At 42.1% G+C, this 214639-nt stretch overlaps 3 protein-coding genes and 1 long non-coding RNA gene across 8 annotated transcripts; 2 read left to right on the forward strand and 2 right to left on the reverse strand.

Annotated features, from left to right (window-relative positions):
- Positions 1-23264: 23264 nt before the first annotated feature.
- Positions 23265-43506, reverse strand: fbxo28 (F-box protein 28). Its single transcript, XM_059982611.1, has 5 exons — positions 43290-43506; positions 34956-35065; positions 33510-33648; positions 31813-32008; positions 23265-26284 (listed from the first exon to the last, which is right to left on the reverse strand). The coding sequence occupies exons 1-5, from the start codon at positions 43500-43502 to the stop codon at positions 25851-25853; spliced, it is 1092 nt and encodes a 363-aa protein (XP_059838594.1). The 5' UTR covers positions 43503-43506; the 3' UTR covers positions 23265-25850.
- A 3631-nt stretch (positions 43507-47137) lies between these two features.
- mea1 (male-enhanced antigen 1) lies at positions 47138-53126 on the forward strand. The gene is made up of 3 exons (XM_059982613.1): positions 47138-47451; positions 48274-48367; positions 52468-53126. The coding sequence occupies exons 1-3, from the start codon at positions 47158-47160 to the stop codon at positions 52620-52622; spliced, it is 543 nt and encodes a 180-aa protein (XP_059838596.1). The 5' UTR covers positions 47138-47157; the 3' UTR covers positions 52623-53126.
- On the reverse strand, positions 53016-201299 carry ppp2r5d (protein phosphatase 2, regulatory subunit B', delta). 5 transcript variants are annotated; one of them, XM_059982607.1, is made up of 17 exons: positions 178646-178713; positions 178431-178496; positions 156580-156645; positions 136738-136915; positions 117686-117885; positions 112629-112739; positions 103415-103507; positions 100487-100617; positions 98829-98888; positions 84539-84647; positions 83771-83824; positions 83161-83331; positions 79124-79251; positions 76375-76476; positions 67709-67781; positions 65433-65549; positions 53016-57896 (listed from the first exon to the last, which is right to left on the reverse strand). In XM_059982607.1, the coding sequence occupies exons 3-17, from the start codon at positions 156607-156609 to the stop codon at positions 57759-57761; spliced, it is 1695 nt and encodes a 564-aa protein (XP_059838590.1). In that variant the 5' UTR covers positions 156610-156645; positions 178431-178496; positions 178646-178713; the 3' UTR covers positions 53016-57758. The 5 variants fall into 5 exon arrangements, with proteins under 5 accessions (XP_059838590.1, XP_059838589.1, XP_059838586.1 ...); XM_059982606.1 differs by lacking the exons at positions 178431-178496; positions 178646-178713 and adding an exon at positions 194830-201299; XM_059982603.1 differs by lacking the exon at positions 156580-156645 and having other exon boundaries at positions 178364-178496; positions 178646-179016.
- Positions 179393-194823, forward strand: LOC132400971 (uncharacterized). Its single transcript, XR_009514442.1, has 3 exons — positions 179393-179517; positions 180462-180594; positions 192725-194823. It is a non-coding gene; the product is annotated as an uncharacterized LOC132400971 (long non-coding RNA).
- Positions 201300-214639: the final 13340 nt, after the last annotated feature.

Genomic DNA, 214639 nt, shown 5'->3' on the forward strand with positions numbered 1-214639 from the left:
TGAACGGATTGAGATGGGTAATAATATTCAAGACTCATCAAAGCTCAATCCTCTAAGGACTCTGTTTATTCTTCTCGCTGCCTCGGTATAATCAAACAGCGCACCACCCTGGACGTTATAGGACAGTTTATACAAAAGCTTGAAAGTACATACAGTACCACCAGACTCAAGAACAGCTTCTATCCCACTGTTATCAGATTCTTAAAAAGATAAAAGACACTTGGTCTTACAGACCACCTCGATATGATTTTGCACTTCATCGTTTGCCTGCATTGCACATTTTCGGTAACTTTTTCACTTTATTTTATGTTGGTATTGTTTTGCCTTATTTTAGCTGAATGCACTGAGTATTAATTAGATCTGTATAAACAGTATGCAAAACAAGCTATTCACCGGATCTTGCTACTTGTGACAATACTAACCAAACACCAATCGCCTTTTAAAAGTTTATTAAGACTGAGCCTGCTATACATGTGAAATAGCAGGTACAACACTACAAATCACATCAGATGTGATGTGAAATTACCAACAGGTGATTTAAAATATTACTATTGTGTACTAACGTGACCTCTGCTTTATGCTGCTTGAGCTTCCTTTGACAGCTACCTGTCTCTACTTCTCTCTGATTGTACTTATGACCAACACTATCCACATTTCCCTATTCTTCAAACTTCAGTGTTACTCACTCTAACTCTAGATCACTTTGAACATAAACCAGCCCAGTGATGACTCAAAATATTCACAGGAGTCAGTCTTGTCTGTGGACATCTACATATAGCCAAAGACTTCCCCAAGCCTCCTCATTTCATCATGCAGGAATCTCATAATTTGACAGACACTTTCCTGTCTTCATCCCCTTCACCTGTTTGATGTTCAGCTATTGCATAACACAAATTGACTGGAGAAAATTTAAGTCTCTTGGCATCCTGAAAAAAAATGTTGATTTGGTTTTTCTCCAGTTTTCAATAAGGCTGTTCATGTCAGAACATTACATAATGGGGCCATGTTTGTAATTCCTGTGTTGACTGTAAATTATTGGTGAAAAAGGCAGTTGACTTTTGTGTTTTATAAACAGTTCTTCAACATTTCCTCTCAGATTACAGCCAGGAAATGTTCAGCACATATCCCCGTTGTTCTCCACAGTACTCTGAAATGGAAGTCAGTGTCAGTTTACCATGAGTTAGCGGGAGACGGTTGGCTACAGGCCAGGGAATTAATGCAGTAACACTGCAAAAACCTGACAATTTTTATAGTCGCATCATGATGTGGTAAGGCACATGCTTAGCCCAGGGCCCACAGGAAACTGCAAGGAGCTCAGTACATTTCAAAAACCAGACTCCCTCCATGGACGCTGTCTACACTTCTCACTGTCTCAGTCAGCAGGATCAAAGAACCAGCCCCCCCCCCCCCCAGGCCTCCCACTGACCAGAAGATATAAAAGCCTGAAAGCCCATTTACCACGAGGCTCAAGGACAGATGCTAAAGTCAAAATTGAGTTTCTATGCCAAGGTACATGTATACACAGGTGCAATGAAAAACCTACTTGCAGCAGCATCCAAACAACATTCTCAAGAAAAAAACATAAATGGAATATAAATTATGCACAATTTTTACAAGAAAGGGAACATTTAGAACAAAAAGTAAACCCAGTCCCTTTTTGTGGGTTTTCCAAAATGGATGCAGTGTTGCTAAATGTGGTGCTGAGGGTCTTGCTGGCTGGCTCATTCAGAAATCAAATGATTGAAGGCCAGGTAAGTGTAAGTTGATGCAATTTGCAAAGTCAAGCCAGCGTACACTACAAATGGTAGGCACTTGCCGATCTAATGGACTAGAGGGGCAAAATTGGTGGTGTAGTGAAGAATGTTATCTAAGCTTACAACAGGGTTTAGATCAACTGGGAAAGTGAGCAAAGTAATTAACTCACACAAGCATGAAACTGCATTTTCGTAGCTTACACGAGGCAGGACTAGCAGGATCAGGATTTGGTTCCAGGGTCAGGACTGGCAGGGTCAGGATTTGGGGCAGGAGTGAGGAGTAGAGAAGTGAGGGAAAGAGGCAAAAGTAAAGAGAGCTTATCTGAAGCGTACAGCTTTCACACTAGAATAACGATTCTCTGATGACACAGTAGAAATGGGTGAGCATGATTGGACAGGTGTGGTTGCCAAGAGACCAGGCCTGGGTAGAAAAGGAAAAGGGGCCTGTGTTTATCTATAACTGAAGGATGTGCTCAGACTACAGTGGGAATCGTCTCTGCCTCTGGAGATTGAGATATAGAGTCAGTTTGGGTGCCAAGGAGAATCAGCAGGGTAAACAAGTCACCAGTGGGAATAATGTGACTAGAAAGAATAAACAGGAAACAACGAGGTCCCATCACAAAGTTCCTGGTACATTAACTGTCCAGGCAGGTCAGGTTAGGAGGGGGACTTAAGACGATGTATTTGAGACCATTCTGACAATGATACTTTGTAGAGCTAGCCACATCTGCTTGTGTGTAATCAGAGGGAATTAATGAAAGATCTACAATGAAGGATTCTTTGGGAAAGATGGTATTTTTTTCCTCTCTCAGTCCTGCACGAATGACATTTTGTTTACTTTGTGCTTTATTTTGCACAAGTATACAGTACATTTATGTTCCGAGGTTGTCAAGCCAAGGAGTGGTAGTGCGAATAAGTTCCCACTACCTAAAAGTGCTCCTCACAGCATGCACCTCAAATAGCCCCTGACAACTAAGTCCAACTAAGGCCTTCTTGTGTGGTTTAGCCTCTAAGCTGGGTGGAACTGTTTCTACTGAGAGGAACAGGGGCGAAGGCGGGTCCTGGCACCTTAAAACCAGTGCTTCGGGTATATGGAGCTTGTCAACCTGGGAAGGCAGTCCATCTAAGAGAGGGAAAACTCTGATTTCAAACCTCCGCTGCCTTGTGGCCATACCCCTTCATGGGAAAGGCTATGGGAGTAAACCCTGAGGACAAATCTGGAGCTGGAGTCCCTAAGGCAGTCCAACGTTATCTTCAACCTCGTTCTGACAACTCCAGCAACATCACCGGTGCCAAGCTGTCTCAGCCCTTGCCCTTCCCTTGGATAACGTTGGTGGAGTGGAGAGGAAAGACTTGCTGCATGGGTAACTGCCAGTCTTCCATACAACCTTGCCCAGGCCTGCACCCTGGAGATTGCAAGACTTTCCAGGCGCAGATCCATGGTCTCGGGAGACTTAACAGATGCCATCCACAGTACATTTTGTATAATTTATGTTCACTTCTGTTTGTTCACCCATTTTGTGATGTATTGTGGTGTTGCTGCAGAAAGTGAATTTTTATGGCATTTATACCCTAGATACATTTGCCTATGTCAACAAAAAAACTTGATAATAAGGTTAGCTTTGAGGTCAAAGTTGCGTTGATTGTCATATGCACAGCAGGGTCACAGGCACATAGCATCAGATAGAGCTTTCATAAGAAACCGAAGATTATACAAATTTTTACATGGAACAACACACTTAGGACAACTGAAGTCGATTTTAGTGCAAAGTGATCAAAGTGTTCATTGTGTTACTGAACTGCAATGGTTGGAGTAGTGCTGGTTGGTCCATGGACAGAATGGGTGAAGGGAAGTAACTCTTGATCCTGCGGGTGTGGGACTCAAGAAATTAAGGGTTATGGGGAAAAGGCAGGTAGATGGAGCTGAGTTTATGGACAGATCAGCCATGATTTTATTGGATGGCGGAGCAGGATTGATGGGTCAAATGGCCTACTCCTGCTCCTATTTCTTACATTCTTACTCTATATCTCCTTCTCAATGAAAGCTGTGAAAAGATGGCATGGCTGAAAATATTTGCAGATAGAGAGAATTGAAGGAAACAGCTGAGGGGAACCAGGAAAACAGGGAGAATGGAAAAGAAGTAGAGGTGAATAAAGACAATTGATAACTATGTAAACAGGAAGAGAGTAATTTGACACGTTGGCCTCTGGGGATGCCTGTGTGAAGTTGGTCCATTCCCCCTGTGATCACATGAGTTTTCCCTGCTTTCCTCCCTCCCTTACAGCCACTGTAAATTTCCTGCAGTGTGAGTGGGGATCTGGAGAATCAGTGGCAATTCAGGGCCATGTGAGAGAGAACAATTACAGAGAAATAATGGCTCTCCTTCATTCAATGACCTGTGCACTGCTTATCCCCACAGTCACTCTGATTTTTCCTCACCAGAGATACCCACTTCCCACCAACCCTTTACAAACTCCTTTTATCTCCTTCCCAATTCTGACAAAGGGCCTGCAACCAAAACCATTGCCTCTGTTTCTCTGCCCACAGATGCCGCCTGGTTTCCAGAGTTACTGGGACACAAAGAAGAAATGGGGCAGGTGGGTGAGCAGTCTTAGAAAGAGTCTAGACTCGATGGTCTAAATGGCTTCCTCTGTATTGTACTCAGACTGAGGACATGGATGCACTGGGGATGAACCAGAGTATATTCCTGAGGAGGATCCCTGGGGATAGCACAGAGGGAGAGAGCGGAGAGACTGGGTCTGTGGCATTTACACAGAGTCAGGGAGCAAGTGGCTCCACCACCTGGCATTCAGCCCGATCCTTCTGCTGTCTTTGTGGTGTGTGTACATTCTCCCTGTGACCATGAGGGTTTGCCCCCAAATCCCTGGTTTGTGGGTGCACTGGCTGCAGTGAGTTTCCCCCCAGCATGGGGTGGGGTACCTGTTAGTGGGAAATAGTGGAAGGATGGAATGGCTGGGATTGGGAATGGGTCAAAGAGCTTCCTGTATGGCAGAAGGAAGGACGGATCATTGATGTGGGATTCGGACAGGGCAAGTACAAAGGGACTTCTCACTTAAATGGAGAGATGACAGGTAGTAGAGAAACCAAAGGAAGGGGGTAACAGTTAACCAAGAGTAATGGGAGTGAAACCAATGTAACAGAAGCAAGGCTAGTTGGGGAGACAATTGCAGGGGATCAGAGGTCAGAGATACATCCAACCCATCTCCCTGAACTCTCCCCACTGCCAGAGTTGACCTTCAGATTTTACATTTTTAAACCCCTGCAGTTATGTCCAGATGGAGGGCCTCAACCCAAAATATTGACAGTTTACTACCCCAAAATTTTCTGTCAAACACGTGGTCGGTATTCCCATACTTCCTCCTGAAAATTCTCTCCGACACGCGGTCAGTATTCCTACATTTCCTCCTGAAGATCCTGTCCGACATGCGGTCGGTATTCCTACACTTTTTCCTGAAGATTCCGTCTGACAAATGATCGGTATTCCCACACTTCATCCTGAAGATTCTCTCCAACACGTGGTCAGTATACCCCAGCAAGTCCTTGTTTGTGCGAGTTCTTTACTATCAGACTGTAGTTTTTCATCCCAGGACACAATGTGTTCACATCACTCTTTCCTGTGGTAACCAGAGCAGAATGCCATATTGAGTTGTATCAATGTTGAGAAAGTTTCTGAAACTGCTGAAAACACTCAGCACGTAGGCAGCATCGGTCGAAACTGAAGCTGAAGTTAGGTTTTAGGGCAGTGATCTTTCATTTGAAGAGTCTTTCAGCTCAATTGTTTCTTCCTGATCTGTTTCCACAGATGCTGTCTAACATACTGAGTAGTTTGAGCATTTTCTGTGTTTATTTTAGATGCTGCGCACTATTTTGGTTTTCATTCAGTCCATCTCTGCTTTCACAGTACACCTCATGAACCACGTTGTCAATCTGCCTGCCATCGAAACTGACATTCTCCCCAGCTCCAAATCCCTTCTTAGTACAGTGACCTCTATTCTCAAACTCCCTATCAACCAGCAAATCCAATCAAGTTAATTACTGCGAGTCCTGAACTCTATAATTGAGATTATTGTCATGTTCACGAGTACTGGTGCAATAGGAAACCCCTGTGCACAGGGCACAAGGTAGAGAGCACAGGCATCATGTAATCAGCATCCAGAATCGGTTTTAGTATCACTGTCAGAAATCATGAAATGTGTTGTATTGTGGCAGCATCACACGTTACTGTAAGTTCCAAGAGTTATGAACCATTCAGAAATCTGCTGGCAGAAGGGAAGGCGCTGTTCCTAAAAAAAAATTGAGTGTGTCTCCAGGCTCCTGTACCTGCTCCAGGATGGTGGTTATGAGAAGAGGATATGTCGCAGATGGTGTAGGTCCTTCATACTGGATGCTACCTTTTGAGAAGCCCTCAGTGGTGGGAAAGTGTGCCTGTGACGGAGCTGATTGACTCTACAGTTCTGTGCCGTGGCCCCTCCATACTAGATGGTGATGCAACCTATCAGAATTATCCCCACAGTACGTCTGTAAAAATTTTCTAGGGCTGTTAGTGACAAACCAAACCTCCTCAAACTCCAAATGAAGTGTAGTTGCAGGCGTTTCTGCTTTGTGTTTACATCAATGTGCTGGGGCCAGGATAGATCCTCTGAATTTGACACCCACCAAGATGAAACTGGTCCCAGAGTGAGGACTGGTGTGTGTTCCTCCGACGCCCCCTTCCTGGACACCACAATTCATTCTTTGGTCCTGCTGGCATTGTGAAAGTTATTATTGTGACAGCAATTGATTTATTCCTCATGTGTACACCTCATCAATGCAGAGGGTAGAGAGAGTAGAGCAGTGGGCCAAGCATGCAGCATTTAAGTGCGCTTGTGTTGACTGTCAGCAAGGAGGAGATGTTATCACCAATCTGAACTGACTGTGGTTTCCCAATGAGGGAGTCAAGAACCCACTTGCAGAGGGAGGTAGAGGCACAGGTTTTAAAGCTTGTTTACAAAAAAGAAGACAATTGGAACAAAAAAGTCAATTTTGGTGCAAAATGATGATAGTGCAGCTATGAACTGTCCTTTTCTTTGACAATCCTCAGCAGTCCACCCCTCTGCAGGCAAACCTTGGCCATGAGTTGATAAGTAGCAAGAATGACTTTGCTGTAAGTGCCAGGAAGTGATGAAGTTGAGAAATGTTGCCCCCTGGTACAGAGACTCTAGTTCACAGGATTGCAGCTCTGTCACAGCTACAATCCTCCTCAGCATTGAGGACATCCTCAAAAAGCAGTGTCTTGAGCAGACAACATCCATCACTAAGGAACCTAACTATCACCTTTGTTGTTATTGGCAGAGAGGAGAGGTATGAACACAAAGACCCACAGTCAACTGTCCAGGAACAGCTTCTTCCCCTCAGATTTATGAATGATACATGAACATTGTTATTCCTTTTGTGCAGTTTAGATACTTCTGTATTTGATGTAATTTTATTTATTTGCACTGATATATAGATATATATATAGACCATATAGATTTTAAAAAACACAAATCCCACGGTGTTTAAGTCAGTGATAATAAATCTGATTGGACAGGAAACAATATTACCATTGTTGTGTCCCCCATCAGCAAGGTCCTAGGAGTCAGAACTCAAATGAACCAGCCATGAGAGCAGGCCAGGCTTAGGCATCTCTATCAAGTGCCTCACCCTCTGGACATCACTGAAGCCTTTCTATTCATAAGTCACTAATGAAGAGTGTAATGGAATACTCCCCTGCTCAGTGGCACACCAAGCAAAATACTATTACTTGCCCAGGTAATGTTAACACACCCCTCTTCCGCTACATGGGCAGCAGGCACACAGCCCACGACCCCCACCCTGTCCTACCCACTCTTTCTCAATGTCTGTTCACACACTTTGATTCCCTCTCTTCCCTGCCCTTATTGTTCCCACCTTCTTCCACTATCCCCTATCCCTAAATTCCACCATTCAAGCTACACTTAAAAATTTCAATGTATCGAGAACCAGAGAGTACGGCTTTAGTTTAGTGGTATGGGGTTTAGAAGGGATCTGAGGAAGAGGAAGCTGGAGTCAGAAATGCCCTGCCTGGGACATTGAGAAGTTATATGGACAAGCATTTGCATCATCAAGGTGTAGAAGGAAAGGACTAAGTGCTGGTGAATAGGATAGGAACTAGTGGACATGTGGGCTGAAGGGCCTTTTCTGTGCTCTGTGAACTCTATGACCCTTCAAAGTGGAGATGGTGCCCTAGAGACTAGTGTTAGGTTGCCCACACTATGGAGTCCCACGTGGGCACCATCACCAAGTAGATTTGTTGAAAGAGTTTTGAGAATCTAGTGGTTTGGTGTCACAGCAGTTTCGCAGACACTGTTACTGAGGTAAGATTTTAGAAATCCGACTCCCGTTAAGGTTTGTAACAGACACACGATCCAGAGGGCCTACTTTCCACTCCCTTATGGGTCACCGTTGCAATCAGAATATTCAGAGATGTCAGCAAGAGTGACCAGTTTATGATTAAAAATACCCCAGCTGGTTCACTCAGGGCAGAAGAGCTGAATGGGGCCATTGCTCCCACCATATCCATGCTAGCCCTCAGAACAATCCAGTCCTCCCACTAACCGGTCATGCGGACAAACGCCACACCGCTCCCCCACCAGGCAGGGGGACAAATTAACCCAGTGGTTAGCAGGTCTTTGATTGGGAGAAACCCAATCCATCACAGGGACAACGTGCAATCTCCACTCAGAAGGCACCGGGATCGGCGGGGCTGAGAGTCAGCAATACTACCAGGGCACCACTATGCTGCTCAAGCCCTGAAGTGACATTGTCTGATGAGAAACAGAGCAGAGGTTCCACGTGTGGGGAGGGCAGTTCAATTGGTTTATTATTGTTAGACTGGTCTTGTGTATCGTTCGGACAGATCAGTTTATTACACTGTGCACTGAGGGGGAAGAGAAAACAAAAAAGGTGTACCATAAAAGATTATAGTTACAGAGATACTGCAGAGCAAAGGGAGACACTGAGGTGTAAGGTCAAAATGAGGGAGGTCTTGAGATCAAAGTCAAGATTCAAGATTCTTTGTTGTCAGTTTTCAGGACACAAGTGTAAAGGAAAATGAAATGATTGGTACTCAGGATTTGATGCTGCATAAAGACACAATAAGCACAACAACACAATAAATATAAAAGCAATTCTTTAACAGCAACCCGTAAGTAAATGGCTGTGCTTGAGGGGCTGTGGAGAGCAGCGGCTGAGGTGATGCAGTAGTTTTAGTGGCTGGTGGGATTAATTCAAAGATTGTGGTGTTGATTCGCCTAATGGTGTTGAGGAAGTAACTGTTTCGCTCTGCTCTGGCATGTCCAGGGAACTCAGAGACATGGAGGTCATTCATTAGCCTGGGGTGCGCCCTCTTCTCCGATGTACAGGAGGAATGGGGACGGGCTTCCCCCGATTCACATCAATGGATCTGAGTTTGAGAAGGTGAACAGATTTAAGTTCCTCGGCATACCCATCACCGAGGATCTCACGTGATCTGTACATACCGGCTGTATGGTGAAAAAAGCACAACAGTGCCTCTTTCACCTCAGTCGGCTGAAGAAGTTTGGCATGAGTCCCCCAAATGCTAAGGACTCTCCACAGCGGAGAGCATCCTGACTGGCTGTATTACCGACTCTGCAGAGAGTGATGCACACAGCCCAGCGCATCTGTAGATGTCAACTTCCCACTATTCAGGACATTTACAAAGACAGGTGCGTAAAAAAAAATCCCTAAGGATCATTGAGGACCTGAGTCACCCCAACCACAAACTGTTCAAAGCCGCTGCCATCTGGAAAACGGCACCGCAGCCCAAAAGCCAGGACCAACAGGCTCCGGGACGGTTTCTCCCACCAGGCCATCAATTCATGCTGATACAATTGTATTTCTATGCTCTATTGACTGTCTTGTTGTACATACTATTTATTATAAATTACTATAAATTGCACATTTAGACGGAGACAAAACGCAGTTTTACTTCTCATATATGTGAAGGATCTAAAAAATAAAGTAAATTCAATTCAAATTACCTTTGCTCCCGTTCCGCTCTTTTCCCTCAGTGTGTGTGTATTTTTGACCTGCGCTTGTAGTTCATTGGGCTCATTTCTTTATCAATGTTGTTTGAATAAACGCATGAAGCCCAGGAAATTGTTCAAATGCAATTCACTAAGCAGAACTGAGTTTCTGGGTTCCATGACATCTGCGCCTCCTTCGTTACCCGGCGCTTTACAGCCATTGTTTCTCTACTTACACACAATGCGTATCCCGCTGAAATGCAACTGGTGCAGGACTTCAAAACAATAGAGAGTCATAGTGCCGAAACAGGCTCTTCTGTCCTCCAAGGTCGGGACTAAATCTGGATGTCTGGGGCCACGAGGCGAGGCAGTGTGCTGCCCTGAACCCAATTCCAGCAGCATAACAGAGCTAACGGCCTGGGTTCAATTCCCCACCGGGGCCTGGAAGGAGTTTTTTGCGTGTTCTCCCCGTGACTATGTGGTTTTCCTCCGTCCTCTTCTCAATCCAGCTGCCACGCTACTTTAATTCTACCTCTCAGTTACTCTGTCATTGTGACTTTAACGTCTTTTTTCTTTGCTTCAGTTTACACTACTGTACTTGGCACCGATTTGTTGTTTTGTGCTCATGTCGCGATTTATTATTACAATGTACACTGTTTACTTCGTGAACTTCACAGAGGAGAGAAATGTAATTGGACCCTGGTGCATGAGACAATAAACTATTGTGAATCTGAAGCTCACCTGGGCTGTGCTCGAGAGGGAACTCCATACGCGATCAGCGCCTTCACACGAGATGGCAGCAAAGTAGAATCCTCTATGTTGCACTGAGTCAGCATATGCCCATGTGTGTATACACACAGAGTCCAACAGCATTGTAACAGACCCTCCAGCCCAAGATGTCTATCCAGTTGCAGAATGAGGAATTAACTGCCAGGTACCGAGTCTAGTGATGCATTGAAGGCAGAACTACAGTCAATAAACAAGTCTGGTGTAGGTATCTGCTGTCCAGATGCCCCAGAGGTGAGTGTAGGACATGCAGATTGAGGTTGTCTGAAAAACTGGATTTAATGCATGCCGTGACCAGCCTCTCAAACCACTTCTGGTTAGAGCCACTGGGCCGCTGAGGCACATTATCTTATTTTCTTGGGTACTGGGATGATAATCACTTTCTTAAAACAGGAGGGAACCACATTCAGAAGCAAAGAGAGATTTAAAATATCTTCAAGTACCCCTGCCAACCGACCTACACTGTCTTAAGAGCATGACCAGGGACACCAGCTGGGCCCAATGCTTTCAGAAGACTGATAAATTCAGGTACACTGGAGACTGTCAGGGGTTGCTCTTAATATACTTTGAGAAACTCTTAAGCTTCTCCTTTGCCTTAACTGACGGGACTACCCCAGTCCACTCTTATAATTCTGATTCTTTTGTACACACATACACAAAGAACACCCGTTTCCTTGGTACCCATCCTTCACCCTTCACAATCCGACCCTGAGTTAACGGCACAAGAGAACGAGCATGAAGCCATTGCCATTACAGAGACAGAGGTGCAGGAGCACCAGAGGTGGGGCTGAATGTTCAAGGGTCTTGGACATCGAGGTAGAGTGATAAGCTCAGCGTATTGGGGAGAAGACAGATTGACACGTTGGCTCCACTGCAGCAGAGGGGAGGATGGAGAGTGAACGCTGGTGGTGACTGACAGTAGGTTCAGAGACTCTTGGATGATGCTTTCTCTCCTGAGTACCTGGACAAATTATATCACTGTCAGTCTACAGGATAAAAGGGGTGGTCAATGGTCCATATCAATTATAAATATGGACGGAGAAATGCCAGCTGCACTTTAATCCAGATGTGAGAATTGTTGCACTTTGGGAGGTCAGATACAAGGGGAAAGTATAGCATAAATAGCAGGATCATTTGGAGCACTGATGTACAGAACCTTGGTGTGCAAGTTCATATCTCTATGGAAATGGCAGAACAAGTAGAGTAACAGCAGACTTGCTTTAAAGAAAATAATGTGGAGGCTTTACAAGGCTCTGGTGAGGTCTCATTTGGAGTATTGTGAACAGTTTTGTGCCCATCATCAAAGAAAGAATGTGCTGACATTGGAGAGGGTTCAGCTGAGATTCAGAAGAACTACACTGGGAATGAAAGGGTTATTGCACGAGGAACATTTAATGGCTCTGGGCCTGCATGCACTGGAATTTAGAATTGGGGGGTGGGGTGAAGTCTCATTGAAAGCTATTGAAGTCTGGATGGGAGAGGATGTTTCCTATAGAGGGAATACTAGGAGAGGTTAGATAAACTTTCATTGAGAAGATGTTGGAGTCCAATATTAAGGATGAGGTCATGGGTTCACATAATAAAATAGGCCAAAGTCAGCATGATTTCCTAGGGGAAACCTTGCCTGACAATCTGCTGGAATTCTCTGAGGAACTAACAGGGAGGTTAGATAAAGGAAAGTCATTGGATGTTGTTTTCTTGGATCTTCATAAGTCCTTTGACAAGATGCCGAGGCTGTTTAAAATGGAAGACACTGATGGTTTTGTGGTCATGTTTGTGGATGATACAAAGATCGGTGGAGGGGCAGGTAATGTTGACGAAGCAGGAATTCTGCAGAAAGAGTTAGATTGGGAGATGCTGGACTTTAGAATGAAGGGGAGCTCACTGAAACCAATTGAATATTGGCAGGGAGTGGATGTCAAGAGGATGCTTCCTACAGTGGATCAATCTAGGATCAGAGGGAACTCCATTTAAAACGAAGTTGAGGAGGAAATTCTTTAGCAAGAGGGTAGTGAGTCAGAATTCATTACCACAGGCAGCTGTGGAGGCCAGGTCATTGGGGGTATTTAAGGTGGAGGTTGATAGGTTTTTGATTAGGCAAAGTATGAAAGGTTTTGGGTAGAAGGCAGGAAATTGGGGTTGAGAGGAAAATAGATCAACCATTGTGAAATGGCAGAGCAGACTCGATGGGCCAAACAGCCCAATTCTGCTCAGGCAGATTGGGAAAATGGGCAATGAACTGACAGATGGAATAAAGTGTAGGGAAGTGTATGGTCATGCACGTTCGTGGAAGGAATAAAGACAGACTATTTTCAAAAAAGGAAGAAAATTCAAAAATCAGAAGTGCAAAAGGATTTGGGAATCTTTGTGCAGGATTCCCTAAAGGTTAACTTGCAGCTTGAGTTGGTGGTAAAAGGCGGTAAATGTTAGCGTTCATTTCAAGAGGAGTAGAATACAAGAGCAGGATGTTATGCTGAGGCTTTTTAAGACATTGGTCCAACTGCACTTGGAGTATTATCAAGTTTTGGGCCCCTTATTTGAGAAAAGATATGCTGGCATTGGAGAGGGTCCAAAGGAGGTTCACAAGAATAATTCCAGGAATTAAAGGGTTAATATACAAAGGGTGTTTGGTGGCTCTGGGACTGTACTTGCTGGTTCAGAAGAACGGGGTTGGGGGTGATACCACATTGAAACTCAGCAAATATTGAATAGTTCAAATAGAGTAGAAGCAGAGAGGATATTTCTGATAGTGGGTGAGTTTAGCACCAGGGGCCACAGCCTCAGGTTAGAGGGACGTCCATTTAGAACAGAGATGAGAAGGAATTTATTTAGCCAGAGAGTAGCAAATCTGTGGAGGGCAAGTCATTGAGGATATATTTAAAGCAGAAATTGATAGGTTTTTGATTAGTCAGGGCGTCAAGGGTTATGAGCAGAAGGCAGGAGAATGGGGTTGAGAAGAAAAATAAATCAGCCATGACAGAATGGTGGAGCAGAATTGATGGGCTGAATGGCCTAATTCCACTCCTGTGTCTTATACATCGGGGTGTTGTGAAAAAAACTCAGGAAGTCATACTGCGTTTATAGAACAGCACACAGAAGATGCAAAATTAAACCTAGTAACCGAGTGTAAAACAAGAAATAAGAGAAGCAATTAAAAGGATAACACAATATAGTGTGACAGTCACCCATACAGAGATAGGACAACTAAAACTTGTCATAATAAACAGGAAGATGCCTAGATTGGGGAGCATGCCTTACAAGAATAGGTTGAGTGAACACGGTCTTTTTTCCTTGGAGAGATGGAGGATGAGAGGTGACCTGATGGAGATGTATAAGATGATGAGAGGCATTGATTGTGTGGATCGTCAGAGGGTTTCTCCCAGGGCTGAAATGGCTAACATGAGAGGGCACAGTTTTAAGGTGCTTGGAAGTAGGTACAGAGGAGATGTCAGGGCCAAGTTTTTTTTACACAGAGAGTGGTGTGTGTGGAATGGGCTGCTGGCGACTGTGGTGGAGGCGGATACAATAAGGTCTTTTAAGAGGCTCCTAGACTGGTACATGGAGCATCCATAAATAGAGGACTATGAATAACCCTAGGTAATTTCTAAACTAAATATGTTTGGCATAGCAATGTGGGCCAAAGGGCCTGTGTTGTGCTGTAGGTTTTCTGTGTTTCTAAGATAAATGCATGGAACACATTTGAGATTTTGCAAATTAACATTTTGAGAAACCAACTTGAGGAATGATTAGTCTGGATGTCTGTGCAATGAGAAAGGCTAATTGAAAATCTTGTTGAAGACCTTTGGAGAAGGGTTAGACATCGAGTTTCAAATTGATGTAGGTCACTGCAAAACCAAGGCCTTGAATCTAACTAGAAGACGCTATGAACATGTGAGAGGAACTCAGCAAAAGCTAAGAAATTGATAACTGAAGACGGAACTGCAGTGTAGACTGTCTCACTCCAGACAGTGAGCTAGTTGCTCAGAGATCTGATTTATAACGAGCATTTTCACAAACCAAATGTAAAACAATGGGCTATGTTAATTAGCTTACATTAAACCAGGCATTGGATACCTTCAGTAGTTGTGCCATATGTCAGGTAAGCTTCGACAACTACTTACCAAACATGGCCACAGGCATAATTGTTCTATGAAAAATTGGGATATTTCTATAGCTAGAGAGTCAACCCTCACAACATTGATTTTAGTCTCTGGGTTCTGTCCTCAGTCTTTTGGACCATTCATGTGAATTACTTTGTCCCAGACAAGGTGTTTGAACATTCAGAAATGTATTGATAGGTTTAAAAAGTGTTCCCATTGTAAATATCTAACTCAACACAACTATTTCCCAAACATTTAAGTAAATTGTATTGAATGCTATTGTACTTGTTGAAATCTTGTGGATTCACCAGCTGGTCTACCTCAAACATGCTCCCTGTGATAGCTGTCTGATCTCATTTATCCGAATTAGACCCATATCCCACTATGCTGGTCTTTTCCAAACAGTGTTGCCCCCACCATCTCCTTTGGCTGTGTGTTCCATTATTACATCACCCTGTGTATGAAGTGTTAGCCTCTCAGATCCTATTTAAATTTCTGTGCTCTTGCCTTAAACCTGTGCCCTCCTGTTCTCAACTCCCCTAGGGAAAAGACTTGCCTATTTCATCCAAGCCCCTCAATTTCATAAACCTCTATAAAGTTACCCCTCGGACAATTTCCAATGAAAATAGTTCCAATCTATCTGATCTCTCTTTTTAAACTACAGCCCTTCTTCACAACCCTATTTACCTCTGTTGCCATTGTCAGTGAGATGTGGCCTTGCATCCTAAAACCACCACTACTAAGACCTCTACTATTTACATACTCTATATGTCCTACCAGAATTTCACTTCTCCAAGTACATTCCCCCACTCAACTCTCCAGCTGATCTGCATCCTGCTGTGCACTCATGTTCATTCAAAATAGATATTGATATTGAATGATCTGCAGGAATGTCAAGAATGTTTGAAGGAATGTGTTGCCAGCTGATAGCTTGGGTGAAGCCAAAAGACCACAAACAGCAGGAAATATTGGTGGCAATTATTTACAAGTCAACAAAAAGCAGTTATAATTTTGGGCATTATATAACTGGTGAAACTTGGTGTTGTAAGGTCTATTACATACAGACTCAGCAGGGTTAATTGGTGGAAAAATTGAAGAAAACAATTGAAGAAATCTAAGATTAACCTTTTGAAGAACAAAAGGGAAGAAAAGGCCATTTTATATACAGTATTGTTAAGAGAAAAGATTAACAACATTGTTGGAAAGGGCCATCTGGTTAAAATGATCAGAATATAACAATAATTTTGTATTTAATTCAATAAGTTTAAAATTTAATGAAAGGAAGTTAAGAAGATAAGAGGGAGTTAGTGCTTTTGGATAAACGATTGGCTTGAAGGCTGGAAACAAAGGGTGATGGTGAAAGGACTGGAGGCCCAGTACTAATCCATTGTCATCTATATTAAACATTTGCAGATGGCATAGAAGTGAATGAGGAATCTTAGTGGAAAACATTGAGGTAGATGAAGGGCAAGAGCAGGTGACCTACTCTAGTTCCAACTTCCCACATTCCAATCACTGATCAGAGTTATCAAACAGAAAACCTTGGTGGAGTTGCTCAGTCTCAAATTGGCAGTTGTAATATTGGTCAATTACCTGGTGAATTCACAGAAGACAACATTACAGTTCCACCAGAAATTTCAGACATCTGCTGAAGATGAGGAATTTAAGAAAACTTGTAATGTGCAGTGAGATTAAAAGCCATTTCTCTCCAAGTAGTCAATGATATACATCCCAGAAATGTGTATCTGTGCACAGGTTATCTTTTAACATTCTATAGATTCCACAATGTTTCCTGCAGAGCAGAGTAGCAAATCTGAGACTGAAGTGTGCCAAGACAGAACAGTAGGATTTAGCAGTCAGTAACATGCTTGATGACTGGACTTGTCTGTAGATGTTACTGGGAGTATGGATAAGGGGAAATCAGCAGATTGTAGCTAATGGTAATAAAGTCCCATACAGGTCTGAGAAGCATATAGTACTTGGATTTGGGGGTAACATACCAACCTGGAAATCCTTTAAAAAATGTATTCATTTCCAATTATACTTGCCTTCATCAGTCAAGGCTCTGAGTATAAAAGCAGGCAAATCATGTTGTAGCTGTATAAACCTTTGGACAGGTTATATTTGGATTTAGTTCTGGTCAATGCATTAAAGGAAGGATGTAGAGGCTTTGGAGGAGGTGCAGAAGAGGTTCACCACAATGTTGCCTGGTTTGGGAGAGGTTGGATAAACTTGTATTGGGAAGGTGTTGGATTCTATTATTAAGAATGAGCTTGTGGGGTACTTGGTGGCACATAAAATAGGTCAAAGTTAGCATAATTTCCTTGAGGGGAAATCTTGCCTGACAAATCAGTTGGGGATTATTTGAAGAAGTAACATGCAGATAGACAAAGGAGAATCAGTGGATGTTGCTTACTTGGATTTTCATAAGACCTTCGACAAGATGTTGCATATGAGGCTGCTTAAGATATGTACCCGTGGTATTACAGGAAAGATACTAGCTGGGATGGAATGTTGGCTAACTGGCAGAAGGCAAAGAGTGGGAATTAAGGTGATCTTGTCTGGTTGGCTGCTAGTGACTAGTGGTGTTTTGCAGAGTTTGGTGTTGGGACCGCTTCTTTTCACGTAATAGGTCAATGATTTGGATGACAGAATTGATGGCTTCATGGCTATGTTTGAGGATGATGTAAAGATAGCTGGAGGGGCAAGTAGTGTTGAGGAAGCAGAGTCTACAGAAGCACTGAGATTGGGAGAATGGGCAATGGAGTAGGAAGTATTTGGTCATGCATTTTGGTAGAAGGTGTAAAGGCACAGACTATTTTCTAAGTGGGGAGAAAATTCAAAATCAAAGGTACAAAGGGACTTGGGAGTTCTTGGGCAGGATTCCCTAAAGGCTAGCTTGCAGGTTGAATCAGTGGTAAGGAAGGCAAATGCAATGTTAGCATTCATTTTTGGGAGGAATAGAATAAAAGAGCAAGGATGTAATGCAAAGGCATTGGTCAGACCACACTTCGAGCTTTTTCTCAGCTCCTTTCCCAAGAAAGGAGGTCCAGAGGAAATTCATGAGAATTATTCTGGAAATGGAAGGGTTAACATAAGCAGCATTTGATGCCTCCAGGCCTGTACTAGCTAGAGTTTAGACGAATGAGGGAGATCATATTGAAACCGACTTAATATTGAAAGTCTAGATAGAGTGGATATTTCCTGTAGTTGTTGAATCTAGGATCAGAGGGCATGACCACAGAATAAGTGACATCTATTTAGATGAGCAGGAATTTCTTAAGCCAGATGGTGGTGAATGTGTGAAATTCATTACCTCAGACAGCTGCAGAGGGCAAGTCATCTAGTATATTTAAAGCTGAAGTTGATTGGTTCTTGATTACTCAGGGCTTCAAAGGTTATGGGGAGAAGGCAAGAACATGAGGGATAATAAATCAGCCATGATGGTTCATAACAGAGCAGATTTGATGGGCCAAATGGCCTAATTCTGCTCCAGTGTCTTACTTTATTACTTTTCAGAGGCTGAGTGGTGATCTGATAGAAATATTTTGAGAAGCATTGATAGGGTAGATAGAATTATTTTCTTCAAGGTGAAAATGTCACTTAGAGGACAGAACTGTAATGAGAAACGGGAAGTTTCTATTGAGATTAGGAGACAAGTTGTTGTTTCACACAGAGGACAGTTGTGCTGCCAGGAGAGGTGGTAGAAATAGATGCAATAGCAATGTTTGAAGCATTTAGACAAGGCACATGATCAAGTAAATAATGGAAGGATTTAGCCATATCCAGGCAGATGAGATGAGATCAATATAATGATCAGTACTGATGAGGTGGGCTGAAGGATCTGTTCCTGTATTGCACTGTTCTCTGGTTATTGCTTAGTACCTCTATGCTGTCTGTGTATTTGGTTCTTATAAGCAACATTGGGTCTTGCTGTATGCAGACAGTGAACACTGCACTCAGTGACCATTCCCACTTCTGACTCTGTGATGGAGCAGCTGAAGGTGGCTGGGCCAAGAACACTGCCCAGTGAGCTGCTGCAGAGGTACCCTCTGAAACAGCCATTTTCAAGGCATGAGGTACAACCAATAGGAAGCCTACTAATGGCCTTCTACCACCTTCCTGTTTAACTGGAGCTCCCATTTCAGTCAGTCACCTTCAAGGAACTTCTGCTCTTCAGTCCATGACTTGGACCCAGACTCTGTGACAAGATCTAGAACTGAGTGGTCCTTACACTACACCAACTGGCACAAGGTTATCAGTGACCAAGTTGGCATGCGATGTAGCAGATACAACCCAATACATTATGTGCACATTCTTCTGCACCATCATGCATCTACGAGATGTGGTGCCTTATAAGGCAACATCCAAAGATTCACACTCTCTGGGACACATCAACTTTTTTCAGGTCAAGAAGCCTCAAGTCCCATGCCTTTAGTTTCAAGAGCAGCTTCAGCTATTCAATTCTAAATCAACCAGCACAACACTGATCACTACCGAGGCTGTAGTTTCAGTGCTCTTGGCCCGTGAAATTTAGAGGAATGGAAGATGTCTGAATGGATGTAGGGAATGGTTCCTCGGCTGAAGGAACAGGCTGTTCAGTTCTACAGTACATGGGTCAACAGATTTCTGGACAGAGAACAGATATGGTGACAGTGCAGTGTGGGAAGGTGGGAGTCAGCTGCAACATTCATGGTCAGAGGAGCTATTCAAGGTGGCCTATTGCTGCACCAATATACCTTACAGAGGTCCTCTGCCCCTTCACTCAACTCTCCTTTTTTTCTATCCCAATTCTCCCCTTGCCTTCCTCCACTTCGCAGTTGCTCATCTGGGGATCACTCCTCAAGTACCTGTAGCTCTCCTCCCTCCCCTCTCACTATCTGCCAGAACAGGAGAACACAACCGTCTACCAGCAGGCTGGTTGTTGGTCACTCCCAGCTGGGGAAGGCACAGAATGGAACCATCCCATTGTCAGTGTGTACAGTGACTCAGTTTCCCACGCTACTCTCTGTGCAGGGGAAGTGATGGAGGAGATCTGGGCATCTAAAAAGGCATCTGACAAGGTCCCTTATGGGAAGCTCATCTAGAAGTTTAAGACTGAGTTAATAAATAAATTATAAGGGGTATAAATAGGGTAAATGCAAGCAGGCTTTTTTCAATTAGGTTGGGTGAGATTAGAACCAGAGGTCATAGGTTAAGGGTGAAAGGTGACGCGTGGAACAAACTGCCAAAGTGTTGGATGCAGGTTCAATTTTAAGTTAATAAGTTTGGATAAATACCTTGTGGAGAGGTATGGTCTGGTTGCAGGTCAATGGGGACTAGATTTGCCAAGAGGGCTGTTTCTGTGCATGGGGTCCACAGTGAATTGGCCATTTAGATTCAAAATTGATCTGTCAATAGAGGAAAGAGGATAGTGGTCAATGGGACTTACTCTGGTTGGAGGTCCATATCCATTGGTATTCCACAGGGACCGGTACTATTTGTGATTTATATAACTGTCCTGGATGAAAAAGTGGTTGGGTGGCTTTGAAAGTGGGTGGTGTGGATAGTCTCAGATTGTCAAACAGTGGGATATAGATCAGTTCAAGTGGAGATATGCCAAGTGTGAGGTGCTACACATTGGAGTATTGCAATCAGTTATGAATGCACCATTATAGGAATGGTGTAGAGGCTTTGGAGAGGTATACCAACATGCTGCCTGGATTACAGAGCAGATGCCGTAAGGAGGTTGGACAAACCAGGGCTGTTGTTTTTCTGGAGCGGCCGAAGCTCAGATCTGATTGAAGTCTTTTTCCCCAGGGTCAAAATGCCTAATACGAGAGGGTGTGAATTTAAGGTGATCTGGGGGTGGGGCTATGTTTAAAGGAGATGTGTAGGGCATGTTTTGTTTAACAGAGTGGTGACTGCCTGGTATGCACTGCCAGCTACAGTGGGGGACGCAAGTATGATAGGTCATGGAAACTGTGTAGGCAGTGGGATGAGTTTAGTTAAAAAAAAATAAAATCACAAAATGCTGGCAGAATTCAGCAGGCCAGACAGCATCTATGGAAGGAGGTAGTGACGACGTTTCGGGCCGAAACCCTTCATCAGGAGTAAAGTAACATGGGATGGTTGAGGGGGGAGGAATGAAGTAGAGAGCTGGGAAGTGATAGGCTGGAGGGAAATGGGCTAGAGGGAAGGTGGAGAATTATGGGAAATAAAAGAAAAAGAAAGGTAGGGCTGGGGGTAGATTATAGTGAGGGGGGGGGGAAGAGAAAGAGAACCAGACTAAAATTATAGATAGGGATAGGGTAGGGGGGGGCAGGGGTATCAACAGAGGTCTGTGAGTTGAATGTTCATGCCGGCAGGTAGGAGGCTACCTAGGCAGGAGATAAGGTATTGCTCCATCGACCTGCGTGTGGCCTCATCATATCGGAGTGGGAGTGGTCTGTGGAATTGCAGTGTGTGGCCACAGGGAGATCATGCCACTGCTGGAAGACTGAGCACCGGTGTTCGGCAAAACGGTCTCCCAGTCTGCGGCGGGTCTCCCCAATGTATGAATGGCCACATCGGGAGCACCGGATACAGTATATCACCCCAGTTGACTCGCAGGTGAAGTAGTGCCTCACCTGAAAGGATTGTCTGGGGCCGAGGATGGTGGTGAGGGAAGAAGTGTGGAGGCAGTGTAGCACTTCTTCCGTTTGCAGGGATAAGTGCCTGGAGGGAGGTCGGTGGGGAGGGATGAATGGACAAGGGAGTCATGTAGGGAGCGATCCCTGCGGAAAGCTGAGAGTGGGGGAGGGGGGAAGATGTCTCTGGTGGTGGGATCCTGTAGGAGGTGGCGGAAGTTACGGAGGATTATACGTTGGATCTGCAGGCTGGTAGGGTGATAGGTGAGGACTGGGGGACTCCATCCCTGGTGGGCTGGCGGGGAGATGGGGTGAGGGCAGTGGTGCGTGAAATACGGGAGATGCGATGGAGGGCAGAGTTGATAGTGGACGAAGGGTAGCCAATATTCTTTAAAAAAGGAAGACATCTCCTCTGTCCTAGAATGAAAGGCCTCGTCCTGAGAGCAGATGCGGCGGAGGCAGAGGAATTGAGAGAAAGGGATAGCATTTTTGCAGGATGGGAGGAGGAATAGTCTAGGTAGCTGTGAGAGTCTGTAGGTTTGTAGTAGACATTGGTGGATAGGCTGTCTCCAGAGATAGAAACAGAAAGATCTAGAAAGGGAGAGAGGTGTCGGAAATAGTTTAGTTACTAGTTTCACCCAACAGTGGGCCAAAGGGCTAGTTTTGTGTTTACTTAGTTAAATCCTACGCCCATCAATCCCTGCTGTTTCGTTTGACACACATCTACACTAACAATCAGGAACTCCTACCGCTGATTGCATGGTTTATCCTAGAATCTCCACAGGAAGCCTTCCTGTGCTGCATCTCTGCCCAATTCTCTCCAGCAGAGAGTCCCACGATTCTATAACTGGGGCTGTTTGGTGCAGCCGGCACCCCCGGAACTTTTGCAGGGCATTGGTGCTGAGGGGAAGTGGATTTGCAGACAAAGAGCCAAACCATAACAACACTGAGTGGTGGTACAACTCAGAGACACTGACGGCATGGTACACAATGAATGACCATGTGATAAATATCCCATTTCCACTGGCTCACCACCACTTCTGGTGCATGACCACTCAGAATGGAGGAGAGGCACCCCAATGGCAGAGACCCTCCAGTCCATTTGTCAGCAGCACGTGGAGCAGACGACCATTCGCACTACCCACCTGTCTTGCCAGCTCTTGCCTGTCATCTGTGCTGCATGTAGATCCTATCAGCCATCTCAAGAGTTGGACAGGGAGCAGTCTGCAGTAGAGGGTAGATCCAGGGGAACCTTCCTGAACTGGGGAAATGGGAAGCTGGTGTACAACTGGAATCAATCCAATGACACGATACTAGATTCTGCGGCCCAGGTAAAATCCCACAGTTGGTGTGAAGAGGTCCACCCTTTGACTAACAGCTCCAACCTGAGCTTGGGATTACTGGCTCAGGTCAGACCTGGCCCTCCGCCCTCCCCCAATCACACATGGTGGTGACTGAGCAGTCCACAGGACAGAGCAGCTCACAAAGGGCATTTACAAGGATGTTGCCAGGACTCAAGGGTAATGGAGAGAGGCTGAACAAGTCTGGACCTTTTTTTGCATTGGAGTATAGGAGAATGAGGAGTGATCTTATAGAAATGTATAAACAGGAGCCTATATTGGGGGAATGCTTGCTGTTTTTGGCAAATAAAGCACGAGAGGGCTGAGAGGGAGCGAGATTAGGAACAGGAATATGAGGGGCAACGTTTTCATCCAGAACATGGTCCATATATGGAATGAACTGCCAGAGGGAGTGGTTGAAGCAGTGATATTAACAACATTGGATAGGCATGTGGATAGGAAAGGAAGGGTTTAGAGAAGTGGGCTGAAATGAGATGGGAACCTTGGTCAGCATAAACCAGCTGAGCTGAAGTTCCTATTTCCGGGCGGTATGATTCAACAGCACAGGACAGAGCAGTCCATCGGAGGACCAACACGAGACACAAAATGGAAAGAACAACTCCACCCACCACGGACACAGTGGGCTGCTTTTCTTTTTAAAGATTACTTATTTTTCAGCTGACAACAACCATTAAAGAATTAACCATCGCTGTGTGATAAAACAGCAGTGTACAGTCCCACCTTACAAACACCCCTTCCCCTGCATATCAAGTTACTTTCATCAGAAGCTCCCAAACATCCCAGGACGTGCTGTGCCCTCCCCTGGTGGTGAGGTACACCCCACCCCTTACACAGGCGGAACACCACCAACGTTCCATATCAGGGACTTCCATCTCACAGTCGATGATAGCTCCGTGGGATCACCACAGCCAAGGCCAATGCTCTGTCCTGCAATACAACCTCCCAAGGTTTGTGGTCAGGAAGCAGATGAATGGTTGAGATGTCTTGTTCCGGGTAAATGCAGTGACATACCAAAACCTACCCCACCAAGCGTTTCACGCCTGTGGCACCCCAATTCCATCACCAAATAGTGGAAGTAATGAACGCAACTTCCCAGTTGCCTATCGGTCAGGGAGGAGGATATGTGTGAATGAGGTTCAGTTACATTACAGCACAACAGCAAGACATCTGTACAAGGACACCAGACCTTCAGGACCCTCCTGACATCAATGGGAACTTCTCCAGAGCTCAGATTCTCCTTATTAATGTATTGAGTTCAGTGGTATTATACCTCAGTAGGAGACAGGTGCACATGGGAAGCTCAAAGTCTTGAGACAATACCACAATGTCAAGGACTTTGAGGGGGTAATTATCACAAAAGTGACAACTGTGTACCTCTCAAAGTCCGACCTGCTGATGGGATGTTGGGTGACGATCAGGCCACAACATAGACAGTAGAGGAAATTTGACTCGAATTAATGTGGGTTAATTATGGTCCCTCTCAGAGTGAGAAGGTGGACAAGAGGAAGGTTGCCGAGTGGAAAGACAAAGAGCCTGTTGTTCACCAACACAGACCCCAACACCAACTGTGTTCATGGTGCTGGCATTGAGGGGATGAGTGCAGGATGAAATCCACTTCCTGCAGAGGAGGCCAGATGACTTGAAACTGCCATGGTCCCAAAAGTCTGCACAGGAGTGTGGTTACTAGCAGCGTAGTGAAAAAGGGATGGAGGAGACTTCAACCCATCAACAGTGGTTAGTGGTGTGGGAGCCCTAGGCAGAGCTAGGGAGGCTCTAGTAATACAAGGAAGGTGGGCGATCCTCCCCACCTCCAACCCCGGGTTTGTGCTCTCAACAGAACAGTCCCACACTTGCACCCAGCCTCTGTTGGCCACTGGCACAAAGATTCCGGGCTCCACTCACTCCCGTAACCTTGGGGCTACATAGGGTCACTTTTTGTCTGCCCTTTCCCCATTCTGACCTTCCCCTCCAGCTCAGCGATGATGCCCGGGGAACTGCTTTACCATTTCTGAGGGTCAACCACCCCAGACCCAGGGCAACTGTGTGAACGCAAGGTTCTAGCGGTCACCTGGCCAGTCTAGAGCCTGACCGGTGCCTGTCCCTGGGCTATGCACAGCACAGGAGGGGAAACTACGGGTCTCAAGCTATGGAGGCACCCTACTGACAGGCTGCTAGCTCCAACCTCCACTTCCAAGGTCATCCAATGAGATGTGGGCAAATCTCATTTCCCCCAGTTCCCCCCAAATCTGCTGTGTATCCGCTAGGCTCCGCTGAACAGCCCCAGCTGGGGTATGTGGGTGAGCCAGACATCCAACTCTTCCCTACCTGGTTCTGGGGGAGGGTCGAACTCTCTATTACCCTGGAACTCTCATTGGGGTACTACTGGAATTCAATCTGCAGTACACAACGCAGGAAGCAGAATATAATTTAACCCTTGTGACCCCAGACCTCAAAAGGAGCTGGTCTAACTCTCCATTATTTAGGATGAGCGACTCAGAACAGTGAGAGCATTTATGACTCAGGACCAGAGAATGGTCAATAACCCCTGCTTGGCGCTAGGACCAGAGGAGGGGGATGGAGTTTACCCCTCATTAACTGCCCGGGATCCAGTGAAGAGGAGGGAGTAAATCTGTTCTCTGTTACAAGGCCAAGAGATGGGACAATTTAACCCTGTTAGTGGGACAGAGGGACCCAATTTAACCCTCTAATACCCAGGATTGAGTAGGGTACAGAATTTAACTCTTTATTATCCAGGATCAAAGGCACGGGGGGGGGGGGGAATGGGGAGAGGAATGAGTTTAACCCTCCATTACCCAAGATCAAGTGGACGGCAGAACTTAACCCTGCCACCCTAGACTAGGAGATGAACCAAACAACTGTTAGTGCGAGCTGGGAAGGGAAGGTATTAATTTTCCCATTATCTAGGCCAAACACCCAGTACTGAGCACCTAGTTTAGCTCCGCCCTCAGTGACCAGTCAGTCTTCCTGTGCCCCATCCATGTGATGCCAGTGACCGGAGCAGGCTGGGTTCCACCCCCGCCCCACAACACTGAGCCCGCCCTCCTGACCTGCAAGACGCCGTGCTGCACTCCACCAGGAATAGTCACGCCTGCACACACACACACTGACAGATAGACACGGGAACAATAAACCACTACCCTCCGGAATGCCGGCTCACTTCCGGCTCCGGAGACGCTTGGTACTGCCCTCAGGCGAGCCGTTCTTGCGTTTGTTCTGCCCGCTGGGCATCTGTCCACCCCTTGCCCTGGTCGCAATGACCTGCTCCAGCAGCTCCTGCAGGTCCTTAATCTTCTGCTCGCTCTGCTGGTGCTTGAGGGTGTGCTCGCCCAGCTTACGGTCCAGTTCGGCCAGCCGGGCGTTCTGCTCCCCGATGATCTGGTTCTGCTCCAGGATCTTCTGGTCCTGGTCCTGCAGCTGTTTGAGCTGTTCCTGCAGCTTGACCCGGATCTCTGACACCTCACGTCGGGTGCTGGTCACGTTCAGCCCTTGGGCTTTCACCTGCTGCTGCAGCTTGCACAGTTCCTGTCGAGCAGGGTTTTGCTTAGAGAAGAGCTGTACGGCTGTCAGGGCAGTGGATGGTCCGGGAACTGGGGAACAAACAGGAGGGCACAGTTAGACCATCAGCTACTAGGATTATTAATGACCATCTGACCATCAGCTTGGCTGATATTTTCTCCTGTTACCTTTACACTATTACCATTCAAAAGCCTGTCAATTTCACCCTTAAATACACCCAATGACGGCCTCCAGAACCATCTGTGGCAACAAGCCCATAGATTCAACACTCTTTGGCTGAAGAAATTCCTTCCCTCTGCTTTATTCTGAGGCTGTGTCCTCTGACCCCAGACTCTCCTATTAATGGAAATATTGTGGCGATCCAGTTCCCAGTGCACTCAAACCAGCTCACAAAGTGGCGCGCGCCGGCATTGAGGCCGGTCTCAAAGAGGGCGCCAAGTCTGCTTCACCAGCAAGGGGAAAAGCCCGCACGCAGGACGGGACTGTGAATATGCAGCATTCCCGCCCGGAGAGGGCAGGAACAGGAAGGCTTTAAAGCGAGTCCGTGAAGTTTGAATAAACCTCTTTTGTAATTGTAGCTCACCGACTACGCGTTGTTATTTCAGCGCTGCGTGTAGCACACCGCTACAATTGGTGACCCCGACGGCCCAAACGATATTTGGACCGGAGATGAACAACGCCACATCTGTTCATGCAGTTTTGTTAAAACTGCCAAGCTTCTGGATGCTGCGACCTCACGTATGGTTCCAGCAAGCAGAAGCCCAATTCCACATTCGGCAGATAACCTCGGATGCCACATGTTACTACTACGTGGTGAGCTCCCTTAACCGGGAGACAGCCTCCCAGGTTGAGGAGTTCATACAGTCGCCCCCAGAGGACAGCAAATACACAGAATTCAAAGACCTGCTCATAAGGACTTTCGGACTCTCACAGCACGAGCGGGCTGCCCACTTACTGCACCTGGATGGTTTGGGAGACATGCCGCCGTCGGCTTTGATGAACAAGATGCTCTCCCTGGTTGGAGATCACAAGCCCTGCCTCATGTTTGAGCAGGCATTCCTGGAGCAGCTGCCCGAGGACATACGCCTGCTGCTGTCCAACGCGGATTTCAGCGGCCCGGGCAGACATGCTGTGGAAAGCCAAGGAGAGTGAGGTGTCCGTCGCATGGATCACCAGACCAGGCCCAGCCGCAGAGCCCACTAACCCCAGAGGCAGGGGTGAGGAGACCAACGAACAATGGTGCTTCTACCACCAGCAGTGGGGCGCAGAAGCCCGCTGCTGTAGCCCACCCTGCAAGTTCCCAGGAAATGCCAGGGCCAGTCACCGCTGATGGCTATGGCGGCTGGCCATCGGGATAGCCTCCTGTATGTCTGGGACAAGCAGTTGGGACACCGCTTTTTGACACCGGAGCTGAGATCAGCCGCAACAGAGAACTGGGTCCCACCCGGAGGGCCGCGAACAGCAGCACAGTAAGGACCTATGGCACCCGTATGGTGCCGCTGCAGTTCGGCTCCAGCCGGTTCACGTGGGACTTCACACTGGCCACCGTAGCCCAACCGCTCCTGGGAGTAGATTTTTTGCGAGCTCACAGCCTACTGGTCGACCTGCCAAGGAAGAGACTGGTCCACTTCGAGACCTTTCAAACGTTCTCCCTGGGTGAAGCCCAGTTGCCGGCCCCACACCTAGACTCCATCACGCTGTCCGACAACGACTTCACCAGAGTCCTAGCGGATTTCCCATCGGTTCTGGCAACACAGTTCATGGCAGCCATGCCCAGACACGGCGTACAGCACCACATCCCGACACAAGGACCACCCCTCCACGCCCGTGCTCGGCGGCTTCCCCCAGACAAGCTCCGACTGGCGAAGGAGGAGTTCAAGAGGATGGAGGAATTGGGGACCCTACGGCGGTCCGACAGCCCATGGGCCTCCCCCTGCACATGGTGCCCAAAGAAACAGGGGGCTGGAGACCATGCGGCGACTACCGCAGACTGAATGAGGCTACCACACCGGACCACTACCCTGTGCCGCACATTCAGGACTTTGCAGCAAACCTGCACGGCGCACAGATCTCCTCCAAGGTAGACCCCGTCCGGGGATACCATCAAATCCCGATGCATCCGGACGATGTCCCCAAAACGGAACTCGACACCCCGTTCGGCCTTTTCGAATGCCGTTTGGCCTAAAGAATGCCGCACAGACGTTTCAGCGGTTAATGGACGCGGTGGGATGCGACCTGGACTTCGCTTTCATCTATTTGGACGACATCCTCATAGCCAGCAGCAGTCATCAGGAGCATCTGTCCCACCTCTGTCAACTCTACGCCCGACTGAGTGAATACGGCCAGACAATCAATCTGGCCAAATGCCAGTTCGGGCCCAACACCATCGACTTCCTGGGCCACAGGATTACTAAAGACGGGGCAACCCCTCTGCCCGCCAAGGTAGACGCGGTCCGCCATTTCTCCCAACCCAACACAATCAAAGGCCTTCAGGAATTCGTGGGGTATGGTGAACTTCTACCACCGCTTCCTCCCTTCAGCAGCCCGAATCATGCGCCCCCTGTTCGCCCTAATGTCAGGTAAGGGCAAGGACATTACTTGGGATGAGGAGTCTGCCACCGCTTTCATTAAAACCAAAGAAGCCTTGGCAAACGCCGCGATGCTAGTGCACCCCAGAACGGAAGTCCCTACTGCCCTCACAGTGGACGCATCTAACATGGCAGTCGGTGGAGTGCTGGAACAACTCATCGAGGGGCGCTGGCAACCCCTGGCATTTTTCAGCAAACACCTACGACCACCCGAGCTCAATTACAGTGTTTTCGACCGGGAACTGTTGGCACTATTCCTGGCAATCTGGAATTTCAGGTACTTCTTAGAAGGTAGGCCCTTCACCGCATTCACGGACCACAAACCTCTTACCTTTGTGTTCACGAAAGCATCCGACCCCCTGGTTGTCCCGCCAGCAGCAACATCTGTCCTACATCTCCGAATACACGACGGATGTCCGGCATGTCTCGAGAAAGGACAATGTCATGGTGGACGCCCTCTCCCACCCTAACAGCCAAGCCCCGTCCCAGGGGGTAGACTATGAAGCGCTGGCGGAGGCACAGCAGGCAGACGAGGAGATCCCTAGTTACAGAACCGCAGTCTCCGGTTTGCAGCTCCAGGACCTCCCCGTAGGCCCAGGTGAGAGGACCCTGCTCTGTGACGTAACCACTGGCCAACCCCATCCCGTCGTCCCGGCAGCGGCGCGTTTTCGACTCCATTCACAACTTAGCGCACCCCTCCATCAGGACAACTGTCTGGATGGTAGCCAACAGGTTCATTTGGCACGGACTCCACAAGCAGGTCAGTGAATGGGCCAAAACGTGCATGCACTGCCAAACAGCCAAGGTGCAGCGGCACACCAAAGCCCTGCCGCAGCAGTTCCACCCCATCCACCAGCGTTTCGACCACATTCATGTGGATATCGTGGGCCCCCTGCCAGTGTCGCGAGGAGCGCGGCACCTCCTGACTATCGTGGACCGGTTCACAAGATGGCCAGAGGCAGTCTCGCTCACCGACACCACCTCCGAATCCTGCGCCCGAGCATTAATCGCAACCTGGGTATCTTGCTTTGGTGTACCAGCCCACATTACCTCCGACAGAGGCGCACAGTTCACCTCCAGCCTGAGGTCAGCTATAGCCAGCCTTTTGGGGACACAACTGCACCACACAACTGCCTACCACCCACAGTCGAACGGACTAGTGGAGCGTTTCCACCGCCACCTGAAGTCGGCTCTCATGACCCGCCTCAAGGGGCCTAACTGAGTGGACGAGCTTCCCTGGGTCCTGCTCGGAATCCGCAAAGCACCCAAAGAGGATCTGTACATCTCGTTGGCAGAGTTGGTGTATGGCGCACCCGATTGTCCCAGGAGAGTTCATACCAGCCCCAAGGGGGCAACAGGAAGAACCTACAGCAGTCCTGGACAGACTACGTGAGAGGCTCGGTAACCTGGCCCCCATACCCACTTCACAGCATGGGCAGAACCCGACCTGCGTACCCAAAGACCTGCAAAACTGTAAGTTCGTTTTTGTACGACGGGGCGGACATTGGGCACTGCTGCAGCGGCCCTACGAGGGGCCGTTTACAGTGATCAAAAACAATGGGTCCACATTTATGCTGGACACTGGGGGGGAAAGAGGTGGTTTTCACAGTGGACCGACTCAAACCTGCCTATGTGGACTTGGCGCAGCCAGTCGAGATTCAGGCACCGCGGCGCAGAGGCAGACCTCCCAAACAGAGTCTGACCCAGACAGAGGACATTGGGGGGTGTATCGCCGGTTCTGGGGTGGGGGGGGGGGGGGGGTTATGTGGCGACCCACTTCCCAGCGCACTCGAATCGGCTCACAAAATGGCGCGCGCTGACATTGAGGCCGGTCCCAAAGAGGGCGCCAAGCCTGCTTCACCAGCAAGGGGAAAAGCCCACACGTGGAATGGGACTGTGAATATGCGCCCCCTACAGCATTCCCACCTGGGAAGGGCAGGAACGAAGGCTTTAAAGTGAGGCTGTGAAGCTTGAATAAACCTCTTTTGCAACTGCAGCTCACCGACTACACATCGTTATTTCAGCACTGCGTGGAGCACACCACTACAATATAATCTCCACATCAATTCTATCCAGGCTTTTCCGTATCCATTTGGTTTCAATGAGATTCTATTCCTGCCTGTCCCCTCACAGAACCTGGCCATTCTGAACTCCAACTCCATCAGGTCCAGCCCAGAGACAGCAAATGCTCCTCGCATACTGAAACTTTGGGATCATTCTCATAAACCCCCTTCGCAGCCCAGAGTGGAGGGTTCAATGAACACAATGCAAGGGATTGCAGACTCTGACGCAGGCACAACCCTCCTCAGCATCGAGGACATCACTGAGCATTGTCCCCTCCTGGGACATGTTCTCTTCTCATTACTACCATCAACGAGTTTGTACAGGAGCCTGAAGACCGAAATGCAACTTCCTAACACTCCCTACCCCGCAATCAGAATCTGAATGGCCCATGAACACAACCGTTATTTCACTGTGTACTTTGTAATTGACAGTGACTTTGTGCCTTTGCACTGTATTACTACTGCAAAGCAAAAAAAATCACACTATCTATGTCAGCGAAAAGCAACTCACCCTGATTCTCTTCTAGACTCTCTGCAAGGTCAGCACATCCCTCCTTAGGTACAGGATCCAAAACTGCTCACAGACCAAGGTCAAGCCCCACTGCAAAGGAGCTTCCATCCTGGTCTCCAATGCTATCTGGGCAGAGTTTGCACGCTCTTCTACACACGTTTCCTCCTGGTGCTCTTGCTTCCTCTCACATCCCAAAGGTTCACTGGCCACTATCTACCTCCTAGTTTCCACCTCACACCCTACACCTGATTCAGTACCGGACTCCTCTCCCCCTAAGCCCCAGCCATCTCTCCAGTCACCTTACTTCTTCCAGCCCCCCCCCCCCCACCATCAGTAGACTGGCAACACTTGCCCCCCTGCCCACTCACACAGATGCACAGCTCTACAGGCATCGGCACCTGTGTTATTGTACACAACCGTATCTCTCATGCCCATACCTGGTGCCACTCCCAGCAGGCGACCCGACATGTCTGAATTACTCAGTTTCTTCTTCAGGATGGGGACGATTTTTTCATCAAAGTATTCCATAGCCATGGAGGAGATGTCGCGCAGTTCCTGCAGAACTTCGTGGGCTCGCTGTGGGGACCGGGTGGAATTCACGTACCTCAGTACCCGGTAAATCTCATCTATCACCTGCACAGATTGCAACACGACAGGCGTGGGTAACACAGGAAGAGAGCAGCCGGAACACAAACTCCAGCACTGACAGAAAGCCCCAAACACATCATCACAAACTCCCTGTGCCAGACAGAGAGTGAAGCTCCCCCTGCACTGTCCAATCACACACTCCCTGTGCCAGACAGAGAGTGGAGCTCCCCCTGCACTGTCCAATCACACACTCCCTGTGCCAGACAGAGAGTGGAGCTCCCCCTGCACCGTCCAATCACACACTCCCTGTGCCAGACAGAGAGTGGAGCTCCCCCTGCACCGTCCAATCACACACTCCCTGTGCCAGACAGAGAGTGAAGCTCCCCCTGCACTGTCCAATCACACACTCCCTGTGCCAGACAGAGAGTGGAGCTCCCCCTGCACTGTCCAATCACACACTCCCTGTGCCAGACAGAGAGTGAAGCTCCCCCTGCACTGTCCAATCACACACTCCCTGTGCCAGACAGAGAGTGGAGCTCCCCCTGCACCGTCCAATCACACACTCCCTGTGCCAGACAGAGAGTGGAGCTCCCCCTGCACTGTCCAATCACACACTCCCTGTGCCAGACAGAGAGTGGAACTCCCCCTGCACTGTCCAATCACACACTCCGTGTCAGACGGAGTACAGGCTAGGTCAAGAGTAAAACTCACTATATCAGAGAAATAACATGCTCCCACAAGACACTGAGACGTGTGACTGATTTCATTTGCTGCAATCTGATTTAGTGATTTATGATCACAGGCCATTCAGCCCATTGTCAGTGCCAGCACAGTACCACAAACCCTTTTCCCAAAACCATGTCCTTCGTTGCACATTGTTCCCTTCTGACCGCCCCATTCCCACAGACAGTTGGCCCCAAGTCACCATTCCGCAGTTTAAGGGTTTCCAACCCCTGGTTTTCCCTCCCCTCCATTTGCCCTGATTCAACAATTCAGTACTGTTGTTTCCTCATTACTTCCCTACGGAGAACCAGCCGAACCCTCAATTCACCAAAACCTCCTTCTCTGTGCTGACTAGGACTGTGGGAGGACTGAAATTTTGGTCTCCAATCTCGCTCATCATGACCCCTTGCACCTTGTCTATCTACAGCGCACTATCCCTTTCTCTGCAGCTCTTTATTCCGCACTCTGTGTCCCTTTATAATCTACTTCAACACAGAATGATCTGTTGTGATAGCACGCAAAGATTTTCCCTGCATCTCGGTACAGATGACCACAATGATCCAATATCAATAACAAAGGACCACGAATAGCATTTATTCCTCTCCACCACCCCACACCATTCCTCATTCCATTTGTCACTCACATACCAGTGTGAGCAAGAACAACGGCCAGATTCAGCCGGGAATCCATCAAGGGAGATTCATGCGGAGGAAGGCAGATGTCAAAGATGCTCTGCTGTCAGATACTGGGGTGTCTTAGCACCAGGAATGGTAACGGGACACAACAGACGTGGGCACCGCACCGCTGCCCTCCCCTCACACACCTTGCCTGGAATGAAGCAGCAGAGATTGGTGTCGACATATTTCATGAAGGTCATGTTGAGGAGGGAGAGCCTGGTCTCCACCGCAGCCAAGATGTCCGCGTGGCGTGCCAGCGAGTGGTTCCTGCGCTCCGATTCCCGACTGGAAGGAGAGAGAATTAACTCTTCTTGTGTCCACGGACTGCACACTCCCCTGCTCCAGCTGGTAACAAGACTTCCCCTCATCTACCCCATTACAGCTACAACCAGGTGACAAAGGAGTCCAGTGTAGCCTTATTATGACCAGCCTTGCACGCCACCCACCTCTTCACACCCCCTGGAGCCTAATACTTAAATCTTCAGAATAAATTTCCCCTTGTCTCTGAATTTTGCAGAAAAAGCTTTACCCTCCTGTAGATTCTCACTTCTTATGTTATCCTCTGGTATACAATATTCCTGAAGAAACACCCTCTCCAAAGAGCAGTGTCCTAACTCAAACACCAGCTGGGTGAACATCATATCGAGTTTTCAACATAATTACCTTTCAAAATCAAAATGTCACTGTCCCACCACAAATGCAATGCTCTCCATACTTACAAAGAAGGTCATGGAGAATCATCGTTTACGAAGCAACACAAAATATTTGGAATTCCCAATTCTCCTCACACTGGAAGGTTCTGGCCTTTGAGACTGTTCTGTTGTCAGAGATACAGCAGAGATGGTGAACAGCAGCCGTGGCCTGGTGCAGAAGACCCTGTGGGACCACTCAGAGGACAAGTGGGGAATTTACCTAGTGATGCTAGTCCTAGGCCTACCGGTGTCAGAAAAAAGATTGGCACAGGAGAAGCATGGCTAGTGAACAGAGATCTGTGAAGACAAGACTATGAAGGGAGTAGGGTCATTGCTCTGTTGGCCAAGGCTGCTGACGAGATGTCAGAGCTCACAGGGGAATTCTATGAAACAGCAGTTCCATCTTTACTGGATGCTGTGCCGAGTTCTCAGCACACTCTACAAGGATGAACGGTCAACATGGTGTTTCCACTGCCAGCAATGTAATGGACACTGTGTGGGCTGTGCCTGTTTGATTTGGTACAGAGATTTAATTGCGTTGTGTAAAACTACACGGGCCAGGTAGAAGGACCAGCTTCCCTTGGGTCAGATCAGGCAGCAACCCTCCAAACATCAATTCCTGGAGAACCCATAGACTGACCCAAAATTCATTTCCAGCATATTTGGCCAATTCAATGATACATTCTTTCATAAGCATCATCACTTCCTCTGGTCACCATCACAGGCACCAATTAGCCCCAAAGTCCCTGTAACAACCTTGCTTCTGCCCAGGTCACACGACAACGCATCCCCCACCCCCCGGTCGGTCTGTACACAGATCACAGGGAGCTCTGCCCAATCAGGTGCAGACACTCAGAGACAAACCCGACCACGACTGAGCTCGACGGGTAGCATACTCACCGTGGAAGCTGGGCTTTGACCTGTTTCTGACACAGGCTGTGATACCTCTCGACCTTCAGGAAGCCCTGGTTCAGCAGACGCTGGCAGATTGCGTCCATCCGCTTGCACACCTGGAGCGAGAACAGAGTCACAGAGACACCACACACCAGCAGCTTTGACAACAGAGACACCACACAGCATCCATTCGTTAAACAGCGTCAGCAGCATTTCACAGGTGTCCTGAAGGGGCTCCCACTGTTGGGGAGGGAGTTCCAGGTCTCAGACTGTGAATCACTGTGACACATTTCCAAAACATGAATTGGAGAGGAAGCTGCCTTGCTGGGATAGAATCCAAGGGTTTGGGAGGTGCCATCAGTAATAACATCTCCTCCTCACTGACAAGCAACACTGGTGCACCTCAAGGGTGTGTGCTTAGCCCACTGCTTACTCTTTCTACACTCATGCCCGTGTGGCTAAGCAGAGTTCAAACGGCATCTAAATATTTGCTGATGACACTGTTGACAAAGTCAAATTTACTGTCAGATGAACAAGTGCACGGGTGCAAAGAAAACCTGACTTGCAGAAGGATCACAGGCAGAAGGATTCAGCATTATCTCAGCAGCCTTCACAAGGAAAATAAACAATTTGCTACAAGACCACAATAGGAACTAAAGAAAAAGTTTGGCCCCAGTGTTGCTGAGAGTTCTGATAGTTGGTTGAAGAAGTAACTCTTTCGGAATCTGGTGGTGTGGGACTTCAGGCTTCTGTATCTCCCATCTGACAGCAGCTGTGAGAAGGACGAAGAGCCTGGAAATTTCCGATGATATTTGTTGCCGTCTTGAGGCAGTACCTCATGAGATGGAGGGGAAGGGTATGTTGTCTGAGTCCACTTCTTTCTGCAGCGTACATTCCCGCACTTTTGAACTGTCTCACCAAAACGCGATAACAAGCTGAACCTCCTTAGCTCACTGAGAGACGCTGACACACTTTCGGTATAATGGTGAATGTGCTGGGCCCAGGACAGGTTGTCCTGTATGCTAATACCCATCAATCCCCCAATGCAGACTGGTGGAGATTTGCTTTCCTGAAGTCCACAATCAGCTGCTTAGCTAAGCAAGAGGCTGGCTTTGCAGTGACACTTGACGAGGGGTCCTGAATCCAGACGGGGGAGATGTAGTGTACCTCGAATTTCAGAAGGCATTTGATAACGTCCCACATAGGAGATTGGTGGGTAAAACCAAAGCTCAGGGCATCGTGGGGGGGGGGGGGGGGAGAAGACATTGACATGGATAGAAAACTGGTTGGCAGATAGAAAGCAAAGGGTAGTGGTGAATGGGTGTTTCTCGGAATGGCAGGTGGTGACTAGTGGGGTGCCACATATTGGGACCACAGCTGTTTATAATTTACGTCAACGATTTGGATGAAGGCATTGAAAATGACATCAGCAAGTTTGCTGATGATACTAAGCTGGGTGGCAGTGTGACATGTGATGAGGACGTTAGGAGAATTCAGGGTGACTTGGATAGGCTGGGTGAGTGGGCAGATACTTGGCAGATGACGTTTATTGTGAATAAGTGTGAGGTTATCCACTTTGGGAGTAAGAACAGGAAGGCAGATTATTATCTGAACGGTGTAGAGTTAGGAGATCTAGGAGTACTTGTTCATCAGTCACTGAAGGTGAATGAGCAAGTGCAGCAGGCAGTGAAGAAGGCTAATGAAATGTTGGCCTTTATTACAAAGGGAATTGAGTACAAGAGCAAGGAAATCCTCTTGCATTTGAACAGAGCCCTGGTGAGACCACACCTGGAGTATTGTGTAGTTTTGGTCTTCAGGGTTAAGGAAGGACATCCTGGCTGCAGAGGAAGTACAGCGTAAATACACGAGGTTAATTCCTGGGATGTCTGGACTGTCTTACGCAGATTCATTAGAGAGACAAGGCTTGTACACGCTGGAATTAAGGAGATTGACAAGGGATCTGATTGCAACATATAAGATTATTAAGGGATTGGACAAGATAGAGGCAGGAAATATGTTCCAGATGCTGGGAGAGTCCAGTACCAGAGGGTATGGTTTGAGAATAAGGGGTAGGTCATTTAGGACAGAGTTAAGGAAAAACTTCTTCTCCCGGGGAGTTGTGGGGGTCTGGAATGCACTGCCTCAGAAGGCAGTGGAGGCCAATTCTCTGGATGCTTTCAAGAAGGAGCTAGATATGGATAGGGCAGGGGTCGGCAACGTTTACCACTGAAAGAGCCAGTATGGACCTATTTCCCACAGAAAAGAAAACACTGGGAGCCACAAAACCCGTTTGACATTTAAAATGCAATAACACTGCATACAACGGTTTTTTTTTGCCTTTATGCTATGTATAAACAAACTATAATGTGTTGCATTTATGAAATTGATGAACTCCTGCAGAGAAAACAAAATTACATTTCTGCATGCAACAAAAACATTTTGAACTCCGAAAAAAAGACGTTAGGTTGAAGGTTACTCCATAGGTAGCCTACCTTGGATCGAAGAATTAAAAGAAAGCGCGCACTGGCGGGTGTCAGGCATTGGCAGTGGTGATGTATATTAATAGCGATAAAAAACACGTTGTAGTGGTGTAGCGCTACACGCAGCACGAAAATAAAGACACTGCAGTCAAAGGTAACTTTATTCAAACTAAACAGCCTTGATTTAAAGCCTCCCTCAACCCGTCCCCGTGGGCGCGGATGCTCCAAAAGACACGTACTCACAAACCCCCATAGGCTATCTCCCTTAGACGGAACGGTGGCTAATTGTGAGCCGGTTCGGATGTGCCAGGAAATGGGGTCTCCACAAAGTTTTTAGATTGTACAAGATCACCATAATCTTCAAATTTCGAATTACATTTCAAAAACTAACAAACCACGGGGAGCCGCAGCACAGAGATCAAAGAGGCGCATGCGGCACCGGAGCCGCGGGTTGCCGACCCCTGGGATAGGGGAATCAAGGGATATGGGGACAAGGCAGGAACCGGATATTGATAGTAGTTGATCAGCCATGATCTCAAAATGGTGGTGCAGGCTCGAAGGGCCGAATGGTCTACTTCTGTACCTATTGTCTATTGAATCGCTCTAGTAAGCTGACTCATTGCCATCTGTGATTCATCCAATGACAGTACAGAACCTCAGGAGTGAGACAGATTGGTGTTACCACAACCACTTTGCACTCTACATCAGTAAGGCCACCGGATTAATTGCAGCCTGCAGGAGAACACACACCAATCCTCATTAAGGGTCTGTGCTGGAAAGTGCACAGCCTCGAGCTCCTGGGCGTCACCCCAGTTGCTCCACTTCATTGGAAGTTTGAAGAAATTCAGTACGTTTTCCAAAAATGTAAATTATTTGTAGAGTGGAGAGGATTCTGACAGGTTACATCATTGCCTGGTGCAGAGATCCACTGCACTGAATTACAGAGGGTCATAGACTCTCAGCTCCATCACAGGAACAAATTTGCCCACCATCGAGGACACCTGCAGGAGGTGGCACCTCAAGAAGGCAGCATCTTTCACTGGAGACCCTTCCCACCTGGGACAAGCTCTCTTCTCATCACTACCATCAGGACCCTCACAGAGATTCAGAACCATCTTCTTCCACTCCAACAGATTTCTGAAAGATCCATGAACACCACCTTCAGAATTTTTTAAAGCTATTTACTTACTTCTGTAATTTACAGTAGTTTTATATCTCTGCTGCTGCAAAACAACAATTTCACATCATCTCGTCAATGATAATAAATCTGACCCTGTCAGAGTGATTGTAGTACACTGATCTGAGCTAGTCCCATTTGGCTCACAACCCTCTAATTTTGTTTCTATCCACGTACCTGCCTAAACGTCTTCTAAACATTGTTTTGATCCACTTCTGCAGCTTCCTCTGGCAACTCGTTCCATATACAAGCTATCCTCTGTATAAAAATGTTTGCCCTTGGGACCTTTCTAAATCCCTTCCCTTTCACCTTACACCTATGCCCTTTTAAACTCTTGGGAAAATAACTGTGACCATCTACCTTGTCTTTGCTCCTCATGATTCTATATATATTTCTATAGTCACCCCTCAGCTTCCTGCATTTCAGAGGAAAAAAGTCTCAGCCTCTCTTTTTAACTCCAGCTGTGTAGTCCCAGTAACGTCCCTGTGAATCTTTCCTGCACCCTTTCCAGCTAAAATGACACATTTCCTCTAGTTTGGCGACCTGAACTGCACACTGTCTTACCAATGACTTGTGCGGGTATAACATGAAGATCCAACTACCGTATTCGTTGTCCCAAGTGATGACAGCATGCCTGCCAGACACTGACTTTACTAACCTATCTCGCTGTCAGGAGCTATGAACCTGTACAGTGCAGGCATCCCACACTGGTGAAGGAGGGAAGGAATGGTTAGCCTGGCTATCAGTCAATCCTGGATGATGTAGAGATTTTTTGGAATTGTCACATCGAACACAAAATGCTTCACGCTGGAGTGATGTAACTGGTGTAGTTGGGGCCTTAGTTTTTTACATCAATGACAAAATCTAAGACTCCCACCAACAACAACTGATGAAAGGGCAATTTGTGATGGGGACACTGTTACTGTGCAATGGGATACAGAGTGATGGGTGAAAATCTGGCAAAAGTGGGCAAGGGTGAAATCTTGGGAATGGAAAGGGGATTAGAATTTAAGTGATGCAAGACTGCACACAAGCAAAATTCAGAGAGATCTTTTTGTTCTTGTACACAAGTCACACAAAGTTAGCAGGCAGGAATGCAAAAAGCAACTTGGCCTTCACTGCCAAGGGATTGGAGTTTAAAAATAAGGATGTTTTGTTACAATTGTATTGAGTGTTCGTGAGATTGCTCCCCTAACCTAAAAAAATGACATTGTGGTAGGATCATTCCACAGAAACATACAAGATCCTAAAGGGATCAGACAGGGCAAATGTCAAAGTGTTTTCAACTAACAGGAGAGTCACAAAGAAGTGGATATAACCACCATATAAGGAGCCAAACTAAGGTGGGAGCAGATCCCTGGAATTCTATCCCCAAAGGAGATGAAGGTTAGATCACTATAAACGTTTAAGACGGAGACAGGCAAATTCTTGAAAAAAATCAGAGAATTAAGGGTGAGGTGGGGGAGCTGGTACAAGTAGGGTTTAAACTCTGCCAAGATCATTTTCAACAGGACAAATTTAAGGAGTGGCTACTCCTGTCCTTGGAGATGCATGCCTCCAAACCAGTGCCCAACTCTCCCCAATATGCAGGACCTCCTCGAGAGGCACTGTCTCAGGAAGGCAACATCTTCCCCATCTGGGCCTCGTCCTCTTCTCGACGCTGTCATCAGACGGGAGGTACAGGAGCCCGAAGCTTCGTCAAATGCTTGAACCTTAAAAACCCTAATCGTATCTTGTTACTTGTCTGTTCAACCTTTACTAACTTTGTGTTTATAAGCTTAATGTTGTTACCTAACTTGTGCATCTTTTATGTTAGTCTCCATTACAAAAGTCTGCATTAACTTTTGTTGTAATACTCTGTGCTGCTGCTGTAAACAGACAAATTCCAGACCATTTATATCCTGGGTATGTATGTCTATAAACATAAACTCAACACCTGAAGTATTCCATCACACTTCACTTGTGCTTTGGGGTGTCATAAATTCAGGCAAAGTATATCAGGTCTCTTACACTTGCAGTTGGTTAACGGTGACCCAGGACATAACATCACTAAGCATCAAAGTGTCTTGCTAGACATGCCTGTTCCCGGTACCAATGATTAGACAGAAAGATACACGGACCTCTTAAGGTCTTCAGCCCACAATCTACCTCATTATGACCCATAACCTGCCTGCACAGCACTCTCTCGGTTACTGCAACACTTCATTCTGTTATTACCTTCCCCTTGTACAACCTCGATACACTGATGTAATAATCAGTACACAAAACACAAACCTTCACTTGTGACAACAGTTAACCAGTTACCACTTTAAAATCACAACAACTAAAAGCAGAGAAGTTGTCTACGTACAAGATGACACGGAAAGGTGCTGAGAAGGATCAGCGAAGATTTATCTTACTCTGCCAGTGAGAAGAGATTCAAAAGCAGCGGGATAAGATCTGAATGAGCAGGATTGCATCTTTGAACATTATAATGTTCTATAGATTCAGGAACAGTTCCTGCTGATTATGTTCTACAGATTCAGGAACAGTTCCTGCCGATTGGAGGGTGGCTAATGTTGTCCCACTTTTCAAGAAAGGAGGGAGAGAGAAAACAGGGAATTATAGACTGGTTAGCCTGACGCCAGTGGAGGGAAAGATGCTGGAGTCAACTATAAAAGAGGAAATTACAACATATTTGGATAGCAGTAGAAGGATCAGTCCGAATCAGCATGGATTTATGAAGGGAAGATCATGCTTGACTAATCTTCTGGAGTTTTTTGAGGATGTAACTATGAAAATGGACAAGGGAGAGCCAGTGGATGCAGTGTACCTGGACTTCCAGAAAGCTTTTGATAAAGTCCCACATAGGAGATTAGTGGGCAAAATTAGGGCACATGGTATTGGGGGTAAAGTACTGACATGGATTGAAAATTGGCTGGCTGACAGGAAACAAAGAGTAGCGATTAACGGGTCCCTTTTGGAATGGCAGGCTGTGACCAGTGGGGTACCGTAAGGTTCGGTGCTGGGATTGCAGCTGTTTACAATATACATTAATGATTTAGATGAAGGGATTAAAAGTAACATTAGCAAATTTGCCCATGACACAAAGCTGGGTGGCAGTGTGAAATGTCAGGAGGATGTTATGAGAATGCAGGGTGACTTGGACAGGTTGGGTGAGTGGGCAAATGTATGGCAGATGCAGTTTAATGTGGATAAATGTGAGGTTATCCACTTTGGTGGCAAGAACAGGAAGGCAGATTACTATCTAAATGGAGTCAAGTTAGGAAAAGGGGAAGTGCAACGAGATCTAGGTGTTCTTGTACATCAGTCAATGAAAGCAAGCATGCAGGTACAGCAGGCAGTGAAGAAAGCTAATGGCATGCTGGCCTTTATAACAAGAATTGAGTATAGGAGTAAAGAGGTCCTTCTGCAGCTGTACAGGGCCCTGGTGAGACCCCACCTGGAGTATTGTGTGCAGTTTTGGTCTCCAAATTTGAGAAAGGACATTCTTGCTATTGAGGGAGTGCAGTATAGGTTAATTCCCAGAATGGCGGGACTGTCATATGTTGAAAGATTGGAGCAACTGGGCTTGTATACACTGGAACTTAGAAGGATGAGAGGGGATCTGATTGAAACATCTAAGATTATTAAGGGATTGGACACACTGGAGGCAGGAAGCATGTTCCCGCTGATTGGTGAGTCCAGAACTAGAGGCCACAGTTTAAGAATAACGGGTAGGCCATTTAGAACAGAGATGCGGAAAAACTTTTTCACCCAGAGAGTGGTGGATATGTGGAATGCTCTGCCCCAGAAGGCAGTGGAGGCCAAGTCTCTGAATGCATTCAAGAGAATTAGATGGAGCTCTTATAGATAGCGGGGTCAAGGGATATGGGGAGAGGGCAGGAACGGGGTACTGATTGTGTATGATCAACCGTGTTCACAGTGAATGGCGGTGCTGGCTAGAAGGGCCGAATGGCCTACACCTGCACCTACTGTCTATTTGAGCGAGTACAAGTCAACAGGTCAAATAGTCTTCTTCCTGCTACGTGTATATAACCACACCTCAAATCTAACACCCCTGGGTTCTGACACCAGTGGAGACAAGTTTATTTCCATTACCACAAAGAAATGGTATGTTATCCCTTTCAGCTAAGGATGCTATTAAACTGACCATCACCCCAAAGCACACCCTTTGCCCTGGGGCAGAGAATCTCCCAACACTGCCCCAGACCAGACCAACCTCCCATCAACCATCCTGAAGCTGACCACACGCAACTCACAGCACTATGTGGATGGTGGAGTTCTTACGTTACTGGGGCAGTGACTCAGAGGCCCGTTCGGGAACTTAAATCCATCAGGTAGCAGCATTATTTAACTTCAGACAATCTGACTTTTTTTTAAAAAAAGAGCCAATCTTGGCATCAGAATCGGAAAGGCCCCCGGTTCAGTGTCCCACCTAGTACCGGTCAGTGCGATAACCCCAAGACCACGGAGTGGGGTTGAGGAGCGGGAGTAAGGGGGTAAAGGGGGAGAGGGGGTAAAGTGGGAGGTGAAGGCGCTGACAGCGACCCAGACACCGACCAAGAATATCCGCACAACCAGCCTTCACACAGTCAGCAAGAGAGCCCACGACCCGGGATGTCCCCACCTCAGGCCGAGGATCCACGTCCCTCTCCCCGACCCCGACCCGCGCTCCCTCACCAGCCGCAGACCGCTGATCTCGTCATAAGCCATCAGCCCGAGGATGGAGTCGATGGCGACGATGGGAAGATTAAGCAACGGGTTGTCCTGGTGCAGCTGGTCAGTGCCGCCGGCGCCGGGCCCCGAATCGGCCGCTCCTTCCCCAAGCCCGGTACCACCACCTCCCGCTCGTTCAGCCGCCATCTCCCAACGCCGCCCCGCCGGACGTGACATACTTGCTACTAACGCTCGCCCCGCCCCGCCCCGGACGTGACATCACCCCGCTCGAGCTCGCCCCGCCGGAGGCCATCCGCCGTTTCCCGGCGTCATCACGCAGCCTGCCCGACGGGAGGCGGAGGCGAATGGTTAAAGGCAGAGATGGGAGGGAAGGGATAGGAGGGGAGGGTGAAGGGCAAGGGTAATTAGGGGAGGGGAGGGAAGGGAAGGGAAGCATGTGTGGAGTGTTGAGGGAAGGGACAGTGGGGAGGATGGAGGGGCAAGGGTAATGTGGGGAGGGATGAGGAAAGGGATAGTGGGGGAGGGTTATAGAAACATAGAAAACCTACAGCACAATACAGGCCCTTCAGCCCACAATGCTGTGCTGAACATGTACTTACTTTAGAAATTACCTAGGGTTACCCATACCCCTGTATTTTTCTAAACTCCATGCACCTATCCAGGAGTCTCTTAAAAGACACTATTGTATCCAACTCCAGCAGCAGCCCATTCCACACACTCTCCACTCTCTGAGTAAAAGTACTTACCCTGACATCTCCTCTGTACCTACTTTCAAGCACCCTAAAACTATGCCCTCTCGTGCTAGCCATTTCAGCCCTAGGAAAAAGCCTCTGACTATCCACACGATCAATACCTCTAATCATCTTATACATCTTTATCAGGTCACATCTCATCCTCTGCTGCTTCAAGGAAAAAAGGTCAAGTTCACTCAGCCTATTCTCATCAGGCATGTTCCCTAATCCAGGCAACATCCTTGTAAATCTATGTACTCTTACTATGGTCTCCACATACGTCCTGTAGTGAGGCGACCAGAATTGAGCACAGTACTCCAAGTAGGGTCTGACCAAGGTCCTATATAGCTGCAACGTTACGTCTCGGCTCCTAAACTCAGTCCCACAATTGATGAAGGCCAATGCACGATATGCCTTCTTAACCACAGAGCCAACCTGCGCAGCAGCTTTGAGTGTCCTATGGACTCAGACCCCAAGATCCCTCCGATCCTCCAAACTGCCAAGAGTCTTACCATTAATACTATATTCTGCCATCGTATTTGACCTACCAAAATGAACCACCTCACATTTATCTGGGTTGAACCTCCATCTGCCACTTCTCAGCTCAGTTTTCAATCCTATCAATGTCCCGTTGTAACCTCTGACAGCCCTCCACACTATCCACAACACTCTCAACCTTTGTGTCATCAGCAAAATTACTAACCCATCGCTCCACTTCCTTATCCAGATCATTAGAGTAGGGATTGCAGAACAGAGTCCTGAGGCACTCCACTGGTCACTGACCTCCAGGCAGAATATGACCCGTCTACAACCACTTTTTGGTTATGTACATATAAAGAAATCTAAAACTACAATCTAGACCCTAATCTGACACCCAGCTAATATCACCTTCCAGCAGCCTACCTATGGTCTGAAGGCTCCAGTCTCTCATTGACATGTGAGTGTGAAGGGAGTTTCTGCTTCTCCTGCCTGGTCCCAACCTCAAGGTCATCCTGTTTTCACATTCTTCCAGTAGTTTGGCAAGAGTGAAACGCAGTGGGCACCAGGGCCACTGCCCCCGAGAGGCAGCAGGAGGGCATGGAACCATGAGGAGTCCATCAGCTCCCAAGCACATTGGGCTGTCCTCCTTCCTCTGTAGGAGAGTCACAGACCCACAACAAACTCCTCAGTCCACCACAGAAACTGGTCTCCCTTCCACTGACCTCTCACTGCCTTGCCAACGTTCTCTCCTCCCCCTCCCATTGGAAAGCCTGAAAACACAGAACCCCAGGCTTCTACCCTGCTTTTACAAGAACATGGAGTGGTTCCCTAATATAACACGGTGAACATTTAACATCACAATTAAGCTTATTATGGCTTTGTAACTCACTGGTGAATAACCATGTGGGTTGCGAATTCTGGAGTCCACTGCTCCTTCACCTTGCAGGGACAATACCCAACAGTGCCTCCTCCAGGGGGGAGTGTAAGCCAGAGGCCTCCATGGACCTGATACGTAGCAAAGGAGAACAGGTTCACGACAGGCTTATGGCCAGTGTCTGCTGCACAACTCCATGACACCCAGCAGCATACTCCCACCTTCCAACAGGGGGCAGCCCCAGCAGGGACTAATTCCTCAACTTGGGAGGGGATGTTGCATCAGATAAAGTTGGTGGAGTAGAAGGTGGCAGATGGTTGTTATTGATATAGTGGATCAAAAGCCTGGTTGGTAAATTATTAGTGTGACATGTACAGTGAAAACTTTGTTGTGCACCCTAAAGCTACAGATCATTTAATCACATCAGAACGGTGAGGAGGTAAACGTGAAAACAATAACAGAACGCAGAATAAAGTCTTACAGCTCCTGAGTGCAGGCTGACAGTATTGTGCAAAGCAACAATGAGGCCGAGTCCCATTTTAAGGGACCATTGCATATTCGCCTATACAGTGGGATGAAGTTGCATGTTTCAGGCTTTCGTACCTTCTGTTCAATGTGCAGGAGAAGATCCAGGGTGGGAGGGGTCTTTGATTATGTTACACTCACAAAATGCTGGTGGAATGTGTCACAAAGGGTCTTGGATCGAAACGTCGACAGTGCTTCTCCCTATAGATGCTGCCTGGCCTGCTGTGTTCCACCAACATTGTGTGTGTGTTGTTTGAATTTCCAGCATCTGCAGATTTCCTCGTGTTTGCTTTGATTATGTTGGCTGTTTTACCGAGCCAGAGGGAAGTGTAGACGGGGAGAATAGTTTCTACAATTTGTTGAGCTGTTTCTACAACTCCCTACAATGACTGAGTGCTTGCCGTACGAAACTTATATTGTCATAGGCATCCAGATAACAATCGGTGAGAGTCAAAGAAGATGTCCCAATTTTCACCAGCCTTTTGAAGAAGTAGAGGCAGCGATGAGCTTTCTTGGCCTTGGCATTGACCAGGATGGGGCCTCTTGACCTCAGCATTGCTGAAATAGACAGGAGCATATGTACCCCCCAACTGATCTAAGGACACAAGTTCTGTGAAGATCTGTCCTGTGCCCAACATATTGATGCAATTACAAAGAAGGTGTGATAGTGGCTATAGGGTTTTGAGGAGACATGGTTTATCACCAAAAACACTCGCAAGTTTCTACAGATATGCTGTGCAAAGGATTCTAATTGGTTGTCTGGTACCGAGAGGCCACTGCACAGGATCGGAAAAAAATTTGAAACTTGTAACCGGATAGCCTTCCTCCAGGGTAACTATCCTGTGTTTCTGAGAGGGGACCCGGCGGGAACTGGTTCTGAGCTCTGTCATGGAAACAGGTTATCAAAAACACAAAGGAACTTTTCCAAAGCAACAAACAATTTGTTGAAGTAACTACGCAGGTCCAGCAGAATCTGTGGGAATTGTTGACCTTTCAGGTCTATCCCTGTATTAGTTCCAACCTAAAAATATCCACCATTCCTTTCCTTTCCACAGATGCGACTCGACGTGCTGCGTTACTGTTGCAGATTATTTGTGCAACAGTCCTCTGAAATGTTTCCAGGGTGAGCTCCTCACATCGTCCGTCAGGTGGCAGCACCGAGAGCCTCCTGCCGCTCCCTACCACCAGAGGGCAGCAACCCGTACCGCCGTATTCTCGCTCACCGGCTGTTGTCTGACAGTTACCCGGAAGTGCGTGTTTGATGACGAAGAAAGGGGCTTGCGGCCTGTGGATGGAATTTGAAGCCCAGAGTATGAGCCCGGAACGAGTGTTACCCGAACCCGAGGCTGAGGCCGAGGGGCAGGGCCACGGTAGCGGGTTGGGTCCGGCGGCGTGGAGCAGTGAGGAAGAGGAGGAGGACGAGGATGAGGAGTTGGCGGGGTCTATTCCTGAGGAAGAGCCCGGACCCGTCGCCGGTTACCGGTACCTACCCCTGGAGCAGGAACCCGGGGTCGCTCTCGGGCATCCCGAGCCCGACATCGAGGAGCGGCTGCAGGTGGGGCTGGGTCCGGAGGGAGAGAGTGGGGTCGGGGGCTGGGGGCAATGTAATGGAGATCGGAGGGTCGGAGTTGAGGGTCTGAGGATAGGGCTCGGGACTGGGATGGAGGGAGTGAGGATAGGGCTCGGGGCCGGGGTGGAGGGAGTGAGGATAGGGCTCGGGACTGGGATGGAGGGAGTCAGGATAGGGTTTGGGGCATGGTTGGTGGGAGGAGGGGGTCTCAGGTCCTGATCAGGGTCAGGGTTACAATCAGCCCTGCACTGGCGCCGATCTGGGCCTGTGAGCTGAACTGTCTGGAACCAGACACTGAAAGGCTGCCAGACAGCATGAATGTCGAGAAGATTCTGGGAAACAGCAGGTACTGGGGTCAGTCTCCCGGGTCTGTCTGAACCACAGCGTCTGCAGGAAATGTCCCACAGTCTCAGTGAAAGCTGATGGTGGACAGAAGGTAGATCTGGACTCTTTGGATATCATCCGTTCAACAAAGGTGGCATTAGGGTTGGATGCCCTTCAAGTTGGGAAAAGTTTTGATCGACCTGAAAGGGAGAGTGTTGGGAGTGAAGGTAGCCCTTCGCTGTGAGAAGGAATCAAGAAGGAATTCAGCCGAAATTTAATTTTTCAGAAGTTGGTGAGAATATGTAACCCATCACTGTTGGAAGCACATGGAATAGTGTAGTTGATTTAAGGTTAGGTTGCGCTCAACGCGAGGAAGGAGGGAAACAGGGAACGGTTCGAGTACAGTGTCATTGGTTGGTGTGAATGAGAGCCAAACAAAGTTTCCCAGGTCACAGTTACTGACTTTGTTCATGGTGTTTGCAGGAATTGCGTCTTTACTTGCCCGAGGCACCAGTTGACAGCGAGGAGGACGAGCCTCCAGAACACAGCAGTCAGCACTCTATTCCCATGGACCCAGGTAGGGAGAAGGTGTGGTCTGGGAGGGCAGGGCAGGGGTGGAGGGAGGAATCTCTCCACTGAATTAACTGAGAAGAAATGCGAGTGGGAAGCAGCTAGTCAAGAGGGACAGTGCAGGGTGTGGTTGGAAAAGGGACCATGTAGTAGTGATGGTGAAGGCTGGTAAAAATGGACTCTAGTAATTGAAGAAATTCATAATTTTGTGAGGAAGAATCAGTGAAGGCAGTATAAATTAGAGGGAGAGGACTCAGTTTTGAAAGGCACGGGAGCAGAGACATTGATATGTTTCTGTGTAGAGCACTGAGTTTGTGAGGCAGCTTGACAAAATGGTTTGAAAGCAGATTTCCTTGGGCTGTAACAACAGACAGTGAGTAGAGGAGTCATGAAGCCAGAGAGAGCTGTATGGGCTACAACAGTCCTGTGTTCTGAGTATCAGGAGTGGTGAGAAGGTCTTGTTGGAGAAGAGATTTACAGAAATGATTTCAGAGATGGTGGGGCTGAACTAATGTGGACCGAAGTGGAGAAACAGGATGTGCTCTCCTTGATAATAAAAGGAGATTGTGAGAATATAAAGTTTATAAGGAGAAGTTTTCAGTCCTGGAGGGTTCATGAACTATTTGGATATAGGAGGAAGACAATTGGCATAAAAACTAAAAGTAATGTTAGCAACGTTTGTTAGGTAAAGTTTGATGGTGGCTGGGGTTGGTTGGGTGTTCAAAGGCATCTGGTCAAGGAAAGTGTAAAGTAAATTCATTATCAAAGTATACATGTCACCATACACAACACTGAGATTTGTTTTCTTGTGGGCATACTCAGTAAACACAACAGAATCAATGAAAAACTGCACACAAAGATGGACAAACAACCAATGTGCAAAGACAACAAACTGCAAATAAAAGTCGAGAACACGAGTTTTTGTAGAGTGAGGTTGTCTCCTCTGCTTTAAGAGCCTAATAGTTGAGGGGTAATAATGGTTCCTGAACCTGGTGGTATGGGTCCTCGATGATGGATAGTGTTTTTCTTGTGAATGTGCTGAGTGGTGGAGAGGGGGCTTTATCTGTGATGGATCAGACTGTATCCACTACTTTTTGTAGATTTTTCTGTTCAAGGGCACTGGTGTTTCCATACCCGGCTGTGATGCAGCCAGTCAATATGCTCTCCACTGCACATCTATAGAAGTTTGACAAAATTTTAGATGACATGCCAAATTTGTGCACAAGTAGAGGTGCTGCTGTGCCTTCTTTGTAATGGCATATGCTGGAGCTAGGATCGATCCTCTGAAATGATAATGCTGAGGAATTTAAGGTTGCTGACTCTGTCCACCACTGATCCCCTGATGATGATAGCTCAAGCACCTCCAGTTCCCTCCTCCTGATACTTGCTTCTGACTATGAGAGGTTGTTGCATTGCCACCCCTCAGGCAGATTTTCCCTCCAATATGTTGATTCAGTCCACAACAGTGGACTTAAGTATGGCATTGGAGCTGTGCTCAGCCACACAGTCATAAGTATAAAGTGGTAGAGCAGGGGGCTAAGGACACTGTTTCGTGGTGCACCTTTGCTGACGATGAGATGCCTTTGCCAATCCGAACTGACTGGGGTCTGCAAGTGAGGAAATCCAGGATTCAATTGCACAAGGAGGAATTGCAGCTTGTTGAATAGTGTTGAATATAGAGCTGTAGTCAATGAAGAGCAGCCTGTTGCATGCACCTCCACTATCCAAATGTTCCAGAGTTGAGTGAAGATCCAAAGAAATAGTGTCTGCTGTTGACTTGTGATGGTAGGCTAGTGGGAATGGACTCAAGTTACTCCTCGTGCATCATTACCAACCTCTCAAAGCACTTCATCACAGTGGATGCACAGTAAATGCTTGTGGTTGAGAGCCGTTGAGGCAGGTTACTGTGTTCTTCTGGGGCACCAGTATAATTGAAGCCTGCTTGAAGCAGCTGGGCACTTCAGGCTGCCGAAGCACAAGGTTGAAGATAGTGGTGCACACTCCAACCAGATGAGTAGCACAACTCTTCAGTACTTGGCGGGTGCCTTGTCTGAGCTGAATGTTTTCTAAGGGTTCACCCTCCTGAAGGATGCGCTCGCATTGTCCTCAGAGATGAAATCCCAGGGTCGTTGGGGGCTGTGCAAGTTCTTGAAGGTGGCTTCATGTTTTGTTGGTCTAAGTGAGCATAAAAGGCATTGAGCTGATCTGGGAGCAAAACCTTGGTGTCACGTATGCCATTTGGTTTCACTCTGTAGGTGATAGAATTCAAGCTCTGCCACAGCTGTTGAGCATCCTTCTGTGATTCAAGTTTGGTCTGGAATTGCCGCTTCACATGTGAGATTGCTTTTAATCTCTTGTATTTTACTTGACAGACCTGAACGGCACTGAATCTGCCCTCAGCTGATTGCAGATCTCTTGGTTCCTCCATGGCTTCTGGTTGGGGAAGACTCAATGATCTTGTGGGGATACGCTCGTCCACGACAACTGTGGAGTATTCATTCAGATTCTCGGAGTCCTTGAACATGACCCAGTCCACTAACTCGAAGCAAACCTGTAACCGCTCCTTTGTCTCCCATGACCACCTCTTTGTTGTCCCGAACACTTGAAGGAAAGTACTTGTAGGGTTAGGCAGAGGGCAGGGAAGTGGTACCAGCAGGATTATTTGTATGTAGATCCAGCGTGGACTTGAGGACTACTGACTGTAGGTACAAACCACTGCTTCACTTGCAAAGGGTGTTTGGGTGGTAGGAACAGGAAAGGTGAAAGGTGGGTTTGCTACATCTGCAGCTGATGAGGGGAATGAGTGTTGGTGGAGAAAGAGGCAGGTTGCAGAGGGAGTATTACCTTCTGGATACTTATTTAAGATGACAGACATTAAAGATGGATGGCGTGTGTTTGGGTGCCTGTTCTAGTTGGGAAAGGATCTCTGTAAATTTCAAGACATTGTGTCAATTGTGGTGGAGGGGAAACTATGCTTAAGGAAAAAGAAATCATCTCGTACTGTTGTGGAATACTGGGAGAATGGGATGGATCCCACAGGAAGCAGTCATGAATATAACCTATACCCCAAAGGGGAGTCAGATGATCAATGGATGTTTTACTTATGATGGGGAATCCATTACCTGAGGGTGTTGGTTTAAAATGGGGTGGGGGGGGATAGGTTTGAAAAAAAACCTGTGGCAAATTTTTGTCACCTAGAGTGGAATGAGCTGCCCGAGATAGTGGTACAAGTTATGAAATTTAAAAGGCATCTGGAGTTGGAACACCTACAGACAATGTTTAGAGAGATGTGGCCAAATACAGGCAGGTGGGACTAGTTCAAACAGTTGGGCTGAAGGGCACGTTTCTCACTGGCTCGCAGACTGACCATTTGAAAGTGAGAACACAGAAATTGGCAGCAAGCATTCAAGCTTTGGAAACAGCATTAATTCAGTCATGACTGGGTTGGGGAAGTTTACAGAAAACTGTTCTGGACACACTTTGGAACCACAAATACCTTGTGCTGTGTAACAGCCGATGAGCAGGTGTGAGAATGATATGGGTCAGGTGGAGTTTTGTACTGGAGCTGGTCAGTAGGTCTTCAAGGACCAAGGAAAGACCCATTTCATATTTTGACTCTTTCCTCCTGCCTGCTCTCTCATCTATTTACAAGTGACACCTTATACCTTATGTTACTTTGGAGGTTTCTTATCCCAACTGTATTATCACCAAGAACGTCCAGTCCCTCTACACTTCCATAGTGGGATGGTTAAGTAGAAAGTACATTAGAGTCACTGAGTTGTACAGCACAAACAGCCTCTTTGGTACATTCAGTCCATGCTGGCCAACATGTCCCATTTGCTAGCTTTTGACCTGCAAGTTAAATCTCTTCAATCTATTGTAATACTGTAAATGCCTGCCCTTTTGTATGTCTGTAATCATTTAAACTATTATCACAATCTACCTTGGACAATGCACGTCACAATGTTACATAATTATTTAGCTGTTGCATTCTGAAATGTGGCCAATTGTGAAGGCATACACTCTCTCCAGGAGTGTCCAGGATTCTTGAGGCTTGCACAGATAGCATTTCTTCCTCTAGTTTATAATTTCCTTTCTCTCTTCTAGAACATGTGGAATTGGTGAAGAGGACCATGGCTGCAATCAAATTTCCCAGCTTAGGCGTTCCAGCTTGGGCCCAGGAAATCTCGGATGAGCAGTGGCAGTCTGTTGTCCGACAAACAATAGAGAACAGGCGGTCAGTGGTGGCAGCTAAAGAGTAACCCATGCCCAGTCAATGCCCTCTTCTCCATCCCTGCATCACAACTGTAAAATGGAAATGGACCGTGCTGGGGGAAGTTAGGGGAGTATACCAGCCTAGGGGCTGGTTGCAATGTTCTCTGGCTTTTGGGACCCAAGGAGTTTTGTGAAGCTTTGTGGTTGAATTTACTCCCAGGGAGTTCTGAGGTGCAGAAACTGCCTCAGGCCCCACCCTTTCAAGAATATGGAATCCAATTTCATCAATCCTCTGCCATTAAGTTCATGGAGGTCTGCATTTCTGTTATGGAGACACCGCCAATGATTAGCAAGAACACAGCTAAGGGGTCCCGATGAGGGATTCACACTCACTCAATGCATGCTCCTTGCATGGTTAAAGAACAGCCACAAACTTCTCCTTTAAGAGACCCAGTTTATTTTTCTTCTGTACATAGATGAACATCTGTACAAAATGACATTTCAATACTATGTAATGCTCTACCTAAAATAAAGTACAACATATGTACAAATTAACTGTAAGCAGCTTAATAGTGTCAGTGAGAAAGTTAAAGACATTTCATTTTTGGGTAGCTCCCTTCAATGACCTGAGAGCATCCCAGTAAGTTTACATGAAATGTATTTACAGTTAGCTCCCTGCATTTAACCATGAAGTGCTTATACTGTGATTGACCCAGGCCCTTTCATGCCTTAGGCCATTGCAACCCCAGCCAGCACTATCCCCAGACTGCTCTTGGCTGAGAATAATACTGCAGGCCTCCAGTAATTCCCAGTGCTGGAATTGGCAGGCTACCAGTAAACACCAACTTACAACTGCTTGACTTGTTTATAACAGTACTTTTACAACATTTAAAAGTCAAGAGTATTTTTTTTTCATTTACAGAGCTCTCTGGATCAGCTATGAATGATTAATAGATTTATCATTGGGAGATACTGATACAGAAGTCCATGTGAGAAAGAATGGTAGAGTCATACATTAACCCTCAAGTGTTTCTGCCTGTGCTGGTATCCCGATAATCAACAAAACCAGGGGCAGCAAAGACACTACATTTTGCTTCTATTCCTCACTGGCATTGTCCATTATTCCTCAATGGTAACCCCACACCAGCAAAAAAAAGTCCACTGGTTAGTATGTGCGATTCATTTACAGTTTGGAACTTCAGTGGAACAATAGTGAGGAAAAAGGCTAAATGAGTGGTTTGGGTTGTGTACTTTCAGCTCTTTGACTCTTGTTTATTCTAAACCCACCACCACTATTTCAATAGCTAACCCTTGTCTTAGTGATAATACACACTTTTCTTAAGTAAGCTGACATATAATTCATTGGCATTTACCAATGCTGTTGTTGAAATGGATATTGGTAATGTGGAAATTTGAAATAAAAACAGTAAATGCTGCAAGCATTCAGCAGTTAACTCTTCCCGACTTGAATGGGGAAACAACTTTACTCTTAAGTTTCCTCCACATCAGAAAGTTTAGTCAAGACCATCTCTATCTGTATCCAGCAGGGATGCTTCCGATGGCAATTAAGGTCAGCAAATCCAGGAATTGCCCTCAATACCAGCCATACATTTCAGCACTAACTGATTAATGGGACTGGTCCTGATAGAATTTACACCATTAATCAGTCTGAGTGGGCAGAACAGCAAAGCCGGTACTGTTGCTGCACACAAGTTAGTAAACTGTGAAAAAGGCAAGACTAGAATTTTTCCCTACCGTACAGAAAGGAGGGAGCAGCACTGCAGACTGAACTTGAAATGGTGTCAGGAAAATCTTACACACAGACCAACAGTGGTTAACATCTGGAACCAGTTCTTCACTAAAGCAGACCCCAGAATTATATTAAAAACTATATTTGTTGCAGTGAGCTGAAACAGTTTACAAACTGGTGACCAGGGTGGGAAGAAGTACCTCAATGAATATGTTGCAGTATGGTGGGGGTGAGGAAGATCACAATTTATTTTTGTTAACCACAAAAGTCTGAAGTAAACTTCCATACCATACTCTTCATTGCCATGATACAAAATGGAATCAAACTCCACCCACATTAAGGAATTAAAACGCAAGTATCAGATGCCAGTGCTCGACACATTTTTACAGTAAAAAATGAACCCCTAAATTAAGCTAGGGACATTGGTACTTAAAGCCTGGACTGGGCAGGATATCACAAATAACTATTTGCAAAAAAATAGCAGTGGCCAGAACTGCCATCTCCCAGCAGTAACAGTTGCACCACCATTGAACAGAATGACCCAACACAGCTTGCACTGTCCAAGGTTCCATGTATCCAACTTTGGAATGATCATACATCAGAGTAGGTCTGTATTGGGAGTTATTTAGAGACTGGATGAGACCAGAGCTTTATTTGTCTCCTAACTCTATTACAACATACAGTACACATGGACAACATTCAACAAAAGGTGGCTGGACAAGACTATACCTTTATTTTACATTACCAGTCAGTCAATTGAATTAATTGACAATCAGTCTAAGGATTTGAAATATATTGCTTCAATTCATAATTAACTTAAATTTGGGTGAGGCAAGCATCATAATATGGGGCGGACTGACAGCTTCCACTGCATAACTGGACTTGGAAGCTGAGGCAACCTTGTGCCAGGTTCATAAAGAGGTGGGTATATATAAACAGTCCGAGTTCAGCCTAATCATAAAACGATTCCAATTAAAACAAGATTCTTCAATTTATACACTCTAATTGAGCTCTCTTGATCCTGAGACACCGACTTTCCCAGGGTCACAACTCCCATCCCCTGGGTAAGTAACTCTCCTACCCAACTAGTTCAACAGCTCTCCACACTGCTGCCCCTCTCTACCTCCCTTTATACCTACACTTGTCCACCCAATCCATTCAACTCCTTGTGGCAGTGAAACTCAAAGTAGGAATGCAGGATAAGACACTGAACTCTGTGCCTGGATCATCCAAGTGGGCAGCTGAGGCTGGATATATCATCCAACAATAAATACTACAGAGCATCCCCTGTACTGTATCTGCCTCTCCACTCCATGATTATTGAACAAGCTCACCAAAACACCAGCCTCAATTACTCAGTCCAGTCTGCGTCGGCCTGGAACCCACATCTTGGTGACTTAAGTTGCTTCAAGGATTTTGTATCATTGGGGAGCAGAGCAAAGTCCTCAGTGGATTTTGGGATCAGCATGAATACATTTTTGGTAAAACAATGATTTCAGTTAGCATTTTAACATTCTGTACACTGAATGAAAAAACAGCCAAGGTCAGGGATAGAGCCTGTACACTTGGTAGCTGCCAACCCAACACCAGAAAGATGAGTGTATTTGTTTTCCTAAAGCTAAACATGAGTTACTGTGAAACTATCACTACTTGTGATACAGACTTGTCCAGGGCATGGCTGAGAAAAATACCTTGCTTTTGTTGACCTGGTAAAAAATGCAAAAAAAGACAAACTGCTACTACCCACCATCTCGTCACTATCTGTGGGACTTTGGACTCGGTGAATAGAAGTGCAAAGGAAAATAATTTTGGATATCCATCCTTGGGCAAGGGATCTGTACAGAAGGGCTCCATACCCCTCTGGCCACAAAACTCCCCAAAAATAAACCACAACTCCATTCAGTTTGAGCAGCTGAAACATACACTCCACTTTTATCGTCTACACATGTGAACAGTATTTAGAAAACACCCTCCTAAATACTATTGTGGATGAAGTCAACTGCCCTTCTCACTCTTTGTAAAGTACCTGGATTTTCAAAGTTGAACAAGCTTGGGAGCTCAGCACAGACCATGTCTTCTCTGCTTCATGTTGGGGCTTATAGGTACTTAATGAAATGGTCTTTTCACTCAATACTTTACATGTGTCTGTTAAAAGAACTGGTAATACCAAAGCTATTTTTGTTTAGTTATGGGATAGGCAGTGCACTATAGCTCCACAGAAACTTGACCTTCACTGTAATGCAGCATGATCCACAAAATCAGGATCGGTCATTAAAAGGTGACATTTAACCCCCTCCTTCCCATGCTATTCACTCTTGTTAGGGGCTGGTCTAGTCTCGTGACAGTACCATACTGCAGGAAGGAAATTTCTCTCCAACACTGAGCCATTTCATATATCCATCATTCACAGAATGTCACATAGTTGTGATTCCACAAAGGTTCAAAACACACGCAACAGGGAAAGCCACAAATGAGAGGAAAATGGACCTAAATTCAGGGGTCAAAAAATGTCAGTTTTACAAGTGCAACCACCCACCATTCAGAGAGGCTAATGCCAGATTAGCTGCATCACCTGATGGTGGGGAGGGGATGCAAAACGACTAAACTTTAAGTCACTTTTATGCCTGGGCTGAGATTGGACAGAAAACCATCAGCTTTGGCTGTCTCAGGTACTTAGAGGTGATTTGAGGCTGGTGGGGGAAAGAAAGAAAGACAGGAAAATTGCCTGCTTACTATTCCAGAAAGTGCAGTGTTTGGCAGGGATGGAGTGACACATTCAATGGCTAAGTAACTGAACCTCACTCACACCCAGTGCCTAGAGGAAACAAAAGAGAAGAGATTCTAAAAGCACCTGGCCCTGCCAGGCACTCCGTACCCACTGTATAAAACTAGGCTCATCTGTCACAGTGATTTTAATTGCATGACAACAGCTCCCATCTTTAAGGGTGAACTGGCTACTAAGATCACAAAAAAAACTCAGGTGACCAGCTGACTGGTCAGTGAACAGAAAGACCACAGTCACTTGGGACAGTGTAGGCTGGACATTGGTCAGAGCCATTTGACAGAGGACAACGCAGGCCCAAGACTGGACAAGTTGATACTCTCTCTCAGTAAGATGCAGTGGCTATGTTCCACTGTCTTCAGGTACTTGGGAGTCTGCAGTCAGCCACAGCTTTCTGAGAACGCCACAAATACCCAACTCTCTTCCAGGGCAAACAGAAACACTTCAAGGTAGATACTGGGAGAGCTGTCTAAGACCAGGCAAGAAACAGCAGCAAAGGGGGATAAACATAAAAGAAGTTGGTTACAAAAGGGAAGGACACAGCTTTACATAAACACTGATCAACAGTTCATTCTATGCTTTACACGACAGACGGTGTCTGCTCATATCCTGGTGCCAGGGGATTGTTAGGGGGTGTGCAGTTGCTGCACGTCAGAGCGCCTCCTGGTTTGAGCTGAGGAACTCCTCTGGCCGCTTGTGTGCTTCAAGGGCCTTTATAGTGTACACATCTTGGGGCAGGTCTGACTTCCGGCGTAGCAGGGTCTTCTCCTTCTTCATGTCCTTCTTCACCTGTAAGAAGAGTTTCATGGCATCAAACTTAACAAATCAACTGAAATCCTCACATCTGCTCACCACCCTTTACAACTCCTCACCAGCCCCACACTTCTCAAGACTCTCCACCTCCCCCCAAAACTGCCACAATCCCACACACCTCCTGGCATCTCCCAACCACCTCCAACACCTTTCCTATATACCTGGACCTACCTATTCACTCAATCACCCCTCCCAAACCCTGACCCCAGTTCTGAAATTTAGATGGAACAATCCCCCCCCCCCCCATCCCCATGTGAACTAACCCTCTGCAGAGTGTTCAGTGTAAATGAGATTAGGGTACATTAAAAATGATCACTGATGTGCTCTAACCCCACAGCTCTGAAGAGGGAGCTAATAAATACCACTATTTTCAGAGCAGCCCAACATTCTGGGACCACACTGTAGCCAGCCATCAATGGTGATGGATAATTACACAACTAATGGGAGAAGGTGGCTGTGAGAACCGCCCTCAGACGGCAGATCCAAGCACTTCAGTGCCGAAGTCCTCCTCTGTCCTGAAACCTTTCAGATGTTGCCTGATCTGCTGAATACTTCCAGCAACTTCTGGTTTTGCCAAAGTCAAAGCTGAAAAATTTGCAACCTCTGAGATCTGCTTCACACTGAGCTCTCTGCCTTAAGAGCCAGAACTGAGCTGATCTGATTGAGAACGAATGAAAAGAAAGGCAGAGAGCTTTGGACAATGCAAAGGTTATGGAACAAGGAACATCTTATCTGTAAATTAAATAAAACAAAAAGTTCTGGAAGTACTCAGCAAGTCAGGCAGTATCTGTGGAGTGAGAAACTGCTGATGAAGGTTGATGACCTTTATCAAAATTAGGACAGATTAGAAATCAGATAAGGGAAAAGTGAGGACAAATGGAATGAATGCCCCTGAAGAACTGAGAAGGAGGAAAACAATGTGTCTGATGACCGCGTAATTGTAGGTGTGGAAGAGAACTATCTATTGAATGTGAAAGACAATAGCAAGGGTACATCCACTATCAGTTCTCATTATGCTACTTGCCACACTAGTTGAGGTATCATCCCTCCACCACTTCCTGTACTTCTCAGATTCCACCCAGAACAAGGAGAGGATCTCACTTTCCACCCTACCCCTCTACATTTAACAGGTTGTCATTTCCATCATCTTTGCACGACACCCATATCAGCATTATGAAGGGACTATTTCTTCTGTTACTCCCTGCTCCATTCTTCATCTCCCCTGACAGCTGTTCTTACTGCCCATTTACCATCCCACAATCTTTTGGTCCAAATACTCCTTCCAGGTAGAAAAGAGATGCAGATCACTTCTTTCAATTTAGTGTCCTGCAATAGGTGCCAATGATGAGAGCTCCCCTACAACGGAGAAACCGAACTGATTGGGCTCTTTGCAGAACACTTGAATTCTGTTGCAAGGATTGTTTCAAGTTATCTGCAATCTCAACCCTCCATTCTATTCCAACCCTGGCTTTTTTATCCTTGGTCTTACACAGTTCCATACTTTTTGAAAGGTTAGGGAAAGGCATGGCAACTTAGAACTGGAAACATCATAAACTTCAGGATGTGCTACTGAATTCAACTATTTCAGACTCTCCAGTTTGCACTGAAACTAGCCAGTTTCTCTAAGGGGTTATCACCCTGTAACATTAACTGCACCTGGAGATGCTGCCCAATATGCTATTTCTAACATTCTAATGTGTCTCATATTTCCAATACCAAAAAATACTCAGCAGGTCAGAGGAGGCCTGAGTGCTAATCAAACAAGCATCTCTGCCATGGATGAAGGGAAGTTATTTATTTGCCACAGGGCTTCCAGTTTTTCACTGCTGTACCTACATTTATATGTCTGACACATTTGATACTGATTAATCATGGTCCTGCAGATGTTGAATATGAGTGACATAGCCTTATGATATTAATGAATGTTATAGATTGGTGGTCAGATCCATTGTAAGAAATAGCCATTGCTCATCACCTGTCAATAGTCAGTTTGGAATCACTTTGACCTGCCAATAGAGGGGAGTTAATCAACAACAAAGCTTTGGGTAAAGACGGTCCTTGAACTTCTGCCTCAATATCTGGATCAAAGATGACTGAGCCCCAATGCCGCTTCAACCTTGCTTTGTGCTTGATTATATCAGCCAGTGGAAAATTTCATATCAATTTTGAAAGCTTTTCTTTAACAAACTGAGTTAAATGATGCCATTTATTCTTACATCTGGTTCTTTCGTTTGCATTTGAACTAGGACTACAATAAAGTCTCAATCCATGGTCAGAGTCGAACAAACGACTACAGGTTTGATTATTATAGACATGCAGTTATAACATCCACCGTCCTCAGTAGTTTCTTCATTGCATAGATCAAACTAAACTGGCTGAAGATTAGCTCTGTGATGGTTGGGAGCTCTGGAAGAGACTTAAGTAATTTTCTGGCACTTCAGGCTGTACTCCAATCAACTGCAAAGACAAGGCTGAATTAACGATGAGTTGTGCATGGAGTCATCAACTTTCAGCTGTTTAACTGGCCCCAAGCACAATCGTTGTGTCTAATCCAAAGGTTGACACCATTAGAAATCACTTTCCTGGTGCAGGAGCTGTGCTTTGCATTATCATTTGCTGGTACACCCATGTTGTTCTTCTGTGTTCATTGAACTACAAATAGTGCATTGGTTTGCTGACAGAATTAGCGATGGGGGAGCGTGGAGGCATGGAGATACTGTGGGATAGAATTCTGTTGCTGCAGATGACTCTCCTCTTCATTTAGCACAATACTGACATATAAATATAAAATATGGCATATAAATGTCACCCCTGCCCATGTGAGCATTTGTGCTCCACTCAAACATCTTCCTGACATTTCTCATCTACCTTAATATCTTTTTCCTCACATATCCAGCCTCCTGTGCACATACAGCTTTCACTCCAACATTCCCCAAGGCAGCAAGCCCCAGATGCTTCGTACATTTCTTTTGGTATCTCCACTGGATTCCTCGATGACTACTTTATAGTGACAGTCACCAGATACACCATTCACCTATCCAATATTCACACCATCAAAGCCTATCATTTTAATTGGGTAACCACCAATCTTTTTTTGTCATGGGAAGAAAACTCAGCTTGTTCAATTAATCAACATACCTCTATACCCTCATAGTTCTGATACTACTTTTAAAGCTCTCTGCACCCTACCAAAACTTTAAATATTAAGGTGGTAACTGGACTACATTTTCCAAATATTACACTCTCTCCCAAGAGGTTCACTGAAGAGCTCTCTTGGTCCATCAACACAACTTCCACAGTTGAGAAGGCACAACAGTGTCTACACTACCTGAGGTGTTTAAGGAGGGCTAATCTACCTCAAAAATTGCTAGCCAACTTTTATCGTTATGAGATGAAGAGCATACTGACATAAGAATGACAGTGGGGTACTCTAGCTGCAGCAAGATAGATCACAAAGCACTCCAAAAGGCTGATTAGGAAGGCCCAGCACATCACTGGGACTCAACGACTGGACCTGGAAACAATCTACATATCCCAATGCCTATGGCATGCTTGTAACGTCATTTAAGACCCACCCCATCCCACTCTGTTCAGATACAGAAACATCCTAGCCAGAACAGTAAGAATGAAAAACAGCTTCTTCCCGAGGGCTGTTGTGCAGCTTGCCAATGGCCTTTGAGTGTTATGACGATTGAAGTCACTTGTTGTATTTAAAAGGGATTTAAAAAAAATTAAGCTACACCACATGCTTTGTAAATATCTGATTTGTTCGGACTGGAGAAACAATGATAATGAAGTTCTCCCACCAGTGTTAAGCATTCCAGACCATAACTAAGAATGCTCCATTGCAGTTCTATATATAAATATTACACAAGCTCTCACCAGACCTCGGGCACATCCACTTTCACAATGAGTTATGAAAGAAAAGACCCAGATATTCCTTCCTTAGATTTTTTTTTAATGTGTGACTGAAATCCACTGGCACCTGAAGGTTTATGGGTTTTGTTCTGAATGTTTTCATTTTGTCGTTTCTCATCAACCAACATTCTACCTTACCAGTAAATACTGAAGCTGTTTCAATACTTTTGCCAGCTCCCTATCAATCTTGATTGGCCCTGTTCCCATTCAGTGGGGAGTCTGCACCACGTTTTGCACCTTGCTTTACGAAGGCTGTGGGGCGTGATGCAGTGTTCAATTCCATTTTGCCGATTAAAGTGATGAGGGAGATTGACATCAAGGTGAGCGCCAGCTGCCTGCTTTTTGATCAGAGTGGGATCACTCTGCTACAAAGAGCAGACTGCCTTTCGATCACAGGTGAGATGGAGAGGCCTGCCAATGGGTCTGGAGAATGTTACCTAGGTTTTTCTGCGTTCTGGATGTGGTCTTGGACTAAAGACTCCTCACCCACCGCCCCCCAGTTTCAAAAAATATATATATTCTGTGTTTTTCACCTGATATTCATAGCTGTCTGGAGAAGAAGAGTTTCAGAATTGCATACTTTGATAATAAAATGAACCTTTGAAATTTGTTCTTCCACTTTAGTGGAATAATATTTTTCTCTATGCCGATTTTAAATGTTTCCCTGTTACTGTTTGTCAAAAACTGCTCATTTACCTTCCATGTTTTATTTTTGGCTCTTCAAAATGAGCTTTTCTCCAAGTTGTTACTTTAGCTTATGCCTATTTATGTTTAGGGCCATCATGAAGCATATCATAATAAATTTATGTCACTATTAAATGCCTCTGGTACCAAAACTATCCTTTAGTCTACGAAAGATAAACTGCTAAAGATAAGTAGGTTTATCTCTGGTTCCATAAGAACAGAAGATATAGAAGCAGAACTAAGTAATTCATCCATCTAGTCTGCTCTACCAATCATGGTAGATTGTTTTTAACCCATTCTGCCCATAACCCTGAACTCCCTCCCTTCCCCTTAACCAATCTACCTTAAATATACCCAATGACTTGGCCTCCAGAGCCCTCGGTGGCAACAAATTCCAGATTCCCCACTTTTTGTCCAAAGAAATTCCTCATCTCAGTTCTGAAGGGATATTCCTTTAAACTGAGGGTGTATCCTCAAATTGTAGACTCTCCTACTAATCCTCTCCACGTCCACTCTATCCAGGCCTTCCAATATCTGGTAGGTTTTGATGAGATCCTTCTGAACTCCATTGAGTACAGGCCCAGAGACATCCTGACAGTTATAGCATTAAGTATTTGGCCAACTTGGTTAGTGGTGGTTCTGCTAAGCCACTGTGATGGACAGTAACATCCCCCAATCACACTTCTTCAATAGTATCAATCAGAAACACTGAGCCATACAATCCCTTAAACATTCTTTACGATTCAGTATCACAGCTGGTCACCCACCTAATCCAACTTCCTGTTCAATACCAATATGCTGTAATAAAAGACAAGGTAAATATGCATGTCCAGGAAGCAATTCTGAAGGAAAATGGTCCTTTATCATGAGGGGCTTTGTTTACAGAAGCATGATTTGCTGAGATTCTACAAGACTTTAAGATTTCATTTCACATTTTATTCAGTTTTGGTCTCTGTTCTGACAAAAAGTTATGTTGTGCTCCATGTTATCTATGATTTCTGAGAAGAGAGTATGGATATTCTATGAAAATTGATCAAATAAGATTGCTTTTTAATCAAAGCTTACAAGAATGAAAAATAATCTCACAAGCAGATATATTATGCTTCAATGTACATTTAGTTTCTTAACGCTTAAAAAGCAATGCTGTTCAGTGCTTCCTGCCAAGGTGCATAATACGATCATTCCCTTGTCTTCACCTCGACTTCTTGCTAATCCCATCTGTATCCTTGTATTGACTCTTCACACCATTCTTTCAACCTGCTCTCTCTCCTAACTTTCCTTTATAAGGATATATTGCCCTCTTTACATCTAAAAAGTAAGTAGCACCACTCCAGTGCAACAGTAACAATATGCCAATCTGAAAGGTAACCCATATATTTCTACTAAGTGTTTTGTTTATTTAAACTCTTCCCATGCTATTAAACTGTCAACCATATTATCAGATTTTCACAGAAAATAGTGGAGTGGCAAGTAATCCAGTGTTTGAGCTAAGGGAGCCCAGAAGACACAGTGAAGTGTACACTGTGCTGGGTGTGTCCTGCTGTGGAGAAGTGGTCCTAGATGAGACTGCGGTCTGCACAAAAGGCACAACTGTGAGTATGGCCACATCAGGCTGTATCTGGGACAGTTCTCCCAGGTTTGCTATGTCCCTGAAAGGGAACTTTGATGGAGCCACTGGCTGGATGCAATCTTCACTGAAGCCCAATTCCATTGGTATTTTGAAGTTTAATACAAAGGAGTGGGTGGACTGGCACTTCAGCTATGTTACTGTGGGTCAGGAAGGAGACACGTAAAGAATAGGTAGCTGGGATTAAGTGAACCCCTTGAAGGGCATCAGGGATATGTAAGCAAACACTTAGGTAAAAAATCAGGATGGCAAAAAGAAGAGAGATAGTTTTGACAGGTTAAACCAGGGCAGACTTGCATAGTAGATGACATGGCCCTGGAGAGTTGTTATTGAACAGAATGGCCTTAGGGGTACAGGTTCATAGCTCCTGACAGCGAGATAGGTTAGTAAAGTCAGTGTCTGGCAGGCATGCTGTCATCACTTGGGACAACGAATACGGTAGTTGGATCTTCATGTTATACCCGCACAAGTCATTGGTAAGACAGTGTGCAGTTCAGGTCACCAAACTAGAGGAAATGTGTCATTTTAGCTGGAAAGGGTGCAGGAACGATTCACAGGGACGTTACTGGGACTACACAGCTGGAGTTAAAAAGAGAGGCTGAGACTTTTTTCTCTGAAATGCAGGAAGCTGAGGGGTGACTATAGAAATATATATAGAATCATGAGGAGCAAAGACAAGGTAGATGGTCACAGTTATTTTCCCAAGAGTTTAAAAGGGCATAGGTGTAAGGTGAAAGGGAAGGGATTTAGAAAGGTCCCAAGGGCAAACATTTTTATACAGAGGATAGCTTGTATATGGAACGAGTTGCCAGAGGAAGCTGCAGAAGTGGATCAAAACAATGTTTAGAAGATGTTTAGGCAGGAAATTACATACTCCTAAATGAAAGCTATTATTTATATCAAAGACTTATGGCTATCCTTTCTGCAACCAGAGCTCCATGCAGAAAACTCCTGCGTCCCTTTTACTTGAGTTTAAGTCCCATGAGTAAATAAAGGTTCTCCGTAGTATGGGAAAATATCACACACAAATATTGCAATAATTCTATCCAATTAATATTGCAAATAATTCTATCCAATTATCCAATTTACGTAATTGGATAGAAACAAAATTAGAGAGATATGAGCCAAATGGGACTAGCTCAGATCAGCATGGACAAGCTGCGTTGAAGGGCCATTTCCATGCTGTGTGACTAAATGACTCCATATGACAAATCCACTTCTCTTTGGTTCATTTGTCAACCAGGTGGGTTCATGAGGCAATCTGACAGCTTCATAGTCATTACCTGGACAGCCTCAGTCTCCACAGCCTTCTTCAACAACTGGATATCCTCAGCTGTGGGAGTCTCTGTCTCCATGGAGAGCACAGTGTTGATATCTGAAGGCTCAACATACATGTTAAACTGGAAGAGACAAAAACACATGTGAAATTACATACTCCTAAATGAAAGCTACTATTTATATCAAAGACTTATGGCTATCCTTTCTGCAACCAGAGCTCCATGCAGAAAGCTCCTGCATCCCTTTTACTTGAGTTTAAGTCCCATGAGTAAATAAAAGTACTCCGTAGTATGGAAAAATATCACACACAAATATTGCAAGCCTGCCACAGAAGCTATTACTTTCATGAAATGCATTTATGAGTTCTTTAGGGTGTTTAAACAATCATGGATTCAAAAAGTACAGAAGTTACATTTATACAATTCTTTTCAAGTCCTCAGGAGGTTCTGAAGTAACTTGCAACCAATATTCGTTAACTGCTGTACCCAAGACTGCAAGAAATTGCAGAGTCTTGAACATAGCCTATACTTCTTACTGCCCTGGGAAAGCAGACAACATAATCAAAGGATGTAGGCAAAAGGCAGATAAATATAGACCAGTTAGCTTGTCTGTAGTAGGGCAAATGCTTGAAACTAACATTAGGAAACAGTTAGCAATCTGGATAGATATCATACCATCAGCAGACACAGCGTGGATTGAGGAAGCACAGGTCCAGTTTGACAAACTTACCTTACTGGAGTTCTTTGAGGATACGATGAGTGCAATGAATACAGGGGAGCAAGTTGATTTTGCATACTTGGATTTCTAAAGGCATTTGATAAGGACTTATCCATAAGGATGCATGCAGTTTCGGGTTATGTAGAAGCATGGACAAAGGATTGTTAATGAAAACAAGGCAAAGAGTTGGGATATATGTACATTCCTCTGGTTGGCAATCATGGTGAGTGGAGAGCCATGGGGTGAGTTCTGAGTCTGCAACTATTCAAGATGGACAGAAAGCAAAATACTTTAGACTCTGCAGAAAGATAAAGAGAGGTTAATTTAATTATCCCTCCAGATTTTTTTTTGGGGGGGGGAGGGGAGGAGGGTGGAATTTAGCTTTTAAGGAGTGATTGAGTAGCCTGGGACTATACTCGTGGAAATTCAGATGAATGAGAAGGGATCTTACAGAAATATAAAATTATGAAAGGGATAGATAAAACAGAGGCAGGAAAGTTGTGACAATGATTGGTAAACTGGCTCATTATTGTTACCCATAATGAGCGAAAAACTTTGTTTTGCATACCATCCATTCAAACCATTTCATTAAAACATAGCATTGTAGTACGAGGGAAAACAGAATGCAGAATAAAGTGTTAGAATTACGGCAGTCAGTAAGGTAGGTGCAAGACCAAGAGTCATCTATCGTACAAGGACCATTCAATAGTCTAACAGTAGGACAGAAGCTGTCCCTGAGCCTGGTCATCAGTCATCTCCTGCTGGATGGAGGCATGGTGGGGTCTTTGATTATGTTGACTGCTTTCTGAATAAACCAATTACCAACTGTTGTCCAGTCACTTAAAATGAACAATCTTGCAGTTTTCTAAGAACTGATGTCAAACACAATTCCAATAAAGCCATGGAGCCCCGTTCAGACATGACCAAGTAGCAAGTCAACAGTTAATTGAGGGGAGCTGTCCTTCGCCTTCCAACATTTGATAGCGTGTAGGTTATGGCCTTTTCTCCAGGAGCACAGTTTAGTTCACAAAATTACAGCACATTCAGCTGATCAATACAGACTTTATGCAATAAATAGAGAATGCCTGGTTTGGAAGGTTGATGGTTTCATTTATGCTTCACGGTTGGGCAATTCTAAATTTCATCTCACCCTTCTCTAGCAGCAGTCAGATTCCATGGCTATAAACTGAACAGTATCTTGCTCAAACATTTGACTTTCAATTAATGCTTTAAAAGTTGAAACACCAGTTTCCTGTTCCAGTGCCTGCCAGCTAATGGGTCAGAAAGAGGACTGAAGCAGTAGTTCAGATCAACACATGGTAGCTAATCTTTGTGGTAAAATCAACACTAGTACTCATACAGCACAGAAAAGGGATCATTGGATTAATTAGTTCTTGGGACACATCTTTGCTGGGCTAGAAAGTTTGCACTATTTCCTGTGTGTAAACCATCCCAAGAACACAAAGGCAACACCATTGGGTATACCTAATGCTTCATCAGCCAAATTATCCATTTGCTGAACAAATGCATGGAGGGGGTTGGGTGAAGAATGCTGATTTGGTACCTGAGGATTATGCTGGGCTAAATGTTCAATCTTTTGCCAGATCTCTTCACGTTCTTTAAGTTTAAATTTCTCCCTGAAATAGAAAAAGAACAGCTCAGTATAGAGCTCAGTAGCTCCAAGGACCAGGTAATTGAGCTGATATTTTTGTCTAAAGAATTACCGTTGTTCTCCCCCCCCCCCCCTTACAAAGGCAGAGCGTTCCTATGAAACCCTTCTTAAGCCGAAATGGTGTAAAGCGAAGAACGATTAATTTATATGGGAAAAATTTTCATAAAAGCGAAAATCCTCCTTGTAATGCAAAAACAGGTTACTAATGTAGGTCTTTTGTAAAAGTGAAGTGGCGTAAAGTGACCATTCGTAAAGCAGGTGACACCTGTAATGTACAATTTAAATTGGTTTCAAACTGTCAAGGCTTGATATTTTCCACCTCAACACTGTCTGTACTTCTGAGCTCTCCACTGGAACCGCTACAAAGCATGAAGAAGATGCCACCATTATATGAACAACAGTTTATTGTAGGTAGAGAAAGAGAACAAAGATAGCTTGTAAAGATTGGACTGAGTTTTCAGTTTGTAATAAGCCACACACACAGATAGTACCTTGACGTCTTTCAAGTTCTTCGAGAATTGTTAATTACCTAACTGGAAGAGTGCTCCCCAATGATCTGATTGATTATAGAACGGAGAATCAGGAACTGTGACTGTGGCAATAAAACTGAGGTAAAGAAACAGTGTTGTAAAATTTCTCTCCCATTCTCAATGGCAATCCCTGGCCTTTGCTGGGACTTGATGTCTGAGGGGCCTAATAAACTGAAATCAAAACATTGGCTTTTTGATTGTGTAAACTCTGACATTTCTCACCATAAAAATGACTCTATAGGATGCAGACAAGCCTGTTATTACTCTGGCAATAAGATAACTAGAGGTCTATCATACCATGAGAGAAAATGAAATACCTAAATAGAATGACTTGGTCTTGAGACCCACGTGAGAAAATTGAAACATCAATTCTTTGCTGCTGTGCGACAATGAGCTCAGTGGGAGCATGAGGATTTTAACAGCAGTAAAAGAAACAGTGAAAGCAACCACAACCCAGGAATAACTACTGCAGATAGAGGACCCTGACTTCAGAATTCAGATGATGACCCATTGAAATAAGCCTGGCCAGTTTACTCTGTGTGGGTGATATGTGAAGCCAATTTGTGGTTTGTGACTTAATGCAAAGTGGCAAGCTAGTACAGTGAGTTAAATGTAAAATAATTGGATAACTTTTACTTCCAGATATGTTATTGATAAAGCTGTACTAAACTTTGATTGAGACACACAATGCAGGAGGAACTCACCAAGTCAAGCAGCGTCCAAGGAAGGAAATAAGCAGTTGACATTTTGGTCCAAGACCCAATTAAAGTAAGTTGGGGAGGAGGAGTACAAGCTGGCAAGTGACAAGTGAAATCAGGTGAAGGGGAAGGTGGGAATGAAGTAATTAGTTGGGAGGTAACAGGTGGCAGAGGTGAAGGGCTGAAGAAGGTATCCAAAATGAGAGGTCAGTGGACCATGGAAGAAGTGGAAAGAAGGGGAATTAAAGGGAGGTAATGGGCAAGGCAAGGAGAGGAGTGAGAAGATACCCAGAATGGAGAATAGAAAAAGGTAGGGTGGGGGGGGGGGGGGCACTTGAAATTACTGGAAGACAAAGTGATGTTCATGACATCAGGTTGGAGGCTACCCAGACAGAATACCAATTGCTGCTCCTCCAACCTGAGATTAGCCTCATCATAGCAACAGAGGCAGCCATGGAGAGACACGTCAGAACGGGAATAGGAAGTTCCTGACTTTTGCAGCAGATGAAGCTAAGAGGCTCGACAAAGTGGTTCCCAATCTGTGTTGAGTCTGACTGACGTGCAGGAGGCCACACTGGGAGTGCCAGATATGATACATGATCCTGACAGACTTGCAGAGTCACCTCATCTGGAAGTACTGTTTTTGGTCCTGAATTGTGTTGACGAAGGTGGCGTAGTGGCAAGTGTAGCACTTGCTGGTGTAAATGCAGAGAGGCAATTCCATGGGAAGGAAAAGTGGACAAGGGAGTCACATAGAGAATGATCCCTTTGGAAATTAGATGTGGTGGTGGGGGGGGGGGGGGGCAGGGAGAGAGGAGAAGATATACTCTATGGTAGCATCCTGCTAGAGACGGTGGAAGTTACACAGAATGATGTGCTGGAAACAGAGACACTAGGGGTGGTAAGCATGGACATGGGAACCTTACCCCTATTATGATAGTGGAAGGATAGGTGAGGGCACATGTGGGGGAAGTGGAGATACAGATGAGGGCAGCATCGATGGTCAAAGGAAAACCCCCATCTTGAGGAAAATAAAGAGGCCATATCAGATGTTTGAGACTGGAAAGCCTCATCCTGTGGAGATGGAGAAGCTAAGAGAACAGCAATTTTTCAAGTGATAGGGTGGATAGAGGTATTGTTAGGATAACTGTGAGAGCCAGTTGGCTTGTAAAAAATGTCAGTGGATAATCTGTCTCCAGAGATGGTTTGAAATTTTGATTGCCACATCAGTGAGCCCTCTGATGGCAGAGGTGCAACAGCTCTGGGAAGTCTTTCAGACATTTACCCACTCCGAACTTAAAGACGATCTCTTCTTGTAATTAAAATTCTCCAATCTTTGCAAACTCCTTGTAAACCTCCAATCCCACATTAGCAAATTCATACAATGATAAGATGATTAAAAATGACACAAGTGCAGTACAGGTGAACAGGTTATGATTTAATAGCCACAGAGGAGACAGTTGCAATAAGAATATAACCTGGAGTAAACTTATTGGAATATTTAAATGAATATTCTGGAACGGAATATTCATTTGGAAGAAAGAACAGTACATTTGGAAAATTATAACCTAATCACACATATTAGTTAAGCCATGGATGAGGGAGAGGAAATCATGTCCAGAGCCAACAGAGGAAGCAGTAGCTGGATTTGGATCTCCCAAAGTACCCCAGAAAAGGTTACTCAGCAGGATAACATGCAGTGCTGGAGTCAACATATCAACACAGATAGAGATCTGCAGCAAACAGGAAGTCCCGATTATTTTCATGTTGGCAACTTGTGAACATGGTGACTGTAACTCTTACATCAACAAGAAAGGGAGAAGATACATCGTAGCCAAATTTCAGTCGACACAAAAATAGGTACCGGAGGCTGCAAGAATGACATCAACTTGCAGAGAAATAATGATGTGAGGTGACTGAGTAAACAATTGCTAAGTAGAAAATAATGTGAGAAACGTGAACAAAGTTATTTAAATAGGGAGAAATTGCAGAAAGATGCAGCAGAGACTGGAGCTGCTTGTGTATCAAACACTGAAACTGTCACATTAGCGAAGCAGGTAAAAGAAAAGACTTGAGTTATACATTTCAACAACAGGCCCATTCAGCTCACCAAGTTTCATCTACATCCTTTTTCCTAGCACTTGGTCGCTAGTCCACTATGCTTTGGTGATTCAAATGTGCGTCTACCTTTATTTTATTTAGTGATACAATATGGGATAGGCCCTTTGAGTCACACTGCTCCAAAAGCTTCCAAACCCAATGAACCCGAACCTAATCACAGGACAATTTACTATGACCACTTAACCCTACCTAGTATGCTTTTGGACAGTGGGAGGAAACTGGAGAACCAGGAGAAAACCCACACATTCCAGGGTGAGGATGTACAGAGACTCCTTATAAAATAGTGTTGACTGAACTCTGAAATGCCCCTAGCTGGAAACACACCACAGGGAGGATGTACAGTGACCCTTATAGAACAGCACTGACTGAACTCTGGAATACCCCAAGCTGTAATCACACCATGCTAACCACTATGTAACTGTGGAGCCCTGCAGAAATTTTTCTTAAAAATTTGAGAGGGTACCTGCCTCCCAACATCTTCTCAAGCAATGTGTTCCACATCTCAACTACGTTCAGGGGTTTAAAAAAATTCCTTTGATCCCCACTAAACCTCTTATTCCTCTCTTTACGCCTATATGGACCTCTGCAATGCAGAATTGTTTCCACGTATGCCTCTCAATTGTTTATACCTCCTCCTTCAGGACCCTCCTCAACCTCCTGTTCCAAGAAAAACTAAACACAGCTTTTCCATAACTGAAGTTATTTCTTATAACTGAAGTGTCCTGCCTTGGCAGGAAAGCACGTTTGAGCATCAGATCAACCATGAGCCCCTCTTCCTCATGATCTCATAGCCAGAGAGTATGCAGTTCTCTTACTGTGATCTGACTGCTGTTTATGTTCTACAAGCATCTCCCTTCCAGTGTATATGTTGTCTCAGGTAATTAAGCATCCTATATAATTCTGTAACCACTCTACCCTCCTATCTTGCTGTTTTCAGATAATTGTTGACTCTCATTCCAAGACCCTTTACCTTCTACAGTTTACACTCTCCCATTTCTTCGCTTTGCTTGCCCTTCCCACAATACACTGCTTATACATTAGACTGACTTCACTTAATTGGTATCTTCTTGCTGTCTTCACTTCCTTCTGCACTGATCTCACTGCCAAATGTTATACCTAATCTTATTCTCTGCATTTAAATTAAAATCATTGACGAGTCCTTCTTCTTGAATGCATGGAACCAATTCCAATGTTCAAAGTACATATAGTCACCAAAAACTACCCCAATTCATTTTCTTGCAGCAGAATAGTCAACGAAAAACTACAAAGACCATAGACCAAACAACCAATGTGCGAAGGACAAACTGAAAATACAAAAAAAGTAAGTAAATAATACAGAGAATATGAGCTGTTGAGTCCTTGAAGACGAGTCCATAGGCGTTTGGTGTTGAGGTGAGTGAAGTTACCCAAGGCTCCTGAACCTCCTTCCTGATGGCAGCAGTGAGAAGAGAGCACGGCCTGAATGGTGGGGTCTTTGATGATGGATGCTGCTTTCGTATGGCAGCACTCCTTGTAGATGTGCTCAATAGTGGCGAGGGCTTTTCCTGTGAAGGACTGGGCTGTATCCATGACCTTTTGTCGGCTTTTCTATTCCTGGCCATTGGTGTTTCCATACCAGGCTGTGATACAACTATGCATCTACAGAAGTTTATCGAAGTTTTAGATGATATGATGAATATGCACAAACTTCTAAGAAAGTAGAGGCACTGCCATTCCTTCCTTGTAATGGTGCTTACATGCTGGTTGCAGAACAGATCCTCTGAAATGATGGTGCCAAGGAATTTCAAGTTACTGACCCTCTCAACCTCCAATCCTCTCTCAAGGACTGGCTTATGGACCTCTGGTTTCCCCCTCCTGAAGTCAATAATCAGCTCTTTGGTTTTGCTGACACTGAGTAAGGGATTATTGTTGTGGCACCATTCAACATGATTTTCAATCTCCTTCCAAGATTCGGCCAACGACAATGGAGTTGTCAGCAAACTTAAATATGGCAATGGCATCCTCACTTAACCTCACATTCAGAAATATAAAGCAAGACAAGCAGAGGGATAAGCAAACAACCTGTGCTGATTAGCGATTACAGAGATGCTGTTGCCAATCCAAAATGACTGGGGTCTGCAGGATCCAGTGAGGAAAATAAGAGCCTAGTTCTTGGAACTTATTAGTTTTGAGGGGATAGTAGTGTTGAATGCTGAGCTGAGATCAATCAGAGCCTCCTGATGTATGCATCCTCCCTGTTCCAGGGCTGAGTGAAGAGCCGATTAAATGGCATCGGCTGTTAACCCGTTGTGATGGTACGCAAACTGGAGGGGATCCAAGCCAGTCCTCAGGCAGGAATTCATAGGTTTCACAACCAACTTCTCAAAGCACTTCATCGTAGTGCTATCAGATGATAGTCACTGAGTAGATTACCACATTCCTCCTGATGATGGAAGTCTGCTTGAAGCAGGTGGGTATCTCAGACTGCCAAAGTGAGAAGTTAAAGGTGTTTGTAAATTCTCCAGCCAGTTGATTAGTACAGGTCTTTGGTACTTGGCCAGGTATACCACCTGGGTCAGATGCCTTCCATGGGTTCACTCCCCTGCCCCCCGAAGAATGCTCCTTCACCAGCCTCGGAGAATGAAATCACAGGGTTGTCAGGGGCTGTGGGAGTTTGTGAAGAGTGCCTCCATGTTGTTGGTTAAAGCGAGCATTAAAGTAATTGGGTGAGACCTTGTTGTTGCATATTATATGTTATTTGGTTTTGCTTTGTAGGAGGTGATGGCATTCAAGCCTTGCCACAGCTGTCGAGCATCCTTCTATAATTCAAATTTGGTCTGGATTCACATGTCATTTGCCATTCTGGAGGTCATAGCTGAACACCATTAGTCTAGCCCTCAGCTGATTGCAGTTCTCTTGGTTCATCCAAGACTGGAGGTTGGGGAAGTTAACTTCTTATCATCACAACAACCACTGCTGCTCATTTCCCTCGAAGCAATTTTCCAATCCAATGAACTATTTTCCCTTGGATCCCAGAGGGTTCTGATGCAGGGTCTTGACCCAAAATATTGACCATTCCTTTGCCTCCAAAGATGCTGCATGACCCGCTGAGAACAATATTATTGCTCTAATTAATTCTGCAATATGGGACCACATCACAAGCTTTGCTAAAATCCAAATGTACTATATCAAATACCATCACAATCAATCTCCCAAACCTGTAACTGTTGTACTTATAAGTCTGCTGATATTAACATTGATGAGATTGAATATCAAATATGTAGGAAAGAAGATTTCAGGAGATCTGGACAAGCAAAGTGAGAAGGGCTGAAGAAGGCAGATGCAATATATTATGGAAAAATAGGAAGCCACCCACTGTGGTGTACAGAACAGGAAAACACAGCACTGAGAAGAGGCTTGGTGGTGTTGCTGTTCAAAGCAACCTTGGTGTGGCCAAGTACACAAACTATTGAGAGCCATGTATAGATACAGAAAGGGATTAGGAAGGTAAATATCTGTTAGCCTTCAGTAGAAGAGGAATGGAATACCAGAGTAGGCTAGTCTTATTGGATTGGACCGGGATCTTGGTCAATCCACAAACTGTTACAGGCTGGTTTAATCTCCTGAGTGAAGAAAGGACACACTTGCCCGAGGCAGAGTGCAGCAAAGGTTTGTTCAGCTGCTTCTGGGGATAGCAGGTTTGAGTTATGGAGGAGAGATTGAGTAGCTTTAATTTTCTAGAAGGATAAGCAGAGATCTCATTGAAATGTTTACAGAGTTTGACAAGCTTGGCTGAGGAATCTCAAACCAAGGGCCACAGTCTCCAAAGGAGAATCAATTTATTCTGTAGGAGTAATGTGAAGGCTCAGTTGTTGTATTTATGCAAAATAGAAAGTCAATTTTTGGAATTGAAGGAAACAGTGGATAGTGCAGGTAAATGGCATTGAGGTAGATGATCAGCCATAACCTTAATGAATAACATACCAGCTCAAGGGTTGATTGGCCTTTTCCAGATACTATTTATTTTATGTTAAATGGTTCTGAAACCAGCTAAGATGATAACTTAACCATTTGCTGGACAGAGGATAGGACTAAAACACAATGGTAACTGTGTCAGTCAGATTATCTGCTAACCTATGTGGATTTATTTTTATTTCATTTAACATTATTCCAATTTGCAATAATTATTGAACTGAACAATAAACCTCTATCCCAAGCAAGGTGCATCCAAAACAAACACAGATGAGACCGTGTATGTGAGAGCACCCATTAACATATTGGTAACTTTGCACTTCAGTAAAACTGAAAAGCATAGTAAACAATGAAGACTGAAGCATGTCTCAAGATAAAGTAGACAGGCAAGTGGAATAATTGACCACACAGCAGATGTAATTAAATGTAAAGTATAGGCCAACATAATCTAGCATAAAGTATGAAGAGACATGATCCAAGCAAAGCGATACATTCCTTGATAGGTGCACAAATCAAGAGGCCTGGGAATGTATAAGTATAAATCTTTAAAGATGGCAGGAAAGATTATCAAGACAATAAATGGTACATACAGAATCATGGGTAGAATCTAAAAGCCATTTTGAGAAATCGGGCTGTTTTGTTCCAATTGTACAGGGTGATGTTGAGGCCACATCTGGAGTACAGTGCACAGTTTTGGTCTCCTTATTCAAGAAATACACTAAAGAACAGTACAGGCTCTTTGGCCTACAATATTGTGCCGGCATTTTAACCTACTCTAAGAACAATTGAACCCTTTCCTCCTACATAGATGAGAGGATTGTCCTCTCAAGAGCAGTTAGAGGTTGGATCTCCATTCTCTGGGTTTATAATGATGGGTGATCTTACTGAAACACAAATCCAAAGGGAACATGATAGTGGGACAGATTTTAATGAGGGTATACACTTACAAGCAAAGGGAACGTAAAAAAAAAACATGCTCAAGAATTGTTCCTTGCAGAGCATTGACTCTCTGGAATTCTCTACTTGAGGGTTGGGGAGACTAGATCATTGAGGGAGTTCAAAAAGGTGGTGGTGAAAATTGAAAGATCAAGGAATTGAGGGCCATGTAGAACTGGCACAGAAGAGAAGTTGTGGCCAGTGTAAATCAGTCATTTTTGTACTGAGTGGCAGAGTCCAGAGGGACCAAGCTGTCCAATTCTATGCTAACTTTGTGTTCATACAGAAACATGCCTCTTTGAATCCATTGAAATTTCCTTACTTCTGTTTCTCTGCCTTGTACTGCTGAGTGCAATCATCAAACAGCTTCTGATTCATCTCCATGAACAGCTTCAATGCATTGTAAATCAGTCCATGAATTGTCCTGAATAGGAATAAGACATTTCAACATTCAGACAGCCTGTACAATTCATTTTTATTTGTTACATTAAATCTATATTTTATCAACATTCTACTGACAGATAACCACGGAGGGCTTTCACTTAATTCTTTCGGAAAAAAAATCTACGATTTCTGGAAGCAAAAATATTTAGATGCTGTAAATCTGACATTAAAACTTAAAATGCTGAGCAAGTTAGGCATAGAGAAACAGCTATTCAATGTTTCAGATTTGTGATCTGCCAAAGATATTCTGGGGAAGGGATTGGGAACAAAGTAAACAAGTACATTGCAAGTTGCAGAGAATGGAGGATGGAGATAACAAGGGATCATCTATAGTCGGATGGAAATCCAAAACTGGATACTGCTATGATTGAAGAAAGTCCATTACGATTTTTTGAGAAGGATATCATGCTTTTGTAGGTCTTTAAGAAAGAATATACGAGGAGGAAACCAATGGTATTAGTGTATTTAGGTCTTCAGGAAGCTTTTCATAAGGCCCCACAACTTAAGGTGAAGATGATTAAATACATGGAATCACTGGATATAGTACCAAGAGCAGGATCAACTGGGTACTTATGTTGGCAGGGTGAAGCTGACAAGGTATGACAGGGATGGGTGCTTGGGCCCCAGCTAGTTATAATCTTTCTCAACATCTTGGCTGAAGGATATAAAGCAACAAGTGCAAGTTTGCCAAGGATATTAAACCAAAAGGGAAAGTGAGCAATGATAAGGATGCAACGTGACATCAGAGGTTATTTTCAGAAGGCTTTGATAAGATCTGATACAGAATGTAATTCAGTTAAGACAACAGCAATGTTATGGTATGAAAAAGGTGTTAGTGGTACAAGGTTTATAAAAGTAGATAATTCCCTGACCCAAGGCAGAGATTTGTTTCTCATCCTTAGTTATGGTGAGTTATTGGAAGACTATTGATGCTGTTAGAAGGGCTGCAAGGACAGGCCAGAGAACTACAGGCTGGTGAGCCTAACATCATCAGTGAGAAAGTTATTTGAGGGTATTCTGAAGGACAGGAGCTATCTACATTCAGAAAGCCAAAGACTGAATAGGGATGGTTGTCAAGGCTTTGCATGCAGGAAATTGTATCATAAACTTAATAGTTTTCAGTTTGAAGAGGTTTCATGAAAGCAAGGCAGCAGACAATCTGCATGGACAAGCAAGGCTTTTGACAAGGTCTTGTGCAGTAGGTTGGTCCAGAAGGTGAAGGCACTTGAGATGCAGTGTGAGAAGACAGACTCTCAGATACAGTTTCCATGAAAGCTGCAACAAAGTAGTGAAGGAGACATTTGACATGCTGGCCTTCACTGGACAGGGCACTGAATACAAAAGTTGTGGTGTTACATTACAGCTGTATAGTACATTGGTGAGACTCTACCTGAATACTGTGAGCAGTTCTGGACACGATACCATAGGAAGGATGTGATTCTGCTAGAGGGTTCAGAAAGATTCATAAGGATGCTGCTGGCACTTGAGGGCTTGAGTTTAAGGACAGACTAGATACACAAGGATTGCTTTCCCTGGAGCATTGAGGTGATGGAATTAACTTATCAAAGTTTATAAAATGATGAGAAGCAGTGATTTTATAAACAGTGATCAGGTGGATGGTGACAGTCCTTTATCCATGGTAAGAAAGTTTAAAACTAAAGAGTAAAGGTTAATGTGAGAGGGGAAAGACTTAGTTTTTCCCCCCCACACAGAAGGTAGTGGGAATATGGAATAAGCTATCAGAGGAAGTGGTACAGGCAGGTACAATTATGTTTAATAAATGTTTAAAGATGTTTGGACACATTCATGAATAAGAAAGATTTAAAGCAAGGGTTCCCTGCCTGGGGTTCACAGGCCCCAGGGTTAATGGTGGGTTCACGGCATAAAAAAAGTTTGAGAACCGCTGATTTACAATGATTTTTGTCAAATGCAGGTAAACGGGACAAGCTCAGGAAGAGGTTTTGGTCAGCATGGAGAAACTGTGCCATGGGTCAGTTTCAGTGCTGTAAAACTGAAAACTGACTTCATCATTACCTCTTGCAGCTTGTTTCAGATATCAAATACTATCTCTATATCTGAAACTTTCCCCTCAAATCCTCTTCAAAAAACTTGTTCTGTACGACATAAACCTAGGCCATCAATTCAAGCTATCCCTCCTATAATTTTATATAGGTCACCTTATGCCTTCTTCACTCCATCACGGGAAACAAACCTAGCCTATACCATCTCTCCCCCCATAGTTCTCCAATCCAGGTAATACCCCAGAGAGCCTCCTCTGCACTTACAACTGGGGACAAGGGACCTATTCCTACTCCTTTCACTTATGACATTTCGTAGGAGTAATGGGTGAGATCAAATTGTGAAGGCTTGTTAAAGTTTCAGTGTCGGGTTGGTGAAAATAGAGGAAAAACAACTGAGAAAAATGCTTTCCTCCATTTTCACCATTTTCTGACATAAACCAATAATCTAAAACAAAAAGCAGAATAGAAATGCTAAGTGTATCGGGGAGAGGATAAAGAATTAACATTACTGGTAGATAAGCATACATCAGAATAGTTGGTGCTAATGAATTGCCGAGTTCACTGTCATAGGTTCTAAATATAACAGGTCAATGATGACAAACTTACTTGTTCCAATGACTTTTAGAGTTCTTGTAGAGTGCAGGGAACATTATAGGGAGGATTTTGGCAGCATTGTCACTGATCAAACTCATGATGTACTCATTGTTCCAATAATATAGAGCTCGCTCTGCCACCTGAAACAGGATAAACAACTTCAGTACAATTAAAGCACTGACTTCAAACATTACAGAGCCTTATATCTTTGGCTTTGCTCCAAGTTACTTTGAATAGTTACTCTGAATGTAAATTTAGGTTTCAGGAAATAATGGAGAAACAGGGAGGCTGCAGATTGCTGATCAATCAGATCAAGAATCCTCAAAGGGTTTAGCTAGAAACTACACCTTCACCAAATCATGAAAATTTATATCATAAGGGGTCATTTGACCTATTGTGTCTGTGCTGATCTGTCAACTGAGCTCTCCAACCTGATCACATCTACCAGTACCGAGTCCCACAGCACTGCAATGTTCTTAAACACACATCCAACTTGCTCTATCATCCTTTCAGGAACTTAAGTCCAGACTTTTACCACAATCTGGAAGGGGGAAGAAAACACTTTTGCTAAACCTCTATCTATTCCTCACCATTTTAAATCTATGCTTTCTAGCTCTTGATCCCTTTAACTGACACAAGTCATTCATATTTATCATATCTGGGTCTTGACTTTATGTTCCAAGCAAACTGGTCTTTCTTAATCAATTATTTCTCATACCTACATATTCAATTATATCTTTGCAAATCTCCTCTGCTGCCATCCCAACCCAGTCACATCTCCATAATCATCCTGTAAAGTGGTCAAGGTCAAAAGTTGTATATGATTCTCAGATAGCTTCCATGCTCTTGTACTGTGCTTTAATAACAAAAAAAAAGCATATGATGTACTTTTAACCTCTCTATGCTATCTGCAGATTTATGGACAACTTGCATTGCACCGTCTCACAACTCTCTGGATTAAGCTGTCACTTTTCTACCAGACCTGAAGTAGAAAGCTCCCCCACGATCAACCACGTTGCCAAATTTTCAAGCTGCACACTTTTGCCACACCATCTCTCATGTCTGAATCATTGATAAATATTACAAAAAGTCAAGGAGTAGTGAAGCTGATAGAACTTCACTGGATGAAACCTTCCAGGCAAACAAAAACTGTCTTCTTCCTCCCTGCCACTGAACCAGTTTTGGATCCAACTTACTACTCTATTTTGGACCCCTTGGGGATTTAAACAAAAATAAATAAAATACATTTTATATATAAAAATCAGCTTTCCCCGAAAATCCAAAACCTACAAAAAGCCCAGTTACATCTACAGAAAGTTATCACGAGACAAAAACACAATTCTGTAATTTAGAGACAAGTGAATGAAGAACAGTCTTGGCTGAGCTTACACGCCGTTACTTCCTGTAAAGAAAAAACTAACATAAATGGCTGTGATACCTCACTCCCTGATAAGCTGTACATCTTGTTTAGCATGCTTTGAAAGGGAGAATAAAACTACATCAGCACAAGTCCATTACAAGTCATCAGGCCCTGCTGGTGTACCTAACAAGTAACTGAAAACCTGTACCAACTAACAGGCTGGAGTGTTCAAAAACACCCTCACCTCTCAATGCTGCAGTTGGAAGTTCCCATCTTCAAAATGGCATCAATCATACCAGTGCCCAAAAAGAACAGAGTGAGCTGCCTCAATGATGATGTCTGATAGCACGTCTACAGCGAGGACAGCTAACAGAAAATTTGCAGCCGGACCTGGACCAGCTGGAAAAATGGTGGATGGAATTTATTTATTTGGCAATGTAGAATGGAGTAGGCCATTCCGGCTCTTTAGGCCATGCTGCTCCAGCAGCCCCAACAAACCCGATTAACCCTAACCTAACCCCAGGACAAATTACGACGACCAATTAACCTACTAACCAGTACATCTTTGCACTGAATGAGGAAACTGAAGTGCCTGGGGGGAAACCCACTCATTTCACAGGCAGGATGTACAAATTCCTTACAGAACAGCACCAAATTGAACTCTGAACTCTGGAACACCCCAAGCTGTAACAGCATTATGCTAACTGCTGAGCTATTATGGTACCCTATGGTTATGCAGACAAGTGTGAAGTGTTCCACCTTGGGAGCACAACCCAGTGCAGGTATTACACAGTGAGCAGTAGGGCACTGAGGAGTGCAGAACAGAAGGGTCTGAGAATACAGATCCATAAGTAAATAGGGTCGAAAAGAAAGCTTCTGGCACATTGGCCTTCATAAATCAAAGTACTGAGTACAGGGGATGTTATTTTGAAGTTGTACAAGATATTGGTGAAGCCTAATTTGGAGTATTGTGTGCAGTTCTGGTCACTTACTTATTGATGCCATGACTTAGAGCTGCTGCAATTTTCTACTGTCACAAAAGTTTCAAAGCAAATACAATCATACTGGCTCTCCACTTGGTCTCAGATCAGCTGAACAACAGCAATACACAAGTCAGGATGCTGTTTATTGCTTCGTCTCCTCACTACTAATTAACAAATCAAAGCCTGGGCCTCCTTCTGTAACTAGATCTTTGACTTCCTCACCGGGAGACGAATCAGTACTTTTCAGTAATGACACCTCACTCTCACTGACAATGAAGCACTGGCACACCTCAAAAAATGTAACGTTAGCCTAATGCTTTACTCTCTACACATGCATGACTGCGTGGTTAGGCTCAAATTTTCCAATGATACCGCTGCTGTTGGCAGAATTTCAGTTGGCAACAAGGCATACAAGAGCGAGACTGATCAGCTGCTTGAGTGGTAGCGCTACAACAAACTTCTACTCAATGTCAGCAAGATCAAGGAATTGAATGTGGATCTGAGGAAGAGGAAGTCAAAAGAACAGACACCAGTCTTCATGAGGGTTTAGTAATGGAAAGAGTGAGCAGCTTCAAGTTCCTGGGTGTCAACATCTCAAAGGATCTAAACTGGGCCCAACACTTAGATGCAATCATAAAAAAGTGGCTATACTGCATTAGAAGAGATTTGGCTTGTCACCAGACTCTAGACAATTTTTACAAATATACAGTAGAGAGCATTCTGACTGGTTGCATCACTGCTTAGCATGGAGGCTCCCATGCACAGGATTGAAAGAGGCTGCAGGGGGTTGTAGATTCAGCCAGCTCCATCATGGGCACAACCCTCCCAACTATCAAGTGCATCCTCAAAAGGCAGTACCTCAAAGGAGGTGGCATCCATCTTTAAGGAGACTTGCCATCTGGGACATGACTTTTCATAACTACCATTGGGGAAGTGGTACTGGAACAAACACTCTACGTTTCAGTAAGAGCTGCACTCCCCAACCCATCAGATTTCCAAATGGTCCATGAACACCATCTCACTATTCCACTTTTGTGCCATATATTTTGGCAAATTATTGTAAATTTCATGCTTTATACTGCTGTACATGCTTGCAGTGCTGCCACAAAACAACAAATTTCACAACATGTGCCAGTGATAATAAACGTGATCCTGCTTCCTGATAATCTATGCCTAAGTGAAGAAATTACTTACAGGTTCCTAACAGTTCATGAACCCATACAAACTACATTATTCTTTTTTCTGAACCACTTATTTTTATAATAATTTATATCTTTGCACTGTACTGCTGCCGTAAACAAATTCCGTCTAATAAGTCAGTATAATAGATCTGATTCTTATAAGTCATATCACCTCTGAAGTTAATGCCTATAATTGCTTGTTTTATTGTTTCTTCATTTTATGTTAACATTAATCATTCAATCCAGTGGAACCATACTCACAGCTGGAGAGGACTGAAAGACTGTGTCCATGATTTCTGTTCTTGCTTCACTTAACAATCTGTGTTAAAAGAACTCGCCCTTGGACTCGGGAGTGATCAGTTTCAATTTAGCATTGCACAATGAAGGACTCACCAGTATCTGGTTTCACGTCACAGACACTCGATGCGGCAGAGATGAAATGAAAGACTAGTCCAAGAAATAGTAGCTAAAATAAATTGACAACTTTACCCTTGAGGAGGAAAGCCAAGGGAATGGTGGGCTTACCTGGAAGTGCGGGCTAGAAACACACTTAGCAAGCTGTCGGAACAGTGGTTCCATTACTTTCACAAACTCTGAGGGCTCAATGACATCTAGAATTTCTTCCAGTTCATTCAGAAACATGACTTCCTTTGGACTGTGCGTTTTGGGCCAGAACTTGAGCAAACCTACAATCACCTAGGAGAGGAACACAGCAGATAGGAGCATCTTGGAAACTAAAAACTGCAAAAAGGAAAATGCACAACAGGTGATTCAGTCTATGGGCCCCTGGCCAAATGTTGCTCCCATCAGAAACACTGAATAGTAAATTGTGGCTCACTCATTGGTCAAAACCAAATTAACATCTACCCAAGCTACTCCATAATGAGTCCAATACTATTAGCCATCCTGTCAAAGAGCACCCCACCAGACACTCAACGTTCCCATTATGACGACACAAGGGACTGCAGATGCTGAAATCTGAAGCAATAACCAAATTGCTAGAAGAATTTAGTGGTTTGAGCAGCAGCTGTGAATGCAGGCTGATATTCAGGTCAAAACCGTGCATCAGAACTGAAAAATATTTGAAAAAATCAGCACAAGATCTTGAAGTTTGTGTCAATAATATTGTACTTACTGGCTCTGTAAGGCTGCTGTCTTTCTCAAGGAACTGCACCACACAATAGGCCAGCTGAAGAGACAAAAAGACCTTAAGTATGCCCATTTGATCTCTAACAAGTGACAATTACTGTAAACAGTGGCTGAAAGGTGGAACTTGTTAGCTACTTTGTTCATTTATTTCAGAGATTCATCTGAGGAGATTTCTACTGAGAACCGGATAACGTATATGACAAACAAGGAGGCAACACATGGGTTAAATGATAGTGAGCTAAAACCGGGTGTCGTCGGGTTACTGGGTGGGTTCCATTTTATAGTTAGACAACAGAGGAACCCAACTGATGTGAAAGAGGAGAATATCAAGAGCAGATCTTTGGAGAACATAGAGGTAATGTTATGGACATCTGACAAGAAGTCATTGTAAGTGGATCTCTGGAGAAATCACATGTCAGAATAAAAACGCAAACTGCAACTTACTAAATCTCACTCAAAGGCTAGATGATACCGAGATGTTGCAGGGAATGCATGAATATTACAGAGATTCAATCAATGAGGTAGAGAGAAGTTTTAAGTAAAAGTAGAGAACACTGGAAAGTCAGCAAGTCAGGTAGCAGTGCAGAGATTAACACTTCAGGCTGATGACCCATCATTAGATTAAGCAATTTGTTCAATGGTCATCAAGCTCAAACTTTCCATTGGTAAGGATCCTCCAGACTTGAAAAGAATTGCATTATGGGTGTTACAGTATCTCTAAAGGTATGAGCACAACAGGTGAAATATTCCTTACCTGTGGGTGGTACACACTGAGACTCTTCACCTTGTGCAATGGCAACAACACTCTGATCAGGAACATTTTATGCTCTTCCTTTAAGGGTAATGCAAATCCATTGATTATACTGGAAAAAGAAATGAAGAGATGAGACAAATTAAACTCTTGACAATTGAACTATAAACACACAGAAATGGATTAAGGAATTCACAGATAACTAGACAAGATTTTAAAACATTCCTATTGATGTTCCACATGGTAATCTTAATCTCTTCTTCATAACTAGCAATAGCACCTGCTACTTGGTACAATAGCTGTTCCTCTTGAGACCAGTCAAACATCAGTAGAATATTCAGAATTAACAAGGCCATCTTTGCCTTTGCATGAGAGACACTGAAATAGGAATCTCAGTCAATTTGCTCTTTCATTATCTACCAGCTCAGTGCAGTTCAAATTTATGATTATTCTGGTCTGTAGCATCGTAGATCAGTAAACCCTTGCTACAGCCAGCCTACACAAGGCTCAAGGGCTGCATTTTCCCAAGTAGATGAAAGGACCGATTTCAACAGGGATCTTCTCACCCCAGTTCAGGTATTTATTATTAAATGGACTTAGTACAGAGTCGCACAGCAATGAAAGACAGCATTCACTCAGTGCCCAAAAGACCTTGCATATAACATGGTCCACCTGTCCCACAAAGTAATAAGCACATAATCTAATCTGATGTTTTCAGTGCATGATGAAACTAAAGGGTACCATGGTTTTTTTGGAAGTCAATCAGCTTAACACCATGACAATGTCTTCCCTGGATAATTCATAAACTGTCCAGATCACAATACATGATTCAGAATGAAGTAGTTGGTCAAATTTATTTACGTATTTATTGAGTGTGGAATAGGCACTTCTAGCCTTTGAACCACGCTGTACAACAATCCCGATTTAATCCTAGCCTAATAATGGGACGATTTACAGTGACTAATTAACCTACCAACCAGTACTTCTCTGGACTGTGGGAAGAAACTGGAGCACGCAATCATGGGGAGAATGTACAAATGGTGGGATTTGAACCCAGGTCACTGATACTGTAAAACATTGTGCTAACCGCTATGCTACCATGCCATGATGTTAAAAAGATGTTAGCTGTACTTCTTTCGTACCTCATCATTACTTCCAAGGTCAAATTCAACTCACCAACCACTGTATACCACATTACAGGCAGTAAGATGGTCAGATGGACAGCACATATCTGTGGAGACCATCAATTACCCATTTACACTAATTCTGTAACCCACTATGCCTTGGTTATACAAGTGCCGTACACGTGTTTCTTAAATGTGGGACTAACTGCCTCTACTACTTCATCATGCAATGCATTCCAGATTGCAACTACAGGTGAGAAAAACTTTCAGAATCCCCTAAACCTCTGCCCTCTGGTATTACACATCTCATTCACTGCCCACCCTATTTATGGCCATCATAATTCTATACTCCCCTATCAAGTTCCTCCTTATTCATCCACTCCATAGAAAATAAATCTAGTCTTTCATAACTGAAATATTCCACCCCAGGCAACATTGGTGATTCTCTGGCTGGCGAGGCTCAAAGGGCCGGAAGGGCCTATTCCGTGATGTATCTCAATAAATCAATTATCCAGTGAAAGCATGTCCATCAGTGCGGCAACCAGAAATACTTCCAGTGCTCCATCCACACACTCACCACTGTTTTATAAAGTTGTATCAGAACATCCCTGCTCTTGATACTCTTATCCTTAAATAACAAAAGCAAGTATTCGCGTGCCCTCATCAGCTGATTTACCTGTGCTACCACCTTCAAGAATTAATGACTTGTACACTCAGGGTTTCTTTGTTCCTTAAATATTCCCCAAGGACTCATCACTATGGTATGTCCTAGTCTTATCATCAAGCCTACCTTCCCAAATACATTTCTTCACACCTAACAGGATTAAATTCTGTCTTCTGTCGGCCACTGGCCTTCCCAATGCTGCCCCATAGCGCAAGATCATTCTCATCCCACCAAGTTTCAAGTCATTAGCAAGCTTTCCCAGCACATCTCCTATACTCACATTTCAGTGGTTAATGTACATAATTAACATCATAGGTCCAACACCAATCATTGTGGTACACCACTTGACAGTGACCCGCTTTGGCAGGCTGAAATCAGTCTGGCTCAATAAAAGGAAGAAAGTGGCAGCCATTGTTGGAGCTGGCCAGTATTAGAGTGGCTCAACAGGTTTGGGCAAGAACAGGTAGGGGTTCTAAATAAGAAAGTTTCTAGTAAGCTTCCCCCCTCTGTTAGCACCTAGCTAATACGCAGAGAATGGATCCAGAGGTAACAGTATGTTCCTTGTGTGAGGTGCAGAAAATTTGAGGAGACTCCAGCCTCTGATAACTACATTGGCATTATGCTCATTGAGCTGCAGCTCCTTAGTGTTAAGGAACTGAAGCAGCAGCTGGATGACCTTTGGCTCATACAGAATAAGTGAAGGGGTGATAGTTAGGAGCTTCAGGTAGTCACTCTTAAGTTGCAGAAGGTAGGTATGTGAATGACTGCCAGGAGAAAGGGAATAGGCAGTCAATGCACAGTACCCCTGTGGCCATCCCCCTCAATTATAAGCAATACCACTTTGAATAAATGGTTCCTCAATTTCCTCACTGGATCTTACAGGCCCCAGTCAGTATGGATTGGTAACATCTCCCGAATTACCATCAGCACAGGTGCATGACAAGGTTGTGTGCTTAGCCCTCTACTCACTTTATATTTATGACTGAGGCTAAGGACAGCACTAATGCCATATTTAAGTTTGCTGACAACACCACTGTTTCTGGCCAAATCAAAGATGATGATGAATTGGCATATAGGAGAGGGCTTGAAAATATGGTTGAATAGTGCTACAACAAAAACCTCTCAATGTTAGCAAACCAAAGAGCTGATTTAATGACCACAGGAGGAGGAAATCGGAGGTTCAAGAGCCAGTCCTCACTGGAGGTTCAGAGGTGGAGAAGGTCACTAACTTTAAAATCAATGGTGTTATCATTTCAGAGGATATGTCCTGGGACCAGCACATAAATGTCATTACAAAGAAAGCATGGCATAGCCTCTACCTTTTTAGAAGTTTGCACAGATTCAGCACGTCACCTGAAACTTGTCAATATTCTACAGATGCACAGGAGTATCCCGAAAGGTATCCATGGGTAGGATGAGTGATAAGCTTCTGCACAGGGAGTTCAGGGAAGTTAAATGTCAAGTTAAGGGCAGGACCACGGGGGCTGTGATCTCAGGGTTACTACCCATGCCATGTGCTAGTGAGGCCAGAGCTAGGATTATACAGTTTAACATGCGGCTAAGGAGTTGGTGTAGGGCATAAGATTTTTGGATCATTGGGTTCTCCTCTAGGGAAGATGAGACTTGTATATAAGGGACAATTTGTAAGTGAACTGGTAGGAGACAAATACTCTGGTGGAAATTTGCTAATGCTGCTCGGTGGGATTTAAATTAGAGTCACAGGGGGATATGAACCAGAGTGCCAGCTTGTGAAGAGACTGTGGAGACAGATGTTGGTAAGACCTCAGACAAAGTCAGGAATCAAAAGGTTGAGCACAGTGTGACTAATGTCCTGAGCTGCATATATTTCAATGCATGTATCATAGGAAAGGCAGATGAGCTCAGAGCATGGATCAACATCTGGAATTATGACATTAGTGAGATGGTTGCAGGAGGGGCACGACAGGCAGCTCAATATTCTGGGGTTCCAATGTTTTAGATGTGACAAGAGCAGGAGAGATTACAAAAGAGGTGGTGTTACTAAGTAGAGAAAATGGCATGGCCATAGTCAGTCAGGACAGTCTGGAGAACTCGTCAAGTGAGGTGTTATGGGTGAAACTAAGAAATAAGAAAGGTACGACCACATTAATGAGGCTATTTTACAAACCATCCAACAGTTCTAGGCATTTTTGGAACAAATTTGCAGAGAGATCACAGACTGTTAACTTTCTACATATTGACTGGGAATTCCATACTTTACAAGTACTGATGGCATAGAGTTTGTCAAACGTATTCAGGAAGGTTTCCTTCATCAGTACATAAAAGTCACAATGAGAGAGGATGTGATCCTGGTTCTGCTATTGGGGAATAAGACAGGGCAGGTGACAGAAGGGGAACACTGAAGCGAATGACACTGTGGTCACGAGATACAAAATAAATATGCAAAAAGATCCATCTGGTCTGCAGGCTGAGATTCTAAATTGGAGCAAGGCCAATTTTGATGGCATCAGAAATGATCTGGCATGTGAATTGGGACAGGCTGTTTTCTGGCATAAGTGCACTTGGTAAATGGGAGACTTTCAAAAGTAAAATCTTAAGACTATAAAGCATATATGTGTCTGTCAGAGTAAAAGGTAAAGATAACAAGCTTAGGGAATCTTGCTTTTCAAGAGATACTGAAGCCCTGGTTAAGAGAAAGGAGGTGCTTTGCAAGTATAGGCAGGTGGGAACAAATGAGGCACTTATGGAGTACAAGAAATGCAAGAGAACACAAAAAGAAAGGAATCAAGAGGGCGAAAGGAAGGCATAAATTTGCTAGCAGACAAGGTGAAGGAGAATCCTAAAGAGTTCTACAGATATGTTAAGAACAAAAAAATTTCAAAAGACAAAATTGGTCCTCTGGAAGGCCAGAATGGTAATCCATGTGTGGAGCCAAAACAAATGGAGGGAAATTTTACAGATGCAAAAAAAAAATACTCAGGAGATGGACAGAGGTGATAGAAGTAAGGCAAAGTGGCATCAACTTAATGGACCCTGTACAGATTACAGAGGAGGTGGTGCTTGCTATCCTGAGGCAAATCAGGGTGGATAAATCTCCAGGGCCTGACAAGGAGCTCCATTGGACCCTATGAAAGGCAAGTACAGAAATTGCCGGGGACCAGCAGAAATATTTAAATCATACTCAGCAACAGGAGAGGTACCAGATAGAGGATAGCAACAGTTGTTTCGCTATTTAAAAAAGGCTCTGAACATAAATCAGGAGATTATAATCCACTGAGTCTGACATCATTTGGTGGGAAAGTTATCAGAAGGTAATCTGAGGGACCAGATATCTTAGTATTTGGATAGACATGGACTGAGTGAGGATAGTCAGCTTGGCTTTGTGCGTGGTAGGTTATGTCTAACCAATCTTATAGAGGTTTTCGAGGAAGTTACCAGGAAAGTGGACGAAGACAAGGCAGTGGATGTTGTCCTCATGGACTCCAGCAAGGCATTTAACAAGGTCCCACATGGGAGGATGGTCAAAAAAGGTTCAGTTGTTTGGCTTTCAAGATGAGGTAATAAATTGGATTAGACATTGGCTTTGTGGGAGAAGCCACAAAGTGGTATTATATGGTTGCCTCTCTGACTGGAAGCCTGTGACTCGTGGCGTGCTGCAGGGATTGGTGCTGGGTCCTATGCTGTTTGTCATCTATATTCATAATCTGGATGACAATATGGTTAACTAGATCAACAAATTTGCAGATGACACCAAGATTGGGCGCATCATGGACAACAACGAAGGCTATCATGGCTTGTAAAGGAATCTCCATCAGCTGGAAAAATGGGCTGAAAAATGAAAGATGGAACTTAATGCAGAGGTTTGCAGAGTAGCAAAGTTTGCTACTTCAGTAGGATCAACCAGGGTAGGTCTTACACAGTGAATGGTAGGGCACTGAGGAGTGTGGTAGAAAGGGATTTGGGAATACAAGTACATAATTCATTCAAAGCGAAATTTAATGCAGACAAGTGCGAGATTTTGCACTTCAGTTGGACCAACCAGGGCGCTGTGAATAGTAGGGGACTCAGGAGTGAGAGAATAAAGGTATCTGGGAATACAGGTCCATAATTCATTGAATGTGGCATCACAAATGGATAGGGTCATAAAGAAAGCTTTTGGCACACTGGCCTTCATAAATCAATATTTTGAGTACAGTGGATAGGATGTTGTGTTGAAGTTGTATAAGGCTTCAACATAGACCTATTTTTGAGACCTATTTTGGAGTATTGTGTGCAGTTTTGGTTACCTACCTACAGGAAAGATGTAAACAACGTAGAAAGATTTCATAGAAAATTTACAAGGATGTTGCCAGGTCTGGAGGACCTGTGTTATAAGGAAAGATTGAATAGATTTGGTCTATATTCCTTAGAACGGAGAAGACAGAGGAGATTTGGTAGAGGTATACAAAATTATGAAGGGTATAGATATGGTTGATGCAAGCAGACTTTTTCCACTAAGGTTGGGTGGGACTGCAACCAGAGGTCACGAGTTAAAGGTGAAAGGTGAAAAGTTTAAGGGGAACATGAGGGGAAACTTCTTCACTCAGAGGGTCACGAGTGTGTGGAATGAGAATGGTTTATGCAAGCTCAATTTCAATGTTTAAGTAAAGTTTGGACATGTACATGAATGGTAAGGGTTTGGAGGGCTATGGTACCGGAACAGGTCTATGGGAGTAGGCAGTTTAAAAGGTTTTGGCATGGACCAGATGGGCAGAAGGGCCTGTACATACTTTGATAATAAATTCACTTTGAGCTTTGCTCCAGTAAGGACAGAGACATAAATTATACTCCTGGAAGAAAATGTGAGATGAGTAGGTTATAACAGGTTTGAAGATGATACAAAGATTGACTTTATGGATAGTATAGAATATTGCCAAAGAATACAATGGGATATAGATCAGTTACAGATATGGCCAGAGAAATGACAGATGGAGTTATTTTGGTTCAGTTAAATGTGAGATGATGCACTTTGGAAGATCAAATGCAAAGGGACAAAACACTGTTAATGGCAAGACCCTGAAAAGTTTGGATGTAAGAGGAACTTTAAGATCCAAGTCCAAAGCTTTCTGAAAGTGACTGCACAGGTTGAAGAGTGTTCAAGGTAGGGTAGGCCATGCTTGGCTTTATTAGTTAAGGCACTGAATTCAAGAGGCTGGGAAATTATGCTGCAGACTTATAAAACCCTAGTTAGGCTGCATCTGGGGCATTGCATTCAATTTTGGTTGTCCGATTACAGGAAAGATGGGGAGGTCTTGGTGTGTGTGGAAGAGATTTACCAGGTTGCTACCTGGATTAGAGGGAAAGGTTGGAACAACGCGGGCTGTTTTCTCTGGAGCAACAGAGGTTGAGGGGAGACCTGAATTAAGACATGTATAAGTAGACAGCTGGTATAATTTTTCAGGGTCAAAATGTCTAATACCATAGGGCTTACATTTAAGGCGAAGGGCCTAAATTCAAAGGAGATGTGCAGGGCAAGTGTTTTTTTTAAACCAAATTGGGTGCCTGGAAAGCACTGCCAAGGCTGATAGAGGAGGTGAGTATGATAGAGACATTTAAGAGGCTCACAGATAGCTACATGAATGCGGAGAGAATGGAGTGAGATGGAAACTGTAGGCAGAAGGGATTAAATTAGATGAGAGTTTAATTACTAGTTCAATTAGTCCAACAAAATTTTGTTGGCCAGATGTGTTGTACTATTCTATGCTCTAGTTAAATTTTCACCAGACTTCTGCTGATGAGGCATGTCGCCCAGTCAGGAAAACGTAGTCTGGGACTCAGACAGGAGCCATGGAAATATTTTTGGTGGTACTAAATCCAGTTAGGAGCTCAGTAAGTGTTAGTAGAAAACAGCTGGGGAGAGGCAGATGCCTCAGTGTAAAGCCGCAGTGCAGCCTGCCTTTAGTGATCATTTCTAAAGCAGGTCACAGGGAAGGAAAGAAAAGTCAACTGTTAACTTTCTGAGCACAGAAAAGACTAAAGGTGACATTAAAGGGTTAAATACACAACCCACTGCAAAGAAAAACTCTTTGCCAAAACAATCTACTTGATTATCTCCAACAATCATTTCTCACAAAGCCTGTTAATGACAGAACTGATCCTTTCCATATCTATGCAAAATGCATGGATCAGCAGATTAACAAGGAACTTCAGTCATGAATTCCCCTTCCGGGGCCTCTCTTACAAATTAAAAGTCTGGCTTTTCCACCTACTGCTTGGCAAGATTGCACGAACATTACACGTTTACTTCACAAGTTTTTACTTAATTGCATTATTCAGCAGAATCTCAGCAAGAATTAACTTGAACCAAGACTCACTCGGCAGCTACTTCAGCCATTTAATTACATATGGGTCCTGACAAATGCTGCTGCTTATCTAATTTATTACACATGTAACAGAAATCCCATAAGAATCACTACTGATCTCACTTCTAGCTAAGTGGAAGAAATGTCAGTCTTGAAGTGATACTGAGACACCAAAAATCAATAAAAGAACTTGCATTCAGTTACTTTGGCCTTCTTTGTGGCCCAGTTCTAGAAAAACGTGGAACAACTCAAGTGCACTAGATGTCGTCCTGGATCTGATGTCCGAGTTCCGAGGTCAAATTACCTTTAGCACTGTCATCAATTACCTTCTTTCTCCGCAAGTGAGGCAGTTTGCTTAATATTTAATTGCATTAGTGGCTCAGTTTATATGTGCATCAGATCTGGGCTGATGTAATGAGTAAAATTCATGTCACGCAACTGAGAGAATATTAACAAAAGAGGCCAAATGGCACCTGTGATACTACCATCAAATTTGGGCTCACTGTTGACTAGCAAGACACAGAATGCAGCTCTAAAAAGTAAAATACTCAAGGTCATTCCAGATAAAACTGCAATTTCATCTCCCATGAACTGGCTACACACCTGGCTAAAGCTCAAGAATGATTACTGTGACTAACATCCAGTTATCATGTGGTGAAAAAATTCTGTTCAAAATGAAGATTCACCCGGGTAGTCAAATGTTGAAATTCTTGACCTTAGAAGACTTGAAAAGTCTTCATTGCTGAGTGTATTGAAGACAGATATATAGGTTTAAAGAACTTATGACAATCAGGGAAGTGGCATGATTCTTCTGAAATGATGGGACGGGTGTCAGGAACAAATAGGTGAGTTCAATTTTTCTTTTTTATGTTCTCACTCTGCTGCAAGTCTCCAAATGAGAAACAATTTGATGAATTAATTTTCCTTTGGTAGAACGCAGCTCTTTAAAAAAACCTTCAAGATAATTAAGCACAAAGTAATGCCATTTCACCATTCAACAGACTAGCTATGCTTCTTATGTTCAAAGCTGTTAAAGTTATGACATGACATCTAAGACAGATGAAATGTTCAGGAGGTCACGAAACATCTCTGGAAAGAGAAACATCTCAGGTTCTTGAAATCAAAACTTGGAGAATGAGAAAACATGTTACAAGTTGCAGAGAAGAGGATGGCTGGAAAGAAGAAAGGGAATATCTGAAAAGATGAAGGCTACAAGGGCAGGACAGCAGTGTGTCAGGTAGTAATGCTGCTTCCCAGTTATAATGAGCCAAATTTAATCCTGACTTCAAATGGGGTTATTCTTAAGAGTTAACAGATGACATGAACCCTAGAGATATCTTGGATGTTGACAAGCTCGTGCCAGCTGAGATGAACTGCACTGGTCTATGCAGAGGTGTAAACAGAAGGAGGTGAAGCAGAGCAGCAGCAGGAAGAAAATAATACTAGAACTGTAAGTCACAAGGGAGCTGGAAATCAAGGGCTCTGCCCTCCAGTTTTCGTTGACTGAAAGACAAGCTGGACTGCGTTTGTCTGCAGCTGCACTTGCAGGAGATGAGGAACTGCTGTGGGCTTGAAGAAATGTGGATCCAAAACGATATCCATGCACCATCAATCTACAGAACATGTCACTTAGGGACTTGGGTTGTTATTTTTTTGTAACTTTGTTTTTCTGTGACCAGAATTATATGTGGTAAATGCTCAGCATGTGACAGTTGGTACTGTGTTTTGAACTTTGACCCCAGAGTAATGCTTTTTCATTTGTCAGTACTCGTGTGTATGGTTGAATGACAATTAAACTCAAACTTGGAAAGGGTGAGTAGTTTCAAGTTCCTGGGTGTCAACATCTTTGAAGACCTATCCTGGGCCCAACATAATGCAACTACAAAGAAGGCATGACAGCAGCTATATTTCATTAGGAGTTAGGAGCCTGTCTCCAAAGACCTCTGTAGATTTCTACTGTTGTGTTGTGAACAGCATTCTAACTTGTTGCATTATAGTCTGGTACGGAGGGGCCTCGACACAGGATTGGAAAAAGCAGCAAACTCAGCCACTTCCATCATAGGCACTAGATTCCCCAGCAGAGGACACCTTCAAAAGGTGATGCCTCAAAAAGGCAGCAGTCATTTGGGATCCCCATCACCCAGGACATACCCTCTTCTCATTGCCACCTAGAAACAGATTCTTCCCAATTATAATCAGATTTCTGAATGGACAATGCACCCATGTACACTGTCATTATTTTTATTTCTTTTACTCTTTTAAAATAAAATATTTAAAATTAATAAACATTGCAATGTCCTGCTACCACAAAACAACATATTTCACGACATACAGCAGTGATATTAAATCAGATTCTGAGGAAATCAAAGGCAGAGTTGCATAGGGAAGTAAAGAGGCCTAGCTTTTGAATCTGGTTGATTAGTACCGAAGGAATGATGGTGTTGAACTCGAACTTATGGTCATTGCTTCAGGACTGAACTACGATCCACAGCTATCACATAATGTGTTTGGGATTTTCCACAAAATGTACATTAAATGCAGGAATAATCCAAATAGAACATACAGGGTAAATGGTAGGGCATTGAGGAATGCAGAGGAACAGAGAGATCTAGGAATAACAGTGCATAGTTCCCTGAAGGTGGAGTCTCATGTAGATAGGGTGGTGAAGGCGGCTTTTGGAACACTGGCCTTTATAAATCAAAACATTGAGTACAGAAGTTGGGATGTAATGTTAAAATTGTACAAGGCATTGGTAAGGCCAAATTTAGTGTATTGTGTACAGTTCTGGTCACCGAATTATAGGAAAGATATCAATAAATTAGAGAGAGTGCAGAGACGATTTACTAGGATGTTACCTGGGTTTCAGCACTTAAGTTACAGAGAAAGGTTGAACAAGTTAGGTCTCTATTCATTGGAGCGTAGAAGGTTGAGGGGGGGGATTTGATTGAGGTATTTAAAATTTTGAGAGGGATAGATAGAGTTGACGTGAATAGGTTGTTTCCATTGAGAGTAGGGGAGAATCAAATGAGAGGACATGATTTGAGAGTTAGGGGGCAGAAGTTTAAGGGAAACACGAAGGGGTATTTCTTTACTCAGAGAGTGATAGCTGTGTGGAATGAGCTTCCTGTAGAAGTAGTAGAGGCCAGTTCAGTTGTGTCATTTAAGGTAAAATTGGATAGGTATATGGACAGGAAAGGAGTGGAGGGTTATGGGCTGAGTGCAGATAGGTGGGACTAGGTGAGATTAAGAGTTCGGCACGGACTAGGAGGGCCGAGATGGCCTGTTTCCGTGCTGTGATTGTTATATGTTATATATGGTTCAATGCAGAACAGCAAATTGGAAGGGCATGTAATTGCTTTTTCACCTCATGACCTTTATATGGTGGGAATATAGGGTTAAAAGAAGAGGTGTTGATTCTCGTTATTCTTGCGTTTCTACCAATTTAGTGTATTCCATTCGCTGTTCATGATGTGCTCTCCTCTATGCTGGTTTAAAAAAAACAAATACAGATTAATGATGGTTTTGCCAAATAACTTTGCTCAGTCATGTCACTTTAATTCTTCATCTTACTTGCTCCCTCATGTATTATTCTAACAAATTAAACAAACGTTTGAAGAACAGCATCTCAACTTCATTTATTTCATTCTAGCTCTTCACTTAATCAATGAACTCCTATAATTTCAGTTTGAATCTGATGCAAGATCATCAACATGCTATGTTATCTCCTGAATGCTGCCTGACCTGCTGCACACTGCATTTCACAGACCTGTTCCTCTCCCATCCCCATCTCCTATTTATGTTTCTTCCTAAGGTGACACAATTAACAGGACATCATCTCTCACTGGGTTATTTATGTAATCACTACTGGTTATAGCCAGTATAGAAAAGAAGAAATTATGAAGGTCCTGTTTGAGATACTTGTATCATTGTTAGCCAGGGATGAAGTGCCAGAAGACCGGAGTGTCACGAATATTGTGTCTTAATTTAAGAAGAGCGACAAAGAAAAACTTGCAAACACTGGATCAGAAAGTCTAAAGTGAGGTAGGTAAATTACTGGAGAGGATTGAGGAATAAAATACAAACAAGCACATTTTAAAGACAGGTGTTGATTAGGATTAGTTAACAGCTTTATATATGGGAGTTCAATTTTTATGAACCTGGGATTTGTTTTTAGATAAGGTGACCAAGCAAGTTGATGAAAGAAGGGCAATAGATGTAATTTGTATTGCCTTCAGTAAGGTCTTTGATAGACTGTTTTGGAAGGTGAGACTGCATAGAGTTCAGGGAAATCAGGCTAAATGATACACATTTAGTTTGATTGTAGAAAGTAGAGGGTGACAATGGAAGGATGTTTCTCAGATTTGAGGCCTGTGACTAGTGGTGTCCCTCAGGGGTTTGTGCTGGACCCATTGTTGTTTGTCAACTATCAACGATTTGGATAATAATGAGCATGGTTAGCAAGCTTGCAGATGACAATAGTGCACTGTGAAGAAGGTTATCAAATATTACAAGGGGATCTTGATCAACTAAGTAAGTGGGCCAAGGAATGGCTAATAAAATTTAATTTGGGTAAAAGTTATTGGGTTAGGAAAACCAAATTGAGGTAGGGCTTTCAGAAAATGAACAGCAAGCCTGTAGGAAGTGTTACAGAGAAATCTTCGAGTACAAGTACATGGTTCACTGAAAATGGAGTCACAGGTAAAGGCAGTTTTTGGCATGCCACCCTTTACAAGTCAGAGCTTTGACTAAAAATCGGGAGCCTGTAGTGCATTTGTACAGGATTCTGGTGAGGTCACGTGGGATTATTGTGCTCAGTTTTGGGTACCTACTAGAGGAATGTTGTTACTAAACCAAAGAGAATACAGAAAAAATTTACAAGGATATTGCCAGTTCTCAAGGGACTGAGTTATAGAGAGAGGTTGGATAGGCGAGGACTGTATTCCTTACAACATCAGAGACTGAGAGGTGATCATTTGAGGTGTATAAAAATCATGAGGGGCATTGATAGAGTGAATGCAATCAACTTTTTCCCTGAGGTTGGGGAATCAAGAACTAGAAGAGCTTGGTTTAAAGACAAGAGAGGAAGACTTAAGTTGGAATTTGAAGAACTTTCTTTGGCATAAAAAATGATGCCCATGTGGAATAAGCTGCCGAAGGAAGTGGATAAGGCTGATACTATAAAAGCTTTTAAGAGCAGTCACAGACAGGTACATGAATTAGAAGGTTATGGGCCAAACATTTACAAACTGGACTAGCTTGGACAAGTCACTACGTCTGTCATTGACCAGATAAGCCAAAGAGCTTGTTTCCATGCTGTTTAGCTCCATGACTCTCAGCTGATAGAAGGCCTTAAGGCACAAGAGCAAAACTGGGCCAATCAGACCATTAAGTCTGCCCTGCTATTTCATTATGGCTGATTTATTATCACTCTCAATTCCATTCTTTTGCCTTCTCTCCAAAACCCTTTGACATCCTGACTAATCAAGAATCTATCAACCAGCACTTTAAACTACATGACTTGATCTCCACAGCTGTCTGTAGCAATGAATTCAACAAATTCACCACCCTCTGGCTAAAAAAATTCCTCATCTCTGTTCTAAATGGATGTCCCTCTTTTCTGAGGTAAAGCCAGTACATCTTTTCTTAGACAAGAAGTCCAAACATGCTCACAATACTTCAAATGTGATCTGATCAAAGCTTTTTCAAGACTCACCACCACTAAGATACAAGAGACTAATGCAAGCATTTGACCCATGCCCCTTCCTCTCACAGATGCTGCTAGACAGAGTTCTTCCAGCAGACTGTTGGTTATCACCACCATTAAGTTTTGGTCTCTATTCTATGTAATCATTCACTTTGTTCTCTCCATCCCTTTGCCTTCTCTGTAGCATTAAATGCGCTTGTTTGATAACCGTCTCATTCTGAATTAAGGCCATTGACCTGAAATATTAACTTTCTCTCTCTAAAAATTCTGCTGAATATATCAATATTATAGTTTCTGATATAAAATGGCTGTTTTTAAAAATGGCAATCGAGTCACCTAAACCTGAGAGAGTTTCTTTGTAGTTTCCAAAACCTTAAGCTTGGTTTCAACGTGGCCTGCCATGAGTTAAAGAAGGCAACTGTTTCGGTTCACCCATTTACACAAACACATAAGAAAAGGAGTTGAGTAAAACACCACTCACCTGCCCAAAATTTCCAGAAGCTCTGCAATTCCATTATGGTGTTCTGTTTCATAAATAAATCTAAATAAAAACATTAAAAACTACAGAATGAGAAATCAGCACAGAAAAAGGTTAATCAATTCACATATCTCAGCTGGTTTTGAAAACTCTATCCAATGAATCCCAGTCTATTTTGTTTATTAATGCTAAAACCCCACAGAAATTACAGGTTATCTCAGACTACCAAAATGCAAAAACCCTTTACCCAAGGACAGAGGCAATACAGATATGAATGTGGTCAGCCTTGTATCCAGCAACTAAGCAGATATGCAAGCAGAGACACCAGGGTTCAATTAGGTAGAAGAGGGTGGAAAGAGTTCAGATTAAGTCAAACTTTGAGTTCCAAAAAGGTAGAATGAGCAAGGGATGGAGTCACTGATGGAAGTTGAATGGGGCAGTTTCACAAGAAAATTACTATTTCTAACAGAAAACATACATTCGAATTTTTGGCAAGGACATATTGGCACAGAAATACTGAATTTATCTTCAGAAAATCTTGAGATTTGGAAGCTTCACAAATATATACTTACCAGAACATTAGTATGATCAAGAATAACCCATCACAGATGTAGAATGCCAACCAGAACCTGGTTTAATTCACTGAATACCCAAAGCATCTCCTTCAGAGCCATCAAGGACAAAAAGCCAATACAACCAGTAAACAAAAGCAACCCATACACATTATGCACTAAGCTGCACTTATTTCTCAACAGGTCTGATGATTTGAGGGGATGTTACCGAATGTACTCAAGACTCAATAACTAAACATTTCAATGTCCAAAGCCAACTAAAGATCATAGCTTCAAACATACCAAAACTCCAATATCTTGGCCTCAAAAAAACTAGCAGGAGATCACAGTTCCAGCATGTGAATTGCTTGGGTGGAATTTGTGAATGAAGTTCAGTCATAGACAGGCTGAAACTTTACTTAATTCCCAAGTGAGGTGGTCATGGTCCATAAAATGGTCACTGAAGTCACTATACATTTGGAGTTCATAAGTTTCCCTGCCAATTGCAACTTTACATTGAGACCATAAAAATATAGCACAAAAAAAGCCATTCCCCTTGCTAGTGCTTTCAAAGAGATACCCAACAATCCAAGTCTCCAGTTATTCTGCAATGACCATTTTCTAGTTATTGCTCAAATCGTTCATGACGAACTCTCAGACAGCATAATTCAGAAATTAGAATACAGTAAACCTGATCATCTGGCACCTTTGGAACTTTGTGACTGGCAGATCTTAGGACGAATGGATGTTATTCTCATTAATATTCCAATACTATTCTAATTCATTTCTCAAAGATACTTCATGGTAGTCAGATTTTCCAGTGGGCTCCAGTATGTTGAAAGGAATGCAGGAAACAGGGTCTTAGTTACAGGAGCAATAGGGTCCTGGTGTTCAAGGAAACAGGACTCAACGAGTCAAGTGATCCACCATCAGGAGTTTCTAATAAGGAAGAGTGGATCATCATGGTTTTTACCGTTTCGTTCTGGGGCCAGCTGGACATTTCTTCATTAAACTAAAAAAACCCTACAGAACACTGAAGTACGTTGTAGATATTTTTATTATCCATAACACTTCACCGCTTCTCCTGACATCAAAATCACAAATTATTACCTGTAAAATATATTATTGATTTGTCTCCGGATGTAAGCTCTCAAGCCCAGGAACTTGCCATAGATTCTATGAAGAATTGTCTTCAGGAAATCTCTCTCCCTTGGATCCTCACTATCAAACAATTCCAGTAACTGGAAGGTAGAAAGAAACTCAATGCCTATTATTGATTTGTACACAATGAACAATACAGATACATTTGTCAGTATTTTCAAGTGTAATGTAACTGTCTAAACAACATTTCACTTTGCTGTTGTTCTAATGATAACTTGATTTATTATCCTTTAAAATTTTTAGGTAACTGATGTCAACTGAAAAGAATCAAGCCCTAAATTTGAACATTTTGAAATTATTTTGGTCTGTGTTGAATTTAGTTTCACTCCATGTACAAAATGTTTCAGTTCATAGGTAATAAGCAATGTCTGTCCCCTGATTTCAGGTCAACTGAATTGGAAATCCTCGTCTCCCCCCGTCCACCGCCCCTCCAAATGGAAGCACTGCATTTTGTTTTCTGATCAATTTGGGATGACTAGCTCTTCCAGTAACCTTTTTTCCACCAATATTAATGTTCTTCATCCTGACAAAAGATCAACCAAGTGCATTAACTGTTTCCAAATTTACCCTTATTCCCTTCCTATTTATTTTTTCCCTTGTCAATTTTTCGTTCTTTGCTACTCAATTCTAAGCACCCCCCCCCCCCCCACAGTTCTGAATTTTACATCTCCAATAAATGCACTACATTTTCTGGACCACTGGATTTGATGGGTACCCCATTCGCAGTTTTTTGCTAAGTTCATATTATAACTGGTTACTAGATAGCCTAATGAATGAGGAACTGCAAATTAGGTTGTACAGTGCCTATAAAAAGAATTCACCCCCGCCTCAACAGAAGTTTTCATGTTTTATTGTATTGAATCACAGTAGATTTAATTTGGCTTTTTTGACACTGATCCGTTTGAACAGGAGTTTGAAGAGATATGACACGTCAACAAATACAATCAAGAACTTCTACAGTTGCACTGTGGAGAACATTCTGACAGGCTGCATCACTGTCTGGTATGGGTGGGGACGGGGGGATGCGACTACACAGGACTGAAAGCATGCCCTTTCCTCACTGTTACCTTGGTAGGAGATACAGAAGCCTGAAGGCACACACTCAGCGATTCAGGAAGAGCTTCTTCCCCTCTGCCATTCCATTACTAAATGGGCACTGAAGCTTTGGATTCTACCTCACTTTTCTGTTTTTGCACATTTTAAGACAATCTATTCAATATATGTAACTGATTTACTTATTTGTTATGTTTTATTTTTATTATTTTCTCTCTCTCGCTGCTAGATTATGTATTGCATTGAACTATTGCTGCTAAGTTAACAAATTTCACATCATATGCCAGAGATAATAATCCTGATTCTGAAAAAGATTCTTTCTTGTCAAAATGAAAACAAATTTCTACAAATTAGTCTAAATGTATTACAATTATTAAATGCAAAATAATTGATTACATAATTAATCACCCCATTCAAGTCAGTACTTAGTAGATGCACCCTTGACAGCAATTACAGCCTTGAGTCTGGGTGGATAGGTCTCCATTGGACATCAGAACACTGCAACTGTTACCCCTATTCTTCTTTACAAAACTGCTCAAGCTGTCAGTTTGCATGGGGATCATGAATGAACAGCCCTTTTCAATTCTCAATTGGACTGAGGTCTGGACTGACTGATGTCCACTCCAGGACATTAATTTAACTTTGTTGTTTAGCTTTATGCTTGGGGTTACGTTTTGCTGGAAAACATATCTTCTCCCAAGTCAGTTTTCTTGCAGACTGCATCAGGTTCTCCACCAGGATTTCCCTATATTTTGCTGCATTCATTCTATCTTCCATCTTCACAAGCCTTCCAGGGTCTGCTGCAGTGAAGCATCCCCAAGAGCACGATGCAGCCACCAAAATGCTCACGGGAGGGATGGTGTGTTTTTGATGGCGTAGTAGTGTTTGGCTTATGCCAAACACAGCATTTAGTTCTTTGACCATCAAAACTCAATTTTGGTTTCATCACACCATAGAACCTTCTTCCAGCTGACATCAGAGTCTCCCACGTCTTCTGGCAAACTCTTAAGATTTCATGTTTTTTTTCCCCAATTGTGGCTTTCTCTTTGCTATGCTCCCATAAAGCCGCTACTGGTGAAGCACCTGGGTAACAGTTGCCGTAAGCGCAGTCTCTCCCATCTCAGCTACTGAAACTTGTAACTCCTTCAGAGTTGTCACTGGTCTCTTGGTGGCCTCCCTCACTCGTCCCCTTCTTGTGTGGTCTCTCAATTTTTGTGGACAGCCTGCTTGAGGTAGATTTTCAGCTGTGCCATATTCTTTCCATTTCTTGTATCCATCTCCTGATTTGTGCTTTTCAACAACCTTTTTGTGGAGTTGCTTGGAGTGTTCTTTTGTCTTCATGGTGTAGTTTTTGCCAGGATACTGACTCACCAGCAGTTGGACCTTCCAGATACAGGTGTATTTTCACAACAATCAATTGAAACACATTGACTCTCCATTTGGAGGTGTGGCTTCTAAAACCATTTGGCTGCACCAGAAATGATTTGGGCTATCACATTAAAGGTGGTGAATACTGATTCAATTATTTGCTGTTTTATATTTATAATTAATTTAGCTCACTTTGTAGTAATCTGCTTTCACCTTAACATGAGTCTTTTCTGTTCATCAGTGTGATTCAGTGTTGTAGAACAATAAACATGAAAACTTCCTGGGGGGTGGGGAAGGAGAGGGAATATTTTTTATAGGCACTCTAGCTCCAAAACAACCAGTAGTTGGTCCCAACTGTCAGCGTGCCATTTGCAAAAGGAGGCATAGGACCCAACTATAAAACGCTACCACCAAGCTAAATTTTGTTCCTTTGTTCCAGGTAGTGGACATACTCACCGACAGGACAAATTTCTGGTCAACATACTTCTTGGCTATATTTGGTTGGAAGTCAGCACACTCAAGGAATCGCAGGAAAAATTCATAGACAAGCTGGAAAGATGAGCAACAATTGATACAAATTGGGCTTTCCATTGTTTAAATGCATAAATATGAATGAAAAGCAGAGGTAGCTAACTTAACTTTTGAGCCTGCTCTGGAATTTAATAAGATTATAGCTGCTATTCAATATATTGTCTTAAACTTAAAAATAGTCAAAGAGTCTGCTTTCACAGCACTTTAAAGAAAGTGATTCTAAGACTCAACACCACTTCACAAAAAAATCTTTCAGCTTGAATGGACAACCCCTTATTTTCTCAGTGACCTGTGGTCACTCCAGTTCATAAGAGGCAATACCTTTTCCAGATCCACCTTATTAAGACTCTGCAGGTTCTTGCATCTTTCAATAACCCCAATTCTCTTCAGCAAGTACAAGCCCAGCACACCAAATTTTGTCATAAGCTTGATAGACCTTTGAATATTCTCCTAAAGAAATACTGTACATATGACCCAGATATGGCCTCATTAATGCCCTATACAACTTCATAGGTGGAAGGGAAAATTGTGATGAAGAACTTGTGATAGATATAGATTGAATGATTGGATGAAAATCTAGTGAATAGAGTTGAATGTGGGTAAAAGGAATCATAAGGCAATTACATAAACATGATTGACTGCAAAAGAATGTATTTCAGATTGATCTAAGATTTTAGTGCATGTATCACAAGTTAGACAGGTCTAAAAGTGGCTAATGCAAAGCAGTTGGAGTTTAAGTACAGGGAGGTTTTGTTACAGTTGTATAGGGGGATGGTGAGTTCACATCTGGAATGCTGTGCAGAGCTTTTGCCCCTTGTCTTAAAAATAGATACTGCAGCATTAGAGGCAGAATAAATTTGATTTGCCAAGCTAATTCCTAGGATAAAAAGGTTATCCTATCAAGAGGAGCTGGGCAGTTTGGTTCTGTATTCCTTGATATTTAGAAGAATGAGGGGAGACCTTGTTCAAATTAGTGGAGGAGTCAAGAACAAGGCAGCAAAATAAAAGACCAAGTGACTTAAAACTAAGGTACGTAGAAATTTATTTTTTCGGAGGGTAGTCATCTCAAGGAATGTGGCGAACACCATTTATTTATTTATTAATTAAATTTTTAGAAAGTTACAAAGAATAAATGTAATGAAAAAAAAAGAAAAATAATATTGATCCTCCCCCCTCCCCTCAACTCTCCCCCCTTTAACCCTTATCTAAAGAAAGAGAAAAAAGAAAGAAAGAAGAAAAAAGATTGCCTGGATATTGGAGGATCCCCACATGCTCCATGGAGTTCAAAATAATTTTAGTATTTATTTTTACTTTCCCCAATTACTTTATAATTTTATCTTCAAAGGACCTTTTTTTAAAATCCCATCTTTTGTAGGTATGGGAGCCAAATTTTCAAAAATATATCATATTCATTTCTTAGATTATATGTAATTTTTTCAAGAGGAATACAACTATATATTTCATTATTCCAATGATCCATAGTTAAATATTTATCAGATTTCCAAGTAACTGCGATAACTTTTTTAGCTACCGCCAATGCAATTTTTATAAATTTTTTCTGATACTTATTCAATTCAAGTTTCGGTACTGTCCCTTCAATATCTCCTAATAAAAATAACATTGGACTATGTGGGAGTTGTACTCCAGTAATTTGTTCCAATAAATGTCTTAAATTTATCCAAAATGGTTGAATTTTAAAACAAGACCAAGTAGAATGTAAAAAAAGTACCAATTTCTTGATTACATCGAAAACATTGGTCAGACATACTTGAATTTAATCTTTTTATTTTCTGTGGTGTTATATATAATTGATGTAAAAAATTATATTGTATTAATCTAAATCTAACATTTATTGTATTTATCATACTATCAGAACATAATCTTGACCAACTTTTTCCATCAATTTTAGCATTCAAATTAGATTCCCATTTTTGTCTTGATTTATGAATTCCAGATTCAATTGTCTGTTTTTGAATCAAATTGTACATACAAGATGTAATTTTTTTAATTTTTCCTTTTTGAATTAATATTTCTATTTCACTAGGTTTTGGCATCAACATCGTTTGACCCAGCTTTTCACGTAAATAAGCCTTTAATTGAAAATAACAGAAAAGAGAGTTGTTTGATATTTTATATTTATTTTTTAATTGATCAAACGACATCAATATACCTCCTTCAAAACAATCACCTATATATTTAATCTCCTTTTGGAACCAAGTAAAAGTTTATTATCCACTGTAAAAAGAATAAGCCTATTTTGAATTAAAGTTCTTTTTGCTAATAAAGGTTTCTTTATCTCATCATCCATATTTACCTTATTCCATAAATCAAGTGTCTTAATATAGGAGATTCTTTTTTTCCCCGTATCCATTTGGATTCCCATTTATATATAAAATCTTCTGGTATGTTTTCTCCTATCTTATCTAATTCTATTCTAATCCATGCCGGTTTTTTTCCATCAAAAAAAGACGCAATAAATCTAAGTTGATTTGCTTTAAATAATTCTTAAAATTTGGAAGTTGTAACCCTCCTAAATCAAATTTACACATCAATTTTTCCAATGATATTCTTGACATCTTTCCTTTCCAAAGAAATTTCCTTACATATTTATTCAGTTCTTGAAAAAACTTCTGAGGTAATTGTAAAGGTAAAGTTTGGTATAAATATTGCAATCTAGGAAATATATTCATTTTTACAGCATTAACTCTACCTATTAATGTTATTGGTAACATCATCCATTTATCAAGATCCTCTTATTTTTTTAATAATGGCAAATAATTTTGTTTATATAAATTTTTTACATCATTATCAACTCTAATACCTAAATATTTTATCCAATTTATTGACCATCGAAATTGAGTTACTAATTGACATTGATTATAATTTCCTTTGGTAAGGGGTAAAATTTCACTTTTATCCCAATTTACTTTATACCCTGATACTTTCCCATATTCTTCCAATCTAAAAGATAATCTTTGCAAAGATTGCAATGGGTTTGTTAAATAAATCAAAACATCATCAGCAAATAAATTAATCTTATATTCTTCTTGATTAACTCTAAAGCCCCCAATGTCTGAATCAGTACTAATTAATTCAGCTAATGGTTCTATTGCCAATACAAATAAAGCAGGTGATAATGGGTAGCCTTGTCTAGTTGACCTCATTAAGCAAAATGATGTTGAAATCTGACCATTTGTAACTACTTTAGCTTGAGGATTAGTATTTAAAGTTTTAATCCATTGTATAAAAGATTTTCCTAACTCATATTTTTCCAATACCTTAAATAAAAAATCCCATTCCAATCTATCAAATGCTTTTTCTGCATCCAAAGCAACTGCCACACTCATTTCCTCTCTTTTTTGTGCCAAATGTATAACCGGGTTATATTATCCATTGATTGTCTGTTTTTAATAAAACCTGTTTGATCCATATGTATTAATTTTGGTAAATATTTAGATATTCTATTAGATAAAATTTTTGCTATTATCTTATAATCTGTATTCAACAAAGAAATAGGTCTATATGATGTTGGTTTTAAAGGATCTCTATCTTTTTTTGGCAATACAGTTATGATCGCTGTTAAAAATGATTGTGGGAGTTTATGCATTCTTTCCACTTGATATATTAATTCCATAAAAGGAGGAATTAATAAATCTTTAAATTTTTTATAATTCAGGAGGAAAACCATCTTCTCCTGGGTATTTATTACTCTGAAGTGATCCTAAAGCTTCTTCAACCTCTTTTAATGTAAAGGGCATATCTAATCTTTTCTGTTCTTCCAAATTTAATTTTGGAAGGGTTATTTGTGATTCTGATTAATATAGTTCAGTATAAATTTTTTTTAAAGTTTCATTAATTTCTAAAGGTTTATAAGTAACCTTATTTACACTTCTAATTGCATTTATTGTTTGAGAAGCCTGTTCTGTTTTCAACAGCCAAGCAAGAATCTTATGTGATCTTTCACCTAATTCATAATATTTCTGTTTAGTTCTCATAATTACTTTTTCTGTATGATATGTCTTATATTGTATTATATTGTAATTTTTTATTAACAAGTTGTCTTCGTTTTTCTTCTGTCATATATCTTTGAGATTCTTTTTCTAACTTTATATCTTTTTCCAATTGATCTATTTCTGCCATGTATTCCTTCTTAATTTTAGATGTATAACTTATAATCTGACCCCTTAAATATGCTTTCATTGCTTCCCATAACACAATTTTATCTTAAACTGAATGTAAATTTGTATCAAAAAAAAATTGAATGTTTTTTCATAAAATCACAAAAATCTTGACGTTTTAATAAAATTGAATTAAATCTCCATCTATAGATCGATTCCTCCTTATCCATCATTATCATTGTCATTATCAAGGGGGAATGATCTGACAGTATTCTTGCTTTATATTCCACACTTTTCACTCTATCCTGAATATTTTTTGATAATAAAAAAAATCAATTCTTGAGTAAGTTTTATGTCTATTTGAATAAAATGAATAATCTCTTTCTCTTGGATTAATTTTTCTCCATATATCAATCAGGTTTAAATCTTTCATTAATGATAAAGTTAGTTTTATTACTTTTGATTTTGTAGCAACTTTAGTTGACCTATCCAAAACTGGATCTAAACAAAAATTAAAATCTCCACCTATTAATATTTTATCATCTGCATCAGTCAAATTCAAAAAAACTTCCTGTATAAATTTTGCATCATTTTCATTTGCTGCATAAATGTTCATAAAAATCAATAATTCCGAAAAAATTTGACAATGTATAATCACACATCTCCCCACAGAATCAATTACTACATTTTGTATTTTAATTGGTAAAGTTTTACTAACCAAAATTGCCTCTAACCTCTCGATTTTGAATTAAATGAAGCTGCAGTGACATTTCCAACCCAATCTCTCTTTAATTTCTTATGTTCTGTTTCTGTTAAATGTGTTTCTTGTAAGAAAGCTATCGCCTTTCATTTTCTTAATATATGTTAAAACTCTTTTTCTTTTCACAGGTCCATTAAGTCCATTAACATTAAAACTTAAAAAATTAAGTAAATTAATCATTCATAATACCTTGAGAACTCTTTGAAATTCTCCATGTTGCTATGAGTCTCTCCCCAACCATCCAGGCAAAAAAGAAAAAAAAATAGAAAAAAGATAACTAATATATAAAAAAAACCCAAAATACCCCCCCCCCCCCATTTTACGGGTCATGGCAATCACCATGATTGTACACGGGAAACTCGCAACCATCGATCAGGAGCTCCTCCAGCTCCCCCGCAAAAAAAAGAAAATATATTAGTGAAGAAAAAAAAATAATTAATGTCTCTACTCCCAATTAATACTCAACTATTTTTGTTTTCCTTATAAATGTCCATCAAGTCCAACCTTATTTCAGTCTTCATCATTAGTCCACTTCATTTCTATAATTCTTTAGTCCTCTTCGTGGACATCAAATAATTCTTGTACAAATTTCTCCATTTTCTGGTAATCTACGAAAGATCTTCATTCTTCGTTATCCAGGAAAATGATCAATTTTGCTGGGTAGTTCAATAAAAATTTAAAGCCCTTTTCCCATAAAGATTTTTTCACTGGATTAAATTCCTTCCACCTCTTCAGAAGATCATAACTTATGTCTGGATAAAAAAAAACTCTTTTCCCTTCTATTATCAATAGCCCATTTCTCTTTTTAGCACCTTGAGTAGCTGCCTTCAAGATCATTTCTTCATCTTGATACCTTAAGCATTTTATCAAAATTGATCTTGGATTTTGCTCTTGTTGAGGTCTTGGTCTTAAAGCTCTGTGTGCTCTTTCAATTTCAATTACTTAGCTTCCTTCTTTCATTTCCAAAATTTTCGGAATCCATTCTTGACAGAATTTTATTGGATTTTCTCCCTCTGTACCTTCCATAAGACCAACAATTTTAATATTATTTCATCTACTAGAGTTTTCAAGCGCATCTATTTTTTCCAACATCCATTTTCTTTCTATTGTCCAGGCAAGATTATTGTCTTCTATCTTATCTATTCTTTCAGTGTTTTCTTCCATTTTTACTTCCATCTCTAACTTTATTATCCATCTTCTTTTGTTTTTCCACCACATTATCGAGTGTATTCTGCATCCTTCTTAAATCTGTTCTTATAGCTTTTAATTTATTCATCATATATATCAGGATATCTCTTATGTCTCCTTTAATCTCTTTCTTCTTTTCCTCTTCTTCATCCTCTGTATTTCCCAAAGAGTCTGATTCCACTTCCGATTCACTTCCAGCCGTAGTTGGGATTTGTAGTTTTGTTAATATCTGTTCATGCATACTTGTTTCTTCTCGCATGCGTTGTTCTTGCCGTTTCTTCTCAGAGACCGCCAACATTGCTGCAACTTCCTGTCCCGCATCATCAGAAGTGCCATGCACTTCGCCGGGAGGAGATTCAACTTGAGTCCGAGGCTTCGCCGATACAGTTAGGCCTTTTTCCCCGCTGATTTGCGCAGTCTTCAAAGTAGAAGCTTTCTTCTGTTTCAGTTTAGGAGCCATATCCAAAAATAATCCTGAGTTACTTATAAATAGTTTCTAGTAGGTATTTATTAATTCTTCTTCATTTAAACCCTATTTCATTACTTTTTACGAGGGAGCTGGATTCCCAACGTCTCGACCCTACGTCATCCCGTGACATCCCCACCGAGAACACAATTTAAGGTGGAGATAGGTACGTACTTGGAAAATTGTTGAATGAAGGGTGCAGGGAACTAACAGAAAGTTGAGTCAATATTGATCAGCCATGATCATATGGAATGGTGGGTAGACTTGAGTACCTGGCTTCCTACATCTCGTGAAACATTGGCTCCCTAATTCTGTATTCCTCCAAACTAACAAAGGACAGGTCCTTCAGCCAACAATGTTTTGCCAGTATTTTAACCCTTCCCAAGTTTAATTTAATCCCTCCCTCTCTCATTTTTCTTTCATTCACGTGCCTATCCAAGAGTCTCTTAAATGGCCTTAAAGTATCTGCCTTTACTGATGCTGGCAGCATGTTCCATGCACTCACCACTGTGTAAAAAAAAACCAAATCTACCTTTGACATGCTCCCTGTACATTCTTTCAATCACCTTAAAAATATGCCCTCTCATATTAGCTGATGTTGCCCTGGGAAAAGGTTACTGGCTGTCCACTCTTACTATGCCTCCATCTTATACACCTCTATCAAGCATGCCCCTCATGCTTCTTCACTCCAGAGAGAAAAGCCTTAGCTTGCTTGACCTTTCATTATATATACTCTGATTTAGGCAGCATTTTGATAAATTTCCTCGACACCCTCTCTAAAATTTCTAAAATTGTAACACTAAGCTTTCCTCATTATTTGTTGTATTTGCATACTACTGCAAATCATGCACCAGGGCACCAAGACGTCTCTCACCATTGTGATATTTTTATTTTACATCAAAGAGGAAAGGAGAAAGGGTGAAGCTAGCTCTTACTTCACCCTTTTCCCTCATTTCTTTATACTGGCAATCTTCTAGCTATTTTTCAGTACAAATGAAGGGACTTATCTCTTCTTAAGTCATTTTTAGTTGCCTTCTCAGAAACAAGAGAAAATCTGCAGATGCTGGAAATCCAAGCAACACACAAAATGCTGGAGGAACTCAGCTGGCCAGGCAGCATCAATGGAAAAGAGTACATTAATATTTTGGGCCGAGACCCTTCAGTTGCCTTCTGTTGGTTTTTAAGTTTCCCAATCCTCAAACTCCCAATTAAATTTTGTTATATTATATGCCCACTCTTCTGCGTCTTTGCATCCCTTGTCAGCCACAGTTGCCTCATTCTCTCTTTAGGATACTTTTTTGTGATATATCTATCCTGCAACATCTGAATTGCTCCCAGAAACTCTAGCCAGTGTTGTTCTGCCATCACCTCTGCTACTGTTCCCATCTAATCAACTTTGGCCACCTCCTCTCAAATATCTCTGCAGTTCCTTTAATTGAAGAGCTGGTGGCCCAGCCAGTTCAGCGGGTACTGGGATCAAAGTCCATGCGGGAAGGAGGCACGAGGGTTGGTGATCCCTCCCCAACCCCACCAACCAACAACCCAACAAGTACACCAAAGTCTGACATTTGAGGCCTGGAGTTCAGGATTCAGTCGTTTGGTGTTTGAGTCCTGGAGTTCAGGATCCCAGTGAGTCTTGGGGTTGATACTGAAGATTGAAAACAAAAGATCAATTGGAAGTCCAGAAGTTAAGGCAGAAACTCTGGGCCTGCAAGCTTACTAGGGAGGTCAGGGGCCCAGTTGGAGGACTGTGTGTGTCTGAGTGGGTGGGAGGGAGGGAGGGAGGAAAGAGACTTGTTTTGCTGTTTTTCAGCTGAACATTGTGGGCATGCTATATTGGCGCCAGAATGTGTGGCAGTTCTTATGGGCTGTCTCCAGCATATCCTTAGGTTGTGTTGGTTGTTAATACAAACAATGCATTGCAGTGTATGTGACGAATAAATGAACCTGAAAGATGCCTCCCCCATGTGGGCAGAATATACAAAAGCCTGATACCACATACCACTGGGCCCAAGGACAGCTTCTATCCATTGACCATTGAACAGGTCCCATGTGCAATAATATGGACTCCATCTCACAATCTACCTCATTATTTCCTTACACCATATTACCTGCCTGACTCACACCTTGTCTACAACGGGAGCATGCCTTTCCTTCCCTGGTGTGATGAAAAGATCTGTATGGATAACAAGCAAAACAACTTTTCACTGTACCTTGGTACAGATGATAATAAATCTATTTACCAGACAACAGATAAAAGGTTCCTCTGTACCGTAAATTTCTAAGATTAGGTTTTTGTACATAGTATGACACAACAGTCAAGGTAAGACTACTTTCTTCAGACCAGAGTTCGTGAACATAAGTGCTCCTTTCTAACAAGATCAATGCTGAACATTGATGTGAAAAGGATAATAAAACCAAACAAGGAAGCTATCAGTGTAAATGCTGGCATCCTACAACTGAGGCAAGCTTTACTGTTGATTTCTGGACTCCAGGCAACCGTATCCTCTCACAACTTGACAAACTCTTCCCCACCCCATTGTACTCCACAATCAGAAATGACAAATGCACCTAACCTCCACTAATTTCCTCAGAGGTACAACTTACCTGTAGATGTGGCCAGGCAGCCTCAAGTGTGGGCTCATCTTCCTCAGGATCAAATTCTGCCCCAGTGGGGTTAGATGAAGGTGGCAATGTCCTGAATAGGTTTATTGAAAACTGAGAACATAAATATCTTATTGTTAAAGATGTAATTACATCAGCTACAAAGTAATCAATGCCATAGGTGGATAATACAGGCAGTGAAAAATTCACATGCAAAAACTCCAACATTTACCAACCTAAAAAAATTGCAATCCTTTATTTGTAATTTAAAACAATGCAAAGCTGATTAGTTTTAAATACATTCAGTATTTGATAAACTGTACAAAAACATGTTACAATTTATTACAACATATCTCAGAACATAACAGTGCAATAAGACCCAGGACAATTTTTAGTCAACCATTTGTTTCTCAATTGAGCAAGAAATCACGGAGAGAAGCTACAGAGAAGTGAGAGTACAGGAGGCAGTGACAAGTTCAAACAATTCTGACACAATCTGGGCAGAGGTACAAACTTTCCAGATAGCAAGGGAAAATTGTAAGGAAGTAGAATAATTTCTATAGGACAGGATTCTGGAAGAGCTAGCTAATAGGAACACAGAACAGTACAGCATTTTACAAGTCTTCATGATGTTGTGCCAATCTATCACTTCCCTCCCACACAGCAATCTTCTTCTTTCATCCATGTGCATACCTATGAGTCTCTTAAACATACCTAATGTGTTCCATGCACCCACCCACTGTTTCAGAAACCTACAGTACTCTGCTAAAGTCTTAGGCACTCTAGATTTTTGTTTTAGATGTTTATTTTTTTGTTTTCTGCATTAGTCTGTCAGTAGAGAAGTGCAAATTTTAGATTTCCAAACATTCATTTTCCAAAACATTAAATATTAAGAGAAAATTTTGTATTCATTAAAGAGTGTAACATATTAAGTAATAGATAATTTTCAAATAAAAACTTGGTTAATTTGTCAGTGTACAGACCAGTGCATGATTAAACAAAGATAACAAACAGGTGCAAATGATCAATGACAGTGAATTGAATGAACTAAACTGATTAACTGAAACAGAAATGGGTGTAGAAGAAATCAGACTTGAAGGATAACCAAACTAAAAGGTTTGGATTGTTGCAGATGTGACCGTCAAACCTTCAAATAATCAATTCTTACACCATGGCAAGAGTGAGCATAACAAGACACAAGGTGGTCATCCTGCATCAGCTAGGTTTCTCCCAAGCAGAAGTTTTGTGGTAGATAGAAATTTCAAGGTGTTTCAGGGTGTTCTGAAGAAGCACAAAGGTTGAGGTCGGGACATACAGTGGTCAGCAATGCAAACTGTACGCAGACTTCCAAATCAGAAGTCCAGCACTGCTATCAACTCTGAATTCACAGAAATAAAGTATACCCCTCTACAGTCCAGAGAAGTCTTGTCAGAAGTGAACTTCATTGAAGAGTTGCTGCCAAAAAGCCATTCCTCTAAAGTGTAACAAAGTCAAGAGACTCACCTACTCACAAAAACACAAGGACTGGGCACTGAATAATGGCAGCAAGTGCTCTGGACTGACTGCTGAGTCAAAATTTGAAATTTTTGGTTCAAACAGGAGACTGTTTGTAGAAAAACTGGAGAGCACGAAATGGATGGTTGCCTGCAGTCAACAATGATGCATGGTGGTTTCCCGCTGTTTAGAGCTGCATTTCTACAAGTGGAATTTGTGATCTGGTCAGAATTAGTGGAATCTTCAAAGTTGAGAAATAAAAGCATCCATCACACAATACTGGAGAGGCATCGAAATGGACACAACTTAATTTTGCAGCAGGACAATGACCCCAATCACACAGGCACAGTCATAAAGAACAATCTTCAGCAAAAAGAACAAGGAGTTCTGCATCAGATGGTTTGGCCTCCACAGAGCCCTGATTGACATCATCGAGGCTGTCTGGGATTACCTGGAGAGACAGAATAACACAGCCAAAGCCTGCAGAAGAACTGTGGCAAGTTCTCCAAGATTTGTGCAACAACCTACAAGCTGATTTTCCTATAAAACTGCACGACAGTGTACCCAAGAGAATTGATGTAGTTTTAAAGGCATACCAAATATTGATTTCATTTAGTCTTACGACTCTTTTAGTTTACTGCTCTTTATAGTAATTTTTTCATATTTAGAAATTTTAATCCCAGATAGCCAAAAATTTTTTAATTGAATTGGTTCTCAGGAACCCAAGTTTCTCCATCTGTATGACTGAGATCATATCAGCCATCCATCTCTGAAAGGAAGGGGGAGAGGGTGATTGCCATTCCCTCAAGACAAGTCTTTTGGCAACAATCATCACCAGCATCAAAGACTGTTGTATGGCTGTAGAGAAACAAATAGTAGATTGCCAGCAGCCAGAGATGGCAAGACCAGCTTCCAAGGGGAAGGGCCTCTTATAGGCCTTTTTGTACCAGTCGAATATTTTGGACCAACATCCAGTCAGTAATGGGCAAAATCAAAAGGTGTGTGACAACGTGGCCTCTGTCCCTTGGCATCTATCACACATTGGCGAGACAGAAGGGTAAATTCTATACAATCTAAGTTTAGAGTAGTGGGGACAGTGAACAACTTTAAACTGCATCAGTTGGTGTCTGCTGTTAACAGAGCAAGCCTTTATCATAGACAAACTTGTCCCAGGCAGCTTCAGATAATTCGATGGCCCATTTCTCTCTCCAGCCATCTCTAATCTTCATGGTAGACACTACAGTGCAATCAAACAAATGTACAAACTTAGAAAGGAGATGCTTGGAGTCAGGAGGGTTCTTTAAAATATCAAATAAAAAGCTTCCCTGGAAGGATTTCAGAATTACAAATCTTCGATTGAATGTAATGTTTAATTTGTAAGTAATGAAAAAAGTGGGAATGAAGCAGCTCAAATTTCTCTTTCAGCAGACTAAATGTTGCAAACCGTCCCTCTATGTACAGGTCTTCAATAGAAACTAGACCCTTCCCCCTCCAAGCATGATAGGTTTTATCTGACCATGAGGGTAGAAAGGATTGAAACAGATTGGTGTTTGTACAGAGGTCTCTGGTAAATTTAGAACGCTCCTAATCTGATTTAGAATTCTGACGGAATTTTTCAAAACAAAACTCAAACTTTTTCAAGTCCCAGGCTTTTCTAGCTTAGAGAACAGCATGGCTGACAAGGAGGAATTGACAACAGAGTTAGACTCCATACATAGCTACAAGGGAGCCCCAGGAACTGAGTTATCCAGAGCCCCCTGCTGCCAAAACATCAAAGCCCTAGCATTGACAGCCCAATAACAGTGTCTAAATACAGGTAATCCCAGCCCTCCTTCAGACTTGGGCTTATGTAAATGAATTCTCAAAATCCTGTGATTATTATAATTCTAAATACAAGACAAAATTATGGAGTCCAATTCTTTAAAGAAGGCTGATATAAGAAAAATGGGGAGATTTTGACAAAGATAGAGAAACTTAGGAAGGGAAACCATTTTAATTGAATTTATACGACCAGTCACGGACAGAGGTAGAGTTTTCCAACTTTCTATATTCTGTTTAAGTTTTGAGATAAACTCTGCGAAGTTTAATTTAAATATTAAGTTAGGATCTTTGGGGATTGCCAAGCCAAGGTAAGCAAAGTGATCTTTAACTACTTTGAACTGGGCACTTTCCAAAAAACACCACGTGCAGACATTGGAGAGGGGTACAAAGTCACTTTTTGTCCAATTAATTGAGTATCCTAGGTTTTACATTTTATTTGGTTTGATGTGGTAGGTCATTTTCTGGGTCTGAGAACGCTCAAAAATTTTTCCCATATAAATTAATGGTAATTGCTTCTTTGCTTTACGACATTTTAGCTTACAAACTGTTTCATAGGAACACCCTACCTTTGGATAGTGAGGGTAACCTGTACAAGGTCAAGCTTCAGCATCTTATCATCTAATTGCAAGCTACAGGTCTTCTGGATTCAACAGTTCATATTCAGATACCTCAGCTCTTCAGTGCATGCCAGATCTGGCTAGTTTTGACTCAGGGTCAATAATCTGTTATTTTATAACTGTCCTTGCTCTTGAACTGTCTCCACTCACCCAACAATCAGTCTGTTTTACAGCTCATTCCCACGATGATCCAAGTCTTAAAGATACATTCTTTTTGTCCTAACTATTCTTCTCCCATCCTCTCCTAGTTCAAACACACATTTTCTCTTTCCTAGTTCTGACCAAAGGATTTTGAACCAAACATGAACACAACTTCTCTTTCAGCAGATGCCACCGGGTATAATGTGCAAACCTAACAATCATTATTTTTATTTTGGCTGGAATTTGTTAATGGGAACAGAATCAAGTCTTAGAATTTTATCTTGTGTAAATACAGGGGGACTTGGTGGATCTTTATAGTGCACTGCTTCTACAGAGTATGAAAATCCAAAGGAAGAGAATCAGCTTTGTTACTTCATTCATGTCTCAGGAAAAAGCAAATGCAGGCATGGTGGAAAACCTTGTTTGTGGAGTTCACATTTTGCACCATTCTCAAAAACCTGAAGAGTAGAAAGCACAATCAGTTGCAGCTGACTTGGTGCTTGAGCAAAAGTTGATGTCACTGTAGTCCATTTACAAAGCTGAGTGTTTCACAGACAGAACAGGCCAGAAGACGACAGCACAGCTGTGCTGAGGCCGTGTAGAGAAAGAATTATTGGGTGACAAAAAGGGAGGTTATCTGGAACACAATGTAAGTTCCTTTGTACAACTGTATGTCTGTAATTTTGGCATTTGTAACCTAGGGATGGGCTTTATAGTTTATTTTCATTGGCATGAACAAATGGCCTGAATGGTCTCTTCTTGGAATGGAAACTTCCCATGAATTTACAGTACCTCTTCTGCAACACACCAAATAACCAGTCAAATTTCTTCAGACTCACTTCCTTGTTAGAGCTGAATCCACTACTTACTGGCCATGAGTGCTACTAAAGAGCTGAGAAGAATATATAAAGTATTAATTAGAATAGCAAAAGTGTGTTAGTCTGGTTTTTCCTACTGTGTATACGAAACAAATTCATGTAAGCTTACCATAATAACAGCCTCCGGGTAAATAGCTTCTGTGATCACATCCCGGTTGTGGGTTATGTATTCCACCATCTCGTTCAAACCTGCTCGTTTCACTTCTTTGTATTTGAGGTCACTGAGAGGGTCAGAGACAAAGTCAAATAGAACACAGCATTGTCGTAACTTCTGAACAAACAGCTCTTCTCTCTCATGGGGTTGTGCATCTGCAGAATGAGAAAACATTTAAAAATTGTTGGGATTAAGAGCAATAGTGATATATATGTAATTGAAAAAATCAACTCATCTGTTTAGCTTCACAAAACAAATTGCACAATTGTACAAATTCACTCAAATATTTAGGAGTACAGTTGTGCATCAAAAGTAGCATTAAATGCACAAAACAGAACAGCCACTCCAGAACCACCTGGCCAAAGGTGGGTGTATCTAACAAATGGTTTTTATGTAGAGATCGAGAAATATCGTATGATTTATGAGGTAGGAGCAGAATTAGGCCAGTTGGCTGATCAAATCTGCTAATTTCTATTGTCACCAGAGGCAAATGGGGGAGCAATTTCAGGTGATGAATTAGGCACATGATGATATTGCAACACAGTTTTCCAATTTATTTTAGGATGGGAAGAATGCTGACATTCTGAAGAATGCTATTTGTTGCCTACCTCTGATTTACCATGACCATTTTTCTGGCAGAAAATATTCACCAATATCTTCGGTGAAGATATTCCAATATTGCTTTAGGAGAGGAATTTTCAGGATTTAGATCCAGGGAAGATGAATGACTGGCAAATCATTTCTAGGTCACAATGGTGTGCAACTTGAAAGAGAAGCTGCAGTGATGGTGCTCCCATAGGTCAGCTACCTTCAACATGAGGTACTCCAGCAAGTACATTTTGTTGATGGCACACTATGTACTGCTGGAGAAAATTAGTGTCAGGATGATGGATGGGATACCATTTAAGTGGCTGCTTTATTCTGTGTTTCAAGTGCTGCTTGAACTAAATTCATCCACACATGTGCAGAATATTCCATCATGTTCCATTTGTGCCTTGTAGATGGTGAAAAGGCTTTGGGATGTCAAGAAGTAAGACACACGTCACAGAATATCCAGATTATGATCTGCTCTTGCAGCAGGAATGATCTAATTAAGTTCATGCTCAACAGTGACATCCAGGATACTGATTTTATTTAGTTATTTAAAGATACAGCATAGAATAGGCTATCCCAGCCCAGCAACCCACTGATTTAACCTTGGCCTAACCACAGAAGAACTTGCACCTCAATTTTAAATTCATTTAATGGTCTTCTCCACATTCAGGGTAACAGAACAAATAAATACACCATCCATCCCCAGTCTCCAATAATACTCCATTCCAGGCATCCAGATAACAAATCAGTGAATCTCATCTGTATCTTCTCCAGTTCAATCACATCCTTCCTGCAGTGTAGTGACCACCTTTTCAGGCATGATGTAACGAATGTTTTACTAACTTGTCACATAATGACCCATCTTTTATATTCTAACAGCATGTCCAATGAAGACAGCTTTCCATCAGCCTTCTTCACCATCTTATCCACTTATGCTGCCACTTTCAGAGATCTATTGATTTGTACATCAAAGTCTCTTTGTTCATCAACATTCTCCAGGGTTCTGCCAATTACTGTACATGCCCTAGACTTCTTTGCATTCCGAGAATGAATCGGTTTCAGAAATCCTTGGACGTGTGCCAAGATTCCTTTGTTTCTCCCTGCTCTCCAGACATCTCCGTGCATTAGTCTTCTTAAACAGCATCACCTCAAAGGTTCAAAATGCATTTTTAAAGTATACAGAATACAACTCGAGATTTTTCCTCCTGCAGGCATCCACAGAACACGAACACACACATACAAACCCATTCAAGAAACCATCAAACACCCAACACACAAAGAACAAATTGCACAATAGGTTTAAAAAAACAACAAGCAGATGACACAGAATATCAACCATCAAATCAAGAGACCAATAGTATTCAGTTTAGTTCAGTTCTGTGCTGCTGACTCGCTGCAGGCTACAGGGCCATTCTTTGACAAAGTTCCCCAGTCTGCATTGACCACTTTGACAAAGCTACTCAAAAACAGCAAAGCATAATCAGAATGTAGGAAAACGAAACATAAACCTCAAAGACCCCCAAATGAGTCCACAACCTGGGTGACTAATCCTCAAAATAAAGATCCTAAGACTCCTGCACCTTCCTCCGATCGTAGCTAGTGATAAAGAGAGGATGACCGGTCAAATGTAGACACTTGGCACCTAACGACTGCATGTCCTCCGTTCTCATCCTTGTTGACTTCAACCTTGCTACACACCTCAATTGGAGAGAAGCCATGCAATTGATCATGGGCTCATGCCCCATCTCCAGGCTTTGAAGCCTCCAGGCCTCACCCTGCTCCAAACTTCACTGAACCCCCTCAGAGATAGCAAAATGTCAGATCATCCTATCAGCCCAAAAACACACCATCACAATGTAAATCACACCTTCTAATAACACACAGCTAAATAGTAGAATCACATTTGAAAGAAATAGTAAAAGTAGTTTTGTGAACTGTCTGCAGGACATTGCAGTAGGTCACATTGTTCACTGGCACCACCTTGAAGTTCAGAATGAAGTTCTCTCTGCCAATGCTGTTCCAAACTAATAACCATCATCCTGCCACAACATCTTTCAAGAAGATGAACCCTTGCATGGTGTCAGGTCCCGATGTATGGCAGGGCACTGAAAACCAGCGTCAACCAAATGGCAACAGCGTTCAAGGACATCTTCAATCTTACACTGCTGCAGTTGGAGGTTCCTACCTGCTTCAAACAGACAGCATTCAAACCAGTGCCCAAAAGAGCAGGGTGAGCTGCCTCAATGACCATCGCCCAGATGCACTCTCATTCTACTGGGATAAAGTGCTTTGAGTGGTTGGTTATGGCTAGAATCAACTCCTGTCCAAGGACCTGCAATATAACTGGCCCTCCACTTGGCCGTGCACTACCTATGCCAGGATTATGTTTATTGATTACAGCTCAGGGTTCAACTCTATTATACCGTCACTACTAATCAACAAGCTCTAAAACCTGGGCCTCATCGCATCAATGTTGGGCAATTATAAAGAGTTAAGGTAGCAAATTTCACAACACATACCAGTGATAATAAACCTGACTGATTCTGACAAGGCATGGCAATGACTATATTTCATTAAGAGTTTGAGGGGATTTGGTCAGTCACCAATGACTCAAGCATAATTGTTCAGATGTCGTGTGGAGAGCATTCCAACTGGTTGCATCACTGTCTGGTATGGAGGGCCATTGCACAGGATTGAACAAAGCTGCCAAGGAATGTAAACTCGGCAAGCTCTGTCGTGGCCATCTTCAAAAGGCAATGCCTCAAAAAGGCAGCATTCATCATTCGATCACAAAGCCAATTTTGTACCCAAATTGCCAATTTGACTTGGAACCCATGGGCTTCAAACTTTTGAACCATTTTCCCATGCATGATTTTGTTAAAGGCCTTACTGAAAACCCACATGTACTGATTGCATCAACTGCACTGTCTTCAACAAAACCATACTTAATTCTTTGATTTATACTGTATTTCTAAAGATAGATGAACTATCCCTCAGGATTTATTCCAATAACTTATCTAGCACTGATATTTGATTCACAAGCCAGTAATTACCAGGCTTCTTCTTGTAGTCCTTCTTAAGTGAAGGTAGCACATTTACTGTCCTCCAGTCATCTGACAGCTCTCCTGCAGTCAGCAAAGATTTAATATTTTCTGCTGGGCCCCAACAATCTCCTCTCTTGCCTCCTGGAGGAGTTTAGGATACATTTTATCAAGTCCTGAGAATGCATCTTACCTTTTAATCTGCTTGTTACCTGCATGCTTAGATAACTGGAGAACCAAATTCATTAAACAGTCTGTTTCAAAGAACATCTGCTTTTCAGTTTTGCCCAATATCACACATTATACTCCAAAAGAAGGAACAGTAGCGTAAATCAGGAATCTATAGACAAGTTTATACTGACATGTCTTTGGAAAAACAAAGCAGGTTGCAGTGAACAAAGCAACAACTAATGAGGAAGATCAAAAATGTCCAAATCACTGGCATTGGTTGAAAATGTGATGCCATCATTCAAAAGTGTGATGTTGATTGAAAACAGGTGGAAGTATTTGTAAGTGTTTTCTAACAAGATTTACTTTCTCATTTTTATGAAGATGAGGCAAGATGGGGCAGCTCAACTAAACGTATAGACTCTATAATCAAGGTTATCCAAAGCTTAATAGTCGCAATACAGTTTGCAGATGAAACGTGCGCATGCAGAACATCTAAGCCATCATTAACATTTTCAATGAAGAGGGAATGACATTCTCAAGGAAGATAAAAGATATCCCAATAATACATGAGAACCAAGAGTTCAGTAAATAACCTTTTTCTTTAAATTATTACTAGAAGAATTCATGAGTTTGGAAACGCAAATCCCAAGGATCCAACTGCCCACAGGGGCAGTCATAGTGTGGTCATCACCTTCGAGTCCTTTACAGATCCTAGTTGGCATAACCTGGTCCCTGACCTGAACAGTCAACCATTTCTCTCTCCCTCGATGCCACTTTGCGTGTTTACAGCATTCTGATTTTACATGCATTTTCTGGAATTGTCTCTGCAGATTGCAGGCTGGCAAATATGACCCCACCAATTGAGACACGATAAAACAGATGGGTGAAGAATTCAGACCTCAAGTAAAAAACATCGGCAAAAGAACAAAGTGACATAAGACAGCTGATGTTATGAAATTTAGGGGAATAGGAACAGCTAGAATAGTCTACATGAAGCTGGTGCAGGTTTGAGCAGAATTACTTCTTCTGCACTGTAACCATTGCACTGAGAACAGTCCTGTTGTGACCTTAGCAAACAGGGCAAACAACCAAAAGACAACAAATGTATAAGAGACAACTGTAGAAATGCAAAAGAAATCTGAGGGCTCTGTCAGTCAGAGTTGACCAGAGATATTGCGTCCTAGCTATCTATACATGCAAATCTGGGCAGTACAATATGGAGAGCAACCTCTCCCACTCCATGAAACTGATGAAACCAAAGGAATGGCAGAGACCGATATAGTTTGATACCAGCAGTGTCACAAGAGTTGCCAGTCAACAATGAACTCCCTTGGAAGCTCCAGCTGCAGATCCCCCTCCCTCCCCGGGTTTACTCCCAAAGCCTTCCCCATGAGTAGGAAAAGCCACAAAGCAGTGCAAGTTTGAGATCAGAGTTCTTCTTCTTCTAGATGAGCTGCCAACCACAGCTGATGAGCCACATCAGCCCGAAAAGAAGTAATAATAATAAATAAGCAATAGAGAACATGAGATGAGGAGTCCTTGAAAATGAGTCAAAAGGTTGTGCAAACAGTTCAGTGATGGGGCAAGTTTACCCCATGGTTCAAGAGCCTGATAGCTGAGGGGTAATAACTGTTTATGAACCAGGTGGTGGAAACCCCGAGGCTCCTGTACTTTCTTCCTAATAGCAGAAGTGAGAAAAAGGGAATGACCTGGGTCGTAGGGGTCCCTGATGATGGTTGCTGGTTTCCTGCCACAACACTCCACGTAGATGTGCTCAATAGTGCGGAAGGGTTTACTCATGGTGGACTGGTCCATATCCTCTACCTTCTGTGGGATCCTTCTATTCAAGGGCACTGGTGTTTCCACAGCCAGCCAGTCAACATACTCTCCATCACACTTCTATAGAAGTTTGTCGAAGTTTTAGATATCACGCTGAATCTTCGCAAGCTCTTGATACTTAATCTGCTTACATTTAATCTGTTGATGTTTAATTTCTCAGAAATAGGTGTAATGCCAGAGGGATGGAAGAAAGTACCCATGAAACTAACATCTGTGGAAAAGGTAATCCAACCCTTAAAAGAGGTGAAGGATTATCTCCAGGCAATTATAGATTTATATTTTTATGAAGCTTTGGAAAAATAATGCAACTTAAATAAAGAAAGGCAGTATCATTATTTAGGAGGAAGTATAATACATTTAGCATGGATTTGTAGAAGACAGCTTTGTTTAACTGAAAGGAACAACTGATTAGACCATGGTTGATAAACTCAGCTAGGTTTTCAAAAGGAGAACCATTGCTGAATCTGAAAATAGAAAACTCTGAAGAGGAATCAGAGGGAATTTAAGAGGATTTCAGCAATGAGGGAAGAATGGAGGAGTTCAAGATGCTTTGGTTAGAACACAGGAATCTAAAGAGAAGCTTAATTGAGATGTACAAAATTATGAGTGCTGAGGAAGGGGAAGGACATAATCTCAAAACTGTTGTACCTTTTCGCACCTTGTGGCACATCGGGCGGCACCATACCGCTTCTTTAGCATTTTTGTCTTTTTTTAAAAAAGAAAATGAGGCAGAGTTGCCAGCTTGATGCTCAACCCAACACAGACAGAAAATGTGCAAGGAGCTGGCCAGATTGGAACCTGGTACTCCAAGTCTGGATGCAGATGCTACTACACCACTGGCCGGCAAATCTTAAAATACAAAGAGGCATGGGATTTAAAGTAATCAGTAAAAGGAATAAAGAGACGAGGACAATAAATCCCACCCTAAGAGTGGAAAGGATCTGGCTAGTTGGGTAGCTCCTTTGGAATAACACAGGCACAATAGTCTGAATGGACTCCCGTGTTTTAATTTTTCCACGATATCTACGAACACAAGAGGATACTATCACCAAAGGTTGAACAGACCTTAGAAAATAAAGCTGAAGGGAACTCTCCACCATAGGGGTAGTTAAAGCAGACTGTCAAAGAATTACAAAATGCAGGAAATCCAAAATAAAAATAGAAAATGCTGGAAACTCAGTTGGCCAGGCAACATCTGTTGATGTTCAGGCATAAGTGCCCACACTGTTAATGTGTGCATTGTACAGTATATAGAAATGTAAACTTCAATACTGTCATTAATGGGCTTTTGAGAGATGATTGCTGTATTACATTGTTTGGGAAAAAGTATTTCTCTGCAATGGGTCAGGAATTTAACCCTATAATGTCAACCTATTCCCTACCTTTCCTAAAGTATTTTGTCACATTTTCCATAATAGTTAACTCCCCCTGACCCCCATTGTTTCCCCATAATTTGCTTTAAATGTATTCACAACCAGCAGGCTCCACTGGCTACAGGCCTGTCTCTCCTCAACTGTTTTCTTGACACTTCCAGAGCTACTAACTGGATTTAGTACCACCAAAAAATATTCCCTTGGCTTCTGATCAGACGAGCCTGCATCTGTCATAAGATACAAGACCATAAGATAGAGCAGCAGAAATAGGCTATTCAGCCCATTAAGTCTGCCCCACCATTCAATCATCGGCTGATCCAATTCTTCCAGTCATCCCCACTCATCTGCCTTCTCCCCATGCCCTTTGATGCCCTGGCTAATCAAGAACCTGTCTATCTCTGCCTTAATGAACCCAATGACTTGGCCTCCACAGCTACTCCTGGCAACAAATTTCACAGATTTACCACCCTCTGACTAAAGTAATTTCTCCGCATCTATGTTCTAAATGGACATCCTTCAACACTGAAGTCGTGCCCTCTCGTCCTAGACTCCCCTACCATGGGAAAGAACTTTGCCATATCTAATCTGTTCAGGCCTTTTAACATTCTGAATGTTTCTATGAGATCTCCCCTATTTTCCGGAATTCCAGCGAATACAGCCCAAGAGCTGCCAGACATTCTTCACATGGTAACCCTTTCATTCCTGAATCATTCTCCTGAATCTTCTCTGAACCCTCTCCAATATCAGTGCATCTTTTCTAAAATAAGGAGTCCAAAACTACACACAGTACTCCGAGTGGTCTCAAGTGTCTTATGGAGCCTCAACATCATATCCCTGATCTAATATTCTAAACCTCTAGAATCCAGTGTCAATATTACATTTGCCTACTTCAACACCAACTCAACCTGGAGGTTAACCTTCAGGTATCCTGCACAAGGATTCCCAAGTCCCTTTGCATCTCTGCATTTTGAATTCTCTCCCAATCTAAATAATAGTCTGCCTGTTTATTTGTTCCACCAAAGTGCATGAACATACACTTTCCAACATTGTAATTCATTTGCCACTGCTTTGCCCATTCCCCTAAACTATCCAAGTCTCTCTACAGGCTCTCTGTTTCCTCAACACTATCCGCTCCTCCATCTATCTTTGTATCATCAGCAAATTTAGCCACAAATCCATTAATCACATAGTCCAAATCACTGACATACATCGTAAAAAGCAGCAGCCCCAACACCGACCCCTGTGGAACGCCACTATTAACTGGCAGCCAGCCAGGATAGGATCCCTTTATTCCCACTCTTGGTTTTCTGCTGAGAAGCCAATGCTCCACCCATGCTCGTAACTTCCCTGTTACTCCATGGGATCTTATCTTGCTAAGCAGCCAAATGTGCAGTACCTTATCAAAGGCCTTCTGAAAATCCAAGTACACCACATCTACTGCATCTCCTTTGTCTACCATGCTTGTAATTTCATCAAGAAACTGCAGTAGGTTAGTCAGGCATGATCTTCCTTTCAGGAAACCATGCTGGCTTTGACCTATCTTGTCATGTGGCTCCAGGTACTCCGTAATCTCATACCTAACAATTGATTCCAATAACTTCCCAACCACCTATGTCAAGCTTACAGCTCTATAGTTTCCTTTCTGCTACTTCCCACCCTTCCTAAATAGCAGAGTAACATTTGCAATTTTCCAGTCATTTGGTACAATGCCAGAATCTATTGATTCTTGAAAGATCATTGTTAATGCCTCTGCAATCTCTCCAGCTACTTCCTTCAGAATCCAGGAGGTGTATTCCATCAGGTCCAGGAGATCTATCCACCCCCAAGACCATTAAGCTTCCTGAGCACCTTCTCAGTCTTAATTTTCACTGCATATACTTCACTTTCTTGACACTCTTGAATGTCCGGTACACTGCAGATGTCTTCCACTGTGAAGACTGATGCAAAATATGCATTCAATTCCCCTGCCATCTCTGTGTCTCTCATTACAATATCTCCAGCGTCATTTTCTATTGATCCTATACCTACTCTCAACTCTCTTTTACCCTTTATACACTTAAAAGCTTTTAGTGTCATCTTTGATATTAGAAGCCACCTTCCTTTCATAATTCATCTCATCTTCCTAATGACCCTCTTAGTTTCATTTTGCAAGTTCTTAAAAGCTTCCCAATCTTCCCACTAGCTTTGGCTTCATTGTATGTCCTCTCTTTTGCTATTACTTGCCCAGACTTCATTTGTCAGCTACAGTAGTGTCCTTCCATTTGAAAATTTCTTCTTACTTGGAACATATCTGTCTTGCACTTCCCTCATTTTTCACAGAATCTCCAGCCATTGCTGCTCTATTGTCTCTTTCCAGTCAACTATGGCCAGTTCCTTTCTCATGCCATTGTAATTTCCTTTACTCTACTGAAATACTGACACATTGGAATTTTGTTTCTTCTTCTCAAATTTCAAAGTGAACTTGATCATATTGTAATCACTGTTCCCCAAGGGTTTCTTAACCTTAAGCTCTCTTATCACCTCCAAATCATTGCACTACACTCAATCCAACACAACCAATCCCCTGGTGGGTTCAACAACAAGCTATACTAAAAAGCCATCCCTTAGTACGCTCGGCAGAGGATGGTGCTTGGAGAAGCTGTGCCTGAGGGGTCAGCTTGGAGGTTCGACGGACTCACAGTCCTTTTGACACTCAGGTCACTTTCGGTGTGTGCTGTGTCTGCGAGGCTGGTTTCGACGGAGCTTCCATTGTGTGCTGCGTCTGCGAGGCTGAGTCGGGCGGCACCTTGGAAGTCCATAGCGGGGGTACTCCCTTCTGCCGCCGGCGTGGGATGGCAAGTCTGTCAGGACCCTGAGGACTTGTGGAAACTGTGGTGATTTCTTTTGAACTTACAGTCCTTTAACACCTTGGACTATTTTTACTGTGCCCATAGTCTGTTTTTTTTTAACAATTATGCTATTGTTTGCACTGTTGTAACTATATGTTGTAATTATGTGGTTTTGTGCAGGTCTTGTAGTTTTAGTTTTTGGTTTTGTTTTTGTCTGGTGGATTTGGAGCTCCTTTCCAAGTAAAGCGCTAGACGGTAGCGCAATATTAATACGCAGCAGCCTCTCCGGACTCTGGATTGGGGATTGCCAAACGTTAAGTGGATTTTCTGGTGTAGTCTGTTTTGTCATATGCTTTTGTGATATCATTCTGGGGGAACGTTGTCTCATTTTTTAACTGCATTGCATTTGTGGTTTCTAAATGACAATAAACTGAATCTGAATGTTAGACATTCTACAAATTCTCTCTCCAGGTCCAGTACTGGCCTGGTTTTCCCAATCAACTGTCATGTTAAAATCCCCAAAGATTATCATGACATTGCCCTTCTGACATGCCTTTTCTATCTCCTGCTGTAATTTGTAATCCACATCCCGGCTGCTGTTTGGAGGTTTGTATACAACTGCCATTAGGGTCCTTTTACCCTTGTCATTTCTTAACTCAACCAATAGAGACCCTACACCTTCTGATCCTATGTCATCCCTTCAATTTATGATTTTATATTGTTTCTTATACACACGGCCGTAACAGCCCCTTTGCCTACTAATCTATCTTTCCCAATACACCATATATCCTTGGACGTTCAGCTTTTTTTTGGCAGCCATCCTTTAGCCAAATTTCAGAGATGGCCACAACATCATAATTGTCACTCTGAAACATTATGTTGTGCTCCTGTCCAGATCTCATCAGTAGAAGCATGGTAAAATTGAAACTGGAACATAGAATAGTACAGTACAGGAGAACCTGTCCTTTGGCTCACAATGTTGTGTTGGATTAATTCAACTAGTAAATAAATTCCCAACTAAACTAATTCCTTCTGCCTACACCATATCCATGTTACTCCGTTCCCTGCAAATTCATGTGCCACTTAAGAGGCTCCAAGACATCTCTGTAGCATTTGCCAACACACTACCATCCCTGCAGTGCATTCCAGTGTAAAATAAAACCTGCCCCATACATTTGTTTTGAACTTACACCCTCTCACCATAAATACATTCCCTCTAGTTTTAACATTTCAACCTTGGGGAAAAAAAATACCAGCTGTTTACTCTGTCAATACCTCTCAATCTTCTAAACTTTGATCAGGTCTCTCCTCAGCCTCTACTGCTCTAGAGAAAACAACCCAAGTCGTCCATCCTCCTTATAGCACATGCCTTCTAATCCAGGTAGCATGTTGGTAACCTTCTGCACCCTCTTGTGAGCCTCTAACATTCTTCCTTTAATGGGGTGACCAGAATTTAATGCAATTCTTCAGATACAGCCTAACTGAAGTTTCAGAAAACTGCAACTGAATTCCCCAGCTCTTGAATTCAGTGCTTTGACTACAAAGCAATGGACTTTGATCCTTAGATCCCTCTCTACATCAACAATGTTAAGGATCTTGCCACAGCTGTAACTGGTCTATATCCCTGTATTCTTTGTTAGTCCTCTGCAATATCCAGAACACCAATCTTTGTATTATCTGCCAATACACAAACCCACCCATCTAAGTTTACATGTGGTTATTCTTATACATATACAAATAGCAAGAGTCCCAGTATGGTTCTCCACAAAACATCACTAGTCACAGACTTCCAGCCAGACTCAGACCAAGCACTACCCTCTGTCTTCTGTAAGCAAGTGAACAGAAATTAAGTTGCAGAGCAAGTGGGGTAGAACAAAGGGAATAATTCCACCCTTTCATCACAAGAACACTGGTGTCACTGTATCAGAACTGAGGGACATCTTGAGCATTATCAGGCAGTCTCTCAAAGTCATTACTGTTACAGTTGAGTGGCTGCAGTGAATAGTATAAGAGGCATTGGAAAAACACGAAGAAAAAGGAAATAGAGAATTGTCCTGACATACGAGGGAGAAAAGATGAGAGGCGGCCCAGCTGAATTCCTCAGTTCTATCATTTCAAGATATCTATTCTGAGTCCGGCACAATAACACCTCTCCTTCCTTAGAAGTTTGTGAAGATCCAACATATCCAAAACTTTGATAAACTTTTATAAATGTGTGGTGGAGAGTATATTGACTGATTGCATCACAGCCTATATCGAAACATCAAAGCCCTTGAATGGAAAATGCTACAAGTAGTGGACACGGCCCAGTCCAACATGAGTAAAGCTCTCCCCACTATTGAGCGCATCTACATGGAGTGCTGTTGTTGGAAAGCAGCATCCATCATCAAGGACCCCCACCATCCAGCCCATGCTCTCCTCACATTGCTGCCATCAGGAAGGTATTAGTGGAGCCCCAGGACCCACACCAACCAACTTTTGAACTAGAGGGGATAACTTCACTCACCTGTCACTGAACTGTTCTCATTACCTATGGACACTTTCAAAGATTCTATATCTCATGTTCTCAATATTTATTGCTTATATATTTATTATATATTTTTTTCTTTTGTATTTGCAGTTTGTTGTCTTTTGCACATTTGTTGCTTGTCCATCCTATCGGGTGCAGTCTTCCATTGATTCTGTTGTGTTTCCTTGTCATCATGGACCATTACCCTGTCATGGTGAGGGGGCTTGTGTATCTCAGTGACGCTATGAGCCACTCAAGATGGACAGGTCATGGTGGACAGGTCCTACTAAATATGGGCCACTGGGGAAGGAAATGACAATCCAATCCAGTAATTTGACAAGAGAACCTTATGAAAAAGTCCATGAGGTCACGAAGAGTTGGACTTGACTTAACGACTGAACAACAAACATTGTTTGTTGGATTTACTGTAGATACCAGGAAAACAAATCTCTGGGATATACATGGTGACTACTGTACTTTGGTAATAAATTTACTTTGAACTTTGTATGTGCAAATAGCCTGTTTATTAAGTGATATGGATATACAGCCAGCTGAAATGAAACTGGGAGATATTGATGGACCAAACAAGCATTGGGCAGGGGCCTAAATGACCCACTTGTTCATAATTTGCTAAAACTCAAAAGATGCCTGGCTCATTTTACGTTTGGAGCTCTGGTACAGTATGAGACATTACAAAGGAATGTACATTAAGTGAGTGTCCAAAACTCTGGCAAAGAAATCATTACGTGGAGACATGTGAAACTGTTCATTTTGCCAAGAAAATAAAGCAGCAAATTATCTAAATAATAGGAGACTGCAGAGCAATCTGGGTGTCTGAACTCACAATTCATAGATTAGTCTGCAGGTAAGCAAGCAATGAGGAAAGCTACCAAAACAGGGGAATACACAGAGGTTATGTTTCTGCTGTAGAGGTTACTGTTGAGACCACAGATGGAATACTGTGTAAAATATTGGTCTTAAAAGAAGATACGTTATGTTAAAGCACCTCAGAGATAGTTTACTTGTCCACTATAATGCACAAGTTCTAGAAAAGGTTGGATAGCTGGTCTTGTATTGGAAGTAGAGGAAGGACTAAATTGAAACAAACAGGACTCTAACATCTTTATAATGAATATTTGTAAGGGATTTTCCTCTTGTGGAAAGCATAAGGCGAGGGGAGAGATTTTAAGAAGATCTGAAGGGAAAGATTTTCCACAGAGAATGACTGTTGCCTGGAACAAGGCACCAGAGGTGTGGATACAGTTACAATTACAATGCTTAGAAGTAAATTTGTACTCTACTTATAGTAAAGTCAAAGAAATACAAGCTTAATGGGGAAAGACGAGATTAGTGTAAAAGGGGCACAGTATGCATGAACAAAGTGAGCCGAAAGGGACTATTTATGTGCTGTACACTCAGATAATCTGACGATGCATGGACTGTGTTCTGAAACTGTGTGTCCAATGCAGCTAATACTTACTGAAAAATCTATTTAAACAAACAAATCCATCTTATCAGAGCCAGAACGTGACAGTACTGAAACCTTTTATCCAACTCATCCACGATGACTAAGTGCCTCCCTGAGCTTATCCATTTGCCAGCATTTGACCCATATCACTTAAAACTCTTACCCACAAACCTCTCCAATAATCTTTTAATATTTAGTTGATCCACATTCCCTTTGAAAAGGGCTTTGGCATTCAAGCCGTCATCAAACTGTTTTTTGAAAAATGGATCAAGTCTTTCGAACTCCACTAACTTTTCAGACAGCAAGCTTTGGCAACCTCAACTCTCTGAAAGTGAGTCACAGCACAGAAACAACCTAACTAGATAATGCTGACTAAGATGCTTCATCTAACTTAGTCCTAACGGCCAGTGTTTGGTCCATAACCTTCTAAACCTTTCCAATTATGTAACCATCCAAATGGCAGTTATTGTACCCACCTAAACCACTTCCTCTACACTCATTACACAGACATAACACTTTAAAAAGTTGCCTCTCAAGCTCAAATTAAATCCCTCCCCTCTCACTGTAAAATCTATACTCTTGTTCTTGGCTCTCCAATTTTGGGAAAAAAAAACTAAGTGCATTCATCCCTTCAATGCCTCTCATGATTTTATACTCCTCTATATGATCATTTCTCAGTCTCCTAAATCTCAAGAAATAAAATCCTAGTCCATCCAACCTCTCCATATAACTTAGTTCCTCAAGTCCTGGTACTATTCTTTATAGTTTAGTAGCATCTTTCTTATAAGCAGGGTAGCCAAAACTGAAAATACTCCAAGTGCTCCTCATCAAGTGTCCTGTAAAACCATACATGACCTCTTAACTTTCATATTCAATGCCCTGACTTATGAAGGCCTTTGGTAAAAAAAAATTGTTTTCCCTGTGTTCTTTTCCAGTCTTTTCTTCTGTTAATCTATTCTTTCAGTTATCAACCTCTGCAAAGAAAAAGATTTTCCTCATTGAAATAAAGACACTCAACTTTATATCAATACTCCCCACAGCTTCTTTTATTCTGAATATTGCCACCACTCTCTAAATACACACAAGTCCTAACAACATTGCCATTAATTTTCTTTGTATCCTTTCTTAATACTGTCACATGCTACCGGTTGTAATTAGAATTACATGCAGCATTCCTGTTCTGGTTTGTCGACAATTGTATATAATTCTAACACTAACCCTCTGTTCTCATATTCCACAGTTTGGCCAACAAGCTAAAGAAATTTTTACACATTTTTAACCATCTCATTCATCTATTCTTCTGCCTTCAGGGATTTGCAACAACGCACTCTGACATCTGCAATAACAAAGATAAGCAACACATATTATTCTCAGGATGTACTCCATCCATGTGGTGTTCATTGGTACTGCTCCAGTGAGTGGAAAGAGACTTCAAGCTTTCTCTCCAAGGATGCCTGGGCAGAAATGTAATCTCAGGCAGACCTTCACTACAAATGGCCACATTCATCAGGCTCAAGAGATCAATGAAGACATCCCACAGCCAACCCACCATGATCAGTGCTCAGCCCCTGCAGGGAAACACTTGGAACAGTTCTTTTCTGTACCTTAACTGAAAGACGACTTTCACCTGCACTCCTGCTAGGTTGCATGCAAGAAGCAAATATGTCACAGTGAAGATCATCAGGAGAAAAAAAAAATGAAAGATATATTCAGAAAAGATTTATGATCTGAATTTGAAGTGGTGATTGATGAACTGTTCAGCACCTATGCCAGGCAGAATCAGCAATTCCATACAGTGCTAAATGAGTGACCCATGTGATACAGAATGACTTATGATCTTACAGAAGTGGATGTTGTATACATAGATTTTAGAAAAGCTTTCAACAAGGTCCCTTATAGTAGGTTGATCCAAAAAAATTAAAGCATATGCGATTCATGTAGACTGTTGATTGGATTCAGAATTGGCTTGGTCAATGCTGAGAAGGTTAATGCTGAGAAGTGTGAGGTTCTACATTTTGGCAGGAATAATCCAAATTGGAGTTTAATGCTGAGAAGTGTGAGGTTCTACATTTTGGCAGGAATAATCCAAATAGAACATACAGGGTAAATGGTAGGGCATTGAGGAATGCAGAGGAACAGAGAGATCTAGGAATAACAGTGCATAGTTCCCTGAAGGTGGAGTCTCATGTAGATAGGGTGGTGAAGAAGGCTTTTGGAATGTTGGCCTTTATAAATCAAAGCATTGAGTACAGAAGTTGGAATGTAATGCTAAAATTGTACAAGGCATTGGTAAGGCCAAATTTAGAATATTGTGTGCAGCTCTGGTCACCGAATTATAGGAAAGATATCAATAAATTAGAGAGAATGCAGAGACAATTTACTAGGATGTTACCTGGGTTTCAGCACTTAAGTTACCGAGAAAGGTTGAACAAGTTAGGTCTCTATTCATTGAAGCGTAGAAGGTTGAGGGGGGGGATTTGATTGAGGTATTTAAAATTTTGAGAGGGATAGATAGAGTTGACGTGAATAGGCTGTTTCCACTGAGAGTAGGGGAGATTCAAACGAGAGGACATGATTTGAGAGTTAGGGGGCAGAAGTTTAAGGGAAACACGAGGGGGTATTTCTTTACTCAGAGAGTGATAGCTGTGTGGAATGAGCTTCCTGTAGAAGTAGTAGAGGCCAGTTCAGTTGTGTCATTTAAGGTAAAATTGAACAGGTATATGGACAGGAAAGGAGTGGAGGGTTATGGGCTGAGTGTGGGTAGGTGGGACTAGGTGAGATTAAGAGTTCAGCACGGACTAGGAGGGCCGAGATGGCCTGTTTCTGTGCTGTGATTGTTATATGGTTATATGTTATATTGAAGACTGCAATAGTGGTGGAGGGGTGCAATTCTGACAGGAGGCCTGCAACCTATGGCTTTTCCATATGGATCAGACCTGGGACTTCTTGTATATACAGAACCTGTTGCACTTTGGGAAATGAAATCCAAGAGGAATGTTTATAGTGATTGGGAAGGCCCTTAAGAGCCTTGATGTACAGAGGGATCTTGAAGTGCAGGCGGAGAGAGCCAATAGTAGATAGTGTGGCAGAGGGCATAAGGCATGCTTACCTTCATTGATCAGGGTGTTAAGTACAAGTCAAGTTGTACAAAATTTTAGTTAGCCCATACAAATTGTCTGCATTTTTGGCTGCTGCATTATAAAAAGAGGATGTGACTGCTTAGGATAGAGTGCAGAAGAGGCTCACTGAGGTGTTGCCTAGAGCATTACGTACAAGGACAGTTTGTATAAGCTCGGATTGCTTTCTCTGGAGTGTTGGAGCTTGAGGGATGCTCCGGTAGAAATATATAAAATGAGAGGCACAGACAGAAATATCAGTTATTAGAGAACATGTATTTAAGATGAGAGGGGAAAGTTTAAAGATCTGTTTTTGTAAATGCAAGTAGGTGCAAATATGATAGCAATGTTTAACGGGCACTTGGAAAGGCACAAACAGGTGGGGAATATGGAAGTGGATTATTTAAACTGGCATCATGATCAACAAAGTCACCATGGCTCCAAGGGCCTATTCTATCTTTTGTTCCATGCCAATGCAGTTGGCAGTGGAAAAGGATTATTAAGGCAACTAGATTATCTATTTTATCAAACTGAAAAGTCATGACTAGATCAGAAAACAAATGTAGCTCAGGTTTATATGCAAGCACCACTTTTGGGAACAAAGCTTGACTTCAAAGTTCAAAGTAAATTTATTATCAAAGTACATCTACATCAATGAGATTCATTTTGTTGGGGGTCATAATATAAATCAATGAGAGACTGCACCCAGCAGGACGATGTGCAAAAGCCAATTAACAGCAATTACAAAAGAAAATAGAAATAATAATAAGTAAATAAACAAAAAAAATATGAGATGAAGAATCCTTGAAAATGATTCCACATGTTATGGGAACAGTTTAGTGATGGGGTAAAGTGATGCTGAGTGACGTAAACCTGAATGGTTCAACAGCCTGATGGTTGAGGGGTTAACGACTGTCTGGTACAGCGCTCAAAGTTGGGGAGGCCTGTACCCATGATGGACTGGACTATACCCACAACTTTTCATAGGATTTTCCATTCAAACACATTGGTGTTTCCATGCCAGGCTATGATACAACCAGTCAATGTATTCTCCACCAATAGAACTTTGTCAAGGTTTCAGAGGTCATGCCAAATCTTTACAGATTTCTAATGTAGTAGAGGTGCTGCTGTGCTTTACCTATAATTGCACTAACGTGCTGGACCTAGGACAAGGTCCTTTGAAACGATGACACCACAGAATTTGAAGTTGTTGACCCTCTCCATCTCTAATCCCCAATGAAAACTGGCTCATGAACCTTCAGTTTCCTCCTCTTGAAGTCAATCATCAGCTTCTTGGTTTTGCTGACTTTGAGTGAGAAGTTGTTCTTGTGGTACCACTCAGCCAGATTTTCAAACTCCCACCTGTGAGCTGATTCATCAACACCTTTGATCTGGCCAATGACTGTGCTCTCATTAGCAAACTTAAATATGGCATTGGAGCTGTACTTAGCTATGCAGTCACAAGTATAAAGCGACCACAGCAGGGTGCTAAGCACACTGCCTTGTGGTGCTACTGTGCGATGGAGATTATGGAGATGTTGTTGCCATTCTGAACTGACTGGGATCTGCAAGTGAGGAAATAGAGGGTACAACTGGACAAGTATTGATATACTTTGATATATTTAACAATTCAGACTGTTTATGGAGATTGTTAAGCATTGGCTGGGAATACCAAGATCCAGATGATTCATTCTAGACTGGATCATTGGGTCAGATAATATCACTGGGAAAAAGAATTTACAGCAGCTACAGTTGACGAGGACAGCATAGCAAAATAGAAGGCCTGATCCCACAATCTTGCCCCGCCCCGTCTTTCAATATGATCATCTGCCCCAGACCACATCTCCTCTTCTCTGTCAGCTCCCTAGAACCCCCAGTTGCCTGATCTTCCAAAAATTTATCCGTTTCCTCTTTTTAAAAAAAATTTCCAGTGATCTGACCTCCACAACTCAGTGGGTCAGAGAATTCCAGAGATAATTGCTCGATGTTGTTATAAGCCAAATCTGCAGCTGGATTCATTCAGGAAGAAAACATCATCTTAGCAATGTCTTCAAGGGGCATGTCTTACCTTTAAGTGCTGGCAGCTTCTGAAGCTCTCTATTCTTAGCCAGGTTGAAGCGGGATGAACTCTGGCGTCTCTCTTTCTTTACAATCTGTGGTCCTCCAGAGTACTTGATTTTGTTGAGCTGAGTTTGAGGAGGAGCACTGTTACTGGGCCGCTTGTTTGGAGCTGGCTGCTGCTGGACCTATACCAAAATAGAGAAATTTTCATGTTTAGTCCCCAGTGAGAAGTCTTTGGAATATTTAAGTTCCCACCCACCTCAACCAGGAAGGTTCCAATTACCACTTGGGTGTCCACAAAAGATCAATCAGAAATCTCGAATCCATGACCCAAAGGCTGGAGCCCAGTCTTTGTGCTCCACCAGGAAAGTTGAGCTCCCAATGTCTGCGAATCCTTGAGTCCAGTCAAGGCTGGAAGCTATCTGCCCTGAAGTCAGTGGACTGTGTACACATGCGTGGGATGGAGGGAGAGAAGGAAGGATGAATGGGCCTTGTTTTTTCTGTTGTTTTGTTACTTAGTGTTCTGTTCTGCTGAGCATTGCAGGCATGCTATGTTGGTGTTGGAATGTGTGGTAACATGTGCTGGAGGTAACCCACATACAGTACCTATAAAAAGTATTCACCCTCCTCGGAAGATTTCACGTTTTATTGTTCTACAACATTGAATCACAGTAGATTTAATTTGGCTTTTTTGAGACTGATGAACAAAGCCTTTTCTTGTCAAAGTTAAAACAAATTTCTACAAATTAGTATAAATTTATTACAATTATTCAATCCAAAATAATTGATTGTACTAGTATTCACCCCTTCAAGTCAGTATTTAGTAGATGCATCTTTTGGCAGCAATTACAGCCTTGAGTCTTTGTGGATAGCTCTCCAGCAGCTTTGCACATCTGAACACTGCAATGTTCCCCCATTCTTCTTTATAAAACTTTAAGCTCTGTTGGATTGCATGGGGATCATGAATGAACAGCCCTTTTCAAGTCCAGCCACAAATACTCCACTGGATTGAGGTCAGAACTCTGACTTGGCCACCCCAGGCCAACTTTGTTGTTTTTAAGCCATTCCCATGTAACTTTGGCTTCATGTTCGGGGTCAATGTCTAGCGGGAAAATAAATTTCTCCCAAGTTGCAGTTCTTGCAGACTGCAGAGGCTCCCACACACCTTCAGGCAAACTCTAGCTGAGATTTCATGAGCCCCTCCCCCCCCCATCCCCCAACAGTGGCTTTCTCTTTGCCACTCTCCCATAAAGCTGTGACCAGTGAAGCACCCAGACAACAGTTGTTGCTTACAAACTCTCCCTTCTCAGCCACTCAAGCTTGAGTATGACCTGCTCTCGGCAGATTTACCGCTGTACTATATTCTTCCCATTTCTTGATGATTGATTCAACTGTACTCCAAGGGGTATTCAGTGACTTGGAAATTTTCTTGTATCCATCTCCTGACTTGTGCTTTTTGATAACGTTTTCATGGAGTTGCTTGGAGTGTTATTTTGTCTTCATGGTGTATTTTTACTGCAATCAATTGAAATACCTTGACTGCACAGGTGATCTCCATTTAACTAATTATGTGACTCTAAAACCAATGGGCTGCACCAGTGATGATTTGGCATGTCTTATTAAGGGAGTGAACACTTGTGCAATCTGTTATTTTGTTTTATATTTGTAATGGATTTGGACCACTTTGCAGAAATCTTTTTTCACTCTGACACAAATTTTTTCTGTTGATCAGGTTATTTAAAAAAAAAGCCAAATTAAAATCCAGGGTGATTCAATGCTGTAAAACAAACAAAAACATGAAAACTTCTGGGTTCAGGGTGAATACTTTTTATAGGCAGTGTACTTGGGTTGTGTTAGTTGTTAACACAAGTGACACGTTTCACTGTATGCTTTGGTGTATGTGATAAATAAATGAATCTGAATCTAACATATTGGAGATCAGAGACCCGAGTCACTGCAGATGCAGGATTCTGGAGTGAAAAAACCACAAACTGCTGGAGGAACTCAGCATGTCAAGCAGTACCTGTGAAGGGAGAGGGATGATCAACAGTTTGGATCAAGATCCTTCATCAGGATTGAAAGTGCAGAAGGAAGAAAAGCAGTATAAACAAGTGAGACAGGTGAGACAGAATGGTAGGACAAGTGGAATCAGGTGAGGGAGAGGAAGGTTAGAGACAGAAGACTGGTAGATGATAAGTGAAAAGAGACAAGGGAAAAGAAACTGCACTAATTGAGCTCGGTGGTTGGGGGGGTGGTTACAGAGTTTCTGTAGGGTGATAAGTGGAACAAAGTGGGGACTGCAAGGAAGGAAAGGAAAGCAAGAAAGAAGATCATTCAAATGGATAATAGATGGGACCAGTGGAGGGTAATAACTGCATTTACGGTGGGGGGGGGGGGGTTGGCGGCGGGGTTGGAGAAGGTATAGAAAGGGAAAGAGAACATACAGTGTGTTTACGGTGGATTGGAAAAGGAAGACATAGCATCTGTGTGACCCAAAATTGGAAAAGAGTGCTCATACCATTGGATTAGTGTAGAAATGGGAAAGAGTTAATCGGCTTGCAAAAAGAGCTCTAGATGGCTATTGTAGATGGAGCTCAAATGCTCCACAAAATGGTCACCCATTCTATGCTTGGACTCACTATATAGAGATGGCCACATCAGAAGCACCAAACACAATACATGAGATCAGAGAGGTGCATACAAATCTTTGCCTGACCTGGAAAAAGACATAATTGGTGGTGGGATCCTATTGCAGCAAGTGGAACTGGCAAATTAAGACATGCTGGATGTTGAGGCCAGGAAGGACCAGAACTCAATAAGGTACAAAATGCTGGAGGAACTCAGCAGGCCAGGCAGCACTTACCCTTTTTGCTTATTTACCAGCTTTGGCATTCCTTCCCTCACTACCTGCTTTGTTTCTCTTAGGAGCATTTGGTTAACAACGGCTAGCAGTCTGAAGGATCAGTCTCAACTTTCTCTTCCAACCAACAAAGCCCAGAACAACAAGAATGAAAGTTGCTAAGCCCGACTATTGTGGACAAACAAACCAGTGAACTGTGCACAAGGCTCCATCTTGCTGCAACATGTTTCATCTCCCCTGAAATTGAATGTACAAATGCAGATTCTAGAGGATTTTGGCAGTGTGATCACGATAAGCCTAAAAAACAAGCTGTTTTTAAAAGAGTACATTATGCAAAACAAGTCAAGGTATCAACACCCAACACATACAGGGCTAAATGACTAAAGTAGGAACTAATAGTTCAGAGATGAGATTTGAATCACTGGCACAGAGAAACTTAAAGAAAGTTTTAGTAAATAAGGAAGATAAATTTGTTTAAATCGAGGGTGGAACAAGTGGAGTAGATAGAGGGGAACCTGTGGATGCATGTTTGGATGTCCAAAGGATATTTGACAAGGTGCCACTTAAAAAGATAAGAACTTAGTGCTGCTGGTTGACTACTTCACATTAGTGACTTTGTTTTGCCTACGACACATTGCACAGTGGCATCCTTGCAGATAGCTTTTTAAAAAATTATATGGCAACAATAAAAGGAAGACTAGAAAACAACACCTGTGTAAACCTGGCATTGTGTGTCTGTCCAATCTGAGCAAAGTACAGGCAGTCCCCGGGGTACAAACGAGTTCCGTTCCTGAGTCTGTCTTTAAGCCAGATTTGTACGTAAGTCGGAACAAGTGCATCCGGTATTATTTAGCGTTAGTTAGTCAAATGTTGTCTTTATAGTATATATTTTACCTTTCAATGCATATAAAACACTTAAGAAACGTATCTATTCCAATAATTAAACCACTGCACTGCTTAGTAATAATTGAAGCTTTCAATGGGGCAGGGCCTTTCACATGCTCCATTATTCTCATTTTATTCTTTTATTTTTTAAAACTGTTCCGATCATTGACCGACTGTAGCCTAATGCTTTTCCAATGACTGATGACGTTTCGCCTCTTTCCGAACACTTTATTATTTCCACTTTATTTTCATTTTCAATTGTGATCACTTCCTGTCAACGGAACAGAAATGCTTGGGGGAGGGGACGGCAGACCTCGACCTCTCCCAGGTCCTAAGGACCACCGCACTGAATTCCCTGGGTCCTAAAGTGCACCTGACTGAGACAGGTTACATGAGTGGGGGCTGTGCTGGGTTTGGGTATTTGATCCTCCTTAATATTCCACATGGGAATTTAAACTGGAGGTGGCAGTGTGTGTGTGTTTTTTTTACAAGGTCGAGTTGTGAGCTCAAGATCAACCCAGCACGCTCAGGAGCGGTCTGTCACTGGATTGAACTCGGGAACCTCCGTTCTCGAGCCCAGCGTTGATCTCACTGCGCCACCGACCAACCGGAAAGGGGAGGGGGGAGATAAGGGTGAACATTGCTCATAAAAATTTAAGCCAAATATGAAGTTACACACTCAACACAGTGTCATTGGCAACAACTTGAAATGGCAGAAGGTGCCGCGATCCGACTTAAAATGGCAGACGGCGTTCTCCTTCCTCGGTTCTTAAGTATGAGTTGTTCATAAGTTGGATGAACTACCTGTATAGATGGACTTGATGTTGGCTTTTTCAGGTGCCATTTAATTTTATTTTTGGTTGATCATGATTTGGATTTTCTGGAAATTAATCATATGATCGTACAACACAGAAACAGGCCACTTAAGCACACCTTGTCCATTGCAATTGTGATGCCCACCTCTGCTCATCCAATTTGCCCACAATGAAGACCTGTCCTTTTATGCCTTTCCACTCGTGCCTTTTAAATATTGTAACTATGTGCTGTAACATTAAAAACAAAGGTGTCCCAGGAGCGGAGGTATTCAGTAAATGTTGTATGTAATTCTCAGAAAGAGCAACAAACATCAATACATCCTCAAACAGTAATTACTTTGCTTCAATGGGATTTACCTTTGGCCTTGAATTGAAGCCATCAAATCTTGTGAGTGATAGTGCAGTGAAGAGCACATAAATAACATTAGGACAAGTGCAGAGCCCCATTTAACCCTAGAGGATGCAATAGCAGGCAATGAATTGACTTGACTACCAAGTTGGCTGGCTCAATCAAATAAATAAAGGCAATGTGCAAAGGTGCATTTGTTAATTGGCAGCTTCTTCCTGTAAATGGGTAGGGCAAGAATTCTGTTAGCAGTACCAAATGAATAAAAATCCAGTGGAAATGCAAGGAGCATAATATCTGGAACAATTTGGCATCTTTACAATAAATCAGAAATGAGGAACAGATTTCCACATTCACATGGATTTCCTCTACATTGATTGTTACCATTTTGCTATTTTCAGGTTTCACTCAGCAGGAAGGAAATGAGCTTAGCTGGGAATTTGTCAGCTGGAGCTGCCTTTCCATTTGACACGGAAATGGGCCCTTCAGACTGCAGGGTCCGTGCCAGCTTTTTTGCTCATCTACACTAGTGACATTCGTCTGCCTATTTACATTCCTATCTAAATGCCTCTTAAATATAGTGATAGCTGATTTCACCACCTCAGACAGCAAAGAGCTGATATCAACCACACTAAAGACTTTTCCCTCAGATCTTTTAAACTCCCACTTTCCACCTTAAATCCATTTTGATAGTTCTACCATAGGAAACTGAACTACAGTTGCAATAAAGTTTGTCAACCCTTTGCAATTACCTGGTTTTCTGTATTAGTCACTCATAAAATGTGGTCTGATCTTCAAAGTCACTATAATAGACAAACACAATCTGCCTAAACTAATAACACACAAACAATTGTACTTCTCATTAATACTGAGTACAGTATTTAAACAATCACAGTCCAGGTTCAAAAAATATGCGGGGTAATGCCTTCTACAAAAGGAGTAGGTGTCCTGCAAAGATCACACCAAGAACACAACATTCAACGCGGAAGGAGCTGAAAAAGAACCCAAGGGTAATAGCAAAAGACCTGCAGAAATCTCTAGAACTTGCTGAAGTCTCTGTTCATGTGTCCACAATGAGAAAAAAAAGAACAAGAATGGTGTTCATAGAAGGACGCCACAGAGGAAACCACTGCTCTCCAAAAAAAACCATTGCTGCACATCTCAAGTTTGCAGAAGACCACCTGTATGTTCTACCATGCTTCTGTCACATTGTTTTGTGGACAAATGAGACAAAAAGTTGAACTTTTTGGCAGAAATGCACAATGCTATATTTGGAAGAAAAAGGGCAATGGCACACCAACAGCAAAAGCTCATCTCAACTCTGGAGTATGGTGGAAGAATAATCATGGTTTGAGGTTGCTTTGCTGCTTCAGGGCCTGAACAATTTGTAAGCTTCAGGGAACACTGAACTCAAAATTGTATCAAAACACTTTGCAGGAGAATTTCAAGGTAGCAGTGTGTCACCTGAAGCTTAATGGAAGTTGGATGACGCAACAAGACAATGATTTGAAACACAGGGGTAAATCAACAGAATGGTGGGAGTAGAATGTCCTGAAGGGGATTTGTTCATGCAAGGTATCCCAGAAATAATGATGAACTGAAACAATTTTGTATGGAAAAATGGTCTAAAATTCTTCCTCGCTATTATGCAAGTCTGATCAGCAACTACAGGAAATGCTTGTGAGGTTGTTGCTGCTAAACCAATTATTAAATACAAGGGTTCACATACTTTTTTCCAGCCTGCACTGTGAATGATTAAACAGTATGTTCAATAAAGACAAGCAAAGTATAATTGTTTGTATATTATTAGGTTAGGCAGATTGTGTTTGCCTATTATAGTGACTCAGATGAAGACAAGATCACATTTTATGGGTGATTAATGAAGAAAATAAGGCAATTGGAAAGGATTCACAAACTGTTTCCTGAAACTCTAACTACCTATCTATGCCTCTCATTCTTCATTAAAGGCATTCTTCATCCCTGTCTACATAGGCTGTGAAATGGAGTACAAGTTGAGAAGTCATAGAATCACTGTTAACATATGACAGCTCTCAACTGTGCTGCAAAATAATAATCTCTAAGAGAAGGTAGGCCCCATCTCCCCTTTTCCTTTGCTAACTGCAAAGTTTTGAGACGAACTCTAAGCCTTTCACTCTGCCAAATATACCTTGATAGCATCTTGTTCCATTCATTGAATTGATTTTGGTTAATCTCTATTGGGAGGGTCTGAAAGAGATATAATAGTCTGGGCAGTACATGCATTTTAATAGACTCAATCCTTGAATTGAGACTGAGAAAAGTAATCAGGTTCCATCTTGCCACATCTTCCTTATTTTTTTATATAAAGGCTGATAATTACATTCTGATAATTTTGCCATATCTTTTGGTATAATGGTGCCCAAATACTTGAAAGATTGTGTGCCATGCCCAGGGGTATCAAATTTCAATTTCTCTTGATGGGCTATAGCAATATGAAAGTAATTGGGTTTTATCTATGTTGATCTTATATCCTGATAATTGACCATATTGTTCAAAGGATTGCATCAATTTAGGCAAAGAGTATGTTGGTTGCCCTAGATAGATCAAGATGTCATCCACATAACAAGCCAATTTATGCTCTGTCCCTTTAATAGTAATTCCCCTGATATCTTCATTCTGTCTGATGTATTGAGCTGATGGTTCCAGATATAACGCGAAGAGTAGTGGTGATCATGCACAACCCTGTCTCGTGCCCCTTTCTAGGGTAAGACTATTTGATAAATATCCATTGATTTTAATCCTAGCAGTAGGATTGTCATATAATATCTGTATAGTTTTAATAACTGTGTCTTGGAAACCAAATCTATATAAAACTTTGTAAAGGAAATTCCAATTAACCGAACCAAATGCCTTTTCAGCATACGACGCTCAATGGAAAAACATTGAGGAGTGGATACTTCCCATCCCCATACAAGCAATTTTGGCTGATAACGACCTGCAACAACCTGTACATAAATACTATTGATAACCCATGGGTGAAACTGACTCAAAATATGAAAAACTACTATAAAAGAACATAATCTAGAGGAAGATATTGCAATTCTTAAATGGTGTGCATATGACTCAGATTTTACACCAAATAAACTGGATGCTAGATTTAAGGACTGGACAGCTAAAGGAATAACAGTTCTTTGCAACATAATGAAAGAAGGAACACTGTTCAGCTTTGAAATGCTTAAAGAGAAACACTTAATAGAAAAACAAGATTTAAAAACAAAAAAAAAAAAATCGGTATTTACAGATGCGACAATGTTAATATGAAGCTTAAAAATTTAACCAAGGCAAATACATGCTTGATAGAGCTCTTTAGAAAAGCATATAATTCAGATAATGGTAGTAGAATCATTTCAAGCATGTAGAAGGGGTTGTCAAATCTTTAAACACATTCGACTTCATACATTAAAACAAAATGGGAGAAGGAAGGAGGGATCATTATATCTGAGGAAGAATGGACAACAATATGGAGATATCAATGGAAATGTACCAGTTCACAGAAATGAAGGGAGTTTGGATGGAAAAACTTGATATTTTATTACACCCTCTCAGAAATCCCATTATGATAGTAACCTCCCTGTTTGCTGGGGAAATTGTGGAAATCAAAATGCAAATCATTATCCTATTTCTTGGGACAGCCCTGTTATCAAAAACTATTGGAGGGGGATACACAATGCCCTACAAGACATCTTTAAATGTGAAATATCCTTAGAAACTAAGACCATATATTTTGGATATATACCTCAAGAATGGTTGAAAAGAGATAAATATTTAATGAATATATTGTTGGTGGCTGGTAAAAAGACTCTTACTAGGAAATGGTTATCACAGGAGAGCCCAACTTTAAATACATGGATGGAAATTACAATGGACATTTACAAAATGGAGAAGATAACAGCATCTGTTAACCACAAGCTGGAAAAATTTGATTCATACTGGGAAGTGGTTTAACTACATAATGCCTCATAGGCCTGATTTTATTCTCACAAATCAATGAATCTATTGTTAAAAATAAATATCACTTGCTACTTGTATATAAGTTCTTTCCTTTTGCTTGTTTTTTCTTTCCACTCTTTTCTATAAGTGTATACCTCAGATAAATACTTTGTGGAGATTTGTGATATATATGATATAGATGTACAATGTCTGAAATACATCTTATGGAAATGTTTGATGATGAACTTCAATAAAAAAAATTATTTAAAAAAAATCACTTAACATATGACCTCTAGTTTCAGTTTCAGCTAACTTCAGTGAAAAAGAGCCTGCTTTCACTAACCTTACTGATATCCTCAATTACTGTACACCTCTATCAAATTTCCCCTCTCATTGTTGCCATTGGGAGGTGGTACAAGAGCCTGAAGACACTCAGTCAGAGAGTTAGGAACAGCTTCTTTCCCTCTGCCATCCGATTCCTAAATGGGTATCGAACCCACGAACACTACCTTTCTTAAAAATTTGTTTTTGCACTACTTACTTTAACTTAACTATTTTAAACAAATACATGTATAAATGAACAAAACTGGACAACATGGAATATATAATATATACATACCTAAATACAACATATATATTTTTACTGTAATTAAATGGTGTGGCAAAATTAACAAATTTCACAACATACACTGATGATATTAAACTGAATTCTGTTCTATTCATCCTGTCCCTTTACAGGAAAGTGACTTCATGCTCAGCACATACAAGGTAGAGCAAACAGACCTGATTCTGTGATTTTATGACCTCTATCAGATCAGCTCAGCTTTACTTGCTCCAGGGAAAACAAGCCCAGCCTCTCCAATCTCTCTCCATAACTAGTCCTAAAATTCAGACAAAATTTTGGTGAATCACTTCTGTACCTTGTCCAGCATAATCACATTCTTCTTATCTTGTGGCATTACAAGGGTGTTGTTAACAAACTGGCATCTCAACTTCTGAAGAACACACAAAAGCATCCCCGACCTTCTTTTCCCAAATAAAGAACATGTTGCTAATTAAATAACTATGAAAACCATTTAAAGGCACTGCTACTCTAGACCACACTTTTATAGCAAAGACTGGTTTTAACTTAAGTTTATACTGCCCTATCCCCAAAGTCTCAATGGAAAGGGGAGAGGAATTTCATCAGTTACTTCTAGATCCCATATTGAAGAAAACCCATTTTATAAATGCATTAACATTCCTTGTATCTTTCCTTAATACACATTCCAAACATCCTAAGACATTGCATTACTATAACCAGAAGCTAAAACTTAAGAGTTGAGCTCAGCTGGTGGCATATGACATCAGTGCCGGACTCCGGAATGGAGGTTCCTGGTTTCCAATTTAGTCGGGCTGTTCCCATCCGTACTGGGTTAAGTGTTGAGCTCGCAACTCAACCTCATAAAATAAAGAAAAAACCACAAAAATGTCTGTGTGAGGAGTGGCGTGCCACACAGTCTTTCGTTTTGCGCCTTGTAAGGCGTGAAAATGCCTGGTGCTGGCCTCTCAGGCCTGAGTCGACGTCATCATTATTAAAGGGTGCCAAGGGCAATACTGGGTCTCCTAATGAGATTGATTCCAGGCTTTCTGTACCTCTTTTTGACACAGATGAGGTACCTGAAGACAAGACTAACGTTGTAGCTATGTTTGAAATAAGCAGAGATAATTCATATGACTAATGCATCTAAGCCTTAGATCAGTGGTGAGAAAATTATTGTAAAGGCAGGAATATGGCTCTGTGCAGAAGAAATCCAAGCTCACTAACTTGATCATGAAGATGCATCAAGAATGATGACAGCAAGGCAGTCGATGCTGTCTACGAGGACTTTATGAAGACATTGCTTAGCAAGGACAGACGAGGTATGCTCATCCAGAATGTTAAAGGCAAGCTGCCTAATTGAATCCAAATTTGGCTTGTTGATAGGAAATAAAGAGCAGGGAGGTTATGCTAGAATTGTACAGGTACCTACAAGGGTGCACGTAGGGCACTATGTGCAGTTCTGGTCTCCTTGTTTGATAAAAGACTACTGGCTTTGGAGGCAGTGCCGAGTAGGTTCACCAGGTTGATTATGGAGATGAGTGTTTTAGTCTATGAAGAGAGATCAAATTTCCTGGGACAATACTTGCTGGAATTCAGAAGAACTTGCAGGAATTTCACAGATCTAAGATGGAGATGAGGAGGGATTGCTTTTCCAAGAAGGTGGTGAATCTGTAGCATTCTCTGTCCAGGGAAGCAGGAGAGGATACCTCATTAAATACATTTAAGACACAGTTAGATAGATTTTTGCATAGCAAAAATACAGATTATGGGGAAAAGGCAGTTTGGTGGCTGAGATCAGCTATGATTTTATTGAATGGTAGAATAGGCTTGACAAGCCAGATGGCCAACTCCATGCTCTTAAACAGAAAAATTGTCTTGCCATTATTTCTATAAGCAACAGTTTACTTCTCTTGTTCTTGTTGCAACAAGCAATTTATTGGTGCAATTTTGCTGATTAATTTGGAGTATTTTTCAACTAATTAAATGCAGAAAAAAATCGATATTTATTGTCAAAGGACAGGAGTTTTCTGCAATACAAGAAAATTGAATCTCCATTGAAAATTGAAAATAACATGGAGTCACAAGAGACTGAAAATGCTGGAATCTGGAGCAAAAAAAAATTGCTGGAGGAATGCAACAGGTGAGCCAGCAAACGTGGAGGGAAATGGACAGTCAAAGTTTCGGATAAAGGCCCTTGACCTTAAACATCAACTGTTTGTTGCCCTCCACAAATGCTGCTTGACCCAATGAGTTTCTCTAGCATTTTGCTTAATGTTTCATAAAGCATAATTGGAAGCTGATTTCATTTCAAATCATGGAAAAATTATTAGGCCTCACTACAAAACGTGCAATATTAAGCAAACCATTAAAATACAATTTAGCAACCTGGTGGGAAAAGACCCAAGGACTTTCTGAGTGGTTACATCAACAGCTGGTATGAAAACTCCAATTCCCAGCATTACAAGAGCTGCAGAGGATTGCAGACTCAGCTAATTCCATTAGAATTAGGGCACAACCCTCTGCCCCATCAAAGACATCTTCAAATAGGCAATACATCAAAAAGGCAGTATCCATCAGTAAGGACCATTATTATCTGGAATAGGCCCTTTTCTTTTTTTCTGCGTGAAGAGTTGGTACAGGAGCCTGAAGACCCATACTCCATGTTTTAGTAAGAGCTTCTCCATCACATTTCTTAATAGTTCATAAATGCTACCTTTATTATTTTTAGTAATTTTATTTACAGTGAATCCGAAGAAATTCACAGTGATAATAAATTCAATTCAGATCAAAAGCTTTAAAAGTTAACAAATGAAAACCATCCTCATAAGCTGAATGTCACATTGCCAGAGATGAAAAGCTGATCATCTGGAGAAATAAAGACACTTTTCTCAGCAAAAGTGATGCTCTCCCTAGTTCAGTTCCTGGCAACATTGTCAGTCGAGTCAAAATAAAAATCCTCTTCTGTCAGCAAATCTGAAGTAAAAAAAACATGTCATTTCAATATCTTTCATCCTCAAACCAGTTTACTTGTAGTCCAGTAGGGTAATACGATGGATGAATTTAATGCTAAGAATGATACACTGATATTAGAAGCAATTTTGTTCACCAATCCAATTAAGCTGTGTGCACTGTTAGAGTGATTATTGGGTTTAGGTCATTTACATTTAGCAAATGGCTTTGGTGGACACCAGTCTTCAGTTCCTTGACAATGTATTGTGGATTTAATTCGTAACAATGCATTTCCTAAAAGCTGTGAATCCCAGTCCAGATGTGGCACCTGTGGGATGAATGTGAACCAGAAGATGTGAAGTTTACATGTAGGTTCAAAGACAGCATTACCTAGTCTTTGTAAATATGGAATTGTCCTTTATGTTAAGCACGTAAAACACCAAATAAATGTACTGTGGATTCAGTTTGGAACAATGGATTCCTGAAAGCCCAGTCCAGACACTGCTGGCGCCGGTGGGATGGATATGAATCAGAAGGCATGAAGCTTGTAGGTACAGTTGGCCATCCTTATCCACGGATTCCGCATGTGCAAATTCAACCAACCGCAAATCGCGAAAACCCGGAAGTGCTCTACCAGCACTTGTTCGAGCAGGTGCAGACTTTTTTTTCTTGTCATTATTCCCTAAACAATGCAGTATAACAACCATTTTACATAGCAGTTACATTATATTAGGCATTATAATTAATCTAGAGATGATTTGAAGTATACGCAAAGATGTGCGTGGGTTACCGTGCATCAGAATCGAAAAAAAATCAGAAGTTCTCTTACTAAGTCAGAACAGGTACATCCAGTATTATTTAGCATCAGTTAGTCAAACGTTTATCTTAGTATATATTTTACCTTTCTATGCATATAAAACACTTAAGAACATGTATTTCAGTGCCAGGCTTGGGAATGGAAGTTCTCAGGACTCAGGACAGATCGCTCCCTAGTGCGCTCTCCACCATGCTAGGTTGATGTGGAGGATCAAAAACTCAAAACCCCAAAACCTAATAATTGAACCACTGCGTTGCTTAGTAATAATTGTCGCTTTCATCTGGGCAGAGCCTTTCTCACTTTATCCTTTAAAATTGTTCCAATCATTGACAGAACTAGCCTAATGCTTTTCCAATGACCAATGGCATTTCACCTCTTTCCAATCGCTTTATTATTTCCACTTTATTTTCAATTGTGATCGTGATTATTTTCGTGAACAGAAACACTGCGCATTCGGAGCTCTGGCACAAGGTCTTAATGTCCACTGCTCTGAGACAGGTTAAATAAAGTCTGGGGTTCCGCTGGGTCCTAAGGTCCACCGGATTGAGACAGGTTTAATAAAGGACTTGAGCATCCGCGAATTTTGGTAACCGCGAGGGGTCCCAGAACCAATTCCCCATGGATAAGGAGGGCCGACTGTAGTGTCAAAAGAAAGCATCATCTATTCTTGTAAATATGGAATTGTCCTTTGAGTTTAGGAAATAAATATCGAGCCCCGCATTGGGCCAGCAGACCTTTCCACCGAAAGCATCTCGGTATGATGCCTGCTGTACCTTGTTTTGTCAAATAAAGAAGCTGCTTTGTATCTACCAGTAAACCTCTCCAGTGATTTCATTCATGCAACAACATGCACCGTGATTCAAAACAGACCAGTTTTAAACAATTTACTAAATTATCAATTAATCCTTTAATATTTATTGTGAACTTATTCTTATTCTAGGATAAGCCACAAAAGGTCCTTGACACTCAAAGCAGGTGCTTGGAACATTGTGATCTCTTCAGTGACAACTCTCCAGCTCAATGTCACCCAAAACAAAACGGCCCTCTTAAGTGTGGACACCCACCAAACACAAACACTAATTTCATCAGTAAATTAAAATTCAGTGTTATCATTTGAGAGGATCTGTTCTGGATCCAACACGCAAGTGCCATTACAAAAGCCTCTACTTTCATTTTCAGATTTGGCATGTCATCTAAAACTTTGATGAACTTCTATTGACACACAATGGAGGTTATATGGGGTCTGGTTGTATCACAGCCTGCTGTGGGAACATCAATGCCCTAGAATGGAAAAACCTATAAAAGTAGTGATACAGCCAAGTCTATCACAGGAGAGCACTAGTCATCAATGTCTCCCTCCACCCAGGCCATGCTCCCTTCTTGCTGCTGCCAAAGAGTCCCACACAACCAGGTTCAGGAACAGTTATTACCCTTCAACCATCAAACTCCTTAACCACAGTGGGCAACTCCAGTCACCCTTACACTGAACTGATTCTACCATCTATGGGCTCACCTTCAAAGACTCCAAAAGTAATGTCCTCAAAATTTATTAATTTACTTATTTTCTTCTACATATTTGCACAATTTGTTATCTTTTTCACCTTGGTTGTCCGTCTTCGTGCAATTTTTCATTTATTCTGTTGTGTTTCTTTGTATTTACTGTGAATGCCCATAAGAAAATGAATCACAGAGTGATTCACAGCGACATGTACTTCAATAATAAACTTAGTTTGAACTTTGAATTGTTCTTGCAGTGTTTTGTACAGTCTTCTACACTGTCTTATATAATTCATGCTCTGTGCACTATCTGAATCTACATGCATGTGATGCTGCTACAAGATTTTCCTTGTATCTGTACCTAACCAACTTGTGCATATGGCAATAAACATGAAATGATGGCAACGTGGGGAGAATAGATTATCGGGAATCTTAGTGGGGAACAAGTAAGAAGATCGCTCTTTGGACTAAGTCTCAATTGGACTAAATAGTTTGTCTAAATTATAAATATGTTACTTCAATAAACTGACTTTAAAAATCTCACAAGTACATTTTTTAACCTGCGTAATCAATTCAAAGTATATTTAAGTACATACAAGTCAACATATACTCCCCAGATTTGTTTTCTTGCAGGCATTCACAGTGGAATAAATAAAACAGAATCATTGAAGGATTCTCAAAGACGGACAAAAGCCAATATGCAAAAAGACAATAATCTGTGTAAATGCAAAATAACAACAAATAAATAAATTATACTGAGAACACAAGTTGTGGAGTCTTCGAAGGCGAGTCCATAGGTTGTGGAATTGGCTTGGAATTGAGGTGAGAGAAGTTATCCACACTGATTGAGGTGCCTGATGGTTGAAAGGCAATAAGTGTTTCACAGCCTGGTGACGTGGGACCTACAGCTCCTGTCCCTCCTTCCCGATGGCAGGAGCAAGAAGAGAGCATGGCCTTGATGGTGGGGTTCCTTGATGATGCTGCTTTCTTGTGGCAGCACACCTTGTAGACATGTGCAATGGTAACAAGGGCTTTTCATGTCACTCACTGGGCTGTATCCACTACTTTCTGTAGGCTTTTCCATTCTTGAGCATTGGCATTTCTGTGATGCCACTGGTTAGAATACTCACCACTATGCATCTATAGAAGTTTGTCAAAGTTTTAGATGATACGCTAAATCTGTGCAAACTTCTAGGCAGAGGCACTGCCACTTGTGTGCTGGCCACAAGGCAGATCCTCTGATATGATAACGCCAAGGAATTTAAAGACAGAGCTTTCTCCACTTCTGATCTGATGAGCACTGGCTCACGGACCTCCATTTTTTGCCTCCTGTAGTCAATAATCAACTCTTTGGCTTTGCTAACACTGAATACGAGATTGAAAATCTGTTGAATGATACCACAATAATCTCCCTCCTATATGGTGATTCATTACAATCTTTGATTTGGTCATCAACTGTGGTTTCATTAGAAAACTTGAATATAGCACTGCAGCTCTACTTAGCCTCACAGGTTATAAGTATAAAGCAAGCAGAGCAGGGGCTAAGCACACAGCCTTGTGGCATACCACTGCTAATGCTGATTGTAGAGGAAATCTTGCCGACCTGTACAAAGAATTATCAAGGACTAGAGCTTATTGAATAGTTTCGTGGGGATGATAGTATTGACTGCTGAGCTGTAGTCAATAAAGAACTTACTGATGTTTGCATCTTCACTGCACAGATGTTCCAGAGACACGTAAACAGCCAATGAAATGGCGTCTGCTGTTTACTTATTGTGACAATATGTACAATTATCAACATTCAAGAGACAAGGAGATAACTAGAAAAGAACAAACTGGTTCTGGCAATACATTCCTACTTTTAACTGAGCCCATTAATAAACAAGGAATGAAAATAAGATTATATGAAATCAAATCAGGATTCACTGACTTCTTTTGGTGCAGTTTGCAGGATGTTTTCTTTCCCAATGAAGGAAACACTACACAATGATTACATTATCCATCCTTTTGCAGGCAATAACCTTGTTCCATCTTTCAAATGACATTCATGTGGAAATGACAACACTTCAACAGCTCAATTAAAAGAAAAAATCAACACCAGTGTTTTGGCTGAAAGATGAATTACAGCATGCAAATCTGTTGAACTGCAATAAAAACTCTCACAATATGATTGAGCTTATTTGCATGAAATCTGTGCTTGCTGTGCTAAAGACCAAGTATTATTCAACATCAGAAGCAGGGGACAATCTTGGGGCCAGTTTCAAAAATTTCTTTACAAACTGTGGCTGTTTGCAGAAGAACAAGCAAAATCTTCACATTAGCAATGAGAAACTAAGACATGTAGGTAATTTTAATAAGGTACAAGAGCAGGCTGTCAAGACTTTTTTTTGTACATGTCTTGTATACCAGGATGGATAAAACACAGTGAAAATAATGAAGCTCAGCTCAAGAATTGAAAACGATGGAATGTATCCCATCATTTATAAAGGAAGACTGGCTACATAGTGTTGTGAATATAAACTAAAAGATCTCCAGCATGCTGGATCAGGATATTGCAAATAGTGCAAGGGAAAAATTTAATTATGCAACCACTATGGATCTGGACCACAATATATTTCTGCATAAGCATTTAAAAGTCCTATTAACTGCACTTAAAAGTCCTCTTTCTGCTCTCTATAGCCCACGATAACTAGCGCTTCCCAAAAAGATTTCTACTTTTGAATAAATGTAACAAGGCATAATTTCCAAAGATTCACAACCTTTGGAGCGAAGAAACTTTTTTTTATATTAGAAGGACTGACAACATATCCTGAGATGGTGACTCAGTTTCAGACTCTGCAGGTGAAAAGAATCATTCTCCCAGCAACAATTTTAAATTTAGGCGATCATAAAACAAGTCCTGCAACTAAATCTGCTTCAAGAATACAGGTTAGCATCCAGTGAACTCACACTGAATCAAATGATTGAAATTAAACAAAATTACTAATCCAGCATTCTACAAGGGGAAACAAGTTTCTTTAAAAACTGTCCTTGGATTAGTCTTGTCTCCAAGAATGACTCAGAAGGGTTCAAAGCACCCAGTCAAAGTTTATCTACTTTCTCAAGTTTGTGGCATGACTATCCATCAAAAGTTTGCACATCAAACTTTTCAATGTACAGATAAACTCAAAAATTCCTCCTCCTCAAAGAATTAATTGACATGGGCCAACTAAATTAAAGCAATTTAAAAGACATTGGAGTTACAAAGTAGTTCAAGAGGAAAGCGGTTTTGTCAGTTGAAAGTGACTGCCCTTGACACAAGCATTTCTTGTTTACGTTACTCCAGATCTTTGCACCATTTTGCATTCACTGTTTGTTGCTGCACTATTACCATTATTAGAATGTAATACTATCTACTCTAAGCTTCACACAAGGAAGAAATTTTATTGGTTAATGGTGAATATAATAATAAACTGAAGTGATGCAATGTTTGATTGAGTATAGCATTAAGAGACCCTGGTAAAGACAGTCAACAGATATTAAGAGCAAAATGAACCTTGAGCTATAATCACATCCCAACAAAGGAATATGGCTGTAGTGGCTTAAAATCAATCCTCTCTCTCTGCAACTTCAATATAACATGACATGTAGAACCACTGCCAGCTGCTTCACACTGACCTTGCCTCCACCACCAAGATCTGAATATACTTGCTGTTGATGGTGTAACATTCAATTCTGAATTCCACAGTAAAAGACAGTTTAGTTCTACATGCAGGGCAGGCAACCACTCTTTTAGGACAAACTGATTAGTGACATTTCCAACAAGAGATATCAACCTTTTCACTGCAAATTCCACAAGTCAAACAATATGTAGATGTGGAATTAAATGGCCTATTTGTTGGCACTGGTTTCTAAATCCTGGGAATCTCCACCCATCAATACTAGTTTCACAGGAAGGACCACAGCTGCTCAAAAAGGTGGTTCACCATTACCTCAGAAGCACTTTTGGCCCAGCATGCCAATGTTGCCCATGGTATTCAAGAACAATTAGAAAACAAGTGCCAATTACTAAGCTTTTGACTTGGTTGAACTTCCACAGTTTACTTTCTAATCCAATATCAAAATGTTCATCTTAAAGCAGCTCTGCTCCAGACAAAATTTCTGCTCATCTGATTCACCCTCAATGGCCTGTCTCCTTCCTGGTTTTATATTAAAATTCCACAACCGTATCCTGTTCTTATCAAACGTCTCCAGCTTCAGCTCATTCCACATGGATTTCAACTGAATTTCCAAATTTTAGGGATGGACAGCTCAGAGCCACAAATCATAGCCTTTTCATTCAAATTATACAGCCTAATGCCACATGTTTACAAACAGAAGGTCTTGACCTCTCCACAGCAGCACCAACTTGCTATCCCAATACCATCTTGCTGTTCGACATTATCCTTTATTGCATTTTTATAAAATACTTTTCTTTCATACTTCAAAGGCTACAAACTTTAAAAGCTCTTCAATTTTAACACTCCTAGTTCTTTCTGTCTCCCCCCCCCCCAACTTCATCTTTCTCCACACCCTCCATCCTGAAGCCCCACTTTTTGTTTGATCCCACAAGATTACACCTTGGTAGAGGCCTCAACTTCACTCCACTTGCCCAAGTTGAATGAACAGAGAGTTCTTCTACCACTGCCTTTAACTCTCGGGCCATTTCTTTAGCTAGTAGTCTTTAAACTAGACTGCGGCCTGTTTTTCACCAGGGCACCATTTTCTGGCTACTTTCTTTCTGGACCTAATAACATTTTCAGCTGATATGAAAGTTTTCCACCGCTCTAATTCATTATAAAGGCCAGCACAGTGAATGAAGTATCCATTCATTAGGCTATCCCATTACAAAAACACTTTTGTTTTACACATCTCCACAGCTTCTCTCCCACCGAAAACTAATTTGCTCTAATTTACCAGCTGTGATGAAGGGCTGCAGACTTAAAATGTTGGCAATTTACCTTTCCATTGATGCTACCTGACCTGAGCCTTTGTAACTTTTTCTGCTCCTGTGATAAGATTTTTAGCAGACAATCTTTGTTTTTCAATTTTAATCAATGCTGTTGGGTCACAGATCGAAGGACCCAGGTTTAAATCCGCCTTTGTGTACCTTATGTGATGTCTTTATGTCCTCCCGCATCCCAGATGTCCTGATAATTAATGATAGCCATTAAATCTAAAATGGTACAAGAATGAAAAGGGAAGTTAATGAGGACACAAGGCAGAACAAATTGAAGTACTACCAGGAAATTAGCAGGAGTGGAACCAAAGGCATTTTTCTGCTGGGAGCTGGCATGGGTTGAACAGCCCAAATGTGCTGTAAGTATGTACCCTACCACCCCATTGAAATGTTAACACACTGCTCTCTTGGGATTAGCATTGCAAGAGTCACACAATGCCAATGGTTATATCCATCAGCTAAATGAGAAAACAAGTCAACAGAATTTACCTTGGAAATTGGAAAGAAAACTAGAAAACACTGAGAACATTGAGCAAGTTAGGCAGCCTGTGAAGAAAGAAAAAGTCAAAGACCCTTCCCAAGAACTGGAAAAAAGAGAAAATGTTACATTTAAGTTCCAAGGAGCGTGGGACAGAGAGTCAGGACAAACTCCCAAGCAAGAAAAATCAATCTGAGAATGACACAGATTTATCAGACAGAATAATAAAAGTTTCACAAGGTTGGTATTCTACATTTACCTTTCTCAGAGTAGCACTTAAGTTTAAAGGAATCAAATCTGTTATTGCATCAATCTGTACTTCTACTGAAACTAGCCAGTTATATGACTCATTCTCCTCAGCAGCAACACAAGGGATGTTGTTCATGATACACAGAAATGATCTGGATGAAAATGTAGGTGGCCTGATCAGCAAGTCTGTAAATTACATCAAAATTGGTGGTTTAGATAGAGAAGGTTGTCAAAGGATACAGTGAGATGTAGACCAGTTGGAAATATGGATGCAGAAATGGCAAATCCAGGAAACTGTGAGATATTGCATTCCGAGAAGGCAAATGCAAGAGGAAAATACATGCGTCAGTTTACTTCAGGTCCTCTGGTTTCTTCCCACATTCCAAAGATTAATTGGAATTTTAAAGGTTTTAAAGATTTATTCCAAAGGTTAATTAGTCATTGTAAATTGTTCTGTGATTAGACGATTGCTGGGGTAGCATGATTTGAAGGGCTGGAAAGACCCATCTCCGTTCTATCATTAAATAACAGGACCTTTAGGAGTACGAACATACTTGAGATCTCTTGGGGTGCAAGTCCACAGCTCCCTGAAAGTAGGGCACAAGGGGCAGGGTGGTAAAGAAAAATTTTGCCATTGGAACTGGAAACAGGAAGTCATGGTGCTCTCGTATAAAACATGGGCAGTTCTATTGACACAGTGGGTTTGGTGAGTATGCGGGAGAGGTTTATCAGAATGTTATCTAGTTTGGGGTGTATTAGCTATAAAGGAGAGGTTGAACAATTTTGGATTGTTTATTACAGAGAAGAATAGGCCCGTCTGGCCCTTGGAACTGCACTACCCAGCAATCCGATTTAATCCTCGCTTATCACGGGACAGTTTATAATGTCCAATCAACCTACCAACCGGTGCATCTTTGTATACTGGGAAGAAACCTGAGCACCCAGAGGTAACCCACACCGTCAGAGAATTGAACCTGGGTCGCTGGTACCATAAAGCGTTGTGCTAAACATTGCACTAGCATGTTGCCCCATAGTACTCTATAGTGTCAGATGCAGAGGGGTGAGCTGACAGAAGTATGTTCAATTATGATACATACTGTAGATACGAGTAATCTTTCAAAGTGCTCCCCCACCCCAGATGTAAATGTCAAATACTGCAGAGCATAGCTTGAAGGTGAGAGAGGGCAAAGTTTAAGCAGATGTGTGAGGCCAAGTTTAAAAAAAGAAAATCGAGTAGTATATACCTGGAACATACTGTCTGAAGTAATAAAAGCAGATACAATAGCAACATTTAAGACACATTTACATAATTGTGTGAACAGGCAGGGCATAGAATAGAGGTTCCCAACCTGGGATCTATGGACCCCTTGCTTAATGGTATTGATCCATGACATAATAAAGGTTGAGAAGCCGAATTATGCCATAGAGGGATTCAGACCATGTTCAAGCAGAAAAGATTAGTTTAGATTGGGATCATGATTCACATGGACACATTGGGCTGAAGGACCTGTTACTAATCTGTCCTTTTCTATGTTCTAAGGTCTTTCTAATGGCTGTTGACCAGAAAACTTCAAGAGCAAATCAAATCAAGTTTTCTTTTATCAGCATTGTATTCTTAGGCATTTACACAAATCATGATGCACTATGATCCGGACAAACAGGTGAACAGGGAAGCAGAAAAAAAAAAGTACAGTTTCTTCACATTACCCAGCCAGTGACAACATTTCTCATTGGATTTTGCTCATCAAGAAATGATCTTGAAGTTCTCAGGTTTGATGTTGCAACCAATTAAATCAAGGTTGAACATAAGCAATACTTGTGAGCAGTTCTTCAAATTAAACTTAATGCTTTTCATTCATATCTTGCTGGCTGATCCATAATCAGAAAACAGCACTGGCAGCAACACACCTTGAAATTAACCTAGTATTCAACGAAAAATTTCCTGAGCAATTCTTGCAATTACTTCTCCTGTCCAACTGGAAAGCACCATCGTGAACTCTGAGGGACACACAGCTGCAAAAATTTTATCTTAAGATGGATGTTCGTACCAAAAGCTATCAAAATGGCAAGTCATGAGTTTGAAGTAGCTTTCCATCATCACTTGGTCTCAACAATGGAACCCATCACCAGATGGATGAGGACTGTAGTTAGGGATAGACAGTAAAAGCTGGTCTTACAAATAGCACCCACATGCCTAAGACTAAATAAAACAAGATCTCCACTGATGAAGCACATTTTAAGCATAATAGGGCAGTGGTCCCCAACCACTCAGGAAACGATATGATTTGGCGATATGAAACAATATGAGCCAACTGCACCTTTCCTCATTCCCTGTCACGCCCACTGTTGAACTTTAACACACGTGAGGTCATCAGTCGCCAAAATACAGTGATACCCTTGCACCAGGATTCACTGGTTGGCCTCGCATGGCCAGCGAGAAGTGCTGCTGCTACCGGCCTGGAGCACGGACAGATGGGCGCTCCTCTAAACCTGTTTAGCACATCAAACTTTTGTGGGGAACCTGGTGCTAAAATATTCGCAGATGACCTAATTCGGGCTCAGGGTTTCGTAAGTAGCAGAGCAGCTACCTCGGTGCGATCTACTGAAAGTCATCCCTCCAGCCAAATTTTTGTCGGCTGATAGATCCTACCTACCTACAAGGAGGGCAGGAACGCGTGCGCGCCCTGTTGCACTCTTCGCTCACTTGGTCACTCTCTCCAGACTACAACCGCTGCGGCCCCAGCATGGGGACCTCCAGCCCTTTCCTTGTCCTCTCACCCCACCCACGACCAGCTGCACCTGGCCAAGGCCTTTGACAACTGGTGGGTGGGAGGCTGGAGTTCGGGCCCGGAGGCTGTCTAATGAGGCAATGAAGCCCTCAAAACTGCGTCGGTACCTTGAGTCCAAGCACGCTGCACTTAAAGGCAAAGCCGTTGAGTTTTCTCAGCAGAAAAAATGTGAGCAAGCGGGACAGAAGTAAGTGCTAATAGCCACAAAAACTAAACTGCGGACTAAAACAGACATAAGAAAACCCCTTCAAGTATCGCTGTATTCTGGTCGTGATTAACAACCCCTCCACCCCTCGTCTGCTGGTCTGCAAGAACCGTCAATATTAAACCGATCTGCAGTGCAAAAATGGTTGGTGATCCCTATAATAGGGAAACCAGCCTGGACATGTGTTCAGAAGTCAAGAATGGAGGCAAGTTCACCAATTAGAATTATCAGGAGCCACTCAAAGACACACCAACAGTCATTTGGAGCCTAGGTATACACCCGTGTCAAGTCCATGCTCAACTACTCTGAATTTAAACAAAGCACAAGATACAACACAAATCATTCATCACTTTTCAAAGCCACCACAAATTCATAGTGAAACCACAGACACAACAAGCTGTCCAGAATACTACAGGTAGGTGACGTCACATCATTGAAAGATTCTGCACACACTAAATGCTAACTCAGATTAGAATTAAAGTTCAAAAGTTCAAAGTATCTATACATTATACAACACTGAGATTTGTCTCCTTATAGGCAGCCACAAAACAAACAACATACACACACAAAAAAAGACCAAGCACCCAATGTACAGAGAGGAAAAAAAAACACGCAAATGATAAAAGTAATCAAATAGCATTTTGAATGAAAGTGAGTCCTCAGACACGAAGCGTGAAGCAGGCCATAGCCCCAGAGGAGCACAGAGCAGAGTAAATGTTGTGCAGCAGCAAGCAGAACCGTTCCCAACCCTCACCTCTGGCCCCAACATGTTGACTTTTCAATCCATCCAGCCTAGTGTTTAAAATCATCCAAACATCAAGTCATTCCTCACTCTTAGACTCAGGCTCTGTTGTATCAATATGCACTGGGCTTGCCAATATTTTCAGTTACGAAAATATTCCCAAGGAGACGGCAGCATGTTTCAAAATTTTAGCCCAGCAAAGAATGGCAATATATTTCAAAGTCATAATACCATTATCAATGGAAAGTAACTTGAGCATGATGGTTTCCATGCATTTGCTACCATGGTCCCACAGTGCAGCTAAGTTCAGGAAGTACTGTTGTATAAAATCTTGCAGATGGCACACACTGGTCTTGAGAAAATGGTAGGGAAAGACCACATTAGTAGTAACATAATGTCAACATGAAGTTGATAGACATGTTGGAGATTATTCATTGCTTGCCAATGTTACTGCCACTTTATCAGTTCACCTGTGACAATTCCTGGTATCAGCAACTTTGCTAAATTCTATTTAAAAAGAATTGTACAAATCAAAGCAGCCAACACTTCAAATTCAGATTTCATTGAAGAAGAATGTTCAATAATAAAGCAGGCAAAATAGTTGGGCCCCACTGAACTCCCCTTGCGGTCAGGTACTAAACCTGGGATGATTCATCTCAAAAAACCACAACCACCTTCAGAAAAGGGTGTGAAGAGCAGACCAAATCTTAGGTTCTGTGCTGGAACATCTAGTCACAAAATGAGGCAGATCCTACTGACGATAACAAACATGAGAATTATTTAAATTATTTACAGATTTACACGAATATACCAAACACAAAGTCAGGAAGAAGTCAAACCTTGTAATATTACTGAATAATTCAGCTCCAAATCATTTCCACTTCAGTTCTTTTAATATATAGTGCCCAAAAGTGCTTTTAAAATCTAGGCTGCAAGGCTCAAAAGCCCAACAATTAAAGTTGAAATATCATGAGACAAGCTCATTGCTTTACATGCAAAACCAAATGCAAAAATTTTGCAAAACTCTCAAGGACATCACATCCTTGTAATCGCTCCCCCACCCAAAACAGAGTCCATCACTACACTGCTGCAGTAGTGACATCCCATGATCACTTCTGCATAGTTACACTTACATCCTTCATTACATGAAAGGAACTTTTTCTTTGCTAATCTTGCTGCCATTGCTGATGGCTTGTTAAGTGCAGATGATAATTAGTCAATAGACCGCTGCCCATATTACAATTGACTATGCACTTGCTATTTAATACTTCTATGTCTAGTCTAAATATTTTAAAACTGTACTTCTTCATTCTGAGATCAATGAATAACTTCAGCAATGACTGCTCTTGGATTTGAAACTGGTGTGCATGCATTAGCTGTAGAATCTACATCAGTGCCACTCCCAAAATAAAGTTAGCTCCAAACCAGGATAGAAGTCTTCATCCCACAACAATAAACTTCTGAGAAATTTCAGAACCAAGTTTATAATTACTGACATAAGTCGTGAAATTTGTGTTGCAGTAGCAGTAATAGTACAAGACAAAAATACTATAAATAATAATAAAACAATAAATGGATATTGCAAAGGAAGAATAATGGGGCTGCGTTCATGAACCATATAGAAACTTGACAGCAGAAATGTGAAGTGTGTCTTCAGGCTCCTGCAACTCCTCCCTGATGATAGAAGTAAGAGGGCATGTCCCATATGGTGAGGGCCCTTAATGATGGACATCTCCTTCTTGAGGCAGCACTTTTTGTAGATCTCTTCAAAGGTGTGGAAGCTTGTCCGAGCCAAGTCTGCAAGCCTTTGAGCCTCTTTCAAATGTGTAACTTGGAGCTCTCCACAGTCCATCTGTAGAAATATGTTCTTCCTTGATGTGATCATCAATGCATCAATGTGATGGACCCAAGATAGCTAATGAGAAGAATTTGAAGCTGTCACCTTTTCCACTGCTGAGCTCTCAGTGAGGACTGGTGTTATTTTTTCTTGACTTCCCCTTCCAGAAGTCTTGCTGATGTTGATGGTGACATCAGTCAAATGGCCAATCTACCTTACTCATGTACATTTCCTTGCTGCCGAGATTCTAACAAGTGATGTCCTCATTGAATTTATAGATGCTGTCTGAGCTGTGCTTAGCCATACAGTCATGAGTATAGAGAGGGTAAGGTAGTGGGCTAGGCACATGTCCTTGAGGTGCACTGGTGATGTTATTGATGATCCACATGGACTGATCTGTTCTAGGACCCACCATACCATTAAGATTTTCAATGCAATAATGATGAACTGAGTCAGTAGCAGTAATGTGCATTTTAGCAGCATCCAAAGTACCAAAAGCATCCAAGGATCATAACAGTTGTGTCACTCATCAGTACACCGAAATCGCCAATCTGACCATATGTAAATTTTTGCCAATTTTACAGAATACCCATCTTACCAACTCTCCACCAGGTAAACACTGCAGCAACACTGAAAGATGTATCAAGACATTCTGAAGCTATCACTGCACTGTAGGTCATGCAGCTACCCACAAAACCGTCCCCCCAGAGAATTGCTACCCTAAGAATCACAAGCTTTATCAGCATCTTTAGATAATACAATTAGATGGTCAATATTGACTTGAAAGTTTACAAAATTATGAGTGGCATAGATAGTCCTTTTCCTCAGGTGAGGGATTATGACCAGAGAGCATTACTTTAAGGTGAACCATAGAACACTACAGCACAGTACAGGCCCTTCAGTTCTCCATGTTGTGCCGACATGAAGGGAGAAATTCAAAGGAGACCTTGAGGACAACAACCTCCACCAGAAGGTGGCAGCCATATGGTTTGGACTGCCAAAGAAAATGATAGAGGTAAATACAATTACAGTGTTTAAATATCATTCAGACAGATACATGAATAGGAAAGTAAAGGATGGGGCCTAACATGGGCAAGTGGGATTAGCAGATAGGCATCATGGTTACAGAGTTGGGTTTAAAGGCCTATTTCTGTGCTGTACAAATCCATAATTCTAAAATCATGTCTCCTAAAAGTTACCACAAATTACAGATACATCTTGTATGTCTTGTATTTCCCAACAGTTTGTAGCTTTTCTTTGACAAAGCACTTCTTTTCTGTCAAATGCTTCCATTCTTGATTGAAACAAGAAACCATTTTCTGATATTTTCTTATTGAACATCAATTTGACAATACTGGAAGCAAAGCTAAAATACATCTCAAATACAGACTAGACCCAATGCAGAAGTTTCTAAAACCATTTGTTTCCATGCTTTTATTTCCAAATAGATCAACTCTTGTCAAAGTCAGTTAAATTACTGGCAAGGGTACAACAAAACAATTGGAATTACCAAGCCACAATTCAAATTTGCTGCTCATGCAAAAGCCACTGCAGACCTGGAAGTTTATATTTCAACTGGGGGATTGTAGATATGATCAGAACTAAAAAATAATGTGCTGGTGTCAACCCAATATACCCTTTGAGGTACTTACTCCTCAAAACACTCACAATGAAAAGGATTTTCACACTTCTACCTTTTGCTACCCACAGGTGTTTTAATTATTCACAGCTTCCTCCCATTTACTTCATGTAAGTTAATCATTATTTTGCATTCTCTTACCAAACTGCTCATCAGTCACCTTAGTTCCATGGAGAGTAACTGCAGCTTTTCCACTTTTAACTGGAAAGGTGAAATTTCCCATTGCAACTACTGGCATAATTGTCTTCTGCATCCTGTCAAACTTTCATATCCTTCCTTCCTTGTGGTATAACTATGTTGAGCAGCTACAACAAAACTTCCGTTTTTGTCATCTGTCTCTGTTAAGGAAACCAGAATCCACATGCTAATCTTGCCTCTCAAATTCTATGGTAACAGCAGGAAATATTATGCACATATAAACCTATGTTCCAGCACAAACTTCAGAACTGTCATTTTACATCTCTCATTTTTTCTCCCAAAGAGAATCACTTGAGTATTACATATTTATCTGCCACTATCAACCACTTCGCCAGGCTTTATCTTCTTGCAGTCTATTATGATCAACATTATTATTTATCAGAGTTCCTGGAAATCTGAAAAATTTCCCAGCAAACCTGCCTCAGTCTTTAACTTGGGACTTCTTCAAACAAGCTGCACAAATCCACATGGACAACCTATACTGCATTCTCTTCAATCATTCCCATCACATCAGAAAATTCTGTCTAGTTAGTCACAATGTATTTAAACAAATATAGTCATAGAACCAGGCCACAATTGGTGTAGGTGAAAATGTGACATCTTAATCCCTTCAATCCCCCCTCCTCCAGCTAATCATTTGGTTATACAAAGCTTGAAACCTAACCAACACTGGTGAGACAAGACAGAAAAGATTCAAATTAAAAGCCATCATAAACAGAAGCACTGATTACTCCACCACAATCTTCAATGCTCATGGCTTTTCTTGAAAGATTAAAAGGACTTGAGCTTGGTACACCATGGCAGGACCACCAAACTGGCAGCTGACACAAATTTCTGAGGCTTAGTGATCGAAGGATGGACATCCAGGAGTATGAATATATTGCAATGGATAAATACTTGACAAACGAGATTTCATTTGAGCAAATGTGAACTGTTACACATTTGTAGGAAAAATTAGGAAAGGTATAAAAGCTTGGACACATTTCTGAAAAATGGTACAAGAACTGTGATTTGAGCTTGAAAGATAAAGATTGCTTTACTTGTTACATGTACTTCAAAACATGCAGTGAAATGCATTATTTACATTAGTGGTCGCCAGCCTTTTAAGCCCAAGATGCCTGACCTCAGCCTTTGAGAAAGGCAAGGTCAACCTACTAAATCGTTTAGACACACGCATGCACACCGGGCCAAAGGGAGCTCCACAGCCCCAGAAGCAGTCGCTGTTTGCAGGCGGCTTTCTGTAGCGGGAATGTTGCTGTTACCGATATCTTAATTGGTATTACTCATTTTTAAAATGTTCACATTACAATACTTCTAATTCTATGTTTCATTATTTAATTTTATTTCAACACAAAAAACAAATGAATAAAAAATGACTGTTGCACTCAGTGTGATGACTGGGGCTGAATACTTTCTACTAGTTCTCTGAAATCTGGTTCATAACTACAGACAGCCAGCTTGAGACAGTCTGTGAGGTGTCTGTCAGTAAGACAGCTCCTGTACTTAGTTCTAATAATTTTCATCTGAGCAGCAAGCATCCTCACAAACCTCCTGACAGACTGAATATCTCAATGGGCAGTTTCCTTTGCCAGACTGAATGTTGAACCTGCCACGTTTTTAAGGTGTTTTGTATTAGTACACTGTTAATGAGACACTGGTATAAGTTTCAGAGGTACACAAGCTAACACCACCATTGTTTTTAATTTCCCAGTTCTTTCACATATGGGGAATGTTGCAATTTAAAGGGAGAGAAATGTTGTACAGGTGTCACCCATTTTTCGAACGTTCGCTTTATGTCAACTCACTGTTATGAAAGACCTACATTAGTTATCTGTTTTCGCTAACAGAAGGTTTTCACTGTTACAAAGACAGCGCGTGAAAAAGCAGCCAAGCTCCTCCCCAGAACTGCCATTGCTTAAACACGTGCCCGTGAGCATCTGCGCTTTACTGTATGCCGATTTATTTTGCATCCTTTAGCAAGATGAGTTCCAAGGTACCTGTATCGGTAAAGACTAAGAGAGCTTGTAAGGGTGTTACACTTAATGTAAAACTAGACATAATTAAGCGTTTTGATCGTGGTGAACGAAGTAAGGACATTGTCCGTGTGTTGAATTTGCTGCGTCCATCATTCGCACTATTTATTCGCAGAGAGAAAGAATTTTGAAAGCTGCCGATGCTACTGTTGGTTCTGCTTGCAGCAAAGTGGTCTCTCTTAGTCGGCGTCCAATAATGGATAAAATGGAAAGTCTATTGCTTGAGCGGATTGATGGGTGTACAAAGCATGGTGTTCCGTTAAGTTATCTTATACTTAAGGAGAAATCAGTCAGTCTTTTTAATAAGCTGAAACAGAAAGCACTGGACGCTGGTGATGGAAGTGTTGCGAAAGTGGAATTTAAAGGTAGTCATGGGTGGTTTGATTGGTTTCTGAGGCGAGGGCAGCTTCTTAGTTTAAAGTTTACTGGAGAGAGTGGTTCAGTTGATACTGAAGCTGCCGAAAAGTTCCTAGCAGAACTGAAGAAAATAATTACAGAAGATGGTTATTCATATAAGCAAGTGTTTAACTATGACAAAACTGCAACTTATTGGAAAAAATTGCCCAGCAAGACATTTATTTCGATAGAAGAAAAGCAGGCTAAGGGACACAAGGCATCAAAGGACAGGTTTACCCTAATGCCTATTATTAACACCACTGGTGATGCTGTCCTTAAGCCCCTACTAGTGTACCATTCAGAAAATCCGAGAGCACTTAAAGATATTGTTAAGAGAACACTTCCCATTGTGTTCTGTTCACATCCAAGTGGTTGGAATACCCAAGTGTTTTTTTCTGAGCACGTGAGTGGATACGTTAGTCCCTTTGTTGAAAATTACTGTAGAGAAAATAACCTCGATAATAAGTGTCTTGTGATTGTCGATAATTGTGCTGCTCATCCATCTGGCATTACCGAGTATAGTGGTAACATTCATGTTCTTACTGCCCAATACAACATCGTTGCTGCAGCCATGTGACCAAGGCCTAACAGCCATAATCAAGGCTTACTATAAGCAAAATGTGCTGCGTTTTATTGTAAGCGCCATTGACAGAGAGGGCAACTCTGAAGCATCTTTGCGAGAGATCTGGAAAGAGTACAATATAAAATTGGCAATCGCCAACACTAGAGATGCTCTCGATAGGCTAACAGTCTTGACGAGAAAAAGGCGTTTGGAGGAAACTATGTCCCAAAGCAGTAAACGATTTTAAAGGCTTCGAACCATCACCAATAAATACGGCAAAAGTGAGTTTGGCTAAGGAGGCTGGGTTTGTGGAAGTTGATGAAGATGATGTTAAAGAGTTTTTGGCATCCCATGACCAGGAACTGACAGACGAAGAGCTGGTGCAATTGGAAGGGGAAAGGATAACAATCAAAACCGAACGCAGCAGCAAACAGCACAAAAGTGAAGTCGTCCAGGAACTGAACGTGAAGCAATTGCGTGGGATTTTGGCTGCAATGATTGCAGAAAAGTATGACTTTAATTTTGAAAGGGTACATAGGTTTAGGGCAGGTTTGCAGGATGGTTTGAGTGCTTACAAAGAACTGTATGATAGAAAAATGCGTGAGGCTAAGCAGTCAAGCATACTGTCGTTTTTCAAGCCTTCCACATCAGACGACGAACTTGACCTTCGACGTCGAGGCAGGCAGACATGGAAGATGACCTGACTGCCCTGATGGAAACAGACGACGATGACACCCCAGTGTCCTCTACCTCCCACCACCCAACCTCCGATGACTCAGCCTAACACACCATCATCAGTGTGCTCACTGTCTTCCCGATTCCAGTAAGTGAAATTACACTTATTTCTACTTTATATAGGCTGTGTGTTTTTGTGTTATTTGATATGATTTCTTATTTGGTTTCGTTTGACAGCTTCAAAGATTAAAGTTTACTAGAGAGTGCTGCCGAGTGCGCATGCACCGAATGCTTCTGCCGAGAGCACTTGCGTGAGACTTTCGCCATGGTGGACAGTACTGTACTGCAATGATTGCAGAGAAATATTTCTACTTTATATAGGCAGTGTATTTATCATAACATTCCTGCTTTTACTATATGTTACTGTTATTTTAGGTTTTGTGTGTTATTTGGCATGATTTGGTATGATTTGGCATGATTTGGATGTAGAACGCTCACAAATTTTTCTCATATAAATAAATGGTAATTGTTTCTTTATTTTACGACATTCCGGCTTACGAACTATTTCATTGGAATGCTCTACCTTCCAATTGTGGGGGAAACCTGTAATGTAAGCATAATAAAGATAGGTTGATGCTGAATAGGATAATGGTGATGTAGTGATGCTCCCACTGCAGACAGCTGTTTGTGGGGAGAGGTTGTTTCCGGGTTTCTGCCTGGTGCATGTTTGTTTGTTTGTTTTTTTTGGGATCTACTGGGAAAGTCTCAAAGATCGACTGGTCAATCGTGATCAACTGGTTGGCAACCACTAATTTACATCAAATCAAATCTGCAAGGATTGTACCAGTGCACAAACTGCAAGTCTTTGGAATATGGAAGGAAACCAGAGCACCCAGTGGAAACCCACTCAGTCATCTGCAGAACATACAAACTCCTTACAAACACCAAAGGGAAATGTAAGTGCTATGCTAACCGTACCAATACATTATTGATTGAAAGCAAGAGGACAGGATGAGAAAGTGGTTAATCAAACCATTCAGCATCCCAAGTTTTACTGATAAAGAAAAAGTATTCAAAACTCATTAACAGAGTAGAAATAAACTGTTTCTAATGACAGAAGAGCCAAGAACTAGAAGACAAAATGAAGGTGACTGGCAAAAGAACTGAAGGTTTTCATTGGCAGAGCAAATGGTTAGGATTTCAAATGCATTCGTAAGAGACACAATGAAGGCAGATTAAATTGCAGTGTTCTAAATGAAGATGAAGAAGCATCACAAAAGAAAGTCAACAGGGCCACCTTAGAGGGATTCACAGGTTTATTTTTACACTGAGCTAAAACTGATTCAACAGGATCAATGGCCTCAGTGATGTAACCATTTTCAAATGTTTTAAGAGAAAGCAACCACTGTCTGAACAATTTTTCTTTATAACCGTAACCCTTCAATGCTGGTAATCTATTGTCTTATGACTAAAACCAGATGCACTTATGGCTCAACTACTCTTCCACAGAGCCATAGTAGTACCTGATTACTCCTGTATGTCTCAGGAAATGAAAATTAATATCACATGCATTCTTGACCAGCTTTCTAACAATCCTGTTGCCTTTAAGGACATGCAAATTTTCAACACTACTTAGCATCCTACCATTTATCTGTCTGCCTATCCATGTATTACTTAACACTTCTGACTGACTTTGAGGACTTCTGCCACTAAAAGCAAAATTTTCCGGTGGCCAACCATTTTAACCCCTATCCTTATTCCCATTCTGCCATGCCAGTCCATGGCCTCCTCTTTCGACATGATGAGGCCAATCTCAGGGTGGAAGAGCAATACCTTATATTCCATCTTGGAAGCCGCCAACGTAATGGCATAAACATCGATTTCACTTTCTGGTAATTTTTGTTTCCCTCCTTTCTTCTATTCTTCACTCCGGTTTCTTAACTGCTCACTTGCTAATCACTTCCCTCAGTGCTCCTTTACCCACATGGTCCACTATCCTCTCATCAGATTCCATCCTCTCTTGCCTTTTACCTTTCCCATCCATCTGGCTTCACCATATCACCTTCTAGCTTTCCTCATTCCCCTTCTCCCACCTTGCTTTTCTGGCGTTTTCCCCTTGCTTTGCAGAAATGTCAACTGTTTATTCATTCCCATAGATACTGCCTGACCTGCTAAGTTCCTCTAGCATTTTGTGTGTATTGCTCTGGACTTCCAGTATCTGAAGAATCTCTTATATTTCTAATTAAATTTCATTTATCACTTTTGTGCCCACCCACCAAATCAGACAATTGTATTTTTCTAGATATAACTATCAAAAACACTGCCAATTTCAGTGTCACCTGCGAATACTGCAACCAAAATTAAAGAAGTTCAAGACCAAATCATTAAGGGACTCCACAAAAATCCACTGTAAGCAACAAGCTAAAATTAATGCCAATTTTTTTTAGTGCAACTTGCCAATTCCGTAAATCCATTAGTTTTCTTACTTAACTAATTATAATTCATTGGCTTACAGTCAGATCTGTGCCCACTAGCAGAGGCCATACAATGTCTGCTGTGTCAGGAGCTCAGGCTACTGCCACAATGATTACAGATGACAATTATTAAAATGCTTGTAGTCCATCACAAATGTCCTCCAAAAAAATGACTGGGACACAAACCAGTGGAGAGAATTACTCAGTCTCCTTTTTTCTCTTCTCCCCCCTCCCCCCCCTTCAAAGTAGTCAGATGAACTTGCCCAAACTGACATACATCTGCAATGAAGCGGCACATTGTAAGACAACATTTGGGCCAGAGATGTTAGAGGTCATCCTCCACCACTGAAACTCAAGCGTGCTATAGGTACTGCTTCAGCCTTTGGAGTAGCACCAAAAGTGATTCAGAACTACTGAAGGTACACAAAAGGCGGCAAATTTATTAAAATGCATACCCAATGTCTATTGTCGTGACTTGTATTCTGGCATTGTGGCACTACTAATGGAAAAAGATGGAGAACTGTTGTCATACAAGGTATAGGATTTATTTACTCATGGAAAGGCAGAGATTGACTGGAGATAATCAGCATGGTTTTGACCAAGAGAAATCCTGTTTCACTTTTGATAGACTCTTCTGAAGTAACCATGTACATTGATGAGAACAGTGCAGTAGATATTGCCTATGCAGACTACAGCAAGATCTTTTATATGACAAGCTTATGCCCAAAAGATGAGCCTTTGGAATCCAAGACCAAATTTTATTCAAACGTTGTAATAGGACACAAAGTCATGGTGGAGGGCTACTCTTATGATTGGAAGTCTGTGTCTAGTTTTGTACCATAACAATCAATGCTGGGACCCTTGATGTCTGTGATATACATTAACCATTTGAACCTGAATGCAGGAAGAATTATTGATAAGCTTGCACAGGACACAAATATTTGTGGTGTTAATGATGAGGATTCTCTTAGACTACAACCTGGCTCTGATCACCTGGAATGCTTGACAGAGCAATGGGAAATGAAAGTTAACCCTGATAGTACAAAGTGATGCAATGTGGGAAGTCAAATAAGATTGGAGCATGCCCAATAAACTGTAGTGTTTATAAACAGGGGGACCTTGGGGTACTACTCTTGGGTTGAAAGTGGAGCACAAGTAGAAAGGATGGCAAAGGCATTAGGGACATCTGCTGCAGAAAATAAAAACTAGTGCAGCTCCGGAAAGACAAGTTGGATAAAGAAAGTGCAGAGGAGATTCACCATGATGTTACCTCTATTGAAGCATTACAGTTACAATGAATGAGAAAATTTGCATATGCTGGAAATCGAAGCAACACACAAAATGCTGGAGGAACTCAGCAGGTCAGGCAGCATCGATGGAAAGGAGTAGTTAGTTGTTACTTTGGGCTATGACGCTTTATCACTGTAGGAGCACACATGGTGCATTGTATCCAGTTCTTAACAGCTCATTTAAAAATGAGGAACTTTTAGAGCGCGCAGGAGATTTACCATGTTCTGTCCGGATTACAGAGTGTGAGGAATGGAAGATGAGAAGCAGTTTGATGGTTTGAGGCACCCAGCATCTTTGCCCCAGAGTGGCAATGACTAATACCAGAGGACATCCTTTCAGGGTGGATGGAAGAAAGGTTAGGGAAGATGTCAAAAGTAGGCTTTTAAGTACAGAATGATAAGTGCTTGGAACACTCTCAGCATGATGGTAGAGGCAGACACATGAGGGACATTTAAGTGACTCTTGGATAGGCACTCAGATGAAAGAAAATGCATTATGAACAACTGAAGGATTAAATTGATAATGGTACAATTAAGGTCATGAGCAGTCATTCAGAATATCCTGATTCAGGACTGCCCTGATGAAAGGTCTCAGTCAAAACATCAACTGCTTACTCTCTTCCATAGATGCTACTGGTCTGCTGAGGTCCCCCAGCATTTTGTGTGAATGTGGTTCTTGGCCTGCACATGGTAAACTCTAGAAACATCATTAATGAAGGACAGACATCTCTCATGCTGTTCCTCCAGGTTCAGGAAGGATTGCTCTTTAAACAGACTTGGAAAAAAAGCAGATGATTAGATTTAAAAGGTGAGGGGAGGGGAGAGAGAAACATCTGACTGAAGATCCCTTATTGCTATTGAAAGGTGAAACCTGAGTGGTGAGGAATGAAGTGAAGAGCTGGGAAGTTGATTGGTGAAAGAGACAGAAGGTCATGGAAAAAAGAAAATGGGGAGGAGCACCCGAGGGAGATGATGGACAGGCAAGGTGAGAGAGAGAAAAAGGGGATGGGAAATGGTGAGGGGTGGGGGTGCATTATCGGAAGTTCGAGAAATCCACATTCATGTCATCAGGTTGGAGGCTAACCAGACAGAATACAAGGTGCTGTTCCTACAACCCAAGTGTGGCCTCATCGCGACAGGAGACTAACCCCCTTGAAATAAATGCCAACATTGCATTTGCCTTCTTTATCACAGACTCAATCTGTAAATTAACCTTCTGGGAGTCTTGCACGAGGACTCTCAAGTCCCTCTGCACCTCTGATGTTTGAACCTTCTCTCCATTTAGATAACAGTCTACGCTATTGTTCCTTTTACCAAAATGCATTATCATACATTTCCCAACAGTGTATTCCATCTGCCACTTTTTTTTAACCCATTCTTCCAAGTTGTCTAAGTGCTGCTACAATCGCATTGCTTCCGCAGCACTACCTACCAACACTTTGCCCTTAATAATAGATTCCAACACTTTCCCAAACACTGAGATTAGGATGACTGGCCTATAATTTCCTCACTTTTGCCTTCCTCCCTTCTTAAAGAGTGGAGTGACATTTGCAATCTTCCAGTCCTCCGGGACCATGCCAGAAATCAAGTGATTCTCAAAAGAACATGACCAAAGCATCTGTATTCTCTTCAGCAACCTCTCTCAGGACTCTTTTCCACCTTAAGATCTTTGAGGTTGCCTAGCACTTTTTCCTTTGTAATAGCAACGGCACTCACTCCTGCTCTATGACACTCACGGACTTCTGGCACACTATTCATGTCTTCCACAGTGAAGATAGATGCAAAGTACCCATTAAGTTCATCTGCCGTTTCTTTGCCCCAATCACGATCACACCAGCATTATTTTCCAGTGGTCCAAAGTCAACTCTTACTTGCCCTTTACTCTTTATATATTACCGAACAAACTTTTGGAATCCTGTTTTATATTATTGGCTAGAATGCCCTCATTTTTCATCTTTTACCTTCTTATAGCTTTTTTTAGTTGCCTTTTGTTGAATTTTTTAAAAAAACTTCCCGATCACTTTTGCTATGTTATATGCCCTTTCCATGGCTTTCATGCAGTTTTTAAACTTTGTCAGCCACAGTTACCTACCCCTGCCATATGAAAACTTCTTTGCGGGCCATAGCTGTCCTGTGTCTTGTGAACCATTTCCAGAAACTTCAGCCATCTCTGCTCTGCTGTCATCCCTGCCAGTATCCTCCCCCAGTCCACTCAGGTAAACTCCTCTCTCATGCCTCTGCAATTCCTTTTATTCCACTGCAATACAGATACATGTCAATTATGCTTCTCCCTCTTAAACTGCAGTACAATTTCAATCATATTATGATCACTGTCTCTCAAGGGTTCCTTTACCTTAAGCTCCCTAATAAGAACAACACCCAATCTAAGACTGCCTTTCCCCAAGTAAGCGCAAACACAAGCTGCTCTCAAAAGCCATCTTGCAGGTGCTCAACAAATTCCTCCTCTTGCGATCTGACACCAATCCCCAATCCACTTGCAATTTGAAATCCCCCATTACAATTGCATCATTACTCTTAAGTAAAAAAATGCTTTTACTTGGAGTAAAAAAATGCCTTTTCCTGCAGTGACATTAATGAACATCTGGCAGGAGTACAAGGTCAAGCTGGGCAATATGTATGGTTTGTAAAATAGCTCATTAAGACACAGTCAGATAGCAATTTATGACAAGGTGTTTTCCTAAAATCGAAATCCTCAATAAGAATTTAACATTAAGGCAAAGTCACATTTGACTTACAAAAGAAATCCATTCCAAATGCCCTGAATGAATCTACACATTGCATGTTTATTTTTACACCTAAAGTGACACAAATCCAATCACTTTCAACCTTACTGAAAGACTGAGCTGATATGAAGTGCCAGATGGCTTAAGCCTGTTTCCATGTTCAAAATATCCTTTGATTCTATCCATTCAAATGTCCCTGATGAATACGAATGCAGGAAATGTGTTCAACTGCAGCCCCTCCCAGGCTACATGGATCAGTTGGAAGCAGAGTGTCACAGACTAGAGTTTCAAGGAATGGTGGATGCTAAAGTTTCAATCACATTGATGAAAGAGCACCAGGAGGGTCAAACAAGTGGTGCAGGAGACCCCTGTAAGTCTATCCCTCTCAAACAAAAATATTGTTTTAAATACGACTGGAGGGAACAACCTCCCAGGAGAAAAAGACAGTAACAGCCAAATCAGCGGCATCACAAATGGATGGTCAAAGACTGGGTGAGCAATAGCAATAGGGGATCTTTCGTCAGGTGCACAGGTCGGTGCTTGCAGCTACAAGCATGACTCCAGGATGGTGCACTGCCTTCTGGTGCAAGGATGAAAGATGCCTCCAAGCATCCACAAAACATTCAAATAGGAGAGCAGCCAGAAATCATGATCCGCATGGTAAGCAAAGGGAGTAAGGGAAGATCCTGCAAAGAAAATTTAGGGAGTTAAATAGAAAGTGAAATAACAGAACTTCTATAGTTGCCATCTCAGGAATACTCCCTGCAACATATGGCAATGGAGTAAAAAATGGGTAGGTACAGCAGAATGTGTAGCTAACTCATGTACATGATCACTGGATTCCCCTGCAGGGGAGGTGGGACCTGTGCAATGACAGGTTGCACCAAAACTGGAAGGGCATCAAAATCCTTGCAGGAAGTTAGCTAGTGCTACTCAGGTTAGTTTTAACCACCGTGGTAGGAGTGGGAAACAGAGCAAGAGGTCAGCAAGTGGAAAGATTAAGGGGACATAAAATAAGGTGCGTCAAGTCAAGCAAGGCTGAAAAAGATAGGTATGGCCAAGTTAATGAACATGATGGGGTTGAAGGGTAAAGCTGCATTTAGTTCAATGAGAGGAGTATATTGGCAAGGAAGGCGAACTTAGTGTATCGATTAGTAGATAGAAGTACAACATGGTGGCCATTGCAGAAACTTTAAGAACAGGACTGATAGCTTAGTGCTCCAGGGTTCATGTTTCTGATGTGTGAGAGAAGAGTGCAAATGTCACAGTTGCACTTGGGACATCCTAGAAGGTCATCCAGTGAGGCAATATGATCAGAGTTCAGCAATAAGAAAGATGCATTTGCAATAATGAGGTTATACTAACTCATAGCCAGCCAGAAATAAAAGGGCAGCTAACGGAAAGATGCAACAGTAACAATTACTGTCTTCTGTAATTTTAATTCCCTAAATCTAGATTGGGGTACCCTTCATGCCAGTGGCTTAAGTGGGGCAGAATTTGTTTGCTGCATCCAACAGTTTCTTGATGCTATACTGCACTTAGTCCACAGAAGGGGCCATACTAATCCTTGTATCAGCAACTGTCCTTCTGACAAAAGAAATATTTAGAACCATATCCATGTCACTGCATCCAAACCTGGGTTAATTTTGATTTTTAATTATCCCTATTCTTTTCTGAAATCCTCTAAGATTTCTTTCTTTGTCATTTTGTAAAACATATCTTTGCCTCCTTAATTTCCTTGTTAGCTTAACACTGCACTTATTTTAAAAGCAATGCTTTCGGTATCATTCATACTTCCTTCTTCTCATGCCACTGTGCTCCTCCTCCAAGCTGCACTGCAACTCCAGTTGCCCAAGTTCATTGCTTAAACTCTTCAAGTACAAGACCCTTGTGCTACATGTAGATCAAAAGAGTTCCCTGAATACATGGAGGGTGTGGACATCATAACATTTTTACAAATATGCAGTTCCAGTTAACACTGCAGCTATTGAAATCCAAGGTATTTAGCTGAAGTTTAAGCTTCCTCAAGCTGTCCAGATGGAATTTTAACCATTTTCAAGATCCTGTCTGAAGCCTCACCTCAACTTTGAAATATTACTGCATTTTCATTATCGAAGCAAATCCTGGAGCAATTGTCTGGAAGCCAATAAAAAGAGTTGACAAATCAACTTGTCACCAAATTCAAGAACAAACAGCAGCAGCCAATAAACACTAGCCTTGCAGTGGCATTCACTGAATAAAGCATCCATGACCAAATCATTAATTTGCCTTGAATACTAGTTCCCAAATTTTGCCACCCTCAGCAAATATATACCAGTACTTTAACTTAAGCAGATTGATTTGATTAAAAATCAGAATGGATGAAGAAGGGAGGAGATCAGATAAACTACCTCTACCATACCTATCACTTTGCCATGATACAAGCAAGCAAAGGGTATATAATTTTGGACAATCACTTTCTTAATTACTTCTTAACCAATCCTAGTAATTAAAACCCAAACACAAAATCCATAAGCCTATATACGAGCATACTGACTAACATCAGCGAACAAAGCTGGCGACCTTAAAAGTACAACTGCTTCATAATGCAAATATCTCATCAGCCAATAATTCAATGCATTTAAGCAGGCAGACCTGGTCAAGGGGTTCAGTAGTTGCGCCGACCAAACATCAGAATGGGAAAGAAATACTATCCAAGTGACTTTGACCATGAAATGATTGTTGGTGCCAGATGGTTTTGGATTGATTATCACTGAACTGCTGATCTCCTGGGATTTTCACACACAAGTCTCTAAAGTTTAGAAAATTGTATGAGCAGCAGTTCTGTAAGTGAAAATGCCTTGTTAATGAGAGATGTCAGAGAATGGCCAGACTGGTCCAAGATGACAGTAACTCAAATAACCATGTACTGTAACAATGGTGTGGAAAAGACATCGATAACCAATGAAGTAGCCACCGAGTCTATAATCAGTCAACTTCACTAATTTCCCGTTTGACCTGCATATAAAAAGGTCAATTTACAATTCTAAGCACAAGATCACGACACTCCCTCCTTTTTTCAACAGCTTTCACCAGTACTGCTCAGCTGATTTCTAGAAGAATCAGTACAAAAGATATCATCAATACAAAAGCTGTCTGACACCTCCACAGCTCCTTAAATTGTGCAGGAATTATTTCCCTGCTGCCAAATCCCTGTATAACCGTTTCAGCTATGAACAATCCATAAATGCAGTATTTTTTTTCAAAACATTGAGTGGTCGTTATTAATCTGCTATCCAATCAAAACACAAGGTTGTGAAGCTTAATCCGCCCACCCAACCACTGCAGAATCTTGTGTGACGAAGGGTGGGGGCTGGAATTTGATGTGAGATCCCCTGGCATGGGAATTGTGTAAAATGTCCTTTGTCAGAGCCAAGGAAATGTATAGAAACCATCAGATACAGCCATAACGCTGACGGCTGAGCCTCATACCTGTTCTCTCCAGCAGGGGGGAGGGAAGCAACCTTCTCCCCAAGGGTTGCATTCCCTTCCTTACCCCACCCACACACCCCATTATGTTCTCCGTGACCACTCCGCCTGCCCCAGTCCCGGGCCCTCAGGAGACAAAGAAGGAGGGAGTACGACCAGTTGGTCGGCCGGCCTAGGCCCCGGAGGAGATGACGGTGGCGGCGCCCTGCCATTGCACGTATACCTCTTCCGCGTTCTCTGTGCCATCCTTGCCGCCGCTCTTGGAACTCTTGCCGGGTTTGTTAGGCTCCTGCGGGGCAGAGAAAGAAAACACACAACAGTCGGTGCCCGTTACATCGACCAGTGGAGATTGGCTGGTTAATTAATTAATTAGCAAAGAGGTGCTGGGGAGGAAAGCCGCTGCCCCTACTCCAGTCCGGCCTAGCAGCCGCCCGCTACCTTGTCCTTCTTGCTTTTATTCGGCATCCTGCTGCGTTTGTTGCCCCGGCCGTTTCTTCCCTCCGTCCGCTCCAGCTCCCGCCGCTGCCCAGGCTGCAGGCCGCGCGCGCACGCGCTAATAGGCCAACCGCGCGCGCAGCCGCTCGTTTTCTTTCCGCCCTCTTTTTCTCGAAAACGATTGGACGAGCTGGCACCTTTTCTTCTTTTCCCCCTTTCTCAGATGCGCAGTTTAATTGGGCAGATTCAAGCGCTGAGTCAGTCATTGGCTGAATCTCGGACCGCCTTCTAAGACTGACGATGCACCTGGACGACTCGATGCTGTGATTGGCGAATGACCCGATTTCCATTGGCTTGATTAGAGGGGCGTGTCAGCACTCAGCAAAGGAACCAATGGACGTTGCACCAAAGGCAGGCATTTGAGAGGATAAGGGCGGCATGTCATACTGTGCACTTGGTATACGATCGACATTCTCCTACTGTTTCTGCAGGAACGAGAGGCAGTTTATCTTTACCTCCTTCTGCGATTCCAAGCTGAGGAGCTGCTTTGTGCAACGTGATGAGACGTGCTCACGCTTTTTTTCCCGAAAGGTTGACGGGGAAGCACTGTGATCTACGGCCTTAAGGAAGAGGATGGTCGGTGCTGGGAGTTAGGATGAGCATGGACCTGCTGGAAGTGTTTATAATTCTCGCTGAAAAATTGTTAAACTCCATTGCAGAAGGCCATCATCACCCTCAACAAGCAGATGGGGGAGAGAGAATCAGACTAATTTCACTGTGGAACTTAGACTATAAGATCCTGTCCAAGACCTTTGCCAACAGGGTTAAGTCTGCTTGGGACCTGGGACACATCACAACTGTGCCTTATGAGACAGGTAAATCTCAGACAGCCTTGGCAAATCAGGGATACCAGTGCCTACGTGGTAGGACAAAGGGATGGATGCTTTTAACACAATATCACACGTACCTGATGGATATGTATGTACTCCAAATTGGGTTTCGGGTGGGAGGGGGAGGATCTGGCAGTTTGAGGAGAGGGGTGGAAAGAATGGTAATTTAATATAAAACACTATGACACAGGCCCTTCGGCTCACTATGTTGTACCAACCCTTTAACCTACTTCAAGAGCAATCTACCCTTCCTGTACACAAAGTCCTCCATTTTTTCATCCACTTATTTAAAACTCTCTTTAATTTCCCTAAATTAAATAACTCTACCAGTGCGCCCAGCAATATATTCCATACACTGTGTAAAATAAACTACCTCCTTCCTAACCCCTATAATTTCCTCGAATCAACTTGTAAGAAAGATGTCAACAAAATAGAGTACAGAGATTTACTGGAATGTTTCCTGGGTTTCAGCACCTAAGTTACAGAGAAAGGCTGAACAAGTTAGGTCTTTATTCTTTGGAGCGTAGAAGGTTGAGGGGGGACTTGATAGAGGTATTTAAAATTATGAGGGGGATAGATAGAGTTGACATGGATAGGCTTTTTCCATTGAGAGTACGGGAGATTCAAACAAGAGGACGAGTTGAGAGTTAAGGGGCAAAAGTTTAGGAGGGGGAACTTTACTCAGAGTGGTAGCTGTGTGGAACGAGCTTCCAGTAGAAGTGGTAGAGGCAGGTTCAATATTGTCATTAAAAAAAAAATTGGTTAGGTATATGGACAGGATAGGAATGGGGGGTTATGGGCTGAGTGCAGGTCAGTGGGACCAAGTGAGAGTAAGTGTCTTGCACGGAGTAGAAGGACCAAGATGGCCTGTTTCCGTGCTGTAATTGTTATATGGTTACATGGTTAAAATTACATCTCTCTCATTTCAGCCACTGTTGCTCCAGGTAAAAGGCACTGACTGCTATCAACTTATAGATCACTATCAAGAACCTCCCCTCCTCCTTCACTCCAAAGGAAAAAAACCCTAGCTCACTCAGCTATAAGACATCCATTCTGTTCCAGGTAACATCCTAGTAAATCTCATCTGCACCCTCTCTAAAGCTTCTACATCCTTCCTTTAATGAGGTGATCAGAACTGAGCAAAATATTCCAAATGTGGTCTAACCAGTTTTATAGAGCTGCTACATTCACAGCTCTTGAACTCAACCTCCAGAATAATGAAGGCCAACCTTTTTTTTAAACCACCCCTTCAACTTGCATGGCAACTTTGAGGGATCTATGGATGTAAACTTGAAGATCCCTGTTTCCCCCACATTACTAAGAATCCTGCCATTAACTTGGTAATCTGCTTTCAAGTTCAACCTTCCAAACTGTACCCATTCTCACTTTTCCATACTGAACTCTTATCTACCACTTCTCAGCTCAGTTCTGCATCCTATCAATGTTCTGTTATTACCTACTCAACCTGCTACACTATCTAGAAGTACCAACCTTCATGTCATCTACAAACTTACCTCTCACTTTTCCATTCCCTCATCCAAGTCATTTATAAAAATAACAAAAAACTTAAGTCCCAGGACAGATCCTAGCAGAACACCACGAGTCACAAACCTCCAGACAGAATACACTTCATCTACTACCACTCTCTGCCTTCTGTGGGTAAGCCAATTCTGAATCCAATTTTCCCTGGATCCCATGCCTCCTAACTTTCTGAATCAGCCTACCACAAGGAACTTTGTCAAACACCTTACTAAAAGCCAAATACATCACATCTAGTCTTCTATCTTTATTGATGTTTTGTCATTTTCTCAAAGTCAATCAGCCACATGAGGCATCACCTGTCCTTGAGAAAGCTATGCTAACTATCCCGAGCTAGACTATGCTTCTCCAAATGTTTGTATATTATGTCTCTACTTAAGACTCCCTGGTCAATAATTCCTAGAATTAACCCTTTTACTTTTCTTGAACAAAAGAATAATGTTTATCACCCTCTAATTTTCTGCTGTGGCCAGTGAGGAAGCAAGATGTGAAAATCATCAACTCTGCTGCAGTTCAGACTTGATGAATTTGAACAACACCATGGATATCAGTGTTAAGCAATTGAATCTGATGCCTGATTCATAGAACAGTACTGACCCATTAACTTACTCAAAGATCAATCTAACCCTTCCCGCCCACATAGCTTTCCATTTTCCTTTTAATCCAGAAGCCTAAAAGATAGGGGGAATGTCAAAGGTACATTTTTTTTTACACACAGTGTTAAGTGCATGGAACACACTGTCATGGGTAGTGGTGGAGGCAGATACATTAGAGACATCTAAGACACTCGCCGATAGGCTCATGGATTAAAGAAAAACAGAGCTACATGGGAGGGAAGGGTTAGATTGATCTTGGAGTAAGTTAAAGTGCCTTTGTTAGCCAAAGGGTCTGTACTGTTCTTTGAATCAGACATCAGATTCAATTGCTTTACACTGGTGTAGTTCAAATTCATCAAGTCTGAACTCAGGCAGGGTTGTCCATTCTCACATCTTGTTTGTGTGCTGCACAGAACCCTGTGCCAGATCCTTCGGGAAAGATGAGAGCATAACAGAGGCAACATAACCAGGCAATCAAAACCTTACTGTACATGGATGATGCCGCATGCTTCTGCTCGTCTCCATGGTTAGTTCACAGATTGCTTAGCATCTGTGACTAGTTTGAGTTGGTATTGGGAGCCAGAGTCAACTACAGGAAGACCAAGGCTATGCTCTTTGATAACTAGCCTTGTTAACATTGAACATTGATAACAATCCAATGTTCCCTTTACTGTCAGCCTGAAACACGTTGGTCTTCCAGCACATAATGTCAGATCTTGAAAGCTGGTCATTAGGTGTGATATACTGCAGGGCTGCTGCACTTTGGTACAAGTGGTGACCTGATCTTTGCTCTCCAGACAATCATTGTAAAAGTGGACCCAACTTTGCCCTCATCGTGACGGCCACCTTCTTGTGGAGCTGTATCAGGCAATATATGGACCCAACATACGTGGGCATCAAGTGTCACTACATACTGATGTTCCACCTGTCCTCATTTTTTGTGGAAGATAGGTCTGACCCCTCAGCCACACAATGCCCCAGTCAGCTGGATGTTACCACACAAACTGTACTTTGTGGAAGAATTCTTTTAAGTAAACACCATTGACCATAAGTCCATCAGGCAGTGTTCACTGTGGAATATGCTGCTGACACTGGGGCAGAGACACTAAGGAAACTGTGTGTTTGTTCGCTGATTGCCTTGTTACCAGATCTGACCAACAAACGTCAATCAAGACCTTGCTTGGCTGGCAGTGAGTGGGCCCACCCAGCCAGAGCTTTCCTCTACCAAGAAACAACATCCAGTGTCACCCCTAATGTCTCTGACCCTTGGAATGGCTGTGATGGGGAAGAAACGGTTACCTACCACTGTGCAGAATGTGGATTTGCTAAGAGGGTAAGAAGGTGGCTGCAATGGTCCTGGAACATCTTGCACAGAGGACTTTGATCTATGGCCTCTTCCCACAGACACACACTGAGCAGACATCAAGTAATGCTGGAGGGTTATCAACCTTTAGTCTGCCTGAAACGTTTTGGTCTTCCAGCACAGCACAATTTCTCAGTGGATGCTGCAGACTGGTTCAGGTGTATGTGCTGAGGAATGCAGTGAAAGTCCGTATACCCCATGCTAAGGCTCTGTGGGGAATGACCCTGCAAAACCTCCTTTTGCTACTGCACATGATGAATTGGAGTTGGGTGGGGGGAAGCCCCTCATTATCAATGCATAACTCACCCCAGGGAGCCAAACGAGCGACATGATTGCATGTTGTTTTGTGTTTTTTTTCCTCTGAAGTTACAGTACTGAATGCACTGACCATGAATGTAAGTTTCTCTCTGACACAGTAGCTGATGGTAGTTTGGATGGATCACATGTCCCAGAGCAGACTTGACCCAATTGGCAAAGGCTTTGGATAATGGTTCTCTTGTTCCTGACATCCTCTCAAGAGTCCAACATGCATTGCACATTTCCAGTAGGTCCAGAGCCATCCAATCCCATTGTCGTTGTTGTTCCTTTCCATGCCTTGTGGTGCTTTAGTACTTTTGTCTGTTTTTTTTAAACAAAGCTGATTTGCTAGCTCAACACTCAACCCAGCACAAATGGAAAGAATGCAAGTAGCCAGTCGGATTCGAAACCAGGACCACTCCCCTCAAAGTCCAGTGCGGGTGCCACTCCACCACTGTTGCTCCCAGTAGTTTTAATCATGCTAAGGGAACAGTTTTATCTTGGTTTTATCCGTCACATGAAGTTCTGAGGATATTTTTTAAAAAACACACAAGATGAATATATAATTATGGGCATGCAAGGATTTCAAGAGTTAATTGAGAAACACTGGTTTCCAAGGTCAGTGGCAGATCCAGGCTCTCCTGCTTGCTGTCATCCAACACCTCCATGGTAGAAGACAGAAAATTCTGGGAAGCTGTACTGTCTTGTCTTAGAGATTCAGAAATATATATAAAAGGGAGAAACAAAACAAAAATCTTTTACAGTGTATTCATGATCAAACTTCAAAGTAATATTTTTATCAGTATGTGTATGTTACCATATACAAACTTGATATTCATTTTCTTGCAGGCATTTAAAAAAATAGAATTTATGAAGAATTATGCATTAAGACCGACACACTTGCAAAAAAAATTGAAAACCTAAGTTGCAAATAGTCCTTGAAAATGAGTCTGTAAGTTGCAGAATAATTCAGAGTAGTGATGAATTAGGGTATCCAGGCTAGTTCAGGAACCTGGTGGTTGTACAGTATTAACCCTACTACCATTAAAATCATACAACCAGGACACGGACTTTGCATCTGCCTACACTCTTGGCAAATCTATAGTCTGCAAGTGGTAGGTGACCATTTCTTCCCCACTGTCGCCATCCCAAAGGCAGCATACATTGGGACTGATGTCATCTGGAGGAGAGGAAAGCCCTGAGTAGGAAATGGGACCCCCCCCCCCCCCTTTACCACCAGCCAAGCAAAGTTTTGGTGCTTGTTGGTCAGTGCTGGTGATGAGACATTCTGTCAGATGGTTTGGACCATTTTCTCAGGGAAGAAATCCAGCAAATCCACCGTGTCCCAATCCCAGGGTCTGTAGAACGTTCCATGCTGACCACTGCCTGATAGACTGTGGACTAATGTTTTTCCTTGGAAATACTCTTCCACAAAAGTCAAGCAGTACAGCAACTTCCAGCTGACTGGGATGTTCCGTGGTAATGAGGCCAGTAGAACCTTAGCACATAGTGACATTTGGTGCCTACATACCTCGAATTCACAATCTGCCTGATATTACCACATAGAAAGGTGGTCATCAGGATGAGGGCCAATTCTCTAGGGACTTGTCAGATTCATTCCATTTTGGATTCCCAGATAAATTAGAAGACATTACAGGCGATTACTGAGGCACAGGAGCAGCATATAAACATTATTTTAGAAATAGACTTTATTCAAAATAAACACACATGCACCAAATTCAGCAATCTTCACAGTTGTTGATAAGAACAGTGTCCACAGTCCCAACTTTTGTCTGAACTTTCCAATCCACTCTCGTTAACCCTTGCTACATGCCTCAATTCCTTTGAACCGGAACCTCAGCACCTTCAGGTAATACCTGACAGTGAAAGAAATATTGGATCGGTCAGGCCTGTTGACAAGAACGTAAGGGGGGTAATGTTGTCACGCAGTGGAAGCACACAACATGGAAGATGTCATCATCTTCTGCTTGGATCCACAGTAATTTTAGAATCAACTACAGGAAGAGCGAGGCCACAACATCACCCCTCTTATGTTAAACACAAAATACTCTGCAGATGCTGGGGTCAAAGCAATGCGCACAACACATTGGAGGAACTCAGCAGGTTGGGCAGCATCCGTGGAAACAAACAGTCAACATTTTGGGCCGAGACCCTTCGTCAGGACTGGAGAGGGAGGGGGCAGGGGCCCTATAAAGAAGGTGGGGGGAGGGTGGAAAGGAGAAGGCTGGTAGGTGCCAGGTGAAAAACCAGTAAGGGGAAAGATTAAGGGGTCCTGTTGAAGGTGGCAGAAGTCCCCTTATGTTCTTGTCCTTGAATTTGGCAGAAGGTTCAACCCAACAAACAGAAACAAGGCAGGGGATGGAGAACAATCCTGCCTGACTCCAGACTTGGAGAAGCTTTCTGTTTCCTACCTAGTAATTCTCATTTGTAAAGAATAGTTGGATCCAATTTCTGTATTTCTCCCCAAAATCTATTTTGGAGTGCATGTTCATCGTGAACATGGGTGATATCCTGTCAAAGGCCTTCTCCTATTCCAATCTGACCAGACAGGCATTCACTCCGCTGCCCTGCATACAAGTAACAGTAGTCCCGAGTATGGCGAGACTGGCCAAGACTTTCCTGCCTGGTACAGCACAGGCTTGGTCTGGGTGGTTCGACCTGGCTGGCAATGGCCTTGGACAATGGATCTTCATTCCTGATGTCATCCCACTCCTCCTCCTGCTTGTTGAGGGTAATGATGTCCTTCCTCATGGAAGCTATATGGTTCTATATACATCTGGCAGGTCCCAGCCCATTTAGTCCCACAGAGTAGAGTGCAACTCTTCTCTTTCCTCACTCTTATGTTTCCATCTATCATCTACCAGCCTCTGTACCAAACACTCCCTCTACCCCATTTGTAAACATCTGCTGATCATCCCTACCTCACTTTTACCACCTTCCAGGCTTTGCCTCACCCCTCCTATTCAGTTTTATTTACTGGTTCTTTCCTCTCAGTCCTGATGTAGGGTCTTGACCCAAAACTCTCTTGACTCTCTGATCTATGGGCTGTTCCCAGGGTCACACACTGAAAGAGACATTAAGTGCTGCTGGGAGGTCAGCAACTCAGTGATGCCATTTGGTCTGCCCAACACCTGTTGGTCTTCCAGCACTACAACTTGTTTGCACTGAGCTTCCTCTACTAAACGTAAGGCAGTGCAGAATTTTGTGGGGAAAAACTCTCAAACAATGAAAGGGGCCATGTGAGTGGCTATGATGCTATGCTTGTTTGTGTTTTCTCTTCTTTAAAAGCTAACACTACTGAATGTTGAATGTAACAACCATGAACATAAAAGTTTCTTGCACTGTTTCTTCCTTGTATATATATTTTATTATGAAAAAAGTCTACTTTTTTAAAATTAAAAAAAAAGACTTCCTCATGCCAGAAATACAAAGTACTCAACACCCTTATTTTTGATCAGTCACAGACTGCAGTTTCTCTTGTGGCAACACGAATGACACACTCGGCATGCTTAAAGTAGATCCTGCAATACTCTCCAACCCCTTTTGGTAATCTCTAGTCTGAACTGCTCAGTGAGATATACATGTTGAGAATGCCGTATCCTGTCCAAGGTATTTGGCTGTGTAATTGGAGCTTAAAGTTTGGAAAATATTTTTAAAATGCAGATGGAAATCTGAAATGCAGCACATGTTGGAAACATTTAGTGGGTTCAGACAGCATCTATGGAAGGACAGTTAAAGTTTCAGGTTCTCGAGCCTTCAACAGAAATGGGGCATTCCTGGAAAACAGTTGGCAGTACATTTGGTCCTAATGTAGATTTTCATGCCTGACACATTCACTCCTCTTTCCACTAATACTACCCGACCTACCAAATGTTTCCAGTATTTTGTTTTTAGTTTAAACTAAAGCCTCTTTCTTTCACGAACTCTATTTCCCTAGCCATTCCTCTCCTTGCCAATGCCTGAGAGTAAATCAGGTTCTTCACCCAAGCCCAAGCTCCATTTTCAACTCTCTTTAATGATGTTTATTTTTTTACCTCCGTTGCCATTTCTTACAGCCATCTCAATCATTGATGAAGCTATTATCTACACCATTCCTCCTCAAAATTAGATAATGTTGATAGTGAAGCTGTGCTGCATGAGATCTGCATTAAAAGTAGGTTATAAATTACAGGGGGGGGATCTTGATCAGTTAGGGAAGTGGGTCATGGAGTGGCAAATGGATTTCAATACAGAAAAGGCTAAGGTGATGCATTTAGGAAAGTGAAAGCAGTGCAGGATGAATACGATGAATGATAAGGCAAGAGGGGGTGTAATGGAACAGAATGCCCTCTGAGTGCAAGTGCATAGTTTATTGAAAGCAGCATTACAGGAAGACAAGGTGATAACAAAGGTGTTTCACATACTGACGTTCATCAGTTAGGGCACTGAGTACGAGTTAGGATATCCGGCTGCTGTTGTACAAATTGGAGAATTAGAATCAGATTAAATATCACTAGCAAATGCCATGAAATTTGTTGTTTTGCAGCAGTACATAATTTTTGAAAAACTATAAATTACAATAAGAAATCTATATAAACATTTAAGTATGTAGTGCAAAAAAAAAGTCAGGCATTGTCCATTAAGAAATCTGAAGGCAGAGGGGAGGAAACTGTTCCTGAAATGTTGAATGTACCTCTTCCTTGATGGAAGCACTGAGAAAAGGGCATGTCCTTGGTGATGGGGTGGGGGAGGTCCTTCATGATGGATGTCGCCACCTTGTGGCATCAACTTTTGAAGATGTCCTTGATGTTGGGACGGATACTCCCCACAATGGAGCTGGCTAAATTTACAAATTCCTGCAGCTTTTTCCAATCATGTGCTGTGCCCCCTCCATACCAGACAGTGAATCAGCCAGTTAGAATGCTCTCCTTGGTACACCTGTAGAAATTTGCAAGTCTTTGGAGACATACCAAGTCTCCTCGAACTCCTAATAAAATATAGCTGCTATCGTGCCTTCTTTGTAAAATATGTAAGGCCCAGAACAGATCTTCAGAGATGTTGACATCCAGAAACTTGAAATTGCTTATCCTTCCCACTGCTGATCCATTGATAAGGACTGGTGTTTGTTCCACTGACTTTCCCTTCCTGAAGTCGATAATCAGTATCTTGGTCTTACTGGCTTTGAGTGCAAGGTTGTGGTTGGATTACAACTCAACTCGCTATCTATCTCACTCCTGTACACTTCCTTGTCAGCATGGAAGATAAGTTAGTTCCAATCCAGGCTGTCATCTCCCAGTGAAGAAGTTAAAGATATAGTTGCAGAGGGAGGTACCAAGGTCAAGGTTTTGGAGCTTGTTGATTAGAACTGAAGGCACAATTGTGTTGAACACTGAGCTGTAACAAATAAACAGCAGTCTGAAGTAGGTATTGCTGTTGTCCAGATGCTCCAAGGCCGAGTGGAGAGCCAGTGAGATTAAATCTGCTGTGGTGATAGGCAAATTGCAGCAGGTCCAGGTCCCTGCTTAAGCAAGAGTTGATGCTGGCCATGGCCAACCTCTCAAAGCACTTTATCACAGTAGATATGAGTGCAACTGGGCAACAGTCATTCCGGCAGCTCACCCTGCTCTTCTTTGGCACTGGTATGATTGTCACCCTTTTGAAGCAGGTGGGAACCTCTGACTTCAGCAGAGAGTGGAGATGTCCTTGAACACTCCCACCAGTTGGTTAGCACAGGTTTTCAATGCCCTACCAGGCCACACTTGGAATGCTGTGTACAGTTTTGGTTATTCTGTTATAGGAAAGATATAGTTAAAATGTGAAGAGTACAGAAAATGTTTGAGAGAATGGTGCCAGCATTGGAGAGTCCGAGTTACTGAGTTACAGGAAAAGGTTGGCCAAGCTAACTTTTTATTCCTTGGAATATAGGAGAAATGGAGGTGGTGGTGGGGGGGGTGTGACCTTAATAGAAGTATTTAAAATAATGAGAGGCATAGATAAGGTGGGTCATAGCGATCTTTTACCCAGGGGAGGAGAGTTCAGAACTAGAAAGCATAGAGGGTGAGAGGGGAAATATTTAAAAAGAACCCGAGGGGCAACTTTTTCCATGCAGACTGTGGTGATAATATGGAATGAGCTGCCAAAGTAAGTACCATTTAAGAGGCATTGATAGGTACAGGGAGGGCTGGGGCTTGGAGAGATATGGGACCATCTGAGTTGAACACATAGTTGGCATAGACTTATTGAGCCAAAGGGCCAATATCCAAGTTGTATTACTCTAAGAAAATCTGTGAAATTTCTGAAACTTTCATTCTTTTTCTAACAGCTGTGTCTGACCTGCTGAGTACTTACAACAGTTTGATAATATTTTGGATTTTTAGCATCTGCAATATTTTGCTAAAAAAATGTACTTCTGTGTACTCCTGTCCTGATGGTTCACAAAAACCTTTCATATACAATTTGAATTGGTAACACTTGGCTTTTAAACCTATTTTTATTTTCAAATTTTTCCATTCTCCTTTACCTTCACCAACATCTCCCAGTCCTGCAATCAATAAGGCTGCATCAACATTCTTCCCTCAAACCTCAATCTCTCCAGCATCCCCTCTTCTCTTGATTAAATGTTCACAGATACAACTGTCCATTGTTTTTGTCATCTGCGCCAATATCTCTTTTGTAGCATTCAAATTTTGTTTGATAATGTGAATGGCCTTTGGGATCTGGGTAAATTGAAGTTCCTATATAAATGCAGGTTTCATGGTCTTTCCCACAGTTAAACAATAAATGTCATTCCAAAGTGAAAAGCTGGTGTTGGAAATCCGAAATCTGCAACAGATGGCTGTTTTTCCCACTTAAGTTTGGGCAAATACTGCAAATATGCAGCAAATGACCACGAATGCACTAACCAAACTTAATGTTATGTGAATTTTTAAAAGATTCTTACTGCAGAGATGGAAGCCATTTGACCAATTGTGCGTCAGTTATTTCTTTGAACCATTCCAGCTTGTAAGAAAATATTCTCCCATTTCTTCTCTGCACAGAACAATACATTTTTAAAACTAAAACTGTTCACCTACAATGCAGTGGAAAACACTAATACTCAGCAAATTAGGTAGCATCTGACATTACTTACTGGCTATGATCCTTCAAGATCAGATTACTGCCTGAACTTCGGAGTATGTCCTGCACAATTTTTATTTACTTCTGTATTCTCAAACACTGGACTCTTGTCTTGCTGATGTAGTTCATAAGGTTGGAGGTTTGGTGAGCAATGTAGTGGGACTTATGTAAGGAATTCTGAAGTATAAAATAGCCTAACAATCATAAAAGCAGCTATACTTAAAATGCAGTAATGAAAGACAGGAGATCAGCCACACAGACATGAACTTAGATCCAGCGTTTAATCAAAAGGTATAATTCTCAGATTAAATTCCAATAAACAAGGCTAGACCTGACAATTGGGATATTGGGTAAGTAATTACATTCATGATATTAAGAATAGACTACTTGTAAATTTAACCATAATATGCAGTAATTAGGAATGCCCAGAAATGGTTGTACCTTTTGACTACTGTGTAGTATCACTCCCAATGGACCATGTACAAGAACCTGCAACTGCTGGATGTTTCATTAGTCTCCTGGGTTGAGGAAAAACAATTGGACTAAATTTCATAACTTTATATACTGCAATCCTCATGGAAACTCTCATTCCTTCTGTTCCTCCTCATTTCAGAATGTATTGGTTATCTCCACAAACCCTTTTACCCTCCCTGCATCAGAGTCAGAACTGTACATTGGCCCTGCCTGCTTATGACAAAGTTTGGCAGTCTGACTCCAAATGGTTAACTTAGAAAAGTCAGATTGTGCTAGGAAAAATAAACTAAAACAACTCTTGCAGTACTAGCTGCTGAAAAACTTTCCATAGTCTGCATGAATAAGTCTTCATGTCCCATGTTCCTTTGGGTAGGGGAGTCTAAAATTATAAGGCATAGGTTTTATGGTGAGTGGGAATATACTTAAAGAAGATCTGAGGGGCAAGTTTTTCCCACACAGAGAATGGTGGGGAAATGAATTAAGTTGCCAGAGGAGTAGAAATAGGTGCAACAACAATGCTTAAAAGTAACTCAGACAAGAGTAGAGGGATATGGGTCTAATGCGGGGAAAAAAATGGGATTGTTATAGACCAGGGGTCGGCAACCCGCGGCTCCGGAGCCGCATGTGGCTCTTTTACGTCTGTGCTGCGGCTCCCTGTTGCTTTGGGAAATAATTGGTTGTGGCGACCCTTTTCCTGGCACATCCGAACCGACTCACAATTAGATAGCCTACGGGGGTTTGCGAGCACAGAGCTTTGGAGCCTCTGCGCCATGGGGGGCAGGTTGAGGGAGGCTTAAAAGTGAGGCTGAAGATTTCGAATAAAGTTTTTTCCTTCGACTGCAGTTACCGACTCCGTGTCGTAATTTTAGCGCTGCGTGTAGCACACCGCTACATGGTCAGTATTTAATTAAAATGTATTTTATGTTAGTTTGTTAGTTTTTGAAATGTAAATCTAAATTTGAAGATTATGGTGATCTTGTACAATCTAAATAAGACTTTGTGGCAACCCATTTCCTGACACATCCGAACCGGCTCACAATTAGCCAGCGTTCAGGCTAAGGGAGATAGCCTACGGGGGTTTGTGAGTACGTGTCTTTTGCAGCATCCGCGCCCATGGGGGGCGGGTTGAGGGAGGCTTAAAAGCAAGGCTGTTTAGTTCGAATAAAGCTATCTTTGACTGCAGTTTACTGACTGCGTGTAGCACACCGCTACAACGTGTTTTTATCACTGGCTGTCCAGAGGGGAGGTGCTGAAACGCTTTGTCGCGTGTCTGGAAGAAGTGAAAACTTTCCTGGGCAGCAAAGGGCTCACCTTTCCTGAGCTGGAACAGCCAGAGTGGCTGGAAAAGCTACACTTCATGGTAGACATAACAGCGCACCTGAACACGCTGAACACAGCTCTTCAACGGGGTAAGGACGTACAGCCCTGCACATGTTGGAGGATGTTTTGGCATTCGAGCGCAAGTTGACGTTGCTTGCCAGAGATTTACAGAAAGGCACATTGTCTCACTTCCCCAATTTGAGAGAGTTCAAAAAAGGTCACGACATGATAAATTCGGAGTATTTACATTCTGCAATCATCGCAATGCAAACATCGTTTGGGAAACGCTTCTGTGAGTTCAGAGAGGAAAAAAACACATTATCCTTCCTGGTCACTCCCCTAAGCATCGATCCATCCCTACTGAATACGACTGCATTGTCAGGTGTGAGTCAACCTGAACAAGGATGATAAATATTTTAATTGCCTATTATTTTACGTATATTCATATGTTTTCATTGTTCAGTGAAATAGTCCTTTTATTTTTCAGGTTGACAGCTGGCTGACGTTATTTTTGGTTTGCTGCTGGCGGCAAATTTAAGTTTGGCGTTTTTCATAAATACAAGAAGGACTCAAATAGACGTTGAGTATTTTACTTAAAAGTAACCTTCAACCCAACGTCTTTTTTTCGGAGGTCAAAATGTTTTTGTTGCATGCAGAAATGTAATTTCGTTTTCTCTGCAGGAGTTCATCAATTTCATAAATGCAACACATTATAGTTTGTTTATACATAGCATAAAGGCAAAACAAAACGTTGTATGCAGTGTTATTTCATTTTAAATGTCAAACGGGTTTTGCGGCTCCCAGTGTTTTCTTTTCTGTGGGAAACGGGTCCAAGTGGCTCTTTCAGTGGTAAAGGTTGCTGACCCCTGTTATAGACATACATTACTGCTGACATGGACAACTTCCTTTGGGCCTAATTTTGTGCTGCACAGCATCAATTCCATTAAGCAAGGATGGACTGTAATGGGGAGAAGGCTTGTGGAGATTATTGGTGCATTCTGAAATTAGTAATGGACAATAGGAAGGACATAGTCCAGGGTGACTATTAACAAATAAAGTTAAACCAAAAAATTAAATTGTACCAATGAAAGTCTAAATAATGAAGTTATTTAAACAGAGTAGGGGCCACCATCAAATCCAGAGGGAGTGCTGCCAAGGTCAGTCATTGAAGCACCAGATTTGTACTTGATCAGGATGATGCAGACTGGAAACCAGAAATGGATGGCCTATTTTTATTTCAATATAACAGGCAAAAACATTTTGACATATACATTGACAATCACTGAAAACTAGTAAGTCTCTACAACAACAGCAGCTAAGATGTAGAACCCAGTTTAAATGATATCAATTGGACAGAAATCACTGAAAGAGATACACAAGACTTGCATTGACTACTGTCACCCTGTGTAGCATTAAAGCAGCACACCTGTCTTGTCAAAGCGATCTTTCACCTACAATATCTCCTTCTACTGAGGTCGCACTCTGAAGCTATCTTTCTCAGAATTCACAAGGATACCCTTTTATTCATTCACAGGATTACTGATATTTTCATAATTTAATGCCCATTCCATATTGTACTGGCTCCAAGAAGCCAACTAGGCTATTTCAAAGTATTTAACAGAATGACTTTCTTAGATAACAAGGTGAGAATAAAAACAACTTATGTACTGATCAATAGTTTGGACATCTGCATAGTTTGGGAAATATACCAATTGTGGCACTATGTTAATCAATCAGAATCTGACCTGCTTAATCCTCTGACCTCTGTGGACTTCACTCCTTCAGAATGACACTATCTAAATTTACCTGATATCCTTTAGTTTAGATCTTTCTGTGTTGGTTTTCCTTGTAATCATGTCCAACAACCCAAAATGTGCATATTTTCAGTACCATGCCTCTACAAGAACACAGAGCAGTTTATTTGCGACTTACCACGTGTTCCTATGTTGGTGCATGCACTTTTGACAGGATTGATCAACAATCTGCTGGAGGAACTTAGTGGATTCAACAGCATCTGCGTGTGGAAAGGAATTGTTGATGTTTTCGGTTAAAATCCTGCATAAGGACTGACAGTGGAGAGGGACCATTGCAGTATGGAGGAATAGTTAGAGGCCAGAAGTGAATGGTGGACTCAAAGTGTGTATGTGTGGATTCTTTCCTGCATAAGGACTGACAGTGAAGAGGGACAATTGCCATATAAGAGGAGTAGTGAGATAGAGGCCAGAAGTGGATGGTAGACTCAAAGTGTGTATTCTTTTGTACTGGGCCCACATTTCCTACTTGACGCAGGTTAATTGTCCTTGTTTTGATAAGGATATCTTTGCTATTTGTTCACATACAGGTTTTCTTCCCACCATCCAGCTCCCCCTAAATGATTAAAGAATAGATACCACACAATATTTAACTGCTAAATCTCAACCATCTACTTAAAACCCATCTCAACTTCAGTTTAATCATCTGTACCCTTAACTGACACATGCACTTCCTTTCCAAAAATTCTAACCGCAGACCTCCACAAGCATTGCTATGTTAGCTGATTAGTTACAAATATTATTTTTAAAGTTTTAAGTTCTTCCCCTTTATAGTCCTTACCTTTTAAGTCTTGAGCATGTGTGCTGTACCACTCTCCAAATGATTCACTGTCAGCATTAAGCGCAAGGCAATATATTTTGGTAGAATGTGGAAACAAACCAGATATGTCTCTGAAATGGAGGAGGGGGCTGGGGGAGGATCTTAGGATAGAGATACATAAATCACTAAATATAATGACACAGGTTAATGCAGCAATAATAAAGCCACCAAAGCTTGAACTGATTTTTGGAAACATAAAATTGAAGGATAGAACTTATGTTAAAACAAATATTCATCAATGCACAGTAAAGTTCCAGTATCTGTATTACAAAATATTGATTGGACATAGAACAGTACAGCACATTTAGGCCCTTTGGCCCAAGATGTTGTGCCTACCTTTTAACCTACTCCAAGATCAATCTGTTTCCCTCCCACATGGCCCTTCATTTTTCTTTCATCCATATGCTTATCTAAGAGTCTCTTAAATTTCCCTAATGTATTCACCTCTATCACGAACCCCTGGCTGTGCAATCCACACACTTCTGACATTCTGTGTTAAAAACTTAACTTTGAATTCCCAGTACTTTCCCTCCAAACACTTTATATGCCTTCTCATGTTAGCCATGCACGCCCTGGGAAAAAGGAGCTGGCCGTCCCCTCTGTTTATGCCTCTAGTCATCTCTCTTCTATCAAGTTATGCACTTTTATCAAGTATTCTTTAAAAAAAAAGTAACTGATAAACTTGAAGGTTGTTCTGAACGTCAATAAGCTAGACAGGGAGGTAATGAAGATGATGCTTTCACTTGCAGGAGACCAAAGCATCATTACAAGAAAATCAATGTCCAAGCTTCTATAGCCTTCCAGGATAGAAAATTCATCCAAAGGTTCACTGCCCTTTAAATGAAGATGTGTCACTTCCATCTGAAATAACGTGACCCTTATCTTGAGAATGGGACCTCCAGTTCAAGCCTTTTCAGCCAAGAGAAACATCCTCACCATATCTATCCTGTCAAGTCATCTCAGAATTCTGTAAATCAGTGGAAATTCAATCCTTATATCCATTGCTGCGGTAAAGTTGTTCAGTTTGCAGTTGTGATCCCAGCAGAAGTGGGTGTCATAAAGTGAGACAGTGATGGGGACAATGCCATTTGACAGCACTATCAGACACTTCCCATCATTTTGATAATTGAAAGCAGAATCATATTTTAATAGTAGCTGTGCAATTTGTAGATGGCTTACATTGCACCACTGTTATTACTTGCAGGAATAATAATAGTGAGGACAGGATGAAATCTCCCAGCAGTAACTTCCTTTGATGGTGGTATTGGCTCATTGACCTACCGTGTCCAAGCCAACCCCCATCAAGTCCCCATCTATACTGATCCCATTGCTCAGTACTTCATCTATAAGCTTCTCTGTCATGGCAATTCAAATGTTACCTGGATACTACTAAAACGTTGTGACAGTCTCTGCCTCCACAATCCCCTCAGGCATTGCATTTCAGATTCCAATAAATTATTTTTTTATATAGTTGTACTATAACTTTTCACTCTTAGAATGCAAAAGTGGTAAGTTATTATACAACTATATGCCCTGGCTAATAAGGCAGGTATCCCATATGCCTTCTTCACCACCTTATCTACCCATATTAATACCTTCAGGGATCCTTGTAACTAGTACACCTGGATCGCTCATTCCTCATTTGTACCCAGTGGCCCCATGATTCAGTATGTATATCCTAACTATTAATCCTGAAATAAAAAGGAATCACCTCATTCTTATCAGGATTAATTTCCATCTCTCATTGCTCTGTGCATCTTACCAACTCATCAAAAATCATCCAGTAGCCTTCTATCCTCAGCTGCTTTATCCTCATCCATGTTGCTTCTTCAAAACTTCAATCAAATTCCTCAGACAGGATCTTCCCCTAACAGCTATCTTTGATGAATCCATACCTTTCCAAGTGTTGATTGATCCTCTCCTGATGTTAAGCTCACAGGCTATGGTTACCTGGCTTTTCTCTGCTGCTTTTTTGCATATTTGCTGTCACCTACGATCTCACCTGTATCATGGCAACGATAAACCAATTTACAATTCTCTACCACAGTAGCCGAGAACTCTTTATTTGAATAAAGATGAGGTGCAGACATTCATCCACAAGGAGGTCAAAGCCAATATCATTTAACGATTATAGTGCCACCAAATAATTAAATAAATAGCAAATCAGAAAGTAATGTGTGGATTTTTTTTTTACCTTGTATAGAGAAATGAGCTCAAGAAAAGATGCTAAAGGAATCTTAAACACTGGAAGCTCTTATTTATACATGGTAGATTCAATATATTCAGTGTGTAGGGCCATATAAATGTGCAGTCTGAAACCACACAGGGCAGCACTTCCAGATGAAATGATACTTAACTGCACTGCCATTCCTCCAGTTGTCCTAGAAGGATCAACACACTTTCCCTACTCACAGACGGGTTACTCCTTGATCTGAATCAAAAAAGCAAGAAGAGTAGGCAGTGAAGGGAGGCACGAAACAGTTAAGGCCCAACTAGTTCCTGTTCTCATATAAAGTATCAATGATTACATGAAAACTAAGGGTTATCGCATGAAATAAACACACATTACAATAATACCTGTATCAGATGGTTTTGCAGGAATGTGTAATACAAATCTGTTCAAGATCTATTTCAGATGCAGTAAGCAACCATGGAAAGGGCCCTGTATTTAAGTTGCTCTTGTCAGGGTACTCCTAGGGTACTACCTGGTTATTGTCAAACATAAAGAAACTACTTGGCTATTTTATGTGGGAAGCTGAATTTCCTGGGATTCAGAATATTTTAATGTCAAGAGGACAAGGATTTTTGGTTTGTGGATCCTTGTAGTCTTCCGGATTTGCCATTTTCTAGCCTGTGATCAAGACAGTGAAGCAGTTCTCCTGCTGGTTAATATCACTGGTGTTATTTCCATATTCATCAACAAGCAGATGAACTTTGGCTTCAAGTACCGTAAATTCCGGACTATAAGCCGCTACTTTTTTCCCACGCTTTGAACACCGCGTCAACACTGCGGCCTATACTACGGTGCGGCTAATGCATGTTTTTTTTCATGCTGCCAAAAACATTTTGCCTCGTAACAGTGGACCAATAAAATTGAGTAGTTCACAGAGGTCCACTGAAATTATACGATAAATCAAGCGCACTTTCACAATTAAATTATTGTAAATCAGTCATTTGTACTCACCTTCATCAACATGGAAAACACTCGAAGAAAAGCATATGATGCAGCTTTTAAGTTAAAGGCGATCAATCCGGCGGTTGAAGAAGGAAATCGAGCTGCTGCACATAATCTTGAAAATGAATCGATGGTGAGACGGTGGAGACGCCAGCGTGAAGAACTGAATCAATGCAAAAAGACGACAAAAGCTTTCAGAGGTAATCATAGGAGATGGCCTGAACTTGAAAACTTTCTTGAAGACTGGGTTAACACACAGAGAGCAGGCGGCCGCGGTGTTTCCACCGTGCAAATCAGACTGAAGGCTAAAGCAATCGCCACCAAAATGAAAATCGAAGATTTTAGAGGTGGGCCATCGTGGTGTTTTAGATTTATGAGACGAAGAGGCCTGTCCGTCAGGGTGCGCACGTCTCTGTGTTAGCAGCTCCCTCCCGACCACAAGGAAAAACTTGCTAACTTCCGCACATTCACTCAAACAAAGATAGCGGAGAATTCCATCGGGCCAGATGATATCATAAATATGGATGAAGTGCCTTTGATGTTTGACCTGCCTCTCACTCGGACTGTTAATAAAAAAGGTGACTCGTCCATCACACTGAAAACAAGTGGCCATGAGAGAACGTATTTTACTTGTGTTTTGAGCTGCACAGCATCCGGACTAAAGCTTCCACCGATGGTGATTTTTAAGCGGCTGACAATGCCAAAGGAAAAATTCCCAAAAGAAATCATGGTGAAAGTCAATAAGAAAGGTTGGATGATGGAGAGTCTAATGAAGGATTGGCTGAGAGAGTGCTACGCCAAGCCACCAGGGGGATTTTTTCACAGAAAAAAACGGCGCTGCGCGTTGAGTGGGAGGCTTGGATGATGAGCGGCGAGAAATCCTTTACCAAAACAGGACGCATGCGAAGAGCATCTTTAACTCAAGTCTGCCAGTGGATCCTAAATGCGTGGAGCCGTGTCACAACATCCACCTTCACCAACGGGTTTCAAAAGGCTGGACTGCTGCGTGATGAAGAGGACCGCGTGCGCTCAAGTGAGAGTGACAACGAAGAGACTGAAGTGAGTGACGAGATCCTGAGGTTGTTCAATTCGGACACTGAAGAAGACTTTGATGGTTTTAGTGCGCAGGAGGAAGATGAAGAAGGCGATCAATAACTTTTCCTGGTAGGCTGCAGTATATATATATTTTTTTTACCAGTCTTTAGGAGATATTGGCATGTTGTTCGTGCACTGTTCAGTAAAAAAGTATACGCAACGTAATTTGTGTGTTACCGATACGTATGTATATTTAAAAGTAGCTGTGTTACAGGCACTGTTCGAAAAAAAGCACTTGCAATATGTATTTGTTTATGTTACCATACGGATTTAATTAAAAGTTAAAAAATCCTCACGTGTAATATTTTTCTGTGTAAATATCTCATATTACAACGTGGGACACCTGCGGCTTAAAATCCGGTGCGGCTTGTACAAGTACAAAATTGATTTTCTTTCTAAAATTAGAGCGTGCGGCTTTTAATCAGGTGCGCTCTGTAGTCCGGAATCTACGGTAGCTAAGTACTGATCCATTTAATCAAGATGTTTTTGAGACCGCCTATCAAGCAATTTCTTATTTGTCATTGTGTCCTGTATTTGCTTTGTACTCCAGGGGAGAAAAAGAGCAAAACTACATGTACATTTTTAAAAATCTCTTGGAAGTTTTTAAAATTCAAAGCAAAAGTTTTTGAATGGCATATTGAAAACTGGTGTTAAGCTTTGCATGGTAACAGTTTGTGCCACAATCCATAAAAAATGCAAATTGAAGGATGCAATAAGAAAACACACGTTGAGAACAGATTGCAAGTACAAGTTTATCTACTATTTAAAAATTGAAATAATAAATTGGTAAAATATAAAATGTGGATGAGATTTCAATGTAAACAGGACGAGGTAGAAAAAATAAGCAGGATTGGAAAAAGCATCCACCAGAGTGCCAGCAATTAAATCATCTGAAACCTGAACCTGCACTGACCACAAAATGGAGCAACTTGATGCATTCAGTGAGCAATGAATTCAAAGGGCAATTTGTCACAAAGTTATTGAGATCGATTCCTCAATTGAAAGTAACATTAACATCTGAAAATTGGTTCAGTGACACTAGACAGTCATAAGAGCAGGAATCTAACGGTTGTCACTGCACCTGATTGGGCCAATTCACAATAATTCAGTGATAGAGGGTCTCACCTGTGAGTATGTGGAAGGCACTTCATGAGGGTGGTTACAGCTGGGTCCAAGTAAATCCCTTCCTCAGGGCCATTAAAATAATAACATACAACAGAAACTGAAACAATTATGTGGGTAGAGACAATAGTCAACCTACTTGAAACAGCGTGCTGCAGGCTGAAACTAAATCAAAATAATGCTCCTCCAGTGAGATGTGTGATTTGACGGTACCAAACGATCTCCCTGATGACCAAATCTGCAGGAAGTGTACCCAACTCCAGTTCCTAACCGACAAGGTCAAGGAACTGGAGCTGGAATTGGATGCACTCAGGATCAACCAAGAGGCTGAAGACTTCAAAGATGAGTCTCTTATTGAGATGGTCACACTCAATGCTGGCTTCAGATAGTAGATGGCAACCGCCAGGAAAAGTAAGCAGTCAGTGCAGGATTCTCCTGTGGCCATTCCCCTCAACAACAAGAATACCCCTGTGTACCCTTTTGGATACTGCTGGTGGGAAGGTGGGGGGGGGGGAGAAGGGTTGCCTATCAGGGAACAACAGCAGCAGCAGGTCAGTGACACGGTGGCATTCTCTGAGGTTCAGCAGGGAAGGACAAAGTCAGACAGAACATTTCTGATAGAAGATTCAGTAATTAGGGGGACAGACAGGAGGTTCTGTGGTTGTGAAAAAGAAGCCAGGATGGAGTGTTACCTCCCATTGTAGGGTCCAGGATGTCTCAGAATAGCTGCAGAATATTCTTGAGGATGAGCAGCCAGAAGGTTATGGTACACATTGGCACCAATGACATAAGTAGGAAGGGGGAGGAGGTCCTGTGCAGTGAGTATAGGGAGTTAGGGAAGAGGCTAAACAGGACACAGTTGGTATTCTCTGGATTACTCCCAGTGCCACATGCTAGTTCAGACAAGAATAAAATGATGGTACAGATAATGAGTGGCTGAGGAAATGGTGCAGGGTCAGGGTTTCAGATTTGTGGATCATTAGGTATTTTCTGGAGAAGATATTGCCTGTACAAAAAGGATAGGTTACACCTGAAACGGGGGGGGGGGGGGGGGGGGGCAATATCCTTGCGGGCAGGGTTGCTAAGAGCTGGGAAGGGATTAAAATAATTTGACAGGGGGATGTGAACTGGAGTGACAGGGCTGAGAATGGGGCATTTGGTATACTAGTCAATGCAGTGGGTAGTGAGACCATGAGGATGGACAGGCAGATGATAGGGCAAAATTGCAGTCGATGGAATGAGGTGAAGTGTAACATGAGGGTAAAATTGAAAAGGGTAATGAATACAAGTCTAAAGCTGTCATAATCAAACACATGCAGTATACAGAATAAGGTAGGTGATCTTGCAGCACAGTTAGAAATTGGCATGTACAATGTGGCCATCACTGAGACGTGGCTGGAAGAAGATTGCAGCTGGGAGCTGAACATCCAAGGATACACCTTCTATCGAAAAGATGGACAAGTAGGCAGAGGGAGTGGGGTGGTTGTGTTGATAATAAATAAAATAAAATCCTTTAAATGAGGTGACATCAAATTGGAAGATGTAGAATCTTCTGGGTAGAGATAAGAAACTGTAAGGGTAAAAAGACCCTGAATGGAGTTATATACAGGTCTCTGAACAGTACTCAGGATGTGGGATACATATTACAATGTGAGATAGGAAAAGCATGTAAATAGGACAAAGTCATGATTTTGATATTCAGGTAGATTGGGAAGATGAGGTTGGTGCTGGATCCCATCAGGAAATTTGCAGAATACCTACAATATAGCTTTCTAGAGAAGCCTGTGGTTGAGCCTACTAGGGGAAAGGCAATTCTAGACTGGGCAATGTCCAATGAACTCTATTTGATAAGGGAGCTTAAGGTAAAGGACTCTTCAAAGTCGGTGATCATAATATAATAGAATTCACCCCGCAGTTTGTGAAGGAGAAAATAAAGTCAGATGTACGAGTATGACAGTGGAATAAAATGGATTACAGTGGTATGAGAGAGGAGCTTGCAAATTTGTTTGGAAGGAGACAATAGCAGGGATGACAGCAGAACAGGAATGGCGATGTGTTGCAGACACATAATGTTGTATCTGTCTTCACTGTGGAAGACAGTGGCAGTATGCTAGAAATTGTGTGTGTCAGGGAACAGAAGTGTCGTTGCTATTACAGGTCCACAATCCCTTATCCAAAATTCTGAATTCTGAGAAGCTCCAAAAACCAAGTTTTTTTTGTGGAGTGTGGAGCGTGTTGTAACAAGGCTTGTTTGGCGCCCCAACAGCTGACGTCACTCAGGTGTGACGTGGCAGCTCTAGCAGGGGCTGCCAGACATCAGCTGTGGCTCTGCGCTTGTACTGGTTACATGTGCATTTGCTGTTCGCTGATATTTTGTGTTCACTGTTGACTTTGTGTTTAATTTCACTGTGAAGATGTCAAAAGGAACTGCAGATACCCCTATGGGTAACAACGAGAAAAAGAGAAGGAAGCATCTTTTGTTATCAATAGTGCAGAAAGTGGAGTTATTGAAGAAGCTTGATGGTGGTGTGTCTGTGCGGCTTCTTACTGAAGAATATGTGTTGTCAGAACTACCACTGTATATGATTTAAAGAAACAGAAAGACAAGTTACTGAAGTTTTACTCAGTTAAAGAGAGATTGATTAGACATAAACCTAAGTTAATGGGACAGATGACTCCTGAAGAAGTCTTTAAAAATGCCGTCTGTCATGGTGCTGCTTCATAACTTAAGACTCCTGTTCCTGGCCCGTGAGATACCTGAAGAAGACAAATCTTAAAGGTATATACAGTACATAGACTTTCAATTGTACTTTGAACTTTGGCTGCCAGTGACAAGTGGCTGGCATTAGGACTCCTTTTCACATTGTACTGTACGTTAACAAGTTGGAGAACAGAATTGATGGCTTTGTGGCCAAGTTTGCAGATGATATGAAGATAGGTGGAGGGGCAGATATTATCGAGGAAGCAGGGAATCTGCAGGACTTGGACAAATTGGAAGAATGGGCAAAGAAGTGGCAAATGGAATATAGTGTAGATATTTTCTAAATGGGGAGAAAATTCAAAATCTGAATCAGAATTGCAAAGGATCTTCGGAGTCCTTGTGCAGGATTCCCTAAAAATTAACTCACAGGTTGAGCTGGTGGTAAGGAAGGCAAATGCAATGTTAGCATTCATCTTGTGAGGACTGGAATATAAGAGCAAGGATGTCATGCTGAAGCTTTATAAGGAATTGGTCAGACTGCACTTGGAGATTGTGTACAGTTTTGGGCTTGTGATCTAATTGTGCTGGCATTGGAGAGGATTCAGAGAAGGTTCATGAGAATGATTCGGGAATAAAAGCGTAATGTATGAGGAGCATTTGATGGCTCTGGACCTGTACTCACCAGATTTAGAATGAAGGAGAAAACATCACTAAAACCTATCAAATACTGTAAGACCTAGACAGTGCATGTGGAGAGGATGTTTCCTATTATAGGGTGAATTTAGGACCAAACACATAGCCTCTGTACAGATGAGAAGGAATTTTTTTAGCCAAAGGTGGTGAATCTGTGAAATTCATTGCCACAGACAGTTGTTGAGCCAAGTCATTGAGCATATTCAAAGCAGAGGTTGACTTGTTTTGTGGTTAGCCAAAGTGTCAAAGATTATGGGCAGAACACAGAATAGGGCTGAAAGAGATAATAAATTAGCCACAATGGAGCAAGTGGCCTGGTTCTGTTCCAATGTCCTAAAGTCTTATGGGTCACAGACAGCATTTATACGTGTACATGAGCACTTGAATTACTTAGGCATACAGAGCTATGCACCCAATGTTGGGCATTGGAATTAGCATGGATGGGCATTTACTAGTGTTATAGACATGGTGTGCTGAATGGTTTGCTACCATCATGTATAACTATATGAAAGCAAGCTGCAAATTACCTCTAGCCTGCTTTGCCATTTATCAAAGTCAAATGTGATCCTGAGCCTCAAGAGGCAACTCTTCATCTACAAGTCTGTCAATGACATGCTGTATCTTGTGTTCATGGTGTGGCCGCCTCTGCATCAGTGATACCTGACGTAGATTGGGAAAACACTTGGCCATGCACCTTTGCTCCATTCACAACACCGAAGATTTCCTGGTGGCCAATTCCATTCCCCATTCCAACACTGCTATTGCCACAGTGAGGCCACTCCCAGGTCAAAGGAGCAACACCTCATAATTCTGTTTTAGTGGCCTCCAACCTGATGGCACCAACATCGATTTCTCCAAATTGGGATAAATTTTCTCCCTTCCCCTTCTCTCCTTTTCCATTCCCCATTGTGGCTTTCCTTATCTACCTATCACTTCCTTCTGGTGCCCCTCCTCCTCCCCTTTCTCCTATGGTCCAACTCTCTTGTTATTCACTTCACCCCCCCCCCCCTCCACCCACATACCATCTTCTTCACCTGACCACCAATCATCATCCTCCTCCCCCCACCTTATCCTGGCTTCTTCTACCTTCCTTTCCAGTCCTGATGAAAGGTCTCTGCCAAAATGTCGTCTTTATTTCTCTCCATAAATAATGGCTGACCTGTTGAGTTCCTCCAGCATTGTGTGAGTATTATTCTGGATTTCCAGCATCTGTAGAACCTCGAGTTTATAATTCACTTTCCTGCCCCTGTTCTCAAGTCTCTGAATTCCTAGGATTCTAAAACTTCAATATAACAATCAAACATCCATAACGGCCTGAGATTGAAAATTCATAGAAGTCACATACCTCAACCTCTTAAGATCGATTGTGTCAAGAACACTTATAATCTTAAATATTTCCAGTGCTATCACCTTTTATTCTTCTAAACTCCAGGGAATATAGGACCTTCTTTTCTTTCCTGGAATCAATTTCCAAAACACTGCACATTAGAGAGAGCTTTAAATATTTCATGTATAAATTTTAAATATAACATGTATAACCACATCATATTAGTTTCTGATGTGCTTACACACTTTGTAGCTATGATCAAAGAGCATTGTGAAGACTGTAAGAAAATTGAACTTGGCATAAGGTTGAGAAGCAAAGTATAATGTTCAGATAAGTAAAAAAAAGACATTAACTGCATGGAATACATTAAAACAAGATTATATCTGAAACTTACAGATTGTGAAGGTCAGGCTCTAATTTGAACTGTTGTTTGTGTTGGAAAGAGCCTAGAAGAAAAGAAACAAGCATATTAAATCTACCAAGAATGAGAGACTCAGATGCAACTGTTAGGAATTATTGAGTTATGGAATTATGTGAATGTCATATATTAATCCACATGAGAACCATTCTTTAGCTCTGAATGTAAATTGTATGCGAAAATCAGATTGAAGTTAAACAGGCACCTTTGCAGTACTGTCTGTGTTTCACAGCTGACCCACAGCAGGAGACTGGCTGCTCTGAGATCTGGTTTACAAAGTGAAGTGACCAATGAGACATTCTCATATGCACCAGCTATTACTTTATTAATTGGCCTGTATCAAATCAGGCAACTGTAGGCTAAGCTATTTGTACAATTGTAATCAAGTTCAATGAGATTGCAGACCAGACCAATATTATCACTTCACACATCAAGCATGATCACATTCAAAGCTGACCTTTCGACAGTGTGAAAAATTGTGTACTCAAGGAATCACTCTTCACAACACTAATCTTGGACCTCTAACCTCAGAAGTTTAGATAATTTGTAAGAATTAGTTTGTTTCAGCAAAGACATTTAAACCACAGTGTGTTTCCACTGTAAAATGTACTTCAATGGAACCATTTGTCAAACACAAAATACTGAAATAACTGATGTCATTGTTCCTATGGAAATTGTATTGAGTCACTTACCGTGCCCTTGATTTTAAGGGTATAAGAATGTGATATTCTTTGAATCTGGGAGCCTCCACCGAGAGAATGTCTGTTTTTTTTGTATTGAATAAAGACTTTTATATCCACCAGCTTCTCCCTTTCTCCAGTGATTCAGTCACAGCCACAATACAACCTTGTCATGCAGAGTGGTAAGTATATGGAAATGGTGGAGGCAGGGACAACATCTAAAATACACTTGATAGGTACACAGACAAATGGATATGGGCCAAACATGGACAACTAGGATGAGCTTAAATGGGTATCATGGTCAGCATTGAGTTGGACCAAAAGTCATGTTTCATGCTGTATTATTCCATGAAAGATAAAACTCAAAACACGGAAAAAACAAAGGAGATGTTGATGCATTCAAAGCACCATATTCACTGAAGATAGCAATGTCTATTGTGGAATGGGACACAATTAGTGCACAGGTTCAAGTAGCTTGTCCTGTGAGTGAGCAAACAAGGATGTCAAGGTATAGCTGAATCTGTGAAAGAAACAGAACCAGTAATGAATAAAAGTTGAAATGATTTTTTTGAAGAGAATAGGGTAGATAATTGGCATCTAAAGTTAAGGAGGTAAAGTGGATGCAAGTATGGGATCAGAGAGATCTCAAGTGTGACCAGACAAATCAACAGGACACAATGGAAGGAAAAATAACTTGCACTCCAGTCATTCAGAAGGCTTATCTTCATAGTCATGAGGGATAAGGGATAACAATATTTCAACGTAGCTTACTAAATGAATCAGCTGCGCTTAGAACCAATAAATGTATAGCTACAGGGGCTTATTGTCATCACAAAGAAGTTTCTTGAGTTAGCTTAAACAAAATCTTTGAAATAAAACCAAACTATAAATTAGCAAATCTTAGAATGAGATGATGAAAACTCTGATCTCATCAAAACCATTTAAAACTGCTGCATAACTTCTTTCTTGTACTTCAACTCCTTTTGAATAAATCCAAACTGCTGCTGGCTTCCTGATTGCTTAATCAAGTTTAATTATCATTCAAGCCACACTTAGATGCAGCTGAATGAGACAGCGTTCCTCTGGGGCCAACGTGCAAAACATTCAAAATAGCAAGCATTCAAAAATAGTGAATAATTCAAAATACCGAGCAAAGAAGCATATTCAATAAAAAAGACATATATAGTCCAAGACCCCCAGTGGCAATGTCCAACAATCAATAGCACTATCTCCCGGCATAAACATGCAACCCAGCCTGTCATTCCAACACTTGAACACAGAAGGGAAGCTGAGCTCAACCACACTGTAAAGCTTCTGCACCTCTCACCTGATCTGCAGCAGCAGGCAAACCTGAGGCTTGAGGCCCAGTTCTCGCTGCAACTGAGCCTACACAACTCCCAAGTCAATTATCCCTCCACCTGACAAGGGTAACAGGCCAGTGGCAAAACCATCCAGATTTTCGCGATTGCAAGTTAAATGTCTGAGACAATCTCCCACGGTTATTCTACACCAACTCTGATGGTTCTGAGTAGCAGGCAGAAACACGATCTGCAGCCAGGCCAGCTCCCCCAAACCCAAACCAGGTCCACTGACCCCTTCGACATCTTGACTGGCTTTGCTGCCGACAACAGTCCAGCTACTCCAATCAACAAGCAGCTCACTGATGGAGTAACCCTGCAGTACCCGATGTTCTTAGAGTAGAATAGTGTTTGAATTGTAAAAAAACAAATTTTACAAAGAAAAAAGCACCTTTAGTTAGGCCAAGAGACCACCACTTACACACGTGCCACCATCTTAACAGAAGTACTCTGTGACACCCATCTCTCTCAACACCATCTCTTTAGTGGTTCTTTATTTTAAAAATGCAATTTTCTTTTATCCCATCCAATGCAGAAAATCTCATTTTCCATTCATCTGTCAGCTGACCTCATATAACGTAACTGTTCTTACCTTGCTGCCTAGCTTTAAATTAGCAGCAAATATGATTAGAGTATGTTTTCTCCCATCATCCAATTCTTCAGATTATCAGCAGCTGAAGTCTCAGCACTAAACTTTGCAGCACCACCTACTAGTTTGCAGATGTTTGTTCCTACTCTGCCTTTGCCCATTCACCAATTAATAAACTGTCACAACCCCATGACTATGCACCTTGCATAACAAGGTTTTTGCTATCTTTACCCAGTCTAGCTTACGTGACTCCAAACATACCAATGCCATTGACCCTTAACTTAAGGACAATTAACAATAGGTCCTGCTGAATGGTCTTGGCTAGAAGTGTCAACTGTACTCTTTTCCATAGATGCTGCCAAGCCCACTGAGTTCCTCTGGCATTTTGTGTGTGTTGCTTGGATTTCCAGCATCTGCAGATTTTCTTGTTTGTAACAATAGGCAACAATTGTTACCTTGCTGGTGATGCCAAATCCCAACAAAAATCTGGCAAGGGAAATCTAGAGGACATGTACTGCACACGTTTTTCTTATATTTCATCTTAATCATATATTTGTAGAACAGTACAGCACATGAACATGCCCTTCAAACCACCTTATCGCCAATCTAAATTAATTCCATCTGCTTGCATCTAGTCTGTAACACTCTTCACTTTGTCTAAATGCCCCTTAAATATTGTTATTCCATCTGCTTCTACCACTTCCCGAGGCACTCTATGTGAAAGAACCTTGCCACATAAACCTCCTTTAATCTTGTCCCTTTCACCTAAAGATATGCATTCTAGTTTTTAAACCTTTCCATCCTCAGAAAATCTCTGACTATATCCCCTATCTATACAAATTATTTTACGAATTGACAATAAATTGGACTGGTCAAAGAACACTGAGGCTGTCTACAAGAAGGGTCAGAGCCATCTCTACTTCCTGAGGAGACTGAGGTCCTTTAACATCTGCCCGACGATGCTGAGGATGTTCTACGAGTCTGTGGTGGCCAGTGCTATCATGTTTGCTGTTGTGTGCTGGGGCAGCAGACACCAACAGAATCAACAAACTCATTCGTAAGGCCAGTGATGTTGTTGGGGTGGTACTGGACTCTCTGATGGTGGTGTATGAAAAGAGGATGCTGTCCAAGTTGCATGTCATCTTGGACAATGTCTCCCATCCACTCGACAATGTACTGGTTAGGCACAGGAGTACATTCAGCCAGAGACTCATTCCACCGAGATGCAACACTAAGTGTCATAGGAAGTCAATCCTACCTGTGGCCATCAATTAAATGAAAATGCCACACCTAAGTTTTACAAAGCCTGCCTGGCTTCTTCCTGATACAATCTGATAAAGTTGCCTGGATTGCATGGAGACTGAAGGAATTCTTTCCATGGAGTCCCAGTAGCAAAGAAAAATGGGCCTCGTCAGGATCTGTCGTGATTTTATGGTCACCACCAACCCAGTACTGAAAGCAAATCAATACCCTCTGCCCAGGATAGAGAATATTTTTGTAAACCTTTCTGGAGGGAAAACACTTTAGCAAAGTAGACTTAGCTTAGGCCTGCCTGCAGATAGAGATGAAAGAAGAGTTTAAAATGTTTCTCACCAAAAAGTCACCAAGGGACTTCATCTCTATAACAGAATATTTTTGGAGTAGCATCTGAACCTGCACTCTGTCAGAAAGCTATGGACCAGGTGCTGCAAAGCTGTCCAGGCATTTAGTGTCACCTGGATGACATCATTGTTACTGGCAAGGATGACAAGGGACATATCCAAAATCTCAGAACAGTGTTAAAAAGGTTAGAAGATTATGGGCTCAGAGCACAACGCAACAAGTATGAATTTTTTAAACCAAGCCATCACTTACTGTGGTCACACCAGACACACAAGAATAACACAAATGTACTGAGAAAATTTAAGGAGTGGTATATGCCCCAAAGCCAAAGGACTCGTTACAGCTGCAGTCCCTTTCAGGATCTGTCAACTAATATAACAGGCTCCTGTCAAACCTGGCTACTGCATTCCAACCCTTGAACTCATCACTACAGCTTGGGAAAAAATGGCAATGGACAAAACAGTGTTTAAGTAAAGGAAATGGTGGCATCAGAAACTGTACTCACACATAACAATCCACATCATCCAGATAAACTTGGGATGACGCACCAGAAGAAAAGTGTCCAGAGCTGTCATAACACTTCCTACAGTCCCCAGAGTCAACTCCAACAACCACCATGGAGGAGACCCCAGAACCCGAGATTGTTTGACGTCTCACCTGCCAAGCAGAGTGATGTGCCTGGTCAGGAAAAACGATGTCCCACAAGAGTAACTCCTCCTAAGCAATTAATTAATTAAATCTCTCTCTCTCTCTCTCTCTCTCTCTCTCTCTGTATGTATATATATATATATATATATATATATAAAACAAATGGTGCAAATGATTGTCATGGACATTTTTATTGGGATCAGAAGCCGCTTTGAGACACTGGTAATATGAATTACTGGAAGTTCTGCTCACTGTTTCATTGGTGGGAATGACAGCAGGGGAACAGCTTTGCCTTGGTAGTTGCTCAGACCAGGCCCTTATACTTATTATTCTCACCAATACAATATGTTCACATAAAAGTTAAAATTTTGCACTGTCACAGATCACTGAGGTGAAATCTCCAATATCCACACTAGGTGACCAGGACTAGGTACTCAATATTCTGGTTATCCAATGTTCCAAAACAGTAGGGCAAAAAGGATAATCAAGGGAGGATAGTAATGCACAATTGGTTTGGGTTGAAGTCACAATTAACCACATGGCAGTGGACAAGTTGGGCAGAAATACCATCTCCACATTGTATGACTGTAACTTGGAGCAGGAACTTACCCAAGTGTAAGAGGCAGAGATTGTGGTTAACAATGGAGGTCAAGGATAATGTTAAATTGAAAAGGGAGCCAAAGTGGCAAAGTTGTGCGCCAAAGGACCTGAAAGTTTTACGATCCAGCAGCGAAAGACTGAAAAAATTACATGGGAGAAAACTATTTATGAGAAAAAAATTCAATGTAACATCAAAACAAATCATAAGATCTTCTATGGATATGTAAGCAGAAAGAAATTGTCTAAAGTAGGTGAGAGACCACCAGACAACAAGGCTGGTAAATTAATAACAATAGCAGATACATTAAGTCAATTTTTTGCACTAGTCTTCACCATAGAAGACACCACAAATATCCCTGAGATAACAGATAGGCAGATTTCAAATAGTAGGAAGAAACTTGTAAAAGCCTTGTAAAAGAACTTGTAAAGTGAGTGGAAAACAGCCAACCTGACACTCTTTTTCCAAAACAAAGATCACAAGAAGCTGTATGCCAATTAGCTTAAAATTATTGTTGGCTAGACACTAGAGTCAATAATCTAAATAGCTAAGCACTTAGAAAAGCTGAAATCTAGTCAATATGTTTTACAAAAGGTAACTTCAGTTTTGACAAATTTGTTCAAATGCTTTTGAGAACATAACAGGGAGAGTCGATAATAAGTAAAGTAAGTGTATTTAGATTTTTCAAAAAGAAATTTGACAAAGAGCCACATAGGACGCTGGTGCATTTTTACCTTCTCCCTGCTTCAATCTGAGGTTCCTACATGCCTTATGACACTATTATCCTACTACCCAGGAACAACTGTTAATGACTACTGCCCAGTGGCTCTAAAATCCACCAACAAATGCTTTGAGAGGCTGATCATGGCATGCATTAATTTCAGTGTCCAAGGCAACTTTGACCCACAGCAATTTGTCTATGGCTGAAACAAGTCTACAGTAAATGCTATCTCCCTGGCCCTGCACTTAATTTCTTGAGTATCTGGATAGTAAAGACACCTAAATTTGATAATTATTTATTGACCAAAGTTCCACCTTCAATACTACAATTCCAAGCAAATTTATCTTCAAACTCACCAACTTGGGAGTCAACATCTCGCTCTGCAACTGGATCCTCAACCTCCAGACCAACAGACTGTAATCAGTAATGAGAGACATCAACTTCTCTGCCATAATGATTCTCAACAATGGTACTCTACAAGGTTGTGTCCTCACTTCCCTGCACACCCATGACTCTGACCAGATTCTGCTCTAACACCATCTACAAGATTGAAGATGAGACCAGCATTGGGGACCATATCTCAAGTAATGATGAGTTGGAGTAGAGGAAGGAGATAGAGTACGTAGTAGCCTTTACCTCAATGTCAGCAAAAATGAGAGCTGGGGTTGCAGAGATAGTGCACATGCTCCATTCTACCTCAATGGTATTATGAGAGTTGAGTGATTCAAGTTTCTGAGAGTGAACATCACCAATACTCCTACTAGTCCAACCTTGTGAATTCCATGGACAAAAAAAAAACTCACCCTTGCCTCTCTCAGAAGGCAAGGAATTTGGCATGTCCTCTTTAACCTTCATTAATTTATTAATTCATTCATTAATTTATAACCAATGCACCACAGAAAGCCTCACTGTAAAAGCTGCAGAGTAGTGGACATATGTAACACCCTGGTTAAGATTTTTACCACTATGCTGCAGGTATTTTATTTTAAGAAGGTTCTAAGTATTCTGGGCGAAGCGTTTTTTTTGTGACAGACCCTAGCATGGGTCAAAGTCTTTTTGGTGGGAGTTGGGAGAAGACAGGAGGGAAGATGGCTGAGGATGCCGTCCCTACTGAACAAGATGCTTGGTGCAGATGAATGGTTTCAAAGACGAAGGACCAATACTCCAGTGGTATATTTGTTTGAGGGAGAATGCAAGCAACATTTGGAAGGTGGTGTGCTATCACGCAGAGTGTGGGTCCAGCATGCGAATCAAAGACAACTTCAAGATGAGCTCCAATTTGCGTGCATATTGGACTGGGTTAACCGTAATAGGCCCTTTATATATTTTTATCCTTTTCTTTTTCCCATTAACTGTTCGATAAAGCTGAAATTTGCAAATGTACTTTCTTTATAGTTGTATGTAGAATGCAGTCTGTTATTTCTTGCCGATGGTCAGTTGCATGGGGCCAGTAGTTACACAGTATTCACAGTCGGGGGGGGGGGGGGGGGCTCAGGTTGCAATATTAAGAAGTTAACATCTCGTAGGCCGCTTGTGACCCTGGCTATTTTTTGTAAGAATCATAGCAGCTAAGAGCTTCAGAAAAAACTATAGAATCCCAAATGCTTTCTCACAAGATAAGCTGAGCGGGTGACATCATCCTTGGTATGTAATCTGCGCTTAACTTCGTTTTTGCTCAGAGTAACTTGTATCATTGCTTGATTAATTGCTGTGAGAAACCTTTTTTGCCTTGTATTCCTTATGGCACCTGCAAGATAAGCATTAAAAAGTGTGGCTATTTTCAAGGGCAGGCAACTTTGAACAGTAAGCCTGTGCCTGTCTATATCCAGACATACACTGTTGTATATAACAAAACTGTTATATGAACAATTTATGACTGATAACGTTAACAATACTCATCTGTACAGAAACTAAGGGGTGAACCCACGTGTATCTGTGTACATGACTGCATGATATAAAAAGAACTGTATTTGCTTCAGAAGAGAGAGACCCTCTAAGCAACCTCCGACAGAGTGCTTCAGGAGGGTTCTCTCGAGTAACTTGCTAATAAAGAGTTAAAGTTACTTTCACTGTAGTACATGGTGTCTTTGCATCGGGTAGTTCAAAAGAAGTTTACAACAAGGTGGGCAAGACATCTCAATTTCCCGACTTTGGCAGGACCCAAATCATACTGGCCCTGGACATACGGAGTTTGAAAAGGGTGGCTTTCTCACCGCTGAGTCCAGTGGCTGTCTGCGAGGGACTCACGAGCCACATCTCTAGAAACGCCCAGTAAAAAAGGGGTTTCACACAGCTCAACCCATCACAGAAACCAGCCAAGGACTTTCTGTACTTCTCATTACTTCAGTAAAACAGCAAGCAAGTTCATCCATTCCAGACATTCTCTCCTTTCCTCTCTCATCGGGCAGAAAATACAAAATCCTTGAAAGCACATACCAGGTTCAAGGATGTTACATGACTATTGAACGGCTCACTAGTTCAGTACAATGCACTTTGGTAAAAGTAAATTTACTTTAAATTTTGAAGAGTAATGAAAAGGTGGGTTATTGTCTCAATGGAAACAGCAAATTAATAGATTTCGGAGGGAACTAAATGCTCCAGTGCACAAATCACATGTTAGCAAGCAAGTCAAACAAGTAGTTCAAAACAAAAACAGCAGAATGGCTTTTATTGCAAAGGGACTGGAGTAAAAGAGTCTTATGTTATCTTACATGCCTAACTATGGAAAGCTGTGGAAGAGGAAGTTAAGCAGAAAACTGTGGAACCAAATGAGTGTCAAGATATTGCTTCCAAATAATATAAATATTTCTGGCTTAAATAAAAATGATAGTTTTCTTTTCAGTTATGCATCATCCAATTATTTAACAACATATTGAATATATCACAGGAAGCTTCCACAGATAGTATGTTCACTCCAACAACCAGAGAAGAATAGAAAATCTAAACTAACAACAACTTGCTTTACAATTACTGATCCAGCACTCATGTAAAAATCATGACGTATATTGATGGAACAGGAGTAAAAGGAGAGCATTCTTTCCCTG

This window comes from Hypanus sabinus, chromosome 10, assembly GCF_030144855.1.
Source record: "Hypanus sabinus isolate sHypSab1 chromosome 10, sHypSab1.hap1, whole genome shotgun sequence".
In the NCBI taxonomy this organism is placed as follows: Eukaryota; Metazoa; Chordata; class Chondrichthyes; order Myliobatiformes; family Dasyatidae; genus Hypanus; species Hypanus sabinus.

Bases quoted from the DNA above. Each gene is read 5' to 3' on its own strand.
- fbxo28 (XM_059982611.1), bottom strand. From the start codon at position 43,502: ATGTCACGTCCGGCGGGGCGGCGTTGGGAGATGGCGGCTGAACGAGCG. The intron at 35,066-43,289 runs GTGAGGGAGCGC...TTCTCGCTCCAG, and splicing joins AGATCAGCGGTCTGCGGCTG to GTGTGCAAGCGGATGGACGC. The intron at 26,285-31,812 runs GTATGGGCATGA...TTTGTTCCCCAG, and splicing joins CCTGCTGGGAGTGGCACCAG to TTCCCGGACCATCCACTGCC.
- ppp2r5d (XM_059982603.1), bottom strand. From the start codon at position 178,992: ATGGAAATCGGGTCATTCGCCAATCACAGCATCGAGTCGTCCAGGTGC. The intron at 136,916-178,363 runs GTCGTACTCCCT...ATTTTGGTATAG, and splicing joins CTAGGCCGGCCGACCAACTG to GTCCAGCAGCAGCCAGCTCC. The intron at 103,508-112,628 runs GTAAGTTGTACC...TCATCTTTCCAG, and splicing joins CTGCCTGGCCACATCTACAG to CTTGTCTATGAATTTTTCCT.
- mea1 (XM_059982613.1), top strand. From the start codon at position 47,158: ATGACGAAGAAAGGGGCTTGCGGCCTGTGGATGGAATTTGAAGCCCAG. The intron at 47,452-48,273 runs GTGGGGCTGGGT...TGGTGTTTGCAG, and splicing joins ACATCGAGGAGCGGCTGCAG to GAATTGCGTCTTTACTTGCC. The intron at 48,368-52,467 runs GTAGGGAGAAGG...TCTCTCTTCTAG, and splicing joins CTCTATTCCCATGGACCCAG to AACATGTGGAATTGGTGAAG.